Source organism: Lepidochelys olivacea (genome assembly GCF_965140295.1).
Source record: "Lepidochelys olivacea isolate rLepOli2 genome assembly, chromosome: 7".
Taxonomy (NCBI): domain Eukaryota; kingdom Metazoa; phylum Chordata; order Testudines; family Cheloniidae; genus Lepidochelys; species Lepidochelys olivacea.
Genome location: NC_140417.1, coordinates 111,488,512 through 111,776,869, shown reverse-complemented (window position 1 = coordinate 111,776,869; position 288,358 = coordinate 111,488,512). Strand labels below are relative to the sequence as shown.

Sequence of the window (288,358 nt, the reverse complement as noted above, 5' to 3'; positions counted from 1 at the left end):
ACTGTCACTGCATGAGAGCTTTCCAAAAAAAAAGAAAAAAAGAAAAAGGCACAACAATTACCTAAGATGTGAACAAGCCTTTAAAATACAAAACAAACAAACAAAAGTGGATCAGATGGAAAAACAGCTGACCTGCATTGGAACCCCAAATAGTTCACATAGTTACACTTTGCACTATAGTAATAAGACAACTGCTGGTTGTACATGCTGGGAAATAACTTGTTTGTATGAGAAGGTATAAGTGAAAGTAAAGCTTGTTCATAAGCCAATGCTCAGGCCAGACTGCTCAGCACAACAAAAGTGATTGTTTCACCATTTGTCTTCTCATCACCTTGTTCTTTTCCTCTCACTTGTAACAACCATAAGAGGCCTGTACTTCCAACAAAAGCATCACTCTCCCCACCACTACTGGGAAGGGTGAAATGGAGAAATTGTATGGTAAGTAAATTCCCACTCCATGGCATGGGAGTAAATTTACAAAGGTTGTTCATTGGTTTGAAAGCACATGAACCATAAAAGCTTTGCGGACTGTGCTCAGTTCACCACGGGCCAGGTTTGGATACCTTTACTCACGCTGGGCAGCATTTTACGCCACGAGTAGTCTCACTGAACTCAGTGGGGCTATTTATAGAGTAAAGTACTGTCCAACATGAGAATGGGTGTCAAATCTGGACATCTATCTCACATTACATATTAAAAAAACTACATTAAAAGAAAGGAAATGATAAGCGTATAGTTGCCTACACAACCTCTCTGTTACACCCTTTTCTGTCCAACCTATGCACTGGAGTAGGCAAAGTTCCTGTGGAAAAAAGGTATGTGAAAAAATTTTAAGTGATAATATAATTAAAATCTATATCATAATGCAGACGCACAAATGGTCAGAATTAAGGTGGCATGTTCAACTGTCAATTAGGCATTTCCTAACATTTGAATGTGACTTTGCAACCAAAATAAATTTATTTTTATGTAGCTTTTTGTAGGCAAATTCTTAGGTTTATTTTTTTCTAAAAGAAAAAGGTAAAAACAAATTCTGTTATATGGAACTATAATAACCTCCTCCCCATGCCATGCATCACCAGCAAGATTTGAACCTGAACTTTCAGCATTGCAGCATAGACTTCTACTATTTGAGCTATAGGACTAACTACATTAGCAAGCAGCAGTAGTCTGTTATCTCCTGGGGGATGGGGATGGGTGGGCTGTTGATGCCATGTGTTGGATCCAGTGGGTAGTCAGGGAGAAGCCTGACCTGGGGCTTTCTCTCTCTCCGGCCCCCGTCAGCTGGAAGAGCGGCTCCTGCCCTTCGAGGGGAGACAGGATTCCGAGGTCACATACTGTGTCCCAGGGATGTGGCTGGTGACAATTCCAGATGGGTCTAGCTCTTTCCGCCACTCCTCCTGCTCCAGGAACTCCTAAGCATTCCCAGTACAATGTGTGTTGCAGCTGCTGCAGTGGCAGGGCCAGTGGCATGAGACCCGCTCTTTAGAATGCTTTGTGTCCAGCCATTTTGACATACTCAGAACGTTATCCTGGGGAACACATGCAGGAGAAGGTACATGGAAATTTTAAGTTGATAACTCAACTAAACCTAAATGGAATTTTGTGAGGCAAAGAAAAGGCATTTTTCTAACTCCAGGACTTTCTCCCTGCTGAATTTCAAAGGCCATTTGCAAACCATGGAGGTGTTAGTGTTTCTCAAAACAAGAAAGAAAGAAAGAAATGGCAAGAATTTTTAATCATGAAAAGTGGTATGCAACCAAAATCTAGGGGTTGATACCAGCTCTCCCAATAATAGATTATACATGTTTGTCTCTATATAATGTACAGTGTGACACACACAAACACATGTATGTAGAGACAGAAAGCATGGACTTGTGGGGTGGAATGTGGTGCTGGAACTTCCCTTACTACAGCACCCTAAATATGACTGGTACAGACACATAAAAGACAATGTCATTATCCCATGAAGTTTATGATGTAAGTTGAGGACACATGCACAAGGAGTGTGGTCAAGCATTGGGCACAGGCGGTAAAGGGAAGAGCAGGACAAGGTCAACATGAATAAAAGAATATGGCTGCTGAAGATGGTAAGGCATGTGTCTCTGGGGCTGTGTGTAATTTCTGTCTTTGTGTCTTTCTTTCCGCCTTTTTTCATGCTCTCAAATATATGTGCACACATACAACTATTAAAAGGGGGAGATTTAGGTTTTAGTGGGCTGTAATACTCCAGGATGGGCCAGGAAAAGGGACCTGGTATTTGACTCTACGTAGATCAATGTGGAGATGCTATGGCTCTTACTCCAGCCTAGGCTATGGGGTACAGCACTGCAGCCTCACATCCTGACTCAAGATTGGAGGGGTGGACTTCCTTACCCCAGCCCACTCAGTTTGCATAAAGCTCAGCTACTTATGTAACATCACGGAAGCAGACCGGTGTTCCCTCTACAATATAAATACATAAAAGCCAAGCCAATCTATCCCAACTCAAGGACAACGGTAGTTTGTGTCTTAATGACCACTGGATTTATCTCGAAGACTTAACATAGATTATTTTCTATACTGAGCATCTCATTTCTGAAAATTAATGAGTGTGGACCACGCTAGATTGTAACCTTTCAGGATGTGGCCATGGATTCTGCTTTTATTCTCTGTGTAGAGCGCACAGAAACCATGATGCATCATGCAAATATTTAACAATAATTAGCCAGGCAGTCTTTGATGAGTAGCCTACCTGAAGGTACAATTCTCAGTGCATGCAGGTATAACTTCCTTTTGGGCTCAGGAGACCTTGCTAGCTATGGGGCAGGGCAGCTACTTTTCTTGAAAAATGACACATGGTATGTCTGGAAAATGGTGACATGCTTAAACACCAGGTAACACCAAGTGAACAGGGGGTTCTAGCCATAAAAATGGATAATTCATTTAGTACTGAGCCATCAGCAGTGCTGCACTGCTGGTTTTTGTACTAGCACTGGTATTTCTTATTTTGTGAATGTCATTCCAGTAAGGAGGAGCCTCTGCATGCCACTGCCTCTCTCCCATTCAGCTGTGCACGCTCTGTCTCCAAAGGATCTCTGGATGCTCCAACACCTAGTCTTAGGATTGCAGAAGCAGCCCAAGATCCATTGTGCATTGTAGCATGGACAACTGATTGGGGGCAAGGAGTTGGTTCGCTGATACAGATGAGGCCTTAGCTTGGCAAGCTGGCTCTGTTGCCTGTAGAAGCTGGGACCACTGGAGCGCATCACTCCTACAACATTGCTAGTGATAGTTAGTTAGAAATAATTTCTAGTGACTGACAAACATTTCCAGATTGGTCTAGCTCTTGGCCGGCTTGGAAAGCATTCGACTGGCTCCAAATTAACAAACGTTTAGGTCTGGATTCTACCTCAATATAGCGATGCTCTGAGTAGTTCCAGAGACCTAAATAGTCCTTAGTCATTTGAAATGCAGAATTATCATCGTCACAGTGTTTTCAAGAACGACCCTTCTTCTCCCTAGACTAGTCTGCCATGTTACGGGACATAATGAAATATCGTTTTGATTTGAGGTTTTTTTTAAATGAAATAAAATACAGACAGTACTATAGAGAAATATTCAGCATAATTTGAGCTTTTGAGAAAGGAACATGTACAAAGCTGCGAACCAGCCTGTGTGAGTGGCTCCCATCTCTGAAAGCTTCTGTAATTAGCACCATCAACACTTCTGTATTTCACAAAGCCATGCACCATGCTGTCATTCACTCCACTCTGTGTGGCTTTATTTATTTCATAGTGGCCTACTCAAAAGGAATGCTGCATTAGGAAATACATAATCATTCATAAGGTTTAAAAACAGTTCCTAATACTATCTGTTTGAGCTACTAAAGGCCGCAGTGATGCTTCCTTTTTCGAAGGACACATTAGGCATTATTTTGCAGGCAGGATAACTAAAGGCAACAGCAATAAAATCCACAGTACTAAATAATATGGCTTATCCAGGAAGCACACGAGTATCTTTGGAACTGACACCGAGGGCTCAATTAGCGCAACAACAAAAAATGGTGCTTAATCAGTTGCATTTACTGTCCTGATCTATTATTAGAATTAGATGTTAATTGGAGTCAGTCCCCTTTATATGCGCCCTCCCCTGTCTGCCTCCACAGACATATAGGTGACCAAACCTCCCTGGAACCCCCTCTTCACCCATCTCCCCTCCACATACAAAGGGTAGAACCTAGAAGCAGACACCCTGAGGGGGTGTAAAACATCACCTTGTGCAGATCTTCCAAGAACTCTTCCCCATCTACAAGGGAAACATTTGTATAAATCCAAATTCACACACCGCGAGATGGTTGTTTTGTGCCTTCAGCATGTAGGAATGGCAGTCTAATGGGGAAGGCACTGGACTGGACCTCAAAAAATAGTGTCCAATTCCTGGCTCAGTCACAGACTTCCTTGGGCACTTACCTACCCTGTGCCTCAGTCCTCCCTCTGTAAACATGGGATAACACTTTACTGCCTTGTAGGAGTATTGAAAGAATAAAATCTATTAACCATTCTCGGGCATCCAGATATTACAGTGATGAGAGCCATATAAGTACCAATCTAGATTAGGGTTGCCAGGTGTCTGGTTTTTGACCAGAACTCCTGGTCGAAAAGGGACCCTGGAGGCACCGTTGACCAGGATATCTAAAATGTGGTTGGCGGCGCAGTGGGCCTAAGGCAGGCTCCCTGCCTGCTGAGGCTCCACGCAGCTCATGGAAGCAGCGGCATGTCCCCGCTCTGGCTCCTACATGTAGGGGCAGCCAGGGGGCTCTGCACGCTGCCCGGGCTCCAAGAGCCAGCTTTCAGCTCCCATTGGCTGGGAACCACTGCCAATGGAAGCTGTGGGGGTGGTGACTGCGGAGGGGGCAGTGCGCAAAGCCACCTGACCATGCCTCCGCATAGAAGCAGGAGGGGGGACATGCTGCTGTTTCCGGGAGCTGCTTGAGGTAAGTGCCACCTGGAGCCTGCACCCCTGATCCCCTTCCATGCCCTGACCCCCTTCCACACCCCAACCCCCTGCCCCAGCCCTGATCTCCCTCCCGCCCTCCAAACCACTCGATCCGAGCCCGGAACCCCCTCCTGCATCCCAAACCCCTCATCCCCAGCCCCACCCCAAAGCCTGCACCCTCAGCCGGAGCTCTCACACCCCCCAATACCCCAACCCCCTGCCCCAGCCCTGATCCCCCTCCCACCCTCTGAACCTCTCAGTCCCAGCCCAGAGCCCCCACCTACACCCCAAGACCCTCAGCCCCACCCTAGAGCCTGCACCCCTAGCCAGAGCCCTGACCCCCTCCCACACCCCAACCCCCTGAGTCAGCATGGTGAAAATGAGCGAGTGAGTGAGGGTGGGGAGAGCGAGTGACAGAGGGAAGGGGATGGAGTGAGCGGGGGCGGGACCGGGGTGGAGCATGGGTGTTTGGTTTTGTGCAAGTATAAAGTTGGCAACCCTAATCCAGACAGATGTGAAAATAGCAAATTTGGGTGCAGGAATTATTCCTAGCTACTCAAAACCTGGCTGAGGCTTCTCAGTGCTACCACAATAACGACAACTAGTGAAAAGTCACCACACTTTCTTCAGATTAATATAGTTGCTTTCTTACCCTCCAGACCAGTGGTTCTCAACCAGGAGTCTGGTGCCTCCTGGGGAGCCGTGAGCAGGTTTCAGGGGGTCAGCCATGCATGGCCAGTATTAGACTCACTAGGACCCCGGGCAGAAAGCCAGAGCCCCGCTGCACAGGACTGCAACCCAGGGCCCCAAGCCCACCACCCGGGGCTAAAGTTGAAGCCTGAGCAACTTAGCTTCGTGATGCCCCCTGTGGCGTGGGGCACTGAGCAACTGCCCTGCTTACTACCCCCTAACGCCAATCCTGGCTTTTATATGCAGAAAAACCGTTGTTGTGGCACACCTGGGCCATGGAATTTTTATAGCATGTTGGGGGTGGAGGGGTGCTCAGAAAGAAAAAGGTAGAGAACCCTTGCTCTAGACCTTTGTGACCATCATCATCAAACACAGGCAGAGTGTACATAAGACCGCCATGCCAACTAGTGACCACCATTTATGGCATCACACCAAGCACCACGTAGTGGAGTTCCCAGATCTGGCTCAATTCTGCAAATCCATGGATATTTGTGGGGGGCTATGAGGGCAGCACCAGGCAGGGGTAGGGTGTCCATGCACTCCCCTCCATGTCGATGGACAGTTTGAGAACAGGGTGTGCTGGGGTGTTTGGGTCCATCCTGGTGACATGGCCAAAGAGCAAGCAACACTGCTTTTGAATATAATGAGCCACTGAAGGAAGGCCAGATCTCTACAAGACCGTGACATTTCACACAAAGTCAAACCACATTACGCTGAGGATTTGGTCCTGACAGCACACATGGAATGCCTCTAGCCACCCCAACTCTGCCTCTAAGAGAGGTCCAGGTTTGTGATTAGTACAGCGATATAGGTCAGAGGTGGGCAAACTACAGCCCACGGGCCACATCCGGCCTGCGGGACCCTCCTGCCTGGCCCCTGAACTCCTGGCCCGGGAGGCTCGCCCCCAGCCCCTCCCCCGCAGCCTCAGCTCACTGCGCTGCCGCCGGTGCAATGCTCTGGGCGGTGGGGCTTTAGAGCTGCGGCTGCCTGTCCTGGTGCTCTGGGCGGTCCGGCTGTAGTGCCGCCAGCCACCGGTGCTCCAGGCAGCGCGGTGAGGGCAGGGAGCGGGGGGGGGCGGGGTTGGATAGAGGGCAGGAGAGTTTGGGGAGGGTGGTCAGGGGCCAGGGGTGTGGATAGGCGTCGGGGCAGTCAGAGGGCGAGGAACAGTGGGGGTTAAATGGGGGCAGGGGTTGGGAGGGCAGTCAGGAAGGGAGGGGGGTTGGATGGTGCAGTGGGGGGCAGTCAGGGGTAGGGGTTCTGGGGGCAGTCAGGGGACAGGGAGAAGGGGTGGTTGGATGGGGCAGGGGTCCCCAGGGGGCAGTCAGGAAGGAGGAGAGGGGGTGTTGGATGGGGCAGTGAGGGGCAGGGGTTCCGGAGGTGGTCAGGAGACAGGGAAGAAGGGGTGGTTGGATGGGGCAGTAGTCCTGGGGGGGCAGTCAGGAATGAGAGGAGGGGTTGGATGGGGTGGTGGGGGGCAGTCAGGGGTGGGGGTTCCAGGGACTGTCAGGGGACAGGGGGTGGATGGGGCAGGAGTCCTGGGGGGGCTGTCAGGGGGCAAGAAGCGGGGGGGGGGGGTTGGACAGGGGTAGGAGGCTGGGCCACGCCTGGCTGTTTGGGGAGGCTTAGCCTCCCCTAACTGGCCCTCTGTTCAATTTTGGAAATCCGATGCGGCCCTCAGGCCAAAAAGTTTGCCCGCCCCTGATATAGGTAGTATACAGATTTGTTAGATCTTCAACTCTGTCTCAGCGTAAAGACATTTTCTGACCCTGCAGCCCAAGAGTGAGATTCATGTGTTGATCATCTAAATAGAAAAGGTATTTCCATGGTCCCCATTACCTTCGTCTCTGAGCCCCTCACAATTTTTAAATGTAATTATTCTCACAATACCCCTGTGAAGTAGGGAAGCACTATTATCCACTTTTTACAGATGGGAACTGAGTTACAGAGAGGCTAAGGCTACGTCTACAATGCCACTTATGCCAGCAGAACTTATGTCGCTGACCCACCCCCCTGAACTACATAAGTTACACTAACATAAGCACTGCTGTGGGAGAGCTTCTCCCGCTGACATAGCTACTGCTGCTCATTGGGGGTGGTTTAATTATGTCAATGGGAGAGACCTCTCCCATCGGCATAGAGCAGCTACATGAGAGATCTTACAGCAGCTGTACACTTTCTAGTGTAGACAAGTAAGCCTAAGGAATGTGCCCAAGGTCACACAGGAAGTCTGGGGTGGAGCAGGGAATTGAACCCACTGAATCCCAGGCTAACACCCTAACCTCTGCACCATCCCTCCTCTCCTACGAGTATTGATTTTGAGATGGTGTGAGCAGCCGATACTGAGCCATTCCAGGAGACTGGCACCCATCTCCATGCGACAGAGGCTGGGGAAAATAAAGGGAATTCCTGCATTAGAACCAATCCAGGATCATATCTCCAAGCAGCCTCCCTCTGGGAGATACCAGAGTACAAGGGAGTAGGATTGGGGGGATTTTTCCTGGATTGGTATTTCGTTTTAAAGTTTATAAACTTGTTGGGTAAAATGAAGATACCCATTGGGTAACTTAAACGGAGGCACAGTGATTTACAGCTGAGAATCTAAATTCACTGGCCTCAAAGCATGTTCCTACCTCAATGATAGTTCCACAAGGGAAAAAACGGGGAACGAGAAGAAAAGAGCAATTTCTTCCCCCTACCTCAGAGAATAGGTTGTAGAAGTCTCCTGATACTTGAGTGCTATTTTATTGTAGGCAAAAATGCCTTGGTATTTTAAAACATGAATTTAAATACCACGCTGTAGAAACAGTATCACCCTTCTGGCAACAATACAGGGAAAATATATTTTCACAAACTGTGATGAAGCTAACGGCTCATTAAATAAAAGAAAATTAGCTAAGGACTTGGATGACTTGGAACTGCAGGAGGCGGCATCAGAATTAATAGATCAGCAGATCCTTCTAGGGCTCAACTCCTACAATCAGATCCATGCAGACAGACACTTATGATGTGTGGGGGTCAATGTGCAGAACAGTTTGCAGAATTGAGTCATAAATCAGTGTTAAGGCTCCTGTTAACTCCATGAGCTGTGAAGCTGAGCTGCCCCAGAAGCAGAAGAGAAGCCAATCTTTGTCCCTAGTTCTCCCTTGATCCAGAAGGGAAGTAAGCTCCATGAGTCTTTTACTTGGCACAGCTTACTTCCCACTCCTTATTGATTCCAATGTGCGGGCCAGCGCAGGGAGACGTGAGGGGGACAGAGTCAAGGCATCACCCAATCCATACCCATATGTGCTGCAGGGAGCATAGCAGTTCCACAGGGCTGATCTCCCCCTTGTACTGTGACCTGAGATGCCAGTAGCCCACTCAGAGAACTAAGCAAGAGACGTGAGTTTGAGAGATACCCCTCAGAATTTGGTTCAATTTCAGAAAGCATAAGCCTGTTTTTGTTTAAATGAAAGTCATTCTCTTAACCATACAGCCCCTGAGTCAGCAATACACTTAAGGCAGATGCACAGCTTGAAGCATGTACATAATTGCCCTGGTTTTAAGGGAACTACTTGTGTGCTTAATAGGAATGCAGGTGCTTCAGTGTTTTGCTCCACTGGGGCCATAAAGATAAATAATGTACGTGTGGAGATGTATTTAATGCATGGACCAACAGCCACTTTGCAAGCTGGAAAGTACAGAGAGTACGGAACATATATTAATTATATATGTAGTAGTTATATTTTCCCCCAAGGATGTCTTGGACAGGCCTCTGCAGGCACAGCTCCAAACGGGCACATGCAGGCACAGCTAGGGTAATACCCTAGTAGAGCACCACTATGGGCACTGTACACATATGTAGTAAGAGAGAGTTCCTGCCCCAAAAAACTTAGCGTAATTAGATAAGACAAAGGATGGAAGAAAAGAAGTACTATGATCCCCATTTGACAGATGGGAAACTGCGACAGAAAGATTAAATGACTTGCCCAAGGTCACACAGAAAGTCTGTGGCAGAGCTGGGAATTCTAATTCCACAACTCCTGAGTTCCAGTTCAGTGCCTTAGCCTTAGCTACAAGCCCAAGGTTCCTCTCTCAGCTAATTAGGCAGCTATTTAATTTGAGCATATACGTGCTAGTTGGTGGGTGCAAAATCTGCAGGGGCAGCTATAAAGTTGGCCCTTTATAATATCTGCATAAAGTTGATGTGGGTTATTACGGAACTGAGTTCTACAGGTTGGTACCATTCACCCAACTGTTATTACAAATAAACAGCAGTTGTGAATAAATGGCAAATTTTGGGTTTACTGGAATATTTGCTATAATTACTCACAACAGGAAAGCTGTGATCGCAAGCTGTGCCCAGCATAGCGTTTATAGGGAACGTATTCTGTAACTGAACTAAGACGGCACCACTACAGCTGGAAATTAAATGCCTTCTGAAATTTACACTGTTTAAACCAATCAGTTCATTGTGTTAACAGATTTGTGATAACATCGCCCGCTTAGTGCGTCAGTAAGTGAACTCTTCGTTAAGCCTTATTTTTTTTTTCTCACTGGCTAGCACTTTCTCTAGTCCCATGGCATCATACTGGGATGTCACAAATAAACAACTGAGACCTAATTACCCGGCTGAGCATGCCAGCAAAGAAGACGAGCAACAAGGGAAAAGACTCACTGTATTAGCACCAAGAGACTCACAAAGGGGTAACCTATTTCAGAAAGCTACCTGAGCAACACGCTTAACGCCATGATGTTAAATCTTTAGGTTTGCTACTTAAAAAGCCTTGTCCCCAAATGTTTGAAAACCATGAAAACCCTCACATGCCTACATGCCGTGATTTTAGTTTTCAGAATAATCAGAGACATACATTACAGAAAGGAATACGTGAATATAACGGAATGCGGTCAGATCACCTGGTTAACTCAGTCCACTTATCTTCTTAGGGCCAGATTCCCAAAAGTGCTCGGCACCCACACCTGGAGCTGGATTTTCAAAAGAGTTCAGCTTGCATTTAGGCACCAGACCAAAGTGAGAGAAAACTGGGAGCTGCTGGGTGCTCAATTCTTTTGAGAATCCAGACACTTTGTGTAGGTGCCTCAGTGGGAACTGAGAAGTGCTGAACATTTTTGAAAATCTGACCCGGCGGGCAAGTCTACACTGCAGCACTACATCGGCGCATCGTCTGGAGAAGACGCCCTGTGCCGACAGGAGAGCGCTCTCCCGTTGACATAATTATGCCACCTCCGCAAGAGGCAGAAGCTATGTTGGCAGGAGAGTGTCTCCCACCCACATAGCACCGGTATGGACAGCACTTAAGTCAATGTAACTTGTGTGGCTCAGGGGGGAATCTTTTTCACTCCCCTGGGCGACGTAAATTACATCGACTTAAGTGGTAGTGTAGACAAGCTCTGAGTGTTTTCAGGCTTCAATCCTGCCAGGGGCTGAGCTCCTCAACTCCCACTGAAGTCAAGAGAAACTGAAGACACTTAGCACCTTGCAGGATTAAAGTCTTATCCTATAATGTGTTATTTTTTTAAAATACATTCATGGCTGTAGCTTCTATTGCTGCCTTTATTTAAGCCCAAAACAACAAGTTATTTGCCTTCCCCAGAATATTTTTTTCTGTCTTCTTACAGTGGCACCCATCACCTCAGTATCTGAATGCTTCCCAAGAGACAATAATCAAGCCAACACTCCGGATACTGGTGAAGAGTCAGAAAGCCATTTTCATTAGAAAATTCACATTTATGAATTTAGAAAGCTCTGGAGGAAATAAACAAGGTTACCTCTAAAAAACATTTACTTTAGTGGATTAAGAATGGGAGTGGGAGACAGGATGTCCTAAACTCTTTTCCCATCTGTGCTACTGATTGCATGTAACACTTTGCATTTACAAATGTAAATGTAGTGGATAATTATCACTACTCCCATTTATCTCAGCATCAGCTTCTCCATCTGTGAAATTAAGTGACAAGACAAGAATACTCAGTCACCTATCGCATATTTAGTTATAATCAGGTATAATTTTTGGATTTCACTTATGGCAAAAGGCAGTAGTCCCATTTGCAGATGAGGGAAACTGAGGCTAAGAAAGTTTAGCTGACTTGCCTATGAGGCAATGTAGTCTAGCGGACTGAACACCAGACTGGGAATTAAGAGACCCCTGTTGTATTCCCAGTCTTGATTTGGTAGTGTTTTACACACACTGCACAGGAGTAATTGGCTATGCAATGTGAAAGGCCTGGGAGAATTAGCCCCTGTGTAATACGGGCAAGATTAATAGCCCTCAGTCTTATAACTGTCCTGTTAGCTTCCCTTGACACTCCTCTTATCTCCCCTTTTTCTAGCAATGGAGTATAAACTGCTACTATATATTTATACAACATTTATCATTGTTTTAAAAATGCTTGTGTGCTGGCTGTCCAGTCCTCTAGCCTTCTCCACCCTTTGTTAATATATTCCTCCTCCCTGTCATTCATTTTGACGCCATCCCTAGTTTACTTAGTTTCTTCCCCTTTATTTTCTGACACCCACCTCTTCTAGGAAACGTTTCTGTGTCTGGAATGTTCCCCTCACTCTTCCTGGTGAGCACAGACAACTGTTGCTATGCGCCTCAATTATCTCATTAAGTGCCCTGTCATAAACATACAGCTAAGGGTATCATAAAATCCCTCCTTACCTATAAAGGGTTAAGAAGCTCAGGTAACCTGGTTGGCACCTGACCGAAAGGACCAATAACGGGAGAAGATACTTTCAAATCTGTGGGGGAAGGTTTTTGCTTTGTTCTCTTTGTTGGTTCTCTCCAGGTCAGCAAGGAATCAGGACAGGGAAAATACATCTCCCAAAGCCCTACTTGAACTAAGCATCTAGATTACAAAAACTGTAAGTAAAGCAAGGAAATGCGTTAGTTTAGCTTTTGTTTTAGCTTGTGAATTTTCCCTGTGCTAGAGGAAGGTTTATCCCTGGTTTTTGTAACTTTTAAGTTTTGCCTAGAGGGAAATCTTCTGTGTTTTGAATCTGATTGTCCTGTAAAGTTACCTTCCATCCTGATTTTACAGAGGTGCTTCACTTTTTTTTTCTTTATAATAAAGTTCTGTTGTTTTAAGAATCTGATTGGGTTTTTAGTGTCCTACAAACCCAAGGGTCTGGTTTGTGCTCACCTTGTTTATTTTTCAAGCCTCCCCAGGAAAGGGGGTATAGGCTTGGGGGGATATTTTGTGGGAATAGGAACTCCAAGTGGTCCTTTCCCTGATTCTTTGTCTAAATCACTTGGTGGTGGCAGCATACCTCAGTCCAAGGACAAATAGAGATTTGTGCCCTGGGGAAGTTTTAACCTATGCTGGTAGAAATAAGCTTAGGGGGTCTTTCATGATTGTCCCCACATCTGTACCCTAGAGTTCAGAGTGGGGTGGGAACCCTGACGCCCACTTACAAGTTCTCCCAGACCCCAGTGGCCTCTGCCTTCTTATATTTTTGACTTCACATATTTTCCCATCATTTCATTTTTCAGTTCTAAACACCTCTACAGTTTGAATTGGCATCCACTGAACCAATAGCTTCTTAAACCATTCCTAGCAGCTTCACAGTCACTAGCAATCTTACACATGGTTGCCCCACAACACCTGGACCCTAGGGATGCCTGGAACACCTCTGAACTCTGCGAAAGTTCAACCCCAGATACAAACTTGGTGGCTCAATTGTCATCTGTAAGGAACATACAAGTGTCCCAAAGACAGAAGCCAAAAATTCTAGTAAACAGTGATACAAACAGCACAAAAAAATAATGCAACAATGGGTTAATATCCAAGTTTAACCATTTAACATCAACCATTAATTACATCCTCCTGCATCATTTAAATACTGAAAGCACAAGAAAAATGCCCTCTGGGTTCAACATCATTGCTGAGTGGAAGCCCTGTAATGGGACAGAAACAGGATATATAATATGCAAGATTCCTACGATAGTTTTCCTTGGTTTTTCAGGGCATCTTATTCTAATGATTTCATACCCACTTTGCATAATCTCTCAGAAATGTTTTCCAGTTGAATTAAATTAGGCATTTTAAATATTCACATAACAAATGATTATGGAGTTCTGAGGCCAGGATCAGCATATTACTCATTAATCTCATCTAAAATACTTACCACCAGAGGAATTTTACAGTAGCCAAAGATATGGTAACCTACTTACATAGACACATTGTAGAGGAAGCAAATCAGAAGAGAAAACTGTAAGTGGGGCAGTAGACAGGGCAATGGTAAAGCAGAATGTTGCCTGCGTCTTTCAGGAAGTCATCTTTTCCCTCCACAAAATATCTGCATGACCCCAGGTCCATGTGGGGGAAAAGTGGCCAAGGCTAGGGTCAGGTGGGGAAGCAACTGCACTACACATGCTCCTCATCAAAACTATCACTGATCTGAAGGGGAAATCAATAGAGAGTTAATGCTGTGTTTGGCAGCCTAATCGCCAACTGCACATGCTTTGGAATCATGGACTGCAGCTCAGACAGGGAGTCATTGGCAGCATGGCTACTGGCCCTGCCATGCTCCCATGCTACAGAAAGGGGCAAATACCCAGCAATGAGAAGGAGGGAGAGTTTGTCTAAAGAGTGCCCTGAAATCTGTGGGGACAGGAGCCAGGATCCTTTTGGATTTGTTCCTCTGAATTTGAGACTGCGTCCCTTGCCCATTCCACAACTCTGGTCCTCCCACAGACTGGAGCGAGACTATGCAGACTAATAGCTATGTGCAGTTAAATGCTACACATCCCTAATGTTCCAGCAGTGCTGAATTCACCCAGGCTAGGTCTACACTAGAAGCCTTACAGCGCCACACCCCTGAGCGACATAAATTTTGCTGATACAAGTGGTAATGCAGACATGATGTTAGTAAAAGAAAGATGGGGAAAGGACAATAATGTGTTCGCTAGGACCTGAGCTTTAGCAGAAGCAGATGAAGTACCAACACAATTTCAGATGCTGGAACTTGCTTGAAACTGTCAGGAACTGAATGCACAAACTCCCACTCTTTGGCATCTGCTCAAAGGACTGGGGACTTATTTTTCTTGTAGTACTGACTTTATACCATGTTGACCACATGCTCAGTATAATCATATGAATTTCTATGGATGATAAATCCCATTTGATCCAGACAGTATGGTTTGGAACATTAACAATCCACGTCAAGCGTCTATCTAAGGCTTCTCTCGTTCACTAATGGCATTTCAACAATTATTATTCTACATCTAGTGCCTTTATCTAACCAAAAGACCAATACTGTAGCCCATATTTTCATAGCGCATGACAGACCATCTGAAAGCATATGGCATGTGTCCCTTCTTGAACAAATTTTCCCTTGGTATCACTTGCCTTTAGCTAGTGTCATAGCTCCCTACTCCCTTTCCACTCCAAACCCCTAGAACAAATCAATCACAATCCTACATGTCTGCTTTCACTTCTTCCTACTTTCTCTCTCTTGCTTCCTAGGCTTCTCCCAATCCTTTCAGTCTATTGCTGCTTTGGGGCAAGATCCTCTGACCATCTATCATCCTCCTTGTGCTGCTCTGGTGGAGCAAAGAGAACAGAAACTGGCTGGATTTTGGCAGCTGAGGATTCCCCCAGTGTGAGGGGTCCTTAGTTGGCATAGAAGTGCCACCTCCACTCCTGACCCTGGTGACCATGCCAGAGGAGTGTGAGAGGAAGTATTCTCAGCTGGCAGACAGCCCCTTGGGGACTGCTACCATTTGCTGCAGACTAAACTAGCCATTCCTGGCTGTGTGCCTTTTCTAACATGCTGTCCCCTAAATGCCAAACACTTCCCACTTCTCCAAATATCCTCTCTCTTCTCTTTCAAACCCATTTCTAATGGGATCATTTCCTAACTTCTCCTCCTCTCCAGTAAGGTCTCTCTACCCTCCTTTTCCTGAACTATTGTTCTGAGTCTTGTCTTGACACGTAGTGTTGCAAGACTTTACAAAGATAGCAAGACATGTTCCTTGCCCCAGAAAGCTCTCTCTGTGACTTAATAATATAAGGATGACAGATGTACAAGACAGCTTCTGGAACGCAGTGCTGACTGCTGTTTAGTGTGGAACTGGGAAATAAGACTTCTTTTCATTCCCTACTGTGCCACACCGAGGAGGAAGGTAGCCGCTCTATGCCTCAGCATCTCCATTTGTAACATGTACAGAGCAACACAGATGCCTCACAGGGTTGTCTTGACACTTAACTAATTTTTAACACCTTTGAGAACCTGAGATGAAAGGAGCTATAAAAGTATAAACTATTGCCACTGTTATTTATTTACAAAGGAGTCTTTGGAATTACTTTGGGTACACTCTGATGATCCTTACTCATATCAGGTAGTATTTATGCTTGCAAGTATTGACTAGTATAATTTACTGAAAGTAAGGGTTGTGGAATGGACCCTAAGTCAGTGCAGACTATATTATTGCTGAAGGACAAGGAACAAAACACTATAAAAAGTTGATAAGGAATCTGTCACTATCCAGTGTTTTTCCCATTGGCCAAATCCACATGAAGTCCTTAATCTCTCCCCTTTGTGACTGTTGTGTCAAGAGCCTGCCTTAGTGTATCGGTGAGAAGGAGCAAATCATATCTGACACCATGACAGCAACATCACACTCACTGTGAAAAGGCTGAAGTTATTCAAGTGCTCACAGGACTATTTAAAGAGTTCAATAATCTTTTCAGTTAGAATTTCTACTTGATTTTGAAGGGAAATATTCCTCACACTAGCTGATTATTTAATCTGCGTGGGTAAAAGTGTAGCAGTTTTGAGAAGTCTAGAATGCTCTTGCACCATTAGCAGTAATCAGACATTTTAACAAATGAATTAATATAGAAAAGATCAATTTAATTCAACATGGTATTGAAGTATTTTCACTGACTACACCGTTAATCCAAACATTGACTGGCATCTCGTCACAACTTCCATGAAAAACTTTCATCTAACTGCAAAGAGGCATTGGAAAAAATTTCTCCTTCCTAGTAGAATAATTTTCTTTCTGTTTAAAGAATAAAGATGTTTTTTTGTTTAAAGTCTAAGACTGCAAGTCAGGAGATCTGGATTTGATTCCTCTATTCTTGGCGGTGCTACAAATTTCCTCTGTGATCTCTTTGCACATCACTCAGGCCTAGGGTGACCAGATAGCAAGTGAAAAATATCAGGATGGGATGGGGGTTAGTAGGTGCTTATATAAGAAAAAGCCCCCAAAATCAGGACTGTCTCTATAAAATCAGGACACATACTCAGGCCTAAATTTGCAAGAGGCTCCAGTAATTTGGATGCCTCAGCTTTTGAGTACCCAACTTGAGACACACAGGGACTGGTTTATAGAAGTGATGTGCATTGTAGCACCGACCGAAGTCAGTTGAAATTGTGGGTGCTTGACACCTTTGAAGATCAGGTAGAAGGCATCTCAAGCTGGGCTCTCATTAGCCATGTGCCTGCTTATATATTCTTTAGTCATTTATTTCCGATAAAGTGGTAAACTATTTGATATTTTACTTCTGGATGCTAGTCTATTAATAAGCAAGTCCCATCATGGGTGCAGAAAGTACAGCCTGTAATGGGGCTTATTACCAGTGGCTGTTGAGAAATTGGGGCACTGCATTCAGATAAACAAGACGACAAATGTGCCTTCATCCCAGGTGTATAATTGGTGGCATCTAGAATCGCAACAAAGAATGCAGTTTGCTTTCAGCATGACCTTTGAACAATTGACTGCATGAGGTTGTAAAGGCGCCTGCGGGTGGCATAACCACTTCAGGGTCAAGAAATCCAAGTATCTTTGGTAGCTGATTAGATGAACAGTTTGTTCTAGATGGCTAAGTTGTCTCATTGAGACAAATTTATTTGTTTTGATTGTTAGCTTCTTGACATTTGTTTTTCCTCCAGTTATTGTGACAGAGGTAAGAGTCTGGGTTGTTTGGGTGCCTTAACTGTGCATTACTGTACTTCCAAATGTTAGGCTTTCTTTAATTTTAACCTGAATTTCCTCAGTTTCTGAACACTGCTTCTTGGAAACACGTCCATTATCAACACACACTCCCTTCTCAACTCCATCTTCTCAATTTTGCTAACTTCATTTACAAAGAAGTGAAATGCTTAGGACATGCACTGAGAGCCCAAGAAGGCAGAAAGCCAGATACCCTGCAGAGTCTTGGAGCTCCACAGTGTGCTAGGACCAAGGCAAGTTAGAGCTCCACAGGACAGCTGAGAAGACAGGGTGCAAGAAAAGCTGTGGAGCTTAGTTGCTCTGCTTGATTCCTGACTTGCTACCTAACCTTTGTGCTTCAGTTTCACCCCATCTCCCCAGCTTTCATTCATACCTTTGATTCCTGCTCCCCATCAAGCCTCTTAGTCTCTGCAGTTGTTCCAAAGCTCACAAGACCAGCTGCAGATCAGCAGGAACAATGGGCCAATGCAGACTTCACAGGAAGCCAAAACAGGGGCTGCAAATGATGTATGGATTACGGATGTATAGGAGATGATTTAGGAAAGCAAGAGGCGCAAAGGTCTACTAGCTCCAGGGGAAGCCTGTGGACTCTGTCGGGTTGCAGGAACTGATGGAGCCAGGGGAACTCGGAATATCCAGCTGCCTGTGTTGGGATTTGCTTCTGATGGCTGCCACCTCCCTCTTATTCTCTTTATACATGACAGCACATTCTAAATCCAAAGCACCCTTCCCTTGTATGAACAGGATGAAGTAATTTTGTAGCGGTGCTCACTGAAGTCACGAACCCCTGGATTCTACAGCCCTCTTTTGAGCCTCACAAACTTCCCTTTTTGCTCCCGCAAGCCGACATTGTAGTGCAATCATCATGGGAGGGGCGGCCTACTGACAGTTGTGTGCGTGAAAGGGTGACCACCTTGCTGCCTGCTCCCTGCTGGTGGCGTGTTTGTGAAGAGTCTGCTGCCAACTCACATGGCACAGCAGAGTGTGAAGATCCTGCTGCTACCAGCCTCCCCCATGCAGGGGAGATGGGGATTCTGTTGCCTCCTTTATGCAGGTGTTGAGATTATGATTTACCATCCCTGCTGGCAGGGAGCCCATGAAGATTGTCACTGGAGAAGTACAGCAGCATCTGTTTCATGCTGCCTTTAAGGGATCCTCATAGGAATTAGATTGCTGGTGGGAACTGCCTCAGATCCAGAGGCCTGGATGTGTCAGTGCCTCTATTTCTTCCCCACCAGCATGGCTTAGGGTGGGGAGATCGTTTCCTAAATCCTCTTAGGATCCAGAAATGCCTTCAGAAGACCCTTGTTTCAGTAGGACTTCATTTCTCTAGGGAAGGGGAGTTATGCGGCTTGCAGGGAATTGGTATTGGCAGGTTATCTTGGTGGCACAGCTGATGTAGCTACTGAAGCCAAAAACAGATCTCTGAGTGGGATGCACCTGGAAATAATATTCTACCCTGTGGTGGCGGGGAAAGGTGAGTTGAAGATGCCAGGAGAAGGTACTTTAGTTATGAATACTGGCTACCAGTGGCTAGAGCAGTGTTGAAATGTTCTGCATTGTGTGATACGTGGATGAGCTTTGCATTTTCTCTGCAGTTAGTCTTTAAAAGCCTCTGTGGAGAGTTGACTAGGGACTTCTACTTCTCACCTGCAGGTCAGTCACAGTCTCTCTGGGTCATCATAACAAATGGACACACCCTGGATCTTGGTGGAATCAAGATATCCATTTGTTAGTTTTATCAAAGGAATTTCCACAAACTTAGTGAGACTGAGTAGGATAAAATGGCTTCTTCCTATACATTTCTAGAACTTCAATTATGTACAACGCTAGGAAGAGTATAGGAAAAGCATAACAGTGTTGCCAACTCTCATGATTTTATCAGAAATCTCACAATACTGGGCATTTTTCTTAAAGCCCCAGCTTCTGGAATCATGTGATTATGTGAACTCTAAGCTTCATTTACAAATAAAAGTTTCTAGCCCTCATGGTTAGAGAGAAAAGCTTAAAAAAGTGAACCTCAAAGGCCCCCAAATCAGGATGCAAATAAAGAGAACCTCAAAATCATTCTGACAACAAAAATTACTACATGACCCCAACTGGGGGGACTGAAGCCTGAGCCTGCATGAGCCCCACCGCCCCGGGCAGCGGGGGGAGGGGGAGGGAGGGAGGTGTCCAAAGCCAAAGCCCAAGGGCTTCAGCCCCAGGGAGGGGGCCTGTAACCTGAGCCCTGCTACCCAGGGCTGAAGCCCTCTGGCTTTGGCTTCGGCCCTGGGCCGTTGGGCTCATGCTTTGTCCCGGGTGGTGGGGCTCAGGCTCCAGCCCTGGACCCCAGCAAGTGTAAGCCAGCCCTGGTGACCCCATTAAAATGGGGTCATGACCCACTCTGGGGTCCCAACCCACAGTTTGAGAACTGCTGTTTTTAAATATTGGGAGTTTTAAATCAGTGTCATGATGACTCAGGATTTTTGAATGCTTGGTGGTGGCAATAGTGACATAAGCAAACATATTTTGTTTGCAATACACAGGACACAGTTTGTTCTAAAATATTAGTTTCAATAAATAAGTTACAACTGGCCAGTCTGTAGCAGGCCCATATGCAGGGGTGCATATGATGGGGTATAAGAAGCTCCCACTGCCCCATCCCCTTGTGCAGCCAACATAACAGGCTGTCACACAAATTGCAGTTGTGCGTTTAGGGAAGAACAGGCACTGCTTCCTCTTTGTGTCACCAGGACGCATGGTGCGCCCAAGGGACAAGAGTGGGGATGAAGCAGTGCCATGACCACGCCCTCACCTCTGCACTGGTCCAGAGAGCAGCCTGATTGTACCAGGGAACAAGCTGGACCCTCCCTTAGCAAATCATCTGATAGTGGTGATGCACTGTTCCTTAGTCAGCTCTTTGGCTAAATGCCACAGTTTGGTACATCATATTTTAGCCCCGTGTTTGAAACCAGAATAAGATTCTTGCTAATAATCTCTATAGAAATCTAGGGCAGAAGTAGCAGCAAAATGACAGCTAGATGGGATTAACCCTAGGTGTTTATCACCATGAATGATATTGAAAGACTACCCCGGCAATATTCATTATATCTCTTCTTTCATGTTCGTGAAACAATAGTGATCTGGCAATTGCTGCTTTGCTCTCCTTCCTTTCTCCAAAATTACAACTGGACCCAAGCACATTAGTAAATTTAACATCAGCCTGGATGAGGTTAATGTGTACATTGCAGAAGCAGTGCTTGCCAAGGTGAAGGGCTGTGCTGGCAGGCCGTCAGGCAGAAACAGGGCTGCACTAGCAGAAATTCTGTACTTCCCCTATGGTAATTTTGCTGCAGCTACTTCCAAAATGACTGTTGCTGAAGGATGTATTTATGCAGTAGATGAAGTCATAGCAAACAGGGGCATTACAGTAATCATGGACTGCATTATATTACATTTTACAGGGTGCAGGAAGCCATCAGCCACACGGCAGTTGGAATTTTTATGCGTAGCACTCTCGGTTTTATAGCCTATTAGACTCATGAGCTCTCCAATGCCCTAGGTTATATTTCTGCAGGAATATTCTCTGTACACTGTACATGCACACCAACTGCTGAGTTTGAAGGTATACCAGAGTGCTTCTGTTTACTCATGTACCTTCTGAACATTAGTGTCCAGCAGGGTTCCCCCCTTACTTCTCTACCATAGGTTCTTGTGGATCAAACTAGTTCTATAAAGAGACCTATGCAAACTTGGTTAAAAAGAGTTTTGTGTGGGAAATTTTGATTTTGCCCCCCCAAAAATAAAAAAAAAATTGATTTTCTGTTGGGAAAGTTTAAATGAAATATTTCATTTTGGGGGTGGGGTCAGTTCAAACCGAAACATTTTGCCTTGGAGAACCAAAGTGAAATGTTTTGTTCCGGGCCAATTAATCTGTGTCTGCCTGAGCTGCTGCGGTGCCTCATGGAAGTTACAGTTTGGTTGCCTGATGGCCCCTTTAGCCTCTATGGACTGGTATCCCATGATGCACTGTGGTCCTTCTTCAGGCGGGACAGACATTCTGATTTTTCAATCAGCTCTACTATTTTCATTTGTCTCATAAGTCTTTCTATGCCGCATCGGAGCTCTCTGTTAACATTTCCACTTCTAAGTACAGATGCTCGCCTTTCTATATAAAAGTACAGTAGACGTCAATGAAGTGAGACAATTACTACGGAAGAGATTCCAAATGCGTTGCAAGGAAGCTACACACAGATTCACACTTGTGAAGTTGCGCAAATTTACTACCTAAGCACAGAATAATATCCACCTGCTCTCTTACCAGGAACATAATGAAAAGCCTTACATTTTACTTGACTATAACAAGTCAAACCAAACAAACCTTGCCCCAGGCAAGTGGATGAGTAGAATTTTGCAAAGCTGGATAAAATGGCTCACCTAGTCGATTCTGGTGATTTCATGTAAACCTAGTTGCAGTTATTAAGAGGTGTAAAATGAGGTTTGTTAGCACACATTTCCCACTATGCAGGTCTTCACTCCATGACCAATCTAATTCCCTAATTATTCATGGCTGCAAAATTCAGCAATATTGCTTTATAAACACTGTAATGCTTAGGTTAAAAAGAATTCACGAACATTAAAGTGAAAGTATTGTCAGAGCAAGATAACCCCATGAGCCTCTGATAATCAGGACAATCAGTTCATTAACACAATTCTGTCTCCACTAGCAAGTGCCATTACAGAACAGTCAGTCTTCTGTCTCTCTAAAGCCACTAATATGCCTAAATACATTTCCTTTCCTATGCAGTTTACATCAAAGGCTTGCTACAATGCAGTTGGCTGCAGTATGAGGACTTCACAAGTTCAAAACATCACCTTTGTCTTTAGGCATTAAACACCAGATCTACACTTTAAGGGAAAAAAGGTTATTATGACAGCGCCCAATAGAAAACGAACCACACTGTGCATTGTATCTCACTCTAAGTCTCTCTAGCTTCTTAAAAAATGAAGGGAGAATTAAGTAATGAAATAGTAATACAATAAAAAATAATACAGACAGCAGCAGCAGACCTTCAATGAGACTTAGGCTCCTAAGGGCCAGATTTTCAAAGGTATTTAGGCACCTAAAAATGCAGATAGGTGTCTAGTAGGATTTTCCAAAGCACCTAAACAGGGATGGCACCTAGCTCCAACCATAGAATCTGTTTAGCTGCTTATACAATTGAAAATCTAGCCTAAAGGCCCTTTTGAAAGTGGGACTTAGGCTCCTAACTCACTTTGGGGCTTTTGAAAATGTTCTCCTGTCTGTAGGTTTTTAACAGTACTGAAGAAAATAAATTACACTTGTCATAAATATAAAGGGAAGGCTAACCACCTTTAAATCCCTCCTGGCCAGAGGAAAAACCCTTTCACCTTTAAAGGGTAAAGAAGCTAAGATAACCTCGCTGGCACCTGACCAAAATGACCAATGACGAGACAAGATACTTTCAAAGCTGGGGGGGGGGGGGGCGGGAAACAAAGGGTACTCTCTGTCTGTGTGATGCTTTTGCCGGGGACCAGAGCAGGAATGCAGGTCAGAACTCCTGTAAAGAGTTAGTAAGCAATCCAGTTAGATATGCATTAGATTCTGTTTTGTTTAAATGACTGATAAAATAAGTTGTGCTGAATGGAATGTATATTCCTGTTTTTGTGTTTTTTTGTAACTTAAGGTTTTGCCTAGAGGGATTCTCTATGTTTTGAATCTTATTACCCTGTAAGGTATTTACCATCCTGATTTTACACAGGTGATTCTTTTACTTTTTCTTTAATTAAAATTCTCTTTTAAGAACGTGATTGCTTTTTCGTTGTTCTTAATATCCAAGGGTTTGAGTGTTCACCTATGCAAATTGGTGAGGATTTTTATCAAGCCTTCCCAGGAAAGGGAGTGTAGTGCTTGGGGGGATGTTTTTGGGGGGGGGGGAGGATGTTTCCAAGTGGGCACTTCCCTTGTTATTTTTGTTAGACGCTTGGTGGTGGTAGCATAAAGGTTCAAGGACAAAAGGTAAAAAAGTTTGTACCTTGCGGAAGTTTTAACCTAAGCTGGTAAGAATAAGCTTAGGGGGTCTTTCATGCAGGTCCCCACGTCTGTACCCTAGAGTTCAGAGTGGGGAAGGAACCTTAACAACACTCCTCCCACATGTATGGAGTTTGAGCCTGCAATCTTTAGATAGGCATCGCTTCCACTGAAATGAATGGCTGTTCGACCTGAGGTAGAGCAGCCTCCTGTTCCAAAATTCAACAGGACTGTGTCATGAGGTCACATGGTGTATGTCGTACACAAGAAGGTAAGTTTGGTGAATTGGAAAGCTTCATTCTATTGTGGGCTATCGTGTGCTGATGGTGATTGCATTTTTACTGACCCTTAATGAAATGACTGTTTCTCCAGTTATGATTTTGCTTTCTGCTGATGTAGTCTTCACTAATTATAACCAAATTCTGTAGGAAGTCCTGACATTGCTATTGTTTTTCATTTCCTGTCTCTCAAAATATTCACTCTCTATCCTAGAGAAAAGCCCAGACTACAATACATTCTGGGAAAAGATTAAGTATTTAATTGCTCTGATTTTTTTTTTTAAACAGTGCCTTCCAAAAAGCAGACTTCTTTTCTGGTGGAAAATGTTTGACAATAGAACAGATGTGCACAACTGAGGCAACAGCACAAAAAAAAGTAATGGCATGTTGAACTATTTTATTACAAAGAACATATTTTGAAATCTCTCTCCAGAGAGTTGCAAAATATTCAGCTTGGTGAAATAGCTACAAATGGTTATGTGTCAGTGTCTCATCTAATCAGAAAGCCATTTCTTCTTTGCCCTTTTAAATCCATTTCTTGATGCTGGAAACCTGAACATCAAGTTTTTCCAATACATTTTGTACGTATATCAATACTGATAATAAACTATCCAGCACTTTACATCTTTAAAGGGATGTGCATAGGAATTGTCAGTTGGATCAGACCCAAGGTCCAGTCCAGTAATCTCTCTCTGACAGTGGCCTGACTAAATGCTTCAGAGGAAAGTATAAGAACCCTGCAATAGACATATGTGGAGTAATCTACCCCCCACATTAGGTCTCATCCTGATTCCTAATAGCTAGACAGTGACTTAAGACCGGAAGTATAAGGATTAATATCCCTTCCACAAAATTTGTTATAATTAATTACAACAACTCTGGATATTCTTGATATCCATATAAATGTCCAATCCCTTTTGGAATCTTGTTAAGTTCTTAGCCTCAATGATTTCCCATTGCACAAGAGTTTCACACTCTCATCACATGTTGTGTGAAACAGGATTGAATTTGATCAGTTTTGCATTTCTCACCTTTTAATTTCCTTGACTGTCCCCTCTGGTCCTGACCAACCTAGCCTGTATAAATATTAGTTAAGCCTAAAAACCAATCTGTTAGGTAAATATTATTATCCCCTTTCTATACAAGGGCAAAATTGAGGCAGATATGATATTCAAAAAAGAGCCAGACTTAACCCACTGGAATTCCTGGCTCTGTGCTTAGTCCTTTAGATCAGACTTCCTCTCTATATTTATATGAACTAAGCATGTATTTTATTGTAATCCCTGTTATCTGTCATCAAACTACAAATCTATTTTGAGAGACTCAAATACACAGTATCGAGATTCATAGAACCTACAATGAAACAATGTTTACAACGTCACTAAATAACTGCTCAGTTAACTGATGTTTATAAATCTGCAGGCTAGTTTGCTCTGCACTGATCATATTTCACATACTGTGCTTTATGTCCTTACTTTACAGCTTCACCATTCACATATTCCTGTCACACCCCAACCCGTTCCCTGACCCTTATTTCTATTGGCACGTTAAAGAAATTCCAGGCTGCAGTTCCCACTCCTTCTTTAGTGCACCAGAAGAAGCTATAGTGAAACATGAGCTGGAAAAATGCCATGGCTGCTACTCTGAAAACTATTAAAAAGAGACACCTGACTAGAAATATTAAAGTCTCCTGATAAGCAGGCTACTGCGCCCGAATTTCATTTGTATGAAGGGGCACAATTAGAGGTTACAAGTGCCACTCAAAGCAACATATTACAGCAACAAACTGCTAGAAGATTTGGCCGCTATTTCTCATTTAATTACACACAGCACTTCTAGAAATTTACCATAGATGCTATTAAATAGTTTGGACAGCTTTCATCTTTTCATCAGAGAGGCCTTTACTGTACTGCAACAGGAAGACCTCTTTCTGTCATATACAGCATAAGATTTACAAAGTCCCATAGAAAGCCTATTTCATGTTACTCCCATGCTCCAGGCCTAGCCCTGCTCCCCTTGAGTGAACTGCAAACTCTTGCTGATTTCAGTTGCAGCAATGTTAGGCTCATAAATCCCCTTAATGCATACCCACATCACTATACTGCACAATCTTTGGGTAAGAGAGAATAAACAGAGGCAGGGAAATAGGAGGATCTCTATTGACTCCTCATGACACAGGAAACAGCAATATTGAACATGGCATAGCAGAGTTATATCCTCTACTCTTTTTCACTGTTCCAGGGGATATTTAGCTTCTGCTTGGAAACCCATCTGAGATGAGCAGAAAAGCCCTTTACCACAGATTGCAAAATCCTTTTCAATACTTTGCCTTGCAAAACTGCATACTATGAGGTAATGACTGAATATGGTTATTCTTTGCCCAAGATATTCATACTTCTCTTATACCACCTGCCCCAGCTCCCTCAGACAGATTCCCCCCTAGTGCTCATTGATGTGAGCCACCTTCACACCATATTAGACTAGCTAAAGTGCAGAGTATTTCCAATTACAAAGTGATCATTTCTTACCTCTTCATACTTTCCTCTACTTATTTCTACACCGTGTTACTCTTGTGGCAGCAAATTCTCATTTTTAAGATGTTTGCATGTTTCAATATTAAGTAGCAAAGGCTTGTTTTTTAAAAATAAAAACACTGCAAGTACTGGTTTGAGCAACAGGGTGGATCTGACAATCAGAATACATAAGACTGCAAGACAGTTACAAACCAGAAGAATCAGTTTTCTTCTTTTGTTGTGCTATTTCCATTTTTTAAGAGTCATTTTGTGTTTCAAGTATGCATTCAATTATTTCTCCATTTCCTTTCATTTTTCTTCAGCTGTTCACACGTCCTCATTTACAGCTCTATCAGTCCTCACTATTTATCAAGCTTGCTGATAAAAAAAACACAGTCACAGACACTATTCAACAACATTCCACTGTGCCACAAATGAGAAATGTCAATAGAGCTACTCTATCCTTCTTCTTACATAGCTGCCATTTCATGATCACACATGCACACAGACAGCAGGCAGACAACAATATACATAGATAACAGATGGGTCTATAGTGTTTCAGATTTACCTATAACTGTGTCCTTCCATCAGAACTTTAAGTGTGTTTTGCTTCTGGCACTATGATTAGCAATCCCACAATAAAGACTGTTAAGAAAAATGTTGCTCAACATTAGAGATAGGAAGAACAGAGTCCAAAAAACTTGGGTGCCTCCCTGTAATGCTTCGGGGGGTTACATGTGAACCCCTAGAGATCTTACAAACTGGCAATACTGCCATTGGGACATGTAGTTCTTAATGGCCAGAAAAATTAAATACAAAATGAAGATCCAAACATAGGTGTTGGAACTAGGGGTGCAGCAGCTCTCCCTGGCTTGAAGTGGTTTCCATCATATACAGGGTTTACAGTTTGGTTCAATGACTCTCAGCACCCCCACTATATATATTGTTCCAGCACCCCTGTATCCTAATGAAAAGAAGGATATGTACATCTAACATAGCAAAGACACAAACTGAGTCTGAAATAAAAGGACAGATAGACACTGTATGAATTTTCTAAAAGGATTTCAGGGTTTTTTAAATTGCACATAATCTGTTTCTGAAGTGAAATTCATATTTGCATTTAATTTTTCTCTCCAGGCTGTCCAGGTCATTCCTAGTGTGGGAATATGGGCAAAGGGGAAATAATTCCACAGAGGAGGATTTCTGCTCTCCCTCTTCTTACTTTATTTTGTTAGTTACGATGCCAGTGTTGACAGTTAAGAAAAAGTTGTGACTAGTATTTAAATTGTCTGGTTCTTGGGCCTCAATTCTGCATCTGTTCCATACATAGAGAACTCTCACTGAGTTCAGTGGGAGTCCTGGGCACAGCATGACTGAAGGATTAGAGGCTGCAATGATGGGTGCCAATACAGGAATCTAGATAGACAGCTCAGGCATCTACTAGGGTGAAAACATATGACTTGATGCATACTGCTTTTGAGCAGCTCAGCCCTCCAGTGTTTCTAACCCAGTCCATTTTATTACTCTCTGGCCTGCTTTTATGCAGAATATATTCTTGCTAGTGATACTCAACAAATGTTTTAGAGTGAGTCTAATTACAGGGATTTAAGGGGGTTATTCCTTCTCTCTCATTTCACAGTCTTACCTTGTATGCAGCTTGTCTCATAAACTGCTTTGCGGGCTGTTTCCAAATAGCAGGCACTGTAATGACCCATCTTACCTCAGAGTTTTCAAACTCTGAGCCAGCTTGATCACTGAGCTCCTAAACCAAATGAAAACACAGAGACAGATGTAAGATTGACACCAGCTGTTTTACAAGTATATATAGTTTTCAGCTGGCTTTGGCGAAGGTAACTTCCCCTTTTCATAATTTTTTTTAATGTTATGTCTACATTACAATCAGAATGTTTAAATCACTAGCCGGCATTTCAAGAATGCTCACAATACCAACAGTGGGGTATATAACCAACAGTTACAGCATGCCTTCTCCCAGAGGCCCATGGAAAGGTTTCTTAACATGGAGCAGGAAGAGTTGGTTTTTCCAATGAGGAGTTTAGGTTTTGCTGAACATAATAGCATATTTATGTATGTCCATGGTAAAAATCTGGTCTCTGCAGACACTTTAAAGAATTCACACTTTCACCCTAATTAATGTCCCGCAAATTATCTGCTGTAGCACTGACAAACCTTGTATTTTACAATCTGAATTTGTCAATGGCTGCTTTATACACTGACCATATTTAGATCAATTCATTTTTTAAAGACAGAGTCAAAATATAATTTCCTCTTACTAAGAATCTGAAAACATTTGACTGTTGATGGCTTGAAAATTTTTTACTTTTGAGCAAACGTTTAATGGTAGCATTTTTTTTCTTTTTTTTAAAAAGAGCTTGTAGTCCACTGCCCATTAGGTAACATTTGGGACATGTTTCGGGAAAGGTTCCAAGTAAAATGTCATTATTATAGGGCCTATTTAAATCTCCATCCAAAAAGGGTAAACAACAACCTGCTTTAGAATGTAAAACATTTTTCTACACGCAATTCCCCAAGGCATTGTGTTTGCTTAGCTACAATACAATTCAAAACTTGTGGTGGAAAAGCAGAGATCTTATATCACCAGAACACTCTGTTTGATCAATTATTATACACACAAAGTAATGGTCCATTGATACTGCTTATTTTATTTTACACATATACACAGAACATCATACCACAGAACTCTGCTTATTTACATCAGTTCAGGTCCAGAGGATGCAACGGAGCAAAACTGTACATGTCACTGTGCAGCTGTGCCCCAGAATATGCACATTTGCCTTGGAATTTCCCCAAGCTGTGTATGATGTCAGCTCTGTGACTCATTAACATTCAAGTGTGGCGGCAAAGCAAAGCAAAGCAAAGTAGCTGGAGTCCAAAATATGGCTTTGAAAATGTAGCGGTAGACTGGTGTCTTCTCTCACAGCAGCCAAAAAGAAGAGAGAGAACAATCAAAGAGAATAAATGAATCCCATTCAAAGAAAGAAGCAGGTTAACTATCTAACAATGAGGTTGTTTAAGTGATACTTGCCTGAATGGAGCTTTAAGGACAAATTCTTCCCTAGCAATCCCTAGACAGATTGCACTGGTGTATGTGAGTCCAGAATTCAGCTCTTAATTCATGATCCTGAGTTGTACCAGTCAAGCTGTGTGTATACGGTTCCCCTAGGGACAGCAAACCTGGTAACTTCTGTGACAGGCTGGATACTACAGAACATGCTTTCAGAGGGTCTAGGGTGCACCTATTATTACCTGTAAGGCAAAGTAAGGGCTGGCAGAGCCTGGGAGAGATTGTCTGGGTGGCTGACACACTGGTGGTGTTAGGGAGCTGACACCTAGTGAAGCACAAGCAACTCTCTCTCGCAGAGACAGGAGGGCGACACAGTAACTCACAGTCTTGGGCAACCCGAGAAAGGGTCACAGAAGCATGAATTCAGAGTAGCAGCCATGTTAGTCTGTATTCACAAAAGAAAAGGAATACTTGTGGCACCTTAGAGACTAACAAATTTATCTGAGCATAAGCTTTCGTGAGCTACAGCTCACTTCATCGGATGCATTCAGTGGAAAATACAGTGAATATAAATCTCCCCACTGTATTTTCCACTGAATGCATCCAATGAAGTGAGCTGTAGCTCACGAAAGCTTATGCTCAGATAAATTGGTTAGTCTCTAAGGTGCCACAAGTACTCCTTTTCAGTAGCATGAATTGTTTACCTAAGAAATGTCTTTTGTAGGACAATACATGCTATATAGCTCCTCACCATCAGCTGGGAAGCACGTTACAGGAAGTGTGAAGTGTTGCAGTTTTTCAATATGTGTTAGGGGAGAATACAATTCCATTCTCTCTAATTTGTGAGGCTCATGTTAGGAATTTTGTTTTCTTTATTGCAAAGAAACCAGACCACTTTCATCTCTCTTATGTATAAACATCAGCCATGTTATTAGAAAAAACAAAAACATAAAGGGTGGGCACTTACATTTGAAGTAGAAGTGAGGCAGGGGAGGCAAGACACGAGAATAAGCTATAACAGATGTTGCATATACTGTATCTCCCTAATGCTGGTGAGATTTTTTTATACACAAACATTCTCTATAAGGGACAAAAAACAACATCTGCTCTCTGTTCACAACTGGGTGAAGTCTGCCCGATGTAGAGAACTTGAACAAAGTCAAGGTATCACATATGCCCCCAAAATAGGGGACTTGAGCATCTGTATAGGACCCTAAGAAGTTAGAGTACAATCTGCTAGACAGGAGAGAACCTTTAAATGAGTACAAAATATGGAATGCCCGAGCATGAGGAGAATCACAATGAATGGAGCCAAAAGAGGGGGGGTGGGGGGGTGGAGGGTGAGAAAACCTGGATTTGTGCTGGAAATGGCCCAACCTGATGATCACTTTAGATAAGCTATTACCAGCAGGACAGTGGGGTGGGAGGAGGTATTGTTTCATATTCTCTGTGTATATATAAAGTCTGCTGCAGTTTCCACGGTATGCATCCGATGAAGTGAGCTGTAGCTCACGAAAGCTCATGCTCAAATAAATTGGTTAGTCTCTAAGGTGCCACAAGTACTCCTTTTCTTTTTGCAAATACAGACTAACACGGCTGTTACTCTGAAACCAATACTTCTAGAGAGTTACACATACAGATAATGCCAAGCACTGAGTTTCCGGTATTCAGATTTTTAATCACATTTTGTTCAAGCAAATGCCAAATACAAGAAGATTTTCCTTGACGAGAAAATAATAGGTTTAAAAGCATCATTCCATTGAGAGAACATTCAGTCTCTGCATCACAGTGATACCAAGACATCCTCTTGCTCTTTCTGTAAGGAAGAAAATCACTTAAGGCTATCCAGGACCCTTCACAGTCCCCGACTTTCCTGGACTTCCTACAGCTGCCCCACTTTGTTTACATCAAACACTGCTGGAGGCTGAAGCTTGGCACGGTTAAAATTGTTGGGGCAGCATTTGTGCTTGTTATAAATATAGAGAGCTGAATAAAGGAAGTATTTTCCCTACCTTTAATGCCTGTTCCTTAAAGAACTGCAGGGCGTAAGCAAATATTTCAAGTGCTTTGACTTTTTTCCCGTTTGCAGCTGTCAGATCTGTTTCCATGGTGAGATTCTGAAGGAAGAAAATAAGAGGTAAATGTTAAATTCATATCCCATTGCTTGAGGGAAGGGAATTCTTCCTTGCTGGGACCCACCAGCTTAGGAAAAACTGATGTACATTGTTTGGGTTTTTTTTTCTAGTTTTCTTTTGGAGAGGATCTAACCAACCATGGAGATTTCCTGGATTGTGATATTTTGTTGTTTGTTACAGGCCAGGTTTTTTGTACCCATCAGTTGTGGCAACAAATAGTTGTAGGCAGAGCTTGTAATGCGGATATTTAAGTATCTCATTTGCATAAATTGCACCTGCAATTAATTGAAGCCATGAAACTGCATGCAAAAAATGAAGCCCAAGGTAAAGGTTAAAAAATCATATATTTTGAATTCCTACCAAGATGTGAAACTAGAAAAGAAAGTATTGACCAACCCCCAGAACTCTAGAATGGTTATTTTAAGATGTAAAGTCAGAGTATAATAATTGGGAGTACAGTCGAATAATAACATGACTTCCTTTTGGAATATATCACCAAGTATTAAGGGTGAATTCACTCCCATGCAGAGGGTCACCCTTACAGCTATGTAGCTCTTAAGTTCCTCTTACGCCTTCAGAATAGGGAGTAAGCGGTACATAGGCCTTAGATAGGCTCTCTGCTCAGGAGTGAATTTCACTCAAAAAGAGCAGACAGGACAGGACAGTCCAGGAGAGGAAACTGCCAAGGTTTAGAATGGCATTCATTAAAATGTTGAAGAATGTTTGTGGCTGGGAGAGGGAAGCAAAATAAAGCAGTAGGCATTACGTTGTAAGTTTCACTTAATAAACAAATCCTTTTTTTCCTACAAGTACTAATGCTGGTGCTCCATGCCTGGCTCATCATTTGTAAAGAAATCTGGCATGGCCAATATGAAAATATGTTTAGTTACCAATACAAACCATCGAAGCAGAGCTCAGTTATTACTTACACCAGTGGTGTGTAGCTTCATCTTAAACTTTTCAAAATATAACCAGTGCTTGGATTCATTGGGATCCAGGTCATGGTAGAAATCTCTTGCTGCATAACCGAAGCTATGAAACTTTCTTTCTGGTGTTAAGAGGATACTAGTTGGAGTCTTCTGATTGGATATACCAGGATCTCCACCTTCCCATCGCCTAGGAAAAAGATGAACCAGCTTCAAACTAGTGATAATTAACATTCATAATGAAAAGGAGGACTTGTGGCACCTTAGAGACTAACCAATTTATTTGAGCATAAGCTTTCGTGAGCTACAGCTCACTTCATGCTTATTAATGCATTGTGTAAGCAAGCTGGATCTGGCAATGGGTTACACAGAAGAATTTCACATGAACAGACTTGGATTTGAATTCTCTTTAGGCCAAAAGTGAATGTTTATTCACAGCCAAGAAAACTTTGTTCCAGACTTTTAACAGTCTTCACACATGGTCATGAAATTTTCAACAGTATGGTTATATCCTTCCCTTTATGAGTATATAACTCCCATAGTGTGAGCTACACAGGAATAACAAGGGGACAACAGTATCAAGATAATTGAAAATCAATAAAATAATGAACAAATGAAATATATATTATATACAAAAAACCCCACTTTAAAAGAACATTAAGATTGCAAAGCCAAGCACTCAAAAGTTAGGAAATGCAAAAGTTGTTGCCCATACAACCTTAAATCAGCCCCCTTGTCAATATGCATTGTAATATAGCCTTTAAATACATGATCATTTACACCATTTCCACAAGACCCCATCAAGGAAATCCCATCCAGTCAAATGTCACCATGGAGAATTGGATTCTATCCCTGCCTCTAGAGTTCTTTTGTGATGCTGGACAAGTCAATTAAAACAAACTTTTCACAGCTGGCCACTGATTGTGTGTTCCTCATTTTCTGGGTACCTTGTTTGAAACTTTAGGGGGCATATTTACAGAAGTGCTGAGCACTCACAGCTGTGATTGAAGTTAATGGGAGCCATGTTTTAACAGAATGTGCTACAAAAATGCTAAATATTCTCAAAAATAACACCCTAGGCATCTCAATTTGGGCATCCAAAACGAGTGTAAACAATGTTAGCCTTCCTCTCTGTGCCTCAGTTCCCCATCTGCAAAATGAGCATATTAATAAATCCTTACCTCCCAGGGGGTTGTGAAGATAAATTCATTAATTTTTGTGAAGCATCCACATATCATGGTGAGAACACCACAGAAAAGCCCATGAGTAAGGTTAAGATTCTGTCACGGGTATTTTTAGTAAAAGTCAGGGATAGGTTGCGGGCAATAAACAAAAATTCATGGAAGCCCACGACCTGTCTCTGACTTTTACTAAAAATACTCTGGGGCGGTTGTGAAAGCACTGCCAGGGGCTGACCTGTCAGCTGTCCCAGCCCCACTGCTGCTCCTGCTGCAGGGGCTGACCCAACCCCAGCCAGTGCTTCTGCCCTGGGACCACTGCTCCAGCGCCTCTGGGGCTCATTGCCAGCCAGCTGCTGCGGCAGCTTCAGGGGTACTGACCCAATCCCAACTGCTGTTCCAGCGGCTCCAGGACTGAGAGCTGCTCCAGGCCTACCCCAAGGAAGTCACAGAGGTCCCAGAAAGTCACGGAATCTGTGACCTCCGTGACAGAATCGTACCCTTACCCATAAGGAAATTAATAGTTTTATATTCGGTACAGTGGATGGTGTGTGTGAAAAATAAAGTATGAGGCCACAAACTGACCGAAGAGGATAAATAGATAGATTGAATAACTACCTATATATATGAGTAGTGTATATCCTGTGCACTGAATGAGGCAGGGAACCTGTGGGTAAACAATATGTGATCATGTAATCAAAGACTGCATCATAATTAGAGCTGGTTGAAAAATAAGGTATTTTCCCCTGTGGACAATTTTGATCTTTTGTGGGGGTAGGAGGGAAGCAAGCAGCTGTGGAACCTCACAAGAGTTGTATTTTCAGGTGCCTTGGCTCCCTGGCCAAGCTATGTTCCCTCAGGATGCACCGCAGTGTCCCCTCTTGCAGATCTGCCATGATGCATCATGGGAGTCTCTGAACATGGTGCATTGTCAGAGATGTAGTCTAGCTGGGGAACACAGCCGACAGGGGAAACTGGAGGCATAAGACACCCAAACAACTCCCCTGAGGCACTGCGATGACCATTCAAAACTGAGTATTTCTGGTTTTGAGAAGAAATATTTTAGATTTCGTTTAGCTAAACACTCAATTTTCAGTCAAAAAACAGTTTAAGTGGAAAATTTTCAAGCAGTCATAATCATAACGCATACACACAAGGAGTCCAATTTGAGGTTGCACAAGCAACCTTATTTCTGGCATTTCCTAATTTTTGAGTGCATGACTTTGTGACCATAATGTTGGTTTTTTCTGTGTAATTTTATGGTTATGTAAAGAAAGCCTCTCCCTTTCAGAAGAATCAGCAGTACTGTGTGTCAATGCTATGCATACAGGGACTGCAAACACTTCTGACTAAACCTCTCTTCTACAATTGTCTCTCTGCCTTTCTTCTTCTCCTCATCCATCAAGCACCAGACTAGACTGTCTGATCAGACTGGTCAGCTTTAGGGAACATTGAGAGCACAAGAGAGACAGTTTCCTTGCTCTCAGTTCCTGTGCCTGGCACTACATCAGCCCCCAGCAACTTAGAGGAAAATTTAAAGGGAAGTCCTGTTCAGCCCCTGCAGGCCCAGGATGAAGCATGTGCATCTGCTTTATGGGGAAGCAATACAGGTGCAATCCAGTCACACACAGGGGCTATGAGGGGACTGTAGATAGAATCTTTGGAGAATTTAGCTACTGAATTCTAAGCCATCTCTACTGAGCAAGTGTAAACCAAGACTGTTCAGAATCTTATAATTAGCCAAATTTGGGCAAATTTTCAGGGGGACAGAAAAAGGCACATCCCTGACACCAAGGCTTTCCCTGCTGCGAATTTTCAAGTCCCAGTTCCAAAGCATGGGGACACTAGAGATTTCAACCAAAAAGTTGTAAATTTCTTTTAACATGGCAAAACAACATATTTTCCCTCACTCTCATCCTCTGAGGCAGCTGAACTATTTTTGCTGGATTGGGCTAAAATCCAGCTTGAGGCAGACATGATATGGAAAATTTCAGCCTGAACAGTTAGCATTTGGCAAAGTTATAAGCCACTGGGAACAGGGTCTTATAATAGGAGTTTTGGGCAATGTTAACTACAGGCCGAGCTACTTCCTCTGCATATAAGATAGCATATTAAATTTAGCATGCTTTGTTTTACCTATTGTATATATTTTATACGAGTTGCAAATGAACAGAAAAGACTTTTCAACCAAAATGTTGAAGTCCCACACATCAGATATAAATCCAGGGAAGCAGATCGGTATCATTTGGAGAAGGAATCCTCAATGATTCATGCTGAGTAATTTCCGGAAAGTTCCATTAATAGAAAATGTACTCAGGAGCTAGATAATGATGGCCCTGTTTATTTTCTTTATGGACAGGTAGATTATGCCTTTTTCTAGACTGAATGCACTTAAGCTGCAGCTAAACCTGGCAGCCCAACACGTCACTCCATTACGGCTGAGATTTCCAAAGTTACCTAGGTGATTTAAATGCACAATTCCCAATTACTTCTAATGGAAATCTGGCCTCCAAATCCCTCAGGCAGCTTTAAAAATCTCAATGTACACCTCTGCTCAGACATACAAGCCGCAATAAATAAATATAATGGGAAGTTTGACTTTAGTTTTAATAATAATACAGGCCTTTAAAAAGACTCGTATGGCATCTATTCTCTTCTAGAGAAGGGAAGCTGTGGTCCTGGGGACTGAGTTAGGTTACCTGTGTTCTACTCATGATTCTGCCACTGACTCACAGAGGAAATTTCTGGCTCTGTGGAAGCTTATAATGGGAGCTTGCCATTAACTTCAATGGTGTGAGGATTTCAACCCCTTTAGGCACATCACTTATCCTCTTTGCATCTAAATTAGCCCGTCTGCAAAGTGCGGGTAATAATGCTCACCTTCCTTTATATAACATACCTTGAGATGCATGTATGAAAAGCACAATATAAATGCAAAGTAATAGTATTCTACCTCCATGTATGAAATGTCCCTTGACATCAGGGGAGCTGGAGAGGGGCTAGGGATCGGTCCATGCAGACCTCATTGCAGGATCTTTGCTTTAGTTTAGACATAACAGGCCAGATCCTCAGCAGGCTAAACTGGCGTAGCTCCATTGACGATAGCAGAGCCAGTTTTCAGAAGCAGAGGATCTGTCCCTACTTTACAAGGGGCAACGAGAGACAAAGGGAGGGTTGGTAGGAAGAGGGAGAACAATGGTTACTGTTAAGATCACATGATTGCTTTTTCTCTACACGTGCATCGGGCTGACAAAGATGCAGTTAAGGGAGTGATCCTGGCAGTGAGGGGGGGAGTGGATCTAGAGCAGAAACTTAATCAAAGAAACAAGATTCTTGACAGCAGAAGTAGTACACTGGCAACACTGAGGCAAGAGGACATTCTCTTCTCCTCCATGTGTGGAATTCCCATGGGCATCAATGGAAGTAGTTCCATGTGTGGACCCAGGGGAGATCATGCACCTAACATTTGTTTTAAAATTGCATCCATTTTCCTATGAATTTGTGTCTCCCCCCATAAAATACTTAGACAAATTCAAGTATCTGTTATTTAAGCATCAGCCTAAATATTTAGAGCTTTGTGTAAATCACTATCAGTCCATAGGTATTCTTCAGAGTATGCAAGATATTTCTTCCTAACCCATGACATGGATTACGGTAAGGACCTTACAAATATCTTGACAGAAACACTGAGGAGTTAATGGGACTTTACAGACATGAAGTACTGTAACTGGTAAAACCAAAACTAAAACTATGCAATCAAGGTAAATTAGATACTGATCTAGCAAAGAACTTAAGCACATGCTGAATTCGAAGCACTGAAGTCAATGGGACTACTTACATACTTAAAATTAAGCACATGCTTTAAGTGCTTTGCTGGATCAGTTCCTAGAAGTTTTTCTTTGTTTGCAAGTACTGGCGCTTACAACAAATAACAACTGGAGTCAAAATGATCATCTTGGTTTGCCTGCAGATTATATTTCCCATGCATATAGCATGCTACAATGCTGCTGAGATCCAGTAGCCTAGTAATCTATATCACTGAAACCTTGTGGTCTGCTCTTGTACCAAAGGAGGAATTTGTAGTTGAAAATCAAAACGATACTACTTTGAGACATTTTACAGAAAAGCAGCTTTGTTAGAAGGTAACCAGAAATCCAAGTGTCTGGAAAGGATCAATGTTAGGCAGAGAACCAAGATTTCTTAGCAAGGAAAGACGACAATGTATCACTGGTGTGCTACATTTTAATGTAAACATTCTCAAGAATGTTGGAAGTTCAGTTGGAAGTGACATTTCCTGTGCTCAAATATTTATAAATTATATTACATGTAACCCTAATTATGTAAATATTTTGAGCTTCTTAATGCCCTCTGAACTACTGGTTGTCAAACTTCTTAACCTTTTAAAATTATGTTTTTTCACTGAACTTCATAATTTCATAAACACGTTATAGCTGGAACAGGATCATGAAACACTTTCCCCCAAATTCTCTATAGTAATTAAGAGACAATGAAAATAGAAATCTATAGTTGTGTGTTACTGCCAAGAGCATATTTCATGCACTTTCTGAACACAACTTCATGGGTAAAAGCATGTAAGAGTCAGTAATTTTTGTAATTGTTCTTGTTATTAAGGCGCTAGTTATGCCACACTGGAAATGTGGGTACCACATTTATTTTCCTTCAAATTTTATCCTTCCAATTCGGTAAACTTTAAAAAAAAATTCTTTCTAGCTTGAAAGAAACATGGCTTCTTCCTTTACTCCTTGTTTTGCACTAGCATCTAAAATAATGTCTACACATATCCAAGTCACCATAACAGCATGTTGTTCCCTTTGTTGGCATTGGTTTTGTCTAGGTTCTATACCAAATAATTTCTCAGCAAGTGAGTGGTAAAGTGATATTTAAGATTTGGAGAGTATTTTCCATCAATTGTACTGCAACTACTTTTTGATTGTCTAACGCTGCAATAACATCTGCACTGGCAGACCTCTGCAGCTGTATGAAGCCCTATGCTTTTAACTGGGCTCTGCACAAGTACAGGGTGTGGATCCAAATGCAGGTTGAGTACTTAAGATACTACAGGTCAAATGTTGGATCTAAAAGTTTGGATGGTGTCACTACCTAAAATTTCCACAGTATGTTACAGGCTTAGTTTAAGATGTTAAGCAGTGGTGGGCCAGAGGCACCACTGTGCTACGGCTTTGTAAGAATGGCCCTGTCAATAGCAAAGTTTGGGATCACTAAAGTACAATCTCAGAAATGCCGTTTCTTCCAGTATTGCATCCAGATCCCCTATTTTAACAATTAAAATCAAGAATTTAATTTTTCATTTAAAAACTAATTTACTGTCAAAAATGGATATGCAAACTTACTATGAATATGGGTCCAATTCTGCCTCCCATACATCTCTGTGGTGCTTGGTATCTACCTGTCTCCAACTGGTAGCACCAAGTACCTTTTCATGAATTGCATTGTGGGTTTCTTGAAGGACCCTTGATGAGTGGGGCAGAAAGGCTTTTTATAAACTGACCACAGACGTTGACTGCACAATCAGGACTGTCCACAGATAGTTTCTCTGCTTAGAAGAATTACAGCATGTCTCATTTGGTTAGTAGCACTGTAGTCCTTTTTACTCCAATTTTCAGACTTCCAGAAGGATGAATAGTAATTTGCCTCATGACAAAAGTGATTGCTACAGTTAATATTTTCATACACTCAACTTTCCAAACCATTCACCTTTTGGGCTGAAATTTCCCATAATTTGTTCTCTACACAAGGGTATAATTTATCTTTTCTTTTCTTTAAAGAAAGATATTTTTAGTAAGACTGAAGTCAATTTTGAATTATGGGCAATGAAAAAAGAAAACACAAAACTTTTCCTAAGGAGCTCATTTTCCAGTGCTCTTTTCCTTTTGTGTATCCATCACAGTAGTCTTTATATTTTGATCACATTACTAGATGCATACGTATCAAATTCGCAGGGGAAAAAGCTGTATTACATTATATTATTTGAGAAACAATATGTAATCACATAACTAACAGGTATTTTGTATGCATACATGCATATAAGTGGTAGAGTTAAGCTTCACTTTTACATTTTCTGACTTTTGAGTGCTTAACAACCTTAACATAACATTACCACGGGTTTATGCACCCCTCCCAAAGTAACAAATTTAAATGGTCCAAATCTTCATACACTAGCCTCTGTTTTTGAACCAACAATTTGTGGGTGCAAATAACTGCAGTCAAAAAAATGTTGTGTACACAACTATATGCAGGAATAATTTAGGTAACGTACCTTAGACAGCTACATTACTTGACTTACGGATGCACCATTAGCTTGAGAAGACCAGATCCCCTTTGCCCTGCTCCAGATGGAAAGCTGCCATAACAGGGGAAGAGGGAGTCCAGGGATATTGGGGAATCCCTGGCATAGCTAACTTTATGCCGTTTGCCTCCTTGCACCTTCAGCAGAAGGGGCATCTTAAGGTGTGTCTTATTTTTCTAGACTTTCCCCACTTTTAAGTAAGTTGTGGTGTTCAGTGGTCACTGTAACTGGGTTGATTCCTTGCTGTTTATCACAGAGGGTCACAGCCACTCTACTTCCCTGGTGGAACCTTCTCTCTCTCTGTTCACTACCTCCTACTGAGATGCTAGGAGAGGTAAACTTTCCCCTTTAAATGAATATGCACAACTTTCTCCTACTTATTTCAGTTAGGGTCCACCTACTGCTCAGAACTGCAAACTGCACCATTTCTTAAAATTTAATTAGAGCATCATAAAGCAATGGTATTTCAGCCTAAATGCTTCTCTTCAGTTTGAAAATATTTAAGGACACCCATAGCAATAACCATCATTGTTCTTAGCTCTCTTAACCCCCTCTCCCCCATATCATTCTGCAATGTGGAGAGATGAGGAGTAAAATTTTCAAAAGAGCCTAGTGACCAGATCTTCAAAGGCATCCAGCTGAGCATTTTTGCAAATCTGGCCTCTTAATTTAGATGCCTAATTGGGAGCTGAGCATTTCTGAAAATCTGTCTCCAACTGTGGGTGCTGAACACCTTGGAAAATCTGGTCCTAAGTGACTTAGGATCCTAAGTCACATTTTCAAAAGTGACAAGCTCCTAGGTATCTCGGTCTATTTTGAAAATGGGAATTAGGGACCTCGGAAATTTTTATCCAAGGTTTCTAAATAATAAGATGTGCAAATATGCCAGCTTGTACCTGCCAAATTCTGTATGATATGAGGCAAAAGGACAAGGGCCTTGCACCCACCCCATGTGCAGTGATTTCTCTATTAGGCACTTTTGGAACTACCATTATCCCAAAGTGCCTAACAGAGAAATGCACATGGATAACAAAGTCACGACCGCCACAGTTATAACTGCTCCCTGAATGCTTCTGTATACTTTGCCAGCAGATTCCTCCTTTAATTCACACCATTTTATAAACCTGAGCAATAAGACTCACAGAGAACATGTTTATGTTTATTATTAAAGCAATTAAAATAAGATAGGGACATAGGAGAAATTTACACCATGAAAGGGGGTTTTCGCATTGGTGGCTGTATACAAATCCAGTCATTCCAAACCCATGCTGACCTCAGATGTAGCAACTGCAGATAGTACAAACTGTCACCATCAAGAGCTCAATGCTGCAATGCAGCCCTTACCTCATTACATGAATACATTCTGGCTCCTTGGTGAAGCTGTAGGCGTAGCCACTGGATGTCGTGCCAAAATCAATAGCCACAACAACAAGGAATGACTGCTCTACAGCGTCATTTGTATCAGAGTCCTTCTGTTAAAATAACAGAAACAGAACAGATTTTGAGTCACTGTTTAGAGAAGGAATTGTAATCTGTCCTACTTTTCAGTGGCTCTGAACTGCAGCAAAGCATTCATCTGTCTCCTGCAGAAAAGTGCGGTCCCCCAGAACCATGTCAGTAGTCTATATCCCTTAATGGGCACGGAAATGCAATGTACAACCAAACTAACAGTTAATTCTGGTACCTTTCACACAAATCCAAATGAATCAGAAATCCTTTCGTGTTCACTTCCAGTAACAGCTGAGACCTACACGGCTAGCTACCAAACTTTTAGAAATGTATTAGCTGAAAAACATGTTATACCTCTGTGTATCATATATGGAATACATGATAGTGATACCATACATGGAATACATAGTAAATTATAAAAGGTATATAAGCACAAGTAAGACTGCTCAGAAATGGTGAAGCCAGCAGGAAGGTGTGCAGGCCAACCCAATACCTGCCAGTAAAGCTTTCTACCGCACCACAGCATCATATATTGCTGCATCTTTTTTGGAAAACCTATTCTGGAAACATTCTGGAGATTGTATTAGGACTAATTCTAATATCCTTCTGCCTGTAAATCCATGGGCCTTAGTTACAATCAGTTTAGTTTGACAGGACTCAGAGGAGAGAAAATTTTAAACTAATGAATTGAAAACATCTCTAAAAATGTCTTTAAACTGCTGAGGGTCCCACAGGAAAACCAAGATTCTCCCCTTTTCTCTGGCATACAGCCCCCATTTCTAGCTTTGTGCACTCATGAAATATCAGGCCTTTAACTAGTTATTGACATGAAGCTGAATATTGCTTGTTCCGGGCCCTGGACCACTGTCGTTTTGTAGGAAATAGGAAGAAATATTTGTGTGGCGGTTTGATATTTTTTTAAAGAAAAAGGCATCTATTTGAAGCTGCTCAGGGAGCTGGACTGATGGAATAAATCCTGGCAGAAACAGATTAATGAACAGAGTATAAGCGAGGTCTATGATAAAATTTTACTCATTGTATGTTTCTACCCTGTATCACATAGTTCTACCATTTGGCCATGGATTTTGCCACCATGGATATGGAAATATACTGTATTGTATACAAAATGCAAAACTTAATTCAACCTTAACTATGAAATTCACACCTTGCACTTATTAGTGCCTTCCTTTGAAGGGTGTCAAAACAGTTTATAGACACAGCTTATGTTTTTATTACATTTTAAAGAGACACAATCAATTAGATTGTTCAGCTTAAAAAACCTGGAAGGTGGCCACCCACAGAAGTTCTTGTCCTAAATTTTCAAAACTGACTAGTCATTTTGGGTGCCTAACTTCAGATACTCCTAAAACACCCACTCTCTGAAAATTAGGCCTCTTAAAAGTGTCTCCAGTTGAGCACCCAAAATCACTAGTCACTTCTGAAAATGTAGAAGTTAGCTTATGCCCCAGTTCCGTCCACATATTCTCTTGTCTGCAAACCCACCATTGCACATACTGAGAGGATATCACACAACTTCCACTGGGAGAGTCATAGTAAACACACCAGAACATAAACACTCTTATACTAATCACCTTTTTGTGTACTGTGCTACTCTCAGTAACAATTTTATCAGCCCTTTACATCTGACTGCAAGGGGCAAGGCAATTGTCACAGTAAACTGTAGTTGCAAGCTACAGCATAATTAACAAAATGTATACAGCAAACGATACCTTACTAAACTGTCTGAAGGGACAAGCTTAAAGAGATTTAGCCCAAATACAGATGCATGGTTCCTTAACTGTGATGTAAACTTTCTACACCCTTTGCCCCTTACACATCATCAAAAGCCAAATGGAATGAGGAACTAACCAACTCATGCACAAAACATGGAAACATTTGGCCTCTTATCAAATGAGGCTCTAAATACCTCATTTGATAAGGGTGGGTGGATTGATTTAAATCAAAGCAATTTAAATCACCAATTTTAGTTATGAGTTCAATCAACAAGCAGGAAACCTTAATTTAAATAATCAATTTTAATCATGTTTTGCATTTGTACGTTTTAGTTATTTTCCTAAAGAAAGGTTGATTCCCATTGGCTGGTAACCATTAAAACATGTTGATTTGCAAATAAAAATAGCCTTTACGTGAAATGCAGTGCTAACCAGGAGGACACGCTAGATCCATACACATTTTTAAATGCAGTTAGATAGCATAACCTACATTTATTCAAATTCTTAATTTTTACATTTTTATTATGTTAGAAAATGGTGAACGATTTATTTACTTGATGATGATTTTATACTTGTGATCTGAGTTGCGTTCTATTTGGGTGGAAATTAAGATTTAATTAAAAATGCTCAAAAACAGAATTTTATTTTTTGGATTATATAAAACTACTGAATACATAAGAAAAAAAGTTTATCAAAACACATTTTGCATTTAAAACGAACTGATTTAGTAAACAAAGGAAGTATTATCTGTAGTTAGTGAATTGAACTGATTATTTCTGGTCACAATGTCCTTCAAAATAGTAGCTCTCCTACTCAGTTTTTATTCATATACTAGAAGAGAAAAACAAGCTTTTTCAATTCCCACTTGGTTTCTTAGCTTTGAATGAACTAGTCACTGAACTAGCTGAACAAACAGCGATGAAGGAAACATTCTCTCTCAGCCTGCAGAAGAGGTTACTGCTGTCAAAAAGCTGGGTTAGCACTTCAAACAAACCATGAGTTCAGATGCTTAGCCAGCAACTTCCAACAGTTCAGTATTTTGACTTTCTTTAAAACTTGGCAACATACATGTACTGCTTAATATTATTATTTGTATTTAATTTAAATGATTTTAACAGATTATAATAAATTCAGGCCCTAACCTAGATTGTCAATTTCAAAATTAATTTTCAATAGTTTACTGTAAAAAATAAACAACCCTGAATTTAATTTAAATACAAAATATTTTTATTTAAATTAGATTTATTTTTATTAAAATGTGATTGATTTGATTTAAATTGGCTTTTACCCACCCTGAAACAGGGATGGGCAAACAGGCTGTTATTTGGAGATTCAGGGGTCTCCACATTCAGTAGATATTCAGACCCACCATTCCTTCTTTCATTGAAGCCCCTGGATCCTACTAACTGACTCCCTTAAGGGCCACCTACGTGCCAAGACTTGTTGGAGATTGGTGATGAGGAGTAAGGTCCTGGAGTTCAGAAACATGAAGATTTGGTGGATAAACTGAGTATCAGGCATCTGGATATTTTCAGAGAGTTGTTCGGAATCACTGCTGGCTGCATAGGGCTGATGAGGGTTGGGCATTCTGGAAAATGTATTACTCAGTTCACACACTGATCTTCCCTTCTATAAAATTATGCCTTCTTAGTCTAGAAAAGGACATTCCCCCACATGACTCTACCTGGACAACCCCTTTACATTTTACAGAGCAGTGTCAGTATACTCTGTGCTGTAAATAACTAAAGGACTATAGACCCTGCCTCAAAGGGCTTCCTATTTACAACAGAGAAAACAGAAAAGCGCCACACCAGGGATGACCTGATGAAGGACTAATCTCAAACTTTGAGGATTCTTATCCTTGATTTCTCTAATTATACACTTCACTGGTGCACCATTAAAAGGCTTTGCAGGAGTAGTGCATTCACAGGAGAGATATCACTAAAGAGATAGGTGGCTGCTTGATAATCAAGAAGAGAGAGGGAGTTCCAAGTTTAAGGAGCAGTGCAGAACACGGCATGAGGTCATGAGTTGGAGAAAGAGGCAAAGGGTGGGAGAGTTGGACTGAGTGAGGGGACGAGGAAATGAATGCAGAAATCTAAGCAGGGGCTGAGCGGTGAAAAACCTTAAGGTAAGGATAAACAGCTTTGAACTTGATGTGCAAAGCCTGGTGAAGCTGGGGAAGGGATTCTACAATGGCAATGACACATTCTGAGCACCACTGTTTTGTGAGTAGAACGTGCATTGTGTTACGGTAGAACCTCACAGTTATGAACACCGGAGTTACGGACGCATTAGGAACCGGAAATATGTAATCAAGCAGCAGCAGAGACGAAAACAAAACCCAAATACAATACAGTACTGTGTTAAATGTAAACTACTAAAAAAATTAAGGGAACGTTTAAAAAAAGATTTGACAAGGTAGAAACTGTATCTGTGCTTGTTTCATTTAAATTAAAATGGTTAAAAGCAGCATTTTTCTTCTACATAGTAAAGTTTCAAAGCTGTATGAAGTCAATGTCCAGTTGTAAACTTTTAAAAGAACCACCATAAGGATTTGTTCAGAGTTACGAACATTTGAGAGTTATGAACAACCTCCATTCATGAGGTGTTCGTAACTCTGAGGTTCTACTGTGCTTGTGTTGGCCATCCCTGGGGCTTAGCGATAAGGGGTGGAGTATGTCAAAGAAATTAATGTGATTTGTGCGTGTGGAACTGGAGGGGAGGGGGAGTTAAGATAGGTTAAAGAAGCATCCTTTAATGGGACTTTTTGTGACCTCTTTGGGTGTTCCCCTTAGGCAACTGTAAATGTTTTATTTTTCTTTGTGATGAGAAAAGAAGACAGAGAGAGAGAGAAAGAGGACAGAGAGAGTGATGCATATGTGTTGAGATCCTATTATTTTATAGTCACGTTTCAGAGAACGGGGAATATTTCAGTGATTGCCCAAGATCAGACAGCAAGAGAATGACAAAGGTGGGGATAGAAGGGATTGTTTTGTAGAGCGGCATTGGACCGGCTTATGCAGATGAGTGTCACTTTCCTCTACATCTGTCCTTATATATTTTGTATGGAATTCTGGCCCCACTGGAGTACATGACAAAACTCCCATTGACTTCAATGGGGCCAGGAGTTCATTCTTTATCTGTACTTCCTGAGCTAGTGGAATTGCTCCTTTAACTTTCTGCATATAAGCCGTGAGTTCTGTAACTGATGTCCAGGAGACTGAGGAGTCAGGAGTCCTGAGTTCTTATAGGCGGGACAGGCAGGAGAAAATAATGTCAATGCACTGTACAACATATACCCTATATTTCTTACCGCAATATGCGATGGAGACAATGGTGTTATTCCTGGGTCTCCTAAACTTTTAGCTGGGGATGAGTAAGCAGGTGTGGAAACTGCATCTGAAAGAAAATGGAAAGAAAACTCTTCAGCAACTGGAACATATAAAAATGTCTATGCAGCAGAATAAGTAGGTTAGTATAGAGTAGTTTGCTCTCTCTACCAGTGCACAGTTTGTCTATTGTGACAATCCTACCATTAAAGCAACCATAAAGAAGGTAAATTCTATAAAACCAGGCTCTCTTAATAATTATGATATATTATTTTGGTTTTATAAACTATTAAAAATATTGCTGGTTCTTTTGAAGATTTGCTAGTTGACATGTATTCCAAGTCAGGTGGAGGCTGTACTGACAGCTTATTTATTATTTGAATCTTCTGACGAATGCACAGCGTTCATCCAAATCCCGTAAGTAATCTGGTATAGCAAGCCTTAAACTGAATAGTCGCTTCTAGTATCTCCACTGATACCACAGTTTACAAAGTTGTGATTTTGGTTTTGAAAGTTTATTTGAGCTTCCTGGTTGAGCGCCCTCCCATATTATGCATCATTTCTGAAGGCTTCCTAACATTATTCAGAAGTCCCAGCAGACATAAAGAGCTGATACTATGTACACTTCCACCAAGAGCTTACGGTTAAAACTTGAGAATTCCTGCAAACGCAGAAGATGAACACAAGATGTGAGATCAAAAAAGACTAATTTCAATAGTAAAAGAGCAGTTTAAATCAATTTGACAATTCCGTAGAAGCAAATTGCAATTACTCTGTCATGAGCATTTATTATTAAACTTTCCCACTGCTCAGTTTCTTCTCTTTAATACATCCACAGTGAAACACGTGGTACAGCTGTTGGTAGTGCTGCAGTAGCATTCCCAACTGGGAGGCAAGAAAGCACCATTAATGAATGATAAAAGAATTCTTTGGCTTTGCATACATTTAAAATCTTACTTGACAAGCAGAATATCAAGTACTTTGCATAAATACCGAAATACACTATTTAAAAAAAATCATTAAATATTCTTACCCTCACTCTCAGAGCTAAAAGTGTACAGTGTCAGTTCACTTGTGGTAGAGAACAAAAGAGGGTAAAGGCCAAATTTCTGCTCTCAGATTAGGACAGCACCTCTCAGGCTGGTTAAAATATATCTATATTTGATGATTGTATCAGCCACTTTATTCATCGGTATAAATTCCACTTTGTTCCAAAACACGTGCATCTTGCAATACATACTTGTATGTGTTTGTGTTAGACCTGAAAGGGGCATGTTCTGGCAAAAGTGGGAAGGAATTAGCGGAACGTCCATGTTCCTCTTAAGGTCTTTTGATACTTCATGACTGATCCAATACCCTTTGAAGTCAGTCAGTGCGAGTCTTTCCCTGACGTGAATGGTCTTTAGGATGTTGACTTCATAGGAAACAAAATATTCTTTTCAGCTGTTGGCTATGTGTTTCTAACATTTCTCCGTGTTGCTACCTCTTATCCTTACCTGTCCAAATTCCTCAGTTTTAGTGATCTACATTCCGTGCATATGCTCAATCACAGACTCTTACTGTGTGTGCCTTGTGTGAAACAAAGAAAATCCTGAGAGAGTATACAGCTTCCTTTGTTTCCCAGAGAGCAATCGATAAGTAACCTTTTGATGCACTCACCATGGGGCAAATTCATGCTTGATGTAACTCCATTCAAGTCAATGTAGTTTCAGCAGAAATAATTTGGTCCAAGAAGTATATAAATGGGGGAATATATACACAGATATAAATGTATTATCTAATAAAAAATGCCGAGCTGAGAATAGGGTGCTGCAATAGTTTACGGTAGAAAAATGTGTACAATAGAGAGAAATTGATTTATATACTTTCATTTACCAAAATGTTTAAAATCAATTGTCCACGAGTCTCAGCCACAGAATGCTCTTTAGAATGTTTTTCTAAGGACCTGATCTACAGACCTGCCAAGCACCCACCACTCCAGTTAAAGTAAATGGGAACTGCAAGCGCTCAGGATTGCTGAAAAATTAGGCCCTTGGTCACTTTAAACCTGCAAAAATAAACCCACCACTGCATCTAACATGTTTAAAAACACACACAAACAAAAACAGATCAAGTCCCCTATGATGACCACACTGATTCATCCTACCAGCACCACGTGTTGGCAAATACCTGAGTAAATGGAGAAACATTATACTGAGCCTTGGGCTTTACTGGACCAAGAGAGGGAGAGAATTCCAGAGCCCGGAACCACCTTGCAGGACTCAGCTCTAATATAGCAAACTGAACTTTTAGTCGAAACTTACTATTTATTTTGTAAGTGCAGCATAAAGAGCCATTCTAATTTTGTTGCAGGCAGCAGTTTCATTATGACATTTACACACAGTGTAAATAATTTGATGACATTTCCTAATGCTACTGACAAGCTGTTTGCAATGACGAGGAAAACTTTAATAATCTGAGTTATGACATAACAAAGTGGCACTGATATTACCAGAGAGTTCCCATGCGAATGAATGAATGCAGCTGATGATACTGAGAGGCAGAAAACGTGTTTATAGAAAGAGGCTGCAGGAATCTAGCCTCTTACACTCCATTCATCTTTGGATTAATGGTAAGTGTTTTCATTAGTAGAACAGAAATGATTTGCTAACCAGTGAATGATTAATTATATATAGGAACTTTGTAGCACAAGATTTCATCTATCAAAAGGCCCCTCCTAAAATGTTTTAAAATATATTGGGGTGTGCATGTTTTATTTTTACAATGTTAACCTCATACTGTCCTTTTGGGGAAAAGATTGTGGCATAATTTTACAAGTCTAGTCCCAATAGCAGAAAAGACAGTGAAAGCTTAGGAAGGTTCGAGTATTTGGGAATGTGTTTTGTAGTCACAGAACCCAGATTGAGAGTTCTTGCAAAGAAACGGGGAGCAGGAAGAGGAGGTGCTTAAGAAGAGTTACAGGCCATATGGTTTAGGCTGCAAGAAAAGATGAAGCCAGAAGTTGGGGGGTGAGGGATGGGTGTTTTCTCCATTAAAAAAACCTTTATTCTAGATAGTGTCATGATATATAGAATAACAGTCCTTTTAAATGGGATATTTATAAAAAGAAAATGTTAAATTATAGACCGAAGCAAACAGACATTCACACAGTTCAAGTTCCAGCTTCATCTCCCTTGTTTATCAGGGACCATATCCTTTATCACACTACATAGCACACAGACATCTAGTGGCTGTAACAAATGATAAACAAATATTTAATCACTGATAGCTTGTAAATTGTTTACCTAAGGCAGTTGCAAGAGTCTGGTCATAGGTCCAGACTGAAATCTGGAATACTACAAGTCCCCGAAACAAACTATTAACATTTAAAATAAAAATAAATTTAGTTAAATTGGTGCAACCTTCTTGCGTGGACATTTTAAACTCAGTTACAGAGTGACTGAACTCAATTAAGTTTTATCAGTCTTAACCTCTCAAAATTAGTTAAGAACATTGACACAAGTGATTTGCATAGATTTAACTCAAACTATTTAGAAACTGATTTGATTATATCAGTGAAATTTCTGAGTTTCCAGAAACATCAACAAGTGATTTTGTTAAAGGATTTGGAAGCCAGAGTGCCTCACATGATGCTTTAACATCTACCAACTTCATTAACTCCACTACTGTTGCACATCTATTTCTTATTATAATTGCCACATTTTGTTCCACTGCTTCAAAATCTGGGTAAAACTCGGAAAGCCAAATGCGCATAGAATGTGAACTTTTTTTATAAAGGAGAATCTACATAGAAATGACAGCTCATGATGAATGAGACTATCAAGAGTTATAGCAGCTATTGATAACATATTTTGGATATTAAATCTCATGCTTCAAGGTTTAAGTCAATGTCTCCGATTTAGGGATTAGGAGGAGACCTAATGTTGAGGACAGACTGTCCCACAGTTGCCTAATGCCTGGCTGTTTGCATCTTGTTCTGAAGCATCCAGTGCTGGGGTTGGCAAAGACTGGATACTGTACCACATGGACCATGGGTCTGATCCAGTCTGGCAATTTATGTTTCTCTGATGAATCAAGCCATTATTCCTCCACTGGAAAAGCCAGATGGCTGCCATTACATTAACAATAATATCCTACTCTGCATGTGGGAGAGACAAAATGGAAGGTGTAATCTATAGTAATAGGATAGTATTTCTTTAAATAGTCTGTGAGCCCATGAACGGTGCTCACGGTGTTCCATGTTTTCAAAGCCACCAGAAACCAGTCAGAACAGCAGTATGTGCATAGCTAGGCCTTGCACGTCTGTGTATATGAAGTAAACCAGGCTGTTGGACTCAACAGTGCCCGGGTGGTTTCTTCATTGTTTTGTTTTGTTTAAAGAGCAAAAGATACAACAGAAGGAAAGCAGCACTATAGATTCTCTCAGTACTATAATATGAAAATGGAAGTTTAAAGCATCCATGGGAGGAGAAGGCTCAAGCAACAATAAAAATAAATAAATGAATAAACGAATGACTGTAGCCCATAAAAATGAGAGCTCTTATTATAGACTATATCTTAGTGCATTTAAATCATCACACCCTTTCACCAAAATTCCCGAAGTACTTGAGTGTACTTCATATGGGAAGGAGCCAATCCATTTTACCAATTTTAAACTTCTGTTTCCCAAGGATTATTACTCTAGGATAAAAATGTCCTCCAGGGCAAAGCCTGACACACAAAAAGTCTGTGCTTCGGAATAATTTTTGTTTTGTGAAATTTGAGAGCAATGCATCTGAGCATGGCTGAGTTACAGAACCCACAAAGTTGGAGCTTATTTGCTTGCTCTTATAAACCCTCAACAGTTTAACTTTTAAAATGAAATTTGCCCATCTGTGCATCTAGGAGAGCTGGGGACGAAGAGCTCGACCCTTTGTGAGAAATTAACAGCTCTTTACATGTAACAGTTAACTGATTGCACCGCAATTTCTCCCCTCCATAGAGGGAAGGGTGACTCCACATCCCATTGCAAATCCTTTGGAACTTCCACTCTAACATTAAGAGCTCTGCTGCTGATGCAGTAACAGTTCTCATGTCTTAGAGGACTGGGTGAAATTTACTTTACCAATCCCAGGAATATATTGTGTATCAAAGGCTCACAAAGCACCCACAGGGACTGTCTTAACAGAATGTTTCACTATTACCTTCAAAACTAGCGCATACCAAACTTTAAACTGCATTTCTTCACAATCCTACCCAGGTAACATAAACACGAGGGCAGCCGTGATTATTAGTTGCAACAAGTGATCATTTGTCTGTTCCCAGTACAATACAGGGGAAATATGGATGCCCTGTTCACACCAAGTGAGAATTTATACACTCTTCAATCCATCATTGCCTCCCACCATGGTTTGTCATTTACACCAGTGCAAAGCAAGTACAAAATATTACCCAATGAAGGATTTATTGTTTTAGACTCATACTGCAGAGACTAAGTGATGACACAAGGTGGAGAATGAGGTTTCACGTACCTAACAGGCAGCATGGACTTCCACCTTTGAGCTTCCAGCTGCAGGAGTTGAGAAGATGACACTGGTATTCAAATTAATACCATAGTGCCTCTGCAAATGATGATCATCCAAAACTCATGTTCAGTTTTTTAGATATTCTACGAAAGGCCAGATTTTCCTTAATGGGAGTAGTCCCATGGACTTCAACATAACTTGTATGAGTTAGAGTTGCAGTGTTTAACTCACAGTCATCAAAATGAAATTGCTTTAGTCCACAAAATGTTTTGTATGGTGGCTGCATTTTTGTTCAGATACAAAAACTCTGGCAACCACATTTTAGTGCGCAAAGTACACTGCACATGTGCACATTATAATCAGCACATTATCTGTCGGTATCTGTGTGCTGCATATCTACTGATCATTTATTATGGTTTGAGAAAATACACATGCCTATACATACACACACCTAAATATGCATACACACACATGTGCAAGGAAAACAAAACAACAGATGTATAATATGGGAAAATACACAGACTCAAAGGAACTGCTCGGAAAATGGAAGAGCTGTGGAAAGAGAATCAGGATAGAAAGGAGGAAAAAAGAAGAAAAGCCATAAATGTGTGGTATCTGCTACCCTCCTCATCCAGTGCAAAGAATACCTTATATTCTTGCTCATTTTTATTTACAAAATTCATCCCATAACTCCTTAAACTTGATCAGATCATAATTCAGTGTATCAGCTCCTCAGGAGTGTTGTGTATTGAAAACTAAAAATTATAAGCTCTCACTTTAAATTCTGGTCCTGCCTCCAGGCTAGGGGGCTCTACAGGGAAGTGTGAGGTCAGGGCCTAGCAGACCCAGTCTGAAGAAGAACCGACTTACAGTAAGGTGGGATGAGTTGTGTTTCTCTGTTTTAGGGAGCGGCTTGTTTTTGTTTCTCTCTCTTTTTGTTTCTTCTGTGTTCTGAATTCTAAGAAATAAAGTAGTGTTAAGTTGCAAGCTTCCAGCAAGGCAACTGTATGTTTTCCTCTAATATCTTTGCAATGTATGCTGTGAACATGACAAGAGGAGACTATTTCGCCCATGCACTGAAGCCAAATTTTTAATATTCATATTTATATCTTTAGAGGCATACTGCATATAAAAAGCAACTTGTCTTTACTTTGTATTTTATCCTGAAGAGTATCTAGCTTGAGAACTCAGCTGACTGCAACAGTGGCAGAATGACATGCAGGTCACTTATCAAATAAAACCAACACCTTAATCTCCACCTGGAAAGCAATACATGCAATATATGCAAGCCAATGCACATCACAGAGCACTAGTGTTGTCCGTCCCTTGAGAGATAAACCACTAGATAAGTGATGCACCAGTCTGCACAAACATCAGTTTTAGACTTGACTTAAGGTGCAGTCCAATGCAGTTGTTTAATCTTGAGGTGACAAACGTACAGATGACAATTGCAAAGTCCACATCTGAAAGAAAACCTCACAATCTCCTGGCCAGATAAAGATGAAATAAGAGAGACGTGGCCACTGATGTAGCTGGATCCTGACCCACTGATGGCTTTGGAGTTCAGGCAGCACCAAGCCCTCTGCCAAGGCAGCGGAGAGAGCAGTACATAAGAAAGATGTGTCAATGGCAGCTAACCCCACTGAGATGAGCAGCCACATTCTGCACAATCTGGAGCCCCTGCACTGTTTCCCTGTTCAGTCCCAAACACAGCAAGTTCCAACAATTTGATCAGAAAGCGACCGTCACATGGATCACTACCGCCAGATCTTCATCTGGGAGTTAGAGGAAGATTTTCCTAGCAAGCTGAATGCAGGAGAAGGCTTTTTCCACTACTAATACCTCAACATCTAGGCTCAATGGTGAGTTGAACATGGCCCTGAGGCTTTGACTTCTTTGACAAATGGCAAGATGGAGAGGGAAGACATGGTTATAGCTAGATAGTCCCTTTTTTACCAGCATCACCTCAGTTTGAGCCAGCTGTTCTTCTAGGCATTCTGATCTCTTGTAGGCATTCTGATCTCCTTCTCCTCCATTCTGATGGCACTAACTGTGTCTGTGGAAAGTAAATACACAACTTGGTACAATTAGTATATAACTGTCAGTTGAACCTGTGGCCTTTGTCCACCTCTTCAAATGGTCTCATGTGGAAGCTGACAATGGAGACAGGATGGATCCCTGTAGAATTCTGAAGGTGAGGACTTTTTGGAAGGGGAAGGATCTCTCATTCTCTGGGACCTGTTGGAGAGGATTGACCGAAGCCATTTCAGTGCTGGGCCATCTACTACAGCTGTATCATGTGGATGGGTCAGTAGCATCATGTAGATGGGTCAGTAGCACCTTGTGGAGTTGAAAGCAGCAGAGGTTACTAGTATTACTCTTCCCACTAAAGCTTCATTATTTGTAGTATTTGATTGCAGAACAGCTAGTCACCACAGGTATAGCCATAGGATCTGCGCAGTCTCAGAATCGCTGCTCATTGTCTTTCAAACTGTACCCAATGGAAGCTACATCAGAAAAAGAATATGGCTCTAAGAGGAAATGACAAAGGCTAAGAAATTCAGAATTAACCAACCTCTTGTACCTGAGTTCTCCAGTGCCTTCCTTAACTCCCTGATTATATTGTGCTTGCCTTTAAGAAAAGCCCTATGGAAATATAAAAGGATTCTATAGGAACTATTCTAATAGTCTACAGAATGTAATAGAAAACAATATCCTTTCTACTGGCTTTTTTAACCATCCTATAGAATGTGACAATGGTAGTTTTCTAGAGAATAGTTTTCTATTAAACTATATAGAATGATTCAAACCAAAAATAAATATATAAATAAAATGCTAGAGAAAAAGCTATAATTGTCCATTACATTCTATAGGACTCTCCATAAAGATAGATTTTAGAGGACCCATAACTGTGTCATTCTCTTTCTTTGCCATCTGTCAATCTTCTAGTGTTCCATAAATGAAACTCTACATAGATGACTCTCATTTCACTATGATGGGATTCCACTTATCTTAATCTCTGAAGTCTTTAGGAATTTTCCCCTAGATGATTAATTCAAGGCAGTAAGCTTGTAAATGCCATAAGAAAAAAATGATTGACAACTTTACACTCATAAGTAATAGAAATGATGCTAATGCTAGGTATAAATTATGTTAACCAAATGTGCAGATTGTTTCCTCCTTTATTAGATTCAATTTCTTCTTGTTTTCTCCTTTTATCTCATTTTTTTTAATACATAAGGCACCAGTGGCAGATTTTCTGCCTCACATATCGGGGAAATCGCTCATTTCAACAGCAAAGTAGCATGCCATAACAAGGCATTCAATCCCAGTAGGAGGTGCCCCACAACCTCAAATTTAGACAACAGATAAGCTGAAGTTTTTTCAAGTGCATAAAGGCTTCTGAATAAGAATTTCACCAGGCAAATGGAAGCAGCAGTTCAGCTGGTGGGGCGTGCTGCTAACCAGCACAATATACTGCAATCAGAACAGGTTTAGGAGCATCATCAAATGTGCCTCACGTCACCAGCTTACAAAGATGTAAAGAAGCAACTTAAAAACATAAACAAACGTGGCATTTGTATTAGGTACTGACAGAATCCCAAGATTTCCATCAGATCACTAGCATGGAGTCATTCATGCTCTTACTGTGGTCCTTTTAGAAATATACTTCATAAAGAAAGCTTCGGAGCATGGGAGCAGCACGCTCTTCCAGAACCTGATCTGTGAGGAGGACCCCTGCCTATAAAGCCTAGTACTGACATCCTGGAGGGTGAACGACTAGGAACTTACATTGATTTGGAACTCTTTGGACTGTCGTAGCACAAATAACTGGGGATGGGTGCTTGTGACATAGTCCCTCTAATAGAACCTTGCTTAACATCTAAACCCCTACTATGGTGGTGGGTCCCAGTGTTTGAACCTCAAAGTCAGCTGGAGCCACCATGATTCTGCAGGGGCAGCCATACATATCAAATGCCTGCTACTCAAACTCACACCCACTTCTGAATTAATAAAAAGATCAATTCTGCTCTATTTCTTTTTTGCATTTCTAAAATTTTAGTTACGTTATTAAAAAGTGTATACAGGATTGTATTCATGTAGTAAACCACTGGATACAATACAAAGAATTACAATCTGTTATAGTACCATATTAAAACAATTGTTAAAACAGTTAGCTTTTGTTTAAAGAGACACTATCCAGGAATATACCCATCAGATTTTTCTGTTTAACAGGCTGTTACCATGTTACAGAGTCATTACAATGTCTATAATATGTCATTTCTAGAGATTTTATTAAATTGACTAAAATCCCTATATACTCACCTAAATACTAGACCAGGCTTGTCTATCAAATATTAATATTTAAAAAAATGAACAGGTGTGCTGGTTTTTTTGTAGGTGAATGTGCTTTGTCTGAGTGTTAAATAAAAGGTAACCAAATATCTTAGAATCTATCTGTCCTCTATTTTGCTGCATATGTAACTGGCATGTTAATTTTTCCATTATTACAACCTCCCATATTTTTTGAGCCATTCCTCTATGGTTGGGCTATTTTTCTCTTTTTCAATGAGAGGCTACCAGTAGCCAAGCAGCTACCAGCAAGGATTAATTCTTTTTCTGTTTTGGGACCATTTCAGCTAGGGAGCCCGAAGAGGATTACCAAAGGATCATTTGGTGATATCCAACCATTTGTGGTATTTGGTTATGGAGTGCCTCTCAGTACTCTCTAATGCCTGGACATGTCCACCATATATGCATAAAAGCTTCTCTTTCACCACAATTTCTCCCACATTTATCCCCTTCAATCTCTATACATCTTTTAACCTGAGTGGTGTGAAGTACATCAAAACAGGATCTTAAAGACATTTTCTTTTACTATGCTATAGACTGAGGTTGCTGGTACTGTTTTCCAGCTCAAACCCCATTCCTCTGGGGCAATTTGCCCTAGTCCTTTACCTAGACTGTCATATTTGGACATTTTTTGTTAGGAGAGTTGTTTGCAAAGATTTCATATAAATTAATTACTATTTTTTTGTTTCTTAATTGACCCAATGCCATAACTCCTATTAAAGTTAACTTGTTTTATACAAAAAACTGTCTAGAAAGTTGAGATACATAATGCCTGACTTGAAATACTGGTACCAGGGGAGAGAGGGCCAGTTAAAGTTAGTTTTCATCTCTAAATAAGTCAGAAAAGTTCCTCTACTGAACAGCTAGCTAACCAGGTGCACTGAAGCTCTCTGGTTCACGATTTGGTTTAAGACCTGGATTATTTGCAAGGGTGTCGATGTAAGTTATGTCGCTCAGAGGGGTGGTTTTTTCATACTCCTGAGCAACATACAATCGACAAACCATCCCGATGTGTAGAAAGAATAGTAAACATGGCAGGCAACCAGCTTGGCTTAACAGGAAATCCTTGCTGCTCTTAAATACAGAAAAGAAGCTTGCAAGAAGTGGAAGATTGGACAAATGACCAGGGATGAGTATAAAAATATTGCTCTGGCTTACAGGAGTGAAATCAGGAAGGCCAAATCACACCTGGAGTTGCAGCTAGCAAGAGATGTTAAGAGTAACAAGAAGGGTTTCTTCAGGTATGTTAACAACAAGAAGAAAATCAAGGAAAGTGTGGGCCCCTTACTGAATGAGGGAGGCAACCTCGTGACAGAGGATGTGGAAAAACTAATGTACTCAATGCTTTTTTTGCCTCTGTCTTCATGAACAAGGTCAGCTCCCAGACTACTGCACTGGGCAGCACAGCATGGGGAGGAGGTGACCAGCCCTCTGTGGAGAAAGAAGTGGTTCGGGACTATTTAGAAAAGCTGGACGAGCACAAGTCCATGGGGCCGGATGCGCTGCATCCGAGAGTGCTAAAGGAGTTGGCAGATGTGACTGCAGAGCCATTGGCCATTATCTTTCAAAACTCATGGCAATCGGGGAAGGTCCCAGATGACTGGAAAAAGGCTAATGTAGTGCCCATCTTTAAAAAAGGGAAGAAGGAGGATCCTGGGAACTACAGGCCAGTCAGCCTCACCTCGGTCCCTGGAAAAATCATGGAGCAGGTCCTCAAGGAATCAATTCTGAAGCACTTAGAGGAGAGGAAAGTGATCAGGAACAGTCAGCATGGATTCACCAAGGGCAAGGCATGCCTGACTAATCTAACTGCCTTCTATGACGGGATAACTGGCTCTGTGGATGAACGGAAAGCAGTGGATGTGTTGTTCGTGTCAAAAGCTTTGCTAAAGTCAAGGGTCTCCCACAGTATTCTTGCCAGAAAGTTAAAGAAGTATGGGCTGGATGAATGGACTATAAGGTGGATAGAAAGCTGGCTAGATTGTCGGGCTCAACGGGTAGTGATCAATGGCTCCATGTCTAGTTGGCAGCTGGTATCAAGTGGAGTGCCCCAGGGGTTGGTCCTGGGGCTGGTTTTGTTCAATATCTTCATAAATGATCTGGAGGATGGTGTGGATTGCACCCTCAGCCAGTTTGCAGATGACACTAAACTGGGAGGAGTGGTAGATATGCTGGAGGGTAGGGATAGGATACAGAGGGACCTAGACAAATTAGAGGATTGGGCCAAAAGAAATCTGATGAGGTTCAACAAGGACAAGTGCAGAGTCCTGCACTTAGGATGGAAGAATCCAATGTACCGCTACAGACTAGGGACCGAATGGCTCAGCAGCAGTTCTGCAGAAAAGGACCTGGGGTTACAGTGGATGAGAAGTTGGATATGAGTCAACAGTGTGTCCTTGTTGCCAAGAAGGCCAATGGCATTTTGGGATGTATAAGTAGGGGCATTGCCAGCAGATCGAAGGATGTGATCGTTCCCCTCTATTCGACATTGGTGAGGCCTCATCTGGAGTACTGTGTCCAGTTTTGGGCCCCACACTACAAGAAGGATGTGGAAAAACTGGAAAGAGTCCAGCGGAGGGCAACAAAAATTATTAGGGGACTGGAACACATGATTTATGAGGAGAGGCTGAGGGAACTGGGGATGTTTAGTCTTCAGAAGAGAAGAATGAGGGGGGATTTGATAGCTGCTTTCAACTACCTGAAAGGGGGTTCCAAAGAGGATGGATCTAGACTGTTCTCAGTGGTAGCAGCTGACAGAACAAGGAGTAATGGTTTCAAGTTGCAATGGGGGAGATTTAGGTTGGATATTAGGAAAAACTTTTTCACGACGAGGGTGGTGAAACACTGGAATGTGTTACCTAGGGAGGTGGTGGAATCTCCTTCCCTAGAAGTTTTTAAGGTCAGGCTTGACAAAGCCCTGGCTGGGATGATTTAGTCGGGGATCGGTCCTGCTTTGAGCAGGGGTTTGGACGAGATGACCTCCTGAAGTCCCTTCCAACCCTGATATTCTATGATTCTATGACTTAAGCAGTAGTGCAAGAGTGTCATTGGTGAGGAAAGAGAACTTAACTCTAGTTCAATCACAAACACATGGAGTAGCCTTTGCTAAAGGAGGTATATCAATTTCTGGATGGCATGATTTTTTATTAATCTATGTTAGCGTAGCAATGTTTACACTGCCCCAATTTTCTTGTTCAATAAGGGCCCAGTGTTTGACTGGGTTAAAAAGCTCCAGTCCACTACTGCTTTGAACCGGCTGGCTTGACAGTACCACAGAATATTTGGAACAGCTAGTCCAGCCTGTTTAATAGATTTGTATAAGGCATCTGCACTCACTCTTGATCTTTTCTTATTCCATATAAATTTTAACAATGTCCTTTGTTTATTCCAGATAAAACCATAGCAGGAATACAAACACAGAAAGATTTTTAAACAATTATTATTTTTAGCATTGCCTTAGAGCCGAGAGGCCCCATTGTGAGAGGTTCTGTACAAACATATAATGAGAGACCAGCCTTGCCCTGAAAAATTTACAATCTAAATAGATTTTGTGGATTTTAAAGCCTGAAGGGATCGTTATGATCATCTCGTGCAACTTTCTTCATAACCCAGGCCATAGAATTTGACCCAGTAGCTTCTGCATGAAACCCATATCTGGCTGAGCTAGATAGAACATATTTTTAGAAAGACATCCTATCTCATTCAAAGACTTCAGGTGATGGAATTAAATTGTTCCAAAAAACAACAGACAGACATAAAAAGACAAGACAGATTAAAAAGTGGGAGCAAAAGCCCATGGAGTTCAAATGATCACACAGCAGGTTAGTGAAGGTGCCAGGAACAGAACCTCAGTCACCCCTAACTCCCAAGTCCAGTGCTCAATCCTCTAGACCATAGGGTCTCACAGTAAAGTAAGTACAAAGTGCAATTCAAAACTCTTTAGACTCATTTTAACTATCTAGAGAATTTTCCTGAAAGAAAAGCTTGGTGGTCTGCATATTTCACATTGTCAGTGATGTTTGCACAACAGGAAATGCAGGATTTACTACATGGCTGTTTGGGAAGCAACACAGCTGGCAAAAACGAAGTAAAGTATTGCTGGGATACTACCTCACCTTAAATACAAGACTGAAAACAAAATGTCAAAGCTTACAAAAAAGTGTCACAACAACCTGGCACAATCTACAGCCTGGAGGATTTTAGTGCAGATACAAAAAGGCTTTGAAAGGAAAAAAGGAAAATCAAAAAGAAACAGAAATACAAAAATTAAAAACACATTTAAAAACATTTCAATATATAAATGAAATGAACCCCATATTCAGCATAAAAAATAAATACTTTCTGCTTTCAGTGCAGTCAATGAGCGTGTTGCTATTAACTTCAGTGAAAACAGGGTAAGGTACTTTATTTTAAACATCAACAGGGTTTCCCACCTTGTGTCTTGAAGAGTGCAATACCTTTCACTTCCATGGAGACTGCCCCAGCTAATGACCATTCCAAATCGAGGTTTTCTGTTAACTTTTCATAATAATCAATCAGCCAGAATGCTGCTATGCAATCTCACTGATAGCATTTAGAGTACAGTAATAGTTTGTTAAAGGCAAAGATATCTGCACAGTTGAAGTAAATGTCTACAAATAAAATTTGTCTCACTAGAACCAATGACTTTTCCGGTTTATTATAACTACTCTGCTTCGGATCATTTTTATGACTCAACCAGGGAGCCACATCTGTGCTTTTTCATCTAGTATTCTCAAGATCTTTTCAGTTTTACATTGTCATTACCAGAAAGAACTCTGGATTTGTACAACCTTAATTATTTGCTATGGGTGATAACCTTGTGTAGCTAGCTAACTTAATCAGAGTTTAAGCGGGCCACTGGGTTTGCATTGGCATGCTGCTCAGAGGTGAATTTCACCCCCTCTGAGATCTTGTCTTCTTGAAGGAACACAGAATTGAGCCCAGTGACACCTTGGAGGCTGGATGAAAAAGAACAATCACGCTCCTCCTTTGCCATCTCCCACTCACACCTGTTGTCATACAGTACCCTATGCCTGGCACCTTTTCTGCACACCAAGCAACCTCCTTTTCCTCCTGAAAACTCCTTCCTCAAACTCGCTTCCTTCTGGCGTCCCTGCACTAATAATCTCCAATCAGGCATTACCTTTGCCCGCATCTTCATAAAAAACAAACCTACCTTTGCCCGCAAACAAACCTTTGCCCATATCTTCATAAAAATCGTCCTCTTTCCCTCCCAAAAATAGAAAACACAAAGAAACAGAATCCAGATTCTGTGTAAAACTATCCTCTCCTAGTGCAGTTTCCTGATGTTCATTCTCCTCATTCCATCTCCCATCGTATCATCCAAATGGCTTAAATTACAAGCTTTTCAGGACAAAGACCTTGTTTTTTTCCATGTCTATAAAGTGCCATGCAAACCTGGGTTGTGTGACAGGGTCGGGCCGGATGGCTACAGGAGAGTAATAGAAGGCAGATATATTAGCCCCAGGTTAAGTAGGTCCCTTTTCCCTGGGTAAGGTAACAGGGAAGGTTCCAGAACAATCAGGAACTTTCTGGAGACAATTAAGACAGACTGGCTGATTAGAACACCTGCAGCCAATCAAGAAGCTGCTAGAATCAATTAAGACAGGCTAATCAGGGCACCTGGGTTTAAAAAGGAGCTCACTTTAGTTTGTGGTGCACGTGTAAGGAGCAAGAGGCGCTAGGAGCTGAGAGTGAGAACGCATACTGTTGGAGGACTGAGGTGTACAAGCATTATCAGACACCAGGAGGAAGGTCCTATGGTAAGGATAAAGAAGGTGTTGGGAGGAGGCCATGGGGAAGTAGCCCAGGGAGTTGTAGCTGTCGCACAGCTGTTCCATGAGGCACTCTAGACAGTTGCATTCCACAGGACCCTGGGCTGGAACGCGGAGTAGAGGGCAGGCCTGGGTTTCCCCCAAACCTCCCAACTCCTGGTCAGACACAGGAGGAGCTGACCTGGACTGTGGGCTCACGAAAACGGCCAAACTGAGGGCTGCCGTGAAGCTCCAAGGTGAGCAAATCCGTCAATAAGCGCAAGACCCACCAAAGTAGAGGAGGAACTTTGTCACAGTTGCTAGATAAATATATGCAGTGTTATTGTAGCCATGTTGGTCCAAAGATATTAAAGACACAAGGTGAGTGAGGTAATATATTTTATTGGACCAACTTCTTCTGTCGATGAAAGATACAAGCTTTTGAGCTACACAGAGCTCTTCCTGACCTGAGGCATTACATATTAAGCAAGAGATTAGATATAGAAAATACATCTAATGTGAACAAACAGGAAACTACTCTGGATGTATTGTTTACTATCTTTGGTTGAATAGTCACTTACTCAGCTTTCACCATGATTGTTAGATTCACACAAAAACTCTTGTCATTCACTAAACAGGAAGACTCCAATGACTTTTGTTTCTTTAAATGTGCATTACATTGAGAAACATTTTCCCTTTCACAATTTTTAGGAATACCAAAGATGCTCTTGAATCCAGACAAAATCAAAAAGATTATAGGAGAAAGGGAGAACAGGGTAATATGGAAAAGTCCGACTGTGAAAAGCAATAAATAAAACAACAACAGATGGTCACATGGTACTGAGTGTTATCAGTAAAGCCCTTGACATTCTACAAGGCTAAAAGTCCTACATTTGCTCACAGATGAGGAAATAGAAGAATGTCAGCAGTTGGAGAACGACAAGGATGGTGTCAAATTTCAACATTCATTGACAGAGCCAACAGTGAGTCTGTAGACTAGGATTAGTGGGTTAGTATCTAAGTGACATCTCATAGCTAAAACAAGAACTAACCTATTTATCTTTATTGCCTGTTTCTTGATACTGAAAATGTTTCAGCAATTGGATTTTTTGGTAACAAGTGGTATTAACAGCTCTAGATCCCAGAAGAAAAAGGACTACATTTGAAAGCATGATGCAATGGCAGAAGACAGCAGACTTTTTAGAACCATGGAAGAATTCTCCATGAAACTGCTGTAACTCCAAACAGTTGTATATTACAAACCAAGGACTTGTCTTCACTATCACGCTAAATTGGCGCTGCTGCAATCGATGCAGAGGCGTCAATTTAGCATGTTGGATGAAGATGCACTATGTTGACGGGAGCACGTTCTCCAGTTGACATAATTAATCCACCTCAATGAGAGGCGGAAACTATGTCAGTGGGAGAGCATCTCCTGCTAACATAGTGCAGCGAAGACATCTCATTAAGTCGATGTAAGTTATGTCGCTCAGAGGGGTGGCTTTTTCATACTCCTGAGCAACATAACTTACAATCAACTTAAGTAGTAGTGTAGACAAGGCCCAAGACATGCCTAAGTAGGTTCTTGTATTGCCCCATCACTGTAGTATCCAAGTGCCTTAGCTATATTAGGCATCAAGTTTTGAATCAGGCAAAAGTTACCGACTAAACATTGAGTACTCAGATGAAAGTTACATCTCAACAGGTGGGAGATGCAAAGGACTTGATAAGACTAAAAACATAAGAGGAACAGAGCTGACTAAGTGAGAGAGCTATTACAAAGAGCTATTTCTTGAATGTAACAATTCCATGAGGACAATACTGGAAGCTTTTGTAAACTGTACTCCCTACTGTTTTGATTACAGTGTGTGCACTCTTCAAGGTATCCATGGAAACTTAAGAAAGAGGAGTTAGATTTGTTAGATCTATTTGCCAGTCTGGTACAACCACAGCTATTTAAATCTTTAAGAGTGGAGACAGCTAAGATGAAATCCAACAGATCAAACTGTTAGCAGACAGACCAGGAATGCATTTCCAACCCAACTCAGTAGTACAGGACATCAAGAACATTTTAAAGAAATTGTGATATTTAAGCTCTCATACTTGGTGTTACAGACAACCAGCCCAGTCTCTACAGTGAACAGGCATAGGCCCATTTCTCTACCCACTCCCAAGATAAAGGATGCCAATACCTGGTGTCGCGTGACATCAGGCCATGAAAGAGAGGGCAGCATGGGGAACACTGGATGGTACAAGAAACTGGAGATCCTCCCAATGGAGAGAGAGTGGGTGAATGACATGCACTACACATCCCCATCTTCCAGTGGAGACATGGTGTGGGTGAGTAGTATCCAAACCCCAGCAGAGAGAGTAAGATTGTGGGATAGATGATCTAAACCCCGAGAAGGTGAGAGAATGCAGGTGATGCTGCCAGAAGATGCTGTGGGGCATGGGGCATGGTACAGATTTCCCCACATTGTTCCTCCACTGAAAGGTAATATATAGTGGGTCTCTAGGTCTTCTCTTCCAAAAAGGCAACTGCAGGTAGGACAGTTCATTGAGGGAGTTTTGGGGGTGGAGGAATATGAGTCTTCATGGATGGGATGATGGTACCCCCACAGTCAGATAAGCATGTACAGTTCTGGATGACTATCTGAACCCCAAACCTTTTAAAGGTCCTTCTAGCAATTTAAAAATAACTTAGAAGTTCAACAAAGATATACAGAACAACGCTTTAGAGCAGTGGTGGGCAACCTGCAGCCCGCCGCAGCTCCTATTGGCTGGAAACGGCAAACCGTGATCACTGAGAGCTGTGGGGGCCGTGCCTGCGGATGGTCAACGTCAGCAAGCTGTCTCGCGGCCCGCAATCAGATTACTCTGATGGGCTGTATGCAGCCTGTGGGCCACAGGTTACCCACCACTGCTTTAGAGTCTGTAGGCCTTAGCTCCTTGGTCTTTGGAGAATTGCTGCTGGAAAAAATAGTGTGTGTGTGGCCAACAATGGAAGAGAGAAAAGGTACAGAGTTGACTCTTAACATGTGGAGTGTTACTGTTAAGGATTCTCTCTTAAATATAGCTGAGAGTAGGGAATTTCCAGTGGCGTTGGGTAAGCTCTGCTTTGTATAGTCTTGAAATCAGATTCTGGCCCCAAATCCAGAGCCTTTGAGCTGTCACAGTGGCTCTAAAGGGCCAATAAAGCTGTCTTCCTGGCCTTGGTCCTAATTCTTCACTGTCTTGCATGCTATAGTCATTTTCACCTGTGCAAAGTGTCAGGTCCTCTGCAGTGACCAGGTTGTGCTCAATGCTGAAGGCGTAGGGGTGAGAGCTAGGGGAGGGACAGATCGTTCTAAGCCACTCTTGTGGCTGGGATTCTGGAGCTGCAGAGAGTCAATCTAGACCCTGATGTAATTTATCACGGCCTCAAGGTTGCTCAAAGTTATAATCTCAGTTAACTGGCTTTAAAGCTGCTGTGACACCACTGCAGTGCAAATCAGCCATAACGAAGCCAAGGATCTGAGCCAGTGAGTGGGAAGTGGCTACTGTAACACACTGCCTGACCCAAATGGTACACAGGACGCAAGGCAGTGGAGAATCGGACCCAGCAACTTCCAAAAGCAATTCTCATATGTCCTTGACCCACCCTTATGCAGTCCTAAATAGTGCTACTCGGGAGACAAGAACAAAGGCCCTCTGTGCTGAGAGCTCTCTCTCCTGTCCTTTAGATTCATCTGTAAAGAGTATTTCAGTGCATTCTGTTTTTAGACTGACTGCATTTTACTTTTCTGTTATGTGATAACATTTTTTAAAAACGCTCTGAACCTAACTTGGGAGGAATTTCTTGTTACAATATCTATTTGTCAACCATTACCACTTCACTGTGGCAATCCTACTTTTAAAACCCTGCATTATCTGTTTTAAAAATACCTTGTGGTAAAATAAATGGAAGCTTTTCATTATATCTGTCTTACATATATGCATTACTATGCCACTCATCACCACAGCAAATGTGAATATTTATCAGCAGTCATATCATAAAATCATTCTTTTTTAACCAAAGTATGAGTCTGATCTACTCATTGATTTTGCTCTTGAGGGTAAATCTTAATCAAATGAATAGTCCAGCTCACTTTTCAGTGGAACTGAGTAAAATGTATTCCTATGAGCATAGCTGGTCGGAACAGACTCTGTTGGTCTGATCCTAAGCTACGGCAGAGGAGTGCTCGGCACATCTGAGGGACAGACTCAAAGGTACCCATTATATCCCCCTCCCCCCATCCTGAGGCTGCCTTGACACAGTGTAGAGCAGAATGAAGGCTCCCAGGAGCACTTATGGCAGCTGACAGTCACCAGGACACAGAAACACCAGCCACAGGAATGTTACAGAAGCCTAATACAGTAACTCCTCACTGAAAGTCATCCCAGTTAACATTGTTTCGTTATTAGGTTGCTGATCTATTAGAGAATATACTCATTTAAAGTCGTGCAATGTTCTCTTATAAGGTTGTTTGGCTTGCCTCATTCTGCCTGCCTGGCGCTCCTGCCAAGGAACGGGGTCGGGGCGTGGGGGCTTACCCCACTCCCCCCGCCCGGCATTCCAGCCAGGGAGCGGGCAACCCCCAACCCCGCTCCCTGGCAGGAGGGCTGGGTGGGTGGAACAGGGGGACCTCCCACGCCCCGACCCCCTTCCCGGCTGGAACGCCGGGCGGGAGGAGCAGGGCAAGCCCCCCCACGTCCTGACCCCACTCCCTAGCAGGAGCTCCAGGCAGGCGGAGTGGGGCAAGGCCCTACACCCCAACCCCACTACACCCCTGCCTCAACCAAGCTTCACAATCATCACTAGGAAGTCCAACATTAAATTGTTTAAAATTATTTAAAACTTATACTCTATATGTATATAATGTCTTTTGTCTGGCAAAAAAAATTTCCGTGGAACCTAGCCCCCATCCGATTTACATTAATTCTTATGCTGAAATTGGAAATTGGATTCGCTTAACATCGTTTCGCTTAAAGTAACATTTTTCAGGAACCAAACTACAACGTTAAGTGAGGGGTTACTGTACTTAGATTTTCCCTATGTGATGGTGACACCTCTCCCCCAAGGGTCATATCCCCATTATTTAGGGTGCACCAGAGTGCTCGTGCAAAGTGGCTGCATCGTGCACTCCAGGATCGGGGCCTGTATATTTAAGAGCTTTGGAATTCTCTCATATTAGTTCTGCCTGACACTCTACCATCTTTCCCGTTGGTGAATTCAAGCTGAACAGACCTGAGTGTCCATCAGCAACCTCGATTTAACTTCTTTAATCTAATGAGGTTGTTAGATGGAAAGCTGATGAATGCTACACAAAGCCTAATAAATAAGGAAATAATTATGAAGAGACAAATAGGTCAAAACGTAGCATTTAACAAAGAGGTGTAAGGTACTTACCTGCAAACTTGTCGCAATTGTCAAATTAAATTTACATTAAAAAAAAAAAAAGGAAATACAGCCCAACAGTTTCCTCACAAAATTTGCTAACAGTTTACAGAACAGCATGTCAATGGATTAAGATCTTTCCTCTCCTAATCTCAAAACTGTGCACTTACATGAAACTGCTTTCTTCTATTCGTGCTTTCCATAATTATTTATTGAGACCAAGAGTGACCTTAGCACAGCGTAAACATACAAATATTCATGGCTCCTGTTCTACAGAGCATACAATCTAGTATAGACAGAGAGGGATTTTCAAAAACACTTAATAGAAGACTAACTCTACCTCTCACTGAAGTCAAGAGTAAAACTCCCACTGTAAGAGTTAGGCTAACACCATTTTTGGAAATCCCACCTACAGGGCTGATTTCCTGCCTGGAGTTCCTCCACTGAAGTCAGAATAACATCAGTGATGAGTTTAGCTCAAACTGCATGAGAAGAGTCCAGACACATGTACTGAAGGTGGATGGGATACCAATGGGATAGTAAGGAAGTGCTGGAACCGTTCACCAGTCACGCTGCACGCCTTTGCAGAAAAACTGTGTTTTAAGAGTGGATTTGAATGAGCGGGGTGGTTGTTTGGTGCACAGGAAGAGAGTAGGGAACACCATGCAAGATGAGAAAAAGAGTGGGGAGGATACAAAGGGGAGTGGTTGTGAGAGAGGCTTGGTATGGCACAGGGAAGTGGTTCTCCACCAGGAGTCCGGGTTCCAGTGGGGGTCTGAGAGCAGGTTTCAGGGGGTCTGCCAAAATAAGCCAGACAGCAGGGCCAGCATTAGACTCACTGGGGCCCGGGGCTGAAGCCAAAGCCCCATCACCCTGGACTAAAACTGAAGCCCAAGGAACGTCGCTTTGCGGCAATTGCCCTGCTTGCTGCCTCCAAATACCAGCCCTGGCTTTGAATCTACTGGATATGCAGAAAAAGAGTTGTTGTGACACAGGCGGGCTGTGGAGTCTTTATAGCGTGAGGGGGGAGGGGGAGGGCGGTTTGAGAAAGAAAAAGATTGCGAACTCCTGGCATAGGGAACTGGGGAAACCAAAATCAGGCATATGGCCAGGAGAGGAGCTGTGCACAGCCTTGAAGGAAAGGCCCAGAAGCCTGAACCTAATGCAGCAGGAGAGGTGAAGCCCATAATGGGAATCAAAGTTGACAGCAACATGCCCAAAACAATGAGGAGAAGCTGACGTTGGCAAGTCATATGAGAACCTCAACTGAGGAAATCTGTGATCACGCAAAAAAATCACTCAACAAAAAATGATGGGGGTGATGAATGTCATTAAAATCTTTTAAAATGTTTTATCCTAATTTGAATAAAAATGACATTGTGAGAGAACTGAATGGATTCAAATTCCACCTTTTACAGTTATGGGGCCAGATTTGACGCACCTGAGGCAACAGTCCTGTCCTCCTGCATAAAGGCTGCTCTAACTTGCAGTGACAGTCCATGTCCCAAAGAGGTCACGCCAGCTCCTGGGGATAGCTGTGGTGTAGAAATACCTTAGCCACTGTCACTACATTGGCTCAGAGTGTGAGGGAATAGGGTCTGTTACATCAGATCTATACCACCTGAGTATGCCCCTATGTTCATAGATTCCAAAGCCAGAAGGGACCATTGTGATCGTCTAGTCTGACTTCCCGCATAACAGGCCATAGAACTTCCCCACCAAAATTCTTTTGAACTACAGCATATCTGGGGAAAAAAAATCCAACCTTGATTTTAAAGTTGCCCGTGAAAAGCCTATTATCAAATATTTGTTCCCCATGAAGGTATTTATAGGCTGTGATCAAGTGACTCCTCAACCTTCTCTTTAAGATAAATAGGTTGAGCTCCTTGAGTCTTGGCATGTTTTCAAATCCTTTCATCATTCTTGTTGCTTTTCTCCAATTTATCAACATTCTTCCTGAACTGTGGACACCAAAACTGGACACAGTATTCCAGCAGCGGTCACACCAGTGCCAAATATTTAGGTAAAATAACCTCTACTCCTATTTAGGATTCCCCTGTTTATGCATCCAAGGATAGCATTAGCCCATCTGGCCAGTGTCACACTGGGAGCTCATGTTCAGCTGACTATGTGCCACAACCCCAAAATGATTTTCGGAGTCATTGATTCCCAGAAGTCCCCCATCCTGTAAGTATGACTTACTTTCTTCGTTCCTAGATGTATACATTTATATTTAGTATATCCAAATGCATGTAGTTTGCTCGTGCCCGACTTACCAAGCAATTCTGATTGCTCTGTAACAGTGACCTGTCCTCTTCATTACTCACCAATCTCTAATCTTTGTGCCATCTGCAAACTTTATTAGTGGTGATTTTATATTCTCAGGTCATTGATAAAAAATGTTTAAAAGCATAGGGCCAAGAACCGATCTCTGGGGGACCCCATTAGAAACATACTTGCTTGACGACTATTCCACATTTACAATTCCATATTGAGACCTATCAACTAGCCAGTTTTTAATCCATTTAATGAGTGCCTGTTAATTTTGTATCGTTCTAATTTTTTAATCAAAATGTTGTACTAAGTCAAATACTTTAAGAAGTCTAAATATATAACATCAACACTATTACCTTTATCAATCAAACTTGTAATCCCATAAAAAAAAATTAAGTTAGTTTGACAGGACCTATTTTCCATAAACCCAGTGTAGGACACATCCTCTGGGGCCTGATAGGCTTTAGGGAAACTTTGCATCAGTAGAGAAGCAAAATGTCATCCTAGCACAGGGCAGGGTCTGGTTCATGGGCTAAAATGTGCTATACATTCAGGTTAAAAGCTTATCACACTGTGTACTGTTAAGTTGGTTTTTTGTAATTTTTTTAAATCTACTAAATTGATGTCATTTGAATATGAGCCAATGGTTTATATTTCTTTAAGATAGCATTATTAAAGCTTTAACACAACAGTTTCTGTGAATAAAATTAGTCATGCTCATGCTAGCCAAACTGCAAATACTGCAATGCTGTGCTACTTGGAGCCATAAAAATGATGAACAGCTGGCGCATACAGCATTTTGCTATTTTACATAGGCGTGTGTCATTTTTGCAGCACACTACACTGCTGTAAATTTTTGCAGCCCTAACACTACCAATATACGTACTCTCATTTAGCAGTATTTTTTTTTCAGATTCCTTTTTCTCCAACTGTTTCAGTGTTCTATCGACTACAAAAGATGTAAGCATTTCTAGTATGACAAATCGTTACTTTGCTATATCGTACTCCTTCTTATAGTGGAATCCTTCCTGCTTAGGTTCTTCCTCGAACCATTTAATTTCAACATTGCAATACACCAGATTTGCAATTAACTCTGTGTAAAAATATGTAATATACTGTCATCTAACAGATGGGTGAATCTGCTTTCCACTCTTCCCTTTGTCAGCTGTCTGCTATAACAAGATTATAGTTAACTTCATCAAGCCAGAGGACACAAATCATTAGAGCCTTTATTTTAAAAAAAATTAATTTACATGAGGGGAAGGAGAGTATTGGAGTTCCCAGCAACCTTTGGCAAGCAAAGCAACAAAAGAGCAAAGCAGATAACTTTAAGATTCAACTAGTTTTTCAAACAATGTTCTGTTCTAGAGTTTTCAAAATGGATGTTCTCGGACATTCCCGTTTACGATGCATTGCAGTGGAATATTCTCCTCTAAGCCACATGCTAATACCATATAAACCCAGCCCTTTATTTCTCTCTACACCATCATCTAGAATTCTATTTGTGCAGAGACTGGGATTCAAAGTTACAATGTTTTCAAACCTCTGCAGCACCCACATGGAGAGGAATCAAGTACATCACGCTGGCTATATTTTATTCCCCTATAATTATTTTTGAAGTCTGGTAATACCCATACTGTGCTGGCACCCTTTACAGACAGATGCATACAGAGTGTAGTTCCTTGCCCCCCAAAACATCATTGTTTTACTCCTATGCACTGTATTTTCAAATGGACCAATTTTTTTTTAATTATTAGAATCCTCCTGATCTGGATAAAAGGAGACCCAGAACAGCTCCTGTTTTTGATTTTACAAAGTCAAACCCCCATATGCAAGGTTTTGCAAAACTGCCTCCGGTTTTATCCCGCCTCTGAGACTCCTTAGATTTGGAGCTCTCTGGCTGTTCCAGGATGCTGAAGATATGATGTGATCTAAATGGGGGCGGGGGGAGGGGGGGAAGAGAGATGATTCTGTATCACAAACCCCCGCTCAGATTGATGCACTGACAGGCCTGCCTCTCTATTAGCCTAAGATGCCCCTTCCCTTTATTTCAATGGGAGAAGCACCCGAGTGGAACTACAAAGCGTGCCCTTGCCCAGAGTCTGACCCCACATCCTAAGAGAGGAGACTGGCCAGTGGGAGACACGGGGAGAGAGGCCTGGGCTAGCTGGGTGGTGTACATGCCTTTGGGGAACAGCTGCTGCATTGGCAGCTTTGTCCGGGCCCGATCGCCGCGGGCCCAGCCGTACTTGCAGGGGGGCAGCCCGGAGACAGGCAGGAGACGGGCAAGCGGGGGCATCACGTTCCTCCGCATTGTGTTGCCGCTCGGCTCCCCCCGTCAGCCCCCTCCCGGCCTGCGGCACGGACTCCCTCCGGGAGACAGCGCGGGATGAGCAGCAGCGGCTGCCCCTCGGCCCCCGCCAGGGGTCCTGTCCGGCTAAAGCTCTTCGGTCCCGGACTGCGGCTGGCTCGGGAGATGCGTGGCCACCCCGCCCGGGAGAGCCCGGCGGTCGCCCTGGGGAAACCGCTCGGCTGCCCTACGCGCCTGCATCGGAGCCTCTGAGCATCAATCCCGCCCCAGGCCAGTATCCCCTCCCCGCGCCGGGAGCGGAGCGCTCCCCAGGCTCAGCAGCCCGGCCCCGGCTTGAGCCCCCGCCCAGCCCGCCCCGCACCGTCCCGCGGCCGCCGCGGGACATGACACAGAGTCGGTCGGGGCGATCGCCAGCTCCCCGCAGAGCCATTTCTGCGCCGCCTAGCGCGCGTGACGCCTCCCGCAGCCGGTCGCCGCCGGCGCACTCACTGACGGGACGCGGCTGCACCGCGGGAGCCGCACCCGTGCCCGGCCCCTTGCTGCAGAGGCTGAGGTGAGCCACAGCCCCATGCGCATTCACGGGGAGGTTTCCTGCATTGCGGAGGGGCTGGTGCGTGCCCGGCCGGCAGGGGCTCCCCCGCGGCAGGCACAAGGGAACGCGGTTCCTCTTACCTGCGGGGCCGCCCTCCGTCTCGGCCATGGCTGGAGCCGCCTCTCGCCCCTCTCCGCCCTGCAGCCAGAGCCCAGCAGCCGCACGCGGGGCGCTGCTCACTCCGCAGCCTGAGCCATCGCCGGCTGCTGCTGCTGCTGCTTCCTCCTGAGCCCGGGCGAGGCTTCGCTCCTTCTTCCCTCCCCCACTCTCCTAGCGCCTTCCCACAGACGGTGCAGGGAGCCAGAGGGACGGCTCAGCGTTTGACCCCCAGTGCTCAGAAGCCTTTCCTGCGGGCTGCAGGGCTGTGACTGCTCCGATTGCTGCAGAGCCCCTCCCCTGCAAGCGTGCGCTCGCTCTCCGCTTCCCCCCTCAACCAGGGCACCCCAGGCTGCCACTGGCAGAATCGCTTGTGGAGCTGCTAAATGATGGAGACGCTCAGGGAAGGGACGGCTCCAGCCTAGCTTTTGAATGTGTATTTCGTTGTCATTGCTATCGCTTTCGGTGCGCAAATGAAGTTGACAGCGTCATGAGGCTAGTTCCAGACTAAGCACCCTGCCCATGGCTGAGTGGTTGGAAACTGGAGCACGCTGCTTATAGCACGGACTAACCTTTGTGCACAGAAAAACCACCACCACTGCAATAGGGAGTTGGAGTTAGGGCAAATATCATTTGCAAAAGATGCACGGAGTAGCTTTGTATTTTCTGTGACTAACTGCATTACCAGCCCTACACCTTCAAAAATCATGAGATTTTATTTATATATATTCATTTATATTTGCTTTCAGGCCTTGAGGGAGCACTTGAGACATCTTCAAACTCTTCATCACAGCCCTAAGGGCTAGAAAGTTACTTTCATTTTTTCCTAATGAAAGCCAAGAAACTCAAATAGTCACTTGACTCCAGGAGCTGGGCATTCAAGAAAATCAAATATTTCATACCTCATGCTAAAATCATGAGTTGCCAACATTAGATAAAACTCCCTTAGAAGCAAGAAAATAAAATTAGGGCTAATTTCCTACCCTAGGGGGAAAAAACTTTTTAGTAGAAGAAAAAGTTCTCCTGAAACTCCATTGGCCTAACCCTCCAGTACCTTGTGGTTATTCACACCCATAGTAAGTAAATCCAAAGTGGGTTTTAATGTTACCAATTCTGATTGTGCAGCAATTACATCCACTTGGTACCAGTGTAAATGACCACACAAGATGCAAGGCAACACAGAAACAGGCCCTAGAATCTTGGGTTTAGAGAGTGAGATTTGAAGAAACACTTAATCATTGGCCATTACCTTTGGGTCAGTGACTGAGTGCTTTCAAAAATTCCACCCCAGAGTTTCTGCTGAATCCTCCCATTAAAGCTGCCCCTTAGAGAAGGCAGGGTCCTTGTGAAACCCCAGAAGACAGAGCATCCTTAGGCAAACCGCACATATGGCAGGTCATCTATGCAGCATGCCTTCTCCTCCTGCCAGGTCTTCCATATCTCCCCTGTAGCAAGATTGTCACAGAAGCCTTGATGCCATTAGCTCTGAGCCCTGTGGCTATGCACTGTCCCCTCTGTGGAGGAGGAGCTGTGGCAGAAGATTTACAGATTTATGATAAACAGATTTACAATAAACGTGCTTCTGACAGATATAGTGATGAGCCCTTTATAAGCAGCTAGAAAGACAGACTTCAGCCAAAAATCCACTGTGTAGCTAAGGAAGAATGCAGTGCAGTTACTGCTCCTGACCCTGCCTCCTCCTCTGTGAGTCAACCATAAGAAGGGACTTCCTGCACTGGCAGAAAGCAGAGAGGGAAGGAAGCATGCAGTATTCTCTCCTGAGCAAAGAATTGGAGCTAAAGGGTGTCTCACTCACCCCAACATTTATAATAAGCATTAGCTGACACTCTTGCACAGGGCCGGTTCCAGGCACCAGCTTTCCAAGCAGGTGTTTGGGACGGCATTTAGAATGGGGTGGCAGTCCCTGCTTGGGGCGGCAAAATTGGTAGAGCTGCCCCTACTCTTGCAGAAGCCCCAACTGCTCCAAGGTTCACATAGGGATCTCCCAGGGAGGTGAGGACACTATGCCATAGAGCTGCTGCTGCTTCCCTCCCACTTTCCTCTGCTCCACTCATGCAGCAGAGGAGAACACCTGGCCTTTAGTCTGATTTAATTATATATTTAGAGTCTGGCTCAAAATTTGAACTGTTATTAATCAGCATAGGAAATAGGAAACAAAACAACTTTCATTTAATGTCATGGTTTCCTGACAAGCTAAAAATTTCAGATACAATTAAATACACTTTAACTGCAACTGATCTGTGGCTTTACAATCATGTATTTAAATAAATAAAAATCTAGCATTGCAGGGAAAATATGACTTACAAGCAAGTTTTCCTCTTTATCTTTGAAGCAACCAAAATGCCCACATAAAAATAGCAATTGCTAGATACAAACATCTTTTTGAATGTCAAGGCAGTGACTACATTACTGAATATCCCACCAGGTTGCCTAAGTTACAGACTCAGTTGTAGGTGTTGTGAATAATGCAGAAAGGGCATACCCAAATGTGTGTAGCAATTGGTTACAAAAATCAAATCTTTTTCTTGTACACTTAGCATCACTGTTAAAAATCTAATGAGTTGAACCACGTTAGAAATCTACTTCAGCTCAAATATATGTCCCCAGTCCAGAGCAAAAAGCGTACACAAGACTGTGGCACCTTAATTTTTTCTTGAGGCTTTATCTATAGAGAAAACTAGGTTATAGGAAAATAAAGGGGTGAAGGAAGGGTCTTTTCCCTTTGCCATCTCTCTCCCTCGTGGACAAATAAAAACAAACATTTCTCATGGTGGAATTGACTTCCACAGAAGGTCATTGAGCTGATCTGGGGCTGGGAAGGTTTCTTTCTTTTTTCCTTTCCTTTCCTTTTCTTTTCTTTAGGAGGTCTGTCATTTTTATGGTCATTTTGACATGCTGTTTGGAATTTGTGGTTTTAATGGCTAAGATTCTGATAAGCACAACTGGAAATTAGTCTAAATAAATACAAACACAAAGCTAAATATTGTGAACTGATTTCTAAAAGGACTGGATAACTATATGATCAGCAATATCCTCTGTAGTTATGAAGACTCAAATAAGATAAAAAGAAAAGGAGGACTTGTGGCACCTTAGAGACTAACAAATTTATTTGAGCATAAGCTTTCGTGAGCGTAAAGCTTATGCTCAGATAAATTTGTTAGTGTCTAAGGTGACACAAGTCCTCCTTTTCTTTTTGTGGATACAGACTAACATGGCTGCTACTCTGAAACTGGTCAAATAAGATAATCACTTTATGTCCTGATGGGATTTAATCACTGCATGGGTTAGGAAGAAATTCTTACCCTTTCCAGTACAGTATTGTAACAATAATTGTGTGCTTTATGGGGGAGCAGGGATGGGGAGGGCAGGAGAGAAGAGGTTTGTTTGCCCTTGAAGCATCAGGTATTGACCATTCTCAGAGGCTTGATTCTGACTTGATGGACCATTGGTATTTCCAGGGCATCCATCAGCATAGAATCTAAACACCAAATCCTGGAATTACAATTTACAGTGCATGGACCATAATGGAAAAAGAAAAGGAGTACTTGTGGCACCTTAGCGACTAACCAATTATTTGAGCATAACTTTTCATGAGCTAAAGCTCACTTCATCAGGTGCATTCAGTGGAAAATACAGTGAGGAGATTTATGTACACACAGAACATGAAAAAATGGGTGTTATCATACACACTGTAAGGAGAGTGATCACTTAAGATGAGCTATTACCAGCAGGAGAGCAGGGGGGAGGCAGGGGGGGAGAGAAGACCTTTTGTAGTGATAATCAAGGCAGGCCATTTCCAGCAGTTAACAAGAATGTCTGAGGAACAGTGCGGGGCGGGGTGTGGGGTGGGGGAATAAACATGGGGAAATAATTTTACTTTGTGTAATGACCCATCCACTCCCAGTCTCTATTCAAGCCGAAGTTAATTGTATCCAGTTTGCAAATTAATTCTAATTCAGCAGTCTCTCATTGGAGTCTGTTTTTGAAGTCTTTTTGTTGTAATATTGCGACTTTTAGGTCTGTAATCGAGTGACCAGAGAGATTGAAGTGTTCTCCGACTAGTTTATGAATGTTATAATTCTTGACATCTGACATTAATTTGCAAACTAGATACAATTAACTTAGGCTTGAATAGAGACTGGGAGTGGATGGGTCATTACACAAAGTAAAACTATTTCCCCATGTTTATTTACCCCCCTCCCATCCCCCATTGTTCCTCAGATGTTCTTGTTAACTGCTGGAAATGGCCCACCTTGATTATCACTACAAAAGGTTTTCTCCCCCCCCGCCCCGCTCTCCTGCTGGTAATAGCTCATCTTAAGTGATCACTCTCCTTACAGTGTGTATGACAACACCCATTTTTTCATGTTCTGTGTGTATTTAAATCTCCTCACTGTATTTTCCACTGAATGCATCCGATGAAGTGAGCTTTAGCTCATGAAAGCTTATGCTCAAATAAATTGGTTAGTCTCTAAGGTGCCACAAGTACTCCTTTTCTTTTTGTGAATACAGACTAACACGACTGCTACTCTGGGACCATAATGGATGCATCATCACCCTAATAATAGCTAGATGTGTGGGCTATGTTCCATCCCAGGTCCCTACTTGGAACTGTGACTTAATACATCATTTTTTTTTCACATTTACGTAGCACCTTTCATCCCAAATGATCCTGAAGCACTATGCAAACTTAAATTGATACATAGATCAATGACTTCGGCCATACTGATATGTACCTACCTCTGGGGTGAACCACAGCAACTGTTCTCACAGCACACAGAGATGCTACACAGAACTTCAGGGCAGTGAGTGAAGAATACTCTACCAATTCAAACTACAGAGGGAATTGAAATCAGCAGAATGCAATTAATGGAGCTGGATTGTAAATTACCAGTTCCAACTCAGTACCCATTTCTCAGTCAGAAATGTTAATAAATCTAACCTTCAACAATGCTCCTGCTGCATTAAGCGAGCTTTAAGTAACAGATTTTAGGGCTTGCTTATACTAGCCTTTTGTGCCCCCAGTTTTTCACCATTACTGCCACCAGTCCAGTTCCACTGGTGGTAGCAATGGTGAGAACACTAGTACACCCAAGGGTCCAGGTGACATCTGACATCATGCTTACATCATTAGGATGCCACTGCCTTATTTAAGCCAAAACTTCCATGGTTGCTAACACTGGTGGAGCTGAACTGGTGGTAGCACTAGTGAGAAATTTGAAGCAAAAGAGCCAGTTGCAGGTAAGACTTCAGACTGGGGCTAGCCTAGGAAAGTCATTGACTGGGCCCAACCCTGTGAGGTGCTGAGCAGCCTTGGCACAGGAGAGAGAACACTGAAACAAGAGGGACATGGATGCATTGGCAGAAATGGATAAGAGTAATAACTCTTTCTAAACTATGACTTTAACAAGTGCTGTCAGTCTCTCGCTCAAACACTAATGGCTATACCCAACCCCCTATCCAAACACACAAATCCTGTTAGCATCAATTGAAGTTGCATGAGCAAATCAAGAGCAGTATATGGCCATTTTAGTGTTTTTGACAGCACTACTGACAGAAGTTATTACAGTCAAACACTAAGGGCCATATAATACCCTGAAGTCTACCACACAGCTCCTATTGGTGTCAGTGGGAGTTGTTTATATAAAGCCCTAAAAATACACTGAATTTAAAGCAAAATAAAGGAAAGTTGCATACATTAAATCTGTCAAAAGTAATGACAGCATGACAATCCCTGACGTAGGGCATTGTCTACCTGCTCTCCTGGTATTCTGTAAGCAATGGATTCACAGTCCAAAGAGCTGTCGCTGTACACTTTCTGGAACATAGGACGCATTGTCTGTCTGATTTTTTTGTTGGATTTTCACAACCATTATTTCAAATTCCATGTTTTATGCTGACTGTAGATCCTCGTCCCAGATCTCAAGACTTTTCAAATTCCCTCAGTTCCTCGTGGTTCACGTACCAATCTCCTCCTCCTTCTAATATGTCTCTCCCCAAGAGCAAGTAGGCACTGGAGAATCTTCCTCCATTCCTAAAACCATTTCTTTTTATTGCTACTTGGTCCTTTGCAAAAGGTAAGAAAGCCTTGGGTGAAAAGACTAAGTGGGCACATTGAGGGAAATTAGTGGTTTCTCCAAGAGGAGTATGTTCCTCTAGTCCCCTTTCTCCAGTATCTGTCCATCTGTTTTATAAAGTTACCTATCCCTGAGGTATCTGAGCATGTGTATGAACGATGTACAATTCTTTATTCTCAGCAGATTCACTTTACCCCTGCACCGATTAACAGAGTAGGCTTTAGGGCAAATCTATGTTGAAGATACTACAAGAGTGTTTCCAATGCTCATATGATACAGACTTCAATGGCACAGACCCTCAGTCAAAAGGTTTATTCATTTTTAGGAAAAGATTTTCAAAGGCACAAATGGTAACTACGTGACTAACTTCCACAGCTTTTTCACTTTTTATTTTCCTTTTTTCCACTCTGTAACTTTTCAAAATGGCTCCAACTTTGAAAAAGTTGCAGTGGCCAAAGGAAAAATGAACACACTGCAACTTTGCCAACCTGTAGTTTTTCCAATATTGAGTTGTTATTATGTATTACTGGTATTGTGGAGCACCTAGAAGCCCTAGTCATGGAGTCATTGTGGTAGGTGCTGTACAAACACAGAGCAAAAAGATGGTCCCTGTCCCAAAGAGCTTACAATCATGCTGTACCTGTTCGGTGGAAAAAACATGGCTGTCAATCAAATCCAGTGCCTTTTGCCACCACTAGCATTTCTGAAAAATCAAAAGAAAGTGGAGATAAGGGTGCAGTTTATATGCATTATATAACTTACAGTGAGCACCCTATGAGCATACACACCCTATCGTATATATATAGTGAAAAATTCAACAGACATTTCATATCTTTAAAAGGTCAACTTAATTTTGCCTCTGAAATGACTTCTTTTATAGTACATTTCTAATTGTAGCTCCTAACCGAAACAAAGCTGTGTGTGTGTAGTGCACAATAGATAAACATAGTTTTGTTTACAGGATACGTAAGATGCACAAGAATTTACAGGCTGATTATAGAGGGGCTAAGCTCTTCAGCTCCCATTGAACTCCTCAGGAGTTATGAGTGCTCAACACCTCTGAGAATTAGGCCACTAGACAGATAGGGTCAGATTCTGGCATCCTTACTCACTATGGCCTCAATTCAGGAAAACGCTCAAGCTTGTGCTTAAGTGCTGTGCTGAATAGGGGGCACTGTGTAGTATTTTCGTCTGCAAATAGTCTCACTGATTTGAATAGGACTGCTCAAATTGTAAACTACTACCCGATGTAAGTAAAAGCAGCAGAATCTGATCCTTTAAAAATATCCCCAGCAAGGAGTGACTTTAAAAAGGTAATGTTGGGTGGTGTTAGGGGAGAGGATTCAGAAACTGAGGAACATCAACAAACATTTAGGCACACAATTGTCATTACAGAAATACATAAAGCAACAGACTCTATCTAAGCGTGTTTTCCATGGTTCAGTTAAATACTAGAACAAAAAACATAAATGCTGCAAGTTAATCAGCACATGATTCACATGATGCTCAAAACAAATTAAATACAACTGGAAAATCTGCAACTAGGAGGATATAAATTTTCCACAAACTGAATAATCTCAGAGAAAAATATTGTCCCAGATTTAGGTCCCAAGAACCACTTTCCAAAGGCATGTGTCTGGTTACATTTTTTCAGATCATCTGAGAAGATGTGTTTAGAATACACAAAAACAATAGAAGATTGTATCCAACCAGAGCCTCAGGATTAATAGAGGATAAAAGAGAATAGTATATCATAGCCTTATAGTGTGCATTTCAAAGGTCATTAGATTTTACCTTCCCTGTCTCTGTCTCTTGGCGCCTATATCACTAAATGAGTAGGAGGCAAGATAGATATCAAAGTGAGATACACGTTTTGTATGGAGGAATAAAATAAGCTCAAAAGTCAACTGAAAAAGGAGCAAGTGACGTTCAATGGTGGTATTGAACAAATAAGTGAAACAAAATGATTAATTTTAAAACAAGGTATTTACACCATACAGCGAATTTTGCACTCTGACCAAAGCTTGACCAAATCGGTTAATTAATGGATGTGGTCTTCTAACAAAGATAGGAGTGTATTTGATGATGCTTAATAAGGGTGGCCCTTTGTATAGTTTTCACTGCAGTTAAACTAGTAATAAAGCATATTTGTAACTAGTTTAGAAACTCTGATACAGGGTTTCTGTATCGTCATTGTAAGAAGGGATCTTACTTTTTAGCGAGGTGGTTGCCCCAAGTACTAAACTTGGAAATTACACTTGTAATTAAACATTTTGGGTCTGAGTCACCACTGTTACTCTGGTTTTAAGATGGTGGAATGGAGTCCCCCTGGCAAAAAAAATAATGGAGCAGTGCAGAGGTGAATCAAGCCTTTATTCTCAAACAGAATTCGGTGTTTATTTCTGGTTTGAATTGTATTTCACCATCCCTTGGGCTAAGCAAAAGGTATAGCTTTTCTTATAAGGATGAACTACAAATTTGGGTTTCTCAGAGCAAGGAGTTTCATAGGATAAATAAGATTACTCTGCATCAAAAAATTAAAAATGTTATGCACAGAATTTTCAAATTCTGCAAAATTCTGCATATTTTATTTCTCAAAATAACACAATTTAATCACACCAGTTTCAATTATCTTGGGTCATTTATTTCAAAATACCTGTCAGCAAGTATGTCTGTAACGATACAGACAACAAAAAAGATTCAGAAAATGTTTTTTGACAAGTAGATTCCTTCCTAGGCATACAGTATTAATACAGAACTCTGAGTAATAATTCATTTAAACTACAATACAGAACCATATTCACACACACACCCCCCAGAAGCAATGTAAAGATTCGGGGGAGTCAAGGGTAATGGAGGAGCTAAGGGAGAGGGAAATAATTGCTGGGAAGGAGCCTGGATGCGAACTTGGAAGATTCTTGGGTATGGGTGGGGAAAAAAGTATGGAACAGGTTTTTTTGTGGGGCGGGAAGGGACTGTTAGGGAGCTTCCTCATGCAGACCCTGGCTGACCCCTAGCCTCTCCCATTCAGTCAGGCACTGTCCCTCCACCCCCACTCAGACACCCACTCCTCCCATCCCTAAATAGCTCTGCACTCCCTCCCCCATCACCATGTGGCCCTGCACCACCCTCCACCCTGTGGCCCTGTGCCTCCACTCCCACTCAGCCCCTGCCCCAGTCTGTCCTCCCCCACTAGCCCTTATGAGCACCTGTCTGACCTTCCCCAGCACCCCACAATGTCTGTCTCCCCATACCCCGTGTCTGCTGACATGGCCCGCTGTGAAGAAGCTGCTGCTGTGTTCTACTGCCACAGCCCCCTCTGGTGGGCAAAAGGCGGAACTGCAACAACTTTTCAACAGAAGCTTTTTTCTGCGCAAAAAATTAAAATTATGCACAGCTCATTAATTATGTGCACATGCAGTGACACAGAATTCCCCCAGGAGTAATAAGGTAAAGAGAACTGTGATCAATTGTTCTTCATGTCTACTGGAGGTAGGACAAGAAGTAATGGCCTTAATCTGTAGCAAGGTAGATTTCGGTTAGATATTAGGAAAAGCTTTCAAACTATAAGAGGAGTTAAGCTCTGAAATAGGCTTCCAAGGGAGAATTCCCATTATTGGAGGTTTTTAAGTAGAGGATAGACAAAAGTAGATAGTCTAGGTTTACTTGCTCCTGCCTCAGCACAGGGTGCTAGACTTGATGACGTCTTGAGGTGCCTTCCAGCCCTATAGCTCTATGATGACCTCTGAGGGAAAGAGAAGAGCTATTGGACCAAGTGTTGCTCTCATTTACACTGGTGAAAATCCAGAGTAATTCTATGGACCACACCAGTAACATACAAACAGAACTTTAGTTAAACCAGTGCAATATAATTATCTCTTATGTTGGTTTAGTTTACCTCTTTAGTGCATAGACAAGCCCTATATTAACTGGTGATGAGCATTACTCCATACTACACTGAAGCATACACCTCCCCCATTTTAATTCTGAATCACTGAATTCCCCAAGTGTCTGATTTAAAGGATGGAGAATAATATTCTTTCTTGTGGAAAGAAAATACATCAATAAGATCCAAAGTCTGATAATGCTCATTGAAAAAACATTGAATAAGGAGAGGGAATTTATAATGAATTCTACTGACCTCCAACAGATATTTGGCAGCGTCAATAGGGCTTTAACTCTGGGAATTCTTATAGTTTATAGATGGAGATAAAGACTAATCAAACAAAAGCCAGTACCCAGGTCAGAAACAGAGCTGGACAAATATTGCAAAGTATCTGTGAACATTAATTTGGCTACAGACTATGAGTTGGTGTCAACAGGCTTTGCATCATTTTAGATTTATTTTCTATGAACATTCATGGCCAGTGATTGGTATTTGTAAGAATGTTTTTAGAAAGCAAAAGTGTAAGCTGTTTGTGGAATGTTATTCACACAAAGGTTTGAGACAATCATATTCATATAAAAAGTGTCATTTATCCAGTCAGGGAGTGGAAATATTGCCATGTGACTAAAGTGGCCTATCACACACCATGAATCAGGAAAAACAAAACAGAGACTACTCTAATAGCAGAAGTGAATATTTGGGACTGAAATATGTTCACACAAAATATTCAAACAATTTCAAATAATGAACAGATTTGTAAAAATCAAAGTTAAGGACAATTTGCTAACAAATAAAGGGCTAAAATCATCTATAAACTAATAATTACAAATAATTTGCTCAATGCTATTCCGAAGTACTGAAATGGATAGTGTATTGATGATTGTTACCAGGGTTTCTCCAAAGTCCTTAACATGTGGCTTTGTCTTCACTTCTGATGCACACATTTCCTTTCCTGAAATCCTCCCTCCCCCAACACTGACTCCAATTTCAAGAAGTCCAAAACAAACATTGCAACTTTGTTTAATATCTAAATTTCTCACACTTTAGGTGCCAGCCCTTGAAACCATCTGCTAGCTTTCTTCTCTTGAGCACAAATTTTTTATGGAATTGGCATTTCATCAGACACAGAAGACCAGATCACTCCATCACTAACTCCAATGATCTGCCATTCTGAAATAACAGATCAATGCCAGTTTTCAGAGATCCCTTGATACAGCTGTCTAGAACTAAACCGAAAGACCTTGCACCAACTAGAAAGCCAGTCCGTTCCTGTGAATTTAAGAATTTAACGTGAATGGTTGCAAATAATAAACAAAAAGGCCATATTCTCCAACAGGAACAGTACTGTCAAAGGTAAGTGGGGCATGACAATCCTTTCTCTAAGGAACACTGTTCACCTTATTAGAATTAGTTTCACCGAATAATTTTTCATATAATTTTATATAAAGGCTGCCTAAAAATGAATACTGGAATATGACACTATTGCTGCTTTTGCTACATAAACATAGAACAAAAAACCCACCTCTTTTTCTCTCTCTCTCTCTCTCTCTCTCTCTTTAACTCTATTAAATGCAAAAGAATTACTAGGCTGAACCACAGATTCTGTTCTTGGTTACAATAGTGTAAATACAGAGAGACTCCATTGACTTAAATGAGGTTACATAACCGTAACTGAAATCAGCCTCTGTGTCTGAAATACTTGTTTTGACAAAGTGTGCAGGGAATGCTATGATTAAGATAAATATGCTATTTATGTATCATCATTTAAATATAGCAAAATTGCACTAAAACGTTTAAAGACCAGAAATATCTTTCCCCGCTGTTAAATCCATTGGGTGTGCTCACAGTACTCCCAATAAATATTTCTGATTTCAGTCATCCATGCCAGCAGAAAAGAGTGTTGTTAATGTGACTTCTAACATTTAGCCTAAACTGCTTTAGTCTGCTAATTTAATAAACCAAGAAATTATTCAGAAGAAAAACTAATACTCCCCTTAAAATGTTTGCCACTAACTACTTTTCCTTATTATCAGAAAGATGATGCTGAAGTTCCTATAGGAAATGCACTGATGACATATTCATCCACATCTTCACTGATAAAAAGAGAAATGCATCATATTGACATGACTAGCTGCAACAAAAGGCAAAAGGTCTGTTTCCTATTTCAGCTATGCGGGCAATGCATCTGATTATTTTATACGTTCTATATGGCCATATCCGAGATCCAGCTGGGACTCATGGACCTACTCAGGTCCTTTCCAAGATCCACAGAAGGACTGTGATCACAGCTTTCATACATGGCCTCATCCAAATCAATTGAAGGGCTCCAATTGACTTCAATGAACTTTGGCTCTGGCCCCAAAGCACTGGTGTTACAAGTACACTGATATCTGGACAAAATATGGTGGATTAAACACCTGTAAGAACCTGTATTTCCAACACAGGTACTGTTTAGCTATCACTTTATTAATATGTATTATTTCATAGTAACTGCAATTTTTTGTATCATCAGAATAATGGTCATGCAGTTTGTATTCACCAAAGGGTGTTTTTTTTTTTTAATTTAAAGTATGCTGCACGGTGGGACACTGTTCTAGGTCATTGTTAAAAAGGGAATGTAAGCTGAAAAAGAGACAAGATTGACTTCAGGAACCTGCAAGCCCAGCTGATCTTAGCAAGGACACTTGGAAACCCAAGCAGATCAAATGCACAGAAATTTAAGTGAGCCGTCCTTCGACTATCCTGCCTGATATAAGGTCGCCTGGCTCAAAAGGAAAGTGTTTTTAAAGCGAGTTTACATGTTTGTTAGAATAGATTTTGTGGAAAAAATACGTATGTTTAGACCGGGTGAAAGTCCAGTCAATAAGTCATTTCCAAAGATAACTGCTTGCTCGGCCCAGTGGCTTGAACAGGTCACAGGAAAAGGAATAGTTGGCACTATTTATAAAGAGTGAAATGTGTGTGAAAACAATTTTTACAATACATCTCTCAGCCTACTGCTGGTGATAGCCATGTAGTTCAAAGCTGTGCCACCAATTGTATGGTGTGTGAGCCCTCCACCACAAAAAAGGGATTATGAATCCTGCTGCTTTTAGATTGCTGAGCATAATGGACACAACCTAACATTACAAATTTAAACAGTGGGGGACTTTAGGAAGGAGAGGCCACTGCTAACAAATGCCAGGCAGTAGGAAGAATTTCACAGCAGAGTTAACCCTGGCTCTTACTTGGGTGTTGCCCCAATCCCCGTCCCATTCACATATACAACCTCTGAGTTTGTGGTGCTTTTAACCAGGGCTAGCTGCTCCATCCTGGGGTACAGGCGAACATCCAAGTGAGACTTTCACTTGGGCTGGAACCTGCCCATTCTGCAGCAAGGATGCAGGCTAAAATCACTTTAGTGCTGATAGTCCTCCAATACTTTCCCACTGTTCCAATCGTGGGCACAAAGGGACTGACAAGTTCTCCTACAATTCACTGGGAAAGAATCAGAGTGCCTCAGCTTACTGCAGGAACAAGATCAATGGGATGTGTGCCCTGAAGTCCTAGCAACACACACACACGTGAGTGCAGCACCAGTCAGGACACAGTAACTTGGATACAACTTTGCAGTGCAGCTGCTCACATGAGTTAGCTCTGCAGTAAAGACATATCCTTCTTGCCTGTCAGAGACCAGGCAGCCCTGACTTGGGTAAACTTCCACTGACTTCAATGAAATGTGAAATATCTGATTTCAGTTGAAGCTTGTCTGAATAAGGATATCAGGGTTTGAGAGAGTGCATAATTTCAAAGAAAGAAAACCACTGTCATTTAGTATCTGTTAGTACGGTGCCTAGCACAATGGGGCCTCTGCCTGGATAAGGCCTCCAGGCACAACTGTGGTGTAAAGAAGAAAAAGAAACAAGAAATCAAGTGATTTCAATAGAATCCTTCTGCTGCCAGCTGCAGGAGTTTCCCAGCATATGTAAATTAAACGCAGAAGTTCAGCAAACTAAAAATACAAAAGCAGTCACTGTTTAAGAAAATGGAAATCACACATTCTGAGGAACATACAGCGAGAAGTGACTGCACAGAGAATAGTGCTGAGAGATAAGAATACTGTTTTCTAAAACAAGGTCACTGCAGAAAAGGTTTCAGATTCCTGTTGGTGTTTATAGCCTGTGGTGTAAAGCTGTCCAAAAACAGATCCAAAAGGATTGACTTTGTAAATTTTATCTGTCATCCTCTCTCTCCCCCTCGAGGTGCTACTCTGTCAAGGCCTATAAACTTCAGTGTGGATACATGATGTTGATGAGATGTGAAATAAATAGCTATAGGGAAACAAGGTTGCTTATGTCTAATACTGCTTTCTGTTCACTGATGTGAGTACTGAGAGGCTTTTTCCTTAGATAAATGAATCTGGAATGATATTATTTATAAATTATATTCCAAGTTACAAACTGAACATACAGACACCACGTGTGTGTGTGATGCAGCTGTTTCAATGAGTAATGAAATATGTTATCGCATCTTATTCTAGGTATTTAAGAACTAGCTGAAGCAATTTTGGAACTATTAGCAATTATATTTGAGAACTCATGGAGGACAGGTAAGGTCCCAGACAACTGGAGAAGGGCAAACATAGTATCTATCTGTAAAAAGAGGAACAAAGAGGATGCAGGGCATTATAGACCAGTCAGCCTAACTTTGATACCTGGAAAAGTATTGAAACAAATTAAACAATCAATATGTAAGCACCTAGAGAATAAGAGGATTATAAAGAATAGCCAGCATGGGTTTGTCAAGAAAAAAAATCATGCAAAACCAACTTAATTTTCTTCGTGGACAGGGTTACTGGCCTAGTGGATAGGGGAAAAACAGCAGATGTGATATATCTTTACTTCAGTAAGGCTTTTTACACACTCATATGCAAACTAAGGATATGTAGTCTAGATGAAATTACTATAAGGGGGGTGCACAACTGGTTGACAGATAGACCTGAAAGAGTAGTTATCAATGGTTTGCTGTCAAACTGGGAGGATGTATCTAGTGGGGTCATGCAGAGGTCAGTCCTAGATCTGGTACTATTAAACATTTTCATTAATGATTTGGATAATGGAGTGGAAAGTATGCTTATAAAATAAGTCTGAAATCAACAAGATGAAATTCAATAAAGACAAGGGTGAAGTACTTCACTTAAGAAGGAAAAACCAAATGCTCAGGTACAATATGGGGAATAACTGGCTAGGTGGCTGTACTGCTGAAAAGGATCACAAATTGAATATCAGTCAACAATATGATGCAGTTGCGAAGGCGGCTAGTATTCTGAGGTGTAGTAACAGGAATGTTGTATATAAAACATGGAGGTAATTGTTCCACTCGGTACTGGAGAGGCCTCAGATGCAGTACTGTATCCAATTCTGGGTGTCTCAGTTTAGGAAAGATGTGGACAAATTGGAGAGAGTCTAGATGAGAGCAACAAAAATGATAAAATATTTAGAAAACCTGACGTATGAGGAAACGTTAAAAAACCTGGGCATGTTTAATCCTGAGAAAAGAAGACTGAGGGGTGACCTGATAACAGTCTTCAAATATATTAAGGGCTGTTATAAAGAGGACATTGATCAATTGTTCTCTATATCCACTGAACATAGGACAAAAAGTAATGGGCTTAATCTGCAACAAGGGAGATATAGGTTAGATATTAGGACAGCTTTCCAACTATAAGGGTAGTTAAATTCTGGAATAGGCTTCCAAAGGAGGTTGAGAAATCCCCACTATTGGAGGTTTTTAAGAACGGGTTAGACAAACACTTGTCAGGGATGGGACTAGGTTTACTTGGTCCTGCCTCAGATCTGGGGCTGAACTTAATGACCTCCTCCTCAAGGTCCCTACATTTCTATGATCATAGTTAGGCTTGGAAAGATTAATTTTTTATTGGTAAATGTCTGTACACATCGATTTCATCATACACACACAAGTGGATAAAAATATATTTCCATCAATAATAATCAAAATTTACAGATAGGCAAAGTAAGAAAAATGCTGCATTTCAACTTATTAGAATTTGATTTAAGAATATTTACTTTGTATAGTGACACGTGATGTTGTCAATTTGTGTGTTAATCGATATAAAGCTTTAATTTTTTTGAATCTCAGTGTCTACTGTCATTAAATAATAATTGTCTTGCTCTCATTTTCCCACAACTGTGAAAATTTAAGTAAATAAAAATTCTTAAAAATAAACATTGATATTATCCCTTGAAATTATTAAAAAAATAAACATTGAATTCTGCCAAGCCTAATTATATTGACCTTTCCATTCCTCTCCAAAGCACTTAACAGACATCATGTAAGTAATACACAGAGCACCCCAATACATAGAGTACCTCCTGTACCTGGGATATCAACATTCTGCTGCCATGTAACTGAGCCAGTTACCCTTAATTTTTGTCCCAGCTGAAAGTCTTAAGTAACTTTATGTGACTGATGTTAACTTGTCACAAAGAATCTCCCTTCTCCTGCCCCCAGCTGAAGCCCTGAATTATCAAGACTGTGTAAAAGCAATAGGTTTGAGCCACACCCCAAATTGAAGGGAAACAGACTCAATGGATCTAAAGTTGCTTGGCTGCCGGACTGCCCAGAAGAGCTGTCTCAAGGGTTGGAGAGACTGGCCATGGCCTGAGAACTAGGCCTGCCAGCCCTTAAGCAAAGCCTGCTGCAGAGTGACGGAGAATGCGGGCACTCTAGAAAAATAAGAGGAGCAAGTGAAAGATGGATTTGGACAAGCTGTTGAAATGGGTTATGGACCAGCAGCAACAACAGCAGTAGTAGCAGACCCAATTGCTCCAGCAGTTGGCTGCACAACAGCAGCAGCAAGCTTTGCAGCAGCTACAGCAACAAGTCCTCAGCAAATTAGTGGCCCAGCAAAGAGACCAACGGCAACAACTGGTGCAGCAGATGGCCACACTGTTTCATCCCCAGGGTATGCTGCGGAGTTTGGCAGCAGGTGGCTTTGGCCCAGGTCCAGCCCTAGCCCTAAGTCTTCCACTGAAGCCAACAAAAATGGGCCCAGGGGTGACCCAGAGGCATTCCTGATAACCTTTGAAAGGGTGGCCATGGCGGCTTGTGGCCCACAGATAGGGAACTAACAGAGTGACCCAGCTATCTGATAAGAGCGGCCCAGGAGGCGTACTGCAGTCTCGACATGATGGCTACACAAGACTACCTTCAACTAAAGGCAGCCGTGCTAGATGCCTTTGATATGTCCACAGACCATGGGTGGTGAGCCAGTGACTGAGAGAACATTGCTGGCTGTGGCTCCAGCCCAACAAAAAGTCAGGAACCCATGTAGCCAAAAGAACTGTCCTAGACCAGTTCACACAGATTCTCCCGGCTGGAAGATGGGAATGGGTGATATGCCACTGTCCCAAAACCCTCTCCAAGACTATAACTTAGGTGGAGAATGACAAGTTCCCAACAAGGCCCATGGTGGAAATCCCTCAGACCTGTCTAGTCCCACCTCAACTGACTCAGGCAATAGAAGGGAGAAGGAGAAAGAGGGAGGGGGAGCAGATGGACAGGGCTACGTGGGCCAGCTAGGGGGGCAGATAAAGAATGGCAGGCAGGTATGTGCCTCTGCAAAGACCAGGGCTTAAGAAAGGCAGGAGACCCAGGAGGCAGCATGTCTGTGAAGACAGTGAGGGCGGCAGAAGACCAGACCGGGCCTTGTCCAGAGCCAGGACACTTCTGCTGTGACTGCCCGCATGTAGACTGCCTCTCTAGCCAAATATGGGTGGCCAAATCCAGGGCCCATAAGAGGGGCTGATGAAACTATTAATGCCTGTACAGGTCAGTGGCATGAAGGTATGAGAACTGATTGACTTGGGGTGCTGCCAGACTCTGGTGAGGGCAAGTCTACTGGGGCCTGAAACAGTTCCAACAGGCCCTGTCTGTTTCCAATGCATTTACTGGGATGTGCGTCCTTACCTCACGAAGAAGGTGCACCAGAGGGTGCTGAATCACAATGATATGACAAAACTGTTATATTCGGTGATAATCGGGTGAGATTGGAAGTTTTTTAGGGACCTGATGAGGTCTGAACCAGTTAGGGTGACCGGATAGCAAGTGTAAAAAAATCGGGACAGGTGGTGGGGGGTAATAGGTTCCGAAACAAGAAAAAGTCCCCAAAATCAGGATTCTCCCTATAAAATCGGGACATCTGATCACCCTAGGACTAACACAGATGCCAAAGATGAGGAGACAGTGGAGACGCAAGCCATAAAAGCGAAGGAACAACACCATGGACAATATGTCAATTGGAGCGGGACAGGCTTTCTCCAAGAAGGATAAAACCACAGGAGAAATTAAGTGAGCTGGCAGCAAATGACATTTTCAGACAATGTGGATTTCATTGACAAACAAAGAAATGACCCAATGTTGGGACAAGCCTGCAAACAGCTCACCTAGGTCGATATTGAAGTGGTGGAACCTCGATTCCTGAAACAATGGTCACACTTCGAGGTATAGGGAGAGAAAACAGAGTTCAGAGAAGCTTGGGGAGGTTAAAATGTAACTGCTTGTCCCAAAGAAGTACTGCAGGGAAATACTACACCTGACACTTGCTATACCCTGTGAGGAGACATCTTGGCCAAGGGAAATCTCTTGACTGACTGATGGTTCATTTCTATTGGCCAGGAGGTAAGAGAGTACTATGTCTCCTGCCCAGAATGCCAGTGGGCAAGTCCAGGGAAGGTTCCCTGGGCCCCGCTGATACTCTCACTATGGTAGGGACCTCATCTGAAAGGACCATCATGGATCTGGTGGACCCACTGGAAAAGAGTCAGCCAGTTTCCAGGCCATACTAGTCATGTTAGGCTATGCCACATCGTACCCTGAGGCGATTCCACTCTGCTCAACGAAGGCAATGGCCCTTGCCCTGGTGGTCATGAAAGTGACCAGGTGGGGATCCCTAGGAAATAATCACAGATCAAAGTACCAACTTGATGCCCCAATTTATGAGGGAATTGTGTAGCCTTTTGAAGATAAAAGCTTTAAGAATGTCCATGTGCTGTCCCTAGTCCAATGGGCTGGTAGAGAGATTTAATAAGACTTTGAAAAGTATGTTGCAGAAGTTTGGAGCCTTGGACCCTCACCACCGGACCTGTTCATCATCTGCAAAGTCCCTCATGCATTGACGGGTTCTCCCCATTTGAATTACTATATGGGAGGTAGCTAAGAGCAATACTAGACCTTCTTTGGGAGACATAGACGGAATGAAATTCCAAGGCCACAAACTTGGTACAGTATGCGCTACGGGTGAGAGAGAGGTGTGGTGGGAGGCATAGGCGCCAACTCCGTGGGTGCTCCGGGGCGGGAGCATCCACAGGGAAAAATTAGTGGGTGCCCTCCACCCACCGGCAGCCAAGCTCCGTGCCCTGCCCCAGCTCACCTCACCTCCGCCTCCTCCCCTGAGCGCACCATGTACCCACTTCTCCTCCCAGCGCTTGCCACCGCAAAACAGCTATTTTGTGGCGTAACAAACTGTGGGAGGAAGGGGGGAGGAGACAGGGAAGAGGCAGGGCCGGGGCGGGTATTTGGGGAAGGAGTTGGAATGGGGGCGGGGCAAGGGGAAGGGGCAGGGAACAGGTAGAGTCCGGGGGGGGGGCGGGGTTTGAGCAACCACCGGTGCCAGGAGAAGTTGGCGCCTATGGTGGGAGGAGGCCTGCAGACATAGCAAAAGTGGCAGATCCAAAAACTTGTCCAGTCTTTCTAGGTGGTCTTTTCTGCAGTTCCAGGGCAGACTCACTTAGTGTTCCACCATAAAGAGACTGAAACAGGGGAAAAGGTGAGAGGAACTTTCAGCCATTGCCAAGGCACATGTGGGAAATGGTACAGAAGGAACTGCAAGCAATGTTAGACTTCGGAGTGGGGTCCAAGAGTCACATTGTGGTGAGCCCTATAATGTTGGTACCTAAATAAGATGGGTTGACCAGATTCTGCTTCCAGAAGGCCAAGGTGGTGTCGAAATTTGATGTCTACCTGATGCTGAGGGTTGACAAATTGTTAGAGAGGTTGGGGCTGCCAGGTATATCACCACCCTTGACCTAACCATGGGTTACTGGCAGATCCTCTTGACTCCGGTGTTCCAAGAAAAGATGGTCTTCTACATGCCATTTGGCCTATATCAATTTAAGAGGATGCTGTTTGGCCTACATGGCATGGCAGCCACCTTCCAAAAGCTGATGGACAAGGTGCTTTGGCCTCATGATCAGCGTGCAGCTGTGTACATCGATGACTTCATCTATAGCAAATCTTGGAATGAGCATTTAAACCATGTTACAACAGAGTCTTGCAGGTCCTCAGAAGCTTTGGATTACAGCTAACCTTTCCATGTGCCACCTAACTAATCGAGAGGTGATGTACAGGGAGTATAGAGTGGGGAAGCCTGCGCCCCTTTGTAGGAGGGGTCCCAAACTCTGGTGTAATGCCCTGAACCCATCACAAAGAGGCAGGTATGACACTGCTTGTGACTGGAGGGCTATTATAGGTAAATTATCCCAGATTTTGCCATGAATGCAGCTCTGCTGGTGGACCTGGTGAAATATGCAGCCTTCAAGAAATTAAAAGAGCAAATGATTCTGGAGCCTGTCCTGTCCACCCTGATTTTTCAAAACCTTTAGTCTTGCAGAAGGATGCCTCTGATGTCAGCCTGGGAAGTGTCATACTCAGTGACAGAGATGGAGGCATTGGCTGTAAAATGGGCCATTAAAGCACTCCACTATTACTTATGGGGATAGCTCTTCCATCTTGTGATGAATCATGCACCCCTCCAAGGCTGAATTCCATGAAAGACCATCGCCTCCAAATTATGTGCTGCTACCTCTCACTACAGTTGTATAAGTGTGAGGTACTGCATCAAGCAGGAGGTGCCCACAAGAATGTGCACTTCTTTTCATGGGACAAAGGAGACTCAGCTGTGCAGAATGAACCTGCGGTGCTCAGCCTGAGGGGAAGGGCATGTGATGGGATTTACAGACCTCACACTAAGGTAAAAGGAGTGGTGGAACAGTACTGGAAGATGAAGCCTCACCCTTCAGCAGCTGCTGGGCATGCTGCCTATGGAGGACCTGTTTAAAAGAGAACTTCAGGACTCTGGCGTGAGGAGCATGGAGGAGAGGTTAGGTGGCCAACTCTCTAGGATCGTTCTGGAGTCTCCATGAATTAAAGACGAATCTTTAATTAAAGATTATATCACGTGATGAAACTTCCAGGAATACGTCCAACTAAATTTAGCAATCCTAGAGAGCTTGGCTGAAAAAAGGTGGACAGGCTGCAGCCACATAGGCACAAACAGGGAAGGACAGGTACTGTGAGTAAGACTTGGCCAGAATCCCCCTTCCCCCGACTAAAGAGGGGGGACAATTGGACTCTGGAGGTGAGCTGGGAAGCATCCCCACCCCCGCAGCAAAAGCCCTGAACTATTGAGATGGTGTAAGCAGTAGGCTGGGGCCATACCCCAAACTGAAGGGAAACAGGGAAGGTAGGAAGTGGCCTGGGAAGGCTGATCTGGAGTGGCAGCCAGCAGGGACTGAGCCACCTCCACCTCTCTCCCCTGAGGCCATGAGCCATGACCTGGTGGAGAGAGAGGGTCTGGGTGCCCTTATCATTCCCTCTTCTCCCTGGCTGCTTGAGAGATCCCAGAGGACTCTGTGGGGGGGATGCTATGTAATCTGTAGCTTTACTGCCGGGCTCCCAAACTGCCTGGAAGAGCTGCCTCAAGGTTTGGAGAGACTGACTGGCTGGCTGTGGCCTGACCACAAGGGCTGAAGACCCCTGAGAGAAGCCTGCTACACCATCCCTTTTCCTGATTCTCCTCTTCCCCAGTCCAAAAGACGCCACCCATGTCCTCCAACTCTTTCCCAATCACCCACAGCAACTCTTTATAATTGAATTCTTGCCTAAAATTCAGTGCATTGCAGTTAATATATTTGAATACAATACTCCTCCCTAACACCAAGCAGAAATGACTCAATTGAAACCAATGGATTTTATATCCACCCGTCTGGTGGCCTAGTAATAGAACTTTGTCTTGGGGGGCCAAATCCTGTGAGACGCTGAATCCCTGTGACTCCTAATGACTTCATTAGGAGTTTCAGATTCTCAGCACATCTTAGGCCCTGGCTGGAGAAGATGTTTAGGGCTCTGGCAGACCCCAGAGAACAAAAAACAAAACAAAAAATTTACCAGACCTCCAAGAATGGAGGAATTTGGGATGGGAGGAAGGTTCTCTGTGTTTTTACAATGAATATGTAAAATTAGAGAGGAAGGATGGTGCAGTGGTTAGAACACAAGCCTGGGACTTGGGAGACCTGGGTTTAATTCCCTGCTCTGCCACAGATGTCTTATGTTACCTCGGGCAAGTCACTTTGTCTCTTTGTACCTCAGTTCCCCATTTGTACAACAGAGATAACAGTACTTCTCTACCTCACAGGGGTATTATGAGGGTGAGTACATTAAAGATTGTGAGGTGTTCAGACAGCATGGTGATGTGGGGACATAAATATCTAAGATAGATAGATAGTAGAAAATCAAAGGATACATTTCCATTTTTGCAAAACTGCAGGGGTGGGGGAGTAATTTACAGATTAGCTAGCCCTTCATCTAACTTTACAAATTGTGTTTCAGTTGCTAGCAGTAGTGACCCACACAGAGTTTGGCCAAAAGATGTCAGTATCTTTCCAAGACATATGTATGTAAACTAAGAAGAGAGAGGGAAACAATCATGTGAGCCTTTAACAGGATACGTATCTGATTATTGTCTTTTTATGCAGGTTATGATCAATTACTAGTCAGGCTGTCTCCCTGCCTTGGCTCTGCAGCATAATATAATCTTACACATACACTCTGATGCTGCAGAAATGCCAGATTTAATTTATATGCCTGAATCTGAGTACACTTAGAATGCAAAGCTGAGGCCAAACATGGATTTACAACTAAAATAACCAAAAAGGAATAATGCATTCATATTCTATTTTTATATTGCAATGCAAAATGTCGTAATTGTCACACTTGCCTGTATGGCATCCATCCCAATGAACCTACACACGGAGCCTATTAAGATATTAGGTCCAGATTCTCATACTCTAGCTCCTGCTGAGTAGTACTTTATTCCACGAGCAGTCCCATTGAAACTAGTGAGGCTATTCTGAATCTAAACTACTTCTCAGCATGAGCAAGGGTATCATAATCTAGGTCTTCTCTTAGCATCTAATTTCTTACATAGCACAAACTCACAATGCTATGTAATGCAATTCCATCACCTTAACTGACACATGTAACTAAATCTACGTAACACATGTAGGTAAGACTGAGTTGAAAAATCCCAACGCTAGGCCTGCAACAGCTGTCAGAGAAACCCAAAGTTGTGGGGCTACCAAATCTCAAACACAGTCTTTATTCACTGAATCGGATTTAAAATGCGAGGTATACATCCAAAATTAATTAAAATCTATACCCTGTACAATTGGGTCAACATTTAAAACTAAAATCCATGCTAAATCCTCACATCAGCCCCTCTCCCTCATTCAATCATTTCCACAGGAAAACCTGGGAGAACATAAAAACTTTGTGGTGTGACCTAATGGATGTGGTGTGACCCAATCAATAGATGCCGGGGGATCAACAGGGGAACCAAGTGCCAAAGTCAAGAACCCCTCGCTAAAGACTCCGTCTCCAGCTCCCTCTTGTTTAAACCAGGGGGCTGTTAGTCCAAGCCTCTCGGGTTATCCCACCTGAGGTAGCGTGGGAGAAAGGTGCTTTCAGAATCAATCCAGACTCAAATCATTTAGAGCTTTATAGGATAAGATCAACATCTTTAAACAAGTGAGCAGCCACATTCCACACCAGCTGAAGTTTCCAAGTGATCTTGAAGTGCAAGCCAATGTACAGTGCATTGCACTAATCTAATCTGGAGGCGACAAAGGAATAAAAAACTGTGGCAAGGTCCACATGTGAAAGGAAAGATTGCAACCTCTTGGGCAAATACAGAGGATAAAAACATTCCTGGCTACTACTGCTATCTAAGCATTCCAAAGCATCCAAGGACATCTTTAGAATAATGTGATGTGATCTTTAGAAAATCCTCTCCAACTATCTAATTTGTTCACACAGTGCTCAATTCGGCCCTCATATAACCCTGCATAACTCCCTTTATTGTCAGCCAACTGAATTAAAAGTGAGTAACCAAAAGAAGAAATGGAAATCTACTAGTTACCAAATTACTGTAGATGGGCTTAAACTTGACTGTCAAATCTGAATCAATTCACAATTTCACAAAATACTTAGAGGTATGAAGAGTCTGCCACGTGAGGATAGATTGTAAAAATTGGGAATACAGAGGACACATAGCATACAAGTGGAGAACAACGCTCCAATGATGGAGAACACATCAAGTAGCTATATACCATATTGTAAATCACAGCTTGTGTGTTCCAGGATTTTAGATTAATTAATAATAGATAATGGACTACCATTCATGAGTGCCTCATTGCAGCAAACATCTTCGGTATATCAATTCAAGTACACCACATCAAGCCTTCACTCTGCTTAGTTGAATGGCTTTGCAGAAAAATCAGTACAACTAGTAAAAAGAAAAGGAGGACTTGTGGCACCTTAGAGACTAACAAATATATTTGAGCATAAGCTTTCGTGAGCTACAGCTCACTTCATCGGATGCATTCAGCGGAAAATACAGTGGGGAGATTTATATACATAGAGAACATGAAACAATGGGTGTTACCATACACACTGTAACAAGAGAGTGATCACTTAAGGTGAACTATTACCAGCAGAAGAGCCGGGGGAGGAGGTGGTGATGCACTGGAGAGGTTTTAGTTGGGGGCTGAAGGTGATGGCGAGTGGCGTCCAGACCACACCACAGGATCCATTGTCTACAGCCAAGCTCTACAATACAACCGCATTTGCTCCAACCCCTCAGAGAGAGACAAACACCTATAAGATCTCTATCAAGCATTCTTACAACTACAATACCCACCTGCTGAAGTGAAGAAACAGATGGACAGAGCCAGAAGAGTACCCAGAAGTCACCTACTACAGGACAGGTCCAACAAAGATAATAACCAAACGCCACTAGCCATCACCTTCAGCCCCCAACTAAAACCTCTCCAACACATCATCAAGGATCTACAACCTATCCTGAAGGAAGACCCATCACTCTCACAGATCTTGGGAGACAGGCCAGTCCTTGCCTACAGACGGCCCCCCAACCTGAAGCAAATACTCACCAGCAACCACACACCACACAACAGAACCACTAACCCAGGAACCTATCCTTGCAACAAAGCCCATTGCCAACTGTGTCCACATATCTATTCCGGGGACACCATCATAGGGCCTAATCACATCAGCCACACTATCAGAGGCTCGTTCACCTGCACATCTACCAATGTGATATATGCCATCATGTGCCAGCAATGCCCCTTTGCCATGTACATTGGCCAAACTGGACAGTCTCTACGTAAAAGAATAAATGGACACAAATCAGACGTCAAGAATTATAACATTCAAAAACCAGTTGGAGAACACTTCAATCTCTTTGGTCACTCTATTACAGACCTAAAAGTGGCAATTCTTCAACAAAAAAACTTCAAAAACAGACTACAACGAGAGACTGCTGCATTGGAATTAATTTGCAAACTGGATACAATTAACTTAGGCTTGAATAGAGACTGGGAGTGGATGAGTCATTACACAAAGTAAAACTATTTCCCCATGTTTATTCCCACCCCCACTGTTCCTCAGATGTTCTTGTCAACTGCTGGAAATGGCCCACCTTGATTATCACTACAAAAGTTTCCCGCCCCCTCCGCGCTCCTGCTGGTAATAGCTCACCTTAAGTGATCACTCTCCTGTTACAGTGTGTATGGTAACACTCATTGTTTCATGTTCTCTGTGTATATAAATCTCCCCACTGTATTTTCCACTGAATGCATCCGATGAAGTGAGTTGTAGCTCACGAAAGCTTATGCTCAAATAAATTTGTTAGTCTCTAAGGTGCCACAAGTACTCCTTTTCTTTTTGCGAATACAGACTAACATGGCTGCTACTCTGAAACCTACAAATAGTAAAGAAGATTATAAACAAAACCCAAATGCTGGCAGAGTCAAGGGGTTTCTATTGTGAGAATATCACAACACACCTCTCAATGGTTTATTAGAATCATTGGCTCAGAGACTTGTGAACAGAAGATGGAAAACCTTAATGCCAAAAGCTTATTGAGTCAGAGACAAATAAGCCTGAAGTAGCTACAGAAGAGCCAAAAAGCCAGGAAACTAGAAAAGAAAAAATGCTGTAAGAATGCCAAACAGTTACCCCCATTGCAAGTGGGAAAGAATGTTAGATTTCGTTTCAACCAGACAGTGGCTTGCAACCTACCAAGTTAACAATTATACCATACACATCAAGCTCATACATTATAATCACCCCTCAAGGTCAGTTCAATAAGAGGAACAGAATATGTGTCTAGATGAAATGAAGGAGGCCACTGGCTCTCTGTTTCTTGAAGACATCCAAGATGCTATTGGCTGTGTGCCAACCCTAACCCTGTGCTGGCAGAAATAATGCATGACAATGAAACATACAGGAGCAGCAGACACAGGCTCCAGATGATGGAGCCACCTTCGCAGCTAAACAGTCACTGAAGAAGGTTTTGAGAACAAAAAGAAGCCACATGATCAGAAAATCCTTGAGGTTCAGAGCTAGCAGCGACTGACAAAAAGGCAGAATGATCTCATCTGGTTAGAGAGCTCAGGGTTGCCTATTCTGACCTTCCTTCTAGACCTTTCTGTGTTTGATTAAACAGTTTGAGATTATTGATGTTAGGTGATGTGTGTTTCATTTACATTTGATTTTTTTTTTAAATCAGGAGATGTAACAGTAGCTGCTGGAGTCTGTGGATACCAACCCCCTGTCTACGTGACATGATTATAACCTTTAGTTGCAACTGATAGTGACTGGGAGCAGGGAAAATAATACACATGTATTTGTGTAATGCCTAGCATTCATGGACCTGACTTAGTGGAGGCTCTAGGTGCTATCACAATATAAATATTTATTATTACTATTTATTATCTATATTTCTGTCTTTCACCTTTATCACAGCTAATTCTTGGGCTTACATATCATTCCCTCTCCCTCACAGGCTAGCTCTGCTAATCTTTTTTTGCTTCCTATGTCTGTGACAATAATTCAGCTCTGATGTCCTAATTATACGTTGCAGTGGTCTCTAGGTCCTTGGGGAGCAAAACAGGATATGGCTGCATTATGTGATAGAAAATGTTCTCTGTCACACTTGATTGTCCAGTATCAGGTCAGACATACACCAAAAGGTACCTGCTGCTTTTGTCACCCCTCAGGTAACTCCCACTATAGGCACAACGAATGAGCAGTCTCCAACTGAGGGCAGCGCTTTCAAAGAGCATTCTGCCCTTTCCTAGGCCAACCTAAAACAGCCTTAAGTCTAATATGTGGCTATGTGCCTGAGCAACCACACAACTCAAGCCCCAGCATAGACATTATTATTTGACCAGGGGAAGATTTTCAAAGACACCAAGACAACGAGGTCCCCAGCTCCCACTTAAAGTCAGTAAGAGTGAGTTGTCTAACTCCCCTTGAAAAATCTCCCTCTAAATAAGTTCACTGGTGTCTACAGTAAGGAGTCCTAGATCTCATTTAACTTAGATTGATCTTTTGCTCTTCACATTAGTTGTCTTGTATGATCCTGTAGGTTTCATTTGTTTAAAATGCTTTGATTTTTTTCTGCTACTGAATGCTTTAGCACTTGCCATAGTTGTTTCTCAGAATAACTGTTTTAATGGTTTTTCTGCTGCCCTTTTGGCTTATTATTTAGCTTATTCTGAGTCATGCTGCCTATTTAATCTCTTGCTGGGCCTATTGTTCTCTTCATGTTACTGTATTATTTGTTTAACTATATTAAGATGACTGAAATGGAGAAACAAGATTAAATCCTTGTTGTTAACCTTTAAGACTGTAACTAAGTCTAATGACAAACTGGAGGGAGTTCAGAGAAGAGCAACAAAAACGATTGAGGTGCTGGAGGGATTGATTTACAAGGAACAATTTTATTTAATTATTTTCCATAAGCGGTCAGTAAAGAATGTGGGGTTGCAGTGTGAACATATATATGATACCATCTACAAACATTTGAGAGATGTAGAGCCAGATTCTCAGTTAATGTAAATCAGTACAGCTTTATTGAAGTCAATGCAGATTCTCAGTTGGTATAAATGAGTTTATCTGGCCCGTAAACTCCAAGGAATTATTTGGTATCATTCAAGGAGTTATAACTATGAATAATGGGGTGAAACTAAGAAAATGAACATTTATGGTGACTATCAGGAATTTTCCAGAAAGTAAGATCTAGGTGATTGTCCAAAGTGAAGGTGTCTGCACAGTTACATGTCGTCACAACAAACCACTAGAAAATATCCTGTAAGGAACAATTTGGCCTGAGAAGTTTTCAGAGTCTTGTGGGTTGTATCCAGTAGGAGGAGAAATTGACAGTGGATGCAGGTATTTCTTTAATGCAATCTATCTGTTTACAGAGAATGTACATAAAGTTCTGTTACCCTGAACACAATGGGAATCAGACATGGTGAGAGTTTACTTGCTCACAGTTCAAAGCCTCTTTTCAGGCAGCACTTTTCTCATATAGCTCTCTCTCTCAGCATCGTTCTACAAATACCTCTGTCTGGTTGTCAGGCTTCCTTGCTGCCTTCTCTGTGTGCTTCTGTGGTATTTCTGCTGCTTCTCTGCCTCACACACACAGCTGCAATCAAAAAATCCCCTGTCTCTGCATTTATCAGGCCCCCAGAAAACCCCTTGGACTGCATGGCCCAGCCACTGGCCTAGCTTGCATGCAGTCTAGTCCTTGGGCGATGGTTTTTGATTGTTTCAGCTATCGCTAAACAAAGGGGCATTTAATTTTACCCTAGTGTAGCCTGAATGGAAGTGAGCTTCTGTGCCCAACAGCGTCAATGAGGAGGGGCAATTGCCCAATTCTAACATAACAACACTAAGTATCTGAGGGACTTTTTGGATGACCCAGCACTCATTGAACTCATAGAAAGAGTCCCATTGATTTCACTGGGAGGTGAATCAGGGCCATTTTTCAGATCCATATATCTTTTAATGTTTTATGTTCTTCCTTAATTAACCTCAAACCCTTGCCCCTTCTGGTAGATTTTCCAACTGCAGGCCATTTGCATGCTTAGCTTCTCTGTAGTGGGAATTTCAATGTCTTATGTTTATGCAGCAGACTTTCTGGGTATTTCTAGAACAGTCCCAGGATTAACTTTTAAGATTTTTATTTTCTGTTCACCATTTGATTAACATAAACTACTTTGAATAACCTGATTAATGCTAGAGAAATTAATACTAAATAACCACAATGGCACTATATATTTTATACGCTCACATTGAAAAAAAATCCTATTGATCAGAGTTACTCACCTTCCAAAATCCACACCAGCAAACTTCCAGAAGGAGACATGCACTCTTAATGTCTCATAATTTAATCATCTCTACAGCAAACTTCTTCAGTCACTTCCAACGCAGCTGTCCTCACAGAGGATAAATGGCCATATTTTCAGCTCCACACCCAACATGCTGAGTTCTTTTGAAAATCTGGCCAGCTATTTTGGTGCCTAATTGTGAGCTGAGCTCTTCTGAGAATCTGACTCTGTCCTTCACACTCTGGAAAAGATAGAAAACATCGTTTGAGTCACACGTGTGAAGGGAGAGGGGAAATTAAACATCGCTTATTAGGTAAATGGAGGTTCTACCCTCTCCCTGGAATCAAATTCAGATTAGAAAAATAATAAATTGGATGCCAAACTTTGAATACTCAAAATAAAATTTAAAAAAATCACTTTTTGGCTGATAGGAACCATTAGAAATTTGGTAACAGTGATTGAAACTGGGTTTTAGGGGCAAATCCCTCTTGGGTGCAGGAGGCTGTAGAAGGCGCTAATCATAATGAAACAGTGGGGTGCCACTATACAGGCAGTGGCAGGGTTTTGAAAGACAAGACAAAGGGACTGAACATCCCTTTGCATATCATGGAGCAGAGCTTCATGGCAACCTCTTCAGTGAGCCCAGGGAGAAGGAATTTGGGGATGCAGCCAGTGGGTCCTCAAGTATGTGGTTCCTTGGTCAAAACCTGCATGTAGAGGCTGCACAGTGGGCTGCCATAGCAGATTCCATGCAAGTCTCCCTTGTATGGTTGTGTGACGGGTTCAATCACAGAGACCCCCCCCCGGGACTGCCACCTGATGTGCTGAGACCATCTCTGAGCCAGTTTTCCCTGGCAGCTTGGGACTTCAGTACCTTGTCTTGTTGAGCCAGACATGCTAGCCTGCTGCAAACACAGACCCAAATCTGAACCACGTCCCACAAAAGCTGCAGGCTTAACTAAAAACAGCTTAAGAAACGCTCCTGTCTCCAGCGCCCAGGTACCCAGTTTCCAATGGGGTCCAAACCCCAAATTAATCCATTTTACTCTGTATAAAGCTTATATGGGGTAAACTCATAAATTGTCCGCCCTCTGTAACACTGATAGAGAGATATGCACAGCTGTTTGCTCCCCCAGGAATTACTTGCTCTGGGTTAATTATTAAGCAAAAAGTGATTTTTTTAAATATAAAAAGTAGGATTTAAGTGGTTCCAAGTAATAACAGACAAAACAAAGTAAATTACCAAGCAAAATAAAACAAAACATGCAAGTCTAAGCCTAATACAGTAAGAAACTGATTACAGACGAAACCTCACCCTCCGAGATGTTGTGATAAGCTTCTTTCACAGACTAGACTCCTTTCTAGTCTGGGCCCAATCCTTTCCCCTGGTACAGTCCTTGGTCCAGGTCAGGTGGTAGCTAGGGGATTTCTCATGACTGCAGCCCCCTTTGTTCTGTTCCACCCCTTATATATTTGTTGCACAAGGTGGGAATCCTTTATCCCTGTCTGGGTTCCCACCCCACCTTCTAAATGGAAAAGCACCAGGTTAAAGACGGATTCCAGTTTAGGTGACATCATCACGTCACTGTAAGACTTCATTACCCACTTGCCAGCACACACGTTTACAGGAAGACTTACAAGTAAACAGAGCCATTTACAACCAACTGTCCTGGTTAATGGAAGCCATAAAGATTCCAAGCCACCATTAATGGCCCACACTTTGCATAATTACAATAGGCCCTCAGAGTTATATTTCATATTTCTAGTTTCTGATACAAGAGTTATACATTTATACAAATAGGATGACCACACTCAGTAGGTTATAAGCTTTGTAATGATACCTTACAAGAGATCTTTTGTATGAAGCATATTTCAGTTACATTATATTCACACTCATTAGCATATTTTCATAAAATCATATAGAATGCAACATCACAGGTTGCACTTGGGGTCCAAGATCTAGCCCTTAGAATGGAAGCATCACCTCAGCTTTAACCAAAGGGATTATAGTGGAGTATGGCCTTACCTATGAAGCCCTAAAACTGGGATTTTCCCAGTGCCTAAAGGAGCTAAGCACTAAAATCCCATTGGAATTCATTGGCAATAGGGTGCCTAACTCCCTTAGATACCTCTGAAAATCCCAGCCTACATTATTTAGGTTATGATTACTCCAGAGGTGGCCCCTCTCCCCTTGTAGTATCATAACTATGGAGATGAATGGAGGTTCTTGCTCTAACCCCCCCTTGGTTTAATCAGGGAGGGTTTGGAGTAGGGCTGTCGATTAATTGCAGTTAACTCAAAAAAATTAATCGCGATTAATCGCACTGTTAAACAATAGAATACCAATGGAAATTTATTAAATATTTTGGATGTTTTTCTACATTTTCAAATATATTGATTTCTATTACAACACAGAATACAGTGTAGAGTGCTCACTTTTTATTTTTATTATAAATATTTGCACTGTAAAAATGATAAAATTGTATTTTTCAATTCACCTCATACAAGTACCGTAATGCAATCTCTTTATCATGAAAGTGCAACTTACAAGTGTAGATTATTTTTGTTACATAACTGCACTTAAAAACAAAACAATGTAAAACTTTAGAGCCTACAAGTCCACTCAGTCCTATTTCTTGTTCAGCCAATCCCTAAGATGAACACGTTTGTTTATATTTACGGGAGATACGGCTGCCTGCTTCTTATTTACAATGTCACCTGAAAGTGAGAACAGGCATTCGCATGGCACTTTTGTAGCCAGCATTGCAAGGTATTTACATGCCATATATGCTAAACATTCGTATACCCCTTCATGCTTCTGCCATCATTCCAGAGGACATGCTTCCATGCTGATGATGCTCGTTAAAAAAATAATGCATTAATTAAATTTGTGACTGAACTCCTTGGGGAAGAATTGTATGTCTCCTGTTCTGTTTTACCCACATTCTGCCATATATTTCATGTTATAGCAGTCTCAGATGATGACCCAGCACATGTTCATTTTAAGAACACTTTCACAGCAGATTTGAGAAAACGCAAAGAAGGTACCAATATGAGATTTATAAAGGTAGCTACAGCACTCAACCCAAGGTTTAAGCATCTGAAGTGCCTTCCAAAATCTGAGCGGGACGAGGTGTGGTGCATGCTTTCAGAAGTCTTAAAAGAGCAATAGTCAGATGCAGAAACTACAGAACCCGAACCACCAAAAAAGAAAATCAACCTTCTGCTCGTGGCATCTGACTAAGATGATGAAAATGAACATGCGTCGGTCCGCTGTGCTTTGGATCATTATAGAGCAGAACCCATCATCAGCATAGACGCATGTCCTCTGGAATGGTGTTGAAGCACAAAGGGACATATGAATCTTTAGCGGCACGTAAATATCTTGCAACGCCTGCTAAAACAGTGCCATGAGAACGCCTGTTCTCACTTTCAGGTGACACTGTAAACAAGAAGCAGGCAGCGTTATCTCCTGCAAATTGTAACCAAACTTGTTTGTCTGAGCGACTGGCTGAAGTAGGACTGAGTGGACTTGTAGGACTTATTTTTTGTACATAATTCTACATTTGTAAGTTCAACTTTCAGGACAATGAGATTGTACTACAGAATTATAATGGGGGAACTGAAAAAATACAATTTCTTTTGTTTTTTTTACAGTGCAAATATTTGTAATAAAAAATAAATAGAAAGTGAGCACTGTACTCTTTGTATTCTGTGTTGTAACTGAAATCAATATATTTGAAAATGTAGAAAACATCAAAAAATATTTAAATAAATGGTATTCTGTTACTAACAGCGTGATTAATCACGATTAATATTTTTAATCGCTTGACAGCCCAAGTTTGGAGGCATGATGTTCTTATTGAACGATTCCTAATACTGGAATTTGCTTCTCTCTATCTACCAGAAACCAAATGTATTCACCTTTGGATCATGCTGCAAAGCTCATCTGTTCTCTCAGGCTTTTTTCTGGGTGTAGACTGAGTGAATCAAACTGGATGGCAGAAGAATCCTGAGGAATGTGGGGCTGGTAGGATCTTTTATTTTAAACCCTTGTCCTAATTTATACGTTACACTATTTAATTGTTTTGGACCCTTGTGCTGAGCTGCAGCTGGACATGTTTTAAAACAAATAGAAATAAATAAGTGGGATGGTGCTAATCTGCCATATCATTTCTTTCCCTGTTTTATATTTTCTTAGTTTAGAAGAGCAGCGGTGATTAATGAAGAAGGCATTTCCCGGCAGTTGATGTCCAAGGTAAAGGGTCACCTATTAGACATTAGCTGCCAGGAAGTGCTCTCCCCAGCAATTATCATCATCTAATCAATGCTAACAGAGATCATATTTCAAGCACTCAACCATTCTTTTATCACTATCCCCTGCCTCTGGCTGTGATTTAATCAATGCCCCTTCCTTTCTTCACCTGAACAGAACAGCATTGGCCACTGAAGCACCCAGAATCCCCAACTGTTGAAGCAGAGCTATAGGCAGGAATCTAGACCCACCCAATGATATTTTGGAGGATATCTTAAAAATACACAAAAAGAAAAGGAGTACTTGTGGCACCTTAGAGACTAACCAATTTATTAGAGCATAAGCTTTCGTGAGCTACAGCTCACTTCCTCAGATGCATATCGTGGAAACTGCAGCAGGCTTTATATATACACAGAGAATATGAAACAATACCTACACTCCCACCCCACTGTCCTGCTGGTAATAGCTTATTTAAAGTGATCATCAGGTGGGCCATTTCCAGCACAAATCCAGGTTTTCTCCCTCCTCAGGCCCTACGCTACCAGAACTCCCAGCTACCTTCGAGACACCACTGACTTCCTGAGGAAACTTCAATCCATCGGTGATCTTCCTGATAACACCATCCTGGCCACTATGGATGTAGAAGCCCTCTACACCAACATTCCACACAAAGATGGACTACAAGCCGTCAAGAACACTATCCCCGATACTGTCACGGCTAACCTGGTAGCTGAACTTTGTGACTTTGTCCTTACCCATAACTACTTCACATTTGGGGACAATGTATACCTTCAGATCAGCGGCACTGCTATGGGTACCCGCATGGCCCCACAGTATGCCAACATCTTTATGGCTGATTTAGAACAACGCTTCCTCAGCTCTCGTCCCCTAAAGCCCCTACTCTACTTGCGCTATATTGATGACATCTTCATCATCTGGACCCATGGAAAAGAAGCCCTTGAGGAATTCCACCATGATTTCAACAATTTCCATCCCACCACCAACCTCAGCCTGGTCCAGTCCACACAAGAGATCCACTTCCTGGACACTACAGTGCTAATAAACAATGGTCACATAAACACCACCCTATACCGGAAACCTACTGACCGCTATTCCTACCTGCATGCCTCCAGCTTTCACCCTGACCACACCACACGATCCATCGTCTACAGCCAAGCTCTGCGATACAACCGCATTTGCTCCAACCCCTCAGACAGAGACAAACACCTACAAGATCTCTGTCAAGCTTTCTTACAACTACAATACCCACCTGCAGAAGTAAAGAAACAGATTGATAGAGCCAGAAGAGTTCCCAGAAGTTACCTACTACAGGACAGGCCTAACAAAGAAAATAACAGAACGCCGCTAGCCGTCACCTTCAGCCCCCAACTAAAACCCCTCCAACGCATTATTAAGGATCTACAACCTATCCTAAAGGATGACCCAACACTCTCACAAATCTTGGGAGACAGGCCAGTCCTTGCCTACAGACAGCCCCGCAACCTGAAGCAAATACTCACCAACAACCACATACCACACAACAGAACCACTAACCCAGGAACTTATCCTTGCAACAAAGCCCGTTGCCAATTGTGCCCACATATCTATTCAGGGGACACCATCACAGGGCCTAATAACATCAGCCACACTATCAGAGGCTCATTCACCTGCACATCCACCAATGTGATATATGCCATCATGTGCCAGCAATGCCCCTCTGCCATATACATTGGTCAAACTGGACAGTCTCTACGTAAAAGAATAAATGGACACAAATCAGATGTCAAGAATTATAACATTCATAAACCAGTCGGAGAACACTTCAATCTCTCTGGTCACGCAATCACAGACATGAAGGTCGCTATCTTAAAACAAAAAAACTTCAAATCCAGACTCCAGCGAGAAACTGCTGAATTGGAATTCATTTGCAAATTGGATACTATTAATTTAGGCTTAAATAGAGACTGGGAGTGGCTAAGTCATTATGCAAGGTAGCCTGTTTCCTCTTGTTTTTTCCTACCCCCCCCCCGAGATGTTCTGGTTTAACTTGGATTTAAACTTGAAGAGTGGTCAGTTTGGATGAGCTATTACCAGCAGGAGAGTGAATTTGTGTGTGTATGGGGGTGGGGGGATGTGAGAAAACCTGGATTTGTGCAGGAAATAGCCCAACTTGATTGTCATGCACATTGTGTAAAGAGTTGTCACTTTGGATGGGCTATCACCAGCAGGAGAGTGAATTTGTGTGGGGGGGGGGTGGAGGGTGAGAAAACCTGGGATTTGTGCTGGAAATGGCCCACCTGATGATCACTTTAGATAAGCTATTACCAGCAGGACAGTGGGGTGGGAGTAGGTATTGTTTCATATTCTCTGTGTATATATAAAGCCTGCTGCAGTTTCCACGATATGCATCTGAGGAAGTGAGCTGTAGCTCACGAAAGCTTATGCTCTAATAAATTGGTTAGTCTCTAAGGTGCCACAAGTACTCCTTTTCTTTTTGCGAATACAGACTAACACGGCTGTTACTCTGAAACCTGTCATTAAAAATACAGCATAACTGAACTCTTTCCTTGCCCTCCCCCATCATTGGCCAGTCCAACTCTCAATAAAGACAAGGAGTTTTGCTGTTGACTTCAGTGGAACCAGAAACCCGGAATTATATTTGGCTGCCCCAAAAGTCTTCTAATGGTCATGGGATCAGAGATTCTGGACTTCAGAAGAAACTGTAGATTAAACCCCCTTGAAGTTGCTCTCATACTCCTGGATTTATAGGCTCTTTGTGCATCTATTTAACCAGATCCTCATTGCTCAATCAGTGGCCATGAATTGCAGTTTCTAAGAAATTAATAAAAGCACATTTTGTGAAGTCTCATACAGAGAATGTGAAGCAGGCTCCTAGCCTATATCCTACAATACACTGCCATCATGTGGTGCAGTACATCAATTACAGGATTCTCATAATACACCAGTGCATTAGCTCTCGTACAGTGGTTCTCATTTTTTTTACTGGTGACCCCTTTCACATAGCAAGCCTCTGATTGCGACCCTGCTAATAAATTAAAAACACTTTTTAATATATTTAAACCATGATAAATGCTGGAGGCAAAGCAGGGTTTGGGGTGGAGGCTGACAGCCCCTATGTAATAACCTGACAACCCCCGAGGGATCCCGACCTCCAGTTTGAGAACTCCTGCCCTAGTATATTTTCATAGGCCTTTCATATGTCTTATTTCTATTAATCCTCCCAGTCTTCTAGTTTAAAATTACCTTGCAAAACTTCCCCATTAAAAACTATGGTTTTTTTCCTAAAATCATAATAAAGGTTAAATTTTTTTGCAAAATTAGTCTATAAAAATATTTTTATTTTGTTTTAAAATTTGACTAACTCCAATTTCTGGGTATAACTAAATTTAGCTGGCACCACACGTACTTTGCTGAGACATGCAGCGTTGGCATAAGAATTATCCATCATGAAACCTAAATTACTGAGTTCTGCAATTTATATATAGTGAGTATGTCTGTCAAAAATTAAAAAGCTAAAATACCCCAGAGGATAATCAGAAGGAGTTAAAAATTACATGGACAACTTTCAAAGTGAGTATTCTTAAGGCTATGTCTACACTACGTCTTATGTTGGCATAATTTATGCCACTCAGGGGTGTGGATAAAATATCCCAAGCGACATAAATTACACCAACGTAAGCATTCCTGTGCACAGCGCTACGTCGGCAGGAGAGCTTCCCATTGGCGGAGCACCTTCAGAAGACTTGCTGCAGCAGTGTCACTGCAGCACCGTATGTGTAGACATGCCCCAACTATTGCACCGGTTTCGGTCAATGCATATGTATGCATTTTTACTTAGCTAATAATGTTTCGCAATTTTTTTTAAACCTAAATGACAGTGATTGGCTTCCTTAGATATGCCCCATCTCCATTCTCTCCTGACAACACCTTGCTGTCCTGCCACTTAAAGGACACTGCTGTGAAACCAAACAGCCTGCCCATGGAAATCAGGGGAAAGACTCATTAACCTCAATGGGTTTTAGGTCAGGCCTGTGGGGCAGAGCAGAGATGTGCTGGCAAGGAGCAGCTCTGACAGATATCGTACCTGAATTTTACAGAATGTAGGAGGGGCAGCAAGAATGGCCCTGAGTACCTAATCAGTTTTGCTTGCCACTGTGGAGATGGGCAGGGACAGCAAATGTACTAACATGGGGATAGGGCTTAACAGTCAGGAGGGCTCCTTGCCCTTTCCTCTCCTTTGTATATTCAGGACCAGATTGTGCAAGTTCCATTAACAATCTGGTCCTAGGTGCTCTGCACACAGCCATGCACAATTTCATTTTGTTCTTTATGGTACTTAAGAGCCAAGACTCTATAAAAACTCTGTCCAGCTTCTGCAATGCAGGGAAGTCAATGACAGCCGTGAAACATACTTTGTTTTTCACTTTTGGCACTGAAGTTAGATAGAGCACTTATTAAATTGGTGCTAAGATGTCATCCTAGTGCAGTCACAGCAGCACAGCCTTAGCTAAAAAAGGAACAAACCCTGAGAGTTTAAAAATTATATATATATATATATATATATATATATATATATAGGATTATACAGATTCTCATACCAGATCCAAACCAATGGGAAGTTAATCTGGTATCCTTTTGTGTAGCAGAGACCAGTAACTTGCTTTGGAGGAGGAGGAATTTAGACCCCATAATGGACACCAGTGCAATTACATATCTATGGGAGAAGTTTCTTCCTAACAATTAATCCAAATACTATGTTCTGAAACAAATTGGGACTGATACTTCTTGTCCTCTAGATAATAATTATACAAATATCAAATCCTGTGTTTTTCCTTTACTAGTACCTTGTGGCAATGAGCTCACAGATTAATTCCACTTTGTAAAACAAAATGTTCTTGTTTTAGTTTTAAATTTGTTGCTAATTTCATTGTGCGTCCCCATGTTCTTGTATTAGGAGAAAGAATACATAGGGATGCCCAAACGACCACCATTCATTATGTTGCATATCTGTAGTCACTGCCTTCCAAATAATCCTAATCTTTATAATCTCTTCATACAGAAGTCTTTCAAAAGCCTCTAATCATTTTCATTGCTCTTCTCTGATCCTTTCCTATTTCTGCCATATCTGTTTTGAGACGGAGTGCCTGTATTCTAGGTGAGGGCATACCATATAATGGCACTGTATAGTCTCAGCATTATTCTTTATTCCTTTTTTGATACCATTTAAGATTTTACTCCCTATCCATAGTGATGCCCAGGGCCAAGATTCTGTGCTCAGAGTCCAGCGGGAGGGACATGCTAAACTGGTTTTAATTTGCCTTTGCACCCTCCTGGTCGGGGGCTGCTCTCATGTGCACGGCATAATTTAGACAGCTTTGGGAGCTAGGTTACAGCAGCCTTCTCATTCGACCCCATGGGCGGCAGTGCTGCCTCATCTCTCTGCAGTGCTGGGTGCCATGGCTCTACCACCAGCCCATCATTCCTATTTTCCCTTCCCTCTCTGCCAGCATGCCAGGACAGTCCTTGGAGGCAGTTTTACAACAGCCCTACTCGGTGCCTGCTCTGGGGGAACCCTCCGAGGACTGGAACCAAGACTTTTCGAGGGCCCTTTATTCCACTCCAGCCCTTTTACAGTGTTGTAAAGGGGCTGAAGCAGGGTGAAGAACTAACCCTAGTCTATTTTCCTGAGCAATTAATCACTAATCACTTTTGAAAATCGTGGCCTACCTTATTACAAACCTAACCTATGCTTACTATAGGGCCTACTCCTGCTTCCATGGGAACAGGACTCTGCGCTTCATGCAAGAAAAGTGTTATAGGGTCAGGCCTTAGGCCCTTATACTGCCATGAAGATCAGGAGTTCCTTCACAAACAGATGCTGTGAAAAGATTAATCACAAATTGTTAAGAAACTCCAGTGCCCCCAGACAGCATTAACATTCCACCAGGGAACTCATTTACAACAAGAATTATAAACTCCCAAGAGTTCAGTACTTTTTGAAGGAATTATGAGAGACTTCTCTAATGCTGCCTTTGGGTAACACCTAACAAATCATTTAAAAATGAAAAGGAACCTTGTCTTTAAATCAGTTTTTTAATTAATGTTTTTAATTACAAAGATTTGTTTGATTAAATTAACAGATTTTTTAATATTAAAGCATTGCTTTGCAAGGGAACAAATATTGTCTTACTAGTCAAAAAACTGCTTTTTTGACTTCTGGGAGAAGTATTTGTTCATCTAAAAACAGCACAAACATTTTAAGTCACTCAGTGTTTCAGGTCAAAAATGACTAAATAGAGGTGAATTTCAAGCAACTGATATCTGTAAAATGTATGTTTAAGTTTATTAGAGACAAGCACAAGGACTCGACTACAAATCTAGTTTCATTTGATTTTAGTGGCATTTGCAGTTCATAAATTAAATATGGTTTCAATCGCTTCTTCATTTGTTAACTGTATACTCTCATAGTTAATAGGCTTAATGCTCATGAAGAACTTTTCTTCATAGAGCGACTTTCAAAACCTCTACCAGTTTTCCCCACTGGAGATGGTGATATGTACCTTCAATATTTCCTACCTGTCAGATTTCTCTAGAGAAGCTCTGCACTCATCATGCTCGCTATTTTCTTACGACAGCCCTCTCATTTTCAAGGGCATGCAAAATCCTAATCTAGTTTGGAGGAGATAGCAGAAGCACAAATTCCACTCCAGGTTACCCATTGAGATATCATGAGATTTTCAATTAAACTTGCTTCAGTCGGGGTCTTTTCAGGCCCGATCCTGCACCACAGACATACAGCTGATTTTTACCATTGACTACAGTAAGTGCAGGACTGAGCCTTGTGACTCTGGTCAAAGGTAAGGAACTTAGCTTCTCTTTCATCAGGATGACCTCTTTTTTTGGATGAAATGCCAAACAGAAGTCTTGACAACTTTTGGTCATTTAAAGACCTCTCTGCAATTTTCACACGAGAAGGGGATATTCTATTTCGCTGCCTTGAAAATATCCCTTCATAGTTTCAGTTTGTTAAAGTATTCACTTTCTGTGATCAACTGTGTAATGCTGCTATGCACTGTTAAACAGTTGCTGTATTTCACTCCAGAAGTGGCTGCATTTCAGCAGATGGTGTAGCAATTCTTGTAGTACACACAACACAATTTGCAAAGTGCTTTGGGTTCCTTCCACATGAAAGGTGTTATAGATTTAAGATTATCATGTTGCTTGATACACAGGTCTTAGTAGAGCCAGTTTTGTTACACTGAATTTGACCAATCCAATCTTTCTGCAATATTCACCAGGTTCTGTAATTCTCTCTTGGCAGGAGACAAAGTGTTAGGTTGCAGAACTCTTACAAATTCCCTCCTGGATCTCTCAAACGCTGAAAATCCCGCCCTGCAGGGAATGCTACTTTCCAACAGTCTCTACACAGTCTCTGAAAGAGTTCAAATTCTTTACACCAATTAAAAGTATTTCTCATCTCGTTTGAATGGCCGACTGAATGGAGATATTTGAGAGGTCTTGGTCTCCAGACATTTTAATTGATCTCTTGGCTGCAGTATACTGTAATTTGTATGGAAATATGCATTTCTCAATTTAGGTTGTCCTGCAGTGGTCTAAGCATAGTCATGTCACTTAAGAGGAACACTTTATGAACCATAATTTTCTCCCTTCAAATTATATCTTTTGATTTAGGAGACACATGAAGAACCTTTCCAAATACACACAGAGGTGAGGACCTGTCAATACACATAGCTTTGATAGCATTCTATATTGACTCAAAATATAAACACTTCAGAAAGGCCCCCAAAAGAATAAATAGGTAATGGCCTGAAAATTTTTTTCCTACACTAATGTACTTCCCATACTATCCATGGGCCAAATTTAGCTTTGGAGTAAGCAATGCAACTCGCATTAGGCTGCTAAGTTACACTGGCAGAAATGGTCTTCTAGGGTCTGTTCTGTTGGCAGGGGGACTGGCAGAGCACAGTGCGCTTCCCTTCTTATACCTATGCTGGGGGATCTCAGGAATTCCCACTGTCCCATTATGTCAGCGTTCCCACCCAATTTTTGTAGCACAAAGCAGCTAGAAAGGAGTTGGAGATCTGGCCCATTTTTTCCTGGTAAGCAATTAATTTAATCAAGAGACGGACTCATCCAAGAGTTCTTTCCCCCTTACCTGCCCATGACTGATGGATACTTTTAATGTTCTTACTCTTTGATTTGCATTGAATGCCACACAGAATGGGATTTGGTTTCTTCTTTTGTTTTTGTTGGCAATATTTGTGACCCAGTCCTTGCCTGCTGATTGGTTTCTCTTTATGGGTATTAAATAATATTTTAAAATACATATTTGAAGATAGTTACCTAAGATGAAAAGATGAGAACTACATTGCTGAGGCGTTTAATGCCATCCACCTGAGCAGCACTATAAAATGCTCCAGCTATTCAACGTGGAAAATATCAGAAGTTAAGTTGTCAAAGCCTTAGATCTGCAGTTACTCCTGCACCCCAGTGTTCTGGATTCTTTCCTATGTTTTCTCCCCTGGTCCCCAGGCGCTCTGTGCTTAGGTGCATTATCCACGCTCCTGGCCATTCCTAACACTCCTTTGGTGTCTGATTTTTCACCTCATTTAGAGTTATGCCAAGCAGAAGCAGTGGAAGCAACGTACTATGGGTGAAATTCACCCTTGTGCAGAGAGCCACCATTTACATCCCACTTCAGGACTTAAGTGGGAGTCTAGCGGTACACAGGGTCTCGTGGGGGTTTCCTGCAAAAGAGATAGTGTCACCCTGGATGAATAGACGCATAATGAATGGTACATTTTAGGGGTTTCTTTGCAAGCTAAAACAAAAACATAGTAAGAAAAGTGCTAAGAAACATTTTTATAGACAGGGCTTTAAGAAAACAATTCAGGTCTTGGGGCTTAACATAGCATTAGAATTTCCTCACTTGAATCCCCATCTGCAGCAACAGATTAGATAATTTTCTCTGTCTAATTAACCCTTCACATATCACAGATAGCAGCATACAGATGGAGGTTTCTTTAAGGCACAACCGTTACATCAAATGGAACTGTGCGCCTTCCAACACAAACCTAGCCCTGCAGTCCTTACATCCAAGAGCACAGTTTTGCCTGAGTAAGGAATGAAGGATCGAGCCTCAAGCACTCCTAGCCCTATGTCAGTAATGCGTGACTGCATTCATGCTGTGTGCTGTCCCTCTGAGCATTCACAAGGCTGAAAAATGTGTGACCCTGCTGCATACTATTTTAATTTCATTCAGTCAAGGATTGCATATGCTGAAGTATAAGGATTTGGGTCTATACATGGTCTAGCCTCTTACCTCCAATCAAGGAAACATTGAATTACATTTTCCTATTCCTAATTATAAAAGTGTCCAGTAGACATTCCAAATAGCCAGTAAGCCTGAAAATCTAAAGTAATAATTCAGACTAACCCTTCTTTTAAACAAAATCTAAATATAAGTGTTGCCAACTTTGAAAATCCCAGTGCTGCCCAAAGGCAGCTACTGTTATAGCATAGCTATAATATTGAAAACAACAAAACAAAATCTAGAATATTTAGCTCTCCTAGCATGACTTTCATCCATAGATCTCAAAGTGCTTTTCAAAGAAAGATAAGTATAATTATTCACGATTTGCAGATGGGAAAAGCAAAAGACAAAGAAGTGACAGGACTTGCCCAAGGCTTCACAGCATGTCAATGGCAGATTTTGGAACTGAACCCATGTCCACTGGACTACACCAGCTCCCCATTTATATGTCAAAATAAATTCAGTTTCATGTAGATTTCACCATTTGGTCTCCTCCATATCAGAGCAGTGGAACCTGTATCCCTACATAATGGTCCTGTGGCCACATTTCTCTTTTGTCCATGGCCAAATGAATTTAGGCCATCCTAGACAAAAGAAGGTGTGTCAAGGACATGCTATCCATTGTATGGGCACCAGGCATTGCTACCTGCTGTCCACAAAGTGCCACAATTCCTCACTTTTGTTTACTTCTCCTTGCCCACCATCATCAATTACCTTTCCTACTGGTGTTGCACTGACCTTTAAGAACCTGAATTCAGTCCTGAAACTTATCAGAATTCAAGAACCTGGGATAATGATTCATAAACTTCTAGTAGGAATATTTACACATGAATACAACCTGCTCCTTCTCCTTACTAGCACTAAGCTGACTTATCCTCTATTAAACCTGATTCTAAAACATTTCAGGAGAAAAAACACCAAACACTTTCTCTTGCTACCAGCATTCACATACAACCAAGAACAAGATACCCAGTGGAATCTCTGCCAATACATATACCCCAAAATGAACGGCCTTATTAGAACAACCAAAGTGGGAGCTACCCAGCCACCTTGGCCAGACTTAAAACAGATACACTGGTCAGGTGGTAAGTCCAACCAGAATTGTCCATTACCACCAGCTACCTGAATGTACAGAGTTGATATCTAACAATTACTGTAAACAAGTGAAAAGAGCCGAGGGAACGAAGATTAAAGTCTCAGAGACAAACCCACCTTGGTTGTCCTGAACTCTCCCGTTAGAAACCTCCCTACTCATTTGATTCTCCTTCCTTAGCCTATCTCAACATTTTCTTCACACAGCACTAAGGGCCAGATCCTGCACCATGCCAAAGTACTTCTAAGCGAGCAGGAGCAGGCCCTAAATTTCCAATCTATGTCATGAGCAAGGCGCGCACACACAATTCTACATTGAAACTCTTTGGAGGAAAATTTTCTTAAAATATTTGCCAGCCATATGCCATGAGCTGATTTCTAGCCTAAACTGCATAAGGCCAACTTCATGAGCTCCTTTCCACACACACAGGAACTAAAATAACCCCCAAACCTCATAAGGTAATTTTAATCACAGAAAGACAGTCTGTTCCCGCCCCCACCCCCGCCCCTTACTTTTAGGTAAACTAAAGGCTTCTGGCAAACACCTAACAGAGAGGACTCCAGTAACAGGTAAATTTCATTGTCATATTTGCAGCACAGTACAACAATAATAGGAGGAGTACTCCATTTTCCTTGGTGATAATACAGCCTTCTCAACTATCCATTCAGGAACCGGATTAATACTTTATAGAACTGATCACCATTTCTATTACTTTTCCTGCCAAATTCTGTTGAAATCAACGAGGGATTTAAATATGGTTATTACAGTTTATATTTCGTCCTTTTTTACATTTGATAATTGACACCATTTTAGATAGGTTTATTTACTTCTCCCAAAAAGAGAATTAAATCCTTTTTATTATTGAAAACGTCTTGATTTTTTTCCAGAAGTGGTTCTGTTTATCAACAGTAAAGAGGTAAACTTTTTGACTATTTGTGCATACTTTGCATAAATGCAAAAGCAGCTCTCATGTAATACACCTGGGATATAACTATGCAAGAGAAAATGCACAGAAAAATACAGGTTTTTCCTGTGACCAGATCTTATTATTCAAAAGTTGGGAGGCTGTAAATGCCTCCTAGTGGCAGCTCTGCAGCTATGTATTTTCCTCCAATTGATGCCTAGCAAACTAGAAATAGGCAAAAAAATACAAACTCTGTCCCTGCTGAAAAGTAATAAATACAACAGCCACCTCCAAATTCTCAGGTTTGGGACATAGCTTCTCCTCTTCCCCAGATTAAATTAAACCCCAGATGTCTAAAACTTACTTTTTATTCCCACTTTAATAGAATGTTCAGCAAATGCCAGGAATAGCTCTATTTATTTTTAATATTGTAAAAGGCTGAACATTCAGCTAGTCCAATGTGTTCAGATCTCCTGAGTGTTTCATGGAGATTTGTTAAGGATTTAAAGTAACATAGCGAACAATGAAAAAGCCCGCTTCCCATCCATATTTGTTGAAAGCTATTTTGTGCTGTTCCTATGCAACAAAAAATAAATGTATATGAGGGTGTTCCATGCTTTACAAAGTCTACTCCTTGGTTGTTATAAGATTAAAACAATTTTCTCCCTTGGTAAATGCTTCCCTTGAAAAACACTGGAAGCACATAATTCATCTGTCCATTTATAGCTTCAATTTTCTTCTGGGCACTGAAGAACTCTTGATTGTGATTGTTGTTTTCCCTTTTAAGAAGCCAATGTTGAACAAGTGACAGACAACACAATTTAATATTTCAGTGACCAAACAGATCAATTTTTCATTTATTCTGAAGTTTTTTTTAAAAAAAAAGATAGTTAAGCAACCGATGTATTACAGTGAGGATTTTGTTTGGCAAATTAGTCTTCTCTATCCAGAAAATTTAACAGGCACTCATTAAACCTGCAGGGAGTTTAAAGGTAGCTTTAGTACTAATATATTTCAAAAAATACATTAAAAGATTTTTTCCCCCTCTGAATCATTTTCTTCTCTGTGCAATCTATCAAAACAGTTTGGAGATACAGTATGTCTTTAGCTAGGAGTAATAGAAAAAGAAAAATGCATTCCCACAAAACACTGTAGATTTCAATGCAAAAGAAAGAAAAGTGGAAAAGGTGAATAATGTACAGTACAGTTTGGGAGGGAGGGAAGATGCATCTGCCTTTGGAAGAAATAAGGTGTTCAAATTGACCAGTTATGGGTTGATGCCCCCCACTAGAATTTCAGAACCAGAAGAGCAGCTCTAGAGTGACAAGAGATCCTGTTTGGATGCCTGGTTTTCTCTCTCCATCCACTTCTGTTCCATTTTTTCTCCCTGTAGCCTCCTGGCTTCTCTCTGTAGGGCCCAAACATGCTGTCTGAAGTGTGACCATATAAAATAGGTTATGGAAAGCAAAATGGGATTATAGCATTGCATTCAAACTGGCAGCGTATTTGGATCCAGCAGATTCATAGCTCGGCCTCAGTTCCAAGGTGGCAGTGCATTGCATGCAGGGCTCAGATTAGGGGGGAAAAAAAAAAAAGTTCAGCCACAAGCCGCACTCCGCCCTCTCCTCATGCAAAATTAGATGTCACTCACAGCAAATTGTCCAAATCTTTATACTATGATCCTTTTATTTCTGCATGATTTTACTCACAGAAAAATAGCGAATGCCGACACATTAAAATGTTATCAATAGGCTTCAGCATCAACAGCCCATTGAAATGAAAGGGAGATGTTTACAGATCTCAGAACTATTCTTACAAGCACTCTGCAGACTTCGGTAGACATCACCACATTGATTTATACTCACACAGTTCACATTATCTTTGCAACCATGAGCACCTGGGAGTAATTTAAAAAATTTAAAACTTTGATTTGGGAGTGCAAGAAAGCAGACACTCAGGAGAAGTGCTTGCTCACCCTTTATTTATTCATTCTAGTGTATAACATGAAAGTAACAGAAAAAATAGCAGCAAATTCTGCAGTCTTCATTCCTTATCTAGGCAAATTTTCTGTTGACTCTGGGCTAGAACCTGCTATCTTACTCCTCATGTGGAGTAGTCCTGTTAACCTCAGAGAGGATGTTTGTGTAAATTCACCAAAATATGTTCCTTAAACATTTATTTTGTCTGAGTAAGCTCTACAAGATTTGATCCTATATGTATCATCATTGGACTTACTGTTTATTCTCCTGTTTAAAAGCATTAAAATCTTAAACTATATTCATTACTGTGTTTGTGTGTAATTTCTCCCTAATATAGCAACATTAGTATAGTTACAACAAATGACTTTCAGGTCTGGTTAAGACTAAAAGCAGCAATTTATTGCCTCATATACTACTCGCAACCACGTCATCAGTTAATTAACCGTCATGGAATCTAATTAATTAGACAACATAGACTCTAATCATTCTGGAATTTGATCTATTATGTTCAGCTGGAATACCCTCTGTTCACAATGCACCCCCTAAAGCTTAGATAAAGACAATGAGAATTCCTGCTTCTACTCTTATCTTGCCAGATGATCTAAAATAGAGTGAGAATGTTGTAGAATAATTTCATTACAGATTTTCTGTATCAGTGACTTCTGCAATACAGTGGATGTTTTTCAGGCTTTGAAAAAGGTTGTAGCTTGTTTCACTGTTTTTTAAACACCATTTTAACCTATTGGCCAAATACGTCGCTGTCAAAAATCTTATTGCCACCATATGAAACAAGATATTTCAATGTTATAAATTATTACAACTGGATTATATAAGGAAACACCTATCCACTCCAGAGAAACCATTTTTTGTTTGAACTTCTGTATCAGCCGAGATCCTTGGATTTCAATTCTTCCCAACCAGCAGATGGAGACATACCTAAATCTTTTGAAGATGTGCCTTGCAAATAATTTTCTGTCCAGCTCTCAAGGCTTGTCTACACTTACAGTGCTCCAGAGACACAGCTGTACTGTTCAGTGAAGACACTACCTACACTGATGAATTTCTTCTGTCAGCATAGTCAGTACTCCACCTCCCCGAGAGGCGGTAGCTATGTTGAGAGGAGAAGCCCTTCTGTCAACATAGCGTTGTCTACACTGGGAGTTAGGTAAGTATAACTACATCACTCGCAGTGTGCATTTTCCACACCCCTGAGCGACATAGTTATATTGACATAAGTGTGTAGTGTAGACCAGGTCCCAGGATGCAACTGTCTGTGCCTTCAGCAGGTGGATAAGCAACAGACTTTGCAGGCAGACTGAATAGAAGGGGAGGATGAAAGCATGCCTCTAAGGCCTAGAAGAGATTTCTCCTCATTACTGCATGCAGCTGCATCAACTGCTTATAGGCCCTTGGGGTCATGCACACCGTAGAGTCCAGCAAGGGACTCAGGGCCTGGTCCAAGACAATCAGCGGTGTGGGTGAGGGGTGGAATCAGACACTCTTCAGAACAGGAACGGTCTCATTTTGCCTTGTACACTGCTGAGCACACTGTCTGTCGTTAAAAAGATGACAATAATTATAATCCAGCAAGTCAAACTCATTATTAATAATGTTATACTGCTGAAGTGATACCACTTGTGCATCACATGCAGTAGTTCCTACTCTAAAATATTTATTTCATGTGGCAAACTATCAGTTGAGCTCTAAAGCCTTTTAAAAATGATTTTTAATGGTTTGATCTACAAAAGAATTACCCAGCCTATAAAGTCAGACTGTGTATGGTAATAGAATGAAAGTACCAATGGGAGACACGCTGATGAATTGGTTTGCTTGATCATTAAAACCTATCTAGCATAATTGTTTTAGCTGATCTTATTTAAATCATTCCATGAAGCTGCCAAGAGAGTTCAGGGCCAGGTTGATCTTCTATTCACATCATGAAAAGATCAGGCAGATAAAATCCAATCAGTTACCTGAGGATGCTTGCATTTCCATGTAATTATTCCCTGTTTAAAGCTTCTATCTGGAGGAAAGAAATCTGTTCCCCTTATGACCTCTTCAGAGCCTCATGTCAACATATTTCAGCAACAACAGATTCTGCTGACTCCATACCAAAATGAAAATAAAATCTAAAACATGGGGAAAAAATGGAAATTCAGTAAGGGCATGAACCATTGCTGACTCAAGACAGTGGGAGTATTCCCACTAACTTCAGCGGGAATTGGATCAGGCCCTCAGTGTTCAGTCCTGGCCTATACTGCACAGGAGGTTATCTCCCCACAAAGCAGTTTGGCACCACCTTTCCATAGCATTCCAGACAGTGAGTGGACTGGCTAATGCACACTACATCCCCAAGGGCCATATTGAGCCCCACCAGAGAGCTAGTGCATACGCTGCAGTCTATGGCAAGTGTCAGACTTAGGCTGCCCCAAACTCCATATTGGAGAAACAGCAAATACTACCCTACCCCCCAGCAAAAACGATCTGTCCTGGCTAGAAAGATTCCTGTGGCAGAGGATGCTCCCAGCTGTGCCCAGCTTCCCTTTTCTTCTCTCCACGTAACATGATTTAACCCTACACGTCTGCTTTGTTACGTTCATTTACAAAATACCTTACTTTGAAAATACTAACAGAAAGGGGCTTTTTTTTTTTATTTACACAGCAGAAATGGAGGAGAAATTGTTATACTGAAAAGCAATAGTAAATAATCAAATGACTTTCCAGACCAATGCACACATGAAATAGCTATCAACAGAGGAAAGCAAGCTGCCCACTATGTTGGAACGGTATATATGTAGGGATTTTCAAATTCACCTGGGACATGCAGTTAAATTTAAAGAGAAAACAGTTGAAGTAATGTCAAGGTTCTGTTTTGAACCCACAAATGGAAAGAAAATTCAATTAAAGGCTAGCACTCTGTCTTAACTCAGTCCATTGTGTTTAGTTTGTCCAAGGTTTTCAGCTTAAAACACGGTGACTAGATTTTTATATGCAGCAACTTTACAAAAAGCTAACTATATTAAACTAGGCTGTAGCTGTATGACCTATTGTAAAGATTCTCTGTGGGACCTGGGGCCAAGACAATATGCTTCCTTGAACTCTCCACACACGAATCATACATGCTCTTTATGCTCTAATATATGCTACAAGATGTAATTGCAAGAAGATAAATAGTCTTTCATTCTGTCCCTGTCTTAAGAAAAAAAAGCAACAATATTGATGTTGATCTGTATTTTGCTAAGTAAAAATACATAAATTAAAACCAACCTGACTCATCGCCTAGAAAACTGTTTGCATGGTCACCGCTTCTCCTTCACGTTGGTGATGGATCTTGGACAAACCTGTTCAGCAACAAGCTCCTGTGTACTGTAAACACCCGGAAAGCACACAGCATGTTTTTCAGTGCTCATCAGATAAACCACCACATGCACCTTCCATTTCAGTTAAAGGAGTTAGGTATATGTCTGGAAGAGGAACTAACTCCAGCTGATGTTAACTAAGGTCACATGCACAAGCCTAGGTATTGGTACTGCAAGTGAAGAAATCAGACAACATGCAGCTGGTTATGATGATTCAAACAAGTGGCCACCACTGTATTTAATTGAACATTTAATGGAGAAGAATCCATTCCTATTACTTTGCAGCTAACCAGTTCAATGCCATGTTTATCAACTGGCCAGAAAGGCCCAAATCTATTGTGGAAGGCTAAACCTCTATTCAGGATGCTGGAACAATGAATATTACAGTAATATTGAGCAGTCGGCTTCCGTGTCTTTGATTTCAATGTCCTCCAGGACTTTGAGCTCTACTTAAGTATTCCCACGTCCACAACACAAGCAAAAATACTTTTCCAACATAGTCCAGTTGAAAGGAAAAAGTCTCCTCTGCAAATTGCACCGTGGCTCTCTCTTGCCTAACCTGCATCTGTTCTGCATGCTGGACTATTATTAATTTCAATGAAATTAACGTTGGATATTCACTAGAGACCCACTGTGTAAATCAGAGATTTCTTTTTAATGTATCTGGATAAAACAACTCCTGAAATATTGAGATATTGCAGTTACCTCTTCACGTTAACAACAATAGCAACATCTCTTTTGCCAACACTGTAGTACAGTCCTGATAAAACGAATATATGAACCCTTGGCTATCCTCATTTATTATTATCTTGCTGCTTAAGGATAGTACTCCTTATTGGAAGGGAGCATTTCATAGGGTACTAGAACTGAATTACTTTCAGGAGCAGAATGTTGGTGCTTCACTCCATAGACTTTGCTGCCATAAGAGACATTGGCCCTGCAAATCCATTTGGGTTATGGGTTTCAATTTTCCACTGTTTTACAGGTACAACTTTGTTACATACAATAGAGTGGTACTTGTTTTTCTGAGAGTTGAATTTGGCAGACTTGCCTTTTGGATGGGAGAGGGAATTCAAGGGACTTTTTTTTAAAAAAGAGTAAAGATATGAAACTCAACATTCTATCTAATTCCAATTACATTCTTCCTACCTAACATTAAAAATACCATTGCTGTTGTATATTAGGGAATGCGATTATCAACACAGGATATAGCTTTTTTAATAATTTCTGGTCCAAAATTGTGTGGTATTGCTTTGTGCTGTTAAATAGTTTATCCCAGAGCTGGATGCATTTCAGTAGTGTACACAGCGATTCCTACATGCAGTGAAGTTTGGATTATTCAAACAGTGCAAGGGACATGAAATACATTTTCTTCAGTGGAAGAGTTTCTAATGGAAATCTTTAAGAAAATTGTGAAACTGGATCATATTTTGAATAAGGAAGTTTAGGATCATCTGGATTTTATTCTAATATTTTATGCATTCAGTATCTTTTGGGATTATTATTTATTAAATAGCACTATTGTGCCTTGTGCTTTCAAGACACAGGGCCAGATTCTCAGCTAATGCAGATAAGTGTAGCTCCACTGAACTCAAAACACCAATGATTTATACTAACTCAGGATGGTCCACAAAGTAAGAAATGCCCCAATGAGTTTTCAATCTAATTTATATAGATAACACATGTCAGGATGAGAGAGAGAGAGAGAGAAAGAAAGAAAGAATTCCAGCAGGAGGCAGAGGGATGAGTGTTGACAAAAGAATGGGAAGGTTTTATTTTGATTTCTGAAAGTAATATTGGGTTGCAGTTATTTGTGTGGTCTCAAAATGAGAGGTTGTATAAATGCAAGATAATTATTCATGACTGTGATAGCCTTTAAACTGTACAGCATCCAGGGTGCCTTGGCAGAGGTATTTAATAAGTGCAGGTATTATTAACTATATCTAACTGTGGTTTCTAAGGCATATCTATTAAAGATAGATCAGTAAAAGATTTTTTTTCTGGACACATCTGCATTCATTCCTCTCTCCTGTTTTTAGATTTAGACTGTGCAGTGCCTGGTTTCTGGAGCCCATTTTGTTTCTGCACCAATACCCAAGGTTTATTTGGAGGGCTGCTAATGACCTCCCAGAGATAAACGAAATTGCCGATTTAGTCAAGCCCATTCTTGACCTTGACACGAGACAGGCCAGGCAAAGGGAAGAGCTCAAAATAGAGCGAGTAAAAGAAAGGGAGATCAAACAAGAGCTCAGGTCTGGCCAAGACCCCCCCACATTCAGCTAACACCTGGCTGAGTTGGAAAACATGACCGGCACAACCTTCCCGTTGGAGCCGATTGAAGCTGTCAACTCCCAGCTTGTCACCCGCTGTATCAAGAGGCCCCCAGGCTCACACAAGAGCCCTAATTAGGCAGAAATGGCACTTCTGCAACTGACCCGCCAAGACCTTTGGCAAAGCATTTAACATCGTTAGTTAACATTTTTATTTTAAAAAGTGTGAATGTAAATGAACAGCCAGTGCATTTCAATAGGGTTTGTCGGTGGCATCCTCTCCCCTCCACCACACCCACCCACGCTTTTTTGCATGAATAGTTCTCTTGTTTTCTCCAAAGGGGGCTGGGGATGTAGGGAAGAGTTTCTCCAAGGGAACTAGATACATTCAAAGCATAAACAAGCCCTGAAATGATGAGACAATCTCTTACCTTTCCGGGTGAGGATGGGGTGGGGGGGTTTACAAACAGAACTAAACACAACCAGCCTAGCTGTGACACACCAAAAGCAGTGTCCCAAGCTGGCATAAACATAAAAACAGAGAAAAAACAAATAGGTGCATGTGTGTTCATATGTCTGCATCTTTATGTATTTGTTCTTTTCAGTTGTGTGTGCGCGCACACTGACTGGGGCCCCAATTCTTAATTGGAACGTCTAGGTGCCCTAGCAATACAAATGACGCATATATACAAGTCATATGTATAACGAGTAGGTACATGGGATTCAATTTAAAATTTTATAGCTAGCCTGTAACATTGCATCTTCTTGCCATTTACCCAGAATCATCCTTTCCCCTCGCCTCCTTATTGTTACAATTATTACCTGTGTATGTAAAACAAGTTTGGGAATCTTATTTTTATATTACAATAGGGCCTAGAGTCCCCAGTCAGAACCCATTGTACTAAGCACAACTTTATTGAGCAAAGTTACCAAAGTGCAAAAGTGTTTGCAGCATCAGGCCTAATCCTCTTAGATTCTTAAGACTATAGGTTCTACTGTAATATACAAAAATAATAAGAGATTCCCAGACTTATTTATAGAAACAGAGAGTATGGAAACATATACTTACTACATGTATACACACACACACCCCTTAGCTCTTTTTATCCATAGATCACTTTATAAAGAAGGTATTTCACACATACATTCAATATTTTTAGGCCCCCCCAAGCCACTCTGGAAATATATACTAAATAATTTACATGTCTATTTCTTTAAAAAAATAAAATAATGCAACTCTGGAAATTCTTCTCTGTAGGTAGACCCAGCCAGCCTTGTTTGGTCTGTGCTTTGTAATCACGGTAAATCAAACAGGTAGCTTATTCTGACTAGTGTTCGAAATGCTCATAATTGATAAGAAGCTGAAGGAGGAAAAATTCCTACCTGCCTTCCCAGATTAGGAGTGTAAAGGGAGACGAAGTGCTGCAAGACCTACTTACTGACAATAATCAGTGGGTAGGACAACTTGCCCATCATAATGGAACAGTTAGTGCTTTTAAGCTAAATACCTCAGCATATTAAGCAAACAGAAGAAAAGCACGTTAAGAGATGTCAGAAACCTGAACTGTACAGTGCTTAGAAAGTCATTAGTGCTAAGGTGCCCATGTTTGACCTCCTTTTCCCTCACATGCCCATTCCCAGTCTAGCTGTTCAGTGTGGCTTCTTCTCTCCAGCTGGGAGCTCACTGAAAAGCTCTTGCTCCCCACCTACCTTTGTCACATTTTCTGCAGGTGCCTCCCACTGTGGCCACAATGAGCTCTGGAAGGGAGGATTCAGAGCTGTCAACAACTACAGGAGGCAACTTCACACAGTATTGTCTTAAAGGACTAGCCTCATTGTGTGCATCCTTGGACATGGCAGCACGGACACCAGCTAATGAAATGAGACCCTTTTTCTCTGTGTGTATCCCTCTGTTTCTCTTGCCTTTGTGTAATGATTTAACTTGATCGCTTTGGTCCCTTTTCGGGGGAGATTGCACCAGTGATCAGATAAAGTAATTGCCTGTAAAACACAGCTCTGAAACAACTATTACGTCTTTGGCTGAAAATGTCACCGCAATTGAAAAGCTCTTAGCACAGTTCAAGAATAAGGTTGCAAAAGAGAAGCAACTGATGCATATAGATGCATCTATGTCTATATGTAATAAGTTTACTGTGCACCCAGCTCCCTTGGTGTGTCATTTTGCTTTCTGAGGGCCACCTTCGACAAATTAGCAGTTTGCATGGGAATAAAAGGAGTTAATCATCACACACACAAATCCAGATATGGAAATATTCTTCTCAGTTACTTTAGTCCTACATGTGATTCGCTCCCACAGACATGAATCCTGGGAGGAGAATATTATACAGCTATAAATACCTAGTGCATTTATATTTTCTCCATGTTTCCTGGTCCACTGCTTAAACACCACCACACTCACAAAAGGGCTAATCTGAATGCATAGCCTTAGAAGGTTGTCTCTGTGTAGGTGGTGAGAGGGGAGGGTCTGGAGTGGGGTAGGAGGACAGGGGATTATTTGGATACTGCAGTTACAAACTGCGATGAGTTTTATGCCCTCCAAACCTGTCACTTGGCGGCAGCAGTGACACATAAAATGTTCAAATCAGAGCAAATCCACATTTTGTGAAGCTTTGCGCAATAGTTTTAATAATGACCACTTCCAAAAGAATGCTATGGCAGAGAGCAGGTTATTTAAATAAAATAGAACTCTTGTTTCTTAACTAATTAGAGTAAAATCATGAAATAGCTCGCTTCCAATATTTTATTCATCTCCCTGTCTCCCAACAGGTGACAGCATGAATTTCTGCTAAGAGTTTTTGCTAAGAGTCATATTTTGCATTGATGTAATACCACACAATTTTAAGGGCACTCCCACTGGAGAAACATAATTTTGTATCACTAGTTTATTAACAAACCTATAATCTATAATAAAAGATGAGCATATTATATATATAGCCCATAGAGATCTTGCAGGAAGAGGAGACTTGAGCAGTAAGTGGGCTTTTTGATATTATCTTTACCATCATTACTTGCAGCTAAATTTAAACAGGAGAAAGCAAGCACTTGTGTTTTAGTTTATTCAAAATATGATTGAACAAAGTTGAATGTCCCCTTCAAAAAGCAACTTTTTCCAACTTTGTATATTCCAATAATTAATTTTCTATTACATATACATAATGATTTATCATATTCATGAGTATTACAGCTGTCCCAAACTCATGCTTGTAAAACTTTAAAAACTTTTATACCACACCAAACTACCATATATTCCCCATTTAATGAATGACTGTTTGAAGCTACTCAGACAATTAGAATGTTAGAATAAATTCTTTGGAAATTTATCAGAAGGCAGAGTGCAGGTGAGGCTGCCAGAAGTACAATGCAATTTACTATATGGTCCCACAATTTGTCATATGGCTAGTGTCATATGTAAGTACTAATTGTAGTGTTTAGTAAGGCACTCAAGAAGTCAGGTGAGTTGATGACGCTCAGACTTCTAGAAACATCCTGGAACTGATCCTGCAGACCATTACATCAGTTTTATTCTAGAGTAACTCTATTGACTTTAGTGGAAAGCCCCATAACCCACAGTGTATACTCAAAGACTTATTGTAGCCATTAGTAGTCACTAAATCATATCTATCCTCACACTGTTCCTATTGTTTTATAAAGGATAGTAACACAATTGGTGCCCTGGCGCCTTAATTGGTTAATTTTCTAAGTACATCACAAAACTCATCTTTTTGCATGGCTTTAGCAAAGATGTGGATTTCTTAGTGGTGGGATTGTAGACAATAAAAAGATATAGCAGGAGCCTTGGTTTTTTTCCTCCAATGGGAAGTCTGCTGACAAAACAAATTGTGGGCCTGTGTATTGGAAAAACTGAACTATTGTTTATGATGTTTTGTTAAGTAATTGGAGCTGCCTGGAGATGAGGATAAATTGTAGTAAATCCCCAGATAAATCCTAGGAAATAAATATAGTGCATATACCCTCTATTACATATATAATACATAACAGACTTTAGATATCACAGCTACATCTGGTCCTTCAGTAAGATGAATGATGTTAAGACATTGTACTGGTAGCCTTGCCATTCATTGGATGATTTAATACACCATTGTTTCTTTGCAGTGGCGAGATAAAGAGGATTCGGTAGAAGAGGGGTGGAGAATACAGTTCCCTCATACATAATTCTGTCTGCTGATTCCCAGAACAAACAACTGATTTCAGTCTTGTGTCTGGAAAGAAGACAGACAGAAGAACCGGGAAGACTGGCTCTGGACCCCTTGATATAAGTGTAACACATCCTGAGTGGAGGTGGCAACTGCTACTTTTTCCTGTCCTTAAGCAATATGGCCTTTGAGTGAATTCTCATGACTGGCTGAGCGGGTGCAAGAGCAGTTTAAACACCATTTTATGGCAACCCCTGAAATTATTATTTACAGGGAGGAAACACCAAAGAAAAAGCCCAGCCACCTTCTATGGAACAAAAGCACAACAAATCTGAAAGCAGCTAGGGAATATAACTTGTTCGTCTGGCCTTTACTTTCATCTCATTATAGGCAATACTCTGAGGGGACCCAAATAAGAATTACAAAACAGAGAAACCAATATAATGTGAAGAATTTAATTCAGAGCTATGCTACTTTTTAAAAAAAAAAGTATTTTACTTCAAGAAGGTACAAATTAATTTTGAGTTAAATCTTTAAGAAACTAATTTATAGATCATCTGAAGAAGTGCCAGGTTTGCCTTTATATTTAAAATTAAATAGCAATACTTGGCACTTCTATGCAAATGTAAATAGCATAAGAAATTTGTTTACAGTTGCTTTCCAATTGTTGCAATATACCAGTTTTATCTTTTGTAAATTTTTTAAAGGAATGGGTGATAGTACATTAACTGGTGGCATCATCACTTTAACATAATGGTTTGACTCTATCTTGGTAAATACGATTGTGTATATTTATTACTTATCTCAGTCCGGTCATGAAAAGTCAACAGTATACACGTCCTCTCTCCTTGCTGTTTAAAGTAGTGTGGGTAATTCTTATGACAGATGTTTGGATACTTTAAGTACAGGGTAATTGTTTTCTGGCTGAAGCTGTGTGCGCGATTAGTTTGCTCCACATACACACAACAGAACACTGACCAAATGTACTGTATCACTACAGGAAGAGAGTTTTCTGTCAGAACATATTTTGCATCATTCTGAAGTTTTTTCACTCTGGTTTTCTGTTGATATTCATAATAAATGAGAACTAGAAAGTTGAAGTACCGTCTCTAGTTTAAATAGTTACTTTGCTGTGGCAGTGCAGATCACTGTAAGTACTATTATTATATTTCCCATTTCGACAGCTTTTCAAAGTGCTGCATATGGTTGTTCTTAAAACAATACATAAGCACTGACAGCTGAAAATGTAAAGCTTGCATTCTTTTCTCAGACAAAATCTTGACTATACTCTTTGGATCAGATTCTGATCTCTGTTACACTGAAATCAACGGTCACTCTAGATTTATACCACTGTAACTTCCATCATTATCTAGCCCAAGGACAGAAAGATCAGGTCGTTATGAAAATGTGTTCTGAGATTACACGTATCAATGTCTTTACCATTCTAGGAATCTAAAGCATTAGATTAATAATCAGTAGAATTTTTTTCTGCAAGTTGCCATATTACATATTTTGTGGTCACTCACCTGGTGCGGTTTTCAGTCACTGTGTAGCACTGAAGAATATGCTGTAAAAATCACATTACTCTGCAGTTACAGGGTTTTACTTTTCCTAAAATCCACAGAAGCAAGTAAAAATTACAACATCTATCCATATATCTGATTCTTGAGTTCTGGTTGTTGTCAGTGTTTTAATCAGGAAATGAGAGACGGCACCTGCCAACTGAGTCATCTTGTTACTCCCTCCCCACCTCAATGAAATTATATATGAAAGAGGCAGAGGGATGACTGTCAGCCACTGCTAGGGACTCAGAAATTAGGAAACTTTAAAGTTAAAGTTGCAAATGCAACCTTAATTCTGTCCCCTTGTGCAATAAAAGTAATCACACAATTCCACATATTTCTCAAATAATATCAAACTATTTTTTCTAAAATCTTATATACACATCTTGTAATACTCACACTGCTAATTTCACTGTTGTGGCATTCCAGTATATCTTTGATTTCAAGCCATCTTCTAAGAGATGATGTGGATATGGAAATCCCACTGACTTCAACAGAAATTGAACATGCTCAGCACCACTCAAGATTTGGCTATCAGATAATTTACACATTAATACGGTCTTTAAATAAATGTTATCAGTACCTAAGAACGATGCATTGAAAATACATTTTTTTTGCAGACAGATCTGCCTTTGAACAGTCATTTGTGTTAGTAGCTCAGTCAATTAAGAAATATAGACGTAATTGCATTTATTGAGTACATTATTTCAATTTATGTAGGAATGTAACTATTTTTGTGTCATGTGATTTGCCCTCAAAGTTTCTTATTAAGAAGGCAGAGTTAAAAATCAGGCACACAGCATTAACGTTGGCATTTCCTGACTTTTGACTGCTTACCAATGCAACCTGACCATTCACTTAAAGCCTTTTGTGTGGAATTTCCTAGATTTTTAAAAAGGGGTTAAATGACATTTACCATTTACATTTACCATTTTTAAAAAGGGGTTAAATGACATTTACTGTGAGGTTTCACTTAATAAGGGTTATCAAGTACAGGACATGATTAAAGGCAACTGTGGAAGCAATGGGTACATAATTCAGGACTTCTTCGCTCCAAGACTTGTACAGCATTTCCCAAGGCTAAGGGAAGCTATTTACATCTGGCTTATAACAGGTCATGAGTAGGATCACATTATAGTACTGTAATATTAATTTAATATCTTGTCTGAAAATTATATTCATGTTATGTGACAATTATTAGTAGTGAAAAGAGGTTAAGTGAACATTGAGATAAATGGGTATTGCAGAAATCTGAATTAGTGGAATGGAGAAAATAGAAAATAGTAAAGTAGAAAATATTTTAACTTTATGATCTTATGGGCTTATCCCAAAGTGATAGTCAAATCTTTGCTCCAGATAGTGCCATAGTGTTTGTGACATCCACTTTGAACTACAATCTAGTTGTGTGTCAAGTAGGATAGACCATCATTCACAGCATCAGAGCTTAGGAAAGAAGGTTAAAAGTTCAAGACATGCCCCAAGTGATTAAGGTTGTAAAAGTCAGAGATGTACCCTGGGAAACAGTGTGATTTCGGAAGAAAACATGATTACTCATTTTGTCTCAAAAAAACCTATATTTATGTAAGAGAAAAATAATATGAAATAATTCTGTGTAAAAACAACAATATTAAATTATCTTCATTTTGAATTCCATAATCCAGAAGTTTCAGTTCTCTGGAGGAAAAAAAGGAATAAACACTGTTTTCCCATCAGTGATTTCCAAAAGCTGAACACTCAGCTAATAATTTTTCTTTATCATTATATTAACTTTAAAACAGACTTGTAGTTAACTGTAATTTAAAATTAGTTATTTTCAATACATAAAGGATAGTTACTTATAACTATTTTATGAGTCACTGGCTCACCTGTAGTGACTGTCTCTCAATGTTCAGTCACATTGGTCAGCAGTTCAAAAGCTTACAATGGACATAACTGGCATATAAGTCTCCTTCACTAAAGTTATGCTTAGTTCAATGACAAGCCACTGGGGTCAACAGAGTTCACTTAAGTGTAGGGAAGAATATTTCCTCTCCACTGCTTGAATTGCTATATGAAATTGTGTGTCACACCAGAGATCGGTAAGGATAATCATTGTGGTACATTCTGGTCCTAAAATCTACACATGTTGGACCTATCTCCATGTAATTAATTAGAACCATATGCTTGTAGAAGTGAAAAATTTGCTGAATATATCAGAGTCTGGACTCCATTTCAAAAGTGCTCTAAAAAAGGATGAGCTGTCTCTAAGCCATTCTTTTCCCCCCAGTAAAAATCTCATTAGTTCAGGGGAGGCCAGCTCACCCAACGCTTCCATTTACAAACTCAAATATATGTTCCTATGTTTCTACTCAATGGCTCTCTCACATTAGTTGTGGGTTTTTGTGGGGATTTTTGTTCTGTTTTTTAATTTTTGTTAATCTATGCTCTTTGAATAGGTTGCAAGCTTATAAAGCTATCTTGCTCTTATTTTTGAAATAGTAACATCTTATTGCTACTTTGGTATCAAGCATAACTGATTAATAAAGATATACATTTCTGTTTATTTTCTTATCTTATTATGCTTGAAATAAGAAATTTCACAAGGATCTTTAATATATAGGCTTTGTGTACACTCACAAGTGCACTATCTCAACAGACAATAACATTGCCAAGAGAGGCATGGTTTATTGTGTCAATGATCCTTGAACTAAGAAGCAGTTAAGTAGGCCTTGACATGATCCTTCATAAATAGCCCCTTCATAACTTGTGTACAAACGAATCTTGTAAATAGGCCTTGAAAGCATAAACTGAAACTACTCCTTACTATATCAATAACCTGTATATTAAGGAAAATTATATACATCTAAATCTACACATTAGAATCTGCAAACAGATTAGAGAAATTTGAGGCCAGTTTTCTGAAAGCTTAGAAGCTACTCATGGTATGGGGACTTAAACAATTTGGTGGAATATTTCATTTTGGATTCCAGGGCTTTGGAGCAGTTCAAAATTAGGGTTTAAAATACTCATTTGATTTCCAGCTACTTTTATTAAAACATCCTTTGGAGAATGAGAATGTTAAATGAAAGGCTACTAACTCTCATATTTTAGTCCTAAAACCATCTTCTGAAAGATCTGAGCTAATGCTGCCTTGGCCAGAGCCTAACATACCCACAGGGAAGTGTCCTTGAGCTTGTGAAAGTAAATAGGACTAAAGCCACAACTTGAAATAGTCAAAGTTGTGGATAATTATAGGGGACAATGACCACTCATATGAGTAATATTGAAACTAAAGGAGAAACATGGAACGGATGCGTCTGAACCACTATCCTAAACCCAAATATCCCCCAGACGTGGGAAAGTTTGGATGCAGATTTGAAGCCCAACCTAAATTTCATAGCTGGCCATGTACTGTAAATAAACGACTGAACTAAAACTCCAAGTCAGACTAACCTTAACTTTATGACTCAAGCCCATGCTTCCTAATAGACTACATGAAGCTGAGAGTGATGAGGAACACTGTACAAAAGTACTGAGGGATGCGATAAAGGTTGCCTTTGCTTATCAAACTAAAATATTGCAAGAGCAATACTGTACTTTAATTTGAGAGCACTTGGATTGCAAAACATAAAAAGCAGCCTCAATTTTGCATTTCTAAAAACATGGATTTATCACATACTCAGACTTGACTCCAAAAGACCACCCTATTAATGGAAAGTGAGCACAGTGTATCCCACTATGAACTCTGACAAGAACATGGATGGCAGGGAGACTATGATCTTAGTGGATTTAAGGAGCATAGCTCGTCTTAAATCATAGTGTGGCAAAAACAAATCTGTTATTCAGTGCTTACAGATCTATGTGAAATCTAGGTATTAGAGTGCCTCTATACTATGTTGATTGGAACCATATAACTACTTAAATCAGAAAGTGTGTTAATACCCCAAACAAGCAAACAAAGACCAATGATTCTCTGTCCATGATATGTGTATTTCCTGATATATGTCCTATAATAAAGGCAAAAAGGGATACACATTTTATTTGTTTCAGAGTAACAGCCATGTTAGTCTGCATTCGCAAAAAGAAAAGGAGTACTTGTGGCACCTTAGAGACTAACCAATGTATTTGAGCATAAGCTTGTAAGGAGAGTGATTACTTTAGATAAGCTATTGCCAGCAGGAGAGTGGGGTGGGGGAAGGTATTTTTTCATGCTTTGTGTGTATGAAAGATCTTCTACACTTTCCACAGTATGCATCCAATGAACTGAGCTGTAGCTCACGAAAGCTTATGCTCAAATAAATTGGTTAGTCTCTAAGGTGCCACAAGTACTCCTTTTCTTTTTGCGAATACAGACTAACATGGCTGTTACTCTGAAACCTATGATTTCACTATGATACAAATATATAAATACATCCTCTTTATCTGTATTAGGCATTTGGTAAAGATGTAAATGATGCAATCAATTTCTGAAATATAAAGAGAAAAATATTTTTAGTATTCTTCTGAAATTATGATATATATGAGGAAACCTGATGATCCTATTAGACTATTATTTAGACACTGAAGATGGTCTAAGAGAAATAAATTGCACAGCATCCCTTCACTGCTATACATACTCAAAAAGAAGTTATCCAGTCTGTGAACTTTTTAAACTTACGTTTACTAAGGCATATACTTTGTTGTAATGTAAATGGATTTTTACACACTGCAGTATTGATGGCAAATTTCCAATGTGTGTTTCTGTAATTTTAATCCTTAAAATATTTTTTAAATTACAGAAATTTGAACTTCTAATTATGGAAGACCAAGAAAGAACTGTCATGTATGGAAATACAATAATGACAATTTTAACAGTTGCCCAAATTCCTCCTCAGTTATAGGTGTGCAATCCAGTTAGCTTCAATAGGCTAAATTCATCCATGATATACCACCACTCAAATCCTACTGAGAAAGGAGGTGCCATTTGTACATAGTCATATATCAGAGCACAAATTTGTACAAGTGACATCTCTATCCTCAACTGATCTTTTCCTCGCAGATATTTAGTCCTGTCTGTTTACTTTAGTAAGAAATACAAGTTTTTTACTTACTTACAAGTGTTTTACTTCTCTTAGCATGGTAGATTCAACAAAGCTAAGAGAAAGAGTTGAATTCTTTTCAATTAACACAGCTGTTTACTGAGTCCCCATTAATTACACCAGTGCAAGCCTACTGACAATAATAGGGTTGCACAGGCATCTCTGATAGCATGAAATGGCTTTATTAATCAATTAACTACACAATAATAGGCAGGATCATAGAATAAATCCTCCTTTTACAACATACCTGCAACTACTATCAGTGTTAATTGAAAATACAAGGGAAGAAAGAAAATACACGTCATGTTAATTTTTAATCAGTAAACTAAAATGATAAATATTTCTAAGAGAATTTTTACTATTATTTCAAATGGGTTATTCAGTAAGAACCAATAATTGTTAAAACTGCTTTCTATTCCCTAAAGCTGTGTTTGAATGAAATCTTTGAGATCTTTTTTCCTATCATAGGTAGCCTCAGAAGATGATTGGGGGCTTTAATCACACCAATGCTTTATTTATACCCTTATAAAAAGGCACAAGGCAAGAAATTAACATTTTAGTAATCTGAAACTAAGTTTGAGGAACTGTATTTTCAATTTGTTAGACTGTGAAAGTAGGAAAATCCAAATAGATCTCCCCTGGGCACCTTCTTTAAGGAAGGCCTGGGGTCGGTTCAGAAGATTCTTCTGAAAAAGTAGACATAGGAAGAGGGATTATGTCTTCAGAGAAGCACTGTGATATTTTAAAGGCAAAGGGAAATAACTGTAGGGATTTTTCTTCATTACCACCCACCCCAGAGAAGTGAACATACAATGAGCAAGGTCTAGTGGTTTTAGAACAGAGGAAGTGTGCAGCTAATAGCATTTTAAGTATCTCCATTTTCAGTTACTTCAACAAAATTACCAGCGAACCAGGCAACAAAGTGAAAGTTTGTTGGTGAGAAATTGTAGACTACAAATGATCATTCAGGTTGTGAAATGTTTCTTTTTTCATGGAATGTAAAGGATTTTTAAAAGCAGAAGTAAAGTTACTGGGGCGCTTGGCAGCTTTGTCCTCACTAGATTATTTCACATACTATAATGTCTCTCTCTTTCAGGATGTTAATCTTGTGCAATTTTGTTGTTCAAAGACTTTTACTACACAAGGGAACTCACTTGAAAATGTCTAGCATTAAAGATCATAACCAACCCCTGGAAGCGTCTAAGAGAGAGTGTGGACCCTCCACCTTGAAAAAGAGGAGTCCTAAACATCTGACTCGCTAACCAAAGCAAGCCCAGCACCGTGGGAGTTCATAGCCAGGGCAATTCCAATCATCTTCATTAAGTCCCAGCTGTTCACACAGCCATGGCACCTGCCATCTCTATGTGCTAGTCACCTGTAGCCCAAAGGCCACTGATAAGGAAGAGCTAGGGTGACCAGATGTCCCCATTTTATAGGGTCAGTCCCGATTTTTAGGTCTTTTTCTTATATAAGCTCCTATTATCCCCCAGCCCCCGTCGGGATCTTTCACACTTGCTCTCTGGTCACCCTCAGAAGAGCAAATACCCTCTTCCCCGTCTGGCTCCTGGGGAAAGCTGAAGGGACGGTAGGCGACTTGCCCAGGGTCACACAGCAGCGCGCTGGCGGAGGCGGGGAGAGAACCCAGGCGTCCCGGCTGCCAGGCTGAGGGCGGGGAGAGCGTGGGGGAGGGGGTCTGATCCCCGGACTCCTCGCAGAGGGCGCGCGCAAGCCAACCTCCTCCGCGGCCGCCGCCGTCGCGCGAGAAGGCGGCGCTGAGGGAACGCGCTCCGTCCCCTAGCAGCCGCCGCCGCCTTCTCAGCCCCATGGAGCCCGGCGGGGAACGCGAGCTGCGGCGGCACCTCCTCGAACTCAGGCACCAGGCGGCCGAGTATTATCGGAGCAACGAGGTCCCGCAACGGCTGGAGGAGGCGCTCAACGCCACGTTCTACCTGCGTCCCGCCGACCTCTACGGCCATCTGGTACCTACCGGCGGGGGGGCCAGTGTGCAGGCGCCGGACTGGGGGGGGGGTGGCTAATGCGCAGGCGCTGCACTACCGCTCTCTGCCCCCCTCCCCCCCGACAGATCCCATAATCCCCCGCGCAAATGGCAAGTGGGCGGAGTAAGGTTGAGGCTAGGAGCTCTGCTCAGGTGCAGGAGGGAGTGAGAACGAGGCTCGCCCCTCTCCACCCCAGCAGGGGCAGTGGGGTGAGGCAGGTGGGCCTGGGGGTGCCCAGCCTCCTGGCCTGGGCTGCTGTGGCATCACCCAGTGGGCGCTCCACCTGACTGACCTTCCCCTGAGATGCTGCTCCAGCCTAAGGGTACCAGCTTGCATGACGTTATCACCAGGCTCAGCTCTTTGCTATTTTTCATAAAGCCCCAGCTCCTGGATTCTCGGGATTAGGTGACAATTTCAGATTCCACCAAAAGAGTTATTAGCTATTCTGGTTGTGGAGCAAAGCTTAATAATGAGACCTAACCTGCACCCTCGCAGCTCAGAAATCAGAGGACAAAATGGCCCTTCCTTTTATTTAACTTAAAACAGATTTGAAAACAATGTCACAGTGTGAGGCCTGGGTCATGATTTTTGAATGCTTGGGTTTGTCACTGCTGGAACGACAGTATTAGATGGCCCCTTAACACAGCTATTCAATCATTTTAAGCTAGCTCGATTGAACTAACAAGAGATTGCAAAGTATTTTCTTCTGAGACTGTAGGCTGATGCTCCTACAGCCAAAACTATTGTGCAGACCTCTGCCAAGCATCAGAAGAATGAAGATAAAGGGAGTCTGGTTAGTTTTCACGCTGCTATTGGTATTCAGATCCCTGTGGGCTTAAGTGAAATGGACAAGAATAAGGCGAGCTTTCCCCTTTGCTCTTCAGCCAGCAGCAGAGTCAGACACTGGAACTAGTGTGGCCAATAAAATATCCACTCCGTATAATAGTGGAATGGCCAACACCATACTTTAGAAAGCTGTTTTAAAAAGATTGCCTTCCAATGCTTCCTCCTACACGAATGTCTCTATGATAATGAAGTCTTACATCTCAGGCATTATTCATTGCATTGTTCCATGTTGACCTCAAGTTTCATTACTCTCTGTGATAAGGTGTGATCACTAGTTCCAGATTATGTTTTACTGGAAAGAAGGTAAATCAAACAAAATTCTATCATGCTTGTGATAGTTGATTTTTTTTTTTTATGATACTTGTTAGTTAGGTATGCCTCTGCCTCCTCACTGCAGCTTTCCATACTACGTACCACTCCATTCACCAGGATTGCATCCACAGTTACACTGGTGTTTCTAGTTTCCACCTGTTATGGTTCACTTCCTACCTCACAAATCACTCTCTGGATTTGGTGATGGTTCCTATTCTTTGCTAGGACCAGCTCTCTTTAGAAACCCACAAGATTTAGGGTGGTAGCCGTGTTAGTCTGTATCAGCAAAAACAACGAGGAGTACCTCCCAAAAGAATAAATGGACACAAATAGGACGTCAAGAATTATAAAATTCAAAAAACAGTCAGAGAACACTTCAATCTCCCTGGACACTCAATAACAGACTTAAAAGTGGCAATTCTTCAACAAAAAAACTTCAAAAACAGACTCCAACGAGAAACTGCAGAACTGGAATTAATTTGTAAACTGGACACCATCAAATTAGGCCTGAATGAAGACTGGGAGTGGATGGGTCACTTCAAAAACTAAAAACTAATTTCCCTATGCTAATTTCCCCCTACTGTTAGTCACACCTTCTTGTCAACTGTTTGAAATGAGCCACCCTGATTACCACTACAAATGTGATTTTTTTCCTCCTGTTGATAATAGCCCACTTCCACTTTCATTGAATTGTCTCGTTAGAGCTGACCGCCCCACTTGGTAAGGCAACTCCCATCTTTTCATGTATTGTGTAGATATATCTGCCTACTGTATTTTCCACTCCATGCATCTGATGAAGTGTGTTTTAGCCCACAAAAGCTTATGCCCAAATAAATTTGTTAGTCTCTAAGGTGCCACAAGTACTCCTTGTTGTTTCCACAAGGTTTAGTTCTTCGTCTTTTCTTTTCCCTCTTGGGCATTTACCACATTAACACAGATGAAACCCAACTGTAAATAACTAATGATTCCTCTGTGGCATCTTGACCAAGTCAGCTTTTGACATCATGCCAAGAGAAGCATTCAGAAACAATCCTTTTTTCTCTATCCTCTTTCTTGAAGTCAGATCTCTCATTTGCTTTCTCTGTAAACTTAGAAATATTATTTCTCTAATTATATTATGGAGGCAAAAGTGATAAGGTGGCTGAGGTAATATTGGACCAACTTCTGTTGGTGAGAGAGACAAGAGTTAAGTATCACAGGATATTTAATGCTCCTTTAAGACCAGATCTTGTGAGTCATCCTCCAAATGGCTTTAGCAGTTGTTCCTGATTAGGCTCTCTCCTCTGCCTTCTAGAGACAGACAGGTGCAGTCTTTTTTAGATGGCTTATTCAAGGACAGAGTGCCCTACACCTGCAACATCAGCAACTGCCATGAGGCAGTGAGGGGCTTATTTTGTGTGTCAGTTTTAAGAGTAACTGCACCTGTATTCCTCCTCAATGGTCCACTCTAGGAATGCCCAGTCTTACATCCATCACCTGTCTCTGGGCAGGGACCCATGTTCCACACCCTTCTGACCAGGAGCTTTAAGGATGCACACCCCCTGCCAAACATTGTGATATCCTCAGCAAGCCATTGGGTCTAACAGCCAGCACCTGTGCATTGTTCTTTCTTTCTTTCTTTCTGAGGGCTATGAACAGTGGGTTGCCAGCAGTTACAAGTAGGCTTTGCAGAATTAAATGTTTATTTTTTTCTAATTGTGGATTATCATTTTTTATTTATGATTTTTTGATGATCAATTTGCATTTTTAGGAATTTTTTTTATTTAACTATTTTTATTTTTTACAGCTGTGCGGGGTAGTGTTCAGATTAGGGCAGTGCTGACAGTGGGGATGTAGGAGGTCCTTGTGAAGCTGAGGGGCCAAAGACCCCAGGGTGGAACATTCGTGGTAAGCTTCAGTTGTTCTGGCCCCCTGCATTTGGAGCAGAGACTTCCAGCCAGGACTGGTAAGGAGGAGCATGAGCCCCAGCCATGGGGAGGCTACCCCGCTGCTGAACAGTTCCTGCCTGGGAATGGCTCCCACCCTCTTGGTTAGTGTGTGAGTGAATGGAGCCATGAGAGCAGAGCTGCAGAGGGTTCCCTGCATAGCTGAGGGGCCAGTGGCACTGGATCCCTGCAGGCACAAGGTGGAGGGAAGGCTGGGGTCCTGGTGAGGGGAAGCAGAGTTCAGGCCAGACTAGGGCCATGAGGCGGAGTTGTCACCCGGGGACAGAGCCACCACCATGTCCGGGGACAACAACTCCACGCCAGGAGCATATCCTTCTCTGTACCTTGTGTCTGCAGGTATTGGATGTCACCAATCCCACCCACCCACTCACTCACCCACCAGCCAGAAGTGTGGGAGCTGTTCCTGAGCAGCAACTGTTTGGCAGCAGAATGGCCTCCCCTATAGCTGGGGGCTCATCCTCATCTTTGCGGTTCTGACTGGTGGTCTCTGCTTCTCTAGACCAGGATAACCACAGCCTCCCCTGCACAGCCTGCAGGGATCAGGTGTCACCAGTCATGCAGCCATGCAGGAAGCCATCTGCAGCTCTGGTGTCATGGCTCTGCTCCCTCACTACAGTGACAACAGAGCTGCAGGGCTGGTGACACCCAATCCCTGCAGGCACAAAGTGTCGGGGAGGCTGCGTTCCTGGCAGGGCAGAACAGAGTCTCTTAACACTCCGGTGCCACAAGAGCTATTGAGGGCTCCCTGTACTGCCACAGGAGGCATTCAGCAGTGGAGTGGCCTCCCCGCTGGCTAGCACCAGCTTACTCACTCCCATGACAGCAGGGTTGCAGAGGGCTCCCTGCACTGCTGCAGGGCCAGTGACACCAAATCCCTACAGATACTCTGTCTGGTACCAATTGATATTTTTTCAGTCAATTGCAGTGTGTCAGCTGAAATGGATGTTTACTGACCGTTACTGATTGAAATTGAATCCTGCCAAGCCTAATTACAAGTTATCATGCAGCTTTTTCTCAGAGCACATTTATTCTTAGGGTAAAAGCATCACAGAGAAAACATAAAAAAAAAATGAAAGTTCTGACATGCTTATTAATAAACATACCAGAAATCATCCGTCAGTCTTAGGAGGTCCAGATAGCTCAACATTCTTCCAACTCCTCCCTTAAGGGTTGGTCCCCCCCTAGGATCTATGGTCCTGTCCATTTGTTGAATCAAAAGAGAGGTCACAGGTGAATTCAAGCTCATTCTTTTCTACCAAAAACCCTTTCTTTGTTCCCTAGTCTCTGAAAAACCAAGCCTAAAGCAGTATATGCAAACCACCCCAGGGGGCAGTATGTCTTGGAGTTGCATATAATCCTTGGAGTAGTCAGCTCCTACTGTTTTTAAATTTCTGGAGAAGCTGTGGTATCCCTCCCCCATGGAGTAGGACACAATCATACATAAACCATTCATAAATGTAATACAATAGTCCTCAGATATATGGCATGGGGCTGTAATATCTGTCACAATATGAACCTGAATAGAAATGAATAGTACTATATAGGTTGTAAGCAGTAAGTATAAACCCAGGTCCTAGAATGGCTCTTAAGCACACAGCATAGGAATAGGAATACTGAAGTATCCTGATGAATACCAAGGCACAAAAATAGATTTACCCAAGGATGGATTTAATGGTAACATAAAATGAAAGACTTATTTACACAGAAATTGATTTTTTTAATCAAACTCTCTCTCTTCTTCAAGGCTAACTACTTCTCTAAATTTTCAAAACCTCCAGTAATATGCAAATTAATTGGAAGGAAGGTCCTTGATGGAGTTGGTCGACCAACATTAGAAGTGGAAATATTTTGCACAGTTAAAAACCATGAGAAGGTATGAGCTACATCTTATTTTGTTATATATCCTAACAGGACATTGCAGAGATGCTCATCTCCACCATTGTTAATGATGGGTTATTTTAATTAATGAGACAAAATGGAGGAGTTAAATGTGGATCAAGTTCCTGAATGAATTATTTTTGTAAGTCAGAAGTAGCAAAACTCTGGTGAAAATTGACTACATTGCCCTACCCCTGACTATTATACAGTATTAGCTGTTTTTAGAATAATAATGCTTTGTTTATATTTTAATTTGTGACCCACATCTGATATTACATTCATGTATGTTGTTGTTTGTCATATAATTGTACCCTGGTCCTTGTCTCACAAAAACTGTCCTCTTATAGTCATAGCAGCCATAAGCAAAAACTCCTCTTGACTCCAATGGTGGCAGGAGATAGCTTTTAGCATTTGTCAGACTTGGACCCTAATTTAACTCATTCTCCCTACATAACATGAGTTTTGTGTCTTGCTTTTCTTTCTTTAAAATGTCTCAATGGCATCTTTCTCAGTCTTCTTACACTGGTAATTTGCTAGATGAGGCTCCAGTCCTGCAAACACACCCTTATGTGCTCAGTAGTCCTACTGAAGTCAACAGAATTACTCATGCTTAAACATATACATATATGTGTTTGCAGGATCAGGGCTTTAGAACTATCCCTGTTCTTGGAGATAGCTCTGCTTGTATAAGCATTTTTTTTTACTATACATTTATTTTCATTCGTATGTTCTGAGCTACATATCTTTTTATTCCTATTACACTACTATATTTCAGAAAAAAAGCATGCAGTATAGTCTTAACACAGTTCATGTCAATAAACAGGTTTTCATGCTGAGAGTTTAGGGCAGTGTACGTTTCACTTCATTCAAAAATATTGTTGTGTGTTCCAGAAATTCAAGACTAGTTCTGTGTTCCCCTCACATTAGCATTATTCCTCATTAGCATCCAAGGTTGTTCCCTAGATGGCTGAATAGAGACACTGGATTTATGGCTTATTATAACAATCTATAACCCACTAACAACCCCCTACCCCCAAGCTACTTTTTCTTCTCCCTTCCCCCGCCCCCATGAACGGAGGGATGTTAATAGACCCTTCACCTTGAATAGTCCATTGAAACATGTGTTAACTACTTATGCTAAACAACCGATTCCATCTTATATTTGCTGTGACACTCCCAGAACTGAAGAAAAGCTCTGTGTAAGTTTAAAAGCGTCTCTCTTTCACCAAGAGAAGTTGGTCCAATAAAATATATTACCTCACCCACCTTGTCTCTCTGCTTCACTGCAGATGGTAGCTATTTACACTCTCCTTGAAGTAGAACTATGATTTACTTCACTGAAAATGCTCAGAAAAGTAGACAATTTAGGTATTTTTTTTTTTAAATCCAGTATGAAAAGTATTTAAGGTTCATTTTGTCTAACATCCTTAATGCAATCATCCTTAGGAAATCTGTAAAGGATGCACAGTAGTTAGTGACTGATCAAAATAGAGTTCATTTGAAAGGTCACATTGTCATTATATGACACTTTTCACTGCAACAGTAGATAGCTTTTGTACCATGAATAAGGTTAAGATTCTGTCACTGGTATTTTTAGAAAAAGTCAGGGACAGGTTGGCGGCAATAAACAAAAATTCATGGAAGCCCACGACCTGTCCCAGACTTTTACTAAAAGTACCTGGGTGGATAAAGGGGGACAAACAGTGCTGCTGGGGCTTTCCGCTGCTCCAACCCTGCTGCTGCTCCTGCAGCTGGGGCTGACCACTGCTGATCCAGCCCCACAGGGGCTGACCCAGTCCCAGCTGCTGCTCCAGTGGGCCGGGGACTACTGCTCCAGCATGCCTGGGGCTGGCCGACCGCCAGCTATTCTGGGGGCTGCTGTTCTGGTGGCTCCGGGGCTGACAGCTGCTCTAGCTCTGCCCCAAAAGGAGTCATGGAGATCCCGGAAAGTCACAGATTCCATTACCTCTGTGACAGAATTATATCCATAACCATGATTCACCAGCATTTATACTTTTTTGATACTGTCATTCACCCTCAGTTGTTAATGTAATTTATAGGCACATCTTCCTAAAATATTGCCAGGTAAATAACACTTATGAAACTTATTTTGACAGATGCTTATTTCAGAAGAGGAAATGGATGCAGAGTTTTGATTTTTTTTTAAAGTTACCTATGGTCATCTTTTTTTAATTTTGTTTTGTACATTTGGCAATCTATTGTCAGTAATATTTGTAAAGAATTTCTATTGCCGAAAGATCTGGAAAAACACTAACTTACACAGAGATGTTCACACTTCAGCAGACCTGAAGAAGAGCTCTGAGTAAGCTTGAATTCTAGTGGTTAAAACACAAATTAGGACTCCTGGGTTCTATTCCTGGTGCTGTCACTGTTTTAGGTCCAGATTCTGCAATCTGATCCCTATCTCCATGCAGAGCCTCACTGAATTGGGATTGGATTGAGACACCATGTAGGTGTAAATTCTGTTGCCATTGATCAGAACTGCAGGCTCAGAGCCTTATTTTGGGCCAGTCACTAAATCACTCTGAACCTTACTTTACCATCCTTTAAAATGAGTATGAAAATTATGTGACAGGAGAATTAACACATAAGTAATATTCATAAATGGTTTGAGAATCTTAGCTGGAAAGCTGTAAGTGCAGAAGTACGAGAAACCAAGAAAAAGCTTCAATTATGGGATCAATTAAGTTCCTGGGGAGGGGGGCTATGTTTAAGCCTTTATCTTTTTAATCTTTTAAAGTGACATTTCAAAGTTAGAAATTGAACAGTTTGTAAGCTTTTCACATTAATTTTGCAGAGCATTTGTTCCATTGTGGTCTCTTCTCATTCTGAAATCCTTGAAAATGCTTCACCTGAAGCAATTGATGCTGATGAGAAAGAAAGAAATGACTCTATTAATAGAGCCCTGGAATGGGTAAATGGATCACTGAATGAAATGCTCAGAGACCTGCAACCTGCTGACCAGTGTAAAGTTGATGAGCTGCTTGGGTAGGTCTTGCATATTTTTTTCCACTGATTTTTACTGTAGTAAAACAAATTCTTGCAAATAATTGTGTTGTAAATAAAATAATTTGTGCAAAATCTCAATATTTTTTCTAATGTTGTTCCTAATTCTTTCGACACAATATTTCTGGGATATTATTGCCACTAGAAGCCTTGCACTATATTATTTCCATTGCTGTATATTTTTATATAATATGAAGTTCATCCCAGCCTGTACAAAATCCAAATAAACCAGCATTGTGCAGAAATACAAAGATGGGAGTTAGGAATACACCTCTAACACACACCACACACACCCTACTTTTGGACTTATGACCTAGAATATCAGCCACAGTCCCCACATTGGATCTATGTAAGGAACTGATCCAATGCCCATTGAAGTCAATGGGAGTGTTTCCATTGATTTCAGTATGAGTTAGTACTGATCCAATGGTCTTTCCCTCAGCAGCTCATGGAGCTTGGGTTGGAATCTTCCTCAGCCAGCAGCTCAGCCACTGCCTCTAGTGGTTTGCAGGACATAAGTGATGTGAAAGGCCTTCCATGGGACCTCAGCACTGAGATTAATTTCCCACGTAGTGTATTTACAAATCTCTGGTTTTGATGGAGTACTCTTTCAAAATAGGCCACTCTGAGAGGATACCTAAGGCTCTTACCTTGGGATCATTATCAACCTCCTTTTGTTTCTGTTTTAAGTTTCTGATTTCTGTTTTAAGCTTCCTTGAAAAATACCTATTCTGTAATCAAGTTCATTTGCATTTTTCCATACAAACTTCTTCTGATCTTAGAGAAATTATGAAGCCGTGGAGAATGGTAATACTTTTCCATTTATAATACATTTATCTGGTCTTTGGTAAGAAAAATTATAGGCTAACTTATTTGAAAAAGCACCTGAAGTGCCCCAAAAGGTGTTTTGATTTTCCTAGTATCAAAAACCCCACAGATTTAGTTGAACAGTTTTAAAAAAAATAAAATTGATGTTTGCCTTGGGAATTGTCTAATAATATTTTACATGTACAATATATAACATTTTTCATCCCAGATCATACTATAAACTGATTTTTTTTCTTTACCAAAAACCTTCTTTTTGAATGGAGTCTCACTTTAATAGGAAAGGGCCTAGTTGGTTAAAGATTGACTGCTCTTCACTCTGGGAATGGTGGTATGACCTCTCTTCATCCTCTGCAGTTGTAAGAGTTACTGGCAGCTACCTCTTGGAAGGGTTCAGCTTTCTAACAGGAGCAACTGCAGGAAGACTAGTAGCCAGGACTTCCTTTTTATTTGTTGGAATGGAGTATATCATATGCCTGACCGGTATAAACTGTTGCATTCCAAGAAAATTAACTCTGTGGAACTTGCTTAGTGGAGTAAAGCTTCACTATGGATGAAATTAATCTAATTGATGGGAGCCTGAACAAAACCATTGATTTACCACTTATATGGCCTTATTCCTACTGCACTGGGGTAAATTTCACTCTATATGTTGCTTCCATTGTATACAAACAACTAAAATACAGCCAATTCTAAAGCAGCAGCCATATAACCAGAGCTCAACTCTAGAGAAAGATGACCTTTTGGATAAGCAAATTAGGCCAAATTCTGACAATTTGGGGAAGTGCCATGGGATTTTTAATATCCGTGCAAAGCAAATAAGTCTTCCTTTTGAGGGTCTTCTCTGTATAGAGCTCACATTATTTACTGTGGAAGGATAAAGAGCTGAGTCAACCTTGCTGAGTTTGAAGGAGTTTTTGCACTTCAAGCTGGTTGTTTAGACCACTAAGCCATCTCCTCTGAGTTTCAATTCAATAGGATTTGAAATAGTTGAAAAATGAGGTTTAATTACTAAACAGCATTGCCGTCCTCATTTGAATATGTATACTTTGCTGTTCTGTTACTTCTGTCCAGAGTTTTCAAAGTACATATCTATTAAGCCTTATAACATCCCTTTGTGACGTGTATTATTAAACCTATTTTAGAGATGGCTAGACCGAGGCACAAAGAAGTTTAACTTTCTCAGGTTCACATGAGGCGTCAGCAGCAGAACCATGAATAGATCTTAATTCATTTCCCAGCATGTGCTTTTCCCACTAGCCCATACCTGCTCCTCATCTACCTAATAATATTCTTAAGCAACTAATCATTATGCCTTTTCTTTTCCCATCAGTGAATACTTTGCAAAGAAGGTAGAAGAAGAAAAAGAAAGAAAGGAAATTGAAAGGGAAGAACAAGAAGCAGCAATTTCTGCACCTGCATGCGTTCCAGCTTTATCAGCTGTAACACCATCTGGCAAAAAAAAAGGAGTCAAATTAGGTTTCAGTTGATTTTCTTCTAATATTTCGTGCAAAATAGGTATCAATAAAGATGCTAGCATTCCTTCTGTAGCTCCCCATGGGCACTGAAAGGTAGCAGTGCTTCTCTATCGTGATTTTGTAGCAGGATCCCAGACCTCCTTCCTGGCCACTAGCTGCAGTTCCTCTCTACCAGAGCACCAGTCAGCAATGAGAATAAGTCATCTCCACTGCAAAGCTTGGGGAACGGGGAGAAGAGAACAAAGCATGCTCAGTCAGCCACATGGGATAGTGTAATGGAGCCTCTTTCCAGGTTGTGATTGGCCTAGTTGTGGGGAGAGGGGGTCCACTCTTCATCCTGGGAATGAGAATGGAGGAGGATGTGGATGAAAATTATGGGGGAGGAAGTGGGAACCATAGGAATAAGCAGGAAAATGTGAGTGGAATGAAGATGGGGAGAAGAAACGAGAAATTGGGGAACACAGAAAGGGGGAAGAATGGAGGTGAGAAGGCAAACAGAATACAGAGGAAAGGGGAGGGATCTGCGAAGAGAGGGAATCAGACAGTGAGGCAGTGTGGAGAGGAGAAGCAGAAAGAATAAAAATGACTAAGGAGGGGGAAGAGAAAGTGGTATGAGCAAAGGAAAATGGGTGGTGGAGACCAAAGGTAATAAATATATGGGCAAAAGTAAGGAGAAAGAGTATGTACATGCTGGCTTCCTCACTTCCTCAGAGAAATCGTCTCCTTTCTATTATCTTCTTTCTGTGGAATTGGAGAGTGAGCCATCACCTCTTCTGATGATGATGCCTCATCATGTTTATCTTGTTATTGACTTCTTTCTTATTTTGTAAAATCAGTATAATTTCTTGAGATTGTTTTATAGATGTGCACGTTAATGCAAATATACATCTATTGTCCAACTTAGATTATTAGTTATGCTATCCACAGTTATCATGTCCATTCTCAGATGTCATCTTTTGCTTCACACAGTAGTTTTAGTGGGTTTTGATACCCAACTGTCATTGACTACTTAGTTTCAGTAGTTATCATTGATTTCTTGCTGAATGTAAAAATCGATAAATTCACACTTATTTAAGAAAGTTTTGGCTATTAGAAGTCAATGGGTGTGGCTACTGACTCACAGTGAAGGGGTAGTAGATACTCAACTGCTGTTAGCTGGTTTTAGAATGTACTCTGTCTGGTTGCATGTGGCACAAAAGACCATTTCCTACAAAGAATCTTTGGAGAACAAAACAACTGTTTGCTTTAGCTTTTGATCATTCACTTACTTCATCCCTATTGGTGCTGCACTTTACACTGTGGGTATAAGTGGTGTAGAATCTATCACATGCTGTAAATGTAGTTCAGGTCCTATTTTGGTGAATCTTCACTTACAATACTACAAATGTACTCTGTTGTATTTGTATTTTGTTATTGAAAATTGCTCTGCAATGCTGGTATGAAGGGTCAGATTTTCAAAAGAGCATGTATTTAGGAACCAAAATAAATGATAAGATTTTCAAAGGAGGTACGTTGGATGCTGAGCACTTTTGAAAAATCTAGCCCAAATTGTGGGTGTTGAACACTTGAAAATCTGGTCCCTTCAGTTCATGGCTTAAGGGTGCTATATTCTTCTTAGTGTACATGTTACTTAGCGAAAACAGAAGGTGCACTTTGTCTCAAAGAGCTTATAATGTAAACTAGATAAATGCAGAAAATGATGAGAACTAGAAAGGAAGGGAGGGGTGAGGTTTACAACAAATAAAGAACATGCAAAACATGCTTTGCGTATGGAGTTTGAAAGATCAGATTATTACATCTAAATACAGAGAAGGGCAAAAGATAAGATCTAGAAATCAGTGGTTAAAAGCTAGCTGAAGGAAGTGAATTTTGAGGGATTTAAAATCAGAAAGGAGGTAGAATGCATTGTGCAGTTGGAGATCAAGATAACCCCAAGTGATGAGAGCTGCAAGATACAACAAAAATGGATTGATTATTTGAAATAAACATCAAATTAATCCTTAAAATCATAGTGCATCAATTAATATGCATAACATTTAATGCAATATTTTACTTATTTGTAGGATGCTGATATTTTAGGTACGCAACTGAATTTTAAACTGGTAAAACATTTAGTAAATATTCTTAATCATGTCAGGGAAGAAGTGCTCTGTTGCAGAGAAACCAATCCCACCTGCAGAACCCATTGAACCAGTGCTCTGTGGCAGCATAGCCATTGGAGGATTATCACTTGCTGTTGCTAAAACTGGTGCCACCATTAACAACACACCTTTGTATTTACATCTTGCACTGATGAAACGTGATCAGGTAATTGACAATGTATTTTTTTTTTCATTTTGTCTCAGCTGTAGTCACTGTTCCAGAGTTGTGTACTTCAGGAATGTTCAGTGAAAAGCTGTATAGTTTGATACCCATTGTCAGATGACTCCTTATATGACATAATCCAAAACTCATTGAGGTCAATGGAGGGAATCTTTCCACTCACTTCATTGGGCTTTGGATCAGGTCTGTAACGAAAATAAACAAGAAAACACTTGGTTAAACAATAAGAGTTAAACAGTCTTATTTTCACATGGCTTTCTCAATTTCAGGATTTGCCTAAGGAATTGACTGTGCCACTACCAATGGTCACTCTGTTGAGCTGTGGAAAATCGTCATCTGGAAAACTGAAGTTAATGAAAGAAGTGATGCTTATACCACCCACAGAGTTAACAGTTAAACAAGTACTGTATGCTACTATTTTCACTTTAATTTTATGACATCATAATTTATTGACCTCATACCTTTTAGATACAGTCCTGAGAAAGTGTTTTTTTTATTTCTGTTTATGGGTGAGGTCAAACTTTCCTTAACAAAATGTTATTACAGAACTGAATAGTTAGGATATGGAATCTTTTGTATTGCAGATCTCTAAATATAAAGTATGTGTGTCTAGTGGATCACAGGAATCAATTCAATTAAAAGCAGCAGCAGAGTTTTGTAATACGGTGGAAGCATATAATAGGCTTGTATAAAATGCATAATATAATTGGTATAATAGGCTTGCCATTCATAGATAATAAATCATATCATTCAGTGTATAGCACACAGTAAAAGGATGACCACAAGAAAAGTACACAATAAGATGTAAAAATCTTTGTGAACAAATCATTTTTAAAATGAAACTATGTAGAAGGGAAAGCAAAGAGGAACAAAAACCCATTAAAGTGGCAGGAAGGGTGGATAAGGGCAGGCTGGGTCAACACCTTATTTGCTTAACTGTATGTGGCATTAAAGAATGTATCTGCACAAGATGCCTACATTAAAGCTGTACTCTGTTTTGTATGCCAGTGACCTGAACAAAGTAGCTGAGCTTTACTCTTGTTGTTTATAATTGTCACCAAAACCTATTGTGCCTTTCAAAGGCATAATGCCTCCTGGGTGCTTGAGTGGGGAGCAACGAGAGATTCTTTGCTACAACATGCAGTAGCAAGAATAGCATGCCCCCTGTGTGGTTATGTTATTTGACTGTGACCTCTGCCTCCACTAGTGCACCTATGTAGGCATGATTAACATAATATGAAGGCATATGATTTATGAAGGGAGGGTTAATCTTTTCCTTATTCAGTTGAAGAGGAAAGATAGTCTTGTGGTTAAGCAGTAGACTATGACTGAAGATTGGAGTTCATTTTCTGACTGCCACAGCCTTCCTGTGTGAGCTTAACCTCTTTGTTCCTCCATTCCTTGCTTGTAAAATGGAGATCGCAATACTTTCCTACTTCATGGAGTTGGGGAAGATAAATACATAAGTATTTCTGAGGTGCTTAGATGCTAATCTCCTAGGGCTTGTCTGCAAAAAGACACTCAGAAAAATTAATTCAAATTAACTAAAAGTGTGAATTTAAAGTAGAAAGAAAAGGAGTACTTGTGGCACCTTAGAGACTAACCAATTTATTTGAGCATAAGCTTTTGTGAGCTACAGCTCACTTCGTCGGATGCATACTGTGGAAAGTGTAGAAGATCTTTTTATACACACAAAGCATGAAAAAATACTTCCCCCTACCCCACTCTCCTGCTGGTAATAGCTTATCTAAAGTGATCACTCTCCTTACAATGTGTATGATAATCAAGTTGGGCCATTTCCAGCACAAATCCAGGTCCCCCCCCCCCCCCACAAACCCACTCTCCTGTTGGTAATAGCTTATCTAAAGTGACCACTCTCCTTAGAATGTGTATGATAATCAAGGTGGGCCATTTCCAGCACAAATCCAGGGTTTAACAAGAACGTCTGTGGGGGGGAGGGGTAGGAAAAAACAAGGGGAATTAGGTTACCTTGCATAATGACTTAGCCACTCCCAGTCTCTATTCAAGCCTAAGTTAATTGTGTCCAATTTGCAAATGAATTCCAATTCAGCAGTCTCTCACTGGAGTCTGGATTTGAAGTTTTTTTTTTGTAATATCGCAACTTTCATGTCTGTAATCGCGTGACTAGAGAGATTGAAGTGTTCTCCAACTGGTTTATGAATGTTATAATTCTTGACATCTGATTTGTGTCCATTTATTCTTTTACGTAGAGATTGTCCAGTTTGACCAATGTACATGGCAGAGGGGCATTGCTGGCACATGATGGCATATATCACATTGGTGAATGTGCAGGTGAACGAGCCCCTGATAGTGTGGCTGATGTTATTAGGCCCTGTGATGGTGTCCCCGGAATAGATATGTGGGCACAGTTGGCAACGGGCTTTGTTGCAAGGATAGGTTCCTGGGTTAGTGGTTCTGTTGTGTGGTATGTGTTTGCCGGTGAGTATTTGCTTCAGGTTGCGGGGCTGTCTGTAGGCAAGGACTGGCCTGTCTCCCAAGATTTGTGAGAGTGTTGGGTCATCCTTCAGGATAGGTTGTAGATCCTTAATAATGCGTTGGAGGGGTTTTAGTTGGGGGCTGAAGGTGACGGCTAGTGGCGTTCTGTTATTTTCTTTGTTAGGCCTGTCCTGTAGTAGGTGACTTCTGGGAACTCTTCTGCCTCTATCAGTCTGTTTCTTCACTTCTGCAGGTGGGTATTGTAATTGTAAGAATGCTTGATAGAGATCTTGTAGGTGTTTGTCTCTGTCTAAGCCCTGGTCTACACTAGGACTTTAGGTCGAATTTAGCAGCGTTAAATCGATTTAAACCTGCACCCGTCCACACAATGAAGCCCTTTATTTCGACTTAAAGGGCTCTTAAAATCGATTTCCTTACTCCACCCCTGACAAGTGGATTAGCGCTTAAATCGACGTTGCCGGCTCGAATTTGGGGTACTGTGGACACAATTCGATGGTATTGGCCTCCGGGAGCTATCCCAGAGTGCTCCATTCTGACCGCTCTGGACAGCACTCTCAACTCAGATGCACTGGCCAGGTAGACAGGAAAAGAACCGCGAACTTTTGAATCTCATTTCCTGTTTGGCCAGCGTGGCAAGCTGCAGGTGACCATGCAGAGCTCATCAGCACAGGTGACCATGATGGAGTCCCAGAATCGCAAAAGAGCTCCAGCATGGACCGAACGGGAGGTACGGGATCTGATCGCTGTTTGGGGAGAGGAATCCGTGCTATCAGAACTCCGTTCCAGTTTTCGAAATGCCAAAACCTTTGTGAAAATCTCCCAGGACATGAAGGACAGAGGCCATAACAGGGACCCGAAGCAGTGCCGCGTGAAACTGAAGGAGCTGAGGCAAGCCTACCAGAAAACCAGAGAGGCGAACAGCCGCTCTGGGTCAGAGCCCCAAACATGCCGCTTCTATGATGAGCTGCATGCCATTTTAGGGGGTTCAGCCACCACTACCCCAGCCGTGTTGTTTGACTCCTTCAATGGAGATGGAGGCAGTACGGAAGTAGGTTTTGGGGACGAAGAAGATGATGATGATGATGATGAGGTTGTAGATAGCTCACAGCAAGCAAGCGGAGAAACTGGTTTTCCCGACAGCCAGGAACTGTTTCTCACCCTAGACCTGGAGCCAGTACCCCCCGAACCCACCCAAGGCTGCCTCCTGGACCAGCAGGCGGAGAAGGGACCTCTGATGAGTGTACCTTTTAAAATGCTATACATGGTTTAAAAGCAAGCATGTGAAAGGATTACTTTGCCCTGGCATTTGCGGTTCTCCTAGATGTAGTCCTAAAGCCTTTGCAAAAGGTTTCTGGGGAGGGCAGCCTTATTTCGTCCTTCATGGTAGGACACTTTACCACTCCAGGCCAGTAACACGTACTCGGGAATCACTGTAGAACAAAGCATTGCAGTGTATGTTTGCTGGCATTCAACCAAAATCCGTTCTTTATCTCTCTGTGTTATCCTCAGGAGAGTGAGATATAATTCATGGTCACCTGGTTGAAATAGAGTGCTTTTCTTCAGGGGACACTCAGAGGAGCCCATTCCTGCTGGGCTGTTTGCCTGTGGCTAAACAGAAATGTTCCCCGCTGTTAGCCACAGGGAGGGGGGAAGGTTGAGGGGGTAGTCACGCGGTGGGAGGAGGCAAAATGCGACCTTGTAACGAAAGCACATGTGCTATGTATGTAATGTTAACAGCAAGGTTTACCCTGAAAGAGTGTAGTGACTGTTTTATAAAATGTGTCTTTTTAAATACCGCTGTCCCTTTTTTTTTCTCCACCAGCTGCATGTGTTTCAATGATCACAGGATCTTCTCCTTCCCAGAGGCTAGTGAAGCTTAGAAAGAAAAAAAACGCACTCGCGATGAAATGTTCTCCGAGCTCATGCTGTCCTCCCACACTGACAGAGCACAGACGAATGCGTGGAGGCAAATAATGTCAGAGTGCAGGAAAGCACAAAATGACCGGGAGGAGAGGTGGAAGGCTGAAGAGAGTAAGTGGCAGGCTGAAGACAGGGCTGAAGCTCAAATGTGGCGGCAGCGTGATGAGAGGAGGCAGGATTCAATGCTGAGGCTGCTGCAGGACCAAACCAGTATGCTCCAGTGTATGGTTGAGCTGCAGCAAAGGCAGCTGGAGCACAGACTGCCCCTGCTGCCCCTCTGTAACCAACCGCCCTCCTCCCCAAGTTCCATAGCCTCCACACCCAGACGCCCAAGAACGCGGTGGGGGGGCCTCCGGCCAACCAGCCACTCCACCACAGAGGATTGCCCAAAAAAAAAGAAGGCTGTCATTCAATAAATTTTAAAGTTGTCAACTTTTAAAGTGCTGTGCTTAAAGTGCTGTGTGGCATTTTCCTTCCCTCCTCCACCACCCCTCCTGGGCTACCTTGGTAGTCATCCCCCTGTGTGTGTGATGAATGAATAAAGAATGCATGAATGTGAAGCAACAATGACTTTATTGCCTCTGCAAGCAATGATTAAAGGGAGGAGGGGAGGGTGGTTAGCTTACAGGGAAGTAGAGTGAACCAAGGGGCGGGGGGTTTCATCAAGGAGAAACAAACAGAACTTTCACACCGTAGCCTGGCCAGTCATGAAACTGGTTTTCAAAGCTTCTCTGATGCGTACCGCGCCCTCCTGTGCTCTTGTAACTGCCCTGGTGTCTGGCTGCGCGTAACCAGCAGCTAGGCGATTTGCCTCAACCTCCCACCCCGCCATAAACGTCTCCCCCTTACTCTCACAGATATTGTGGAGCACACAGCAAGCAGTAATAACAGTGGGAATATTGGTTTCGCTGAGGTCTAAGCGAGTCAGTAAACTGCGCCAGCGCGCCTTTAAACGTCCAAATGCACATTCTACCACCATTCTGCACTTGCTCAGCCTGTAGTTGAACAGCTCCTGACTACTGTCCAGGCTGCCTGTGTACAGCTTCATGAGCCATGGCATTAAGGGGTAGGCTGGGTCCCCAAGGATAACTATAGGCATTTCAACATCCCCAACAGTTATTTTCTGGTCTGGGAATAAAGTCCCTTCCTGCAGCTTTTGAAACAGACCAGAGTTCCTGAAGATGCGAGCATCATGCACCTTTCCCGGCCATCCCACGTTGATGTTGGTGAAACGTCCCTTGTGATCCACCAGAGCTTGCAGCACTATCGAAAAGTACCCCTTGCGGTTTATGTACTCGGCGGCTTGGTGCTCCGGTGCCAAGATAGGGATATGGGTTCCGTCTATAGCCCCACCACAGTTAGGGAATCCCATTGCAGCAAAGCCATCCACTATGACCTGCACATTTCCCAGGGTCACTACCCTTGATATCAGCAGATCTTTGATTGCGTGGGCTACTTGCATCACAGCAGCCCCCACAGTAGATTTGCCCACTCCAAATTGATTCCCAACTGACCGGTAGCTGTCTGGCGTTGCAAGCTTCCACAGGGCTATCACCACTCGCTTCTCAACTGTGAGGGCTGCTCTCATCTTGGTATTCATGCACTTCAGGGCAGGGGAAAGCAAGTCACAAAGTTCCATGAAAGTGCCCCTACGCATGCGAAAGTTTCGCAGCCACTGGGAATCGTCCCAGACCTGCAACACTATGCGGTCCCACCAGTCTGTGCTTGTTTCCCGAGCCCAGAATCGGCGTTCCACAGCATGAACCTGCCCCATTAGCACCATGATGCATGCATTGTCAGGGCCCATGCTTTCAGAGAAATCTGTGTCCATGTCCTGATCACTCACGGGACCGCGCTGACGTCGCCTCCTCGCCTGGTATCGCGTTGCCATGTTCTGGTGCTGCATATACTGCTGGATAATGCGTGTGGTGGTTAATGTGCTCCTAATTGCCAAAGTGAGCTGAGCGGCCTCCATGCTTGCCTTGGTATGGCGTCCGCACAGAAAAAAGGCGCGGAACGATTGTCTGCCGTTGCTCTGACGGAGGGAGGGGCGACTGACGACACGGCTTACAGGGTTGGCTTCAGGGAGCTAAAATCAACAAAGGGTGTGCCTGTACATCAAGGAGTATTTCAGGCAGGACTGCACGGAGGGTTCCAATAAGAAATGGTGCACCTAAGTTATTGTCCTTATTGGAACAAGAAGGTTAGCCTGGCCTCTGATTGATACATGGCTAGATTTACCTCGCTGCACCTTCTCTGTAAGTGACTGCAGTGTGATCTAGAAGAATGAGTCCCCTAGACAGGGGAGGGGGGGAAGCAAATGAGTACAAAACAAATCTGGTCTATTTCTTGTTTTGATCCACTCCATCTATCTTTTACATCTTTGGCTGGCAGCAGACGGTGCAGAAGGACTGCATGCCATCCACATCTCATGGCTGCTCGGCAGAAGATGGTACAGTACGACTGCTAGCAGTCCGTATCGCCTGCCCGCTCACCATAAGACGGTTCAATAGGACTGACTGTAGGACTAAAGAGAATGACCTGCTCAAGTCACTCCAAATTTAGTCCCTGCGCCCATGTCTGCCCAGGCGCTCCTGATCGACCTCACAGAGGCGACCAGGAGCACCTCAGACATGACGATGACGGCTACCAGTCGTACTGTACCGTCTGCTGCCACAAGGCAAGGGGTTGCTGCTACTGTGTAGCAATGCCGTACCGCGTCTGCCAGCACCCAGGAGACATAGGGTGACGGTTACCTGAGCGGGCTCCATGCTTGCCGTGGTATGGCGCCTGCACAGGTAACTCAGGAAAAAAGGCGCAAAATGATTGTCTGCCCTTGCTTTCACGGGGGGAGGGAGGGAACGGGGGCCTGACGATATGTACCCAGAACCACCTGCGACAATGTTTTAGCCCCATCAGGCATTGGGATCTCAACCCAGAATTCCAATGGGCAGCGGAGACTGCAGGAACTGTGGGATAGCTACCCACAGTGCAACGCTCCGGAAGTCGACGCTTGCCTCGGTACTGTGGAAGCGCTCCGCCGAGTTAATGCACTTAGAGCATTTTCTGTGGGGACACACACACTCGAATATATAAAACCGACTTCTATAAATTCGACCTAATTTCTTAGTGTAGACATACCCTGAGGGGTTGGAGCAAATGCGGTTGTATCACAGAGCTTGGCTGTAGACAATGGATTGCGTGGTGTGGTCAGGGTGAAAGCTGGAGGCATGTAGGTAGGAATAGCAGTCAGTAGGTTTCCGGGATAGGGTGGTGTTTATGTGACCATCGTTTAGGTTATTTAAACTGCATTAAAACCCTGGGTGGACACTTTGATTCAGAAAGAAAGTGGCCTTAATTCACTTTAGCACAATTGGAAGTGAATTACTCTAAAACAAATTAAGACCATTTTAATTCTGAATAAGAGTGTCCACCCAGGGGTTCCATGCAGTTTAACTAATCCACTTTAAGAATTAATTCAGATTAATTTACCAGAGTATCCTTGTATAGACAAGCCCTTACATAGATAGATCTAGGGAGGTGCTGATTAGTAGGCATGGGCAGTTATACAGATGATATTTGGTCCCTGAATATCATCTTCCCAACAGGCTTGTGATCCTATCCACTGGGGACTCCTTCTCCCAGCACATCCCCTTAGTTGAAGTTATATATTATGATGTGGAGCATAGACAGGTAGCCTCCTTTCCTGGTGCCTACATCACTTTTTGAGTTTTGAGGCAGTCATCTAGCTTTTCCCCTCCTCTTAGATCTTAAGGGGGCAGACCAATGTGTCTGTTGGTTGTTAATTCAGGTAGGGTTCTTCTTAGGGTTCTGCTTACTTCCATTCAGCAAGACAAGGAATCATTGGTCCTAGCTCCACTGCTACTGGCCCTCTAGCACTGGAGAAGCTTGACCATATCAAAAGGCCATGGATAATTTGGGATTTGTGTTTGTGCTAATCAGACCTACAGAATAAAAATGTGCACTGGAATGTGTGCATTAGGAGCTACATTTTTTTTAAATAAAAGAAAATTTTCTCATGTTTTAATTTACATTCTTAATGCAAAATAATAATTCTGTTTTGGATGACTATTGTTATTTAATTTAAAGGGTACTGAAAGGCTTCTGGAGATTCAGAAACAAATGATGAGGTTGCTGGATCCTGTAGCCAAAGGGGTAAGATAAAAACTAATCCTAATTTAATAACTTGTGGAGTTAATACTGTAGATATGCTTCATATGGCCTCTCTAATACTGAACATAAGATTTATTATTTGACATTCATATCTGTCACCTGTGTATATTGAAAAACGGGCCTTGTATCACATTTCTATCGGTTTTGTGGCATTAGGGTAACCAGATTTCCTGATAGTATGAGCCCCGATATTAGGGGCTTTGTCTTATATACCCAACTATCCCTTCCCCGCCTCCCCCTGAAAAAAAAGTGTCCTGATTTTTCACACTTGCTATCTGGTCACCCTAGGCACAATATAGTAAATGCATTTATGTCACACACCCACATATTATACACACATTATAGCAGAGCAATAGCTCTACTATAGTTAAGATTAAGGCCAGCTTTCCGTTTAAAGCTTGATTGTTCTAAGTGCCCTAAAATCTGTAGGGTAATTAGATCGCCTTGAAATTTGGTTTTTTGAATGGGGCGGTGAGGTAAGGTCAGTGACCCAAATTTGGAACCATTTAACAAAGGTTTTCTGAGATACAGTTCCAAGAAAAGTACAAACAAAAAATAGTGTTTTATGAAATTCACAGATTCTAGCAATTTTGAAGTTTGAAATCCACCCTAGGCAGAAATCTAAGCATGAACTGTAAACAGTTGTGAAAAATCTGCTTCTGTCAAGGGTGTTTTTTGCGGTATGTAATCTAAGTGTAGCAAAGTACTCAGAAGGTGCTGTGACTATTTTTGAAAAGAAAATAAATTACACATGTGAGTACTCACTGGGAGGGAAGGGGTGATGGGTGCAAGAGTAAGTGGTAACAAGGGAAGAGAGGGTTGGGTCTTCAGTGAGGGATGGGAGTATTATGGGAAGGGGAGATAAATGGAAATGGGTGGAGGGAAGGGAAGAGGGCTTGGGGACTCAGCTAAAGAGGAGAGGGCCGGAACTGGAGGGTGGGAAAGGAAAAGACAGGAGGGGTTGGAGAATATGAGGGGTAGCAGAGGAAGTTGGGGTTTTAGGGAACTGTGGACTTGTCAGCCCTTCTGTGTACATGCTGGACTGTGGTGGAGCTCTACACCATTGCTGGCTGTGTATTCTGGGATCTAGAGGACCCTGCTCGTCTTTAGGTGTCTGAGCCCCTCTCCCTGAAATCCAGAAAATGAGTAGTTAACATACACCTCACCTGTGTGTGGAGTGGGTGTGAATGGGCAGGGCTAGCCAGACCGTGTGGTGGAGGGAGCCCGGTTTGGAGGAGGGTTGGATTGGGTGGAGTTGGGGCAGGCTGGGGAAGCCTGACTGAAGCAGGGGCAGCATCCCAGCTTGGGATGGGTAGTGGGAGTGAGGAGCCAGCTCAGTGCAGCTTGGGCTATATAACTAAGGTGGTGTGCCACCTTCCGGTAAGCTGCTGCCTGTGATATATGCATGCAGCAGCACAGGGCAGGAGATAGGAAGGAGCAACTTCTGGCTTCTGAAGTGCTAACTAATGGCTTAATGGGATGGGGAAGGTTGGGGAGGGGGAGCTGGAAATGTTGGTGGAAGGGCTATATGTTGTGAGGAATGGTGGGATAGAGGGTGGAGAAGGAGTGAAACACACCAGTCTCTCACACTCAAAGTTATTGTAACCACCATGCGTTAAAAAACTGTCAAGGTTTGGGGATGTAGACCATGGATAAGTTTTCTATGACCGGCCTTGGTAGCAACTACACATTGCAAACATTTCAAAGCACAACATTATCCCTATTCCACAATAAAATGTACAGAATGGGGGAGGAGCTATGAAGAATCACATTGCAACTATGTGATCTAGTGGAAGACTACTGAACTGGGCCTGTTCCTAGCTCTTCCATTGGCCTGCTGGGAGACTGTGGGCAAGTCACTTCACCTCTCAGTGTCCCATCTGTAAAATGGGGATAATGACGTAAAGTTCTTTGAAGTCTAGTGATGAAAAGCACTATGTAAAACTAGGGGTTTTTAATTATTACCTAGCCACAGAAGCATATCCGGTACAAACCTAGGTGAAAACTACAACTGTCTGAATGAACACAAACATCTACCAACAAACCCCTTTCTCCAGATCATTTACCAATCCTATTCAACTTATTCATAAATGATCTGAAGAAAGGGGTAAACAGTGAGGTGGCAAAGTTTGCAGATGATACTAGACGGCTCAAGATAGTTAAGACCAAAGCAGACTGTGAAGTACTTCAAAAAGATCGCACAAAACCAAGTGATTGGGCAACAAAATTGCAAATGAAATTTCATGTGGATAAATGTAAAGTAATGCACATTGGAAAAAATAACCCCAACTATACATACAATATGATGGGGGCTAATTTAGCTACAACTAATCAGGAGAAAGATCTTGGAGTCATCATGGATAGTTCTCTGAAGACGTCCACGCAGTGTGCAGCGGCAGTCAAAAAAGCAAACGGAATGTTAGGAATCATTAAAAAAGGGATGGAGAATATCTTATTGCCCTTATATAAATCCATGATATGCCCACATCTTGAATACTGCGTACAGATGTGGCATTAGAAAAGGTTCAGAAAAGGGCAACTAAAATGATTAGGGGTTTGGAACGGGTCCCATATGAGGAGAGATTAAAGAGGCTAAGACTTTTCAGCTTGAAAAAGAGGAGACTAAGGGGGATATGATAGAGGTATATAAAATCGTGAGTGGTGTGGAGAAAGTGAATAAGTAAAAGTTATTTACTTGTTCCCATAATATAAGAACTGGGGGCCACCAAGTGAAATTAATGGGTAGCAGGTTTAAAACAAATAAAAGGAAGTTCTTCACTCAGCGCACAGTCAATCTGTGTAACTCCTTGCCGGAGGAGATTGTGAAGGCTAGGACTATAACAGGGTTTAAAAGAGATCTGGATCAATTCATGGAAGTTAAGTCCATTAATGGCCAGGATGAGTAAGGAATGGTTTCCCTAGCCTCTGTTTGTCAGAGGGAAGAGATGGATGGCAGGAGAGAGATCACTAGATCATTACCTGTTAGGTTAGGTACCTCTGGGGCACCTGGCATTGGCCACCGTCAGTAGACAGGATACTGGGCTGGATGGACCTTTGGTCTGACCCAGTATGGCCGTTCTTATGTTCTTAAACATTTCTCTTTGTTTAAAAAAATTAGAAAATGGCAATAAATTTTGTTAACACAGAGGTAAGGTTGCCTGATGATATCTTGTGCACTTCCAGAACATCGAGTTCATCAAAACTCAAACATCTGAAAGCCAGGAAATAAGAGTTCAAGTAAATGCTCATACAGCCTTAATTGTACTCTCTCTGAGTGGTGCCCATAATACACACACTCCCAAGTGTTACCTGGACTTGCCCTACGCCCAGACACACAGCCTACTCCCCTGACAGAGTATCACAGTTGTCAAATTTTACAACTCCTTCACACTTGCACATAAGATACCACCTAAACCTATATTTTCCCCTACCCAACATTAAACCCACAGAGTTCTTTCATATCCCACCTTTCTACTGTCAATACCCATGGCAAGAAGACCCCAGTGCCCTACTACTGACACAACCTACACAATTCTGTATTGAAATGATGCAGATTGGAACCTCAAGGTACCCATAAATCTCTCTCCTTTGACAACATACATGAGAGGACTCAGACCCAGATCTCTTCATATCAGAATCACAGCTCTTCCAAGCTACTGCATTTTATTCTTCCAGCATTTAGTACAGCTACACTACACAGTGAACCCAGATAATTTCCAGTGGTTATTGCCAGCTGTAGGGGGCATTTACCTTAATTCTGTATTTCCTGGTTTTCAGAAGTTTTAGTTTCACTGCACTTGACATTCTGGAAGGGCATGAACCAGGCAACCTTAAGTGCGTTAACAATGTCTTTTGCCATTTGTCTGTCTCTCTCTCTCTCACACACACACACACATAAACAAACCCCTGTTTGGTGACATTGAACTTTAATCAGAAATGTAGAATAGAACATTTTCACAAATGCGAGACAACCCTCTATTCCATTATCCTTACAAGAAAAACTGCAATAAGAAGAAAACACATTCCAGCATAAGTACAATGTAAAAGAAATGACCCTGCTCCTGCAAAGGCACTTTTAACTTTACACACAAAATAGTTCTACTAAAGTCAGTAGGATTATTGACAAAGTGTGTAAAGTTAAGTGTGTGCATACATTTTTTGCGGGATTGGGGCCCTAGTTATTCTTCAGGTGCATAGTCAGTCCAGATCCACACTTTTGGGAGAACATATGCAGTTGGCACAGAAAGTGAAAATTTTCTGGAAAAAGCAGCAATGCACATTCTTCATTGAAATGAACATTTGGAGAGGAGTTATTGTGTGGTATAAAACAATATCATTACTTTGTACTGTACACAGAATACTCCTCTTCTATGTTTTCCAAAATAATGTTTTCTAAACCTAAAGGAGTACACTTAATGTTATGAGATCAAAGTTTGATCAACTCTTTTTCTTTTCGTTTCTCTTCCTGAAATAATTATGTAATTCTTGGATTTTCCCAAACGAAACTGCTTCATTGCTTTTTCTTCAGTGCCAACAGTCCAACCCTCAGCTAACAGATAGTAAAAAAGGCAGTGCACGTAGTGCAGTGAAAAGGGCTCCGGTAAGAAAACAGATTTTAGTTTTAAGCTTCCAGAGGATTATCATGAACAACAGGAAGCCCAAACATTCTACGTTATAAAATGTTCATTTACAGCAGCCCCTTTAAAAGGTCAAAGTGAAGACTTCTAAATTCCAGATAGGACACATTTTGTATAATCTAATAGGAAGTGTTTTTTTGGATTCTATTAGCTAACACTTCACCCCCCCCCCCCGGCAAAAAAAGCCATGAGGGGATACTCCACATAGTTCATCACAGGGAGCCCCGATGCATCATATGCATAGGGGAGGGATTTGGGAGGCCAGTGAGGAGGCAAAGAGCATGACCTTCTCACTACATAGATCCTTGAGACAACTGCATGTAAGGATTGTCCCTCTGTGTTGCTTCCTATCCTTGGCAGCACAACTGCCTGGGAACCCACTCTACCTTTGATTTACCACACCCCTCTGAAACTAGTAGAAAATAGTATTGTCAAGCTTCTATTTAGGTATTATAAACAATTAAAATCAAAGCTATTAAAATAGATTTTGGGGTGAGGATTGTTATACTGAAGTTTTGGGGCTTTTGCTTAATACAGAAGGTGGGTTTTTTGGTTTCATTCATTTTTAGCCTGAAAAGGTTGATAAAACCTCCCCTGTCGACTCTGGCTGCGCCTCTCGCGGTGGCGGAGTACAGGAGTCAACAGGAGAGCGCTCAGGGGTCTATTTATCGCATCTAGACTAGATGCGATAAATTGACCCCCGCTGGATTGGTCGCTGCCCGCCAAACTGGCGGGTAGGATAGACATACCCTAAAACTGCAGTGTAGATGTTTGGGCTAGGACTGGAGCTTGAGCTCTGGGGCCCTCCTCTCTTGAAGTGTCTGAGAACTCGGGCTCCAGCCCAAGCCTGAACATCTACACCACAATTACACAGCCCTGCAAGCCCAATCCCTGCGAGCTCAAGTCAGATGACATAGACCAGCCATGGGTGTCTAATTGCAACGTAGATGTAACCTTAGCGGTATCTGTACTGGGGCTTAGGTCAGCTTAACTACTTCTCTTAGCGACATAGTTAGGTCAACCTAAGTTTTAGGTGTAGACCAGGCCTCAGGAGGAAACAAAAATAAAGAAATTGAAAAGAAACAATTTAGAGAAATCATATGAAAATACAGACTTAAGCCTTATCCTGGGAATATGATAGCATTCAGGTGGACTCATGCACTATCCGTTGCAGGATCATATTCTTATCTTAATGCTATATCTAGATAACTATGAGTGAAATAAATTGCCTTTCACTTCTTCCATCTGGTACAAGACTCTTTCTCTCTCACACAGTAATCTGAACTGTACCCATCTCTCCAAATTTTATATTTGAGAGAAGGTCCCCAACTCAGTCTCTGTAGCTAGTCTTCTGCTCCTTCTTATGGGTCTTACTCCTTCAAGACCTCTTGAGTTTAGGCAGAGACACTGTGTCACCTTCCCAACTAACTCTCTCCTCAACAGAACCCAGTTCTGCTGAGTTACCTTGGCAACCTCACGATGTCATTCAATCTGTTTAGGTGGTAGCAACAGTTTACCAGTGTATTACATAGACATAGACCCATGAGGTCCCTGAAGGAGAACTCTATGTAAGCTCGAAAGCTTGTCTGTATTACCAACAGAAGTTGGTCTAATAAAAGTTATTACCTCACCCATCTTGTCTCTCTAATATCCTGGGACTAACACAGCTACAACATTCATTTATTACGTAACATTTATAGCAGTAGAGTTTATAAAGCAACAACTTTTGTAGCTGGTTAAACACCAAAGCAGAGCTGAGATACTTGATTTAGTGCAAATCTGCTTATGGCTAGTATATTCCCACATCAGAAACATTATGCCTGATGTTCAACAAGATAAAGACCATACCATAGCTATATTTCCTGCAACATTTTGTTTCCTCATGAGGGCTTGAAAGAGCTGTACTATGTCTTGAATGTTCCAATAGTGTCATGCTGAGGTACCGGATGAGGATAACTGAGTGGGAAGTGAGTTTGAAATGTAAATGACCGTTGGAAGGAAAAGGCATGATCTATAACAAGGAAAACTTTTTCATAGCATTCACCACTTCTTAATGGAGATTGGGAGGGGAGGGGATCCACAGGGCAATCACAGATGTGCAGACCAACTTCCATTTGTAATTTCATAACAGACTTTTGGCAATTACAAAATTTGCTTATGTGGAAAGGCAGTATTAAGAGGGCCTTTATAGTATTTTGGCTGTCTTTTAATGAACTATAGCAGCTGGAAACAGGTGAGCCAGAACCATGGGACCAGCCTTAGTTTTCAGGCTAGCCTTCCTTCCATGGACCAGCTTTTGGGAACCTCTCATTACATAGTGTATTGTCCATAAGGTTTTCAGTATCATTTGTGAGAGGAGAACATTATATTTTTCTGAGCTGATGTTGACTGAAATCCTACTGTCCTATAGCTACATATATGTTAATACAGATATTGTTTCTATTTTATTTCCAGCCATCAGTTTTAAAGAGAATATCCCATTTGGGGTGCTTAATAACAGGGTGTGATAGTCTAGAACAACCTCTGATCTTAATGCAAACAGCTTGCAGGAATCTCGGTCTGGAACTAGGAATAGATGTACATTTAGCAATAAACTGTGCTGCTCATGAATTGCTGGACTATGTAAGTTATTTTTAATATCTCTTCTTTAACTGATTTTAAAGTGATTGCTTATTTGTTCTGTGGTAGCACATAGATGTCACAACCGCATTGTGTTGGCAGTGTACAAATATACAACAAACACAAGTCTTATGCCCTGATACACGAGGCTTTGAACATGTAGCCCCCGGTGGTGTTCACCACCCAAGACAACAGAAATGTTATGGGTAAGTGGAGGGAAGCAAGCTTCAGGGAGACCACTCAGTTGTCTCAGCCCCTTGTGTACTATGCAGCAGAGCTCTGTAGTGACTCTCTGCATATGAACATGGGGAACAAGGGGCAGCTAGTGTGATGAGATATACCCATACCTACTAACAGAATGGGTCCACAGGAATAAAACCTTGCATGGAGCAAGGCACAATGGGCCATGGCAGCTATTCCTCCTTATGACCTGGCGTAGCAGCTGTGGCTCGCTTCAGAGACACTTGGGACAGTTGCGACGAAGTCATCCATCCCTTTTCATGTGGGGTGTGGTCCATTATTCAGGATTTGGCCTTGAGAACTTAAACACTGAAAAGCTAATTGTGCCAGCCAGCTCACTCTTATTTTTCTTTGTTTGAGACTTTTCTGATCAATCGTAGCAAACTGCTTTAATGGACAAATATTCATTACTAATTAAATTGAGCAAGCTAAATTCATTTCACTTATGACCTAAGCTGGATGCGAGTCCAAGTTTCCAAAAGAGCCTTCGCTCATACCAATGTGCAGATTAATTATATGCCTAGCTTCCACCCCCTCTTGCCTTTAAAAGTTTAAATATCTTCATATTCTGCAAAGTAATGGATTCCTGCTGTAATCCATTCACACTATTCTTCCCCTGCCCCCGTATTTTATTGTATAACACCTGTTATGTTTTAAGGCTATACACACATCAAGGTGTAGGGTACAATCTACTCTGTAAAACAAAAAAATGTGCAGCAGCGAGTCTCAGATGTGGGCCCATGACAGGGCTAAAAATAGCAATCTAGATGTTCCTGCTGGGGCTGAAGCCTGAGCTCTGAGACCCAGGGAGGGGGGTGAGTCTCAGAACCAGGCTCCAGCCTAGCAGGAATGGCTACACTGCTATTTTTAGTCCTGTAGCACAAACCCTGTGAACCCAAGTTAGTCGACCCAGTCTCTGAGACTTGTTGCTGCAGGTTTTTTGTTTCTTGCAGTGTAGATGTACTCAAAGACCTGTTATTGCTTAGTACAACTTCACCTATTGAACAGGAATATGTGGCACTCTTATAATTGGCTGTCAACATTTCTATGACATATTCCTATTTTAGCAGTGTCTATAACTTTGTCAGATTTATTTACCTCAGGCTGAATTTTTTGGGTGTTTTTAAAGTTTAGAAATCAGTCAGGATGCTTTTTATTTAGAAAAGATTATGTACTATTCTGTCTGGCTTAGTATTTAGGTTTTTTATGTTCTGAGTGCTGTCAATGACAGAAACCCTTCATTGTTAATATCAGACATTTTATAAGACGCTTGTGGTGTGTAACAGAAACTGTGCCAATTGATGCCAATTTGGCACACACAGAAATCCTATTTTAAGATGAACAGAACCTTAAATGATGAAACAACGGGAACTGTCATAACATTAATGGTATGTGAAGGTGATGAAAGCTAAAAGTTCTCCTGCAGTTTGACATTCTGCCATTAATTCTACCTCTACCTAGATAGAATTGCCAACCTCAAGTGTGCAAAAATCATGAGTCAGGTCCCACAAATCACAAGAATGGCATAAAAACAATATATTTTGCTTCTTTTTCTTTGTCCTCTGGTTTCTGAGCCTTTAGAGTGTGCTCATTTCATGTTTTCAAGGTTTTTTCTGCACTCATTAAGGCTAGAAACTTTGTGTGGGGTATGTGTGTGAAAAGCTCACAATAAAATCATGAGAGTTGGCAACACTGCCTTGGACATGCAGAGGTCTAAAAATAGCAGGAGGTAAACTCCATCCACCTCACACAAAGCCTGAGTAAATAGCTAATGGTCTGTGGACTGAAATAAGGGCTGTGTACCCTACATTCACCTCAGATGGGTTTTGTGGCCACTGGATCTGCATGATTGCATGGAAATTGTTTACACAAAATTGCTACCGTTTTTATCTTTTACACATTTAACTTATGTTTTTAGACCAAAGGAAAATATGAAATACTGACTGGAACACTCAAGAGTCCTGATGAAATGGTCGATATGTATGTGGACCTAATTAATAAATACCCCTCTATTATTGCATTAGTAGATCCCCTGAGGAAAGAGGTAAGAGATATTTTGAAAGCTTTTAGATTATGCTTTGGGAAATATATTTTCTAAGGGAAATAAGAAGCCATACATAAACACTCGTGGGTGAAATTCACACCTATCCAGAGGGCCAGTACACCATTTATACACCACCTATATCCTACTTAATCCCCATTCTGAGAGCTTAAGTTGTACAAATGTGATGCATAGGCCATATGTTAACTCTCTGCACAGGCCTTTTGTACTCATCAGGAACCGTGGAAGGAATTTCACTGAGCTTGCATGTGTTTACCAAAAATTAAAACCATAAGGAAAAAGTGGCATTTTTCACTCTCTTGGAGACACACAGAATGAAAATTTATGTCAGACTTCATTCACATGTCCACAAATTGGTAATATGGCCCTTACTTTATATACATTTGACATGACACTTGATAGAAATTAATCCTGATTAGTGTGAGCATAATGCAGATATACAATATATAATGTGTTTTAAAGAATTAAATGAAAATGAAGTTCTGGCAGATTCTACTTGCTAAGCCACTGTCATTTTAATTACACATCCTTTCTTGGGTGCTCATATAGTATTTTAGATACATTGCAAAAGTGAAAAACTACTTGTGAAGCAGGAAAAAAGAATTAGACATAGCTGTACATTCCTAAGAATCATTTAGTAATAAGTTGCTATGATACTATCGCACCAACATTTACACTCATACTGCAATATAAACCTATATTTGACAGTGCTGCTCAACAGCATTAAAAGGAGTGGTAGAACCACATAGAATTAACTGGAGTTGTCATAAATATAAAGGGAAGGGTAAACCCCTTTGAAATCCCTCCTGGCCAGGGGAAAGCTCCTCTCACCTGTAAAGGGTTAAGAAGCTAAAGGTAACCTCGCTGGCACCTGACCAAAATGACCAATGAGGAGACAAGATACTTTCAAAAGCTGGGAGGAGGGAGAGAAACAAAGGGTCTGTGTCTGTCTGTAGTCGTTTTGGCCGGGGACAGAACAGGAATGGAGTCTTAGAACTTTTAGTAAGTAATCTAGCTAGGTATGTGTTAGATTATGATTTCTTTAAATGGCTGAGAAAAGAATTGTGCTGGTTTGAATAACTATTTCTGTCTGTGTATCTTTTTTGTAACTTAAGGTTTTGCCTAGAGGGGTTCTCTATGTTTTGAATCTAATTACCCTGTAAGATATCTACCATCCTGATTTTACAGGGGGGATTTCTTTATTTCTGTTTACTTCTATTTTTTAGTAAAAGTCTTCTTGTAAAACACTGAATGCTTTTTCATTGTTCTCAGATCCAAGGGTTTGGGTCTGTGGTCACCTATGCAAATTGGTGAGGCTTTTTATCCAACATTCCCCAGGAAAGGGGGGGTGCAAGTGTTGGGAGGATTGTTCATTGTTCTTAAGATCCAAGGGTCTGGGTCTGTAGTCACCTAGGCAAATTGGTGAGGCTTTTTACCAAACCTTGTCCAGGAAGTGGGGTGCAAGGTTTTGGGAAGTATTTTGGGGGGAAGGATGCGTCCAAACAGCTCTTCCCCAGTAACCAGTATTAGTTTGGTGGTGGTAGCGGCCAGTCCAAGGATAACGGATGTAATATTTTGTACCTTGGGGAAGTTTTGACCTAAGCTGGTAAAGATAAGCTTAGGAGGTTTTTCATGCAGGTCCCCACATCTGTACCCTAGAGTTCAGAGTGGGGGAGGAACCTTGACATGGTGGCACAGTGGTGGGATTAACCTGAAATCATTTTGAGATCCAGTTGAGATTTTTTGAACTAGAAATACAGATTTTAAAAAGGAATTTTTAGGAAGTCCAGAAAGCAGCTTTGAAACTGAAAGCAGCTTGGTTTCTCTCTGCTTTGTGGCCAAGCAGAGACAAAAGGGGATTATCTTGTGAATTGCAGGTTTTCTTTGCCTGGAGGCAGGGTACTTAACTCCTGCAGGGAAATTCACAGTCTTCCAACCCAGAGGTTTTTTTTTTCTTTTCTTCCTAAAAGTAAATAGGGGGTGTGTGCTCTACCCATTTGCCTGGAGACAAAAGTGGCAGGGTTTTTTTTAGGATTTTGATTATTTTTTTTTTTACAAGGAGCACAGGTTTGAAAAGAAATTTTTTTTTTCTTTGGGCTGGGTAAGCAGGTTTCCAAGTAGTTGGAGGTTTAATTTGGGCCCAGAGCAGAGACAAGGGAATTGTCTTTTTCTGTAGGCTGACAATCACTATCAGAGAATAGGTATTCTATTCCAGCACAGCAAAATTTTACAGCCAAGTTTTGTTTGTTTATTTCTAAACCTCGGGTGTAAAGTTAGTTAAAAACAGAGAGGTTAGAATGGCCAAATCCTCGGCTCGACTACAGCTGGAATTAGCCAAATTTCAGGCTGAGGAAAAACAAAGGGAACATGAAAGACAGATAGAACTCATGCGGCTGGAGAAGGAGGTACAGGAGGCTGCCCACAAGAGGGAAATGGAGGCAAGGAAGCATGTGGAGGAGATGGAGAGGATAAAGGCCCAGCAGAATATACCAACAAACCCTAGCAATCCTTCTCCAGGTACCACTTCCCATCCCAGAAAGTTCCCCACCTACAAGGCAGGTGATGATACTGAGGCCTTCTTAGAAAACTTCGAAAGGGCCTGCCTTGGGTACAACATCTCTACTGACGAATACATGGTAGAGCTGAGGCCGCAGCTCAGTGGACCCTTAGCTGAGGTGGCAGCTGAAATGCCTAAAGAACATATGAACAAGTATGAACTGTTTAAATCCAAGGCGAGAGTCAGAATGGGGATAACACCCGAGCAGTCTCGTCGGAGGTTCCGAGCCCTAAGGTGGAAACCAGACATGTCATTTACCCGACATGCCTACCACATTGTGAAACATTGGGATGCCTGGATATCAGGAGCAAGTGTTGAATCTCCAGTAAATTTGCCCTTCCTAATGCAAATGGAACAATTCTTAGAGGGTGTTCCTGAGGAAATAGAAAGATACATCCTAGATGGGAAACCCAAAACTGTAATCGAGGCAGGAGAGATTGGAGCCAGATGGGTGGAGGTGGCAGAGAAGAAGAAAACTGGTCGCAGTTGGAGCGGAGACCAGAAGGGACCACCCCAGACCACACCCTATTACCGGGGGCCGCCCAAAGCCCCACCTACCTCCCAAAGAACCCTCCAGACCCCTTATCGTCCCACCACCCCGTTCTCCAGCAACCCACCTCGCCCCGGTGACCCGTCAGCTGGACGATGTTTTAAATGTAACGAGCTGGGGCATGTAAAGGCCAACTGCCCCAAGAACCCCAACAGATTACAGTTCATTGCACCGGAATCACACCAGAGGTCCACAGGCCCAGATACCTCCCAGATACCCTTGGAGCGGAGGGAAACTGTGAGTGTGGGCGGGAAGAAGGTCACCGCGTGGAGGGACACCGGAGCACAAGTGTCAGCTATCCATGCTTCCTTAGTGGACCCCAATTTAATCAACCCAGAGATCCAAGTGACGATTCAACCCTTCAAGTCCAACTCTTTCAATTTGCCTACAGCCAAGTTGCCTGTCCAGTACAAGGGCTGGTCAGGAATGTGGACTTTTGCAGTCTATGATGATTATCCCATCCCCATGCTGTTGGGGGAAGACTTGGCCAATCACGTGAAGCAGGCCAAGAGGGTGGGAACGGTCACCCGCAGCCAGGCTAAACAAGCCGTGGGGCCTAGCTCTGTTCCGGAAACTTCTATCAGGGCCCGGTCAGAGGTGATGGACCCGGACCCCAGGCCAATGTCTGCAACAGCAGTAGTGGATCCAGTCCCAGAGACCCAGACGGAACCAGTCCCAGAACCGGAACCAGCCAAACAACCAACACCAGACCCCGTGCCAGCACTGAATCCAGTACTTGCAACCTCAACACCAGAGGGCCCCACCGAACCTGAACTGGCAGCAGCCGATAACCCTACACAAGAGGCTCAGCCGGAGCCTGAATCCCAACATAGTGCACCAGCGGAGAGCGGTTCACAGTCAACAGAAACAGCTCCATCCCCTATATCGCTTCCAGAGGGACCAAGCCTATGTCCCCAATCCAATGAGGAACTGATGTCTCCAGCATCAAGGGAACAGTTCCAGACCGAACAGGAAGCAGATGAAAGCCTCCAGAGAGCGTGGACGGCGGCACGGAGCAACCCACCGCCTCTCAGCTCTTCTAATCGATCCTGGTTTGTTGTAGAAAGAGGACTTTTATACAAGGAAACTCTTTCTGGGGGACACCAGGAAGACTGGCATCCTCAGAGACAGTTGGTAGTTCCAACTAAATACCGGGCCAAGCTCTTGAGCTTAGCCCATGATCACCCTAGTGGCCATGCTGGGGTGAACAGGACCAAAGACTGTTTGGGGGGGTCATTCCACTGGGAGGGAATGGGCAAGGATGTTTCTACCTATGTCCAGTCTTGTGAGGTGTGCCAAAGAGTGGGAAAACCCCAAGACCAGGTCAAAGCTCCTCTCCAGCCACTCCCCATCATTGAAGTTCCATTTCAGCGAGTAGCTGTGGATATTCTGGGTCCTTTTCCGAAAAAGACACCCAGAGGAAAGCAGTACATACTGACTTTCATGGATTTTGCCACCCGATGGCCGGAAGCAGTAGCTCTAAGCAACACCAGGGCTAAAAGTGTGTGCCAGGCACTAGCAGACATTTTTGCCAGGGTAGGTTGGCCCTCCGACATCCTCACAGATGCAGGGACTAATTTCCTGGCAGGAACTATGAAAAACCTTTGGGAAGCTCATGGGGTAAATCACTTGGTTGCCACTCCTTACCATCATCAAACAAATGGCATGGTGGAGAAGTTTAATGGAACTTTGGGGGCCATGATACGTAAATTCGTAAATGAGCACTCCAATGATTGGGACCTAGTATTGCAGCAGTTGCTCTTTGCCTACAGAGCTGTACCACATCCCAGTTTAGGGTTTTCCCCATTTGAACTTGTATATGGCCGTGAGGTTAAGGGGCCATTGCAGTTGGTGAAGCAGCAATGGGAGGGATTTACACCTTCTCCAGGAACTAACATTCTGGACTTTGTAGCCAACCTACAAAACACCCTCCGAACCTCTTTAGCCCTTGCTAGAGAAAACTTACAGGATGCTCAAAAAGAGCAAAAAGCCTGGTATGATAAACATGCCAGAGAGCGTTCCTTCAAAGTAGGAGACCAGGTCATGGTCTTAAAGGCGCTCCAGGCCCATAAAATGGAAGCATCGTGGGAAGGGCCATTCATGGTCCAGGAGCGCCTGGGAGCTGTTAATTATCTCATAGCATTCCCCACCTCCAACCAAAAGCCTAAGGTGTATCATATTAATTCTCTAAAGCCCTTTTATTCCAGAGAATTAAAGGTTTGTCAGTTTACAGCCCAGGGAGGAGACGACGCTGAGTGGCCTGAAGGTGTCTATTACGAAGGGAAATGTGCTGGTGGTGTGGAAGAGGTGAACCTCTCCATGACCCTTGGGCATATGCAGCGACAGCAGATCCAGGAGCTGTGCACTAGCTACGCGCCAACGTTCTCAGCCACCCCAGGACTGACTGAACGGGCATACCACTCCATTGACACAGGTAATGCTCACCCAATTAGGGTCCACCCTTACCGGGTGTCTCCTCAAGCTAAAACTGCTATAGAACGGGAGATCCAGGATATGTTACAGATGGGTGTAATCCGCCCCTCTGAAAGTGCATGGGCATCTCCAGTGGTTCTAGTTCCCAAACCAGATGGGGAAATACGTTTTTGCGTGGACTACCGTAAGCTAAATGCTGTAACTCCCCAGACAACTATCCAATGCCACGCACTGATGAACTATTAGAGAAACTGGGACGGGCCCAGTTCATCTCTACCTTGGACTTAACCAAGGGGTACTGGCAGGTACCGCTAGATGAATCTGCCAAGGAAAGGTCAGCCTTCATCACACATCTCGGGCTGTATGAATTTAATGTACTCCCTTTCGGGCTGCGAAATGCACCCGCCACTTTCCAAAGACTTGTAGATGGTCTCCTAGCGGGATTAGGAGAATATGCAGTCGCCTACCTTGACGATGTGGCCATATTTTCGGATTCCTGGGCAGACCACCTGGAACATCTACAAAAAGTCCTTGAGCGCATAAGGGAGGCAGGACTAACTGTTAAGGCTAAGAAGTGTCAAATAGGCCTAAACAGAGTGACTTACCTTGGACACCAGGTGGGTCAAGGAACTATCAGCCCCCTACAGGCCAAAGTGGATGCTATCCAAAAGTGGCCTGTCCCAAAGTCAAAGAAACAGGTTCAATCCTTCTTAGGCTTGGCCGGTTATTACAGACTATTTGTACCGCACTACAGCCAAATCGCTGCCCCACTGACAGACCTAACCAAAAAGAAACAGCCAAATGCTGTTCAGTGGACCGGAAAGTGTCAGAAGGCCTTTAACAAGCTTAAAGCGACACTCATGTCTGACCCTGTACTAAGGGCCCCAGACTTTGACAAACCGTTCCTAGTAACCACAGATGCATCCGAGCGTGGTGTGGGAGCAGTTTTAATGCAGAAAGGACCTGATCAAGAATTCCACCCTGTAGTGTTTCTCAGCAAAAAACTGTCTGAGAGGGAAAGCAACTGGTCAGTCACTGAAAAAGAATGTTATGCCATTGTCTACGCTCTGGAAAAGCTACGCCCATATGTTTGGGGACGACGTTTCCACCTGCAAACCGACCATGCTGCACTAAAGTGGCTTCACACCGTCAAAGAAACTAACAAAAAACTTCTTCGGTGGAGTTTAGCTCTCCAAGATTTTGATTTCGACATCCAACACATCTCAGGAGCTTCTAACAAAGTGGCTGATGCACTCTGCCGTGAAAGTTTCCCAGAATCAACTGGTTAAAATCGTCCTTGAGATGTGGAAAATATTGTTAGTCTTTATGTACTTGGTAGTATATTTAGAGATGCATGTGTCTTATTAACTCTGTTTTCCTAGAGCTCCAGGAAGAAATCCCAGCCAGTGTTTCACCCTAGCTGAGATTTGGGGGGCGTGTCATAAATATAAAGGGAAGGGTAAACCCCTTTGAAATCCCTCCTGGCCAGGGGAAAGCTCTTCTCACCTGTAAAGGGTTAAGAAGCTAAAGGTAACCTCCCTGGCACCTGACCAAAATGACCAATGAGGAGACAAGATACTTTCAAAAGCTGGGAGGAGGGAGAGAAACAAAGGGTCTGTGTCTGTCTGTAGTCGTTTTGGCCGGGGACAGAACAGGAATGGAGTCTTAGAACTTTTAGTAAGTAATCTAGCTAGGTATGTGTTAGATTATGATTTCTTTAAATGGCTGAGAAAAGAATTGTGCTGAATAGAATAACTATTTCTGTCTGTGTATCTTTTTTGTAACTTAAGGTTTTGCCTAGAGGGGTTCTCTATGTTTTGAATCTAATTACCCTGTAAGATATCTACCATCCTGATTTTACAGGGGGGGTTTCTTTATTTCTATTTACTTCTATTTTTTATTAAAAGTCTTCTTGTAAAACACTGAATGCTTTTTCATTGTTCTCAGATCCAAGGGTTTGGGTCTGTGGTCACCTATGCAAATTGGTGAGGCTTTTTATCCAACATTCCCCAGGAAAGGGGGGGTGCAAGTGTTGGGAGGATTGTTCATTGTTCTTAAGATCCAAGGGTCTGGGTCTGTAGTCACCTAGGCAAATCGGTGAGGCTTTTTACCAAACCTTGTCCAGGAAGTGGGGTGCAAGGTTTTGGGAAGTATTTTGGGGGGGAAGGACGCGTCCAAACAGCTCTTCCCCAGTAACCAGTATTAGTTTGGTGGTGGTAGCGGCCAGTCCAAGGATAACGGATGTAATATTTTGTACCTTGGGGAAGTTTTGACCTAAGCTGGTAAAGATAAGCTTAGGAGGTTTTTCATGCAGGTCCCCACATCTGTACCCTAGAGTTCAGAGTGGGGGAGAAACCTTGACAGGAGTATATTAACATTAGATTTAACTACCAATAAAATTAAAATTAGAAGGGACAAATGGATTTGGCCAATAAATTATAATTAAGTAGAATATTAAATATGATATTAAGATTTATATGGATGAAAGGGACAGATTTTATACATTTAAATATCAATAGTTTTATCATTGTTTCTAATTATGTTAATATATAGGTTTGCTATATTTCAAAAAGACAAAAACCCAACTATAGCCATGGAAATATGTTTTCCACTGTTCTGCAGCCACATAATTTAATGTGGAATCTATCCTTCGGAGCAGAATTGTGCACCAAATCCCTATGCTTTCATTTAAAAACAATGTAGCTTTCTAGCCTTCATGCTTATGAAGAAAGCCTTAAAAATGTGAACCAAGGGTAAACCAATGCAATGTTGTCTTCCTGAATCTGCCCATAGCCTGAAACAATAGCTCTGAGAGGAGTGAACTGCCCCATTCATCTCAATGAGTTGACTCTGAAACCTAAAGCTGACCATTTAAATATGAACGTTTAAAACAGTTTCATTGCTGATCATCCTAGCAGAAATGTATAGCTAGCTTTGCTTCTCTCAAAGTTCTAAACTGATTCACGCCCTTCCCAAGGTGCCAGAAGCCCAGATTGTTCCTTAGCTGCCGAAACTTCCGACTTCCCCTGACAGCTGCTGTGATGAAGTTACATGCTTTCAATATAGAAATCTGCAGAATATCAAAAATTGAATATGGGGCAGCTTAAAATAGTTCACTATTTAACAAAAACGAATGACCAAGCTTATTCACAACACAGCTTTTCCACAAACATTTGAGCATTTTAGAATTATCACTAATCTGGACCCATTTCCTCCGTCCATTCTTATACAGCAAAACACTTTAGTGAGTGCTTAACTTTAGGCATGTGCTTAAGTGCCATTATCTTCAATGTGACTTAAGCATGTGCTTAAATGCTTTGCTGAATTGGAGCCCCACATAGTGCAAATTTCTAATTACAGATACAGATTCTGTGTGATTGGTAGAGCAAGAATTATGAACTGAGGAAATTCACAAACCTCAAATACATCTGAGAATTTTACCATCTATTCAGAGATAATTTGTGAACAGAAAAAAGGCAAACTTTATTTGCTGTTCTCTCTGAGTCTGACTGCAGCTCTTATCTTCCTGTCTTGATACATGTCATCAGGCCGATTATATGGCTACTTCCTGTTTCACTATTTCATATTTAAATGAGATATGGATTTTAAAATAAATAATTTCTATCTATTTAGCCATATTTTATATTGGATCAAGTGCCTGGAAACTATTTTATATTCCATTAGTTTTCCTTTAATCCAAGTCTGCAGGAGTGTAATCTGGGTAGCAGACACCTACATTCAATTCATTTTGCAGTAATATATTAGCTGATGCTTTTTACCTGTGACTAGCTCTCTTTTTGCCTTTAGCAAAATCCCTACAGCCAAACAAAATGCCAGTGATATATTTGATTTGTGTCCTCTAATAAAAATAATTTCTCTGTGTGAATGATAGCCCTGGGGCGAAATCCTGGTCCCACTGAAGTCAATGGCTGCTTTGCCATCAACGTTACTGAGGTCAAGATTTCACACTTGGTGTTCCCTGTGCCCCCCCACCACCACCTTATTTTCACCCCTCAACGTTTTTTTTTATTGTTTTTCTAAATTTGTCCTTTAAACAACTAATTATTTACTTTACTGTTTATCCAGGATGGCCAGCAATGGAGCAATATATGTAATGCTGTTGGTTCCAGATGTTATTTGATTGCAGAAGATGCAGCCAAAAGTATTTCTAAACTTGTGGAGGATCAAAATATAAACGTACCAAAATGCAGTGGCCTTATAATAAAATATACAAATCAAACCAAGATATCTGACCTCACTGAACTTACCCGACTTCTAGATGGTGAGTAGTGGGAAAGTCTGAATTTCAAATGAATACATAAGACAGCTACACCTATGCAATCTATAAATATGTAATATTTTACATTTAAATACAGCAGTTGACAGTTTAGGATGTGCTTGTTAAAAGAAATTAAAACTCATGGCTTGATTGCCAAATATATTTAGGAGTTCATATATTCTGAAAATATTTAAGGAATCCTTATAATATATTTCAGTGCTTCAAATGCACCTGAGTGATACTGTGCCTGTCTTAAATGTGTATGTATTTTCAAGCTATGGCTAAACTTTATATATTCAGACACCAGAACTGAAAAAGAAACATACAAACAAAAGCTGAACTGGAGGAAGCTGAAATGTTACGTGTAACAAACAAAACCAGATTAGACTACATTTGTGGACCCGATAGATAAATTAATGATTCTCTGTTATTGACCCTTGGTCATTACTGTATGTAATGCTTATGGGGGGGGGGGGGAGAGGAGTTACATTTGTCAATATCTTATTTTGTTCTTTATAGGTTCCCAGAGACTTTATGATGGATACGTTTTTATATATCTAACTGTTCCCATCCTCCCTAAAATAAAACAAAATAAAAAACCACCATGTCAAAAATCAATGAACAGTGAGCTTTAGGATTTAAATCACACCAGGTGGGAGGGCTGCTTTTCATAGTGAAGAGAAATCACTTCTGCTATGCTAGAGAATACATTTAGAATTAGAATACAGTACCTAGAACCCCATTCTACCATCTGGAATACATTGCCAGAATGATCAGCTCAGCCTGTAGTAGTTATAAGAATTCGAGCACAGATGCTCCGTCTCACCTTAGCCAGGCTGAAAGGAAATAGTTTTAACAAAGTAAAAAGAGAAATAATAAAAATGCAGACAGGTATTATATTGCAACAGTTAAACTGATGTTATTGTGTACTTTTCTATTAGGAGGGCATTTACTCCATCTTTCCCCTATTTGTATTTAACCTCAGAGTGAGCCAAAGGACTTAATGTATAAAAAGTGAAATCTATATTTTTGTGAAATATATCAAATATTTACTAATGAAGGTTAAAAACTCTTATTATATAGGTCAAAAACATATTGCCATATTAGGAAGTCCAGCTGGAGAATCTTCTGATGATAGCCTTGTAGATCTGGTATGTATTGAAAGCTGTTCAGTTGCAGAATTGCTAAACCATTGCTTTTATCATGAACTGGTATTTAGGAGAAAGGCTGTCTGTGTTTGAGAAAGGCATATAACCTATTAAAAGGGGTTTTTTCCTTAGAAAGTCACCTTTTACAGAGAGTTGATCTTTGAACTTTTATTATTTTTAAAAGCAAGAAAATAGCCAAAGCAGGATAAAGAGAACATACTTAAGTGTGTATTATCTATTTGCTTGCATTAGTCTGTAAAAATGTAAATGAATTACTGAAATTATATCTGAGTAGTAATAACCATCTTGTATAGTACATCTTAGCTCTGATAGTCTGTTTGTATTGACATTGCATTTGCAAATAAAGTTTCATTTCTTATGATAGTGATAATTAGTGTGCAACTCCAACTATACATTTAACTAAAGGAAGGTTTTATTCCCACATAGAAAGATGAGAAGTATTGTGAGTAGGGGTTTACTTTAGGACACCAAATTAAATAACTAGGAAGAAAGTGACTTCATTGCTAAACCGTGGAATTTTAAAATATGCACTTTTTTTGTCCTAAGGCTGTTGGCCTGGGTGCCAGGTTTATCAAGTTGGGAGGTCTTTCCCGTGGAGAAAGGGTGACCAAATACAACCGCCTTCTTGCAATAGAGGAAGAACTGGCCAAGAACGGAACACTGCGTATGAGCTTCTTTCTTACTTGTTTTCAGCTTGCAATGAATAAGAGAACAAAGATTGGAGGAGGAATGATTGAAACTGCTCCACGGGAGGGAAAAGGAATGAAAAGACTATAAATAAGCAATGACAAAAAACTAGGATGGCACTTGCCACAACGTATATTGTTGTCCTAATGGATTATCTGTTTACCTGAATGTTAAAATAGTCCCCTTCTTGAGGAGTAGCCTACATCACATTTTGCAGCAGAATTGGTTAGAATCTTCAAGCACATGTTGGCAAAAATAAGATAAAAATTAAATTAAATTAAGGTTTCTCCTCACAGAAAATTTTAGTCAAAAGCAGATGTGTCGCCACCATAGCTTCAGTTTACAACCCATTTCACAGTAATATTCTTTACAAAAACTATGCTGAGAAAGTTCAGGTTGCATGAATAAGCACTCAAAAGTCAGGAAATGCTAATGTTAAGGATGCATGTGCAACGTTAGCTGTGCTCCTTATAAAGAACAGGAGTACTTGCAACACCTTAGAGACTAACAAATTTATTAGAGCATAAGCTTTTGTGAGCTACAGCGGATGCATCTGATGAAGTGAGCTGTAGCTCACGAAAACTTATGCTCTAATAAATTTGTTAGTCTCTAAGGTGTTGCAAGTACTCCTTTTCTTTTTACGGATACAGACTAACACGGCTGCTACTCTGAAACCTGTGCTCCTTATATGTACCAGGATGAATGACATGGCCTGCATCTTCTCTCACTCCAGTTTTATGCTGGTATAACTTCACTAACTTCAGTGGAGTCACTCCTGATTTTTACCTGTGTAAGTGAGAGAATAAAAGCCCCAAACCTTTAACCCTTTGATAGCGTATTATTTCTTGCATATCTCAGATTTTTTTCATACAACTTTATATTCACATGTGTAGCATGTAATATATTTTCATTCTTTTATACTTACACTAACTCTAGATTTTTCTTATAGTCTAAGATATGTATAACTGTCAACAACCATGTATTCTACATGTTCTGTTACAAGTGTAATAGCCTTCCTTATGTTCAATTCAGAGGGTGAGGCAGCTAAAGGAACACAGCCCGTTTAATTTTTTTTTTTTTGGTAAATAAAATGTTTACCTATTATTAACACTTCAGATTATTTATATATATATATATATATATATATATATATATATATATATATATATATATATATATACACACACACACACACTACTTACTTTCCCTACCACCACCACCATTTTTTGCATTGGTCTTGGTTAGGACTATGAAAAAAAAAAATCTATGAAATCAGTTTACTTTACACATATGTTAAAACTGTAACAACTAACAGCAATATAGTAATACAATAGCCCACATATAAGTTCACCATGTCCATGTTACTAGGAAAGAGACTTAGCTGAACGTGCATGTGTAGCACAACCTTTCTTAGGTGCATTTCAAGTGACGGGGCACATAACTACAGCGGTATGAACTTAACTGGCTCATCAGTACTTTAGTATGCAGTACTTTAGTACACTAAAAAAAAAAATACCAAGCACTGACAAATGTTTAAAAATACACCTCAGACTTCAGCAGTTTCTTGCAGATAACACTGCTCTAGCTGTAATAAACCCAAGTAGCAAAGTCCACATCCACCTCTAACTACTCCCGTCTCCACATAGAAGGGATGGGCCTATCACTATGCCCTGAAGATTAACAAAGTCAGGCTGTTATGGACCAAGGTTCTGATCCTGCAACCAACAGTGTACTGGTGAACTGCTACACCTGCATTTAGCCCCATTAGACTCTAAGGGCCAGATTGCGGAAAGTATTTAGGCACCTAAAGATGCAGATAGGTGACTAGTGGGTTTTTCAGAAGTGCCAAGGCATCTAGGAGTTAGGTACCCTGCCACTTTTAAAAATCCCATTAAGCACCTATCAGCATCTCTAGGCACCTTAATACCTTTAACAATCTGGCCTAGCTTCTCTGTCAGTTGCAGATCAGTCCCAAGGGAGGTAGTGAGTTTTCATTCATATTAAAACTGTGTACTTATGTAAATTAAGCATAATACATGCATCATTTGGGATTATATTTTTTAAATCTAGTGTAGTGTCTGCAAATTTGTTTAGAACAATCAAGGAACTTTTTTTCCATTGCAGGTTCAGGAGAAAACCATGAATTTGTTGATTTTGCTGAAGAGGCAGAAACAGCGGAAGAACTTCTCGATGCACTCCCTCCCATAGAGCAGGACTCATGGCCTTCACAGCATTCTCAGCCTCTGCTGGCCCAGGACCAAAATCCTGTTTCCTTATGTGGTAGTACACTGCATCTCAACGAGGCTACCAAGATGGACCCATCAATATTTCCTTAATGACAGTTTGGCACTAAGTTGATATCAAAGGTCTAGTCCATCAAGGTGCTGAGCATCCTCAGCTCTCATTAAAGTTAATAGGAGTTGAAGGTGCTCAGCACCACACAGGATTGGATCCTAAATTTTGAGTTTTAGGTTCTGATGATGCCATTAGGTCTGTGAGGAGGTTAATCATGTGCTTGTGTGGAACCCTACTTAAGTTTCCACATGGTTGCAAGGGGTTCCCCCTTGTGCCAATGCAATAAGGCGAGAGCTCTAGTGAATTCTCAGTGAACCAAACTTCAATTGTTTGATTGCCATTAATTCTACCGTTACATCTACCTAACAATAAACTATTTTTAAATGCCTGAAGTTCAGTATTACTTTGTTTTCATTCAAACGCATCCTATTTTGATAGTTTTTGTACCTGTGCATGTTTTATTAGTCTCTAATTCTGCTGTATCTGCTACACCTTGTATTTAGCTGTGACATGCTGAGTACTTTCCCAGACTGAGAAGAGCTCTGTGTAAGCTCAAATGTATGTCTCTCTCACCAACAGAAGTTGGTATAATAAAAGATATTACTTCCCACTCACCCTGTCTCTATAATTCTGCTATAAGACACTGCACTACTAAAATAGGGGTTTATATTTCTTTGTATATATTTTAGCCAGGGTAAATTTGTAACACAAAATAATCCTACACAGTAAGTCATTTCTTATTTTAGATATTCTATAACACTTACCTGAAGATACTTTGTGTGGGATTTTCAAAAACTGCTCCACAATGACCTATCTCTGCTCCCACTGACTTTAGTAGAAACAGAGTTAGGCCAGTAGGGAGAAGTTTTTGAAAATCTTACCCATCATCTGCAAAACAAGATTTTGGAGTACTGGATGTTTTAACAGCATTATTTTCTCTCAACTCTGCATAACTATATTTACTTTTTAAACAATAACAGTCTATTCATTTTAAAATGATCCTTAAGGTTTATATATAAGAACAACAAACTATGGACAAGTAATAAGCAAACATTTTATGAAAACAAAGAAACTTGGCTGTTATGCTATTTCATCACACAACACATCCTCAACACCTCTCATCAGCCTGGTGTACATCAGGAATTTTGTCCTGATTTGAGCAATTGATGGCCAGTTACATCAGTGTAAACCCCAAGTGTAGACAAAAAGAGCTGCACTTTGCACAGGTAGAAGAGGTTACCCCATTTTCAAGTAAGGAATAACAATAACAAGATTTCATAGTGTTTGGGAAATTGTCAGTAAGATTTTTTAATAAGCAACAGTGAAAAGATAAATAATTTATATCAGTGTAACAGAAATAGTTTACATAAAAAGAAGTATTCTTTAAAAAAAACCTTCTGTTTTAGGATAGCTTGCGGTTAACATATACAGCAGCAGTAATAATTTGAGGAAAAATACATTTATAAAATTTTACATTTTAAATTCAGTGTAAGCAAACAGATACCTAAGTGTAAAATTAACTACTAAAAAACCCACAGAAATGTAGATCTACAATAAAGTGACAAATTTCCCCAAATTTAGGAAATACATTGAGTTAACTAATTAGATCAACCCCAAGATTTGCTTCGCAAACATGCCAAAAAAAAAAAAAAAAAAAGCACAACCACCACATTCATGACTATCATTTTCTTTCTAAAAGAGAAGCACCAGACAGCTCCATGCAAAGCCAAGCTAACAAACTGAACATATTCATCCTTTTCAATAGTTAAAATACTATCACTGTTTCTTATGGGCATTAAAAAAAACTCCAACAGTGCATTCAGGTATATTACCACTCAACATCAGTAACACCAATCTTCAGTTTAAGTTAAAAAATAAATCCCTGATTACATTTGTTTGTTCAATGTAGTCGACAAGTAGAGTGAAATATTGTGCTGATTTTTAAAAATGTCTATGGAATGGGGATTGGTAGTGAAGAGTAAGTTATATACCTGTAGCTCTATCTTCATGGGAGAGAAGGGCCTTGATAAAATGTGGTACTTGTGTTATCACATGATAACACAACTCATGCCACCACAGTATAAGGCTTACAAGAATCATGTTGTAAGTTTGTGCATTAGTAATACTGGACCTGCTCTTGAAGTCAATGGGAGCTCTGAGTGCAGATCAATTGCAAGACTGACAGAGAGGCCCAATCCTGTATACATTTACTCACAGGAGTCCAGTAAAATTTATTATTTATTACAGTAGCCCCAAGAGGCTCCAACCAACTTCAGATCCCCACTGTGCTGGGTGCTGTCTGTGCCCAGAAAAGTTTACAATCCAAACAGACAAGATGGACAGAAGTTGGGAGAACAAAATGGGGAACTGAGGCACAGAAAAATTAAGTGATTTGCTCAACAACATATAGGAAGCTGTGTCAGAGCTGGGAACAGAATCCAGATCTCCTAAGTCCCAACCCAGTGCATTAACCACAGGCCCATCCTTCATCTTCAACTCAAAAGGATTTACATTTACTTCAGCGGGAGTTAGCTCATTAAAGCCAAACTACAATGGACTCCTATGCATAAGGATTATTTACATGTCTAATGATGTGCAGGAATGTATTGTCACACTGTGATCCAGTAAAGGGGGAGTGGAAATGTCTTCATAGGCACAGCTTTTCAGGATTGGGCCTTGTTCATTATTTTCCTATTCCCATTCTATATTGAGGACCTTATTCCATTGAAATCAATAGGAGTCTTTCCATTGATTACAATGGAAGTGGGATCAGAACTTAACAGAGTTTCAATTCCCACAGGCTAAGGAAGCATCAGTTTAACATTCTAAATTTAGAAACAGTTACCAAAACTCCTGGTACCAAACTGGCAAACTGCACTGCCTGTTTTCACTGCTCATGTCAACTGTTTACTGGAGAGACCATTTCACGTTTGTGCTTTAAAATGATTTAAAATAGCTTGTGTGAAGATGTTAGTGAGGAGGAGATCAGTAGAAGCCCTGTATTAAACAGGAATCAAAACATTTTTAAGGCAGTGTCTCAAACTGATTTGTATTGATATTACCCAGTCTAAATGACGAAAGGTACTTCTTTGTGATTACCTACTTAGGGCCTGATCCAAAGCCCACTGAAATCAGAGGGAGGCCTTTCCACTGACTTTAGTGGGCTTTGGATCAGTCCCTTATTGGCTTTTACAAAGTGTCCAGCTAACACACACACACACAAAAAGTGGGATTTTTTTGATAAAATTAAAAAATAATATTGTGAGTAACCTATTATCTAGGAAAATACACATACGAGACCAAAACAAAAAGGGATTTTGAGTTGTATATAGTTATGTAACCTGCTAATGCATATACCAAAACTGCATACAATAGGCCATTTCAGTAAGCTATTACTGAATATACTTCTGAGTGCAGAATATAGCCCTTGCCAATTCACCTAAGCAATTTACACTTACTGAGAAGGACTTCCAAAAATCTCAGCCTTTTGGCATAACAATTAGCAGTTAGAGCTGTCTGAATCTTTTGCTTTATTAACAGTAGTTTCTTTACATAATTGTTTATTTTTTTCTTCTTTCATCCTGTGTTGATTTATGATTTTTTCAAGCATCTGGTCTTTGGTTTGTGCTTCACTGGTGGAAACAGGATCTAAAACTACAATCGATTCCGTTTGATTTTCACGGCTAATAGATTTTCTTGCAAATCCCAAGTAACTAGGTGACCTGGGAAGAAAAGTAGAATAAATAAATACACAGATAAAAGGTTTCTTTATCACATTTTTGGAACAAAAGTGAGCAGAAATGTATTTAAATTATTAGCAGCTTAGATGACCAGGATAGTTGCATTGTACTGACAATGACAGACAAGTATAATAATCAGTTAATATACTAAATACACTATGAATTTAAGAAATGAGCTAGGAAAATTTAAGTTATACAGCAGCAAACAAGGGCTTTCAGACTATGAAGGAGAACATCATTTTTAAGTGACATTCTCTTTTCTGTGATCTCTCTACACCAGCTCATAGCTGGACCCCAGGTTTTAGGTTCTACATGTCAGTCAGAGAGGTGGCAGTAAATAAAACTCGGGATTTTCACACCATAATCCTGTAGTGAAGTAGGGAGAACGTGGCTTCTTGTCCACAACTGCATTCTGCCCCCTCAAAGAGGATGAACACAGCCTATATGTCCTAAACTCTGCCACATGCTACAGAGGTAGACTGAGATGGTCAGATATTCAAATTTTGCTCACCACTCTGCATCATTCTCAATGTAGAGCACTTCTGACAATCCAGCCATGAGATTCACTAACATGCAGAGGGTAATGAGCCCAGATTCTACACTTTTTGAGATAGGCTAATTCTCTGATAGTTTGCTGTGGGGAGATCCTCACAGGAAGAAGAATATTGTGGGTGCTTGCCTAGGGAGACCACCATGAAGCCAACTGAAAGGACTTGACTACTAGTTTTCTACTAGTGAAGTTACAAGTGTGCAACCCCCTAGTGTAGATAACTGCACCAGTGTAGAATAGGGCTAGCACTGGTATGACTTTGCCTAAATGAGACTACAAAAGGGGTCTACTTGGGGCAGCTACATCCCTGTGACTAGGTAAGCATGGGCAGATGAACTACCTCAGTGCAAAAATCCCTAATGTAGATAACCCCTAGATTCACCAACAAGTTGGTGGCTCTGCTCTCATGAAGAGCTAACTACACATGACTGCTGGGTTCAGCTGCACATGCTTGCCTGGAGCCATTTTTTGTCCATCTCCAACACAATCAGCAATGCAGCTCCAAGCTGCCAGTAAGTGAACTTGAGTTACTGAAAGGAAAAACTAGAATCTACAGAAGGAAAAGAAGTGAACATGATGGTTCCATCTGTTATGAGCTGCCCTCTCATGTGACTGTCTGAGACAGAAAGACAACAGGGAGAGAGGACACCTGGTTCAGCAACAAACTCAAGCGATGAGATTTCATGGGCTCCTATCGGACAGATAGGGAGGTAGTAAATTCTGCAACCTGAACCGATGCAAGTAAAGTCACAGAAATGGCAAGTTGTACTGAAGGTTTGTATTCTACACCCTAAGAGTGAAATTTCTCATCTGGTTTACGCAAGAGACGAATGTTTTGCATTTACATTTCAAACGACACATGGTTGTTTGCATTTAGTGAAATTCCACGTTCAAGCAACCTTCACAAGCTTCATGTCTAACATAAGAGCTTCAGTACAAGTTAATTAATTCTGAAATTGGCACTAATAGATACAGTTGCAGACTCACTTGAATACAGTCAAAACACACAAAATTAAGAAGGAAAATGCTGCTTATTTTATGCAAATGATGCCTCACTCAAGTATTTTCAGCAAAAATAAGCAAGGTGGGATATTGTGAACATTACAGTGAATGAAACTTTTCAGAGCACTGTAACTACAAGAGGGTTATTTTAGAAAGTGCTACGTCTGAAAAGCTGATTGCCCAACACTATAAAAATGGTCAAAGCCATAAATGCCACGTTCATTTTTATTTCACTTCGGAGGTAACTATCTTTCAAATCTCAACAGCTGGACTATTTAATACAATCTGGTGAATCAAAGTATAATTCTGCACTGGGCTCACAGCAGGGAGTCTGCATTAGTGCGTGGCAGCCATCCAACAACTGATGCACAGCCAAACTGAAGTCTGTTTCACTTACAATAAAAATGGATAAAACTGCAATCATATTTACCACCTTCAAGGACAGAAAAATGAAAGATTTAAATCTGTCGATATAAAATAGTTTAATGGAGAAATCCAGTGATTAAGTCCAGTGTTATATTTTCTAGTGTAAAAGAAGGACTATTCACAATTCATTTTACTAGTATTTCCTTCGTCAAGTCCTTTACACAGCTACACCAGTTTGTCAGGACTGCTGCTAGGGAGGGTTATTGTTTAAATTATAAATCCCATTTATATATCTCACTCGTAACAGTTCAAATACAGCTGAAATTTGGAATGATATAGTTTCAGCCCAAGAGTAAATATAAAGTCATTTTTAAAAAGCGAAGAAAATTCCACGCTTTGTCAAAAAAAAAAAAAATCAACTTTTATTGCCACAAATAAAGATTGGGAGAGCAATTAGTGCATAATATGGTTAATTGCCTTTAAAATATATTTTACTACAAATCCAACTGACTCAGATATTTACTTCCAGCTCTACACAAAGCATCTTTCCATTCAGAATTTTATTTTGGATGTCAAACTCAAATTATTAGCTGTGCAAATACGTGTTGAAGACTGAAATATTCTCCGAGTTCATATTTACAACAGAATAGTGCAGAAATCCAGACACTATATTTTTCAAAGCGACTAAATGTTTTTAATCTATTATATGAAACCTAAATACATTTTTACAGGACAAACGGTAATATAACTGGCAGTCTAATGCGTCAGCTCCCCGGCAGTTTTGAGCAGGAGTGCTTGTCATTTTAACCCAGAAATACCCACAGTAACACCGTGACACAAGCCAACAAAACAAAGAGTTATGCCTGACGGTCAATCTGAGAAATAGTGGCACTGTTGCTTTTGCAGTAGCTCTGACCTTGGGGGCAGCTGCAGTAAACAGAGCAAACTGAGGACCAGTTCCGTCAGCTCTGATGTGGATTTTCCTTTTCGTCACTGGTTTGCAATGAAACTTCCAGATTATTAAAATCTGGTTTTCTGTTAATTATATCATTTTGTTATAGACATTGAAAGCTAAAGATTCCTAAATTCACGTCTGGACAGAGTCCTGATCGTTTGCAAAAGCACAAGCCCAAAAGGACAACATTAAGAGAGTGAAAAAACACCGTTGAAACATTCATGTTTTGATCCCACAGTTTGATGACATTAACACAATTCTACGCTAACTATGATTTCAGGAGAAACAACCAGGAGTCCTTGTGGCACCCTAGAAACTAATAAATTTAGTTTCTAAAGTGCCACAAGGACTCCTCCTTCTTTCTGCTGATACAGACTAACACGGCTACCACTCTGAAACCTATGCTTTCAGGATTTCCCTATTAATTTACCATATCGAAGCAAAATCCCCTGAAAAGAGTGTTGTCCTCATCCAAAACTAAATATGGTTTGAAGCTTTATGAAAGTTGGGACTAGATTAACATCATATTATGGGACACTGCAGCTTACGCTACCTAGAAACCAAACCTGCGACTCAGGTTCAGGTTTGAGCATTGTTGTAGCTGTGTCGGGCCTGAGAGACAAGCTGGGTGAGGCAATACGTTTAATCGGAGCAATTTCTGTTAGCGAAAGAGAGAAAATTTCCAGCTACTCAGAGCTTGTCTCTAAGGGTATGTCTATACTACCCGCCGGATTGGCGGGCAGAGATCGATCAAGCAGGGGTCGATTTATTGCATCTAGTCTAGACGCGACAAATCAACCCGAGTGCTCTCCCGTCGACTCCAGTGCTCCACCAGGGTGAGAGACGCAGGCAGAGTCAACGGGGAAGCGTCAGCAGTTGACTCACCACAGTGAAGACACCGCGGTGAATAGATCTAAGTACGTCGACTTCAGCTACGTTATTCACATAGCTGAAGTTGTGTCACTTAGATCGATCCTCCCTCCCATCCAGTATAGACCAGGCCTGAGACTTGGTTTGTCATATCTTTGTCTACTAAGGGTATGTCTACACTACCCGCCGGATTGGCGGATAGTGATCCATCTATCAGGGATCGATTTATCACGTCTAATGTAGACACGATAAATCGATCCCCGATCGCTCTGCCATCGACTCCTGTAATCCACTGCGGCAAGAGGCGAAAGCGGAGTTGACGGGGAGCAGCAGCAGTCAACCCCAAGCCGTGAGGACGCAAGGTAAGTTGACCTAAGATATGTCAACTTCAGCTACGCTATTCTCTTAGGTGAAATTGCGTACCTTACATCGACTCCCTCCCCAGTGTAGACCAGGCCTAAGAAAAACTTTCCTACAACCTCCCCCAGAAACTAAGGTGAAATTCACTCCTGTACTACAAAACTTAAGGAAATGGGCTGTATGCACAGAACTGAACAGGGGGTCAGTGTTTGTGACATTTATCTCCCTTAATCCACAAGGCTGCAATGCAACTTTCCACAGGCTACTAGTCCAACCTATGTGCTCTTTACAACTCCCTAAACCATGGATTTGGGCCAAATCACAGATCAGTAACCTGTCTCTGTACCCACCTTCATTGACCCTCTTCTGCACCAGGCTATTTAGGGAAGCACAGGCCAACTGTGGCCCTCTACAGAGGTGTGGTAGACATCAGCCTGAGAGTAAATTAACCCTTAGAGCATTAACACAGCAAGTGCTGCAGAAATACATATGAGAACATTTCAGAATCTGTAGCAGAGAAGTGAATAAAATTCAAAGGACTAAAGGCAAACACCTGTTATATTACTATATAGAGATAATGAATTTTCACAAAACCTTCTTTACACTCTAGTTCTTTTCAAATGTGAGTTTCGGGAATGAAGAAATTGCCACAGTGGATAAGAACAGTGGTCCAGCTATTTCTTTTTCCTATCTCTGACAGTTGCCAATACCAGGAGAAAGAAATCTTATAATAGACAATCATAGAATACCTTGCCCATGTTGGAAGTTCTTTCCTAAGCCTAGGCAGGTAGTAGTTAGCTACAAGGAATTTCATGCTCAACAGAACTGAATTTTTAGAAATACTCCATAGTCAGTGGGCTGGACTATCAAACCACCTAAAAACCATTGGTTTTAGAGTAACAGCTGTGTTAGTCTGTATTCTCAAAAAGAAAAGGAGTACTTGTGGCACCTTAGAGACTAACCAGTGCATCCGATGAAGTGAGCTGTAGCTCACGAAAGCTTATGCTCAGATAAATTGGTTAGTCTCTAAGGTGCCACAAGTCCTCCTTTTCTTTTTCTAAAAACCATTGTCACTTTTATGCCTGCCGTAGCATGTACTTGAATAATCAGTGAAAGTCACTGAAATGGAATGGTTTTGAATATCGTTTCAGTGTCAACTATCTGCACTATAATTTAGGGTATTTTTATACATTTTATACACACACACACACACACGAGAGAGAGAATTTATGTCAGCTACTTTTAAAACTATTTGTTAAAAATAAGAAGATTCTCAACTTCCAGAACATCCCATTGTCCTCCTCATTTTGTTCTTCAAGCTTAATTGTCCATGTTCAACCTGCATACGGAAAACCTTTGTAGTTGTGTCTTGCTGAGGCCGAGCTGTTTCCTGCAGTGTCAGTAGACAATTCAGTGGTACTAAGATTACAGCTGAGAGGAGGAGAACAAATCCTTTAATTGTATAAAATCATCAGATTAAGCCTTCCCCTCTGCGTAGTTCATTCTGTTAACTGAGTCATCTACTGCCTGGAAACAAATGTTTACTAAGAGGGGGAGGGGGAAAAAAAAAAGGAAGAGCGAGGCACACCTTTCCTTTCTATGTGTACACACCACAGGAGCCATGGGAACTCCCGTGGCTTCCAACCGAACAAAACATTAACCAGTCTCTCTTGAGGAATTGCCATTAAATTAAGACCCCTGCTGGGATAAATGTTTGGGAGGACAGTTGTATGGGGAGTCGTCTTAAAGTTGAGCTAAGGCCCACAGTTTGTTTATGACCCATTCCTTCCTGTGCCTCTCCTCCCCACCCCCCAGCTCCTGATTCCACACCAGTTTATTAACAGCTTCTAGCCTTCAATTTATTAACCTGTTGTATTGAAATCACTGGACTGATAGTCAAAAACAAAGCATTGTCCTCTGAACTAATTTTTCCAAATTCTGAAATATGATCAGTTAGTCTGTTTACAGGGATGTTTTAGAACTGACTTGCATCTACTCACATGAGGCCCAGTTCTAGAATCCTGGCTCAGACTGTGGAGCGCTTACATATATGTGAGTACTCCAATTACTTTATTTAAGTCACTATCTTGTAAGCACTTATAAACAAGAAACTTTATTCATGTGTTTAGTTCCATTTAAGCCAATGGGTGAAATTCTGGCCGCACTGAAGTCAATGGCAAAACTCCCATTGAGACCAGTGAGGCGTGAGTCTACTAGTGTCAGTAAATTATTCATGTGTTTGGATTGCAAAGTTGGGCCTTCACTGACTACATGATCCCCTTCTTCAGTGGGACTACTCACATGAGTGAAAGCTATTCAACGTGAGTAAATGTTGCAGAATTGGGCGTTTAATATTAGCTAACATTCTTTACATACCACTCAGACGATGGGCTTCAGAAGACTGACAATAAAGCAAAAAGCAATACATCATGCAGGACTATTTACTTGATTTTTTCAATAGGGATGCTGTAGATCTTTACATTTAAAGTTAGAGCAAACCAAAGAAAAACAGATTACATGGGAAAAGAGTTCCTGTAATTAGGGAACCTGTACTCTTGCATGGCAGGGTGCACTGTCGGTGGTCTGACAAACCACTGAAAACAATAATAAAGGTCAAACCTTTGTCAGGGTTTAAAGAAATGTAAATGGTAATGAGATGGACAAAGCTTCTCATCTTGGGCTGGAAGAAGGACAGTGACAGTTAATAATTTGCTTGTACCTCTTGCTTAGGTGTCTGGTCAAAGCAGAGTGTTGTTTGTTTCTTACCAGCCTGGTTAACCATGAAGTAAATCTAGGATGCTACTTAATTACAGTTTCAAGTTGTCAGCTGTGTTCAGCAAAATGATTTTGCCCTGACTTCAGTCCTCCTTCCAAAGCAACATACATTAGTGCCTAGGGCAGGGATCGGCAACCTTTGGCATGAGGCCCATCAGAAAACTTCGCCGGTGGGCTCGGACGGTTTGTTTACCTGCAGCGTCCGCAGGTTCGGCCAATCGCAGCTCCCACTGGCTGTGGTTCGCCGTTCCAGGCCAATGGGGGCTGCAGGAAGCGGCGCGGGCCGAGGGATGTGCTGGCCGCTGCTTCCCACAACCCCCATTGGCCTGGAACGGCGAACCGCGGCCAGTGGGAGCTGCGATTGGCCGAACCTGCGGACACCGAAGTAAGCAAACCATCCCGGCCTGCCAGCGGATTCCCCTGACAGGCTGCGTGCCAAAGGTTGCCGACCCCTGGCCTAGGGGCTGCTCCAATGAATCCTGGCTGCGAACAACCCCAACTGACCAAAAATGCAGTTAGGTATCAATATGATGCAAGGCACCCTGGCCAGGTCCTCTTTTCCCTCCCAGCCCAGCAGCCTTTTCCCAGGGAAATGGCACCAGAGTCCCTACACCATCTGTATTCCACTGGAGGATCTTGCTTGACAATAGCTTTGGGATGGTTCCCCCCAGTTAGGCCAGTTTACACCAATGGAACAGCATACCTCACTAGAGAACCTGGCCCACAGCATTTGTATTGGTGCATTAACAGATAGATTAAAATTAAATGTGTCTTTTAGGTTCCCACAGAATAGGCAAGCTGCAAAATAAATTAAGCTTCACATATGCTTTTATAGCACGTAACAACTGTGACTGTCAACACAAGATCCTTTTCACTGTCAATTCACCACGCATTCTGCAAGACCTTGGGCCTGCAATTATTTCATTTCCTTTCTTGCAAATGTAATTTCCACTTAGTTTGGTGGAATAAAAGGTAGACAAAAAGTGGTAAGAGTCGCAGAATCTTCTGATTAAGGTTATCTGTTCAAAATGGTAAATATCTATAGGCTAACAATGCAGTGTTTCTCAGAAACAAACTCACCTCTGCCGAATTGCCTCTGTATCAGGGTATTAGTTAAAAAAAAAAAAAAAAAAACACCACACAGCTACATTGTGGAGGTCAAATTAATTGTTAAACAAATTTAAAATCAGAAAGATAAAGAGTAAGTATAGATCACATTTCTTTTAAGGACTCTTATTGAATATATTTCAGTGGAGGAAGACACCTGATTGGAGAGAGAAATTTGCTTTTAAAATTCAATTGGGATTAAATAAAATTATAAGGCACAGAAAGGATATAAGGCCTTTCATTAAATAAAAACAAAACAAAGAGAGAGAGACAGAGAGAGATGAAAGCACCAACAAGAAAATAAAGCAAATATCAGTTCACAAAAAATATATCTGAATTGAATTTCCAGTTCATTTGTCCTGATTCTCCCCTTTGAACTAAGCAATGGAGACCTACGAGAATAGGTGTTCTTTTTCTACTGATGGAACAGGAAATCAGAGGTTTAATTAACCATGATTATAATATTCTGCTGATCTGATTTGTCTCACCTATTTCCTTTTTCTTTAAGTGACAGACTACCTGACAAACATCCTGGCAAGAGAACTAAAGCAAATCTGCAGACTAATTTCAAAAAGAGGTTTGCATTGTTATAAAACAAACTGATCCTCAACCGGATCTGTCTGAAATGTATATTTCTGAAGCAGGATTAACTCTTTGATCCTTAAATGGAACTTTGAAGCTTCAATCTGTTGTACCAAAAGAATCCTCTGTCTGTTGTGCCAAAATAGTATCTGATTCTACATTTTCTTTCAGCATCTAAATCCTGTGACTTCCGGATAGTTCGACATTTCCATTTCCTGCTGTTAAATCTTATTTTGAGATTGTGAAAATGTGCATTCCTTTTCGTCCACAGGGGGCAAAAACCAAAAGTAACAATTTTCAATTGGTCAGGTTTATTTAACACTAATGTTGGATTTACAAACTTGCTGTTTGTTTTTTAAAACCAAGAATACACTGCCCACCTATATCCCCTCTTCTTTATTAAGAATGGGGAAAATACCTCAAGTATTCCTCCAAAAGTCCCACTATCTTTTTGTAGTGAGAGATCCTGAATATCTCTGGGCAGTAGACTCATTGACTCTAGGGTGACAACAGCCTTGTTATAATGGAGAGTTCAATCTCCAAGCGGGACTGAGTGATAACTTGTATGAACAGTTACATATTGCAATTTTTCCTGATTAACAAAGTGATGTAAATGGCATAAATATACACCAGTGAGATAGGTTTGGCATTAACATCTGACTGGATGTCCATAAATAGAATTACTTACTGAAATGTAACCTTAGAACTTGCGCTTTCCTTCATTTGAAGAGACCCTTCGCCCAACTCAGGTGTTTTGGAGCTGAATTCTGCCTCCAGAGTTTTCTTGTTCAGTGCTGTTTGTGTAGTACCGGATTCTGAACCTAACACTGGCATGGATTTGGATTCTGATGTGGCCAAGACTCCAGCTGGACCTAAAACCCAAACAGAGTTTAGCATTTTTGTTACCCCTGCTTGTCATGGGTATTGAATCACAGATCAGCCCAATGTAATTCCACTCAATTAGGTAGGTCAAATCAGTTCCTTAAAGAGTAGCTTCTAATTCATGGAAAGTGCTGAAATGCATTCCATTTAGAATCAGCCTCTCTCTCTCTCTCCAGTGTCAAAATGCCATGGCTCAGTGCAGCCAAGCCTAGGATTTCGAAGGGTCCCACAGGAACTACAGAACCCCAGCTGCTGTCTGAATTCACTCAGCTGAGAAGTGTGGACTGGTGAGTATACTGAAGGTGTTAATGTTTCTCTTTTCTGCTATAAAAGGATATTTGAACAAAGCTTTAGAACCATTAAAAGCTGCCACCAGCTGGCGGCTGTAAGCTATCATTCCCCTATTTTACATTAGTTTATGAAACACACCTTTGCAGGAAGCACAGAGCAGCAAAGTCAGTCCAAGGACTTCAGTAATGCTGTCTGAACTCAGGAGCAGAAGGTTTACAAGGGTGGGCGGAGAGCACTGACACACAAAATAAATCTGTTAGTCTTTAAGGTGCCACCCGACTCCTTGTAGTTTTTGTCGATACAGGCCAACACGGCTACCCCCCGATACTTATACTAGAGAAAATTGTGATGGCAGAGTGAAGCTATTAAGGGGAAGTGGATCAGCTGGGAAGCAATTAGAGCTCTCCCAAATAACATTGGGTGAACCTGGAAAGGTCTTAAAGACAGAGTAATTTGGCTTTAAATAGCTTTAATGCAAGTTCTATGAAACTCAACAGTAGGACTATGAAGGGATCGAGCCAACTTACTACTGCTGTCTTGCTCGGCTGTCACTTTCCTGCGCCGTAAAATTCTTTCTAACTCAGTTTCATTGTTCTCGGTGTCTGTTTCAAGAGATTTTAAGCTTCTTGAACTGGTGGATTTGTTGAGTGTTTCCTGTAGTAAGAAATATACACAGAGGGTCATTAGAAGACAGGCTCTTCCAAAACAGTAGATAAGGTCAAACAAGTGAAACAGGTATTGGAGATGGTAAGTGTTACCACTTTAGATTAAGTAAGTAACAGTTCTGCTCAGTCAGCACTACGAACCAGGAACTCCTGATTCTAATACTATCACAGAGTCCCTCCGGGACACTGGGCAGGTCACTTAACCTTTCTACCTCAATTTACCTATCAGTAAAATGGGAAGAACCGTGATTACAGAGCGTTTGTGAGGCTTACTGACCCATAATCCGCACAGGAGGAGGCCCCTGGCAGTGGAAAATTCGATCTGTGGGGAAGCCTGCAAGGGATCTGGGCTGGCCAAAAATGAGGCAGTGCTGGCGAGGGAGACATTAGGTCTAGGTAATTTAGCACAACCCCTGAACAGACTCCGTGAAGACCTGACCTCAAGCTAACAATGCCCTTTCCTGGTGAATCCCACTCTGTAGCAAGGAATCAGGCTAGCTCTGTGTGGGTAAATCTGGTAGATTATTTCTAAAGCGCTATGTAAATGCTAAGTATAATTACCGGAACAAACCCAACTATTTACACAAATACTGGAATACTCCCCCCGTTAAAGCTGTGAGGATCTTAACAATATTTTACAAGAGGAATATCTTGTTAGTAACAAACCTTCTCTATTAGCTGAAAGCCAAAGAAACACATTTAATTGACTCCTATAGTATGCTACCTTTTCTAAATGAAGTTTATTTATAGGTGACACACACTGTCTTACAAATCAGTGTGCTAAACTGCCCTACTAATCAAGGTTACAGCAGGTTCATTTAATTTACCAAAAGAAATACCCACTATGCTCATGCTGATCTCACAAATCCTTCAATGCCCACTAAAAACCTCAAGTATTTTCATAGGCCTGGCTGTGTCTTTTGGTGGCAGAATCAGATCTCTGGTTACAGCTTCCTTTTAGCATACACAGAATACAGACCAACGTCATCGCTGCCTCATATTGAGGTTAACACTTTTGTAGCCTCTGGCTTAGGCCAAAAGGCAGGGTCTGATTTTACAGCCCTCCTAAGAAAAAAAGTCTTCCTAAGCCGAAACCTCTAAAAATGCTGCCACTGGAATTTTAACTGGCACAAAGCATGCTCAGCATGCTCCTCCAGTCTGGCAGGAGTTACACTGCCACCTTGTCAAATACCAAATTGACTGTAAAATTGCCCTAAATGTTTATAAATGGAGCTCAAAATTTGGGACGTGTATTTATTGCTCTCTCTCTCTCTCTCTGAGCCTCACCATTGTTTGTGAGCCTTGTAAAGCCTGTTTGCTGGCAGTTGCAAAAAACACATTTAGAGACCCACACAGCAGGTTTTCAGCGGTGTATCCCAGCTCAACTCAGGCTAGGTCCAAAACGCGATGTCAAAAAAATCTCAAGACTAATATTTAAAATAAAATAAAATACAAAAACAAAAACAAAAAACAACCACCCCAACAACCTCCTTACGGACAGAATCTTTCATATGGTACATGGGCCTGATTCTCAGAAGTGGTGGATACACTCAAGGAGAGTTGTGAGTAATCATCTAATACACTAGGTTTACCCATGAGGATGTAAAGCTCATTTGAATGAAAGCTGCAAAATGCATTTATTCACTGTGTTACTAAGTTTATGAACCGTGTTACTAAGTGGGAATGAGTTGTCAAAAATTATTATTAAAACACAGCAATCCAGCTTATTCCTCGCAATATTACACATGTGACAAGAAATAAGGTTACAAGAACACGTGTATTCTTTCCAGATGTTTATAACTACACCCCTCTCACTGTAATATCTCAATGCCTCACACAGAGTTAAAAAGAAATTCACCAATGGCAATGGCCTTAATGTTTTCCCTACTTCCTTCTGATGGAGTTTGGGGTACTCTCCCCGTTCCCCATTTCCTTCTTCTCTTCTCTTCCAAATTCCTTCTCTCTTTTTCCTCCTGATTGTCTTTACCTTCCTTTTGTTCCTCTTCTTGCTTCTCCCTCCTTCGCTAATTCTAGTGGTGTCTGTGAGAAAGCCAGGCCAAAAGAGTGAGTGTACAAAGTCCTTGAGACCTGTGGTCATACAGATATCCTCCTGTATGAATGCAAAGTCTTGGATCTGTTGTCAGACAAGCCCGGTCTCGCATTGTCATGAGATTCACATTGAAGTTGATAACTTTATAGCGTCTCACAATTCCTCCCAAAAGGCATCATGTATCCTTTTAAAGAGACATGGGCAGACAATTAGTCTTGTGGGAGTCCACAAGGGAATACTGTGGAAGTGGAGTTACCTGGCTCTGATCTCTGGGACAACATGACCAATATCATCTGTTTCTAGGCTCTGCATTGTGTAACTCATTGCTAACCAGTTGAGCTTATGGACCTTGAGTTGGTTGCTTGCTGGTCTGAGATAGCACACCACTGGTATCTTCAGCTCAGTCCTATACACGGTCTTCTATGGATCAATTGTTCCATTGGCTCTATTTTCTGATATGGTATTGCCTTCCTACAGAGTTCCAACATGCATGAGCAACTGTTACTTATTGTCTTGGCTGCCAGGAAAAGTCTGGACTCCAGAAGTGGTCTATTTCTTCAGAGAGTAATCAGTGAAGAGATACAAGATACAGTGTTGTACATGTACTCTCATGAACGGGGGCATTAGATTTCAAAATCAAACAGCAGCTTATAAGTCACAGAGGCAGCACTATTTCCAGGACTCCATCAAAACAGCTTTTCCCTCAATAAGTTAAAATATTTTACTTTGTAGCTATTCTGAAATTAACTGAGCTGGGGTATTATTAATGAGTAATATTCCTCAGCATTGCACTAATGTTACAGACCTAAAAGTAAACCAAACAACTGAGTTGCTTTCCTTGAACTCTGCAATTTACAGAATGAATATAAATGTGTTTATAACAATTATATGGAGGTCTGCATGGAATGCACAATTAGCACAGTAACAACAAACACGTAAGTATTTATTTCTTCCGTATCCACCCCCATGTTTGTCATCTGACTGTGCATAATGATTAGTCTCAAGAATAGATTAGAATTTAGTTTATATAACACCTCTCATACTCTAAATATCCTGAAGAGTTACAAAAGGCATTGAGCTAGACACTGATAGCACAGTGATCATCGGTCTCCTCTTGCTCAGATTGAAATCAATGGCAAAGGACACACCGAGTTCAGTCATGAAGAACCGGCCCCTGACAGCAAATGAAATAGTCATTATGTACACTGCAATAGTTGACTCGAAGCCTTGGATAACAGAAGTTAGCTCCTAACAGATTGAACGCTAGCCAGGACACCAGGATGATCCTCCAGTCGCTTCACAAAGGTGCCATTGGATCTTTAACTTATAGTTAAAGAATAATTTCTGCCAAAGATGGACAGAACTACCTCCAGTTTAATATTACCCCAAGATTGCCACCCTTCCTGCAAAGTCCCCTTTCTCAGCACATCACACTGCAGGACTTGAACTCAAAATCTTCTGGACTAGAAGAGAGAGTAACCAGGTAAGCCAAAGATGGTGGCATAAAACATCATTCCTTGTTTTAAAATAACATTGTAATGGCCCTTAACACTGCAGTAGCAACACGGTCAGCTGTAGTATTTTGGACCATTGCTGTACAATACTATAGTATATATTAATAAAGGTTATGTAAATCCTAGCATTGATTGTTAGTAACTGCAACATTGCCTATTGAGCATGTGTGCAATAATATTAACATATTATGGATAAAACCATGGGCTCACTGAAATCTATTGCAAAACTTCCATTGGCTTCAATGAGGATAGGACTTCACTCTATGCATGTGCTGAAGTGACACCAACTTTTAACTCTCAGGACTAGAGAAGCCAAGTAGGAGAAGCTATGCTGATTTGATTCTTATTCAATATAATTTAAGCACCTTATTCAGGAGAAGCAGCTACTGAACATGTACAATGTACAGTGTAATTACATTACAAAACAGAAATAAACTGAGCACAGTTTGTTAAAGCTGAGCAAAATATCAAATATGACTGCTTCACTTCGTGACAATCAAATACATATATGTAACTATAGATGTAATTTTTTATATATTTATATCAATAAATACAGATGGAGAGAGAAGAGTTCTGGGTCTTTAGAACTCTCTCTATGGCTCTATTTATATCCATCCATCCATCCTCAAAAAGTCCTCTCATCTCCCATGAAAAGAGAGCAACAGAATGTAAACATGTGTTCTTACCAGTATTCCCTTTAGTTCTTTCACTGCACTATCAGAGGCTTTTGGTGCTTCCGGCTGTAATTAAACAAAACACACACATCAAATCTGATTCTGCAAATACTGACTGTGTAAGATGTGTGTGTTTGTTTTGTATTGTATTTTAGGACAAACACCACATGAATCTGCAATTTGTTGGTAAGGCCTATGTAAATTTATTAACTCACCACCCCTCAATGGACAGCACTGGGATACTTAAAATGCTAGCACTTCTGAAAATATTCCAATGCTTGGAAAGATATTAACTAGGAATGAAGGAGAAAATTAAGTAACTTGAATTCTAGCAAATGTACTTTAGTAAATTTGAATATTAATGTTTTAGCATAAAACTGTATTAAATACAAATGAATGCAACAGAACCAGGGAGTTCAAATAAAGTTCCCTTTTTTACTACTGCTGATCTTGGTTCCCTACTTTTAGTGGCATCCCCACCTCTCCCATACCACTAGAGGCAGGACAGATGTGGAAGGGGACAGGTGAGGGGACATACCTTCAGCAGCCTTCTTTCTCATCTCAGAATCCTCCTCCCAGTGGGGGTGTGGAGAAGGGAACATGGGAATTTAGAGACAGCTACTGTGAATGGCAACCAGGTAGCAATACAAGAAGGTGCAGGGGGAGTCTTCTTGCTCTGTCCTCTGCCCCATATTGTTCATATTAAGACAGACTATTGCTTATGTCACACCAGTGCCACATCATAGAACCCCTCCCTCTACAGCTACTTGCAATGTCCCCACCCTTTTCCAGGCTGTCTCATGCTGTCCTGGTGACAACTTTGGGTGCCATTATAGGAGTGGCTGGTGCTCAGCACCCTGCAGGATTGGGCCCAGTGCACTCATTGGGAGATGCAGGTTCCCTGCTCTTCTCAGGATCAGGACTGCTGGGAAGCAGCAGTAAAATGTCAGCTTTCATTCAGACACAGCAGAACAAAATCAGCAGGTTAGGGTCTATTAACTGAGTAGCATCTACCCCTTGAAATATTTCTGAGTGTTAAGGTTTGGTTTTTAAAAATTTTTTTTTTTTTACACAATAAATATTTATAAGGTTCTCTAGGATACTAATTTCGGCTCTTTTCCTTTCAAGGTGCATAAATCTGACTACCTTAATTATTTTAATCCCCTCAGCAAAATGGGAGCAAAGTGGAACAGATCCAACTGCTATCCAATGCAGGGGCCCAGGCATACCTCTACATACAGGTCTGACAGAGGGCTCATTATCCTGTAACTCATATCAGTCCTGACACCACCTCTGTTGTCACTAACTCTGGCAGACCAGGTGCCAGCTCATGCCAAGGCCCCTAGGTCTCAGTGAACACTGAGAACTGCATAGCTGGAAACCAGTATGGCTCACCTGTGTATTAGCATTGTTAAAACAGATGTTACTTTTATAAAAATGTGTTTAGACTTTATTCAATGCTCATAGAATACTGGATGTATTGATCTCACTTATAACATCTGTATCCCATGGGTATAAAAGTTATATCAAGTGTTCGTATTATACATCTCCGTAACTGGGTAACTAACCAAACAGGAAAGGAGCATTAATTAATGTAAAATGCTGGTCCTGCACACAAGAAGCCCCACTGAAACCAAATGAGCCACTGTGAAATAAAGACTTTGCTGATTGCCCCACACACACCCATGAAGAGGAGAGAGGTGCAAATACTTGTGCCATGAGTGAACTCTGGGGGCAGGAAATAAAAGTCCCTGGCCAGAAGGAACTGTATCACTATGCTGCTTGGAATTTGGAGATTGAAAGGGAGCCCCAAACTGCTAAGCTTGAGTTTGCACTGAAGGACATAGAAAACTTGCATATCGCAGCAGCTTCCATGATGTTCTGGAACCTAAAACTGTAACTCATTATGTTTACCTGCTTCAACCTTATAAATAACTCATTTCTTTTTCTTTGTTAATAAATATTTAGTTAGTTTATTATAGGATTGGCTACAAGCATTGTCTTTGGTGTGAGGTCTAAGATGCAATTGACCTAGGATAAGTGACTGGTCCTTTGGGACTGGGAGTAACCGGAATATTGTGATTTTTGGTGTAAGGGACCATATCTCAGAAAGGCAAGTTTGCTTGGGTGGCAAGATAGACCAGAGTACCCAAGGGGACTTTCTGTCACTGCATTGTTAGACTGTTATAGTGCTTGAAGAATTAACATCTGTTGGTTGGTTGGTGAAATCTATGTATAGGACTCACTACCAATTTGGGATTTATGCCTTGCTTCTTGACAGTCTGCCCTGAGGTTGACTCCAGACAGCTTGGCAGTCATAATATGTATCCAAAAGATATCTTGTAAGGTATTATATGTAAACTGGTGATGTGCTGGTCAGGAATACATTGCATGTACATAATCCATACAAATCTCAAAGAGAATCATGTATGTGTGCTGGGAATATGTTCTTAAAATCTTAAAATGTGTTTGAGAGACAGTGCATAAATCATGCTGGCCCAAGACAAAGGACTGTGGATTTACCTGTCTCATGGGCTTGATTACAGGCAGAAGATGATGAAAGTATATTTACATATAAGTTAAACTAAGCAATCACGCTAACAAGCAGCAGAGGAAATTTATAAGCACTCTGGGGCACAGAGTCTATACTCCCAGCAAGTCTTCCTGGCTCTTGAGGCAAGCAAATATAAAGAGGAACAAAAAGACATTTTAATTATCCATCACATAGGGGATAAATGGGACAGCACCTTCTGATTCTATGAATGTTGAATCCTCTAATCTGGAGGGCTGGAGATGCTGGTAACCTGATGTGACTAAGAAAACTGCTCAGGCAAAGATTGTAACTTGCTAAGATTCAGATTTAGCCACTAGAAAGTGTGTTTTGTTAGCAAGAGAAAGAAGAGAGATATAGTTACTAAGTATCACTTAAATCTCTGTTCTTTGTAAATAAACTTCTTTGTTTCACTATAAACCATCTGAGTGCTCTTATATTGAAGAGAAGAGTGAGTCCTCAGCTAGCCTAACAGGCTAGTGTGTGCACTGTGTCTTTGGAGGCAAACTTGACTGTGAGCATCCAGGGAGAGGGACTGGACATCTCTGGGGACCTGAGGAACTGGAGTTCACTGATAGTTACCTGCAAGGCAAGGATTAACCTGGCAGAGTATCGAGGGGTTTGTTTATGAGGCAGACAGAGTGGAGTGGCAGGGAACTGACACACAGTCTAAGCTCCAGCAAAGCTCTCCCTTGTTGAGGCAGAGAGGTAACACAGAGGCTCATGGTTCTGGGTGCCCTGAGGAAAGTGCCACAGGGTTCCTCAAACCCCATAAAGGGGCAGCAGGGCCGCAGCCAAGGAGAGAGCTTGATCTGCATTGGTGATGGGTGTGGGCTCAGACAGCTTCCTTTGAGGCTCTAACAGCTCCTGTGCCTTCAGACATCACTGTCTTGGTTACACCTAGGTAATGCTTCCATGCTTTTCTTTACAACATGAAGACTAGAAATATAATTTCTTTTAATGAAAGCTGGAATTCTGATGTCACCAGAAAATTCTCTGAGCTAAGGCTGGAGGTAAGAACTTGAAGGATCTGGGCCTTTATCTTAATGAACATTCTGAGGTCTGATCATCCTGCAAACACTTATGGCCACAAAGAACTTCTCACATTAGTAGTCCCACTGCGTTCCAAGTTACTCGTTTGCATAAGTGCAGAATTGTCAACCCAATTATTCAAAAATCACGAGTAAGGTCTTAAAAAAAAATCATGAGAGATCTTTTTAAAATGTTTGGCTTAAAAATACTGAGGCATCGTGGATGCATTGTATTTGTTAACTAGTTTCTGAGCTTCTCCGTTTCACTTGGGATTATATTTTCAAGGTCACTTCCGCAACCATAAGGATTAGAAATGTACTTTCTAAAAAAACCCAAAACAAAACATCAGAGTCTCACATAATCACATGACTCTGGGAGCTGCAGCTTTACAAAAAAACACCAAGAATCACATGAACTGTGACAAAATCACAAGAGCTGGCAAGACTCTCAGCATTTCTAGGATCAAACTTTCACGGTGGTGAAAAAGCTTTACTTTTTGGCACAGGGCTAACTTTTCATTTATTTTCTTAAGATAATTGCTACTTTAATCAAGAGAAGATTTACTTAGCTTAAATATAAACACTTCAAAACCACTATCCCATTATCTTACTTTTGTGTACAGGTTATTTCAAGCATTTTATGCTTTTATGCAGACATTAAACAACACTTTGCTGCAGGCAGGTTCACACATTACTGCTGTGTCTTGCATAAGGGGAAAGAAAAGAAATACTGATGAGATGGAAAGTACATGAGTCTGTGTTGTTTAAGGATCAAGTCTTTTGGAACGTTCCCTTTAAATAATCCAATCACATTCCTTTTCAGATTGTTATTTTTGTTCAGTTTCTTAATAGTTATGTTTGCTTAGGATTTCTAAAAGCGTGGCCTCTATTGTATTGTTAGGCTTGAGAAGGTGCTCTCTTTTACTTTCTCTCTGTATCAAGGCAAATGCACCCGAGACCTTTCTTGATACTTCACATACCAAAAGACATTATGAATTTGAGAAAGTTCAAAGAGGATCAACGAAAATCATTTAAGGGCTGGAGGAATAACATGAAGATAAAAATAGTACAATATTTATAGCTGGATTACATGACGACTAAGGCCTCTATCTTCAAAAGTGACTCATGATTTTGGGTACTCAATTCGGGAACCTAGCAACTGAGGCACACAAAAGTAACTAGTCACTTTTGAAAACTCAGGCTTGAGTGTGTACATGTGTACACCTGGGCATAGAGGGAGGCATAGCAAGCGTATAACAACATTTGAAGACTATCGGGGGGGGGGAGAGAATTCATAAACTTGAGGTCCGTTAGAATGGGGAAATAGGCTTTCTAAGGAACTGAGCCGTTGCCTGAGTCATTTAAAACTGCACTAGACAAAACTCTGGAGAATAAACTGTCAGAGCAAATCTTGCACTAGCAGGGAGATGAATGAAATGACAAAGTAGCTATTCCATCTCTAATTTCTGTGATTCAGGAATAGCTCTTTTAGATTTACTTTTTAAAAACACATCTTGTTTGGGAATCACTGCCTTATTTTTGTACCTTCTCTCTACTATTTTCTCCTCCTTCAATCTTTTAGGCTGAATGGTGTATAGTCCAACAATTAAACCCACAACTTTATGTTATTCTAGTCAAACAAGCAGCAAAGGAAAAGGAACACCCCCGCCCCCAAATTGTGCTCTGATGAATGTATTATGGTACATTTAATTTGTTTTCAACATACATTACGGTACTAGGCTTCCCCCAGTGTAAGACTAAACACACAAAGAAATCAGTGTATAATTATTCCAAACCTTTGTCTTAGGTCTGCTTGACTGATTAACTGGCCTTAGGTGAACTCCCTTTTTAATTCTATCCATCATTTCTTCAACTGCTTGTCTCTTCAGGTCTCCTACTTCTTCCCCTGTTCATAAGGCATAGATCGTGTCAGGTTAAAGATACTAGATATTAGGAAGAAACATCAAGAAAACACTCATTTTAAAGAGATACATTATAAAAAAGAGTAACATTCACAGCATGCTGCAAGTTATAAATAGTTAGTAATTTAGTCATAAAAATCAATGATCAAGCAACAATTAACGTACGATGCAGATAGCTGTATAACTGAAAAAATTCCTCATGTCAATGTGAGCAGGTGGAATATATACGCACTATATATAATCCAATCTTCAGTTTGGCTGTATTATTAATGGAAATGAAAATTACATTTAAACATAAGCCTTGTTTTTAACTCAAATCTTGGCTGTCCATGGGGTTTTCCCATAGGACCTCCTCTGTCACAGCCCCTAGCTTCCCCTGCCCCAGAGAGGCACCCCTTACATCACTTTAAGGTATGTCCAGATGGAGATAACATGATCCACATGCTAGCAGAACTCAGAAGAATTTACTTTGTATCTTTTTGTAGAGTTGTAGCACCTGGATTTAGGGTGATTCAGGAACCCCACAATCATATGCAGGATCCTACAGACAGTTCCTCAATTGGTGTAAATGGTTACAGCCCCATTGTCTTCAACTGAACTATGACAATTTACACAAAGTTGATGATCTGGCCCTCAACCTTTCCATCCTGTTATAGTCAGATCATTATTATTTATTATTTGTATTATCATAGCACCTAGGAGCCCCAGTCATGGACTAGGACCCATTGTGATAGGTGCTGTACAAACAGAAGAAAAAGATAGTGCAGTATATAAATGCAGACCTGGAACCAGGGGCCTGATCCTGAGCAGTTGGAGTTGCATGTCTTCAGACCCCAAGAAATTGGCAACCCTGGTTAAATCAGGAGGTCAGATTCTGATCTCACTTAAATCACTGTAAATGGAAACAATCCCATTGGCTTCATTAGAGTTGGTCAAGATGGTCAAGTCAATGATGCCTACAGATGAGGCAGTATCAAGGCCCTGATTCAGCAAGGTACTTAAGCACATGTTTAACTTAAGCAATGGGGCTACTAAATGTGCTAAAAGTTATGGGCATGCTTAAGAATCTTGTGAATCCGTGCCCAAAAGTCTAAAAGAAAAAAAAATAGAACAATGTGGCATTGATACAAAACTGAAAAACCTAAATACCACCAAGCGATCTGGCTTCCAAGAGACCCAACAGCAGACCTGTGAAATGTTCAAGTAAAACTGAAAATCCTATCTGATGAATTTGAGCTTTTCATACTAGCATATTGATGCACTAGAAGACATGACTAAAACCATGTAGTTGCAGCATACAAAAAAGGCCAACCTAATTGAGAGAGACAGATGGAGAAATATGGTCAACACTATTAAAATCTGCTGTGGTGCCTAATATACAGGCATGTAAAGTAGACCCTCTCTCCTGGTAACACTGAAGATCCACAGAAGTGCAGTTCCTATACTGTATATCAATTTAATGCCACGCTTTAATTTCCCAAACAGTCTGTTTCAAATGTAAAAGCTTAACTGGCTGTGAGAAATAGGAACCACTCATTGTAAGTCCTTAACAAGGGTCAAAATAAGCCTGAAGTTAGATACAGTAACCAGAGCAAGAGAGACCTTTTCTATTCTTTTTATGACCACTCAACCATTAAGGGAAGAAGCAATTTGTGTGTGATTGAAGAAAGATCAGAACTGTTAAAAAGTTTACTAATAAATAATGGAAGAATGGGGTGTACTATTCACAGTATTTCCTGCAATCACAGCTAGTAACAGTCAACGAAAAGGTATAATCAAAACATCTAAAACGCTTGAAGTTAAAAAAACATGATACATGAAGACAACATAGGTCGAGCATTATTGAACAGTTGCTGGAAAATAAGATTAGCTCTTTATAAGATATACAGCTAAAAGGTCATTTCTCTACTAGTAACTGGACCAAGATCACCAATCTCATTTTTCATGGGCTGGTAAACAGCTAACATCCATAGACTTCCTGTATGACCTTGGCCAAATCACTTAAAGGCTCTGCGCCTCAGTTACCGCATCTGTAAAATGAGAACCATACAACTTCCTTACTCTCACTCTGTCTTGTCTATTTCGGCCACACTCCTGCAGACCATTACACACAATGGGAAAACAGTAACAATCCCGCAAATAATTACCTATGCACTTTCTTTATGTGCACAAGGATTAATGGGACTACTCACCTGCATAAAGTTAAGCTTGGGTGTAACTGTTTACAGGACTGGGGTCTTACAATGTATGTTCTTCAGGGCAGACACAATCTCTTACTATGCGTATGCACAGCACTTTGCACATTTGGTCCTCCACGTGCCGCTATCCTATTACTACGAATGGATGGTAACCATCATTAGTCTTTACAAACCTGTTTTGCATTAAAACTGGTGCCAGAGGCGAATGCTTCCAAAATGGATAGGTTGTTGAAAACTATTATTTTTAATTATTCTTTTTAATTTCACACAAATATTGTTTGAATTTTCTAATAAGTGACCCACATTGCTTGAAATAGGATGAGCCATACCTGATTCTTGCTGAGGAGCTCTCTCTTTTTTGCTCACACTGCTGCTAGGATGAGACTTCTTACGAATCATGGACATAAGGGACCTTTTCAGGACAATTAAAATGAAGATAGTCACACTGCTTTCTCTTATGAGCAACATCTATACTTTTAACATTAACCCTGAACGTAAGTCATATATTGTAAAACGAGCCAGAATTGAATGTTTGCTTCACTGATTTATAGTTCTCCTATTTACAAAAGAGGTGTTAATCATTTCCATGCAGAGGCGAAGCACCCCTAAAAATACAAAGATATTATTTACTTTTCTTTTATTGTTGCCAGGCAACATGCAGAACACTTAAGATCGGGGTATTAAAAGGTAACATGGCATTGTGACACGTAACAAATTAAAGCCCTCCCGCACAGCAAAAAAACCGAATTGCACATATTAATGGCAAGCATTATTCTCTAGAGGACATTGCAAGAGGGTGATCATATCACTCCCTCATTTTTCAATGAATATTTGTTAGCCTACATTTACCAGATCAAAAGAAAAAGCAGAGCCTATGCATTCTATTCAAAAATAAATAAATAAAAAACCCCACCATGATATGCACTGTGAAATAGATATCTTAAGGCTAAGTATGCCACCAGCATTTAGGGGTTATTTTTAAAATAAACTTATGACCAAAAGAGGTGTTTAATTCCATTGATTAGAAAAAACATAAAACATTCTTCTGTAGTGTTTGCAAAACAAGCACTTCACAGTTATGCTAACACATGAAACCTAAAAGTGAAAAACTAGAAACTGACCAGAAACAGAATGTGAAACTGACCAGTCTATTTTCATTGTCCAGATTGAAAGAGAAATGCAAAAAGGAAACAGCCACCCTATACAATTCAGAGAAAATTATCTCTTTAATACTCTTTCAGTTTTAGTTTAAGTTATTAACAACACAGAAAGACTTTTGCTTTTAAAATTGTATCTTTGAACTTGGCAATGTACCCTTTTACCAAAAACACTGTAGAGATGTTTACACTGCTACATAATCTTCTATGGCTAAATTTTATTGGTATATTCCTCATATACTATGAGAAAACATCCCAAGAATGCTTCAGAAAAACATTTTTTTCCAGTCCAGGAGACAGCCAGACAAAAAAAAATACAGTTTCATTAAATAATACTGATTCCTTATTAAGGTAAAATAATTTACATCTGGTTCATGTCAAGTTTTGAAATACCCATTTATATTTTAATAATCGTAAGTTGATGATGAATACTCTACTTACACTTACATTGTTGTTGCTGTCTTTCTTTGAACTACCTGTCATGACAGCTGTAGCATGCGCGCATGTATAAAATTAAAAATAAACTTCAGAAAAGAACCCACTTACTGCCCCTATGTGTCATTACGGATTTTGTTTTTTTCTGTCAATCTGGGCTGTTACATAATATGCAAGTTCTTTTGGTTCTACAGACAGTAGATGATACACTTAAGATGAAATAGACTGTCTGCAATCATTCCTGTTTAATTGTTCATAGCCTTCACAAAAAGAATCTACGTCACAATTTAGCTACTTCCAACGTTAAGACACTCTTCAGTGTTTCTCTCATCACCAATTCCAAGGTCTAGGCTTGAAATTTTCCATACCAGATCATTTTCCATATCAGATCATTACACCTTATTGAAAAGAAAAGAACCAAACTAAAGATCCAGAACCCTATCCTAAAATAATGATGTATTTAACTCCCAACTTTTAAAGCAATCCATAAAATATGTCCTGCAAAGGTAGCTGTGTATGACAGTTACTTTGCACTTTTGAAATTCCTTCATCTGAGTTTCAGATCACATGTAAAAGTTACTCTGCTTTAGCTACTTCAGGCATTTAAATAGTTTGTGTCATCCACCCTGATTAGCTATGGAATTTGTCTTTCAAGAGGTGCAGTTCTGTTCCTGGCATGGAAGGAATTTACTTACTAAACATTCTATTCAAATGTGTATATAACTGTAATGGAAGTGAATAAAGTAGTTGGGATTGTGTAAAAGAATTAAACAAGTGACATGAGCTAATGAAAGGTAAAAGCAGCTAGAGTCGAAATACGGCTGTTCAAAAGTATATTTTACAGAATCAGCTAAACAATGACAGAACAGGTTGAATTTTCATTGCTAAGCATTGGAATTTTTGTACATTATTCCAATAACTTAACAAGATTTGCAGATGTGCAGTATGACAGAAAATTTCATTCTTAATCTATTAACAGCAAAAAGCAAAGGCCAAGATTTTCAAAAATGCATCTGAAGTATGACTTCACTGGCAGACGGCAAGTGCTCTGCAGTTTTGAAAAATCAAGCCACTTACTCGGGTGTCTAATTGTAGGCATCTAGGCTGAGATTTTCACAGGAGTCTAAGTGAGTTGAGCAATCCAGCAAAGCACTGGAGCACATACTTAACTTTAAGCATGTGAATAGTCTTAATGTAGGCCTCTTCAAGCACTTAAAAGATCACGCAGTTCAGTGCTTTGCTGGATTTGGTGCCTCACCTGTCAGTAAGTTTCAGTGGGATTTGGGTGCCACTATGAAAAACTTGTCTAATCTGTTGGATGCTGAGAAGCCTGATTATCCTACCTAAAACCTGGGATCCCACAAATTTAGCTATTTCCATCATCCACACTGGATGGAGAGGCAGACAGACCAAACCCAACCCTTTTGCTTGCATAGGATACCCTAACAGCAGTGATTCAGATACGCACTTCTCTAGGTCACAAAGGAGTCTAACTACAGCGATCAGATAAACAGGAAGAACAACCTTTCAAATTCAGATCAAAGAGGTAGAATCATAGAATCACAGAATATCAGGGTTGGAAGGGACCTCAGGAGGTCATGTACTCCAACCCCCTGCTCAAAGCAGGACCAATCCCCAACTAAATCATCCCAGCCAGGGCTTTGTCAAGCCAGACCTTAAAAACTTCTAAGGAAGGAGATTCCACCACCTCCCTAGGTAACGCATTCCAGTGTTTCACCACCCTCCTAGTGAAAAAGTTTTTCCTAATATCCAACCTAAACCTCCCCCACGGCAAATTGAGACCATTACTCCTTGTTCTGTCATCTGCTACCACTGAGAACAGTTTAGATCCATCCTCTTTGGAACCCCCTTTCAGGTAGTTGAGAGCAGCTATCAAATCCCCCCTCATTCTTCTCTTCCGCAGACTAAACATCCCCAGTTCCCTCAGCCTCTCCTCATAAGTCATATGTTCCAGTCCCCTAATCATTTTTGTTGCCCTCTGCTGGACTCTTTCCAATTTTTCCACATCCTTCTTGTAGTGTGGGACCCAAAACTGGACACAGTACTCCAGATGAGGCCTCACCAATGTCGAATAGAGGGGAACGATCACCTCCCTCGATCTGCTGGCAATGCCCCTACTTATACATCCCAAAATGCCATTGGCCTTCTTGGCAACAAGGGCACACTGTTGACTCATATCCAGCTTCTCGTCCATTGTAACCCCAGGTCCTTTTCTGCAGAACTGCTGCCTAGCCATTTGGTCCCTAGTCTGTAGTGGTACATGGGATTCTTCCGTCCTAAGTGCAGGACTCTGCACTTGTCCTTGTTGAACCTCATCAGATTTCTTTTGGCTCAATCCTCTAATTTGTCTAGGGCCCTCTATATCCTATCCCTACCCTCCAGCGCACCCCTCCTTCCCTCAGAATCACTGTCTAAACAGGCCACTGAACTTGAGTACTTCTTGGAGGATGAACACTTACCGAATTGGATTGGGAGGGGGAGGAGGAAGCGGAGGTGGCGGTGGGGGCGGAGGCGGCGGTGCTGGATTTTCTGACCTGTGTATTCGTTTCTGGAGTTCATCAACTGCATGAGAGCAACAGAAAAGCAGAATGAGTTCTCAGCAAAAGCAGTTCCCCATTTGCTAGTGGGTGATTTGAAACCAGAGTCCTAAACAGAAGTTTTGCCTGCAAAGAAAGCCACTGATTCATTCAAAAGCAAAATGGCAGCACTTCTCAATGGCTGACCTGCTATCACACTTGGTTAGTGGTAGTTTTTACACTCATCTTCACCAAGAACACTGATCTAGCTGCATACAATTTCTACAATCAAGGCAACTTCTGAGAATTGAATGCCCAGCTGCATATTATTAAACTCTTCATACACAGTGATTGGAGCCTTAAGGAGAAACCAGAGTGACTGCTACATTTCCTAGTTGTGAAAGGGACATCACATCAACTGGAAATCTGGTCAATTAAAAAAAAAAAAAAAATTTCAGTTTCTACTCTTTACTCTGCATCGCTTTGATAATTTTTTGCAGCTTTACAGTCATATTCTTTAAAAGAAGTTTTTCCTCTTCTGTTGTTGTGTGAGAGATCCACACAATCAATGGGGGAAGCTACCCCAGTATAAAGGGGAGACAGTGAAAGAGACTATATATAAGTGCTGTCAAGTGAACTTAGTGTGGGGGGAGAAAAAAAGAGGAAAAATATATTTTTCTCTAATGTCATTTAGTTACAATAAATCTTAGCAGCTGCTTTTAAGTATAGAGGGAATTTCAGACAGATGGATTGGGTGGGACTCCCAAAGTGGATCCTCAATTCCTATTAATTATAAATTAATTACATTTTAAATTTAAATCCTTTATGTGGCTTTACAAACCCATCTGAGATTCTTATGCTGATGGTGCCCTTTTTAATAATAAAATATGTAAAAGGGAAAAGGAGTACTGTGAATGCACATTCAAATCCACTTTGTGCTTTATGTAAATGAGTGATGTGAGGTTTAAAGAATCTCTGTATAGCCATTCATAAAGAACCCACTATCACACAGAACAGCACCCGCATATCTTTACTGAAAATCCTGTGCAATATTCACCACACCAAAGAATTTTCTCCAACACTAAAGACTATTCAAATGACTTCAACAGGACTACTCACGTATTTCCAGGTAAGCCTGGGCTTGAGCTTCTGATTCAGGAAAGCAGTTAGGCCTGAACAGGGATGGACTTCAGCATGTTTTTAAGGGCTTTTCTGAATCAGAGCCTGAGTTATGGGTTCCCCATAGAATCACCGCAATATAGGACTGGAAGGGACCTCAAGAAGTCATCAAATCCAGACACCTGCTCCATTGCAGGACCAAGTAAATCTAGGCCATGCCTGACAGGTGTTTGTCCAACCTGCTCCTAAAAATCTTCAACGATGGGGATTCCACAACCTCCTTTTGAAGCTATTCCAGAGCTCAACTACCTTTATATATACCCTTTTCCTAATATCGAACCAAAATTTCCCTTGCTGATGATTAAGTCCATTATTTCTTGTTCTATCTCCAGTGGATATGGAGAACAATTGATCACTGTTCTCTTTATAATAGCCCTTAACATATTTGCAGACTGTTATCAGGCCCCCTCCCACCCAGTCTTCTTTTCTTAAGACTAAAGATGCCCAGTTTTCTTAACCTTTCCTCACAGATCACGTTTTATAAACTTTTTATCATTTTTGTTGCTCTCCTCAGGACTCTCTCCAATTTGTCCACCTCTTTCCTAAAGTGTGGCATGCAGACCTGGACATGGTACTCCAACTGAGGCTCACCTGTGCTGAGTAGAGCAGGACAAATATCTCCCATGTCTTACATACGACATTCCTGTTAATACACCCCAGAACAACAATACCGTTTTTCACAGCTGCATCATATTGTTGACTAATATCCAATTTGTGATCCACAGTAACACCCAGATCCTTGTCAGCAATACCACCACCTGGCCAGTTATTCCCCATTTTGTATTTGAGCATCTGATTTTTCCTTCCTAAGTGAAGTTCTTTGCAGTTGTATTTATTGAATTTTATCTTGTTGACTTCAGACCAACTCTCCAATTTATAAAGGTATTTTTAAATTAATTCTTATCTTGTCCTTTAACATGCTTGCTACCCCTTCTAGCTTGGTGTCATCTGAAGATTTTATAAGCGCTCTATCCACCTCATTATTCAAGTCATTAATGAAAATATTGAATAGTACCAGATCCAGGACTGACCCGTGAGAAACTCCACTAGATACAACCTCCCAGTTTGGTAATGAACCATTGATAACTACAGTAGGGTCTTTCAAAAAGTTGTGCACTCATCTTATAATAATTTTATCTAGACTACACCTTCCTAGTTTGCCAATGAAAATGCCATGACGGACTTCGTTAGAAGCTTTACTATGATCAAGATATATCACATCTACTGCTTCCCCCCTACTCACTAGGCCAGTAACCCTGTCAAAGAAGGAAATTAGGTTGGTTTGGCATCATTTGTTATTGCCAAATCCATGCTGGCTATTCCTTATAGTCCTATTATCCTCCAGATGCTTACAAAATGATGGCTTAATAATTTGTTCCAGTGTCTTTCCAGGTATCAAAGTTCAGCTGACTAGTCATGAATTCCCCAGATCCTCTTTGCTCCCCTTTTTAAAATTAGGTACTATGTTTGCCCTTCTCCTGTCTTGACAGACCTCACTTGTCCTTCATGAGTTCTCAAAGATAATTGCTATCAGTTCCAAGATTGCTTCAGCTAGTTCCTTAAGTACTCTGATGAATTTCATCAGGCCCTGCCAACTTGAGTACTTCTAACTTATCTAAATATCCTTTAACCTGACCTTCCCTATTTTGGCCTGCATTCCTTCCCCCTTGCTGTTAATTTTAATTAATTATACGTTGAGTATCTGATCTGACTTATAGTGAAAATGCCTACCCACAGTATCCAGAATGACCTTATTAGTGTCAGTATAATGACAACAGCCTGGGTTACATTTTCGAAGCATTGCATATGATAGGCACACACAATTCCCCATTCAAAATAATGGTATTTCCACATGTATCTCACATGTTTTGGATATCTGGCTGCCTTCTAGCCACATTGCACATGAAACAAACTGTGACCGAATCAGAATCTGGTGGAAGCTGGGATCAATTTTCAATTTCCCCACTCTCAGAGACACACTATAACGATGGGAAACTTACACAAGTGTTCAATTCTCAGCATCTTAGAACTTTCATTTAATTCTTTAGGGAAGAGCAAAAACAATGAAGTTAAAAATGTATGGAAAAACTGAACTATCTAAATGTGTGTAGCTTGGCTAACCAATGACTCAGCGGAGAGATAATGGAATATAATGATATGACAGATGTAAAACCAAAGGATGGAAAGGAATTCTTTAGTTTTCAGGTTTTTAAACTTAATCACATACCAAATTTAGAATGGCTATCAGAAAATACCATGGCAACCATGTTATCTAGGACTTTTAAAAATAGACTGAACAAGCGAGCCCTAAGAAAATATATTCTAGGGAATTTTATCTGCTTATATGTGCTTATCATGGTAAGCAAGCACCTAACAATCCTGCATTGATTGTGTGAGATGGACTGCATGATCTAATACGTCTGTCCACCTAAATTCTATGAATCTGATTAATTTGACACACACAAAATTGTAAAATATTTTTTCCAGAAGCTCACACCACCACATCGGTATGCTTTTTCTCTCTGACATTTTCCATCTACACATTCCAGCTGTGTTTGGATAGTTAAACAGTAGTTCACCAGCTGCTAACTATATTTTGAATTTATTATGAAATGGCAATTTTAAATAAAGAGTTAAATTACAGTTTTTAGCATTTAATAGGCATGATGCTGTAAGCTGGTCAGGCACCATTCTAGCATATAAGACTTTGATAACTAAATTACAGTACTTGCTCCACACTGTATGTACTGTAAGTGATTTTTGTCAGTGTTCTTGAGGCTTTGGTTTAGCCTATAAACGGGACAAATAGCAGTCAGAAAGCCAGACAATTTTTTCAGTCAGATAGTAAGGGGATAAATGTTTAGCATGATGCACAGGGAATTAGACACACAATTCCCAAGGATTTCAGCCATTGAAACCCACATGAGTCATGTAGTTAATTCCCTCTGCCAAGTTCTGAATAAAGTATTTACCCTTTAAATGTCAGTATCAGAACAGCCGGTAATATGAGGAAAAAACCTCACTTCAGCAGGAGTTGTTTTCTCACAATTCAGTCTGAAGGGCTAAATCATTCCCATAAATTCACCGATAACTGCTAGATCAAGACTACTAAATGCTTGTGTAGTTTCCTAAGTTGCTTGATAACTTCCACATATGGAAACATGAGAGCTTTCCCCTTCATCATCTGTAGAATAGGGGTGCTACATGATAAGCCATTGTGCATTATGTGTGTATCTCTGTGAAAGAGTTAACAGGATTGTCATGTTCTATTTATTTATGTCTTTTGAGTCAATGAAAGATATAAGTTTCAGCTGAACTTAAAAGGATTATCCTTTCACATGTAAACAGTGCATTGAATCGTCACGTACTGTAGACTCAGAGTTACCTCAAGATTTCATTTTATATACCTGTGGAAGGTGAACAACCACCGACCATGCTGCTTAGTGGTCAGACAGGAGGGTGACAGGCCATCTCCCTCTTGAAAACACAGTCCCGTCCTTCAGTGCTTCCCCCATCTCTCCCAGAATTTCCAGTCCTTCCCTTTTAACATAGGGACTTGGGGTCTAGACCCTTGAACAGTCAAAGTCTTTTCCAGCTGGGTTCTCAACCGGAGGTGAATGCTCTTATAATTGTAATATCCTCTTGAAGGGGAACCCTGGTCCACCTCCTCTACTGCTCCGGTCCAGGGCCCTATGGTGGGCAGCTACACTCTACCTTGCAGTGCTATACAACTGCCCCCCAGGCCATCTCCTACCCAAGCCTCCTTTAGCTTCCTAGAGTAAACCAAAGAATTTTCTTCAATAAAGTCTCTGACCTGCACACTCAGTCACCTGACTCTCCTTTATAGGTTTGCACAGGTCTGCACGGTCAGATCTGAGACAATGAGTTCCTGGGCAACACTTCTCCCTCAGAGCAGATGTCTGCTCCCTTCCACGACTCGCCTGCCTCTGAGCTGCTCTGCTTCCCTTTTTAAAGCCCCTGCCTCCAGTTTGTGCAGGCCCTGCAAGCGTTGCTGGACAGGGCTACCTGAGACCAGAGCTGTTCCTTAACCCCTTGTTCTCCAGTGAGGTTTGTATGCCCCATCACAATGCCACAAAAATTTTACAAATTTTTCTACTGAATAGATTCTAGACATGTTGAGTTGAGTCTGAACTTCATACTGTGAAATAACAATTATGCACAGATGTTCATGGTTTCATCTCAAAAGTATCTTGTATAATTCTATTAGGTCTGCACCAGTAACACTTGAGAAAATTTCACTTCTAAACTTAATTTAATTAAGTGATTTTACCTGAATGCTTCAGGTTTTTAACTTTTTCTTCAGAGTTCTGCCACTTTAGTTCTAACTCCTTTTTATCTTCTTCCAGAAGTCCCAGCTGCTGCTGTAGACAACTGATCTCCTTATGTAGTGCTTCATTTTCTAACTTCTCTTCTAATTCTTTAACCTGCAGATGGCAAACACTGGACATTGTTACAATAAAAAATAAATACTCATTCTGTCTTTTGCCTTGTTGAATAGCTGGGCCATCTACCAGACACTGTAGGCCTTGAGAATATGAGATTAGCAGGAACGCTGTAAACTGCAGTAATATACATGAGAAGACTTTTTAAGCAAACATTTTTGAAAGCGAGTGACAAAGATCTCACTATTAATTTTCTAATCTAACCCCAACTTTGTTTTTACAAACATCTCCAGACCTCAAATGTCTAACTAAGACATTTTTTCTTTAGAGATTTAATTGTCTTATTTGAACAGAGTTTCTTCATTTGAAGCAAATATTAATGAGCTGTTTTTTTTTTTTTAGTTAACTGGTTCTGTTTAAAGGTTCTAATTTAAACTCACTCCTTCCGCAGTTCATGCAGTTGTCAATGGATGAACTACAGAATGACATCAGATTGAGTGGCAGCATTCAAGTATGTTGAAGCAACCACTTCCATTACTATTAAATATATACAATTTGGTCTAGTTTACAAAAATCAGAGCTTTTCTAAAAGCCAGCTATTACACCTCAAGTATTTTTTTTAAATAAATATATTAAGTGAATGTACCTTTACTGTACACATGAAGAAGGTGCAGCTACTGAGCATTACCTTATGGCAGTGGTCCCCAAACTGTGGTGTGGGGGTCATGGAAGAACGTTCAGGGGAGCGCGGCAGGGCCCAGGCCAGACCCCATGTACCACTCAGCCCTTCTCTGCCCCCACGCTCAGTTCCCACTGCAGCCCCTGGCCCCGGCCCCTGGCTGCAGCCCCTGGCTCCCAACTGCAGGCCCCGGCTCCCAGCACCGACCGCGGGTTTGCTTGTAGCCCAACTCCCAGCCAAGGCCCCAGCTGCAGCACCAGCCCCACTCCTGACTGTGGCCCCAACTCCAATGTGGCCTCCGGGGGGGCATGGACAAAAAAGTTTGGGGACCACTGCCCTATGGCATACACACACTAAAAACTAAAGTGATTTATGGGTGCAGATCCTCAGCTAGTGGAAATGGTCATAGATCCACAGATACCATACTACATAGTCTCTTACTTCAGAGATGCCATCTTTCTCATGCCTTTCATAACTATGGGGTTTTCCACAGCACCATATACACAGCATTTTGTATAATTTTTATCTTTTTCTATAGTTCCCCGATATTGTGGAATTTATACTTCCTTCTACTGCTCTCATTTTCCTGTATCTCTGGAACCAGGAACCACCTTCTCATTGCAGGATGCCTGGATCCTGCCTTCTCTTCATTTAAATCCTTCCTGAAAAATCCCTGCTTTCCCCAAGGCACATAAATATTAACGCATGTCAATGTGACATCATCATCACCCCTATTAATTTAAAAAGCAACACTCAAACTTATCATCCATTGAGCCTCCTAGTGCTTTGGTAATCCATACTAGCACATGCCTTTATCAGGTTTAGTGGCTGGTTCACAGAAGAGTTAAGCGCCTACTACCAACTACCAGCTAGCGGGGTAATTCCTTTACCTCCAGTGTTAAAGGAGCATGCTTTCAAGACTTTATTCAGGAAAGAACATGCTTAACTCCATCCCTATTCAGGACATAATTTTAAAGTACATGCTTAGCTTTAAGCATGTGCTTACCTGCAGTCTTGAAGAGAGATCCTTTCCTGAATCAGGGTGTAAGTGCTGAAGATTTTGTGTTCAGACCCTATCAATGACCCAAAGAGACAGGGCAGGGACCAGATCTTTGCATTTAACTGTGCTGAGCACATTTAATAAATGGCAATTAATATGAGCTTTGAGAAGCTATCTAAAATCCTACAGTAGGTGAAAAATCTTACACTACCTTTTGCTGGTGTTGATGTCTCTCTTCTTCCAGTGTTTGGGTCAACTTGGCATTTTCATCTAAAGCTTTCAATAGCTGCTGATCAGGAGCAGAATTTTGCAGAAGCAGATGACTTTGTCTTTTCAACTTGTTTTGTTCAATATACATCTGCCGAAAACAACACCCCCGCCAAAAAAAAACTGAATGGTTAAGTAAAGTCTCCCATTTTAACAGGAACCAGATAAATAATAATAAACATAGCGAATCATCTAGCACTGGTTAAGAAATTTGGGGCGGGGGGTAGTTTACAATAGCTAAGTGCATAAAGTGCCTCCTTGTTAAGAGAACTATGTCATTTATTATTAAAATTGTGCGTGTTTGCAACATACTGAAATTAAAGTTCACAGATTTAAATTAGTATTCTCTTAAGAGATTAAAGCTCACTTGGTATACAAGCACTTAGACAGTCAGTTCTTCACTAGATGAGAAATTCAGTCACTGGGATAGGAGCCAAAAGAGCATGGGGTCTGTAACAGTGACCATAGAGAGGCTCATGCCCAATCTAAGTGTCAGGTGGTAGATTTTATTCCTGAAACACTTGCCTACCTCCCAACACAAGGTGAGTGGGTGGGGTGTGTGCGTGCACACCTACTCCACAAAGAAGGTGGTGCGTTATGGTGTGATTTTAGGCTAGTAAAAATGGGGCTGAGAGAAAGTCTCAACAACTTGCCTTTAAAGCCATTGTTTCCCTTTTAATTTTGAACTTGTTACTTTTCACTTTCCCAAATGTTGATACTCTCGGCCCCATTTCTAGTTCAGGATGTGGGGGTAAATCATCAGGTCGGTGTCACTACTCCAAGCCTTTTAAATAGGCCACTGGGCCCTTGCAAGGGATTGCACAGGCCTTTGCACAGATCAAATATAGAGGGTACTTCCCTTTGTCTGCTGGAGAGCTCCAGGGAGAATTCTGCTTTCTTGCAATAAAATTCCCCAAGGAGCTACCCCTGCAGCTCTATGCTGCCAATAACATGGGCTGTGCCTGAAGTCGGGGCGGGGGGGGGGGGGGGTTGGGTGAGCAAGGAATCCAGGATGGGCCCCAAGAGAACCCCATCTTTGTAGCAGAAATGACACGTGTAACTAGGAGAGGAGATTTCTGATGACAATGCTGGGTGTACCAGCACAGCCAGTGTTTATTCTGTGGGAGCCACTTTTGATCATTTATGAAAAAAACACCGAGTACAGTGATTGTCCCCGAATTGTTGAAAAACTGATCCACTGTTCAGCAGAATGATTTATGACCAAATTATTATAAATGCAAAGCTCTATGAAATCTTGACAGTTTCCCTCACTGCTTATTTCCTGGCCAAAGTTACCACCACAACAGTCTGACAAACTATTTCTTCCAGTCCACTATTATTGGACTTACTGGTATATTATTAATAAAACGAAATGCAATCAGATGTCTCTGTATTTATTTATTTGGCTAAGTTTTGTAGCAAATGTCTATCCAGCATTCTGTTGGGCTACATAATGTATTATTATGGAGGTTGATAATAAAAAGGGAAGCTACTGACCTCACTGAACTTAAAGGCCTTGTCTACACTCCCACTTACTTCGGTGTAACTTATGTCGCTCAGCGGTGTGAATAAGCCACTCCCTTGAGCGACGTAAGTTACACCAACCTAAGCACCAGTGTGGACAGTGCTATGTCGGCAGGAGAATTACCACTGTAGCGCTTCTAATGTAGACCAGCCCTAACTTTTGATACAGTCTAGATGACTCACAAATGCAATCTGATTGCAAAAACAGAGAGAGAATCAATGTGACCTTAATATTAAAAAAGCCAACAAAGAACACCTCTTTGGGTAGAGCTATACAGTGGGAAAGGCACTAAAGAACGGAAAGCACTCAGTGAAGAGAAAACTATGACTACAGGCTCCAGTCCTGCACTTATATAAAAACAGGGACTGTTGTGGGGGTGTGGGACCACAACACAGCAGAAGTTAGCTTCCTGTGACAACTGCAGTGACGCTTCTCTGAAGCAAAGTAATGGTTTATCTTCCTCATGGTCACTTTGAGTAGTGGGCCAGGATTAGGTTTAAGTCAGCCTTGCCCCACCCTTGGTCACCTTCACTTTCAATACAAATCCTGGTCCCCTTCACCTTCCTTTAGAAAAGAAGAAAGAAGAGAGCACAGTGCAGCAAATGGATCAGAGATTTCCTCTGAAGAACTCGCTACATGGAACTAATTGTCCTGGGAAGTACTTATATACTACAGTGATGGGTGCTATACAAAACACTAAGATGGGCAGATGGCTGTATTTCTGACTAGGGTATGCACAACATTCCCTTCTGCACACTGAAACATGATCGGGGGCCATACTGTCCTACAAATATATGTTAAAAGACCCATTACACAATACTAAAACTGTGCCATAAACTGACCAAAAACAAAGAAGAAATTCAGATTTAAAGCTGACTGCCCATCTGAAATTTTGAATGTCTGGCAGGATTTGTTGGTAGCCCATTATATTACATATACTTGGGTTTTCTAGATCAGGAGATTAAATACATAAAACATCTTTGAAGAGTAATAATTTAACAGCTTACAGGTATTTCTAGAGCATTCCTCACCAGAGTATAAAATCTATTGTCTGCCTGGGAGAGCAAGACAATTGAGTCAGGTAAAGACAATACAGCATTTAATGTTTACAGATTCTCATTACTGGACAGTGGAAGGGATCTTTGACCCTGATATGGCAATGAGCTCCATCCTGGCACCTATGTAGCACGCCACTGACTTCAATGAGGGTCTGCATGGACCCAGTGATCTGACCACACAGATCCCAACTGACTCCATTGAGGTAGCATTCTGAGTCACATATGGAAAATAAAAGACATATTAGAAAAATTGCTTCTATTTTACACCCTCATTTTTACACCCAGGATCTGTTGGAAGCCTGAATGCTTTCTTTTGTGCCTATAATTGATGCTGTCTGCAGTTTACTGCAGCCACTAAATTAGAATCAGAGCGAAAACTTCTTTAAATATCTCTAAAAAAGGCACACTGAAAATCCAGCACGCAGTTATTGTGCATGAGCAGAAGCCATTTTAAAAAGGTTTAATTTCTGTGCCATATTATTTTGGTTTGCACAATATAAGAACTTTTAGGCTATCTGGTGGGCTAATATTTAGCAAGGTTTCATTTTTCAGTTGTACTAGAATGAAGCAACATTGCAAATATGTACATTTAAAAATTGCTTCTGGATTGAAATATTTTATGGCCACTTTCAGCCTGTATCACCATTTTATAATTCATCCATAAACCTATGGAAACAAAGGTTATTAATGGAGAGGATGTCAGTGTCTTAAACTGGGATAACACATTTCCAGTAAGAATGACAGGCTTGGTTTATTGGAAGGAGAGAGCATTCTTTACTCAGAACCTACACTAACTCAATGCTTCACCAACAGGAGCTTACCATAGTATAAGTGGAGTCTTGGAATCAAACTGATCCCTGAATTTGCACTGCCCTGCACCCTCAATTGTGGTTTAGGATCTGATCCAGCTCTACTGTAGTCTATGGGAATCTTTCCATTGACTTCAAAAGGTGCCGGATTGGGTCCTCAAATGGGGTGTGTAATGCTACAAAACCACAATGGTCGCATTTTACACTCACTTTGCACTGGTGTCTGTGATTTACAGAAGAGGCAAGGTAAAGAAGAATCAGGACTGGGAACTTCAAAGTTACACCACAGATCAATTTGGCATATGGAGTCTTGAAACCAATAATGCCACTGATAAACAACAAAGTCACTCAGTCACACAGAATAGTTGCCCCCAGTGAAATTTAAGTCCTCTCTGAAAAGAAGGACAGAACACGAGAAAACAGCATAAGAGTTTCTCTATAATTCTGATGTGGAAAAGTGTTTAGTAGCCCAAATTAAGGTGCATGCAATATGTTATTAATAGAGCTGGTCACAGGGTTTTCAGTCAACACACTTTCCTGCTGAAAAACGGGATTTTGTCAAAAAACTCAAGTGTATTCATGTGAAAAAAACTGATTTTTTTTTCAAAATTTTCTTGACAAGTTTCAAAGCTAAATGAAAATTTTTACTTCAGAATTGAAAAATTTGTTTTCAAAATTCCAGATTTCGATCCTTTCACTCCCTTTTTTGCCAACAAATCTAAAGGACTGAACGATGGCTATAATTTGGGGAGGGTTCCGGTTCCCTTTGTGCACTCTAACTTTTCCAAACTACCTCAGCTTTTGAAAGCCTACTGAGTGGCAAAAGGAAACATTAAACACTGCAACTTAGCCCATCAGTAGATTTTGAAAAAAAACGGAGAAAATTGTAATAATTTTATTTCAAGGTTTTCCTGTGAAAATCAAACACTTTCTATCAAAAAACTGAGCGAAAACTTTTTGTTCAAAAATTTCACAGAAAACTGCCTGGGTTTTTCGACTACCTCTACTTTATTACTTTCTTAAGCATCACAGATAATGTACATGGTGCTTACAATATGGAGAAACGGAGATTTCTAAGCCAGAAAATACTTCGTATGTATGAGCTTGATTCTGTAATCGTGCATGGGAATAATTTATTCACATGAATAGTCCCACTGACTTAAAATATTATACCTATGCTTAAGTATTTGCAAGATCAGGCGCTAAATTAAGGGAACAAAACAGGATAGGACAGAAAATATTAAGTGAAGCAAAATGAGAGGGTAAAATATGATTATACGCTCACTTGGGAGGTCAGTTTGTCTGCACTAAATAAAAGACAATTTTTATTATATATAAAAATTAAATGTCCAGGACCATCTAATTAAAACACATTTCAGCAGCACAGAAACTTGCACATAGCACCAAAATATCAAATAAAGTGTTTGCCGACAGGGCAAAAGAATGTTCTCCAATTAACATTTTCCTGTTTTAGCATCATATAGAATGGATTATACTACTCTATATATTTCTAAGGCACCTAGCCTTGTTGTATTTGGATGCCACTGAATCCATTTAGAAACAGATCAGATGCTTCTTGGAAGAGGAGCAAATCTCTTAACCCTCTTCCCAACAGATTAAATGGCTGACTTCAGAGGAATCAGATCTAGGCGGTACACTTTCTAGCGCACACAGCTTTGGCCATTTCACAAGTCTGTTCCCAGATGAAAGCTTGATGAGAGAGATTAGTCTTGTATCATGCTCTAAAGGTGGCAAGATTGAAGCTCAGGGTCTAAGACCTAAACATATCCCTCCTCTATTTCAATTATTTTCAGTTCAACCAGCTAGGCAGTGAATTAATTATTGTTACTAGGCTTGGAAGGATTACCTTATCAATAAATGTCAATTTTGTCATTTTCACATAAAAATATTTCCTCAGAAGATAATCAAAATTTATAGATAGACAAAGAAAAATGCTGCTGGAAAGATTAGTAGAGTTTGATGAAAGGATATTTATTTTGTATATTTGACAGGAGATGTTGACAATTTGTGTTTTAACAGTTACAAAGCTTTAACTTTTTGAATCTCAACATCTACTGTCATTAAATAATTCTTGTCTGACTCCTCCCATTATTCCCTGCAACTGTGAAAATTTAAATACATAAAAGTAAAAAAAAAAATGCTTAAAAATAAACAGATATTATCCATCAAAAGTTAAAAGTTGAATTCTGCCAAGCTTAATTATTACATACCAGCTTTTCTTAAGCCGTCCTTGGCAATACATAGACGCAGGTTTGCATAACAGAAAAGTCTTTCCAGGAGCACAGGTCTTGTGGTATCCACTTGCAGACATGCCACATGGTCATTATAAATGACTCAAACGCTATTAATGGCTCCAAACAAGAGTTCTGGTGCAGCTCATCACTAATGCAACACACTCAGATCTCTGACTCAATTGCATGGAATTGCATGAGGGGCACAGGTCATCATCGTTTGTAGCAATTATGACAGTCCTTCTTAACAGTCACAAAAAGAATAACAGCATCTGTGCTTTTTATATAGGAAGCTTCAATCCTGGATTAAATAAAGTGCCAACCAAGCACTTTCACTGGACCCCATAATGAGAAGGGGCATCCCGAAGATAAAGTTAAACACAGACACTGTACTCTACAGTTGATGTACACATACAGACACATTGTACTGTATATACACACTTTTAAAATGCATCTGTAACAGTCAGGCATTGAGAGGAAAATTAAAGCAAGCTGCAGGCAGGGCATGGTACAGGGTTCTTTCAAAACCTATATTAAAAAGGGGACTATAAAAATGTGAATTTACCCCTGGATATATCCTAGGTTGGCCTCTCAAAATATACCAGCTGAATCCAAACCATTCTGCCGCTCACTATAAACATTTACAGAAGCCTCTTTCTTTCACCAAGTGATGTGTTTCAGGCAGTGACTGTACCATACCCAAAGTAAGAGCAGCCCTAATAAACCTGCACAGCAACCCTACACTTGCTTTTCATTTCTCTCACATACAGGCAGCATAAAACAACAGCCTTGCACTCTAATTTGGAGGAACATACTACCCCATTTCTCAGCAAGGTTTCAAAAGTAATTTCAGGTGCAGGTATTGTATAGGAGCCAACGAGAGATGCTAACAAAGTGTCTACAAGAACTTTACAAGTATCATTGTAAAGCAAGATACATGCTTAATAAATCTTTTATATTTAATATTTTATTAAGCATATGTGATTGCAGCATTAAGATCCTTAGCTCTGCTCCCCCTCCCTCCCCACCCCACCCCTCGTCCAGCACCGTCATATCTTCCTTTTCATTTGTGTTTATGGTACCTAACAGTTTGCTTTCCTTTGTGGAATATTGTTTTTCAGGTCTAGCCTCTACATTATTGCTGTGGCCTTCAAGATCCCCTCTCTGTGCCTTTGTTTTCTTGTATAGCATTTCACAAAAAACTGATGAATCTTAAAATGTCTCTTAAAACATGACACTAGCATTTTGATTACGCTTGCCAAGATCCCTAGGTTAACAGCCCTTGCTTATTCAGGTGGATACAGATTTTCTATTCCCTCATCTGTCCTGTCCCCCCCACTCCCCCCGCACCATTTATTTAGTCCTTTTATTCAGATTCCTGTAGCTTTTACAAAGGATGACTCACTTTAAACCCTTTTTCTTTCTCCCCCCTTCCTCACCACAGCTGACAATATTTACTCAGTTTCTTCAGAACCTCTAAAGAGAATGAATTCTAATGTTTGAAGTTACATCATTTTTGATTAATTAAATACATATTATGGTGGTGCTAGCAGAACGACTATAATTAAAGCTGCACTGGATTTTTTTTTTTTAAATCAAAAGCTTTGATTTTCAAGTGTTCTCTCATTCCTATGTGTGTGCGCGCTCGCTCTCTCTCTCACCTGCACCAAGCACACACACTCCCCTCCCAACTGCCTGCACTTCAGAGGCAGATCCTCATCCCTTATAGCAAAGACAGGGGGCACAAACAGCATCACACATAAATGCACCCTATTCCAGCTGCCGGCACGGTTTCCTGACTCCCACTATCTCAGTAGTAATGGTATCCTAAGAGTGTCACCTGGGAGATGCATAACCACACAGGGAAGGGTTTGATTTGAATGGGTGGGCCCTGTCCTCCACCTACTAGACATGCAGAGCTCCCACTGAAATTAAGAGGAGCTGCAGGTGTTCAATCTCTTTAAATAAATAAATAAATAAATAAATAAGGCCCCTCTAGGTAAAGGGCCCCTATTTTCAAAATAAAAAGCCAGGACAATATTTCTTGGCTCACAAAATAGTCATATAAAAGACAGAAGTGCACTATGATAAAGCATGTTTGCTGGCATTGCTATTACTCAACAGGGACACATGCATATTACTTAGAGTGGTGGCTTCTTTCCAGGAACAGTGTTCAGAATGAGTTTATCATGAAGCTCTCAATAAGTGTGGTTAACATTAACTTTGAGCGAAAGAATGGCTTTGACAGGGTCTCCGCTCACTCCAAATACCTTTCATCACAATGAACGCTCGCTCCACTGGCCTATGTGTTCCTGGTATACTCAAAGCAAATTCTATTCCATTTAGCAAAATTTTTAACACCTATTCTACAGTTATAAAGAAAAAATCCACCTTACTGACAAAATGAGACATCAGAGCACTTCAAGACATCCCAAAAGATATTCCTGGCATAGGCGCTGACTCTGTGGGTGCTCTGGGGCTCAAGCACCCACCGAAAAAAATAGGGGGTGCTCAACACCCACAGGGCTGGATTAATTTTTTGTGGGCCCCATCACCCAAACTGTGGCCCCGCCCCCTGCTGTACCCCAAGGCCCCACCAGCCACTTCACCCCGCCCTCTGCCCCCCCGATGCTCCACCCCACCCCCACTCTGCCTCTTCACCCCAAGGCTCTGCCAGCGCTCTGCCCCAAGGCCCCGCCCCTGCTCGGCCTCTTCCTATGAAGCCCCACCCCCACTCGGCCTCTTCCCGAAATGCCAGAGATAACATCATGCAGTCATTATAAAATCATATCCAACCAATGTGTTAAAAATCATATTTTGTTAAACACATTTCTTCTATGCCTCCAATCCTGCAGTCAGCTGTGTGAGTGTATTCTTGTGCCCACATGAAGCCCCACTGAGCTTCACATGAGTGCCAGGATCTGCTTGCATAGATGTGACTGCAAGGTCGTGGTCTGTGCATTTAACACCACCTCATATTATTAAAGGGATACCAACTAGAAATCGACGTCAAAATTATTAAAAGTAGTTTCAAATACTCCTGTCCCTGAGTCCCTCTAAAAATGCTGATTTTACAATCATATTTTCCAATATTTTAACATTTTTTCTCTCTCCCGCTGCTCATAAAAGACCCAAACTAACAATAGGGGAAATTGAATATACAGGGGAAACAGTAAAATGGACTTCATACTAATTGCCGCTATCTCGGCTTGTACACCAGGGATTGAACCAGGGACCTCCAGTGCGGAAAAGATTTAGTAGAGCACTTGAGCTAAAGAGTCAGGCTCTCCACATGAGAGCTGTGACAGACCCATATCCTCTATGGGTTGGTCACAAAGGAGGAGATGCAACACACTGACCAGTGGGTTATGCTGTCAAATGCATAACATAAACCAAACTGAAAAAACAAATAATCTTAGGTGTTATTTGCAACAATAGATTAAAAATTAATAAAGGAGTGATTTTAAGATTAAAATCCCCCCTTTTAATATATACTTTACTTTTTGCCACTTTTCTTTGTTTAGTCTTTCTTCAGTGTCAGAATTCAGTGAAGTCAAAAAAGTAATCACTTACACTCTTATGGCAGTTTCTACAGTCAATTTCACTTTTATGTTCTCTTACACTGGCACAATACTGCAGTGTTTGGGTAACAAACTTTGAATTTATACTAAAACACAGCTTACATATTTTTTTTTCAATTTTGAAAATATTTCAGTTCTGTAGGTACTTTTGTTTTGCTTTTATTTTCATTCAGTTTGGCCCATAATACCAAACAGTGTCCCTGTACATTTTGACAAATATCCTAGCTCCGTAGATACAAATTGCTTATCTCTGACAGAGGCAACAATCTCTGCATCATCCAGTATTCAGAAGTAAATAACTGTGCTGCACTTCAGAAGGGAAAGCTAAAGGAGTGGTAAGAAGTGCAAAAGACTTAGCAAAATGTAGGGTCTGAAAGGTGATCCTTCATAACCCTGTATGTTGGTTTTCAGGATATAAAAATTATATGGACATAATCGCAGGCAAACATGGGGGGAAATGGTAATAAAACAGCAGCAACTGTATACTCCCAGGAGACTTAAAGGAGGAGAAAAATTGCGGCCACTTACCCATGGTAAGTGTGATGAGTAAGTTAAACTATCCGAAGATCAAAGTATTCAGAGCAAGACAACACAATCTAGAGGTAAATATTTTTATTATATAGAGAGAGATGATAATTCACTTCAGTTTCCACATCTGTAACTGCTTTTGTTTTAAATACACTGAGGTGGAGTTTCAGGTATGGTTTTTGATCTATAAAAGACCATTAGGCCCCGATTCAAAACTCTTTAAAAAAATAAAATAAAATAACCCAACGGAAAGGTTCCCATTGACTTCAACTAGCCATAAATGGTCAGAGAAGCTCCTACCGGAGACTGCCCATCTCCCCTTGCCATACTTCCACAGTTGTGACCAGTGGAAGCATTCAAGCTCCAGGTCCCTTGATATTAAAAGAAGAGGGTCTGCCAGCAAGATGTTCAAGAGCTTCAGGACTTTGGAAAACTCTCCCCTTCTTGGTCCAAACAGACCCCAAGGCAGGGGCGGGCAAACTTTTTGGCCTGAGAGCCGCATTGGGTTTTGGAAATTGTATGGAAAGCTGGTTAGGGGAGGCTGTGCCCAACCCCCCTGCTCCCTGCCCCCTTACCGTGCTGCCTGGAGCACTGGTGGCTGGCGGCGTGACAGCTGCGCTACCCGGCTGGAGCCGGCCACACACCGCGCAGCACAGAGCACCGGGTCAGGCCAGGCTCTGCAGCTGCGCTGCCTCAGGAGCTCACAGCCCCATCACCGCAATGAGTTGAGGCTGCAAGGGAGGGAGAACAACGGGGGAGGGGCCGGGGGCTAGCCTCCCAGGCCCGGAGCTCAGGGGCCGGGCAGGAGGGTCCCACGGGCCGAATGTGGCCCGTGGACCATAGTTTGCACATCTCTGCCCTAAGGGCATACTTCAAAGACCATCTCTTTCCCTAGGCGTTTGTGGTTGGAAGGGTGTGTGCTGAGGGCCATATAAGAAAGAATGATTTTTGTTCTGTTCAGTGGATGATTTTTGTTTCCCTTTTGACTGGTCATTCGGGGGAGGCTGCTAGATTTACTCTAGTTGGTACTGTACAAGAGCATTTTTAACATATGGCAGATGCCTTCAGGCACTCTCTTATGTATCACGTAAATCCAAATCTGCTTTGGTTACTAACTCATTAATCAAACAATTAAGGGTTTAGTAACTGAACTGTACCTGACTGAAACACGCCTGTACGCAGTGGTTCAAGACTATGGGCTTGTCTACACAGAGACACTGGTCCTGACTGTCAGTGGGATTCGGGCTCCTAGCTACCTAAATCCTTTTTGAAAATGAGATTTAGGCTTTCAAGCCAGGTAGGCATTGCAACAGTAAGTGTAGTAATGCCTAAATACTAGAGCTGTTGATTAAATGCAGTTAACTCATGCAATTAACTAAAAAAAAATTAATTGCAATTGCCGTTTTAATCGCATTGTTAAACAATAGAATACCCATTGAAACAGTATTTTTCAACTCACCTCATAAAAGTACCGTAATGCAATCTCTTTATCGTGAAAATGCAACTACAAATATAGATTATTTTTTGTTACATAACTGCACTCAAAAATAAAACAATGCAAAACTTTAGAGCCTACAAGTCCACTCAGTCCTACTTCTTGTTCAGCCAATTGCTAAGACAAACAAGTTGGTTTACATTTACAGGCGATAATGCTGCCCGCTTCTTATTTACAATGTCACCGGAAAGTGAGAACAGGCATTTGCATGGGACTTTTGCAGCCGGCATTGCAAGGTATTACATGCCAGACATGCTAAACATTCATCTGCCCCTTCGTGCTTCAGCCACCATTCAAGAGGACATGCTTCCATGCTGATGATGCTAGTTAAAAAAATAATGCATTAATTAAATTTGTGACTGAACTCCTTAGGGGAAAATTGTATGTCTCCGGCTCTATTTTATCTGCATTCTGCCATATATTTCATGTTATAGCAGTCTCGGATGATGACTTAGCACACGTTCATTTTAAGAACACTTTCGCTGTAGATTTGACAAAATGCAAAGAAGGTACCAATGTGAGATTTCTAAAGATAGCTACAGCACTTGACCCAAGGTTTAAGAATCTGAAGTGCCTTCCAAAATTTGAGAGGGACGAGGTGTGGAGCATGCTTTCAGAAGTCTTAAAAGAGCAACACTCCATTGCGGAAACTACAGAACCCAGACCACCAAAAAAGAAAATCAACCTTCTGCTGGTGACATCTGACTCAGATGATGAAAATGAACATGCGTCAGTCCGCACTGCTTTGGATTGTTATAGAGCAGAACCCATCATCAGCATGGACGCATGTCACCTGGAATGGTGGCTGAAGCACGAAGGGACATATGAATCTTTAGAGCACCTGACATGTAAATATCTTGCGACACCAGCTACAACAGTGCCATGAGAACACCTGTTTTCACTTTCAGGTGACATCGTGAACAAGAAACGGGCAGCATTATCTCCTGCAAATGTAAACAAACTTGTTTGTCTGAGCGATTAGCTGAACAAGAAATAGGACTGAGTGGATTTGTGAGCGCTACAGTTTTACATTGTTTTGTTTTTGAATGCAGGTTTTTTTTGTACATAGTTCTACATTTGTAAGTTCAATTTTCATGATAAAGAGGTTGCACTACAATACTTGTATTAGGTGAATTGAAAAATACAATTTCTTTAGTTTTTTACAGTGCAAATATTTGTAATCAAAAATAAAGTGAGCACTGTACACTTTGTATTCTGTGTTATAATGGAAATCAATATATTTGAAAATGCAGAAAACATCCAAAAATATTTAAATAAATGGTATTTTATTATTAACAGTGTGATTAATCACAATTTTTTTAATCGCTTGACAGCCCTACTAAATACCTTTAAAAATCTGGGCCAAGGTGCACGGTAAGCCAGGGTGTTTTCAATTTCAAAAGAACAGTAATACCAAAGTACACCATGGAACTTTCACTGCACAGAGCAGGGTCCACATGGCTAGCTAGCATGTGGCAAGGTAGCGCACTGTAGATTCACACCCCAACTTGCTGCACACAAAGTCTCCATGTAGACAACCCCTTACTGTTACTCTCAGACATACTATATCTTTACTAGTTTAAGTAGCTGAAACATTGTTCCACAGTTTCTGGGATTATTGGGAGCAGGTTTTTTGTTTTTTTTTTTAAAATACAGTAACAGCATAAGACATGTTTCCTGAAGAACGATGTGTTGCAGATCTAGTTCAGCATGTTGTCGTTCTTGTTGACATATTCATTAGGATTGTCCTTGGCAACAGGCTGCAGTTCTCTGAAAAAAGTGTATAGCCAATGACACTTGATAACCTGCCAGCTGTCTAATGAAGGCTTTTCTTTTTAGAGTGGTTCACTGTCATCCTTGTCTCGCTTTTCTATTTTCAGTGTGGATATGATGCACAGGAATGCAAAAGGGGCAGTGTGCTCGTTGAGCTGACTGTGACGTGTATCAGAAGATGGTAGATGCCTGTATTTGACTATTTTAATTATAAATATATAGGAAAAAAAATCAGACCAACCACCTGCAAACAAATAACCACGGGAATCTTCTCTGGCAAATGCTGGCCTCCTTCGCCCTACTCTTACTCTATTTCTGTTGCCTGCACTAGTCTTTTTTTGATACAATTTTCAAAGGAACAATAGGTAATTCATGTCTATGTAGACAGTCCAATCCTGCAAAGCCTTAAAAACATGAGTACTCCTTATTCGCTGAAGCAGTCCGATTGAAGTCAATGGGACAGATCCTACACTGAAGTAAATTGTTACAGCTTTGAAATTATTGGAAGCTAAATGCCTAGATGCTTTTGAAAATCCCACTAGATATGCATCTTGTCTTAAGCTACCTAACTACCCTTTAATATCTGGCCCTAAATGAATGAGTGATAATCTAGTGGAACAGAATACCCTCGTCTCTGAAACTCTTATCTTTCTCCGTGACTATCTGTACTAACGAATAGCTGGTCCAATTATTCAAATGCAAAGCTGAACAGGAACTAGAAACAGTTTTTGCTGTGCGTACAGCAGCAATGCACTAGTTGTGGAGCTGGAAAGCCTTATAAGCGTCATGCTGTCAGCAGAGACCCTCTCTTGGCTTATGGGCTGTTGGGAGGGGAGACTGAACCTGGTACCTTTGGTTCTAAAAGCCTCTAAGAAACCCAGCTCTGCTAGCCAAGGCTATAGCAGGCTCATCAACCTCTGTATGTGGCCCAGTCACCAGCAGGAGGAGGACAAAGCATAGCACTGTGTGGTTGTGGGCTACACTCGCAGTGTCTTCCTCCCCTAAAGAGCCCCCAGTTCTTTAAGGATTCAGAGTGGTAGACATGTTAGTCTGTGTCAGCAAAAAGAACGAGGAGTCCTTGTGGCACCTTAGAAACTAAAATTTATTTGGGCATAAGCTTTCGTGTACACAAACGAAAAACTATTTCCCTATGCTAATTTTTCCCCTACTGTTACTCACACCTTCTTGTCAACTGTTTGAAATGGGCCCTCCTGATTATCACTACAAAAGTGTTTTCTCTCCTGCTGATAATAGCCCACCTTAATTGATTAGTCTCGTTAGAGTTGGTATGGCAACACCCATTTTTTCATGTTCTCTGTGTGTGTGTGCGTGTCTTCCTACTGTATTTTCCACTGCATGCATCCGATGAAGTGGGTTTTAGCCCACGAAAGCTTATGCCCAAATAAATTTGTTAGTCTCTAAGGTGCCACAAGAACTCCTCATTCTTTCAGTTCTTTAAGTTCATACATAGCCTACCTCGGGCTCTCAGATCAACAAAGCTTGGGGGTTTTTGGAGGTTTTTTTTTTTTAAAAAATTTTCTACAACTCGCTTCACAGATGAAGCATTATGAATACCCAGGTCAAGACAAAGATGTAGTTGGCAAACACTGCATCCAGTAAACATATCCACTCCCTTCCATAATCTCCTAGTCAAAAAATGCCCTTAAACACACAATATGATCACTAGCATAGTGGGTGTAGTTAGATGCACAGGAGTTATCAAGCAGAGATTTCATGAAAGACTTGGTTAAAAAAATAAAAAGCCTGCCAGTTGGCCAAAAGAAATTTCATGCCCAGGAAACCACGTTCTATTTGCCTGCCTGCACCCAGGTGTTCAAATTGAACGGACATTTCAAATGAGACCTAACATGCTTCTACCGTTCACAACACTGCAGTTTTTCCAATTCTTATTTTACTATGAGTCTTGCAATATTTGGTGTTCTCCTTAAAACCCTGGGTTCCAGAGTCACATGATTATTTGAGAATCTCAGCTTCCATTAAAGAAAAGTTTTCTAGCCCACATAGTTATGGAGAAAATGCTTGATAACATAACCCACGTGTACCCTAAAGCTCAAAAACCAGGAAGCAAAGAAGAAGAGCATTATTTTTTTATATTGCATGAGTTTTAAGCCAATCTAATGATTTTTCAGTGCTTGGGATTGGCAAGATTGCGCTAGAGTTTATTAGAATTCCCATGGCGAACAATATGGCCACCTAAAACAGTAGTTTTCAACCTTTTTTCCTTTGCAGACCCCTACAAAATGTAAAATGAAGGTGCGGACCCCTTTGGAAATATTAGACAGTCTGCAGACCCCCAAGGGTTGGCCGACCACAGGTTGAAACTCACTGACCAAGAAGGTATTGGGACAGTTATCACAGACATTCCATAATGTTCTCTCAAAGCTCATTTTCTTCTTGCAGAGTAACAGCCGTGTTAGTCTGTATTCACAAAAAGAAAAGGAGTACTTGTGGCACCTTAGAGACTAACCAATTTATTTGAGCATAAGCTTTCGTGAGCTACAGCTTATGCTCAGATAAATTGGTTAGTCTCTAAGGTGCCCCAAGTATTCCTTTTCTATTTCCTTCTTTGTATTTTCACAACACTGAAATCTGCTCAAGCCTCTCCCCCGCGCAGAGGATTGTTTGAAGTCTTCACCAACACTGGGTCTCTTCTGAAGACATATTCCAAACTGCAGACATATTTGCACATATCTGAATATCAAACTGTCTCATATTTCTTTGGCTGGGTTCACATATTTTGCCAGTAAATGTATTCCACTCCAAACCAGAGTGAAAAAAGAAAGTCGTCCTTGCAACATTAAGCCCATATTCTGGGAATATAAATTCTCATGTTATGACTGTCTGAGCCCTCTCAAATTTAATAGCAAAACTTAAAAAATGAAATAGAGGGAAATGTTACATTTATATTAATAAATTAAATTGGTAAAATGTATTATAGTTTGCACTTCTATGGCACTTACCACACAATGATCCTAAAATGTCTAATGAACATTGTAGAATTACTCCTCAAACATACCTGTGAAGTAGGTATCGTTAGATCCATTTTACAGATGGGGAAATGGACGCACAAAGGTTAAGTGACTTGCTCAAGGCCACAGAAAATGGTCCGTAAGAGGTCTGGGTTCCAAACAGTCTGCTTTAGCCATAAAACCATCAAAACCTGTTCTCACCTCTTTGTTTTTTACAAGACCCATATTTTATGGAATTCTTTCATCTGCAGGATTTCTGTTGATCTACCCACCTCTTGTGCAAATGACTCCGCTTTCTTCCGTAGATTCTTTTCCAACTCAAAGTTTTCCTGGAGTTCTTCATATTCTTCCACAGCCAGTACAGACACTATTTAAAAAGCGAAAACAAAAACAGACAAGGATGAATAAAAACAGGCTAGCAAAGAAATTAAAGGTACAGTTTGTTTGATCAGGCCATGGGATAAGATTGCTCAATATATTTTGATCCCTTACAAAGAACATAAAAATGTTTAGTTTTATAGGTCCATATTTCCAACCACCTGTACTATTCTGATTTTGTTTTGCCCTCCTTTTCTCCCCTAAACTTCCTCTTTATATGTGTAACCACTGGACTATTCGATACTGCATTATTTCCCTCTAGTCCTAAACTGTTGTGTAGTGTTGTTACGGACTGCTACCGAATTGAATTCCACTCAGAGATGGTTACCTGTCAATGGTGGGTGATATGACACACACAATTTACTTATAATTTATGTACGTCTCTGTGTGTACACACAGAATCATAGAATATCAGGGCTGGAAGGGACCTCAGGAGGTCATCTAGTCCAACCCCCTGCCTGAAGCAGGACCAATCCCCAATTTTTGCCCCGATCCCTAAATGGCACCCTCAAGGCCTGAACTCACAACCCTGGGTTTAGCAGGCCAATGCTCAAACCACTGAGCTATCCCTCCCCGCTGTGCACATGCTCCCCATGTGTACATGCACATCCCAAGCTTTGTAATGTATGGAAAGTACTTTGAGATATTTCTGGTTATATAAACATAAAAAAGGACATTATTTCTATTATTTGTCTCATGTCCTGTAACACTTGCAGTACATGGTGCGAAGTTGACTATACCCCATATCGAATTCTCTAAATTAACTTTTCCTCCCATAAAAATTTCAACAATACTTATTCATGTATTAAGACCTACGAAGTATGCTATTACCCCAACACCTTTATCCATCCATCTAGGCTTTTAATAATGGGACCCACTCTGACGGGTTGGATCACAGAAACCCTCTTGGGGGTGCCACTCATGTGCCAAGGCTACTTCTGCCCCTGCTTTCCCTGCCAGCTTGGGACTCCAGCACCCTGTCTTGCTGAGCCAGACACGCCAGTCTGCTCCAGCACAGACCCAGGGTCTGAACCACGTGCCCCAAAGCTGCAGACTAACTGAAAGCAACTTAGGAAGTGTTCCTGTCTTTGACTCTCAGATGCCCAACTCCCAATGGGGTCCAAACCCCAAATAAATCCGTTTTACCCTGTATAAAGCTTATACAGGGTAAACTCAAATTGTTCGCCCTCTATAACACTGATAGAGAGGTATGCACAGCTGTTTGCGCCCCCCAGGTATTAATACATATTCTGGGTTAAGTAAAAAGTGATTTTATTAAATACAGAAAGTAGGATTTAAGTGGTTCCAAGCAGTAACAGACAGAACAAAGTGAATTACCAAGTAAAATAAAATAGAACACGCAAGCCTACGTTTAAGAAAACTGAATGCAGATAAAATCTCACCCTCAGAGATATTTCAATACGTTTCTTTCACAGACTGGATGCCTTCCTAGTCTGGGCACAATCCTTTCCCCTGGTACAGCCCTTGCTCCAGTTCAGGTGGTAGCTAGGGGATTTCTCATGATGGCTGCCCCCTTCATTCTGTTCCACCCACTTGTATCTCTTCTGCATAAGGTGGGAATCCTTTGTCCCTCCGGGGTTCCCACCCCTCCTTCTCAATGGAAAAAGCACCAGGTTAAAGATGGATTCCAGTTCAAGTGACATGATCACATGTCACTGTAAGACTTCATTACCCACTTGGCCAGCACACATGTATACAAGAAGACTTACAAGTAAAACAGAGTCATCTACAGTCAATTGTCCTGGTTGATGGGAGCCATCAAGATTCCAAACCACCATTAATGGCCCACACTTTGCATAATTACAATAGGCCCTCAGAGTTATATTTCATATTTCTAGTTTCTGATACAAGAGTTATACATTTATACAAATAGGATGACCACACTCAGTAGGTTATAAGCTTTGTAATGATACCTTACAAGAGATCTTTTGTATGAAGCATATTTCAGTTACATTATATTCACACTCAACCACATACTTTCATAAATTCACACCCACCACTGTGGCTAGTTAAAACCAAATCCATGAAAGGTCACTGGCTTAAATTTCATTCTTATTTTCCATGAGGCTGTTAAGCTCAGAAAAAAATCAGCCACGTTTTGCTTCTTTCCACCCTCCTACCTCTTCCTCTTTTTCTCTGGTAATGACGTTGCAATATTTCGAGAGACAGATTGTTATTTCATTGTTGTTGCATACCACTGAGCAAGGGATAAGACGAGGCTGCGCCATTCCTCCACCCACATATTATAGGAAGGAATAAGCAAGTGCACTATATCTACTTACTCTGTCATACCTGGACTCAAGTTACCCTGTAACGAGCACAGGGATGTAAATGGGGACCTATTCCCCTGTGTCAGGATGCTCCACAATCTAGCCCTATAAGCATAATACTCAATCCATAAAAAATTGTTGCATATTTTGTAAAGCAGAATGCATTTCCAGGAAACTGACATTTGGCTACCAGAGATTAATGGGCTCTGTATCAACGGGTCTCCTTACATCAGAGACCAATGAGATCGCAACAAGAAGGTAATATCAGTACAATTGAGTGTAATGTATTAAAACAATGGTCATACAAGTGAGACTGATATCGCTGCCTAAAAAATTAGCCATAGCGAGGCATTGTGCAAACTTCCTCATATTGTTCTGCCCATACACCTCAATCCTGACCTGCGAGTAATATCAATAAACCCTTAAAAAAAGTCTCTTAATGACTACTTGCACACATTGCTCTCTCAATGCACTTCAGCTCTAACTGACTAAGGACTAGTTTTCAGAGTAATGACATACAATTTCAAACACCACCCTCAGTAAATCCCCTGCCTCTTTGGAGACCAGCTTAACTATGTCTAAAGCAAAGCACTGTCAGTGGTACTTTGTGACATGGATTATAGGCTGCTAAAATCCAACTGATTATCAAACTACATTTCAAAAAGAAAATTCTTGAACAAAACAATTAGAAAAACTTACGATAATTCACCAATCCTGGCCAAAATCATTCATTCATTCTACATGTACAGAACTCTGCAACAGAGTTGCACGGTATACAAGAGTTAACAGGAATAGGGTGTATGACAACTAGCAAATCGGTAATCTCCAGTGCTCTGCTAGCTCACACAAAGTATAGAGGGATCAGCCTATGTTCAAGTAATTTCGGCTGTCTATGTATACTATCTTCGAGGTAGTAGGGCATTTCTACTACATGCATCATAGAATCATAGACTTTAAGGTCAGAAGGGACCATTATGATAGTCTAGTCTGACGTCCTGCACAACGCAGGCCTCAGAATCTCACCCACCCACTCCTGTAACAAACCCCTAACCTATGTCTGAGCTACTGAAGTCCTCAAATCGTGGTTTAAAGACTTCAAAGTGCAGAGACTCCTTCAGCAAGTGACCCGTGCCCCACGCTGCAGAGGAAGGCAAATAACCCCCAGGGCCTCTGCAAATCTGCCCTGCAGGAAAATTCCTTCCTGACCCCAAATATGGCGATCAGCTAAATCCTGAGCATGTGCGCTAGACTCACCAGCCAGACACCCAGGAAAGAATTCTCTGTAGTAACTCAGATCCCACCCCATCTAACATCCCATCACAGGCCATTGGGCTTATCTACTGCTAATAGCCGAAGATTAATTAATTGCCAAAATTAAGCTATCCCATCATATCATTCCTTCCATAAACCTATCAAGCTTAGTCTTGAAGCCAGATATATCTTTTGCTCCCACTGCTCCCCTTGGAAGGCTGTTCCAGAACTTCACTCCTCTGATGGTTAGAAACCTTCATCTAATTTCAAGTCTAAACTTCCTGATGGTCAGTTTATATCCATTTGTTCTTGTGTCCATATTGGTACTGAGCTTAAATAATTCTTCTCCTTCCATGGTATTTATCCCTCTGATATATTTGTAGAGAGCAATTATATCTCCTCTCAGCCTTCTTTTGGTTAAGCTAAACAAGCCAAGCTCTTTGAGTCTCTTTTCATAAGACAGGTTCTCCGTTCCTCAGATCATCCTAGTAGCCCTTCTCTGTACCTGTTCCAGTTTGAATTCATTTTTCTTGAACATGGGAGATCAGAACTGCACACACTATTCCAGATGAGGTCTCACCAGTGCCTTGTATAACGGTACTAACACCTCCTTATCTCTACTGGAAATACCTCACCTGATGCATCCCAAGACTGCGTTAGCTTTTTTCACGGCAATATCACATTGGTAGCTCATAGTCATCCTGTGATCAACAAGTACTCCGAGGTCCTTCTCCTCCTCTGTTACTTCCAAGTGATGCGTCCCCAGTTTATAACAAAAATTCTTATTAATCCCTGACTGCATGACCTTGCACTTTTCACTATTAAATTTCATCCTATTACTATTACTCCAGTTTACAAGGTCATCCAGCTCTTCCTGTATGATATTGTGGTCCTTCTCTGTATTGGCAATACCTCCCAGCTTTGTGTCATTCACAAACTTTAGTATATTCCCGCTTTTTGTGCCAAGATCAGTTATAAAAAGATTAAATAAGACTGGTCCCAAAACCGATCCTGAGGAATTCCACTAGTAACCTCCTTCCAGCCTGACAGTTCACCTTTCAGTGTGACCCGTTGTAGTCTCCCCTTTAACCAGTTCCTTATCCACCTTTCAATTTTCATATTGATCCCCATCTTTTCCAATTTAGCTAATAATTCCTCATGTGGAACCGTATCAAATGCCTTACTGAAATTGAGGTAAGTTATCTAAATTGTCTAAAAAATCTGTTACTTTCTCAAAGAAGGAGATCAGGTTGGTTTGGCATGATCTACCTTTTGTAAAACCACGTTGTATTTTGTCCCAATTACCATTGACCTCAATGTCCTTAACTACTTTTGCCTTCAAAATTTTTTCCAAGACCTTGCATACTACAGGTGTCAAACTAACAGGCCTGTAGTTCCCCAGATCACTTCCCCCCCCCACTTTCTTAAAAAACAGGGACTATGTTAGCAATTCTCCAGTCATATGGTACAACCCCTGAGTTTATAGATTCATTAAAAATTTTTGCTAATGGGGTTGCAATTTCATGTGCCAGTTCCTTTAATATTCTTGGATGAATCACCACTCAAAAATAACTGAAATATATTGCTACACTAGACACTGGGCCTACTATTTGGGGGGGAGGGATAGCTCAGTGGTTTGAGCATTGGCCTGCTAAACCCAGGGTTGAGGGGGCCATTTAGGGATCAGGGGCAAAAATTGGGGATTGGTCCTGCTTTGAGCAGGGGGTTGGACTAGATGACCTCCTGAGGTCCCTTCCAACCCTGATATTCTAGGATTCTATGATTCTGCTCCATTGGATCTGGGCAGATGGATTACCCTTTTGCTCAAGCACAAGAAGATATTTCAACAAAACATTGTAGAAGGTGTTAAGAAGAGCCCCTGCTTCCATTCATCACAACGTACCAGCAGACACTCCCTTGGCACAGTCTATCATGCTGATGATGCTTTTAGGGTACATCCACATGGCAAGCAGGAAGCTGCAACAGCGAGTTTCAGAGCCCAAGTCTACAGATTCAGACACATGGGGCTCATGCTACGGCATTAAAAATAGCTGCATAGACATTCAAGCTCTGACTGGAACATCTATATAGCTATTTTTAGCACCGTTGTGTGAGCCCTGCAAGCCCAAGTCCATAGACCTGGGCTCCAAGACTCGCTGCTATGTTTCTCTGCTTGCCATGCAGACGTACCTCTAGAGTCCTCAAAGTGCTGCCTTCATATTCTCTGATGCTCAAGAAATGGAACTGCATGTGAAAGTGAGGAAGTACACAGAATCACAGAACCACAGGGTTAGAAGGGAACACAAGGGTCATCTAGTCTAACCCCCCTGCCAAGATGTAGGATTTATTGTGTCTAAACCACCAAGACAAATGGCTATCCAACCTCTTTTTGAAAACCTCTAGTGAAGGAGTTTCCATGACTTCCCTGGCAGTTTGTTCCATCGTCCTATTGTTCTTACAAGATCTATGAAAGCTTCCAGAAAGCCCACTGATGTTTCTGCAAACTCTTTCCCTGTGCTCAACAACAGCCTGTGGGATTCACAAATCAACAACAAATACAAGCATTTCCTGCTAAATAGTCAAGCCAACAGCAGAATCCTGAATTTCACAACACTGCAGAAGGACACAGACTACGCGGATCCTGTGTACATCTTCCTATGACATCATAAATGGTCTGGAATCCTCACTACTTGAGAGACCACATCTGTCTCTCAATGTGACATTTGCCAGCTGATGGATTCAAATTAATAGTCCCCTCTTGGTGTAAAAGGACAGAGCTGGTTGGAGAACATTCTGTGAGAGGACCATGGCCTTTGGAACTCACTGTGCTCCTTGGTCTGTAATAGCCTGAGCTGGAAGATTTTGGGGGGGATGCTGCAGGACCTACCTACCTGTTTTCCCATGGGAGTTGGTGGAGAATGATTGTGGGGGAATGAGTTGGAGAAGACTTCAAACAGGAAATGCTGTATGAGTGGGGAAGATCTCTCTTTGAATATTGATGGGTGTAGCCCTTGTGTGTGCTGTTTTGAATGTAAAACTTTGTAATGCATCAGGAATTGTAGATATTTAAAATTAAGTACCTAAGTTAAGAGGAAGGTTGGTCCTTGTGGTTAAGACAACAAACTGGGACTCAGGAGATCTGGGTTTAAATTTCCACCTCTGCCACAGACTCCCTGTGAAGTCCTGGGTAAAGTCACTTAAATCTTTCTGTGCCTTGGTTCCCCATCGCTCACACCTTTCACCTGTCTTAACTATGTAAAGAATGAGATTTTTTTAGAGAAGGGACTGTCTCCTACGTGTTTACACAGTGCCTAGCACAACATGGCCCGAACGTCACTTCAGTCACTATGAAGATAAATTATAACACAATTTAAGAAAAAGCTCTGCAGATTATCTGGAGATAAAGTAGCAAGGGAGGGAGATGGTGAAAAAACAATATTGAGAACACACACCTCGGTTACATTTTTCCAATAGTTTCCTCTGTTCATGAACTTCTGCTGTCAGAACAGCTTTTTCTTCCTTTACTTTATTTACCTAGAAGAGTATAAAGAAGACACAAACAGATGAATAATAAATCAGTGAGAATCTAATTAACAGCATATTATTGCATCTTATTTTACATGCAAAGATTTATTTTTAATAATTGATTTCGAACTGGAAGACTTACTTTCAGCTTCACATTATAATTTTCAAAGGGGTTTAAAGGGAGTTCCCCACCTGACTTATTGATATTTCCCTCCTCCAGATAATATTGTTTTCAAACGTTACGAAGTACTGCAGAACCAAATGGTTCTTCTGGAGATTGCATTGCCCACTTTCATGACACAAACCAATTACAGCAGCAAATACAACATATTTGTACTTCTACATTGTCTTTATCCTGGCAGATTCCAAGGTAACAGGTTAAAGTTATTAGCTTACCCACTATTGACTGAATTTTAACACAAGCAAGCTACTGTTATGCAAATTTTTTGTGCGGGGAGAGGGACAAAGGGAGGGAGTGGATGTCTCTGTTTATTGGCCAAGAGCTGCTGCTTGTCATACTGAATGCAGGTGTAGGGCAGACAGGACAAATGACTATAAGTGGTGATTTGCATCGGTACATAGCTTACCCCAGTATGAAACAAAGGTACATGCCATTGGCTCAAAACAGCCCCTTTGCCTGTCTAGTTACATTGGTGAGTGACTACTGATGGCTAAAAATCAGGGCAAGATCCAACACAGACAACATCACAGTTTAGAGCAGAGAATAACAATCCTTGGTCCACACAGCCCTTCCTGGACATCCACACAAAACCAAATAATTTGGGAGGCAGGGGGGTACATTAAGGTGGTCAATGAAAGGACCAGTCTCTTACGAAGTGGTCCATAGTACAAGGCTAGTGAACCCTCCGATTAGATAGTATTCAATTAACTTCACAACTGACAGTTTTCAACCAACACTACATACAAAAGGTATTGAATGCACACAAATGGTCTCGCCTTCCATGCTACAATACATACTTCTTCAATTACTTCTACAAGTTTGCGCCTCAGGTTTTCCAGTTCAATGGCCAAGGTCTTCTTTTGCTCCTGAACAGATATAATTTGATCTTGCAGCTCTACATTTTCAGGAGAGGAAAAAAAATTTTTTTTCATCTTATACTCGGGGGGAAGGTGAGGAGGGAAGAAATCCAACAATTATGTGGATACAGCCGAGCATGAAACACACTGGGCTGCAAAGACAAAACGTCAGTCATAGCCCAGGTTCCATAAATACATACACAGACATGCTTCTCTTAGGTGTCATATAACAGAACTGCAACGCGGCTACAGTTTCAGATTTGCTCTACTAAGGTAATCTCCCTTGTCCAGTTCTTTTGTCTTTGCTTTTATTGCATTCTGCTGAAAACTCTCTTTCTGCAAGGCAATATGCTGTTATGGGTGCAATGCTGCCAGATGCTGAAGACCCTCAGTCCCCTCAGAAGATGATCAGCACCTCACAAGATGAGGCCATGTGGCAACAGAAAAATATTTTTAGAGGCTGCCTGTAAAACAAATTAATACACTTGAATTCCTTTCGGATCATGATCTCTTTCTTGTCACAAACAACAGGCACTTAATACTTTGGGAGGTTTTCTGTGAAGAAATACTCCTGAATAGCTGCCAATTTATAACCCTTGTAACATTATTTGAAGTGAGTCAGCATATAACCTTTTTACTGATAGCAGAGGTAATTTTGGTAAATTCTCTCCTCAGAATTTGTTTCTTAATTTACTTCATATTTTGCTAATTCAATTACAATGGAATAAAACATTTGATTACAATCACTTCTTATTGGGACCATAAGGGTTTAGTTTAAAATTGTTGCTTAACCCTTTTAAAAAAATAAAAAATAAATAAAAAAAATAAAGGAGACACAAAGATACAGACTTACTGGTTGTATTAGTTCTCACTGAACCCTCTCATTCCCCACCTGCCTTCCATTTTTCATAGTGCTGCTACTCTTTGAATACCAAACTATTAGCTTCAACATCTGTTCCTAGTCAACTGCAGACTGGGCAGAGATGGTTGCTGGACATATTGCATATTGGGAGCAGTGATTAAAATTATTTAAAATCCCTGGAAATATTGGGTTTTTCAAACTTTTTCTTTTTGTCTGAATAGCAGCCTCCACCCTGCTCTCTCTGAGATGGGCACCCATGGAACTTTCCATATAAGTGGCCGGGAAGTACATTGACAAGAACTGGGGGTGTTTTCTGTGTGCTGGTTTTTGGAGCAAAGATCTCCCTGCTTAAACAAATGTGATCTCTCTCCAGGCAATGGGACAATACATCCCCTCCTACTACAGTGACTATTATACCACTGCTAAAATACTTCGCACTTCCATTCAAGTATCACAAACATTTAACAATGTTAAGGAAGACTCCCAGCACCCATGTGAGTTAGGCAGGATTATTTATTATCCTTCTACTGTGCAGAAGGAAAGTCTGAGACACAGGGAGGTTGTAAGTTGCCCAAGGCCTCACAGTGAGTCAGTGACAGAGCAGGGAATAGAAACAAGCTATTCTAACTCCTGGACAACAGACCGCATTTCCTTCTGTAATGGTGTCATCAACAGTGACAGGAGATACAATGCACCCCTCCCTTCTCCCGGCCCCCACTGTGCACATGCTTATCTGAACCTTTGACCTTTCAGTTATTCTCTCCTCTTCAACTTCCTTAGTACCCTTCTCAGTACCCAGCCAGGCTTCTCCCTGTTTCCACTCTCCTCAACCTCCAACAGGATCCTTGGCTTTCCTCTCCAAGGGGAAGTACTAGGAACTCTGGAGTTTGATCCCAGCTCTGACAGTGATTCGCTGTGCAGTGTTAGAGAAAGCATTTAACTGTTCTGTGCCTCAGCTTTCTCATTGGTAAAATGGGGAGAATCATACTTCCCTACTACACGGGAATTATCTATGTTCTATAGCTATTAACTATGCTATTAAAATTAGAAAGAGTAGAGGTTCTTTTAAAAAGGGAGCATTTTAACCTGTCTCATAATGATGAATTTGGGAAATCCATACATGCCCCTTGTTAGAAGCCTTGCCATCATAATCAACACAAGCTTGCAAAACAAGAAAAGGGAACTCAGAAACTTACTAGTAAAGTAAAGGAGAGTTCTCTAGGATGAACACCCTTTGTCACCCTCAAGTTTTGCTGTTTGTCCCAGTGCAAAAGTCCCTGTTTAACCCATTTTTGGTAGTGCCTCATGCAAAGTTAGATGGACATATAGGTTTTCATGGAAGGAAATACAGAGATACTAAATGAAAACTGGCAAGGAACGCTGCCTTATATGCCTACTGAGGAAACTTTACACAAACAGCAGCTGAAAAAATGCCACAGGTGACCCTGCCCTCAGTCTTTTGTGTATGTAAAAAGTACCAAGTGACTGACCTATTGCTGTTACTAGACTAATGCAAATGTTTATTTTATTGAGTCAACAACACTGAAATCTCTCATCTGAGTGTAGGACTACTCCATCATTGCATTGTAACTTGTTCTACAGTATGTATGTTTGATATGGTAACTGTTATGCAGCACAATGCGGTCTATTCAACAGCAGAGCTCACCTTTCATTTGCTGTTGACAATGCACTGAGTTGCATGAACCCGAGCTACCTTCAGTTTCTGTGGATGAATCATCGTCATCAATGTTAATTTCTTCTGTAATGATATCTGGCCCCAGTTTCGCCATATACAACATGCTAATTCTTTTCAGGGTCTTATTTTCTTTGTTCAACTGAAAAGTAAAAGATACGCACAGTATGTAGCTAAGTATATTCTTTTTCTTCTCTATTTTAACCAGAAGATTTATCAATCATGCAGCAAGCAAGACAAAGTGATATTAGTTTAAAATACAGCACCTAACACTAAAGAAGGGCCCAAGCCATGAAGTTTGGCCCCCTACTACTTTGAAGTGGTTTGGATCTGACATTATGGTTCAGTCAGGCCCATTTCTTACTTCATATAAGAAATGTTTCTCTCTGGTACTCCTGGTTAGTGAATATCCTAGATGGCTCAAATCAATTAACTAGCATGCTTACTTTAATCTTATATATTCTTTGTGATAGCTGCCACAGCTCCTGTCCTCCACCATACATTGGCATTAATAAAAAGTGCTAATCCTAAAGAAGTCATAATTAACTTCTAATTATTTTGATGCCAGAGAGTTAATAACATAGGTTCAATATACATAAAAAGACAGTCGTAACACAGAATTGAAATCATCGAATGCACTATGGGTCATAACCACAGGCCAATGCCCATCTCCAGTAGTTGGGCTGGATGCTAAGCAGATGCATGGCTAGGAAAGAACAATGAGGGAGCTTAAATGCATCCCTACCATGAAGCAAGTTGGTGCTGCCAGGAAGAACTGGAGGATCCAGACAGCAAAAGATGCTTCAGTCTCCCTCCCAGCCTTTCCTTGGTTGCTCCACATCTGTACTCTGCCTGCATGCACATAGGCCCCCAAAGCTAAGGTCCACATTGCACAAGGGGTGTGCAATGTTTGCATGCCCTTGTGCCAAGCACCCCTCTCTGCCCCCACAGAGATCAGGTCCAGATCTGCCCACAAGGACACGCACTGCACCCTGGCCTATACAATCTGAAAAATGCAGCCAGAGACCATACTTCCTCCTTTGATTAGAAGGGATACCCTACAGTTACTGTATTGGGGAAATGATCCTGAATTCTTTACCTAGGCAAAACTCCCTTCCATAAAAATGGGAGATTTGCTTGAGTACAGAGCTTCTTCAAACACATCTCACTTCCAAAGACTGAAATAAAGGAAGCAAGAGGAATCTTGCATGTTTTAGTCAGCACATACTAACAAGCACATCAGCCCTACTGGACAGTGCAAGTCTTTTAACCACCCATGTGTGTCACTATGTATGTTACAAATAATGAACAGAGGAGAAGAAAGTTACATACATAAATTACTTTTCTTAGTTATATGCTGATTGACTACCTTATGAATTCTAATATCGTGTCATTATGCAAACAATTAAGTAAATACCTCTGGAAAGTACATTGCTAATGCATCCTAATTAAAGAGATTTCTTATTGGTGCGATTTCTGCCACATCCCAAGTAGTACTCTGGGCAGACAAAAAAAACAGCTGGCATTGCTAATGAAATTTGGTTCAAAATTGCTGTAATCCATTTTCTGATGAAGTGGCTCAGATGCATTTTGCACAACCAAAAATACATAACACATAGATAAAAAACATTCTTTTATAAATAATGTACTTCTGATGAGATGGAATATAGAAAATTACACACTTGGTAAATTCATCAGACTAGATGCAATCAACAGAGCACTGGAGGTCACCTTTTGCCTGCCCTCAGTTAGCTTTCATGAACAATCACCTGAAATGTAATGCTTTGGCAGACTTTCGTTTGATTCAGATACTGAGATGCCCATTATTCCTTTATGTCACATGTAGGATAGTTTTAAACTTGTTTACCATTTAGCCTAAACACATATAAAATGGGCTATAAAAAGTAATGCTCCATGAATTACTGGTATCTTGCTTGCGGTTTCAAAAGCATAACTAAATAGACACTTCTAAAAGGAGGGCACCTTACATCAAAACAACAAATACATTTTACAGTGTTTCACATATGAATTATAGTTTTTACTATCTTAAAGTTATTTCATCTCTCAAAGAATGCAAACAGGCATCTGCTGTGCTTACAGAGACACACACACCCAACACCCTTTTTTCAGAATGAGAACATAAAATCAGAATACAGATACAACTGAACAATTGTATTAATTGTTCTCACCTTAGAAGCCAAAGCTTCAGCACTTTCACGGCACGTCTTTTCAATTTCAAGGTGGTTCTGCATACAATTTACTTCCTCGATAACCATGTGAGAAACTAGAAAATGGGGAAATGTGTTTCTTACAAAGATGAAAAAGCTGACTAATTTTTTACTGTAATTGACACACTCATCCCATGATTATGACTACACTGTCTTGCACATCAACAACTTTTGAAAATGGTATTACAAACTTGGAAAAGCACAGCCCATATAAATGCATGTAGAGAGGAAAGGTTATGAAAACAGAGTGAGAGATATACTTTGTAAGCAACAATCAGATTATTATTAACCATGCTAGCAAAATTACAGGAGTTTCGGATAGCTAAAAGCAAGTCATAAATTGATAGTTTTTAAGGCCAGAAGGGACAATTTTGACAATGATCATCATTTATTAATTGCTTTGTAGTAGCACATAGGAGCTCTAGTTAGACCAGAACCCCCATCATGCCAGGTGTTATACAAAGAAAAGAAAGGGGGTGGTGGTTGTGGAAGGGAGAGTCTCTGCCCCAAAGTGTGAGTTCCTTCAGAACACAGGGCACTCACATGGAGTAGTATCTTACTCCGCAAGTGGGCTCACTGACTTCATTGAGACCATCCCAGGCATAATATAAGTTTCTGTTGTTGGCTGAACACTATACCCTAAAAGCCACAGAATGGGCATGCAACACAGCTTAGTTAATACTGCTGTTGAAAGCCTAACTTGGGCATTTCTTGACTTTCTTTGTAATTTAAACTGTACAATCGGAACAATGGCATGACAAAGGTTTTTGTACTTTAAATTATTATTTATGGCTTGAGTTCTCTCTGCACCTGGCACTGTACTAACATAAACTGAAGACTTTACAACCTGTGCTCCCAGTCCTGCTAAAATACACATAGACAGATCCCAACACTCACATGGATCCTTTTGTGGGACTGGGGTCTAAATAAGACACAGTGATGATCAGATAGTAACACACAATGGAAATATCCACATTAGAACTTTTGAGATCATGTCAGAGTGATTGTGAAACAGGTAATTTGATTTCTTAGGTGCTTATATGGTCCCCATTACCATGGTATCTGAGCACCTCCCAATGTTCAAATGTATTTATCCTCAAAACCCCATAAAATAGGGAAGTACAATTATCCCCATCTTACAGGGGGGGAACTAAGGCACAGAGGGACTAAAGGGGGATTTTCAAAGCACAGATGGCAGTTAGGTCCCAAACTCCCATTGACTTTCAGTGAGCGTTAAGCACCAAACACCATTTATGGCTTGGAAAATCTCCCCCTCTAAGTGACTTGCCCAAGGTCACACAGGAAGCCTGTGGCAGAGCAGGGACTTGAATCTGGGTCTCTCGAGTCCTCAGGTTAGCAACTTAACCACTGCACCATCCTTACTCTGAGGGCTAGATTCTGACACCCTCAGTGTCCTGGGGCCCTGATTCTGCAGCCGACTCTGTGGTGGCAGATTGCTTTCCTTGCACTGAGTCAACCGCAGAATCAAGACTTTAATATGGAAATAGGACTATTCACAGACTGTGATACTACACTATGTCAGTAGGGGTGGCAGAATTTAGCTTGAAGAGAGGGAAACTGAAAAATTCATTTGTATTAATTATTGCCAGAGTTAAAACTTAACAGCTTCATACACTAAAGAAATAGATATATTTCTTCCCCCGAAACAAGCTTCAGAATTGTGATTGGAAAAATATTTTCAGACCATGCAGTTCATTAGACAAAGATATAAAAAAATGGGAACAGACACTACCAGTGCCCAGACACCACACTGATGGGCACAACAGAGATTAAATAGTTTAGGAAGATAGCAAAGTGCTGTCAGCTGAGAAGTTTTACCATTATTTTACAAATGTACTTTTGCCCTAATGCTATTTAGTCAATAATACAAGAAAATTTTATGTTTTGAAGTTAAAAATAACTTGGAGATTATAGGGCAAGTCTTTGGCTACAGGTGAAAGGCAGGCCATGCAAGGTGGGCCAAAGTGACATAAAACACTCACCTCGACGTGCCCGGATTCTGGGATCACTCTGTGCAGGGTTAGTCCTCCATCATAAATAAATCTTGGTCCACACTACGCACCTTTTAGCAACACAGCTGTGTCGCTACAGTCATGCTGCTATAAGGTGTGCAGCGTAGCCACTGTTTGTCAGCAGGAGAGAGCTTTCTCGCTGACAAAAAGCTTCCACTCCCAACTAGTGGAAGGCAGGAGAGCGCTCCTGCCGACAAAGCGCTGTTCACACTGGCACTTTTCGTTGGTTTGTGGGGAGGTTTTTTTTGTCGCTTGTGGGGGTGTTTTTTTCACATCCCTGAACGACAAAAGTTGTGTCGTTCAGTTTCCAGCGTAGACTAATCCTTAAAGTAGCCCTTAGTCTGCTCTAATTTCTGCTGGCCACCAACAGCCTGAAAAGACCAAAAGAACAGCTGGATATTTGCAAAACATTGAGGAATCCTGGCCAACAATCTCTATCTATCCTCAGACCACGTCCCCTAAACTGGCAGTAGAGAGAAGAGGAACACTGGAGTCCCTCGATCGTCGTGAAACCTCCTACGCTGGGGTGATCTTTCCGTGGCCAGTTACACTTGCTTTACAGAAAAGCTACACTATTGGTATGGAGCAAAGCTGCTGCCCTTCACAGGAGGCTGTGGAGGAATATATTTTATAGAGTAAAACTTAAGAAATTGACTATTTGTGCTTTTCCTTTCGTTGTTGTTGCATCATAAACTCAGAAATTGAGGAAGGATGGATATATTATATATATCCACCAAGAGGGAAAGAACCCTATCTCAAATCCTGCATGCAAAACTAGTTAAAGTTAGAAAATCAGGACCAGGTCACATAGCACAACTAGAGATTACTCTTGGTTCACTTAAGCTTCATTAACCTCCAATTATGATTAAACTCAGGAAAAAAATTCTTTCCAAATTAAATACAAAAATATATTACTTCCTAAATCTGCCCAAAGTTCTTATTATGTTAATATTAAAATTCATAAAGCAGCACTAAGTGGCCAGAAACATCTCTAACCTTGATGTTTTTTCAGGGGTAATATTAATCTGCAGCAAATGCAGGCCAGCCAAAAACCACTTAACTAATTAGTAGTTGCAGTCACCGAGAAAACATGAATCAACACTGTTATTACAAGTGGCACATTTGAGTGGCATCTAATTATGACTTGATGAGCACGATACTTGCATTATCAACATTACTACTGCATCCCATCAGGGCCTAAAAGCTGCTGATGGCATTGACTGCGAGAAACTCCCACTCAATGGTACCGCAGCACCCAACAATCTCCTTGGCAGGGGCACCCTCACTAAATGACACGTTAAGCGTAATTACTGGTAGACATTGTAAATAAACAGGATTGGAAGTGAAAATTGTACCAAGTGCATAAGACACAATCTGACACATTGGAAGTGGCAGCCTTAATTGAGAGTTTCTTTGACTGCTCAAGATCATTTCAACTGCATTTCTCGGAGGACAGTGATTATAACTGTGGAGACAGACGGCATAATGGTATCAGCACTGCTGACAGAGCAGTGAATTAAATTGTATCTGCTGTTGTGTGAAAGCCTTGATGAGAGGTACAGATCCTTAGTGGTCTTATCATTATAACACAATGGTCATGTTGTCATCAACCTTGCTGGCTCCAATTGAAAAGAAATGATTGTGTGTTGAAGCTTTCCCCCCCTCCACCACCACCACCTTCTATCTCTTGTGCTGAATAGAACCAATTTTCAGAGAGCTATGAAATCACGCAATAGGGCCTAAAATGCAGCTGCTTGGCATACAAACGGGGCCCCATTAAACTGGAATCACACACAATATGTGTTTATGCCAGGAGAACAAATAGAAGCTGAGTACAGGCCAAGTTTATTCACAGACACAAAGCCGGTGTAGCTCTTCATCAATATAATTGCCTTTTATATTGTCATTTAAATAATGGGCTCTATTATTGCCTTAAAATCCTAATATTCCTGGCATTTTATCACTATGTTTACAAGGTATGTTCTTTAAAAATGTGAAAGGAAGATAAAGGAAACCTATAAAATTTTACAGCAAATATTACTTTGAATTTTAAGCCTTAACTACTTGACATTTTTGCCACACTCTGGTATTCACACTATCATAACAAAAACCCGAACAGGCTGTGTTTTTTTCCCACAGGAATTAGACTTCTTATTTACGAATATCCTTGCCTTATGGCGCAATTATACAAGATCATTTGAGGATAGTAAAAGTTACCATTTTTTAGGTTCATTTTCTATAATTGTATTTGCGAACAATTGCCAAAAAAAAAGAAATTTAAATTAACTTAGTCTCACTCTGTATATTTTTGTGTGTGCTTTCCATGTCCTGTATTTTTAATGGTCATCATGCATTGACACAAACCAGACATAACAGACCAAAATCCCATTGTAATGGTCCCTTATGAGGAGCTTTTCCACTAGGATACTTACACTCCCATTAGCTGTGCTTTGTTACTTCCAGACACCATACAGTGTCAATAGAACCATTACCATAAAAGTGTAAAACTGATCTTGACATTTTTCACAGGATAAAATATGACTTGCTATAAAAATTACCAAGGGACATCAGTAATTTCTTTTAGCAGCTTGACTCCCTTCCCACCAAAAAAATACAGCTATTCAATCTACATGGGTATAATAGCTATTCAGTTTACATGTGTATAATTTCAGAATAACTCAGCTGAGTTATACTGAGGAGACAGAGCAGAATTTGGCTACTATCTTTTGAGCACTTCCCACCTGAAGATGGCTTAACTGATTTCACCTATTGAGCCAACAACTGCTGCGCCAGCATTTAACCTGATGTAAGCTGAAATGGTGTGTGACAAACCCCTTTAAAACCAGGCTTTGAAGGAGAAAATGCAATTGAATCTGAATCCCGGCATTGTCACTGCTGCACGGCAATGCTGAGTGCTATGGTTGTAGCTATTACTCTTAAGTGTTAATATTCCCATTCAAATGCCAACTTACTTTTTTGAAACTCTTCAAGTTTTTTGACTGCCTCATCACGCTCTTGTTTAATTTTGTCACACTGTACAGGGAAGAGAAGACAGGAATTCACGTAAAGCTGTGAACATGGTCATATAAATTAATAATCTGTACAATATTAATGTAAAACCATAGGGAAGAGATAACGTATATGAACCTAAAAAGCAATAGTCTTTTTGTTCTCATTCCCCCAAGATCTGTGGAGGATATGTATTTAAAAGTTGTTGTCCAAGATGTTTCAAATCACAGCTGACAAAAAACCTCTGGAGTTCAATCAGTATTGTTACTAGTGAACTGTTCCTGAAACAAGCACAGCTAGTCTGCAATTATTTTAGAAGCATCACATTGACCGGTCCAGATGTAAGTAAATTCTACCATGCATTTTACAATAATAGAAATAACATTAATGGCATGTGAGATATACATTATATTTATCAGAGATGCCAACCACTTTTTGCACAGTGTCCTACATTTCTATACAAATATATATAGAATATCTGTATCTTGGGGGTTTATATTGCTGCCCATCATCACAGTATCTGAGTGCCTTCCGTGTAAACTCAACAGCAATAGCGAAGTCCATCGTGCACTGCATAAAGTCTCTGGCACCTCTCCCTTTTTGGGATCAAAACTGCATTTAGGATTGGTGTTAGGGGGGTGTCTTTGTGGGAATAAGGGTTGTGACAGTTTTAGAGCAAAAGAGGTGTCAGTGTTCTCAGTGTCATTCTTATGATGGAAAGGATTTTTCAAAGGAGAAGAATAAAATGAACACTTAATTGGTAACTTGCCTCTACCGCTTTCACAACTCCATATAATAGATATAATTCCACGAAACAATGAGTACAGCTCACATGACACATACTGTAAGTGATCATCCAAATCATGGAAAATACAAGACTTTATGGGGAAGAATGACACCATTACAGAAAAATAGAACGTCATGAGATTTTTCCACATAATGTATCTTACACGCCCAAAGCAAGTAGGCAGTGTTCTTGTAGCTGTCCTGGTCCCAGCATATTAGTGACACAAGGGGGGTGGGTAATATTTTTTATTGAAATAACTTCTGTTGATGAGAGAGACAAGCTTTCGAGCTTACATAGAGCTCTTCTTTTTCCTGGACCTGAAGAAGAGCTCCGTGTAAGATCAAAAGCTTATTTCTCTCACCAACAGAAGTCGGTCCAATAAAAATGTTACCCACCCACCTTCGGTCTCTAATGCCCAGCGTAAATACATTCTCTCTCACATGTAGCTATAGAGGACCACAGTAACTAGAGATGGAAGGGACCCACCAGATCAGTATCCTTACAGTGTAACTATATTTCCAGTTTATACTTTCAACATTTCAGAAGTTCATGACAGGTTAAACAGTTTTTGATTTTTAAAAGAAAAAAATCGTTAAATTTATGTTTCTATTTTCAGTTTGCCCACTAGGGGCCCCACTTCCAGACAACTAGGAGAGGGGCCCACAGCAACAAAGGGCCTGATCCAAAGTCAGTCAGTCAAAGTCAACTCGAATCTTTCCATTGACCCCAATGGGCTTTGGATCAGGCCCTCAGATAGGACCCGCTCTTCAGCAGAAGCGGGTGCCACAGAGGATATCTCTGCCGCAGCTGGAAGCCAGGCCTCAGCAGAAGCCACTTTGGGGGGCATCCTATGGAAAACATGAGGAAGAGGAGCTGCACTGAGCAAGTGGCTGCCTATCTCAACATGTGAGGTGAAGGGAGTGTGAGTAGCTTCAAAGTGGGGAGAGGATCAGACACCTGTTGCTGCAGGGTCGGCTGCTGCTGAGGAGGGCAGCGAGGGCAGGAAGAGGATGGAGAAAGAAAGCTGTAGTGATTGGCAGGGAGCTGGAAGGAATGGGGAGCTTCTTACTCTAACTGCTGGGGGGAGGGAGACAACCAGCTCCAAAGCAGCTAAAGAGGGAGAAACAGCCAGGCGGAAAAAGGCTGAATGAAGCGCTGTCTCAGTACTGTCTGTCTTTTTATGTATGACTGAATCTTTTCCCCAAAAAAGAAAGGAAGGGAGGACAAAGGAGAGTGACACCTCAGTTTCCATTTACTAAGAATTAAACTAAGGTCTTGTTGCTTCCTCCCCTCCCTCTCAGTTTTTCCAGCAGGAAGCCTCTGTCCTACCTCACTGCTAGGAGAGGGGCCTGTACGAGGGAAGTGGAGAAATGCATAATAAGATATAAAAATTATGTACTTAAAATTGTTGTTTCACTTGCCACTGTCACTGGAGAGCACCGCTCTCTTGCGAGGGGATTCTGTGTGATCCACGGCCAGCTAATGCTTAATACTGTAGAGCAATGACATGGTGCACTGATCCACCACACCTCACCCAAGGATCTCAAAGTGCTTCACAAGCTTTCAGCCTCACAACACCCAGGGACGTGGATAAGCATTATTATCGGAGTTGTAAATATACAAAGAGATTAAGGGCCTGATCTGAAGCCTAATGAAATCAATGGGAGTCTTTCCAGCGAGTTCAGTGGGCACTGGTTTGGATCCTTGGTGATTTGCCCAGGGACACATTGAGTCACTGCCAGTCAAGAATAGGACCCAGAAAACCCAATGCTGTCCCTGGCCCTAACCGCTAAATAGAACACCCTCCAAATCTCCTCATAAAACATTTTGTTAAGATAATGTAACAACAAGGAAAGTTAATGACCCAGTCCTCCAGACCTTTACTCACATGGGTTGTCTTTGCACAAGCAGTCCCCACTGAAGCCTCTTTAGGACTACTCACATGAATAAGGATTAATTACATGACTAAGGCAAACACTTATGTACATGAGTAGTCCCTCTGAAGGCAACGTGATTACTCACATGCCCAGTTATTCATATGTGTTTGCAGGATGAGGGCCTACAGGCTTGGCTCCTAACTTTCCAAACAATTTCCATTCTAAGTCATCATTTTCTCACACGATTTCATTTGCTGCTGCTATGCCTCACGGCAAAGACAGGGGGTTTTGACATTGATTTAAGTGAGGGCAGCAGCGAGCACACTGACTTCAACCATGCAATCAGATCTACACAGGTAGACCCTCCACCCCAATCCCACCCCTACTCAAAGTCCATTGAACTTACTATGAAGATTAGTCCATCCCATTTCTTAATATGAGGAAAAAAAATAAAAAACTGTCTTCTTTTACTTCTACAAAAGTAGAAATAAAAGTTGCAAACAAACATTGAAATCTCAGTAAACAACATTTTCAGCTCAAGAAACATATTGATAAGTGATAACAATGCAGTTACTTATCACAATTTAAACAAACCAATCAACCTTGCATTTAAAAGAAGAAAATGAATAGTTAAGGACATCAAATCTAGAACTGCCAGTTGCTCCCAAAGCTACTATTCTTTCTCCAGTGTTAGCAAAATATGAAACACAATGACGCTGTTGAAAGAGAAACTTTAAAAGTATATACTTTGTTTTCATCAATAATCACACTGATCAGCATCAAATGCAAGAACACATGTACATAGCATTACCATTCATTTGAAAAAAGTGTGTTGTTGATTTTAAATACACATAAAACAAACGTTCTTGTGGAACAGTAATTGTAAGTACTTTACCAAACCTTCTGCTGTCAGTATTAACTAACAATTCCCATTTAGCAGTAGCCCTTAAAAGAGAAATGTTTAGATATCAAAATCAAAAATGGGTATGTAAGAAATCACCAACATCCATGGGTCAGAGTTAAGGCTTCTTTGCCGTGATAAAATATGAGTTTAAGACAGAGGTGTTTAGGACGTCAGTAGTGTAATATTTATAGTGTCCTTACTTGGGTTTTTTATGAAGTACTACAGCTGATTATTATGTTATTATTACATAATTGTCATTTAACAACTCAATCTGAATTTCTTAGCAAGAAAACAAATCTGTTGATATTTTAACAACTAGATTCTTTTAGTTCAATTTATTGAATTAGTTTTATATTAATTTCTCTCCAGGACCTGATCTTTCAAGAGTGGTACACGTAAGGATCATACTCCAGAGACTTGGCAACCGGCTAGTACTAAGGTTTAGATTTCTGCCTTCTGGTTATTCAAGTTACTAAGCAATTCTTCAGTGGCAATTAGCAGATCCTCTAGCTGCCTGCAAGTCTCAAGCTGTGGAATCTCAAAGGCCTTCTGTTTTTCTGAAATTTCAGTACTCCTAGCTGGTAGCCATGGAATCTGCCAGCCAGCATTCCCTTTTTAAAGAAAAGATAATTTCTGATATAGCTTACTTCTTACAAGAGGAAATATGTGAATACTGAAGATATCCATGCAGTATAGTATTGGACATGTTAGGAGAGGGATGGAAGACTTCAAAATTGACCAGCATCTTGGGTCAGCACAGCACAAAACCTGTCATTGCCTATTCTACACTCTGATCCTACAATGTGATGTGTTTAAGTGGTTGCCTGCGCCCACGTCAAGCTCCACTGACTTAAATGAGACTCCGCATGGATACATGAGCCCACCAGGCAAACCACACTGGAAGTCTGGAGCACTAGGGTGAAATCTGAGCCATGTTGATGTCAATGGGAATTTTGCATCGATTTGAATGAAGCCAGAATTTCACCCCTAGATCCTTGCAACTGGCTCAGTTATCCAGCTGTGAATCTGATCCTGCACTCACTGACATCAATGGCAAAGCTCCCATTAAGTGCAATGGTGCAAGATCAGGCCCTAGGAGAGAAAAGTCAACTTATTTTTCACTTAAAACAAGAGAGCAGACTTTGAGCCACGTATTAGATAGAACGGCTTACTACATTTTAATTCATCTAAATAATCACGGGATATTATTTATCCTAGATGTCTGGATGCATCAAAGTTTACATAGTCATCACACAGTGAATTAAGTCACTTCCACAGTTTAGCCAAAAATTCCTTTTTTCTTGACATGGTTATTTTATGAAGGACTTTGAAATGTTACAATTTTAGTGAAAATATCAAATTAAAAATTAAGTATTGTCCAAGAAGGAATCACATGGCATTTGTCACGTCCAACGTAAAGAGAAAGAGACATGCCATCAATATAGGGATCCATCTTCTTTGTTTCTAGACAGACGGTTGCTAATAGGAGATTCATTTTCAAACAGCCAAGTAATTACTTTCCTTTTCCCACTGCAGTACCATGTGCCATTTGGTCTCAGAGAAACTGCATATATACAGAAAACACAATGAAAACATACAGTTTCCCCTTTTAAAAAAATTTTTTTTACTGAAATTTAAAGTACTCCAAATTAACAATCCCTACTCAGTGAAAGCCACACAAGGAAAGGGAAATTAACAATGACAAACAGTATCAAAGATACTGTATTACATACACTGTTTCTTGAAAGGTTCTGTCTCAGTCCCTTTTCTGCTGGCAGGGTGACAAAACACTGCCCATGCTGATGCACAAAAGTAGTTCCTGTATGATCTATAGCAAGTATTCATAAATATGTATTCGTTCCCTGACTTTGAATGCTTCAGAGCTGCATATTACGTATCTAAGGGGAGAGGGGGAGTTCAGTTGACTGTTAAGTTACCTTGACGTTTTTAGTCCTAGTTTGTTTTTGTTTTTTAAATAAGAAGGTGACCTATAAAGGAAAATAATTGGGGCTGTGCCTTTTTTACTCCATTAAGATGTGTAAACCAGGCTGGAAAGGAATTTTTTTGAGGAAGAAGGGGGGACAGATTATTTGATTTTACCTTAAAATATTAGGAATGTCAGTCTTATTTTGCTGGATAACTCACTGGAGATCTCAATGTTGATTGTGTACTTTCTCACACCTTAATAAGATGGGCGAGGGGGAATTTTTGACTCAGATATCTTTCCTTCTATTACTTGCTTGAGTTTTAAAATGTTAGCCAAAAAGTGTTTTAAAATGCCCAATTTAAAACCACTTCCTCTCTCAATCAGGTTTTCCCTGGTGTCTCTGACATCATGCTCTAGTTCTTCATAGAATCTTCCAGGGGAAAACAGGATAGAAATTAAGGTCTAGTCTAATATAAAACCAGGCAGGAAAAAACCTTAACACAAAACAAAAAAGTTTTTCAGGCCTTCTTTCTACATTAAAGATGTACAAAGGGCACAGATCTAGTTTTCAGTTTTCTTTTCAGGTTACTTTTGACCCTAGCTGTTTGTTGCGTGATGAACTCTGCTTGAATTTGTAATATATACTAAATTCTTTTCCAAGAAAGAAAAATATCTGGCATGGCATCTTCCATATTCACAGAAGAATGCACATCTTCATTTTGGGAAAATGGCCAATAAACTGCGGTAGAAGCACATACACTACTACCTAGCTTTTATATAGTGCTTTCCACATGTAGGTCTCAAAGCAAAGCAGTTATCTGTCATTATCTCCATTCTACAAATGGGCAGAGATGCAGAGGGGTGAAGCAACTTTCTCAAGGTCACAGTGAGAGAATGGCACAGCAAAGAATAGCAATGAGAACTCCTGACTTCAAGTTCTATGCCCGGTCAACTGGACCAGTGGTTCTCAACCAGAGGTCTGGGGCCCCTTGCGGGGGCAGCGAGCAGGTTCCAGGGGGTCCAGCAATCAGGACTAGCATTAGACTCGCTGTGGCCCAGGGCAGAAAGCCGAAGCCCCACTGCATGGGGTTGAAGCCCGGGGCCCTGAGTCAAGCCACCTGAAGCTGAAGCCTGAGCAATGTAGTTTTGCAGGGGTCCCTGTGGTGTGGGGCCCCAGGCAACTGCCCTGCTTGTTACCCCCTAATGCCAGCCCTGGCTTTTATATGCAGAAAACCAGTTGTTGTGGCACAGGTAGGTTGTGGAGTTTTTATAGCATGTTGGGGGGGGGGGCGGGTCAGAGGCTCAGAAAGAAAAAGGTTGAGAACTCTTGCACTGGACCATGCTTTCTCCCATTCACGCTAAGGGCTTGATGCGGCAAATTCCGGAGCATTTTGACCTGTCTCCTGCAAAAAACACCGGCACATACATAACTTTAAGCAAATAAGCAGTCCCGTTAAAATAAAGTTAAAATGTGTTTAGGTGTTTTGCAGAATCAGGACCACAATGCTTAGCACTAGGCAAAAGAAATCATCAAAAACCAAACTAATTTTTAATTTGGGGGGAAATTCTGAACAATTATATTTATTTATTTGAAAAAAAAAATCATTTTGTTGGGGGGAAGAGAAGGAGGAAAGCTTTGACAAAAAATGTTGATCAGTCCTGCTGGAAGCTCTCTGAAGACAGATATGACCAGTTCTCCTAGACTGCAGGATGAATCACTATGATACCAGGGTTGGGAGGGTTTGGCGTGGGAGAGGTATGCTGGGAGCAAAAGAAGGAACCGGATGGAAAAATTAGAAAAACTTTAGCCAGGGAAGAGAGATGGATTTTGTCAGGGGGAGGGAGGGCAGGCAAGAGAGGGAGAAGAGAAATGCATTCAGCACAACAGAAGGCAAAAGAGAGTCAAATAGCTACAGACATCGCTGAATTTTAGTGGGGAAAACCAGTTTTGAGTTTCCTTTACTAGTCTATCCATTAACATTTTGCACCATATTTGCAACGTGGTTGCAACATATTTCATAGAATGAGATCTGGAGTGTCCATACAACAACTTTCTTCCAAGATGTAAAAACTATCCCATGTGCATTAACTGCCAAACACTCATAAAGAAGAGGGAGAACTTTCACTGTTTGCCCACACTCCCTCCCTCACCCCCAGCTACTTCCCACGCTTTCTTTTATTGCAGATATCCACAATAAAACTACTTCCTCATTTACATGGTGCATTTACTGAATGGCAAGACCACCATCACACTCCACCTCATTTTAACGAATCAGGTCCCCCCCACTCCGCAGTCAGCTGTTCGTCTACAGCGTAGTCCAGGTTCACGATTTCCCACCGCTTGGAGAGTCTCAGGCACCTCTGAAAAAGCCTTGGGCACACGTCCCTCCTCCTCAGCCAGCCCAGTCCGAGCTGGGCTGCCTCCTTTTATCTGTCCCTTCCACCTGGAGCATGCGCAGCAGGGGTAAGGGGTCGTGGTCTCCAGGCCCCACAGTGATTAGTCAGGCCCCATTACCCAGTGCGGGATTAGTATACACAGACCAGGTACTGAGTCTCCCAGTCCGGATCAACTCACTTTGGGTAGTGGGGCTTGCCCTAAAACTCTAAAAATAGCTGCAGCTTGGGCTGGAGCTCAGGTTCTGAAGTCTAGGGAGGATGAGCTTCAGAGCCTGAGCAGCAAACTTGATGCACTCCCAGAGTCACTGGCTGAGATTTCGAAACTGACTCAGGGATTTAGCAACTAACAATTTCCACTGAAAGGCCGCAGAACCCTCAACTGATTCCAGTGGAAGTAGCCTGGCTAAATCCCTGAGTTACTTTGGGGATTTCCAATGATTCTGAGACCTCCATTACTTTACTTCTTACTTTAAGAAGTCCAATCCTGCAGTTCTGACTTGTCCATATGAAGTCCAGGGGAGTTTCACCTTCATCAAGGCTATAGGCTCAGGTTCATCTATAATCCTTAATTCTATTAAAATGAATTAAAAATCTGGATGGGAGACTGATTTCAAATGCTTCTTTTTTAAAAAAAGATTGCATTCCTACATTCACAAGATATTTTTAGATTTAAAAAAATAAATAAATATGCATTTCATAAAATGGTTCTGACAAATGAGATTCAGACCTGGGGGAAGCAAGTCTTCCTGAGATATTTTTGAATGATTCACTTAGTCCACATTCATATCTGAACCACTTTTACACTGGGTGCTGCTGCACCCAAAGTTAAAAACATACATAATTTTCTAATGTAGACTAGGCTTGGCTGTGTGATTGTTGAGATATAAATTTACAATTCAGGTATTGGAGGCATAAGGCCAAGAAGGATCTTGCTACATCCTTGAGGCACGTGTTTGTCTCACAACAATCATACACATTGCTGTATGTTATTCTTCACCTCTTAGCATACAGTTAGCCTTCAGCTGCTACAAGAGACAACAAAATTTCCCTCGATATATTTGGACTCAGCTGAAGTCAGTAGACAAACAAAGACTTCCAATATCTAGTACATTAGGTGTTAAGGAAACATATTGCAGAGTACAAACCTCCTCTTTCTTTTTGTTGTTTGCTGCTCTAAGATCTTCATATTCACCGATAGCTATAAAAAAGAATTAAAAACATATTTTAGTAGTACACTCATGGCCTGATTCCATAGCTGCTCCATGCACAGAATTCCCATTGACTTTCTTATTCATTCATTTTAAAGCTATCATGGTTATCTAATCTGACCTCCTATGTTACACAGGCCAGGGAACTTTATGTAATAACTCCTGCCTTAAACCCAATAACGTGTGGTTGAACTAGAGCATTTCTTTAGACTTCAGGAACCTATGGAGTGTCTGCAGAAGAAGATGGGTCCTAATAATCAACGAATTTTGTCAATCAACAGTTAGAAAGAATCAGTGACAGGGATTCACGTTTTTAAATCCAAATTAGAACAGATTAGGGATCAGATATTGTTTTAGTGCTGGTGTCTCATGAATCATCCTAAGATACTTCTATGGCTCCCAGTACTGTAATCTCGGAGTACGTCACAACCTTTAATGTGTTTATCTTCACAACACCACTGTGACGTAGGGAAGTTCTATTAGCCACATTTCACAGATGGGGAATGGAGTCACAGAGAGCCTAACTTCCACCGATTTAAATTGGGAGTTGGACTCAAATACCTTTAAAAATCTGACCCTTGGTGACTTGCCCAGGGACACCCAGGAAGTCAGTGGAGAAGGGGGGCATGGAACCTGGTCTTCAGTGTCTCAAGACAGAGCCCAAACCACTGGACCATATTTCTATCCCAATCATAAATGTAGTATATTACCTGAGAACTAGGAATTCCAGCTTCCATTTTATTGTCAAAGGACTTTGATTTATACATATATTTATAAACGACATTTGTTTCCTCAACCTGCAGTGCACACAACTTTGCTGAATAGTTGCTTAAGCTCAATGCAATGACCTCTGTCTTCTTTGACCTATTCCCACCCCCACAGGTTTGTCGTCCCTTCATTATGTCATGTGACATTACATATTTTGGTCTTTAGGACAGGGACCATGTGCAATCTGTCTGTCTTCTGAGGTACTGTGGACATCTTGTGGAAATAAATTAAAGAATACAAAAAAATATGGTGCAACTCTCCAGAGGGATGCATCATTAAACACAGCAACCAGAGTATCTGAATATGGTAGCCATTGTTCCTACCTCACCCACTTAAGCACTCACTATCTGTCACTATCTTTTTCTTTTGTCTTCACAAAAAAGTGGCACTGGTTTAACTTAAGCAAGGTGATACTTTTAAACTGATATAGTTAATCTGGGGCAAAAGGCTGTGTGAACATTTATTTTTGTTTAAACCAGACTTATTTCAGTTTGCCTAAGTCAATTAGGAATGGTCTTTAAAACAAAATAAGAGTGTCCACACCGCTTTTTGCGCCAGTTTAACTAAACTGGTTTAAAAACCAATTTAAGTTAAACTGATGCAACTCTCTCTTTAAACGAAGCCCAAGATGGTAAACTTGTTGGCAATCTGCAAAAGTGTTTTTCTATCTAAGGTATTTATATATGCCCTCTGCCCCCATTACTGTCTTATCTAAGCACTTTATAAGGATAGATACATTAAAAAGAATTGCAACATTCCAGTGAGGTAGAGAAGTGCTATTATCCCCATTTTACAGATGGGTAACTGAGGCACAGAGACTTGCCCAAGGTCACACAGGAAGTCTGTGCCAGAGCAGGGAACTGAACCCAGGTCTCGCAAGTTCTAGGCCAGTGCCCTAACGACTGGACCATCTTGCCTCTGTGTGTCTGCAGATTAGCTAACTGGCCATGTCAACTGCAAAAGGTAATTCAAGGATGCTGGGCTCCTTAAAAGTAGCTTAGGCTACGTCTACACTGCAGGCAGGAGGTGCCACTGCAGCATATGTGCATATACCCAAGCTAGCATTGAGTTAGCTAACCCATTAAAAACTAGTAGCCACAATAGCTCAGGCAGCTACATGAGCTAGCCACCCAAGTACAATCCTGCGCAGATTACGTACTCTGAAAACTAGCCTGTGCCACTGTGGCTACACTGTTATTTTTAGCAGGCTAGCTCGCCCAAAGCTAGTTCAGGTATGCGTACACGTGCTACAATCACACGTGCCAACTGCAATGTAGACACGCTCTTTGTTAGCCATTTACAAGAGAGTGTGTTGCGAAAACGAATACTCTGGGCTACCAGAACCATGAATCTACCTCTATTTCCTAACAGAGGTTCTCCCCCCCTCCCAACCTTTGCTTGGCTACAAACTGTGGCAACCCCAAAACCACAGTGTCTGTACAGAGCCACCCAGGACTTTCAAAGAGAAAAGCACAACAAAACCACTGAAAATGTGACCACAAACCACATGCAAACTCACCAGATATCTGCAGATCTGAGAGATAAGGAAATTATATGGAAAAAATATACACACAGAGATAACAGAGCAATAAAATTAAGTTCTCTCTTAGGGAATTAAAAATGAATTGCCACTAGCTAATATCCTATTTATAAGAAATTTCTGGGTTTGCTTTATGACCATGAAAGACGACGTTTGTAATCTCAATAGACCCCAGCCAAAGATGTGAAAATAGAGGTTCTTGTTGTCTTGGTAGGTATAGCTCCTTGGAAGATGCTAACAGTTTCTAGGTATATTTAAGGATAATGCAAACTTGGTATGTAGGACTTAAAATGACTGGATCAACAAACCAGTTTTAAGCCTGGAATTCCTACTGCATTCCATCCTACTGTTTAGTTAGCCCCATACACAAATCAGTCAGTCAATCAAGGCCTGTCAGGCCATGATCTTTTATTGTCATTAAGAAGTTGCCCCCTTTTCCCCGTTTTAATGCTCCTGACATGGACTCAGAAGAACCTCGTTTCATATTGAGACCTCTGCTAACATTATATGGATGACAGCTTCCAGAGGACACATGTAGACCCCTTTTATGGAATCTTTAGGTGAAGCGTTCTTAATAAATCTCTTCCCTAAGATAGCTCACAAAAGTTTTAAAAAGTGGATCTATGCTGTGAATCAAATTCTTGGTTAGAGTGGAACAAGGGTGGCACTTAAAAGGTATCCGATGAAAGATGCAACAACCTTTTTCTAGTGGAGCCTTTATGCAGGTTTTTGGTTTTTAAGCATTAAGTCCATACTGTATGCACTTGGATACCAAACAAAGTTCAGTGGCATCCCTAACTCAAGTTAGCCAGGATCAGATGTCTACAAGATTCACTTAACTCTAAAATTCCATGTGTGACTGATAATCATCTTCTCATAATTCAACAATGTACTGGGTAAACTCATGACAATTAATAATAGTACCATATACTTATGTAGCACTTTGTTTAAAGTCCTATACCAATATTAATTACAGGCAGGCAGAAAATATATTACAGATGGAGAACAGAAACAGAATGGTGAAGTGATTTGCCCAAACCCTCACAGTCAGTCAGTGGCAGAGCCAGGATTTTATTCTAGTCTACTAAGGTTCTTCTACTATATTCATCATTGTGGTACCTGAGCCCTTCAAGAGTTCCTGGCTCCCAGCCCTGTGCTATTTCATACTGATTATGTGAATGTGAATTAGTGTATAGTAGAACTTCACTAATCTGCACAAAGAAAATGGTGCTCTCTTCCCAGCACAACATCACATTATCACAACCATGGTCAGAAGAGGGAGAAAGTGGTGATGCTCTTCCCAAACTACTCCCATAAAATTCTGGAATAGCTGCATGAAAGACTCAACAGTGTAACATCTTATCACTGTACACTGTCTATACTGTAAACATTAACTTTCAGAATAACCACCTCACATATAGTTTTTATGTATAATAGGGATATATCACACTTTTCATAGTTACTGTCATTCTGATATCAGTTATGCTAATGTAAATAAGGATTAACTATTGAAGTCAATGGACTTAAATTAGCGTAAAAATCAGTGAGATCAGAATGATGCCTACTGTTCCTGACTAGCTGTTTGCAGACTCAGGAACACATGACTGCTTTGGTTCAAGTCTGCAAAAATACCATGGGGCCACCAGAAGAGTGCTGATATGCTGGCCCACCACCACCCTGCTGAAAATATTACTATTATTTAAAATATTCAAGCCACAAATTATCAAAATGATTGAACAAAATACATTCCGTGTCTACACATTGATACCATGTTCACTTGGTCCCAAAATTCAATTGTCCCCCCCAGAAACAGGTATTAGTGAGGTTCTGCTAGGCTGAACTGTAGCATACAACTAAAGCAAAAGACAAAAATATAAATGTAGTGGTCGCTGTTTTACTGATAATGAGGTTAAAGATACATTTCCCCTGGAACTGAGTGTGCTAAAAGCAGATCATTATTTGATATTAATTTATTACACAAATGCTAAAAGTGGATTTATTACTGGAACAATGTCATACAAGCAGAAGTATGAGATGATGAATCTGCTTTACAGTGAACATTAGACAGACACACCTATGCTTATTATATAAAAAAGTGCTCTAGTAGTGCTCTCTCTATCACCCTTTTTTGCAGTTGCATATGACTTTTTGAAATGTTCACCTTTTGGGCCAAAAATGTTCATGCTTAATCTCAGTCGACAGGCGTAATATTTTCTGTTTGAGCAAACGCCATTCAGCTGATTTTGAATAGATGAAAAATCTCCATTTTAATGTTAAGACTCTTTTCTCCCTCCCCAACTCTCAGACAGTTTGCAGTTTTCTGGGTTAAAAAATGTCTTTATTGACAACTAGATGTGTATAGGAGTGGGGGGGGGGATTGGTTATAAATTCACTTGTATGTGTGGGTGGTAATAACTTGTGCAACTACCATTTACCATCATAGCCAATGTCACTATGGACTGAAGGTTCCCTTAGTCAAGTCAGATCCTCAGCTGGTGTAAACCAGCATGGTTCCATTGACTTCAGAGGAGCTACATAGAATTACCTCAAGTAAGGATCAGCCCACATGATCTGATATGCTCTTAATTCTCCAGCAGAAGGGAGCTTCTCTCTAATTTATAAAGCCTCTAGCACATCTGAATGCTCAGAAGACAGAAAATGCAATAGTATTTGTATTGTATACAAAATTGTAGTAACTTTAATTCTGTCCGCTTTTAAATATGCATAATGATGTAGCCTTTAATTACCTAATACCTCAAAAATATTATCCTATTTTTTGTTGCCATCTTTAGATGCACTAATGCAAGTTACTCCATGAATGCCAGACAGACACCATATAAAACATACACAGTAAAATGTACTCAGACAATATAAAGTTATAATAAAGGAAAGCATTATGTGTTGACATACGCAAACACATACAACCGTAATTCTAAGTGGTCAGTCCTGCAAGGGGCTGGGCAACCAAGAGAGTCAATAGGGCTGGCCCTTGCAGGGGTGAAACCTATGTCACTATTAATGGTGTTTCATTCATTTAACCTTACTCTAAAATATTTTATTAGCAACACATATATTATGTCAGCTTACAGAAAAATTCAGTTTCCAGCTTACTTGATTGTGAAGTTTGAAATATACTGAGAGCTTATAAATTAACAGGGTACAAATACTGTATACAACAAATTCTTGTGTGAAATAAAAGAAAAACATTCTACAATATTTTAAACAACGTCAGTGAAAGTAATATTTGAACTTTAAGAATGTTTGAGGATGTATCACATGAAAAACAAGCCAGCTAAACTTATACACAGACACAGTAAAATAGGAATTATAAGCCATATAAACCGTTAATGCAACTTATAGTATTCCTCTGAGAGACAGCTTGCAAGACATACCATTCAACAATTGTTAGTGTCAGTCTCCAAAGAAAACAAATATCCTAGTTAAGTGTACTGTGCATGCATGATCATAAATCAGAAAAGAAGTTATATAGACAGTCTAAGCCAATGAGGCTCTTCTAGTATGGTAAGTATACAATAAAATATGATATTACATACAAAAAACAAAATTGAAAATGTTAAGGTTGCTAAGATGCACAGGATGGCCTATTTAAGGATTCATCAGCAACCTTTATTCTGGCATTTCCTTACTTCTGAGTGCTAGACTTTGCAACCTTATATTCCTTTAATGTATTTTTGGTATGTAATTTTCTAGATTTAAAAAAAACAAAGCAAACAGAAATTCTACCATGTGAAACCATATGGATTCCCACATGATTCATCAGCAGAGTTAGAATCTTTAGGTTCGCACCACAGACCTCTGCCACTTGAACTAACAGAGTAACTGACAGCAATAGCAGGCTGTCACCTTCTTTGTAGGCCAGCACTGGAAGAGGGATGAGACACTTTGCCAGTGGGTTTTTACAGCTATTTGCTGACAGAAATGGAATACAGAGTCTCTGGAATCCTGGGTTCTATTCCAGGTTCTGAGAGGAGCATGCTCGAGCGGTTACAGACCCTTCTGCACGTTCCCCTCTAAGCCTGCCCCCAGCCTGTCCTCATCCAAATCTCCACTCCCCACTCTTGACTGCACATGCCAGTTCCAGCCCCCAACCTTACCATTTCCAGTCTTCCCCCTCACCTCCCTGCTTGGGCCTGTCTTAGGGTTGCCAGGGGTCGGGTTTTCGAGCGGAACACCAGGTCGAAAAAGGACCCTTGTGGTTCCAGTCAGCACCACTGACCGAGCCGTTAAAAGTCCAGTTGGTCCGGGGCTGGCTGGCTCTCTACCTGGCTCTGCACGGCTCCTCGGAAGCAGCAACATGTCCCTTGGCTCCTAGGCATAGGGATGGCCAGACAGTCTCCGTGCGCTGCCCCCACTCCGAGCACCAGCTTCGCAGATCCCACCGGCTGGGAACTGTGGCCAATGGGAGCTGCAGGGGCGGCGTCTGTAGGCAGAGGCAGTGCACCTAGGAGCGAGAGGGTGATGTCACTGCTTCCGAGGAGCTACCCAAGGTAAGCGCCGCCCCGCACCCGCACCCCGCCCTGTGCCCCAGCCCTGAGTATCCCTCAGTTCCTGTGCCTGGCACCACATCAGTCCCAGATGAATGGAAGGAGCAATTGTAGGAAGAGTTCTGCTCAGTCCCTGGCGCCCCAGGATGGAGAACACTCAGTACCAATGAAATCTTCAGTGACTCTACCTGTCAAATTCCAACAAGTCTCTATCGACCATGTGTGAACTGCAATTTTCAGAGTCTCATTAGTTGGCCAGATTCAGGGGGGTTTTCACACAGACAGCAAAAAAAGCACATCTCTACGGCTGCTACTCTGAAACCTGATCTCTGAAATCAGACTCACTGCACCACCCTACCCTACCAAATTTCAAGTCCTTGTTCCAAAGCATGGAGACACTACAGCTTTAAAATGAAACCCTTTTGGGGGTGGTTGTTTTTTTAAATAGGAAAATCATATTTTTCCCTCACCTCATTTTGAGAAATGACTAAACAGTTTTTGTTGAAGTTTTCCAAAAATTCAGCCTAAGGCAGATACCTGGTATGGAAAATTAGGCTTTACAAAGCAATAAGCAACCCAAACCAGGGTCTTACAATGGAAAGTGTTGGGCAACATTCACAACAGGTGGCAGTACCTACACCAACTAAAATCACAAGCTAAAATGTTTGTGCGTCTAATGTTTCACATTTCCCTGCTTGCAAACATTCAAGTAACCTCAATGCTACATTCGTGTCCGTTTTTGTATTTTTATTTTAAAGAGGTTCAAATGACTTCCACAGAATATGGTTGAGTGTCCTTCCATGTCAAATCAACCAAGGATTCCACTTAATCAGAGTAACCGGGTTGAAATGGTCATTTAATCAGATTGTAAATAAAATTGTCAAGGAAAGCAAAGCTCAGTCCATCATACACTCCTCTAGATGAATATCTAATCTACACCAGAAAAGGTTTGCAGCAGATCCAGCATATAGTGGCAAGAGTGTTTTTGCCAGTATAGCTTACACTGGTTCTCTGAATGAAATAGGTTACGCTGGGCAAAAGACCGAGTCTCACCAGGATAAATGTGTCCACACTAGCGCTTTTGCTAGTACAGAAATGATGTTTAAATAAATCGCATGCTTAACCAACTTTACTTAAGCAGTAAAAGGTTTATGTGCAGACCTGCCCTAAAGGGGTGATGGTGTTGTGCTTCCAGTTCCTGCAAGCCTGGAAAGCAAGAGATTAGGCCCAAGAATCATACTGGGTCTGTCCCATAGCACATTTCTCAAACAATAGTACCCCACCATAGCAAAACAGAAGCGTAGCAAAGATAAGAACTGTTAATCGCTGTTAGGGCATCAAAGGAGGATAACAGAGGCTCTACTTTATGTTCCTTCTCCTCTTCCAAACTCCAGAGTCAACACCTTAAAGTGTTTCAGGTAAGGGTGAGTAGTGTGGACCCCACTGGAGATATAGATAGCCCCCTGGACTCACACTTAGTACTGCCAGAAAAACAATGTTATGCTCCCCATGTGTGCTCTTGCGGGGTGGGTAGATTTGTGTAAGTGCACAGTGGGCAGCAATATAAGCAAAACTCCTGTAGCAGCCATACTTTTGCAGGGGAAAGGAGAAAAAGCAGCACAGAGAATACACTATAAAGATGCCAGTCATCCACAGGACTTGATCTCCCATTCTATACAGATCTCCAGGATCCCTGGGGCTGGGAGGCCTCTGCCACAGCCCCCATAACCCAACCACTGAGATTTAATTGGGAGCTTCCATGCTGGTTTACCTTGTGGAGTTTGAGCAGCATTATGTTTGGAGAAATACCATTACCCACTCCTATACAAAGTGTCAGTAAGATTTCAAAACATTTATTTTAGTTACATGTTGCCTGCAGTTACTGAGTGTCCCTAAAGCCAATTTATCTCTATTATCTGAGAAAGGTCATAAATGTCTAAAATGGTTTCCCTTTTTCTTTTATCTGAAATATTAATGGGACAGTGTTAGATTAAACTTGCTTCCTTTATATAAAAAGTTTTAGTTAGCTGTTTAACAATACATAGTTGATTACAAATAAAATAACTTTTAAAATTTTATTATTTAGGTTATTCACCTTTGGCATTTCCCAGAACTTGGACATGTCAGTAGAACTTTACAGGCCCATGTCCTGGTAAAATGCTGCTATATGTAAACTACAAGGGAATAAATGTTTACAAATATTTTCCATTGGAATATTTTTTCCTTTTAAAAAAATCCCAAACTCACATGAGCATGACAATATTTCTGCTGTTCTTAGGTTTTGTAATAGCATCGGAAAACTCCCACATTTAAAATAAATGTATATAATTTATGATAAAATATTGCTCTTCATCTGCATGTGACAGTGTCCCATTTCAAGAACAGATGTGGATCTAGGGCAGAACATACTTGAGCCATGATATCTTTTCCCCAACCTATTTCCTGGAGTGCCATAAGCTCCATTAGATAGTTAACAGTGTTACGGTTGTCTGGCTGGAGATCCCTAGACATCATGGGTGAAATCCTGGCCTTATTCCAACCGAGTTCAATAAGAACAGGATTTTCTCCAAAGTGCCTGTGAGGAATACTCCAAAATGTGTAGTCATTTCAGTGATTGTTGGTATTTTGGAACCAACGGTGCTGATGGACAGCAGTGAGGACTAGTTGTTTAGAATAACTTTATCTAAATTTGTGTATTTGGTGTTGAATTACAGAAGTGTGTCCATTTGAGAATCATGAATGAACACTTATTGAACTTGTTCACAGGCCGGAATACAAGTTAGAGCAGCAGTGGATCCAGCAGTTGGGTTAGTTACTGGGAAATTTAAAAAAAAAAAAAAAAAAAAAAAAAACCACCTTTAAAACTATCTGAAGTCTTAGAGCTGACGCTCAAAAAAATTCAGCTGTACAGCGGAGGAGAGGAGGTAAATTTATACGTCAGACTCATACACAATGTAAGCACCCATGCCAATCACCAGACCTACACCATTCCCACTCAAGAGAAAATTGCATCATACTATTCTGTCCAATATATCCATGCAAATTACTACCAGCTATAGTTAAAAATTTCCTTTTCAAAACAAAGCCATCTCATGATGTGCAGAGGACAGTTTAAGTACAGCTGAAGGAACTGTGATGTAGTGTAAACAAATAAAATGCATCTCAAGTCATAAATCTGCTTCAAAAATTAAAGGTAGAGCTACAAACCCTTTGTATCTGACCACTACAAAGCTGCAAACCCTTTGTATGTTAGGGTATGAGCTGTACTGATCAAGTAGATGCATAACTGAAATGCAAGCAGCTGATAAAGCCAATTCTTCCAGTTCATCTGGCTACTTATAGATTGAACCCAACATCATGGCACAATATGTGTGACAGATTGACAATAGCCTTTCATAACCTGAACAAAGCCTTATCGAATTAAGAAACCTTATTGAATTAGGGTTAATACTTTTGGGGTACACTGTCTGAAAAACACAATTGAGTATGTGTTATTTTGGCATTGTATGCATCTTCTCTAGTAGGGAGGTGTATGCTAATGGACTTCTTCCATTAACAGCCCTTTGAAGCTATCCCCTTGGAGAGGTATCCATATACGTGTTCAAACTGGATTCTCCAGGGGCAAGAGACAAAGAAAGGTTTGTGTTTTTGTTTTGGTTTTTTTTTTAAAAAAAAGCCTGCTTTTAAACTAGCTCAGGGCCTTCTTCCTGATTCAACAAAGGCACGGGACCCCTGGTCCACAGAGGGCACCAATCCTTATGGTAGGGTTGGGAGTACTGGGCCTACTGAGGTCCCATAAGCCCGGGTGCTTGTTCTAAACTGAAACTGTGGTGAACCTGCAATCATAATGCATCCCCTTGGAGGGGGATTTGAAGGACTGCTCCTATTAGAATCCATAGAGTTGGGATGGACTCTGGTAAGCTCATTAGAATGCATGTAGCTGTTTAGCTGTTTTTAATGTTTAGCTGTTTTTAATGTTTTCACTGTAATGCTTTTTTACCTTAAGAACAAAGTAAGCTTGCCTAGGAAGCACTGTGTGGCAGTTTAAACTGTAGCAATTACACCTATTAACCGTCTCTGAAGAGTAAGCAAGCAGGTGTCTTCAGGCAACTGGTCTGTGCTGGGAATAACAGGGTGAAGGCAGGAACTATGAAGCCTGGAAATACCTGGGTCAGCAGGGAGAGACATGTGGGTCTCCATCTTGGAGGGCAATAGCTGGGGAGTTGGAAGTCTGAGAGTGAGTGCCCTTGTTGTATGACTATGGGGAAATACTGGTGCAGTTGTCCTGAAGTGTGCCAATATGCATTCAAGAGACCTCAACATCTACAGAGCTGGAACACTGTATGCCTTTATGAAAAGCAGAAGACAGCAACTAAAGCAGGGGTATCAAACTCATTTGGTAGCAAGGGCCAAATTCCATTTTCAATTTAATTTAGGACTCCATGCTACACTTAAGGCACAAGAGAACTCACACTGATGTCAGTGTGAGGTTTGCATCCAGATCAAGAGTGGATTATAATTCTTATGCAGCCAATGAACTTTTAGTTGTCATTATTTGTTCAGTACTTTAACACGTCCGGCCTTGCTGAGAGGGATAAATGACTCTGGAAGTTACTTCAGAAATGGCAAGGAATGGTATATGGTTTTAGCTTCCCTTGGAAGCCTGTTGGGTAGCTGGATTCTTACCTCATGAAACAAATGATTATCATACACATTGTAAGGAGAGTGATCACTTTAGATAAGCTATTACCAGCAGGAGAGTGGGGGGAGGTATTTTTTCATGCTTTGTGTGTATAAAAAGATCTTCTACACTTTCCACAGTATGCATCCGATGAAATGAGCTGTAGCTCACAAAAGCTTATGCTCAAATAAATTGATTAGTCTCTAAGGTGCCACAAGTACTCCTTTTCTTTTTGCGAATACAGACTAACACGGCTGTTACTCTGAAACCTGTCATTTCTGCACAGAAACATTTTGCCTAATGAGCCTCCTTTTGGCAGATATGTCTGGAGTTCACTGGGGTCCATTTTAGGAAATTTATTTAGGCATTTGATATTGGGTTTATTGTACAGGATTATTTTGCACTTGCTGGGAGGAAGAAAGAGACAGGTTAACCTATGTACATCTTAAAATATTTCATTATCCCATCAACCCAAATCAGCCCACATCTATTATTCCAATGCCAACAGCTGACCTAGCTGCGGCAATCAAGCAAAAACAGATGAGTGCTGGAAGGTGATTTATATGCCCTGAAAAGGGAAGAGATTAACCATTAGAACTATACAAGCCTTCACGAGAGAGAATGGGGAACAAGAGAAAAATCTCAAATCGGGGGAGGTTGGGAGGAGAATCAAACAGGCCTCAAAGTTAGGCCCTCCGGTGACTACCCTGGTTGAAATCGCTGCCTTAGGGGGCCCTGTGCTAGCTCCACGGTGGAGGCGTGAAGCTGGTGCCCAAGGCAATTCGTCTGCAGCGTGCCTTTCTCCCCACCCTTCCTCTGAGGCTGAGTCACACATCAGTGAGCCAGGAGAGTCCCACACCCGCCTGGCCCGGCTTGCGCCCAGCCCCGCTTGTTTCAGGCCGGAGCCCCGGCCGCAAGCGCGGGCGGGGGGTGGCCGGTTGCACGGGGGCTCAGCCGGTGCAATTGTCCCCTCGCCTGCCTGACCCTGCCACGGAGCCCGAGGCGGCGGCGGCGGCCGCAATGGCAGCAGCCGCTCCCTGAAACGCACCAGCTCATCTCCCCGCCCGCCGCTGCCTTACCTCGCGCCTTCAGGCTGGTGAGACGCTCCAGCTGCTTCTCCTCCTCCTGCTCCGGCCCGCTCATGCCGCCGGCTGCGCCCGGAGCTGGCCCGGGGCCGCAAAGAGGCTGGGGCCGCCGGCTGCGCCCGCCCGCTCCGCACCTCACCCTGCCCGGCGCAGCCTCACCTGGGAGGGACCGGGGCGCGCCAGGCAGAGCCCCCGGGCGGCGGCGGCGGCGGCCCCCTGCACATGCTCAGAGCGCCGCCGCCGGCCCAGGGAGCATGTGCGAGGGGGCTGCACACGGGCGGCGGCTGCCCTGCCCGGCTCCGAGCGGCAGGGGCAGGGCCGGGCGATGAGGCCCAAGACAAGGAGCCCAGGGGGGAAATAAGGAGCCAGGACTTGGAGGAGGAGGAGAGCGGGGGGTGGGGGCAGCAACGGGGTGAGGCCATCAGGGGAGGCTGCGGGGGGGAGGAGAAGCTCCTGCCACCCGTCAGAAATTGCACCTGTGCCGCTAGGTCTATATAATGAGACAGCCCCTGCCCCAGAGCGTTAATCCACATCGACCAGAGGGGCAGAGGATGGGAGAAAGGAAGTATTATCCCCGTTTTACAGATGGGGAACTGAGGCACAGGGAGGTGCAGTGACTTGCCCAAGGGTCTAAGGCAGAGGTAGGAACTGCATTCAGCGCCCCCAGGTCCATTGCTTTAAGCACAGAAGGTCCTGCCTTAGGACAGACTCAGAGCAGATTAGGGGTGCAGGAGGAAGACATGGCATGTTCGGGGGGGGGGCAGTGTAAAAGTAACATGTTGGGGCAGATGAGAGATAGAGAGTAGTTGAAGGTAGGAGCAATATAAAGCAATAGGCTTTAGCATTCTGATTTTTATTAAAGGAACAGAAATACACAAGTGTCATAAAGAATCTAAATGTACCCTTAATAATCATCCCCATTAATGTGATCAGTTGTTATGGGGTCAGATTGTGAACATCCCTAGTACAGGCATGGAGAGGTATTGTTAGAAACCCCGCATCACCCTAAGGCAGTTACCTCTCACAGTAGCAGATCCCAGGCTCCTGGGAAGCATGTGTTTTTTCTTAAGTATGTTTAGAAGAATTTGCTTTTTATTTTCTATAATTGACACATAGCACTGTTTATTTTTAATCATTTCCCCCTATTTTTAGCCATTTACATTTTCACAGTTGTGGGAAATTATGGGGTGGTTGGACAATTATTTAGTGACAGTAGGATGTTGAGATTCAAAAAGTTAAAGCTTTATAACTAGAGCCCTAACAAATTCATGGCCATGAAAATGCATCACAGACCATGAAACGTTGTCCGTCCCCCCTGTGAAATCTGTATAGTATAGGGTAAAAGCACACAAAAGTCCAAATTTCACGGGAGATCAGTGTTTCTCAAATTGGGGGTCCTGCCCAAAAGGGAGTTGTGGGGGGGGTGTCACAAGGTTATTTTAGGGGGGGGTTACAGTATTGCCGCTATTACTTCTGCGCTGCACTCAGAGCCGGGCAGTCAGAGAGCTGTGGCTGTTGGCTGGGTGCCCAGTTCTGAAGGCAGCATCCCGCCAGCAGCAACGCAGAAGTAATAGGGGCAATAACACATCATGCCACCCTTCTGCACTGCTGCCTTCAGAGCTGGGCGGCCAAAGAGTGGCGGCTGCTGGCTGAGGGCCCAGCTCTGCATGCAGCAGCTCTGCCTTCAGAGCTGGGCTCCTGGCCAGCAGGCACCGCTTTCTGGCCACACATCTCTGAAGGCAGTGCTGCAACCAGCAGCAGCGCAGAAGTAAGAGTAGCAGTACCGCAGCCCCCGCCCCCTTACAATAACCTTGTAACCTCCTGCCCCCAGTTCCTTTTTGGGTCAGGACCCCTACAATTACAACACGGTGACATTTCAGATTTAAGTAGCTGAAATAATGAAATTCACAACTTTAAAAATCCCATGACTGTGAAACTGACCAAAATGGACCATGAATTTGGTAGGGCCCTATTTATAACCATTAAAACAAACTTTTCACATCACATGTCAAACTATACAAAGAAAATATCCTTAAATCAACAGATCACACCTGTCTTTTTGAGCTTATGCTCAGATAAATTTGTTAGTCTCTAAGGTGCCACAAGTACTGCTTTTCTTTTTGCCTGTCTTTACTATTCATTCATTGTGAGAAGCCTAATTCAAAAATCTAAATCATTGGATTTTGACGCCAATAAGTACTCAGAAAAGAAAAACATGCTGCCTAGATTTCAATTATTATTATTGGAAATATTTTTCCATGGGTTTGTGTGTGTGGTGAAATACACATTTACTGACATTTACCAATAAAAATCTAATCTTTCCACACCTACCCTTATGCCAGAAAGGGGCAGGAAGGAAACTCTTTCCATGCCAGTCCGCAGTGTAGTTGTGTGTGCACCATTCTGTGTACATTTAATGAGCTTATTTGCATATAACAAACTTCCATTTATCATCAACACACCTTCCCCTGTACAGTGATGGGAAGAGGATACAAAGCTGAGCCATGAGGCAAGGTAGCAGGAGACAGGTAAAACAAGCCAGAAAGGTGCACCAATGGCACATGGTGGCCAGGAGGAGCAGCTGCAGGTCATTTGTCCTAGCATTCAAAACTTCCCCCCTGCTTGGAAGGATGTTTGGATCAAGGATTTTGGTCCAGGCCCATCTCTGAAGCATAGTGTCTCCTCGTGGGATAGCATGCTTCTGCCCTGCCCCCAATGTAGATCCGTGCCTTAAAAGGTACAATTGAGCCCTAAGGTAGTGAAAATATCCCAGCTTATCCTGCAGTTTTCATGTCACACAATGTTTAAGATAGCCAACCTGCAGAAATTTGGTTGAGCCTGTCTACCTTTTTCACTGACCTTGGTCAGTTTAGAAACCAAACATTTACTGACGGAAGTGTTAAACTTTCAGAGTGAAATACAGAAGTTAATGCAATATATACAATGCATAACACATACCCCAAGAGTGAATTTAAGGTTGAACTTACTCTTAGAGACCAACTGCCAGTCATAAACTGCTGGAGGTGCAGTCCTGTGGTTCATGGTATCAACAAAGCCTCTCAAGTGAATTACAGCTCTTGTGTTCACTCCAGGAATATCTATTAAACTAGGGGCATAGCTAGCAATTTGAACTTTAGTCTCACACTGACCAATCAATTGCATCTCCCTTTCCCTTCCTCGAGTATACCCATAATTTACTAAGGCATACATAAAAAGAAAAGGAATACTTGTGGCACCTTAGAGACTAAAATTTATTTGAGCATGAGCTTTCATGAGATGCATCGGATGCATTCAGTGCATACATGTCATTACACAAAATATGCTCATAAACATAGCAGGTGAAAGATAAATTTAGATAAAGATATCCACAGTAACAAACAAATAACAAAACAAACTCATGAGAGTAAACTACAAAAACCTGTTCAGTGTTTCTTTCTCCTCCCCACTTCTTCATTCTCTTGTCCTCTCTTCCCAATTTTGTAGGATCTATTGCAGTGAGATGTTCAGTTTGTTCACATGCACATCAAACACCTACTATGTATTTCTCCACTTCCTATCTCTTAGCTAATTCTTGATCATTCTAATGCCCAAGTTCTGGAAAAAAAAGCAGATCTGAATGAACTTATACTTGCAGTGAGTTTTTTTCTACCTTTGAACATTCATATTTGTTCTTTGTGTGTGTGAAGTTCTCTAAACTCCAGTGTGATGTGGGCAGGTATTGGTCTGATCCCTTCATTTACAAAATCAGGTAACATCTGATACTGTACGAGATGCAGAGTACACTAAAAATGACTGAGGGCTTGGCTACACTTGCAAGTTAGAGCACATTAAAGCAGCCCAGGGGCCCTAACTCTTGATGTGCCACACTCGCAAGGCACGTAGAGCGCCCAGACTCCACAGCTGGAGTCCACCACCTTTGTAATCCACCTCCACGAGAAGCATAATACTTGCTGCGCCCCGGGTGGAGCGCCGCGGCACCAGTGTGGACACCCTGGTCTGTTAGTGCATTCTGAGCGGCCTCCAGAAGTGTCCCACAATGCCTGTTCTAGCCACTCTGGTCATCACTTTGACCTCTACTGCCCTGCCCTCAGATGACCAACCGTCAGACGCCACCCTTTAAATTCTCTGGGACTTTTGAAAATCCCGTTCCTGTTTGCTCAGCCAGGTGTGAAGTGCTCTCAGCGAATCTTTCCAGATGACCATGCCTCCACGCGCCAGACAATCCCCAGTATGGAGCAATGGTGAGGTGCTGGACCTCATCAGCGTTTGGGGGGAGGAAGCTGTCCAGTCCCAGCTGAGCTCCAGCTGTAGGAATTATGATACCTTCAGGCAGATATCAAGGGACACAATGGAAATGGGCCATGACCGGTACACATTGCAGTGCAGGGTTAAAGTGAAGGAGCTGCGGAATGCCTACCGCAATGCCCGCAAGGCAAACAGCCGCTCCGGTGCTGCCCCCGCGACCTGCCATTTCTACAAAGAGCTGGACGCGATACTTGGAGGCAACCCCACCTCCACTCTGAAGACCACCATGGATAATTCAGAGCCCAGTTCAACAAGGCAGGAGGAGGAAAGTGGGAGCGAGGGTGCTGAGGAGGAGGGGGACAGCCCATCATCCTAGATGCATGCACCCGGGAGCTGGTTTCAAGCCAGGAGGAAGGTAGCCAGTTGCAGCGGACGGTGCTTGGGGAAGGACAAACCGCAGAGGAGGTGCCCGGTAAGTGGCTTTTATTTTGGGAAGGAAGTTGTTCAGTGCGGACTCTTGGGGCGAGGAGGGTTAGGACTACATGCATGCCTAGATGCGGAATAGGGAGTTGATGTGCTCTCTCACATCGCAATAATCGGCCTTAGTGATCTCTTCAAAGGTCTCATGCAGAAGCTGGGCAATCCACTTGCGCAGGTTCCTTGGCAGAGCTACTGTGCTCCTTGTCCCAGTAAGGCTAACATATCCGCGCCACTGTGCTGTGACGGGTGGGGGGCCGTTGTTGCACACAGGCAAGCTGCATATGAGCCAGGGTGGAAAGCCGCATTGTAGTAGAAGACACTCCCTTGCTTTCCAGGTCACCCTCAGCAGCGAGATATCTTCCAGGATGAACTCATCCTGTGGAAAATGTGGGGACAGTGTTCAGTATAGGGGCCCCCTACAGCTGTTGGCTCTCCCCAAGGCACAGAACCCCAGAGGATAATACGGCTGTGAAACAATCAGTCCCCCTTGCCCCTGTGCTTACTCACCATTTTGGGGCTCCCATGGGTTAAGTGTGCTTGCTTTGGGACAGGCAATTTCTGCTATTGTATACACTGTCTTTAACTACAGCCGAATCATTGCTGCCTCTGTTAAGTGTTGCATTTTGGCTTTACAGATGCAACCTTGAGATCCCAGCTGTCCTTGTTATCAACGGCCGAAACACTGCAAAGAATCAGGAAGCATCCGCGAAGATGCAAAGAGGACATGCTGAATGAAGTCATGTAGAAGTACCTTAATGAAAATAAAAAAGTGCAGGAGTGGTGGGAAAGTGAAAGGAGGGTCCGCCAGCAGAATGCGGATTGCCGGCACCAAAGCACTGAGTGGCTGCTAAGCATCATGGAGCGCCAAGCAGACTCGACACAGGCGCTCGTAGCAATGCAGGAGGAGCACATCTGCACCCACCCCTTGTCCCTGCAGCCCTTGTCCCAAAATTCGTTCCCTTGTGCCCCCTTGTCACCGCCAACCACTTTCCCCAACATCTGGGTTCTTATCGCCACCAGCTGCCTCCAACACCTGTAGCTTCACCACCCAGCCCTGCAAACTATGACCTTTACCCAATACACTCAACCCCCATCACTGTGCATTTTAGCCAGCCTGAAGTGCAGCACTCATTGCACGGCCCTCCAGACAGGAAGGCTGAGTATGATAACAGGACATACGCAAATCTCTGATTGTCCCGTTCCCCACTCCACCCCATTCCCACGTCCCACACAGCACAGATGTGTTATGCCCTTTGTTTCCTAAGTAGTTGTGTTTCTTTTCAATAAAAAAATTTGGCTTTGAAAACCGTCTTTATTATTGCATTAAGTAAAAGATACAGTAGCCCAGGAAAGCAACAGGCACTGCAAGTCAGTGCATCATACGTAGCAAACACAGATTTCTACTAACATTGGAACCACTGCACTTCACTCCCATGCAAGGCACTAAACATTACTGGTGGCTTTCAGCATCAAATTGCTCCCTCAAGGCATCCGTAATCCTTGCAGCCACACACTGGGCCCCTCTAATAATCCTGCTCTCAGGCTGTTCAAATTCAGCCTCCAGGTGTTGAACCTCCAAGGTCCATGCTTGAGTGAAGCTTTCACCCTTCCCTTCACAAATGTTATGGAGGGTACAGCACGCGGATATAACCATGGGAATGTTGTCATAGGCCAGGTCCAGCTTCCCATACAGACAGCACCAGCATCCCTTTAAACGGCCAAAAGCACACTCCAGTCTTTCTGCACCAACTCAGCCTGTTGTTGAACTGCTCCTTGCTGCTGTCAAGACTCTCTGTTTAGGGTTTCATGAGCCACGGCATTAAAGGGTAAGCGAGGTCTCCAAGGATCACAGTGGGCATTTCGACTTCTCCTACGGTGATCTTCTGGTCTGGGAAGAAAGTCCCAGCTTGCAGCTTCCTGAACAGATCTGTGTTCTGAAAGATGCGTGTGTCATGCACCTTTCCGGACCAGCCTGCGTTAATGTCAATGAAACGCCCACGGTGATCCACCAGCACCTGGCAAACCATAGAGAAATACCCCTTCCGATTTATGTACTCGGAGGCTAGGTGGGCTGGTGCCAGAATTGGAATATGCGTCCCATCTATTGCCCCTCCACAGTTAGGGAAACCCATTTGTGCAAAGCCAGCCACAATGTCATGCATGTTACTCAGAGTCATGGTTCTTCTGAGCAGGATGTGATTAATGGCTGGGCAAACTTGCATCAACACGATTCCAACCGTCGACTTCCCCACTCCAAACTGGTTAGTGACCGATTGGTAGCTGTCTGGAGTTGCTAGCTTCCAGATTGCAATAGCCACCCGCTTCTCCACCATCAGGGCAGCTCTCAATCTCATGTCCTTGGGTGGGGGCGAGCTCCTCACACAGTCACATGAAAGTGGCTTTTCTCATCCAAAAGTTCTGCAGCCACTGCTCGTCATCCCAGACTTGCATGACGATGTGATCCCACTGCTCAGTGCTTGTTTCCTGAGCCCAAAAGTGGCGTTCCACTGTGGTGAGCATGTCCGTGAATGCCACAAGCAATCTCGTGTCTTATGCGTTATGCGAGTTGACATCATCGTCGGACTCCTCCTCATCAGTTTGTAGCTTTAGGAGTAACTCGACTGCAATTCGTGACGTGCTGGCGAGACTCGTCAGCATATTCCTCAGCAGTTTGGGCTCCATTCCCGCAGACTGAAGGGGAAGACAGGGTGCGCAGTACAAAAAATGTTGAAAGATGGCACCAAATATGGACGGAAGCACAGGGTTTGCTGGGATGTGAACCGATGCATCATGGGGCATTGGGACAGGACCCAGAATGCTCCACAAGCCCACACCCCCTTCCCACAAGCCACTGTGCCAGAATGGGAAGAGGTGCTCTGTGGGATAGCTGCTCATAATGCACCACTCCCAATGCCACTGCAAGTGCTGCAAATGTGGACATGCCAGTGCGCCTGCCGCTGTCAGTGTGAACACACAGCAGCGCTTTCCCTGCTGCAGTGTCCGAGTGCTGGTTTAACTCCCAGCACTCTACACCTGCAAGTGTAGCCACGCCCTGAGTGGCTGATTTAATCATGCCCACGCTCAAGCCCACTAGGGATATGACTGCAACTGGAGTGCAAGAAAGATAAGCAATTGATTATTAAAACCGGTAAATAAAGTGAACAGAACATATGCATTTCCCAGAAAATTTTAGATTAGCTGGATCCAACATGTCTGATTTTACTGAAATTGTGAACCATGTGTTCAAATCTAAAAATACACTGAGTCCAGGACTGCTCCCACTGAATTCAGGGGGCCCAATTCTGATTTCACTCCACTGACTGATGGAATTACTCTGGATTTGCACCAATGTAAGTAAACTCAAAATCAGGCTTATTGACCTAGGAGTAGGAATTATCAGTCTATAGGAAATCACAGTCCATCCTGCACAGGAGGAATTTAATAAACAGGAGCAAACAAACAGGATTCCACTCTGCTTGCATTTCAGTTTTTCCTTCCTTGTTTATCAAGGAACATACTCTGTTTTAGCCTAGTACATCACAGTTAGTGAGTGAATGACAGATTACAAGTAAAAATATCAAAGAACTGGACCCCCTAAGATTGCAGTAAACTGATGTAAACCTGAGATTTTCCCTTCCCTTTTATGTATCTATTACTTGCATGCCCTATGTTGAAATGTTTATAATGATATAGGAAAAGCCATAAACCTTTGTATTTTGTTTTAGAAGATCAGCATACAAATTCCTGGGGTTTACCTACCTTCTTCTTAACCTGAACTACCAACCTTGCTCTGCATTAAAAAAAACTGGAGCCACTCAGCAATACCCTAAAAGGAATTCTAGGAGAAAACTATGGCCGAGCTGAAATGTGCTCAGGGAGCCAGCCTCTCCTTGGTCATGTTAGTCATTGTGAAAACTCAGCACACAGACATATTATAGTTCAAATGATGCAAAGACTCAAAAATTATTTAATGTTTTAAAGAAAACAGGAACCTGTTTAATGGTTGGCATGGTAGATAGTAGCTGAGTCACAAGGAGTTTGAGATTGGAAGCAGAGGATTTAAAGTGAGGAAATATGGTGAGGTCTTCAATGCGGTCAGGGATGAAGACAGGCGCTGGTGACAAAAATTAATCAGCCACATTCTCTCCAGCAATGTAATGACATATGGGTGTGTGTGGAGGGGGTGAGGGGTGGTAAACTCATAGAATTGGCTGCCAAAGCTCCTATCAGGGTCAGTGTTTACTCCCCGCCCCTTGCGAAAGAGCAAGGGTTTCATGCCTCCAGATCTGGTCAGATTTTGCAGAAGGCTCCACAAAATTGCACTTTGCCTGCACTTTGTCAGCCCCAGTGACACCTGCACAGTACAAGTCCCACAGGAACCCGTGTATTATTCGAAATATAGGCTGCGTTCCAACCATGTCATGCACTGAGGGCTTAATCCTGAAAGTTGATGAGATTACTCAGGTGCTTAAGTTTAAAAACATGCTTCATTGGATCAATGCCAAGAGCGCTCGCCCCATTGCACAAGCAAGCCTTAATCCTCCTTTGGGGAATTTCATTGTTTAAAAGACAGACTCATATTTAAACGTTTCATTCACAACTTCTAACAACAGACTAAAAATAATCTTATGTGCATCACTGAGTAACACCTTACAAACCTATTTTGCAATACAGGGTAAACCTCCCTCTCGCACATTTAATATATATATTTCCTTCAAAAAAACTACTGCAAGCTGCTGGAATCCCTGAGTCCAAACTACACGCTCCTTGTAAAGCATCAGAAAGTCCCTTTCCCTCCGTTTGGTTTTATTAACCAATGCACGGGCTGGTTTTCAGATGTTGAGCACTCACAACTTCAGTCCGCAGTCAAAGGCATCTGCAGATGCGCCTCAACTCGTAAGACCTTGCTCAAAATTGGAGGCATCCAAAACCAGTTTTTAATCACTTTTAAAAATGTACGCCTCCATTTGCTTTTACCGTCACAAAACTAATATGACAGGCCTCAGTATAAGTTACATCAGCCCGGGGGTGGGGAGCACTGCTTTAGGCCTCCAGTGCCGGGGACAGAAATTGTCCTGATGTTATGAAAGAAGATACTCAGTCAAACCCCCCATTAAAAATATTTTAAAATTAATAGGTTACTATGGAATTGTGCCAAAATATTTCATTTAATAGAATCATAGAAGATTAGGGTTGGAAGAGACCTCAGGAGGTCATCTAGTCCAACCCCCTGCTCACAGCAGGACCAGTCCTCAACTAAATCATCCCAGCCAGGGCTTTGTCAAGCTGGACCTTAAAAACCTCTAAGGATGGAGGTTCCACCACCCTCCTAGTGAAATAGTGTTTCCTAATATCCAACCTAAACCTCCCCCATTGCAACTTGAGACCATTGGTTCTTGTTCTGTCATCTGCCACCACTGAGAACAGTCTAGATCCATCCTCTTTGGAACCCTCCTTCAGGTAGTTGAAGGCTGCTATCAAATCTCCCCTCACTCTTCTCTTTCTGCAGACCAAATAACCCCAGTTCCTTCAGCCTCTCCTCATAAGTCATGTGCCCCAGCCCCCTAAACATTTTTGTTGTCCTCCGCTGGACTCTCTCCAATTTGTTCACATCCCTTCTGTAGTGGGGGGTCCAAAACTGGACACAGTACTTCAGATGTGGCCTCACCAGTGCCAAATAGAAGGGAATAATCACTTCCCTCGATCTGCTGGCAATGCTCCTACTAATGCAGCCCAATATTCAGTTGGCCTTCTTGGCGATACAAAGGCTGTTTTACATTTTCTATGACGCTCTCTCTTTGCCGGGGTGATTTAATATAGGCTCCATGAAGTCTTGGGTTGGAAGTGGCCCACAGACCCTCAAACTTTGTATTGAGGGGGAAGGCTGTCAGCTGACTCAGGCTCACAGGGCTTGGGCTGCAGGGCTGTTGTAGAGGCTAGGGCTTAGGCTGGAGCCCAAGCTCTAGGCCCACATGATGGGGGAGGGTCCCAAAGCCTGGGCTGCAGCCTGAGCCCGAATATCTACACCACAATTTTACAGCCCCCTGAGTCTTAGTCAACGGACATGGACCAGCCATGCAATGTAGACATACACTTGGAGTCATTACGTGAGGGATGGGATGGGGGCTTTGGTTTGTTGACAGCCCTTTGGATCAAATCAAGGCCAGATGTCCCATCCTGGAATTCAGAAACTGTTCTGTCCTTAGCAAATGAATTTAAACAGTTTTTTCTGAAAAAAATCTAAGCTGTTGTATCCATTTATTTTTTTAAGTAGAGATTCAAAACCGATTGCTTTGGTTAAGGTAGCAAAGTATTTTTAAAATAGCCTATCGATGGCAGGTATATGGCCCCCCATCATTCGAGTGCCTCACAATCTTTAATGTAACTCATCCTTACAGCATCCCTGTGAGGTAGGGAAGTACTATTTGCCCCATTTTACAGATGGGGAACTGAGGCACAGAGGGGCATCTTTTTAAAGACATTTAAGTGCCTAAAGATGTGATAGGCACCTAGTGGGATTTTAAAAAGCACTTAGGCATCCAAGTGCTTTTGAATATCCTACTAGGCAACTATCTGCACCTTTAGACACCTAAGTACTTTTAAAAATCTGTTCTTAAGTGACATGCTAATGGTCATACTCCAGTCTGTGAGAAACAAGGACTTGACCATAAGTCTCCCGAGTCCCAGGCTAGTACTC

At 41.5% G+C, this 288,358-nt stretch overlaps 3 protein-coding genes and 1 long non-coding RNA gene across 8 annotated transcripts in view; 1 reads left to right on the top strand and 3 right to left on the bottom strand.

The window, feature by feature from the left end:
* Positions 1–102,677, bottom strand: part of HSPA12A (heat shock protein family A (Hsp70) member 12A) — a 115,987-nt gene extending 13,310 nt beyond the window's left edge. The window contains exons 1-6 of one of the 2 annotated variants that reach the window (XM_084633437.1): positions 102,435–102,677; positions 46,564–46,649; positions 41,410–41,537; positions 32,563–32,749; positions 31,511–31,615; positions 28,101–28,217 (exon numbers count right to left, since the gene is read on the bottom strand). In XM_084633437.1, coding sequence (XP_084489563.1) covers positions 28,101–28,217; positions 31,511–31,615; positions 32,563–32,749; positions 41,410–41,537; positions 46,564–46,649; positions 102,435–102,474 — 663 coding nt within the window. In that variant the 5' untranslated portion in view covers positions 102,475–102,677. Of the gene's footprint in view, positions 1–28,100; positions 28,218–31,510; positions 31,616–32,562; positions 32,750–41,409; positions 41,538–46,563; positions 46,650–72,904; positions 73,188–102,434 lie in introns of those variants that run through there. The other variant, XM_084633438.1, reaches the window with a different exon arrangement.
* Positions 102,678–121,999: 19,322 nt separating this feature from the next.
* On the bottom strand, positions 122,000–131,877 carry LOC311523446. The gene is made up of 4 exons (XR_014712338.1): positions 131,788–131,877; positions 131,353–131,393; positions 123,290–123,388; positions 122,000–122,151 (listed from the first exon to the last, which is right to left on the bottom strand). It is a non-coding gene; the product is annotated as an uncharacterized lncRNA (long non-coding RNA).
* Positions 131,878–138,268: 6,391 nt separating this feature from the next.
* Positions 138,269–183,810, top strand: ENO4 (enolase 4; the record flags this gene model as incomplete). Of its 2 annotated transcripts, XM_084633439.1 has the most annotated exons (13): positions 138,269–138,424; positions 143,291–143,419; positions 146,243–146,433; positions 148,610–148,755; positions 150,892–151,061; positions 151,346–151,477; positions 159,585–159,650; positions 166,760–166,927; positions 169,083–169,208; positions 178,853–179,048; positions 180,129–180,196; positions 180,761–180,878; positions 183,026–183,810. In XM_084633439.1, the coding sequence occupies 13 exons, from the start codon at positions 138,269–138,271 to the stop codon at positions 183,235–183,237; spliced, it is 1,878 nt and encodes a 625-aa protein (XP_084489565.1). In that variant the 3' UTR covers positions 183,238–183,810. The 2 variants fall into 2 exon arrangements, with proteins under 2 accessions (XP_084489565.1, XP_084489566.1); XM_084633440.1 differs by lacking the exon at positions 166,760–166,927.
* Positions 183,811–184,608: 798 nt separating this feature from the next.
* On the bottom strand, positions 184,609–277,170 carry SHTN1 (shootin 1). 3 transcript variants are annotated; one of them, XM_084634537.1, is made up of 17 exons: positions 276,931–277,169; positions 264,295–264,347; positions 255,221–255,281; positions 250,177–250,271; positions 247,961–248,129; positions 245,373–245,470; positions 244,322–244,403; positions 237,222–237,316; positions 220,883–221,029; positions 218,881–219,034; positions 213,354–213,456; positions 209,611–209,693; positions 206,958–207,067; positions 201,592–201,645; positions 197,204–197,330; positions 196,192–196,375; positions 184,610–186,918 (listed from the first exon to the last, which is right to left on the bottom strand). In XM_084634537.1, the coding sequence occupies exons 1-17, from the start codon at positions 276,992–276,994 to the stop codon at positions 186,696–186,698; spliced, it is 1,902 nt and encodes a 633-aa protein (XP_084490663.1). In that variant the 5' UTR covers positions 276,995–277,169; the 3' UTR covers positions 184,610–186,695. The 3 variants fall into 3 exon arrangements, with proteins under 3 accessions (XP_084490664.1, XP_084490663.1, XP_084490665.1); XM_084634538.1 differs by lacking the exon at positions 250,177–250,271 and having other exon boundaries at positions 184,609–186,918; positions 276,931–277,170; XM_084634539.1 differs by lacking the exon at positions 264,295–264,347 and having other exon boundaries at positions 276,931–276,949.
* Positions 277,171–288,358: the final 11,188 nt, after the last annotated feature.

What these genes read in the sequence shown, in the direction of transcription:
- SHTN1 (XM_084634537.1), bottom strand. Translation starts at nt 276,994, where the DNA reads ATGAGCGGGCCGGAGCAGGAGGAGGAGAAGCAGCTGGAGCGTCTCACC. An exon ending in TTGTAGAAGTAATTGAAGAA is followed by an intron (nt 244,404 to 245,372) that starts GTATGTATTGTA and finishes ATACTCTTCTAG; the next exon opens with GTAAATAAAGTAAAGGAAGA. An exon ending in GACATCAACACCAGCAAAAG is followed by an intron (nt 219,035 to 220,882) that starts GTAGTGTAAGAT and finishes TGCCATCTGCAG; the next exon opens with GTTAAAGAATTAGAAGAGAA.